Below are 261925 nucleotides of genomic sequence, written 5' to 3' on the forward strand. Positions count from 1 at the left end.
TAGTTCTCTTCGCACTTATTCGGCAGAGGTCTGGTCAGTTCATCGGTCTTTACTTCCTCCTTGTCTCTACATGGTTATTTGGTCTCGCTCTTGGGGGGGGGCAGTGATGTGGCCATGGGGGTAGAGTTGGGTTAGAGAATTGTGGTTTCAGTGTTCTTGGTTCCATGTAGTGTTTCATGTTTTGCCTTTGCAGCAGTTTGTCTAGCTCGCACTTGTTGTTCCACATTCAAAGGTTTTTCTTAATATTTCAGCTGTTTTCATTATTGTTGTTCGTTGTATTTTTCCAGTCATTCCTTTGATTCCAATTTCTCCCATTTTTTTCAAAGCTTTTGGGGATTGTTCCTAGTCCTCCTACTATTTTCGTTATTATTTTGATTTTCTTCATCTTCCATATCCCTTTCAGCTCTCTGGCTAGCTCTGTATACTTGCTTTGTTTCTCCTTTTCTTTGATATTCACCCTGTGGCCAGCTGGAACAGCAAAGTCTACGATTTGACAATTTTTTTTTACTATTATTATTATTATTATTATTATTCATCCTGAACTATGCATTCATACTAATTTGCTCATTTTTACCCCTTAGCAGCAGTTTTTTTTTTTTGTTCTTTTATTCGGATGAAAACCGATTATAAAGTTTTCCACGTGTGTAAAATAACCTATATGCCAAATTTCAAGTCCGTAGATCAAAAATTCATTGAGCATATAGGCTGAGAAGTGTCTTTACACACACACACACACACACACACACACACACACACACACACACACACACACACACATATTCTCACTTTTATAGATATATAGATTATATAGATATATACATGGAAACATTGAAACTTACGCAATAAATTCATTGACATCAAGGTTCATAATATCAACATATACAGAATATCTTTTGGCATAAGCATTCATTGGGATGAGTGAATGCTGGACAGCGTTTCGTATGGTGCGTCGTAATATTTCTACATGCGGCTCAAACTCTCCAACAGATTCCAATAAAGGTGTTCCATGGCAGAATATATCTTCTAAAATAAACTAAAAAAAATTAATAATTATTATAGTAAATAATAATAATAATAATAATAATAATATATATATATATATATATATATATGGAGGTCAATGGGGCTTGGTCCTGCAAGTGCCTGCTCATTGGCTGATTAGGAAGGATGCGGTGAAAAGAAAGCTGATTAGCTAACAAAAGCTGATTAGCTAACAAAAAACTCGATAGAATGTGCATATATAAAAAACGCGAGACAACCACAACTCCTCGCATAAGTCTGATGAATCCTAGCATAGATGAAACGTGAAATATTCTGTGTAGCTTAATTGCCGTATATATTTTATAACTTTATATATATATATATATATATATATATATATATATATATATATATATATATATATATATGTTTACTGTTTTGGAGGGAAAGAATTCCAACAAAGTGCTTAATTACAAAGGAAAACTTTTTCGATATAAGAGCTTAATGTTTATTTATTTAATTGTACAGAAGTTCAGAAAAACATTGGTACCGTCGGTTTCAAGCCCAACATAAAGGGGACCAGTTAATGGTAAAACGTAAATGATGTTAGGCTCTCATCAGCCATGTTGTTCCTGTCTGAGGAAAATAATTTCAGGCCCGCATTTATTTTTTTATAATGATGTTTATTTTTATTTAACTATGACTTATTCCTATCACTGTATATTTTATTTTATTCTAATATGAATTTTCTAATTTTTTAATTTTTTATTTAATTTAATTTTAGTAAATATTTTAATTTAATTTTAGTAAATATGTACTGTTCTGTTGTTGTAGGGTTCCTGGTCTGCCTTCTGTTAATTTTAGCTGGTGGAAGGGAGGTAATTAATTTATCTTATTAATTTTCCTTCTTTATTTCAGTTAAGAGGAGATAATTCATATTTCAGTTGGTCCAAGGGAGGTAATTAATCTATCTTATTTATTTTTTTAACCTTTTTTATTTTATTTTATTTTACATAGTTGATGGAGGTGTGGAGGCTATTTGATTTCTAAGTCTTTTATAGATGTGTTTTGTATTCTTTAAGGTAGCCATAATTTTCTTCATTTTTATACTTAATTTTTATACTTAATATTTATAATTACAATTGTCTAAATGTCCATTTTCACTTTACTAATTTATGCGCTAAGTTGACTGCATCTAGAATACTCTTGAAGAAATTCCTTTAGGTGGAGGTCTTCGTTTGTTGTTCGGTCCTCCCAGTTTATTAGGAGCGTTTGTCTCCTATGTAAACAGGTTTTGAGGGTCTCACTGTGTACGTTTAAACAGATCTTTTGAGGGTCATTAATAGTCTTTATAATGTGGTATTTCTCCGCATCACAAAGTGGGTACTGTTTTGAGGCTGGTGAGTATGCTGGTCTTCTCTCTATGATCCTCCATTTAATGCTGAAAGGTGTTCCGTTGTCTTTTAGCTGCCATACTCGGGCGGCTAGTGCTGTCTTTATCCTTGTTTTTACCCTGAAGGAACTGTTGTGCATGTATAATCTCTGTTTAAACGTCCCTTTCGTCATACCTATGTATATTTCTGGTGTATCGTTATCCTGATGTGTGAGTGTCGCTTCATATACGAGGGATTTCACCCTGCATTTTCCCTCTAATGGGCAATCTTCCTTGGATCTGCAAGAGCAGTCCACAATTTCATTTTTATTGCGTTCCTTTGCGATGATCTTTTTTATTGATGGAGTGGTGGAATAGCTGACCGTAATCGTATTTCTGTTGAATAGTTTGTGCAGCTTATGTTGTGGAGGGAAATTTCTGTCGAGCAGTTTCAGGAATAGGTGTCCCACTGGTGTTTTTTTGTTGAGGGAAAATGGGGGTGAGAACCAAATGATGTTCTGCCTCCTGTTGCGCCTGTCTTTTGTTAGCCGATGTTGAGTTGGCTGGTACGTAATGCTTTCCGTGAATCCGCTTTTTTGGAAAAATCGTAGATGAAGGGGAGTTAGAAAAGAAGGGGGGTGGAAGGGAGAGGACGTTGGAATTTAAAGTAGTAGGTGTGTATATAATAAGATAGGGGTTTATAATTAATTTATTAATTATGTGTTAATTCTTATATACGTTTTTTTTTAGTTTATAACGGTTTAAAATTAAAAGACGCTATTCTTATTTATAACGGCATAAGTAACAGTTAATTTAAAGGATCACCATGGCAACAGGTTGGAGAGTTAATGTTAGTGGGCATGGTGTGGTAGGAGGAGGAAAGAACGGGTTGCAAATGGGGTTTAAAGTTATTTAGCCGGGCGGGGAGAGATTGAAAAATATTTATTGTTTATTATTTATAAAAAAGGAAAGAAAAAGAGAAGGAAAATAGGAGGATAAATTAATGAATTATACGTTACAGGTTTATTTTGATAGTATAATGATAGGTAAGAATATCAGTAAGTTAATAAAATAATAAATTAAAAAATTATTAAGGAAATGTTTATGATAAGTAAATAATACACACACACACATAAATACACATACACGCGTACACATGTACACCTTACGGACACACATCAATGGGGGAAGAGCACATGCCTAAGTATATATAAAAACACAAATACGTAAACATATATATATACATATATACATACATATACATGCATATATATATATATATATATATAAATATATACATACACGCATATACATACATACATATATATATATATATATATATATATATATATATATATATATATATATATGTATATATAAATTAGCCGGGCAGGTAGAAATTATACGTTACAGGTTTATTTTGAAAAAATAAAATAGGTGAGAATGTCAGTAAGTAACTTAAATAATAGATTAATAAAATTAAGGAATGGTTTATGATAAGTAAACAACACACATACACAAATACAAACACACGCATACATATATACAGCATATGCACACACATCAATGGGGGAAGAGCACATGCCTCTAGCTGAAACAATATGTAAACTCATTCTGGACTCACAGTAATAAACTTCCTATATACTGCTCTGGCTACACATTGAGCACCCTAATCCGGTTTTTTCACCACTGGTAAATATATATATATATATATATATATATATATATATATATATATATATATATATATATAAACACTTTTTCTTTTGGCAACACATTACAGACACATTTCAATCAGTCAGCAATGGCGTACTAAAAGTGGGGTGCAGAAGAGGTGGTCTGTCTCGAGCGGCACGTGCCAGCGGGGCGGCATTTTAAGGGGGTAAAAATAGAAAATAGACAAAATTAAAATAATAGAAAACTAACAAAAAATCTTAAATTTTATACCAAAATGACATTTTTATGGTCGTAATATGTTTTTTTGTGTTTTATGTGTGTAATACTGTTTTTAACCGGATTTTTTTTTCAAATATAGCATCAGTTTTATGTCTAATGAAAACAAATATTTTAAGTTGAATACTTCTGCTTTAATATATAAAAGAATAATTTCTTGAAAAATTTTGTGGAATAATATGTAATTATTCTATACCAAGCCCAGATTTTATATTTTATTTATGAGCAGTCTTAAAGCATTCATCAGTTTTGTGTTTTTTTTTTGTTTTTTTTGTTTTTTTTCAGAATATTTGCGTGAATTTTCAAAGAAGGTACCGTAATGAAAAGAATGAAGGAGATCAGTGCTGCATTCTGTTTTTGTCCTGAAAAAATCTTTGGATTTCTTTAATGACGACTGCACATGTATACGAGTACTGTAATAAGATGGAAGTAGTAAGAGCAGTCTAAAATTAGATCCTTGATTGTAATTCCATGCAAATAAATATTTTGAAGACTCTGAAATGGTGAAACTTAGGTACCTCTGACACGCGCCACTGTTTTAACCGCCCCTCCCATATGTAACACGATGTAATTGTAATTTAATTTAATATTGCCATCCTAACTTTCTTACCATCTATAATATAAATCTTACCTGTTTTTATGAATGTATGTATGTTTGTTTGTATATCTCGCAAAACTTTCGACAGAGGCGACGGATTTTCACGAAATCGATATCATTTTGAAGGTCGACCCTTTGGATGACAAATATCAAAAAATAAATAAAAGACGTTATTTCGACCGCCCGTGACAGTAAGCATATCGGTAAGACAGTTTGTTTGTTTTATTTTCACCTCTTTTTCCTCTGGCGTGTTATAGGTTCGAGCCTGCTTACTACTCCTATTTTTTTCCGTTCACAATTCACGCCTGCCTAGTACAACATTTTTTTCACGCCTGCTTACTCAACATAGATCTCCAAACACCCGGGCAACGCCGGGCACCCAGGCTTGTTTAAAAGAAAAAGTTTCAAATAAACTTCTAATATTTAAAAAAAAAAATTTACAGCATACAAAATAATGAAAATGCGAGACAAAAATCGTGTTTACATTATCGACGCTTTAAAACAACGTTTCTACGCAGTGACGTTTTTGAAATCGTAGACACACCCATGTTTTAAAAATCTATCAAAAATCAAATAATAGTCATATCTTCCTGAAACTTTCGATATTTATTCATTATTAAATAAACTTACATACTAAAAGTAGGTTTCGTTAGATATATTAGAGGAAATATATTTTTGGGTGTTCTACCCCCCCCTCATATTCATGGTCAGAAAAGTAAACAAAATAAATGTAGATCGATAAAAATTTCAAGATTTTTTAAAGCTAAAAAGATCAAATAATAAAAATAGTTATTTTTTTTTATATATATAAAATCTTGTTATTTATTTCACTTACCTTAAAGCTGTAAATAAAATTGGACATAAAATCAATATTATTATGTTAAAAAAAGTAACATATTTTCTTTATAATTATTTTTCTCGGTAATATAATTATTTGAATTACAATAACAAAAAAAATCCCCAGAATTCTAAAAAATAATCATTTTTAAAAAGCTTTAAATGATATTAAATTCAAATATTACGTGATATGAAGTTTAAACAGATTTTTTTAATAACAGGTTTCCAATAATAAAAAAATATATTTATATCTTGTACATAATAAAAGAGACGCAATTTTTCCCCTCTGGACGAAACTACCTTAGGTTGACAACAACAGATGTCACATAAAAAATTACTATGTTCACGTCATTAGCCATTACGTTATCTATAGACCGCAATTACATACACATTATTTCGTTATATTAAAAAATTACATTTAGTCCGAAGAGCGCCATGACCATCATCGTCTTAACCTAAATGGTAAGTAGCTTAAATTTCACCCTCACTTTACTGACTACTCTTACAACACCATTATTTTATACTTTTTCCTACTTTTCCTGGGTGTTAACCGTCATTAACTGACTACAGATTTCCTACACATACGTATATTCTTACCCCTTACATACGACACAAATAATGATTTCTCCCTTTGAAATATCTGGCGCAGCTGATTGGATGAGAAGCATTCATTCTCCAATTCAAACATTCGGTTATTTCACCAAATAAACGAACAGTTATCAACTATAAAACACGCCGCCATTTTCGGTATGTACACAATATTCTTATGTTTTATTTATTATTGACGGAATTATCCCACATAGAAACTTGGACCTTTTATTATTTATTTGTGAAAATATTACAGTCACTAAACATAAATCATTGACGATACATCATGACCAGCTACGTGAAACTACTTCTGTTTATAGTCATTCGGAGGAGGGGGGGAGTTAGAGATAGAGAGAAATGAATGGGAGTAAGAGAGACAGAGAGAAATAAACCGTTTCGGTACGTACGCAATATTGTTTTTTCCTTTATTTTTTTTTTATTTTCATTCATTTTAACATGCACCTATTTTTTTAGTAAATCAAATTTTTCGTTTTCTAAGACAATCTTATACGAGGAAAATTCATGCATCAACATGAGTATAATTTAATCACTTTATTATGAGTAATTCTTTTTGTCAATGCCAGCACGCCTAAAAATACGCCACGCGCCAAATTTCCTTTCGTCATAACAACAACTTTCTACAGAAGCAAAAAATATTTTTACATTTTTATCTAGCGAATGAACATGATATTATACATGAAAAACCATGTTTATTATTTTTAATTGAACTGAAGTCAATGTTTTTGATTGTAAAACAAAATAATTTTTTTGATAAATCTGTGTGGCGTACCGCTGCATTGTTTTATCTAAAAAATAAAATTGAATAAAATTTATTTTTACAAGAATGCTTATATATTTATCTAGCGTTTACACATAAAAAATATATGTGAAAAAAACATGTTTATTATTTTTAAAAAATCAATATTATGCAACGAGGATGAAGATGGCTTTTTCTTTTTCTTAAATGAAGCTGAAATATATTACTGTTGCAAAATTTTTGATTCGTAATGTGGTATGATCCCACACAGTCCGGCGATTCTATTTATAAACGATGCTGCTAGGAACTGATGAATCGAATTAATTCACATTCTGCTACCAACCAATCAGAAATCAGAATTGTTCCATAAATATTAAACCTTTTCTGTAGCAATTTCGCATATGTTTTTCCGTGTTAAGACATCTTTTACGTAGCTCGCCGCATGGAGAATTATCAGGCCACATGGAGAAATTCATTTATTCAAAAGTCAGCCTTTCTTTTGAAGGCGCCGTCGTTAATGCTTTTATGTGTTGTTGTTGTTGTTTTATATATTGACTGTTATTGTTAAAATTTCATTTATTATTATTACCGTTTTTTAATGGGCTTCAGCTATGGAATAGCGCCTTCACAGTGTACTTTAATTTTCACTCGAGAGGTGTTTCTTGACTAGTGAAAAGGTCTTTGGATGCATCGTGTGACCCGTGCTTCATGGATCCGGAAGGAAGACTGTGTGTTTTGGATGTTACCATAAAAGGTGGGTCTTTTCGTTTTATCGATGTTTATGCGCCTAATGGTCATAGTGACCTTGCCCATTTCCTTCGTTGGATTGAGCAGTTCATGAGTACTTCCCGAACTGTTATCTTAGCGCGAGACTGGAACGTGGTCCTGAATAACGAGTTAGATCGCTTGGGGTAAACATCTAGGGGCAACAACCAAGATCAGGATGCTTTCCATTTTCGGAATTTTCTTGATAAGTTTGATCTCATTGATAAGTGGACTTGGACAGGTAGCAGCGCCTCTGGTATGGTACAACTTCGAGGTATATCGACCGGTTCTTAGTTAGGGGAGTCGATGTAGGTGTATTAGATTGTCCAAGTTTCCATAACATAGTTTACTTGGATCACCGACTTGTTCATGTTCGGCTAAACTTAGATAGACCTAAGCCTAAGTTGGCCGGTTACTGGAAGCTCAACACGTCGTTATTTGATGTGCAGGGCTACCGGGACGAGTTATTACTAACTCTACAGCAGAAATTGACAGAAGCTGTTATTGGGAATAGGTGATGGGCCAATCTTAAGGATGCCATTAGGTCCTTTTCTGCCAATTTTAGCAAACGACTCAACCAAGAATCTAGGGCAGCTAAAGCGACACTAGAGTCTAGTTTAGATTGGGCGGAGGAGGAGGGGGATAGTCTTAATGTAAACATAATTAAGGTTCAGCTTGCCTCCTTGACAGAAAAGGAACACCAAGCTTTAACGATTAGGGCTAGATTAAAAAGAATGCCCCAGGAGGCAACAAACATGGCTGCTGAATTGTGTACGGAGGAGCTTCATCAAGCGGCCGATCGACACATCGTATGAGTAACATTGCCAGATCGACGAACCGTGACCACAAACGAAGGCATTCTGGAGGCGTGTAGGTCACACTTTCAGGAGGTTTTTACCAGGCAACCCAGTCTGTCATTGGAACAGTTTGACACCTATTTGGCTGACTTTCCTCGCCTTTCGGCGACTGAATTAACAAGGCTTAATGCAGAGTTGAAAATTTTGGCCAAGGTTCTTGCTAATCGTCTGCAGCTTGTCCTGGCTGGACTAATCAGCCCCGAGCAAACTTGTGCCATGAAAGGCAGCATAATTCAGGATAATCTGCATTCTATATGCTTGATCATAGAAAAAGTCGACACTGAAACCATGCTGATCAATTTAGATCAGTCCAAAGCCTTCGATAGGGTGGACCATTGTTACTTGGAGACAGTTCTATCAGCAGCTGGTTCTATCAGTTCTATCAGCCCGCAGTTTTGCTTGTGGGTTCACCTCCTGTATGCTAATCCCATGGTTCTGATAGAAGTGAATGGAAGGAGATTGAAGCCTTTCAATTTATCCCGATCCATTCGTCAGGGCTGTCCATTATCACCATTGCTCTATGTGCTTGCAGTGGAGCCTTTCCTGCATAGGCTATGGGTAAATCTGGCTATACATGGTATCACTTTGCCGGGCGCTTCTGCTACGGTAAAGTACTCTGCCTATGCCGATGATATAACAGTGTTCGTGACAAACAATGCTGAGATTAATGTTGTCGGTGCAGAAAACAGATTATATGAGACAGTCGCAGGGGCCAAAATTAGCTGTGACAAGTCCTGTGGCTTGCGAATTGGTGCCTGGAGAGGAGTCTCTTTTCAAGGGCTCTTAAACTGGAGTGACGGGCCTTGCAAGATACTCGGCATCTGGTTCGACCCAGATCTTCAGCTGGAGAAGAATTGGTCAGAATTCCTGAAAGCTGTGCATGCTGCCACTAGTCGGTAGATCTGCAGAAATCTTTCGTTAAAGGGGAGAGCAGAAGTGTGTGTTTCACACTTATATCCAATATTCACATACTGTCTTTCAATCCTTCCACTCCCGTTGGACACACTTCTCCATTTGCAACGGGCTCTGTTTAAGGTCTTATGGCTTGGAAAGGCCAACATGGTCCGTTGTGAGCTTTGTTTTCTCCATCTTCCTGGGGGCAGTCTGGGTGTGCCAAACGTGATGATTCGTCAACACACACTTCGGCTGTACTTCTTTGATCGAATGTGTATGCAAGTTGATGGAAATGGTGGCTTCTGGAAGAAAGATACCCAGAAAGCCTTCCCAACGTTGAGAAGTGTGCACTTGAATGAGGGGGAGGCACACAGATTACCCCGAGGTGAATGTTCCTTCTATCGAGAGTGTCGCTGCGCTTTGAAGCTCCTTCTAAGGGTAAAAGAACACCTTTCTGAAACCCTGCTGTAGTCCCAAAAGGCATTATATCAAGTATTAGTAAGGGAATTCGTTGGAGAGGATACAATTGAGGGGCTCACTTTGACGAGGGGGCAGCGTAGCTCGATCTGGCCTTGGGCGCCTGGGTCGGGGTGTCTCACTAACGACGAGGCATCTTTGGCCTGGCTGGTAATTCGAAATGCTCTCTGGATCAGTAGGAGACTGCACTCAGCTGGCTTGCCAAGTTCTCCTATTTGTAAACGGTGTGGTGATGAAGACAAGACTTTAAATCATGCCTTCTGCTATTGCCGTATAATTGTGCCACTGAGTGAGTTTGTTGCTGGGCTCGTGGTTCACATCCTGAACGTGCCGTCTTTCAACCTGGAACCTATTAATGTTTGTAGCAACTGGGTTCCGACAACTGATCGGCTTAGAAGACAAATATGTCTGACCTTGCTAGCAGTAATGAGAGGTGTGGTATGGAGGACTCACATGAAAGTGGTTTATGGAGCTGAGGACTTTGCTCCTCTTGACCTTGTTCGAATTTTTCGTTTTTATTTGAAGATTCGTATTAGGGCCGAGAGGGTTAGACTCTCTTTGTCAGACTTTGCTGAAAGGTGGGTGTCTGTTGCGCATGTCTGTTGCATAAGGGGTGCAAGACTTGAGTGGTATTTGGACGTGCCTTAGGCTTGAGGATTTTGGGTTCCAAAAACAAACGTCAACCTTGACTCGGTTCTCAAAGTCAAATATATAGTTTAGCTTAAGTTTTAGTTTTAGACACTTCAAGTTCATAACTTAGTTAGTGTGTGAGAGGTATCTTCAAGCTCCCCCCCTTTTTTTCTTTTTTTTTCTCAGACTCCAAGTAGGTGACAGACCATGCGATTTGCCAGAGATGCAGGTTCCCTTGCGATATTTTTGTAAGAGGTGTTAGTAATAAAGCGATCGGACCTACATCACCTTTTTCAACTGGCAAATCCATGTATCTGCCATAAGGGAGGTCTTATTACTAACACCGTTCCCTTTCTTTTCATTGTAAATATAACTTTTAATTTCTTTATTCAACTCCAGCGCCCCTTTTTACATATTGTATTGCATTGGGTTTAAGTAGGTTAGTCATATGATGAGTTTTTGGTGATTGAAGAAGGATGTATAGTATAAATGAGGTGTTGTGGTGAGAGTAGAGTGAAAGTAGGATCTAGCTAAGTTAGCTTCGGCAGCATTAGTTAGTCAAGACCGACCTTTCCCCCATTCCCCAATTTTTTGGCCTTGTGCCAAATTTTTCTTTAAAAATCTTGTATTTTTATTGGAAATAAATAACCATATGTTTTTTCCATCTCGACACGATAAGAATCTTTTGCTCTGTGGAACTGTCTACTGCAGACCAGTCACTTCTCAGGACTTGTATGGAACAACGAAACATCGGAAACTATTCACCTCTCAAGACTTGTGTGGAACAACGCACCATCGAAAACTGTTCTGTCTACTGCAAACCAATCACCTCCCAGGAGTTGTGTAGAACAACGAACCATCGGAAACTGTTCTGAAACTAAACATGGCTTACACTTCTAGAATTACGGACACAGGAGATAAAACAATCGTTTCCTTTTGCTTTGTTTTTTCATTAAAAATGTTTCACTAACTTTGCATGACTATAATTTCATCACGTTATTATTGTACATGTGAGGTTGTGATTTTTTTTGTTTTGTTTGTGTATGCAAAGTTATTTGCGTATTTTTCTTACGACCTGCCCAAGCGTAGTATAAATACACCCAACCTCCCCATGTTAACAACAGCTTTTGAAATAAACACCCCAACCTCCCTGTGTTAAGAACGACTTTCGAGGTTGGTGGTGTTTATTCCGAAAGCCGTTCTTAACATGGGGAGGTTGAGGGTGTCTATAATACGTTGGCACAATGATACTCTGCCCTTTCTCTTATTTTTCCTTTTAAAATGTTGCCTTTACTTATTTTCTTCTTACTATTTTAAACGTCTGTTTACTCGCATTTTTTTTTTTTTTTGTTCAACCGGTATAATCCGGCGGTTTCCATCATTCGCCAGGCGTTGCCCACTCAGAATCACGGAAAAAAATGATTTTAAACTGGAGAAGTACCGAAGTTTCACAATGATTACATTTTTTTTTTTTTTTTTTTTTTGCTAATTAAAAGCGTTGAACAATACAAAGTACAATTTTGGGTACTTATGTATTTTTGGTACCGTGCTGAAATAATATTGTTTTTATTTACAAAGCCATTTTAACCTTTGGGAGGGGAGGGTGTTTGGTCACTATTAAAAAAAATTAGCGTGAAACTTGAATTTAACCTAAAAGTACTATTTACAAATAGTGCGGTACCAAAAATGTAGATGATGCATATAATGGCAGAGTACGATACCATCTGAAGCTTAGTTACTAAGCAAGTTCATTTAATAATGAATAAATATCGAAAATTACAGGATGGCATGACAATTATTTGATTTTTTTCTAGATTTCTTGAACATGGGTGTGTCTACGGCTTCACACACATTACTACATAGGAACGATTTTTGTCTCACATTTACATTATTTTTGTATGCTGTAAAAAATTTGGGTGCAAGTACAAATCTATAAATGATAAGTACGTACATTATAAAGATTTTTTTTCAAATTTTTATAGTAAGAAAGATTACTTGTGGACCATTTATAGACTTGCACCAAAATTTGTAAAAATTATTAGCAGTTTATTCAAAGCTTCGTTTAAATGGTAAAAAAAAAGTTAGGATGATAATATTAAATTACAGTTACATGGTGTTACATACACGGGGGGGGGGGTTAAAGCTGTGGCGAGCATTGAAGATACATATTATATAATGTTTGAACTATGCGCAGGCAACGCGAGAATAACGTCAAAGAATGCCTGCACATAGTTCAAACATTTCAAAATACAACCGCTAGAAACAACGCACGGCTCTTTACAAACAGACTTCTTTCTCCAAATTTACAACATGGCAAGGAAGAAGAAGAAGAAAAAAAAACAACATACTGAAGATGGAGGATATCTCTGAAATATATTTGTGATAAATTTTAAACACGTAAAATATTTGTTTATTTTACTAATATTACGTTGTGATTTGGCTTTTAAGTGCACTTGATGCGTATTTTATTTTATTCAAATTAAAACAACGTTTCTGTATGAACTCTCATTCTTTGACGTTATACATATTATTATTACATTGATTGAAAAAATAAAACAACTGATTAGGCTATTTTGGCAATACAGACGTTAGTAATTTAATATTAACAGCCGTATTTGAAATTTTTATGCGGGGGAGGGGAGCTTGGTACCTATGGGCAACGCCGGAGTACGGTTCCTGCTAGTAAGGGAATATAAGACTAATGAGATAATAAAAATTGTAAATCTAAAATCGGCCTAAAAAATTTTGTTTATTACTTAAATTGATAGCGGGTGATCCTTATTTTGCGCATTCTTTCAAAAATGTACAGAGGCCTGTAAGCGACATTATCTTTAGATACATAAGTGTCAACAGAAGACGTTGAATTAATTTTATTTTATTAACTCTAGTCTGTGTAGTTCGTTAATAAAATCTATTTGTTTTACAAAAGGTAAGTCTTATATTGTTTTTTTATCCATAGCGAACAAAAAACCATTACTTCCATTAACAATTATATCGCAAATGCCCATCCATAGAAATTGACACAAACAAACGAAATGATGACGTCACTATTAATGTGTAAAATGCTGACGTTTTACACACCGCCGTGAAGATGCCTAGTGAAACATAATAGATTATCAACAGCCAGCGAGAGGAGGACAAATGCTACAACCGCCCCGATTGGCAAAAAGGAAACGTTGAATTTAAGTGGATACGTGCTTAAACGTGCATCTCATATCAATACGTTAATCCGGATACTGGGATTCACATTCGTATGTTACGTACAGTCAGCTTTGACTCGATAAATTTAGGTCAAATGTCTACCGAAAATTAATAAATAAAAACATTACTTATACTTGAAATTTAATAGAACATAATGTAGAAGTTTGGATTCTATGAGCTGATCACGTGTTTACTTTCAGAAAGTAATTTTGTCTCATTTCACTAAATGCAACCTTAATGAAAAGACGTTGGCCCAAAGACTATAATTCTGATTGAAATATTATGTCTGCAAATGTGTAGTTCAAAAACCTTAAATGAATTTTTAAAAAAATGCATAAAAAACAGATCTATTTATTATTGAGCACTTTTATATGAACATGAAAAGAATTTCCTGAATTTTTTCAATGTAGATATAAATTTAACTGGATTTATTTATATATATATATATATATATATATATATATATATATATATATATATATATATATATTAGTGTTGGGACGATTATAGGAATCAGGAATCAGAAAAATCAGAACTTTTGGGGGTATTGGAATCAGTATCAGAATAAGAAAAATTTGTGCCTATTTTCTGATGCCAAAAACGATTGCTTTAATTTTGTTTTTTTATTATTTGATTTTGTTTAAAACAAAATTTTCCACTGCTGGTAGTCATAATAAAATAATAAATATTTATTGATTTTAAACTACCAGCAAAACTAAAAGTGTTTTTTTTATGTTTGAGAAAATATATGCACATTTAACATGTGTCTTTACGATAATCTAGACGCAATAACAACTTCATAGTTAAATATTTAGAGATTCATAAAGAATCGGAATCGGGAATTTATTACGGAATCGGTAATTGTATCGAAATCGGAGAAAATATTGGAATTGTTCCATCACTAATATATATATATATATATATATATATATATATATACGCACACATATATATATATACACACACACATATATATATACACACACACATATATATATACACACATATATATATATATATATATATATATATATAAGTCACTAAACCATACATATGAGACACTAATTCAGAGAGTTTTCCAATATTTTAGATTTTTCTGAGTACATCAGAAGGGAAAAACGCAAGGAGTTGGAGCAATAAAAACAAAATAATATGGTGTTATGATCATAGTAAGAGTACATAGTAGTGATCTTGAGACAATCCTGAGAAACGTCGGGTTATCTTGTTAATTTCAAATAAAATACAACAAACCTTTTCAAGTTGTGGTACAGCCTGTGTGGAGCTAATGCCTTTGTCAAACAATGTAACGACTGTTGTTTCAAATGCAGATAAATTCGTGCTGTAATGGGGTCCATTTTCATCAAGCAAAAAATCAACGTAGAACAACGGATTTTTAAGAGGTCTAAAAAAAAAAAATGAAACGTGCAAATACGATGGCAAAAATAACAAATATCTTTATTGTTGTAGCCCCTTGTTAGGGGAAAGAAATAAAGACACAAGAGAAGAATTTAGTAAACGAATATATTAACAAGTAACGGTAGTATAAAACATATATAAATGAGAGGATTCTCAGTGAGACTGTTAGGGCCTGCTGTCAGAGATGTCTGCTGGAATACTGTTTTACCCTAAGAGTAGCACCTGCTGCTATTTATAGCTGGGAGAGTTCATGACTGTGTGGTAAATTACCATAACACTCCCTTCTAAGTATTAATTCCACATGAGTTCAGTTTATTTATTTTTTTTTTTTTTTGCTTTGGGTTAACTATGATTAACTCCTTTATTTGTTCTTGTTGCCACAGCTATCACCGGGTAGAAATTTTAGGTATATATATATATATATATATATATATATAGTAAGTTATAAAATATATATGGTGATTAAGCTACACTGAATATTCCGCGTTTCATCCACTCTAGGACTCTTCAGGCTTATGCGCGAATTTTGTGGTTGTCTGTCGTATACATAAACGATCACACATATATGTATGTATATATATATGTATATATATATATATATGTGCATATATGTATGTACATATATATATTTATATATAAACTAACATAAAAAAAAACGTAACCTAGATTTAAAACAGGTCAAGAAACTATATATCCAGGCTAAATAGAGCACACACAAAGGAACAGGTCAACCAGAGATCAAATAGGCCTTTGTCCTGTAAGGGCATGTTCATTGGCTGATAGGAAGGACGCGGTGGATACTAGAAAGCTGATTTGCTAACTAAAATCTCAATAGAGGGTGCATATATAAAAACGACAGACAACCACAAAATTCGCACATAAGCCTGAAGAGTCCTAGAGTGGATGAAATGCGAAATATTCAGTATAGCTTAATCGCCATATATATTTTATAACTTAGTAACTAGCTCTACCTACGTATTGAGCACTTTTGAAGTAAATACTTAAAGTTTACGCATAAATTTATACTTTCGTATATTAATTTTATGTGAGTAAATGAAGTAGTTATATATATATATATATATATATATATATATATATTAATTTTCTTCTTAGTATTGATTATTGTGAAGAATGAACCTACAACCTTGTTGTGGCTTTGTTAGGAACCCATGATAAAGCGACAAGAGGGGAATTGAGTAAACCAATATATTAATAAAGAACAGTAATATAAAACATGTACAAGTGAGAGGTTTACCAGCGAGACTGTTCTATCTGTCAGGGCTGTCTGCTGGAATATTGACTTTCTTAAGCATAGCACCTGCTGCTATTTATAGCTGTTAGAGTTCATGAGTTTGTGGGTAAATCATCATCATCATCATCATCATCGCTGTAGCGTCTGTTTTACACACTGAAATGTGGTGGACGGCTTTTAGGAATTGGTTTCACGCCAACGTCAACCAAGAATATATCAACTTTGTGGGTCTTTGCTTTGTAGTTTTGGACTTTTAGCTGGACATATGCACGCACATACATGCACACAGACAACTGCCTTTTATATATTTTCACGAAAAACACTCGTCTAACTGAAACCACTATCAATAATTTCCCCCACTCTTTATCTGTGCATAAACCTAAACGTAGATTCCATGAACAAAGCTTCTTTATTAGAACTGCACACCTGTGGGACTCTGTTCCGTTTTCCTGCTTTCCAACTGACTACAATATGGTTGTCTTCAACTCCAACGTGAACAAATTCTCCATGAGCCATCCCCATAAGTAATCCAATTTATCAAGTTTCCACTACTATCGATTACTGACATGTTCCCCTTGACCATTGTACACTCATTAACCCTTACCCTCGAGTGGCCCTCAGGCCTTGATAAGTGGTAACTCCATTGTAAAAAATGTATAATAGATAAAAAGATTTTGCATTATTTGGATTATTTAGACTACTGTTATCATCTTTAATGTTGTTTTTACAAGAACTTTCATATTAAACGCGGGAATTTGTATGGAATTTCAAGCGAAACCCTTTATTTAATCCATGAGGAAAGAAGTGCTATGTAGCCGGGGTCTATATATATACGGGTGTCTATTGTCTTTAACGTTGTAATATATACAACGTGTCGTCTAGTGGTTAGATTGTATGAGAGTGTATCTACAAGTGTATATATGTGTCACAGTCATCTATATGCCGTGTATATATACGTGTGTTCATCTATAAACGTCTAGCATTGTGATCGTCTATCGTTGTGTGTGTATGTACATTCAAATACAGTTCATGGTGGGACAAGAATATACATAAATACCTATGCAACACAAAAGACGAATAACACTTATTCGTGGTTTCAACATCTGGCCAATCGGGAACATATCTGGTCCATCTTTGGTCTTGTTTGCTGGGAAGCTGCAATGGAAATTCTCCCCAAGAAACGACAGAGCCTCGGGTTTTATTTTCACAACTTTTTATTCCAGAGTTTTTTCTCCCTTTTTAAAAGTTGCAATACCCTCTCCACTCAGAGCCATTACGATCTGAAAACCGTCAATGTCCCTCTTCCGATTGACTCTAACTAACTTCCATGTATCTAAAAAAAGACCATCTCCCCTCTAAATGATATTATTAGTATGCGTTAATAAGATAATCACCTGATGTTTTTACATGTCATTATTTCTAAGTTGCCAACTATGTTATAACATTTTAAAGTTCACATTCTTGGAAACTATTAAATGTAAATAAATATCTAAATATTTTGATTATTCTAAAAAATATTTTAGCTGACAAAACATTTTGGCTTTAATAATCATAATAATCGTCGACCAGCACCTCATCAGCGTTGCCCGGTCAATAGCTAACAGAAGTCTTAATTCATAACTGTATTCTTAATATTACCAATACTGCAAACCTGTGGCACAATGGATAAGAATGATAATAATCAGTTTTAAATGACGGTCTTCTGGAGGTTCGGTATGATCAACACTAAGAATAACATCCAGGATGAGAGGAGTAGTCTGAATAATCCAAATAATCAAAATTATTAATTCCATTCTAAAAATATTCTGAAACATAATAGGATTCCTGTGTTCGACAAGATACACCTGAAGAGGGTCGGAGGTTATATCGATCGAAACGTTGTGAAAATGACACTCAAGATGAGAACAGTAGTCCGATGAATCCAAATACGAATAACCAATCCTCATCTCAAAAATTCAGAAATGTAAAAAAAATGTTTTTGTAATTTAATTGAGATATATATATATATATATATATATATATATATATAAAAGTGAACATGTCTGTGTATCTGTGTGTTTGTGTGTGTACATTTCCCTATGCAATAACTCTGTCAATTTTAAGTCTACAGACTTGAAAGTTGATATACAGGGTACTGAGATTTGGGAAAATCTTGGGGATCGGTTTTCAGTCAGAAATTTGGCTGTTAAGGAGTCAAAGTTCAACGATTTGACCTTTGAGAACTCTACCAAACTCTTCTGACAATTTTGGGTCTAAACACTTGAAATTTTAGATATAGGTTTCTTGGACATGGATCTAACTTAATAACTTGATTTGAGCCCAAAACAATAAATGTTAAGGGGTCATAATAGAGGTAAAAGTTAAAAAAAAAATTGACCTCTGCAGTCTCTACCAAATTTTATCAGACAATTTCTGGTTTAAACATTTACCAATATATAAATGTATGTATGTATGTATGTATGTTTGCATGTCTGCCTAGAACTTTTGACAGAGGCGACGGATTTTCATAAGATCAGTATCGTTTTGAAGTCCGACCTTTCAGACTACAAATATCGAAAAATTGGCTAAAAACATTAATATCTTCACCTTCAACTGGGAACTTTTCTACAGGGGGAGGGGGAGGTCGCTTTTTTTCGCCGATATTTTCGAAAGTTATCCTCTCCTTTCGATAGTCTAACCTTAATTTTTTAAAATATCACTTCCGGTTTGGCAGTGGTCATAACAGCATAAACGTCAGATTTTTTTCCCGTTTTTTTCCTCCTTCGCGGTACAGGTTCGAGCCTGCCTTCCTACTACCACTTTTTTTTCTTTTGCTCAACAGACACATCCAAACACCCGGGCAACGCCGGGCTGAAATTCTAGTATATATATATATATATATATATATATATATATATATATATATATATGAGTAAAATAAAATACAAAACGATGGTTGACGCTATGCGAATGAGAAGTAAAACCTAAAATAAATAAATGGTAATCAACGTTTCGTCCACATTTCAGGGGACATCATCAGGATTTGGAAAAATGTTGAGGAAACAGGTTACAAACCACATGCGAGTGAAGAAGAAAAAAATTTTAGGTTCCTTCCTACTCTGAAAAGACCCCTGAAATGTGGACGAAACGTTGATTACCATTTATTAACTTTAGGTTTTCCTTCTCATTTGCATATATATATATATATATATATATATATATATATACAGGGTGTCCACAAAGTCTGGCTACATTATGTAGCCAGACTTTGTGGACACCCTGTAGATTATGTAGTCAGACTTTGTGAGCACCGTGTAGGTTATGTAGCCAGAATTTGTGGGCACCGTGTAGATTATGCAGCCAGACTTTGTGGACATCCTGTATATATATATATATATATATATATATATATATTGCAATCATGAAGGGAAGACTTTTATAATTCATAATTAAAAGTAAAATGCGTTTTGAAATAGTAAAAGGGGCGGAGAAGAGAAAAGAAAAATAAAGGGAGGGGGAGTCAGCTGATCAGTTTCGCCCTCGCTTTCTCAATGTTGTATCGAGGGATTTAAAAAAGAGAAATCGAAAATATGTACATTTAAAATAATATATATATATATATATATATATATATATATATATATATATATATATATATATATGAAAAATTTAGAATATCAGAATACTTACTTATATGGACTGTTGATGATATCACCTTCCCAAGAATAAGGTTTCTTTAATCGTAAAGTGCTAGCGCAAGCATCTTTTACCATTCGAGTAAAGTTTGTCAATGAGTCATTGACTAAATACCGAAGAGTGTCCTGAAAAATTAAAGTTATAAGAAATTTTCTTTTTCGTATTAAAGGAGACAATGATTGCAGCAAAATGTTCTTTATGTTTTTGATATAATAAAAACTATCAGGTTTCATTTACGTGTTAACTAGTGTTGCGATGATTAATCAGAATCGTAAAAATCAGAATTATTTAGGGATTTATCGGAATCTGTATCAGATTCAGAAAAAAATGTGCATATTTTCCTATGCAAAAAAAAACGATTATTTTAATTGTTTTTGTTTTAACTTGTCATTTAATGACAAAATGATAATTATTTATTGATTTACTATAACTATGACTATAACTATAACTATGACTATAACTATAACTATAACTATGACTATAACTATAACTATAACTATGACTATAACTATAACTATAACTATGACTATGACTATAACTATAACTATGACTATAACTATAACTATAACTATAACTATGACTATAACTATAACTATAACTATAACTATAACTATGACTATGACTATGACTATAACTATAACTATAACTATAACTATGACTATGACTATAACTATAACTATGACTATAACTATAACTATAACTATAACTATAACTATCATCAAAACTAAAATCTATAGATCAACATAGGTGTATTTTTAAGCTTGTGAAAATATATGCACATATTACATGGATTTTTACAGTAATCCGAAAATTGAAAAAAAAAAATAAATAAATAAAAATAAAAATAAAAAATAGCTCTATAGCTAAATATTTTTAAATAATTTTAAAGAACTGAAATCGGTAATTGTATTGGAATCCGGAATTTGGAGCAAAATCTGTAATTGTATTGGAATCGGGAAAAATATTGGAATCGCCGTCTCACTAGTGCTAATGTGTAAAGAAAAGCGAAGTTAAGAACTTACTTATTATACAATACTAAAAGAATACTCGTTATAGAATGGTTAAAATCAATTTGCACCACTTTATGTCCCTGTAGGAAGATTAAAATCAAGATATAATGATACTAAACCTTATGCCTCAAATCCTTATTCAAATTTTGATCAAAATCCATCACATCATTTTGATTAAAAACATATCTAAAATTTAAGATTTAAGCTTCACTGATTTTAAAAAGAAACTGAAATTCAACAAATTTTGCTTAATTTGTGCTAAATGACTCTGGATCAAATTCAATACAAATCTTAAATATTTAAATCTTCAAATGGGAGGTTGTGTTATAAGTGCCTAAGGTCGCTTTTAAAATACTCTAAACGAACTGATTTTATTTGGCACATTTATTAATTGATGTCCATTTAATACTTATTATTAAAATTTCATAAAAATCGGAGGCATCTGAATTTTTATGATGGGCTTCCACCCTTTTTTATCCTCTCTGCATAAAACTAAATTAAAGTAAATATAACTCATATTACAACCCCTTCTGCCTAATAACTGTGTTTCGAAATTCATAATGATTTGTTAGTTTAGGAATAAATCCTGTACATAGAAATATATGAAGATATACACATACCTAACTCTATATTAAATAAGTTTCCGGACTTTTTTGTACAGACATTTAAAATTGTCATAGATTCTTGAAAATTCAGTATCTTATTGCTATACATCTTATGAGATGACTGACCAATTTTTATAATTTCAGGTTCAAATGGACAGCTACAGCAGGAATTGGAATACACCCTACTAAAGCCTGATCGTCACAGTTGGTGAATTTCAAAAATGCAATCTGGACCTTAGAACACTTTAGAAGAACAATATGCAATATAATTCTGCTTTAAGCTTGGACAAAATACCACAGAAACGTATGGAATGCTTCAGACTGCTTTTGGACCATGTTGCAATATTTTGAGATTAATGTGGTATGATCCCACACAGTCGGACGATTCTATTTATAAACGATGCTGCTAAGAACTGACGAATCAAATTAATTCACGTTCTGCTACCAACCAATCAGAAACCAGAATTGCTTCATAAATATTAAACCTTTTCTGGAGCAATTTCACATGTTCTTTTCCCGGGTTTCGACACGGTGAGAATATTTTGTTCTGTGGAACTGTCTACTACAAACAAGTCACCTCCCAGGACTTGTGTGTAACAGCGAACCATCTGAAACTGTTCTGAAACTCAAAATGGCTTACACTTCTAGAGGTTATGGGCTCAGCGTGCGTCTTTATTTCGATGGATCCGAATCAAAATTCGAATTGTGGCAAGTTAAATTTCTGGGATATCTACGAATCCAAAAGCTACACAAAGTACTACAAACACAACCTGAAAACAGAAACGACCCCGACTTCATTGAAAAGAAAACAACTGTCTTTGCGGAATTAATACAGTGTTTAGATGACCGAAGTCTATCACTGGTAATGAGAGAAGCCCTGGACGACGGCTGCAAAGCATTAAACATATTGAGAGAGCATTATTTATCGAAAGGAAAACCCAAAATTATTTCTTTATACACTGAACTGACCTCTCTAAAACGAATGGAAGCCGAAACCATTACTGATTATATTATAAGAGCCGAGACAACTGCAAATTCTTAAAAAAATGTCTGGTGAAGTTATAAGTGACAGTCTGTTAATTTCCATGGTCCTTAAGCGATTACCGAGTGATTTAAAGCCATTTGCCACCGTGATAACCCAGAAAGAAAAACCCATGACTTTTAGCCAATTCAAGGTAGCACTCAGAATTTACGAAGAAACTGAAAAAATGATCACAGAAAAAAACGAATCCACAAATATCATGAAATTTAAAAATACACACATAAAAACACCAAAATCGAATTATACCCATGCCAGGAATAAAAAACGCAACTTTGCCAAAAGCAGGTTTTTTCCTAAAAAACGTACAAAAATTATTTGCTATAATTGTGGACGACCTAATCACAAGAGTTTCCAATGTAGATACAGGACTCAAAATGGCGACTACATTAAAAATGTAGAGAGCTCTGTTAGCGAACATACATTTTTATTTTCGTGTACATTTGATGCTTCAACGAAGCAATTAATTCAGAACATTGTGATGAATGGAAAATGGCCATGAAAAAAGAAATAGATGCCTTAACCGAAAATGATACCTATACGGTAGTGCCTCTCCCAAGAGATAAACATGTTATTTCTACCACATGGGTCTTTACAAAAAAGAGTACAGCATCAGGCGTAGAACAGTACAAAGCAAGATTTGTTGCTAAGGGGTGCTCTCAGATTTACGGTAAAGAATACTTTTCTACGTTTTCACCGACCACAAACCTAACGACAATCAGAATTTTACTGCAAGTCGCATCACAATATGACCTAAACATCCATCAAATGGACGTAAAAAATGCTTATTTGAATGCCCCAATAGACTGTGAAATTTATATTACCCCTCCAGAGGGATTTATAATGAAAAATAAAAATAGCGTGTGGCGACTTAACAAGTCATTATATGGTCTAAATCAGAGTGCTCAGTGTTGGAACACAGTATTCCATGATTATATTATTAAACAACAATTTAGACAATGCGCTGTAGACCCCTGTTTATATACCCAACACAAAGACGATAAACTACTGATTTTGGTTTTGTGGGTCGATGATATTTTAATTGCATCAAATTGTGACATAATGTTAACTGATGTTAAGAACAAATTAAGTAAAAGATTCAAAATGACCGATCTTGGCAAAATATCCTGGTTTCTGGGGATAGAATTTACTCAAAGCAAAGGATTTGTTACGATGAATCAATCGAGATACATCGACAAAATACTATTAAAATTTGGAATGGGAGAGTGCAAGAAACGCTCTACACCAGTCGAAAATGATATTAATAAAAATATACACAGAGAATCTGAAATAATAAATGACACACAATATCGCGAAATTATAGGTAGTCCTATATATTGAATGACTGCAACCAGGCCCGACATATGCTATACAGTAACAAAACTGTCACAAAAATTATCACGACCGACAATGAAGGATTTTAACAGAACTAAACAAGTCCTACTTTATTTAAAAGGAACTAAAGAATAGAAGTCAATATTTAGAAAATCAAGAAATCCCCTAAAATTAGAAGGTTTTTCGGATTCAGACTGGGCAAACGACGAAGATCACAAGAGTGTATCTGGATATTGTTTCAGACTCTCAGAAAATGGGCCTATTATTTCATGGAAATCTAAAAAGCAACAGATTGTATCTCTCTCTACATGTGAAGCAGAATTTATCACGATCACACACACGACCCAGGAAGCACTCTACCTTAAAAATATCCTGAAGACTATTTTAGAGTCAGAATTGATTACAAGCTCCGTAGTAATTAATTGTGATAATCAAGCCAGTATAGTCTTAGCACAGAACACGATAATCAACCAAAGATCTAAGCATATAGATATAAAATACCATTTCATAAAAAACGAGATAAAAAAGGAATCCGTTATTTTGAATTACATATCATCAGAACAAAATATCGCTGATGTATTTACGAAACCGGCGACAAGGATAAAGCTACAACGTTTTTTCTCAAAACTTGTTGGTGAATTCGACAGAATTTTTTTTTTCTTTCACTGCCCTGTATGTAGAGAGATTTCTATATATTAAAAATACAGACCAGCGAAGTTCCACTTATGAGAAGGCTCTTACTTTTTTGCATGAATATCAGAGGAAAACCCTAGGGGTAATGCTCAGAGTATATAGATTTCTATATATCAAAAAAAAAAAAAAATAATAATAAAAAATAGTCCTGGACAAGACATTAAACTTTATCCATTTTATTTGTATTAACACTTTAACCTACTAATGCGTAACTAATACATTTGCTTAAAAAAAAAAAAAAAAAATCTTTGTAATTTTCCTTTTTGACGTTTGAACACAATTAAAAATGGCATCTTTTTAAATGCTAAAATTCTAAGATCCAAATGATTTCTAATTTTTGTTATGTCTAAGTGAATATAAAAATATATATTTATTCTTGAGCAGAACAAACACAAGGGACTTCCCCATTATAAAAAAATAGGGAGAATGTTGCAATATTTTGAGATTAATGGGGTATGATCCCACACAGTCGGACGATTCTATTTATAAACGATGCTGCTAAGAACTGACGAATCAAATTAATTCACGTTCTGCTACCAACCAATCAGAAACCAGAATTGCTTCATAAATATTAAACCTTTTCTGGAGCAATTTCACATGTTCTTTTCCCGGGTTTTGACACGGCAAGAATATTTTGTTCTGTGGAACTGTCTACTACAAACAAGTCACCTCCCAGGACTTGTGTGTAACAGCGAACCATCTGAAACTGTTCTGAAACTCAAAATGGCTTACACTTCTAGACCCATCATCAGTTTTTGAGTCGCATAAGAGATTCAAGGAAGGCAGGGAGTCTGTGAAGGATGATAAGAGGTGGGAGGAGTAAGGAAATCAGAACACCAGAGTTGATTGGCCAAATAAAGAATTTCATGGATAAGGACTGTCATGTGTCTATAGAGACAATAAGTGCACAGTTTGATGTCAGTGTGGGAACTGTACACACAATTATTCATGAGGAACTGAAGATGTGGAAGATTTGTGTGAATGCACCAGTCCACAACTTCATTCCTGTCACAGACTATTTGACTAAGACACAGTTCCTCATCTTACTTATAACCCTTACCTGTGACTTTTGGTTATTCCCTAAGCTCAAGGAAAACCTTAGAGGCTGTCATTATGAGATAATTGAAGAGATGAAAGAGGCTGTGATGAGGGTCATTGACATGCTCACACAAGAGGACTTCCATGGGGCCTTCCAGAAGTTCTTGGAATTTTACAACAAGTGCATTGCAGCCGGAGGAGATTACTTTGAAGGAAACTAGAGTTGTATGTGCCTATTATCAATAAAAGTGCCCGTACAAAAAAATCTAAAACTTATTAAAGGCACCTCATAAACAGAAATGCCAGTATTTATTTGTGTTCACAAATAACACAGGAAAATATGCAGAAATGATCAATGAAAACAAAAAAAAAAAAAAAACAGATTTACTAATATGTGTAGAGATCTTATTTCAAAGCATTTTAACAGAAAGTGGTCTGGACAGAGGAAATGATTGACTAATATAGATATTTATGTGAACCAAATTGAGAATCTACTAATTTTATTACTCTTTTTTATTAACTCTGATAAAACAGCTTCCGTTTAATGGCTGTTCAATTATATGTGGGGGTCTATTTGGTGATCATCGGACCTAACACAGAGATTTTGATTTGTGAGGTTCTCTCAAAGATAAGGCCTACTAAAATAATCTACTGGCTCGTCCTAACCTGAAGAACAACACCATTACAACCAAAAATGAGAGCAATAACAAGAACTAAGTGTTTCAAAGTTATTACCAATTTTGCATGTTGTATCCAGATGTGGTTATCATTGAACAGTGATAAAAAAAGACTGTTGAACAATGATGACTGAAATTTGGTGGACAAGTAAGGCTGAAGTTTATTTGTACCAAATATTGTTACAAGAAAAGGTCCCCTTTCTTTTAAGTAAGAAAAACATTAGATAAGTAAAAATGAGATTAGATAGACCAAGATTTGAACCTGGTAAGCAAAGTTTGGAAATAGATTCAGGAGGAATTTGCATTGTTCAATTTAATATAAAATAGTAGATATGTTTAAGTAAAAGGAATTTTGATTGTTCAATTCTTTTTTTATGAAAACTGAATTAAAATAAGGTCAGTTAAAAGAACGGACAATAGCAAATTTAAATATGTTGAAAAATAAGTTAGGTCGAAAAATAGGTTAGAAGAGTTCTTTGTCTGCAGAAATGGTTTGTACATGTGCGAACCATGCATGTTTAAGCCACGTGAGTTCAGGCCATGAGGGTCGAGCACGTTCTTGGACATGTGCATGACGTCATAGCAGAAAATGAATTCTCAATATAGTTGGCTAGTTTTGGGAGATTAAAGAGAGTTGGACAGACGGGAGACAGAGCTGACATTGGTCAGAAGAGGGTCCCCTTTGGAAGGGAAGGGTTAGAAAGTTTTAATCATGTAGTCGACTTTTGAATTCTTGGATGTCATAATAATTGCAACCGGTCGAATGTAATAAAAGAACACATCATAATTTTGTAACTGCGTCTTCGTGTTGTATCATTCTTCAACAATTAAAGGTAATGTGAAACATCCTTTATATGAACATTGTGTCCACTCATTCGTCATAATGAACTTTGCATATAAACCATCTAAGTAATGTGTCCCCCTCTCTATCATAAGTAATGACAGTCCACTCCTGTGTTATAAGAACTGATAACCCTCCTCTCTAAATATATGTTATAAGAATCTACAGAACTGTATAACTGTCTCTTCTTCCCCTCATCCAGATGTACCCTGTCTCTCTCTCTCTATGAATGTCCCCTATGCAACAATATGGTTAGATTACAGAAAAGATTGTTAATGTTAATTATGATTCTATGTGTGGTATTTTTGGTAAATCATTCTATGATGTAGCCGGGTTGAACTCACTCTGTGATGTAGCAGTTTCTCATCAGCCAAGAAAAGAATTTGCAAAATAAAATCCAAAAATATAAAAAAACCCATTTATTTCTTGCTCTGTGTTGTATGCTTCAGTCGATAGACAGGAGGGGGAGCAGGAAGTGGGTGGATTTTATCAGCACAGCGTAGTGACGTGACTCATGGCTCACCGTTGCTCTTTAACTTTCCTCTCTCTGTCGTCTCACTTGTTTATATCGACCTGTTCTCTTGCAGGTGTTTAACCCCGGCAGCTGTAAGGTCAACTACTTGACCTATTCCCCTCTGGCGACGTCAGTTTTGACAGATCTGCACTCATCGGCTGGTTACTTAACCCTGCCTCTGTGTGTGTGTGCGTGTGTACACATTGTCAACACGCAACAACTCGGAAGCTAGATTATGGGTGCAAATTATTATAGCACCAAATATATTCCACTATTCATATTTTTTTTATATCTTGAAGAATTCTACAAAATAAAAAGTCAACTACCTGCATCATGAATTTGACCATTTCCATGAATCTTTTTAATTTTGATATCTGGTAAACTTCCCAGTTTGTTTGATGTATGTTAAACCATCCTTTGCCGATGTCACGAAGGCTTGTACGAATCGCAGCCCGTAATGTTGTGATCCAACTTTCTTTGAGAAACAGAGATACCTAAAAGAAAAAGAGAAAAATCATTGAAAGAAACTTTAATTATATACAGCTTTAAAAAAAAAAAAAAAGAAAATGGTAATTATGCAATTGCCATCTTTATTTACAACTGTCATGTGATCACATTGTTGTTATTGCTATTGTTGTTGTTGCTGCTGTTGTTGTTGTTCATTTTCATCTGAATCAGATGATTATTGTTGGCATGTGTTTTTCCAATATCTCGTTATGGGAGGGACTACATGAAGGTTGTCAACATCCATAAATAAAAGTGCTTGAGTTGAGTGAACTGGATTCAAACTTAGCAAACCCAGGTTATCAGTCCCTGTCATTAATCGTTATTGTTATTAAGTGAGTTGGACCGTAATGCAATACTAAACGTGGAAGTGTCTGCTTTTGATCACAGATTTGGATCACTTTGTATTCCTGATTGATTTCAGGTTAACTCTGGCAACAAAGTTGTTCCAAATAGTCAGGGAAAATCAACATTGAGTGGCAGTTTTACATGTGTTGAATATAATGTTATTATCCTTATTATTGTGAATGTCTTTTTTTTATCATAGATTGTCAAAAAAAAAGGACCCGAGATCATTGTCGAATAAATTGGGATGTCGAATAAATCTACCTTGAATGGCACTGTTAGGAACTTTGGTTCTTCGCACTAGTCATTGCCACAACACTGGCATGTTGAGGAGAGGTTGGACTTTAGAGTTTTGTTATTTTTTGTTAACGGTAGCAATTGCTACATGAGGTTTTGCATACATGATAAAAATATAGCAGTTATTTTTGTGTTTACACGATAGTTAAAACAGATTATTTTCCCCAACATAGATTTGGATTGTGATCAAAATTGTGTGAATCTGTTAGCAGCCAATTATTGTTTTGCTCCTGATGTGTAGACAGTTGGCTGTAATCTTGATTTGAGAATACTGATGATGCAGCCCATCGTAGTTACTGCTATTTATTGATGCTAAAGGTATATGGATGGCACTTGCGTAATGACGGAGAGTAGAAAATTTCACCAACAGTGCTCTAGCTAAATGACAATCGGGTATTTATGGGAGGGACCATATGAAGATTATCAACATCTCTAAAAGTGTTTCTGTGGAACAAAATGGATTCAAACTTGTTGTCAGTCTATATCGTTAACCACTTAGCTGCTGTCACCTTCCCTGATATGTCAAATGTGAAATGTAAAACGAAAATACACATTCTTGATCTTCATGCTATGATCAAAATGTAGTTCCTGTTTTATCCAGAGGTAGTACAATAATATTGTGAAGTCCGTGTTCACATTTAATGTCTATAGAATGGAAATATGTCACAAAATTTGACAAGGGTTTAGGAAATATATTTACATTAACCGGAGTACTTAGGTAAGTATTTTTTCCCTTGAACAAATCTCCTACAATAATAGCATGGTGTGTGCATTTGTGCCAAACGTCCATAGAATGAAAATATATCACAAACTTCTACAAGGATACAACTGTCGAATCTCTATGGGTTTCATTAATATAAATTAATTGCTACAATTTTTTTTACGTTTCTCTAAGAATAAAATGTCTTACCTGAGAAGTGACTTGTGATTGTGTCTGTATAAATTCTTCAATTTTCATTGGCTTTGTGGTCGGTACATGAAATAAAGACATCTGTGCTACTTTGTTGCATTCGGTCCGCAACTTCACACATGCGTGAATAATTTCTTCACGCGTCAAGAAAGTTGTAAAAGCAAACTTGTCATATTGTTCGTCAAAAGGATAACTGGGCATATCTTTGCAGACTTCTGAAAACAAATATTTTTATTCTCGTTAAATTAACAGAAAATAGGTATCAGATACATTAAATGATAAATTATGTTTATTATATATACAAAATGAAGTCAGACGGATTCTCGAAAGAAGGCCTAAACTGCATTAAATTTGACAAATCGATGTTTGATTCTACCTAGCCTTTTCCTTTTGTTGAACGTTGGTGCATATTATTAAGAACAGTACATGTTAATTCATTTTAACTTCTTTGCAAATACAACTTATCATTATAACAATTATTTCCTTTAGATTTATACAAAAATATTATATATATATATATATATATATATATATATATATATATATATATATATATATATATATATATATATATATTCGAGACAAATACAAGCAGGTCCCATGAGTACTTTTAAATATATCAAATCATGTAATTTTCTTTTTTGTTATTTGCTAGAAATTGTTACACGAGGCAAATAAAGGCAGTTTCCATATTTTACATACATCAAATTACATATTTTTCTTTTTTTATTATTTGCTACACGAAAATATTTACTTTTTTGCAATTCCTTTAAGTTCAAAGGATTCTCACATAGTGTGTTGAAGACAAGCATTTTTATACTTTTATTCATCCCAAACAAAGCACGTTACTATTGATACTGTAAATCAAGGACCACACATACAGGAACACAAATAGGGAGTTGAGCAGCAAGATTTCTATTTACATTGCATTTAAACTTTTGCATTTTAGTACAGCCAAGGAAGCAGGAAACAGGAAGGAAATTCCAAACTCTAGCAGTTTGAAGGAAGACGCTATTAGACTAGAAGGCTTTCCAGCATTTGGGGATGTCTACAGTGAAGGGGTGAGATTTTGCTACTTGTCTGGTTACTCAAGGGTATTTATATCAAGGGGGAACACGTTCGTTAGAGCGCATTACATTAGAATACTCGTAAAAAAGCACAAAGATACAACATTGCAGGTTACAGCTTCTTTGACAGTGTGGGACATATTAGATTGGAGACTTTTTTTTTTTTTTTTTTTTGCTCTTCTTTAATATATAGAGGCTAGTGGTTGATGTACAGACCAGATGTGACAACAATCCTCCATGCATGGGTGAATGGTGATGTAGGATACTGGCAGGTTGGAGACTCGAAAACCTAAGAGGAAAATATGTAAAAACTCACGGATGTCATTACTAAAGTTAAATATCCAAACCCGATCGAAATACAGGTACTGTTAAGGTACACAAGTAGCAGGAGCATGGACGTCTTTCTTTCTTTCTTTACGGTCAGATTTAAAAGATATTTAAAATAAATTTGTATTGAAATTATATAAACGTTAATGTTTATCTAAAAAACGAAAAAGAAGTCTCTCCATGTTTACAACAAAGTTATTCTGGTTTACTTTGCGAGGCTGCAAAATCATCATAACGACATATTACTTACATCCGGTCAACACATGACACTTACATGAATATTTAAAATTATGAATTCCATGTTTATTATTTCAAGTATTACAAGCATCGAACTTTGCAAAGTGTTAACAATCCCGAAAAGCCAACTAGTAATAAAATTAACTGACCTTTTATAGGAATCATGTCTTCAATTGGTTTCGGTAACGTCACAAATGCAAAGGTTTCTGGATCTTCACTAATAATTTTATCAAAAATAATTTTATTCATCGATCGACAATAATCAATATTCACTTCTTTTTCTAAAAGCTGAATATAATCATCGAAGCTGTAAAAGAAAACGAGAGAATAGGTTTGTTTTACAATCCACAGAGATTCGAAAAAAAAAAGTGGTCAAAAAACAAATATATAACAAGTAAATGTTACCAAAGGCAGTATAAGTTACTCTTCTACTTTGCTGGGTAAGTTTTTAGTGTTTTTATTTAATGTAAAATGCTTATTCGGTTCGAAAAACAAGTAGTATCAAAAAATGGGTCAAGTCTTTGAAATCTCAACAATGACTTATAGAATATACAAAATACTGTAAGAAACCCAGCCAATAAATGTTCACGTGTGTGTGTGGGGGGGTGGGGGGGTTAAGTTTTCTGTCAGGTTGCTTAAGCCTACGTCGTTGTGTTTTTTTTTTCTTTTCATTTTATTTCTTTAAAGATTGTAACGCTGGGTATGGGGCAGCCAAACCAGCTGCCAACATTGCCCTGCTTTATATTGAAACCAACCAAGAGCTCTTTTTAGCATCCTCTTTGTTCCCTTAAGTGCAATTGTCTGGATCTCTTTTGCACTTGGTTCACCAGGAATATTAGTTAGGTAGGACTTCAGGTTCTTCTTCATAAGCCCTGTAGCACCTATAATAACTGGTATGATTGATATCTCTCTAAGATCCCAGTTTCTTTTTATATCATACATGAGATCTTGATATTTGGTCCGTTTCTTCCTTTCAGCTCTGTTCAGACCTCCATGTGTGTGTGTGTGTGTGTGTGTGTGTGTGTGTGTGTGCGTGCGAGTTAAAAATTGATTAGGCACTTCCTGACCACTTTGAGACAAACGTCCATAGAATTATATTTGTATGTGCATATTGCTTTTTGTCAGGGTGTGTAAGCATGTTGGTGTATGAGTTGAAAAGAACAGCAGCCCCTCCCCCCACTTGAGTCACCCAACTCCCAAGAGGGCGAAGGAGATGGAACGTTGTTTGCCTGTTAACCATGTGTTGACTTTCTTCCAACTGTCTTTCTTGACGAAAATCTCAGCTTTAATTATTTTCTACCGGCTCCCAGAATGTAACTTTACAACTGAATTTTACCAAGTACTTTATCCACTATGCTGCGGGTCCTTGTGCAAGGGCACGTGACGTAGTGGATAAAGTTACACCCTTCTGGAAGTTGAAGGTTCAATCTTCAGCACGGACAATATTCAAAACACAATTGCAAATTAATTATGACTTCTACCCAGTCATGGCGGATGGAAAGAGAGCATGCTACCCCCGTGGGTTAAATAAAGGGTTCTGTTCAAAATTCCGTGCAGATTCCCGAGTTACAGAAAAAGATTTTCAAGTTCGACAGAAAGATTCCCGAGTTTGACAGAAAGATTCCCGAGTTCAGCAGAAAGATTCCCGAGTTCAATAAGATACACTTGAAGAAGGTCGGGAGATTACATTGATCGAAACGTTGTGAAAATAACACTCAAGATAAGAACAGTAGTGCAAAGAATCCAAATAATCCAAATAATCAATCCTCATCTCAAAAATTGAGAAACGTGATACCAAATTGCAACATACAAATGAATATAATTGAGCATAAAAAGAAATGTACACTTTACCTTTTGTCTTTAATAATGCCACATGTGTTTCTGGCCCAGTCGATCATTCGCTTTAATGAGGCTTGATCTAACTCACCGACTCCATCCATGGGCATGCAATCAACATAAAGATGGTACCGTAATAAGGCTTCAGTTTCTTTCCTTTTGTGAAACGCTTCTGCAATACGTTTAGCAAACGTACGAGGATCCTCTGCAGAAAACAGTAAGTAGATGCGTGGGACCCAATACTGACAGTCCAGCAACTTACCTGAATTAAAATAAAATATGAAGCAAATCAAACTGATTTTTTTTATTTTTTATGGAAATCGCTCCAGACAAGGAATGAAACCATTTATTGTAAGGGGCTAAAAAATGCTTCAAGGTTAAAAACTAGCCAATAATAAATTTCAGATGGATAGATTTGTTTAAAAGTTTCAATGTATGAGTTATTAAAATATTTACAGAAAATCATTAATGAAAATTACGATTTTTACAATTTGATAAAACAAGACAATAATTAACTCAATATTTTATTACAATTTTTTTATTATTACTTGCGGGGCGTAAAATACGCTTAAATATGATATTTTAATTTGTCCAAATTTTGTATATATTATTACAGAGTCGTGATTTCAAAAGTAAAAAAAAAATATTTAGGTACCATCGGCTAGAATCAAAACGGAAACTGTAGCATCCAAAGCTGGTGACGTTACCACTGTACCAACGTGACACACATATAAACCGATTAAAAATTAAAAATATACTAAGATGAATGTACAAAAAATGTTTAAAAATCTTTGACCCTTTTTAGACCCCTTAAAGACAATTTTAACCAGCTAAAGATTCATAAAAGAACAACCCGTAAAAAATCCAATCATCTGAGGCCCTGAGCACTGCTCTGCAATTTTTAGTTTCGGAGGAGATAGAGTTTGAAAATATGGAGACACACAGACAAACAGACCAACCGACAGACAGACATATAGTCGTTTATATATTAGATTATTTTAAGTATTTCGTAAACAAGACCTACAGTGGTATTACATTTAGGCTGAATAATGATAACCAAGAAGCGTAAGACAATGAAAACGGATGAAAACTCAAATGTGGATAAAGTATATTGAGATTGATCAGAAGTTTTGCTACCTTGGTAACTATTAGAGAACAGGTGCTAATGTGATTGCAAAAATTAAGAGTATATGGAATAAGTTCATGGAACTTCTGCCATTACTAACCAGCAGAGTATTACCACTGTTGACCAAAGGAAGAATCTATCAGGTATGTGTACACAGCATAATAATATATGGTATGGCTAGTAAGGGTTGAGGAAATGCGTTGCATGGAGAGAAATCATATTAGAACAATACAATGGATATGTACGGCATCTGTAAAATGTTGATTTTTTTAAGGTTTATTGGGTACAGTATGAACGAATATCACAGTTAAATTTGTCGCCGGCAAATAATTTTTATGATATTAAAACATTCGTATTCCCATGTTTTTTCTAATAATTTAAAGTGGCCGCCATTTTTATTCTTGTTATATAAGACACTTGACGCATGCTCAATATATAAAACACTCCCTCTCCATGTTAAAAATGGCGACCAGTGAAAACAATAAGGAATATCTTTGATAATGAAGGTCTCAATATCATAAAAATTACTTTCCGGCAACAAATTTACCTGTGATATTCGTTCATACTAGACCTGAATACCCCTAGAAATCAATTTGTCAATGATGAATCTTCATTTGGTCCTCTGAGACACATTGATCATAAATGTTTATTGACATTAGATTTGAATATGTTGTAGCTCTCGGGAGAGAAATCTTGTGGTAATGTATTCCACAGATGAAAAGTTCTTAAAAAGAAACTGTTCTTGGGAATTTGATGTTAAGTACATGAAAGAAGAAAGGAAATATTTTTTTGCAATGGTGGTAAAAAGACGAGTACTTGTTGGAACATAAGATAAATTTATTACAGCATAATCACGTTGACACACTGGTTTTCATTAGATCTCTGAAATTAAGTGATGTTGGCCAGTACCAGATGGGTAACTATTTGGGAATACTAGGTTCTGTATATATTCAGATAAATGATTATGCATAATCTTCTTGAATGTTATCCATGTCTCTAAGATAATCTCAAACGTTATTCCCGTATCTAACGTGATCTCCTTTTTAAAGTTTTTATTTTTCCTTACTTGTAACTTCATTTTGCATGCATTTTCTTACATGCATTTGCATTATGTTACACATATTTACCGGATCATAACCTCCCAAATTTTTATCTGTGAGGCTATCTCAAAAATGAAGTCTATCAAAACAATCTTCAAACTATTCCTGAACTGAAGAATGCCATCACAACCAAAAACAGGGTTTATGCCAAAAGAGGACTGTACAGATTCAGGTCATCCTTGGGCAAGGTGTAGCACCTGTTACCATCCTTCTTATATTCTAAAGATATACCATACAGTGGATAGATGGAGTTGCTCAGCTGTGGTGAAGGCAATCTTCTATTGATGGTGTCACAAACAAAAACACCCACTTCCAATTAGTTGGAAGTTGGAAGGCTCTAGAAAACTCTCATGAGAATGTTCATGTCAGTACATAATCTGGTCTAATTGGAGATTGCAGAACATAAAAACCAAAAAACATAATACTCTGAAAATCTATAAGTGTAGATTTGTACCTTAACTAGTTGCACACAATTTGGCTTATGATAACAGTATCCTTTCTGTGAAAAAATTAAATGTGAAACAAAAAAAACATGAGTTACACAATGCTTAATCTTTTTCATTCAATTGTGTTCAAGTTGTTTAAGCATTCTATGAAATAGGTACAAATATTTATTGCCGTTACACACTTTAAATGACTCTTTGGTATATTAGAGCTGCTGCATAACATTATAAAAACGCACGTCCATGAACTCACACAAAATCTTACCAAGAAGATGCAACACACATTTTTTGTGGTTCATAGATTTATTGCTGCTATATCTCTCTGGCCAGGATATTGCAGAATCATACTTGCCAATCAGCGAACATTAAACAGCCTTCAAATCGCTCCTTACTTATTAGAAAGAAAATCAACATGAGCCAAAACAACGTTGACCTCAGAGGCTCGCTGCTGAAGAAATGGATCGCCCATCACTTCAACTCTCTCTGTGATGCCACTCATAAGATCTTGTTTCCATTCTCTAGCTATACAACAGATGCTCACTTAGGGCATATAATTGAACTACAATAAAAAAAAAAACAAAAAAAAAAAAACAAAGACCGTTGGACTTTGATGACTGAAACTTTGTGGAAAAGTCAGGTATAGACGGAATTTTATTTCTACTAAATATGGCTGGATTGCACAAAGAGTTGTGAATTTTATTAACGACTAGCAGGGCTGCCCAGCATTACCTGGGAAAAAAGTGTAACATAACTTCTATCCCTTTCTCTTTCCTATTACCCCATTTTTCCTACCCTTCTTTATCCCCACTTCTTCGCCTAGCCCACTCCTCTCTTTGGACATACAGGCACACACGTAACTTAAGTCGGCAAAAGGGAAATAACTCTGTGAAAAAATTACTTCCCTTTACATGATAACATTAAAAGATGTGTATACATCTTGACAACATTAAATGATATAAGTGGTCATTTTATACTCAAATAATGAATCTGTTTTTTTGGGGTTTTTTTTTTTTGTAATTTTAGATATCATACATCTGGGGTTTAACAAAATACCAACTTTGTGGATGTTTGTTTTGTATTTTTTAAGTCTTAGCTGGATATACAGACAGACATTTGACCTTTACATAATAGCTCAATGGCGACATTTTGGGGTCGCAGGGATCAGGAGTGAGCGAAGGTTAGAGTGGGAGTCATCCTATAGTGATTTTCACTTCTCAGTACAACAAAAAAAAGCTTACCAATCTTTACGTTTGTCTTCATCAAAATTGTTTTTCGCTCGGCATCGAGTACACGTCCGTCTGAATCGGCTTTATGAACAAGATACTTCTTAGAATTCGCATCGTAGCCGATGACACCAACTTTGAACCATGCAAAAGTCTTCCTAGACTTAGATTTAGCAGTGCCCATATAATCAGGAGGCGCTAAAATAAATATAAAATTATATAAATAACAAACAAAGGCAAGAACTACTGATCAAAATGGGGAAATGTCCAATGTAAATAGCATTTTATGGAGATATAAAGATATAATAGTAGGGGTTGATAAATAATAATCTATAGTGATAACTAGTACAACTGTACATCTAAAAACAAAAATAGGTTTAAGGCTTCTAAAATTCATACTAGAATTGTCTGCAAGGGTCTGTAGCATAGTCTCCTTTTTCTGTTTGCTGTTTTTGTTTTATATATATATATATATATATATATATATATATATATATATATATATATATATTATCAGTGTATAATTTTAAATTTTATTATTATTATTATTATTATTATTTCTTTTGTTTTACATATTTATACATTTTTATATATCTTTATTTTATTCCCCCTTTTCTTTTCTTCTTCTTTTTGCTTTCTTTCTTTTTCACTTCTTTAAATGCCGTTAGCTTATTTTATTTTTAAATATCATTTAACATCCTGATAAATATGTACTGGAATTTTTTTTTCACAAATTTCATAACTGAGTCTACTATTGTATAAGCAATATCGCCCGAAGAGGTCTCTAGTTACTTGTAACTGGCTGACCAAAACATGCTCATGAATGTGTAGTGACATATAAATGCTTATGTAAAACTAATAAAAAGTATGTTGTCCCACTTCAGTTTTGAGCACTCATATATGAACCTTGTTAAAAATTAATTGGTTGCTTCACTTCTGAAAAATATTAACCTGGAATTGTATATATATTTTAAAAGATTTTTTGTCATACAAAATTTAATTAAAGTTCTAAAAAGAATAATTGGCTTTATAATGAATCAGGGGGATGATATTACAGTGTAAGGATGGGAAAAGTATTGGTAAAACATGTTTACCTATATTTAATAGCCAAAAAACTGTTTGATTAAAATCATAAACGTATAGAAAAAAAAAAAATCAATTCGATTAAAAGATAGAAAACTATAACAATATGTACCTTCCGAGTGACACATTCTTCAAGAGTCAAACCTCACCAGATAACGTTTAAAATAAATAAAGTTACATAAAGTTGCCATTAGAGTCGGAGGATGGAAAAAAAACGTCGGAAAGAGATAATGTAGAATATAAAAAAAAAAAACACTGAGTAAATATCACACATATTGCAAGGAAAACAAAGGAGGAATCCCTACCTGTAAAATAAGTGTAGATCAAAAAATATATTAATGAAATAGAGGCAAAATTTTTTATTTTTATTTATTTTTGATTAGAGCTCTTTGAATAGGTCTAACTTATGTGAGAGCAATTTTTGCCTGCAGAGCGAGGAACATTACATGGTTACACTTACAGTCTCCAAAAATACCAAGGTGATGTTTGGAGCAAGCCTTTTGTATAATGCAAAAGCAGGTATCAAAATAACCCTAACACACTTTATTATCATACAAGTGTTGATCAATGGATGACTCATGAATTGGTAAATGCCCTAATGTGTCCTATTAATGCGCACATGCCATCGTTAATATATTTCCTTTCACCACCACCCACATGACTTGCGAAAATATGCAGGGATATGCTGTGCCACTCTGACTCCCAAGCATCAAAGAATCCTACCCACATAGTCAGTTTCACACTAACATTTAAATTTATATACTACTAAACGTTTTTATAGTGTGGGAAGTAAATCTTTTTTGAAAAGCTGGGAAGGCAATTCTGATGCTAAACATCACATGGAGTTGTAGTACAGCAAAGGTGCGACCAACCTCCTTCTATACAAATAACAAAAATTATCACTCCCGATCTCAAGAATTCCAAACCATAAATGGAAACATATTTTGAAATATTTTAATAAAAATAATATTCTGTGATTAAATCATTTTGGAAATATATGCTAATGTTCTGTTTTGTTTGAGAAGGCATGCCATATTTGAGTGGCATCAGATATGGAGTCATGCTAAACCAATTCCTTACATAATGTAATATTGTGTGCGAGCCATTCTTCCACTCCATTATAAATAACTGGCTGGCATTGTGGAGAGTGACGGCTATTTGCCTCTTTGACACATAAATAGTTGCTCAGTGAAATGTGATGTCTTTCAGAGTATTGAGGTAGCTGCTATCGTTGTTGTATTTTAACAACAAAAATGAAGTTCTTTGCTTTCTTTTATTCTAGTTTTATTCTAGACAATAGCAGCAGCCACCTTCCTCTCCTCCCTGGTTGCTGTAATAATGGATAACAATATAAAAGAAAAAATTTCTTGTTCAATGACGTCATGCTCTTTATTTAAAGTACTGTGTTATGTACGTGGAGGGAAAGATGGGGTGTGTGCTTATTTCAAATCAATGTTCATATTTACGGCACATCAGCCCTTTTGGAGGGGGTTTATAAACCAAAAGCAGAATGTACCTTTTTATTTCTTCTTCACATCTTTTGACCGTATTGGCTCACCTGGAACAAAAGCTCATAACAACAACGCAAGTCTCGTTCTCTGCATAATTAGGACTTTATTTGATTGAATGTCGCACCCCTGTTCTCTGCCTATCCTTAGAAGGAGAGTGGGAATTGCTTTATTGATTCATCTTCCATACATAGTTACCTTTCGTCGCTTCCCGAGAATTTTTATCTTCTGATGACTGTGTTTGTCGGACTCAAAAACTTAAACTGAAGACTCAAACTGAAGGTGTGTGTGGGGGGGGGGCGGCTGTAATTCTCGTTAATCAACCTATACTCAAAATACACTCACTGACCTGTCTCGCAATGCAAGTGCACACCTTGTCAATGGACATCATTGGATTTGATCTATGTCATTGGTAACCTTTGTTTGACTCCTATCCACTCAAACTTGACACAAAGTAGTTGGGTTCAACTCAGTACCACGTTAACTGTGTTATTAACACACAACAGCTGTAAAATTTCGTATACCCATCAGCTAAGCAGACAGTCGAAAACAAAGCTCTGAAAAATGCTACTGGACACTCTCAGTCCACCAGCTTAAAAAGAAAAACTTTGCTACTCTTGAAAAGTTTTCTATCTCAGTAGAGGGAGCTTACCTTCTTTACAGCAAACTAGGCAACATCTTCTATGTGTCACTTTATGTTACATAACAGAGGTCAGGCTAGATAGTTTAAATACTTGGTCGCAAAGAAAGAACTGGAAAATCAGTTACCATATTCGGGTATAAATGCAAATCCAGGAACTGGCTTCAGTATTCCATCTTCTTCACCTAAATGCGTCCATTCATAAGGTGTGCGACAGTCATATTCTTCATTGTCGAATATTTCCAGGGGAAGATATGGAACAAAAGGTGCGGGATCTTGCATTTTCACGTTAAGCAATATCGCCTGATTACAAGACGTGTCCCTAGGGTTCAGGTCATCACATGATATACCTTCTGCGAGTAATAGTTTGGTTAAATCAAGTGAACTATAGAGACGTCTCCGTCTAAAATAGAAACAGAAGAAATAAGAATTGTAAAAAATAGAGTAGAATCTCATATCAGAATTATACGGGGTGATCTGCCATCCGTACCTCTAAAAAAAAAAAAAAAAAAAAAACATCCATGCAATCTTTAGTAAAATTCAGAATTCTTTCTGCAATCCAACCATATTTGGTACAAATAAACTTCAGTTTACATTTGATTTGCTCACTAAGTTTCAGTCATGAATATCCAACAGTCTTTGTTTTACAACTGTCTAACGATATGGGGGAACTGCTTTGGTCACTGTCTCTATTATATCCTCAAACGAGCATAATAAATAAACAAAACCAAAATATATTATATATAATTTTTTTATTGGAATTCTTTGAGATGAGTAATTTGTATATTTATTTATTTATTTCATCTTCTATAGTTGTTTCGCGACATTTCCACCAACTCATTCTCTGCCCTTGTTTAGGTGATTAACCGCGATAGAATAGAAATGCTCTCTTAACTGTGTCCCCAATAATTAATGCCTGCCATAGTTATTGTTTCACCAGGTTGTGACCAACTAATCCTCTGGCCTGCTTTGGGTAGGATTGAAACCGCTATCTTCAGACAATGCTCACCTAGAACTGTAGAGATTCAACGCCTCTATCCATTGCACCATGGGCCCTGAAGAAGGCCAGAGGATGAATTGGCGTAAATGTGGTGAAACAAACAACTATGAAGATGAGGATGACAGTCCGCAAATAAATATACCAAAATATATGTTGAAAAGAAGAATAAGGTATATATTATCGGAATACATTCTTGCAGAGAATCATAACTAGTGCTATGACAACAGCACATGCTTTTCATTGTTTTGACTCTCGGGTATATATCCGACACAGACACAAGTAATCAAGTGAGAACCACGTCACTCTACATAAAAACATATAAGATATCAATGGATATATACTTATGGATAGAATCAAAACAAGGAAAAGAATATGCTGTTGTCATAGCCTTAATCATAACACACCAATACTAAAAACACTACCGTTAATAAAATTCGCAATCTTTTCTGTAATCTAACCATGTTTGGTACAAATAAACTTCAGGCTCAGTCTTATTTATCCAACAGTAAAAGGTGTGACCCTGAATCAGCTTCATATGTAATTGTTGTGTCCGGAGAAATGGGTTGTCGGAATCATGGAATATTTGAATGAAAAGTAAACAAGCTCATTTTAGGTTAAATATTATTTATTACGTTCGAAACACAAATTTATATTTACAGCAGATCTTAGCGCAGCTGCCATCTCGTCCATTTTCTCTGAAACTTTCCAGTCTTTTCTTTTCCTCTATCTAAGGGCAATAACTCTTTCTTCCTTTATTAGAGTTATTCCCCCTTTAGCTTTTGCTCGCTATAACAGTAAGGTTGTCCAGAAACCAGCAATGCTGAGTCTCTTAACTGTATCCCCAAAATACAAAATAGGCTTCGTGGCTTAGTGGAGGATGTTCTTTTCTCTTCCCTGCAACCTCTCTTTCACAGAAGAGACGTTGCGAGCCTGTCTTTGTTTTATCTTTATTTCCATGGCAAGTGCTCGTCTGAGCTCCAATCTCTGGTCCCCCCTCGCCAATCTTTCATGATAAACATCCGTCTAGCTGAAACCACTGTCAATAATTTTCCCCACTCTTTATCTGTGCCTAAATCAAAACGTAGATTCCATGAACAAAGCTTCGTTCTTAGAAGTGCACGCCTGTGGAACTCTCTTCCGTTTGCCTGTTTCCCACCTGACTACAACTTGGATGTCTTCAAGTCCAACATGAACAAATTCCTGACGAACCGCCCCCTTAAGTAAGACACTTTATCAAATCTCCAATACTAATGATTACTACGATACTATCCCATTGATTACTGTACACGCAATAACCCTTATCCCCGAGTGGCTTCCGGGCCTTGACAAGTGGTGACCTCCATGTAAAAAAACCCCAAAAAAAACTCATTCTCTTGTTACCACTGTGACATCTTCACGAGATTATCTTCTCAAACGTTATCCACGCCTCTAACGTGATCTCGAATGTTATTCTCATCTCTAAGGTGATCTACTTTTTAAAGTTTTAATTTTTCTCCAACGGGGAAAAAAATTCTTCACAAGAATTTTGAACTGGTTCCAAAGTAAAATAAAAAGCAAGTTAAAATAAAAAAATAAATAAATAAATAAAGTTCACAAAAACATGAACAAATTAATCCCAATAAAATTTGCCCAAAACACTCTTGAGCATCACGATATGACTGACAAACCAAGCAAGAAAGAAAAAAAAGCTTGAAAGTGAGTAGAATAGAGAAAAATAAAAACGAATTATATTACTCAGTGGTTAGTCATTTCTTACTTTCTTAAAGTTGCTGTCTCGGCTTGGATCGTTCTTGTTTCCTTCCTGTGCGACTGTATTCCTCCATGGTAACCCTTTTTTTTCTTCTTTTTTTTTTATTTTTATCCTTTTTTGAAAAAAGGTCATACAACAACAGCAAAAAAAGAAAAATATAGAAAATAAAACCATTTTTCTCTATAGAAGAAATTTTTGCTGGAATTTGAGATTGTAAAAATTGCATTGTTAATGGCATCTATTACTAAAATCATTTCAAATTAAGCAATTCTAAAAAATACAAATTCATTATTCTTATTTTATTTAGAGGTTAGACACAAAGTCAAGTGTGAGTTTTATGAAGTTGTTTTTGTGGCATGAACTGGATTTAAACTTGGCACACCCAAGCTTTCAGTCTGTGTTGTTAACTACTTAGCTACTGTCAACCCCCCACCGACAGGTATATCCATCCCCTGATCCATGGAATTCTTGAAGGGCCTGGCATATCTATATTGATCCCTCTTGGTAGGGTCCCGTGTGGCTGGGGATTGGTAGACTGTGGTATCTGTTCCCTGTGTCCAGTACCGTTTTTCTGATGTATGATAGTATCATCGAAACCTGATTGAATGGGGATGAGGTGTGATGTGTTTCTCATAAATCAACTTCTTTAGATCCACCATGCACCTTGAAGACCCATCTTTTTGGCATGACCACCATCCTTAAACACCAAGTAGTAGATGTGCCTACCGGAGCTGTTTCTCTTATCCCCAATGCAACCATCTGTCTTGTTTCACCTTCTACCAGTGATGAGGAACAGGTATCGGTGTGTGAATTGCTGTTGGTGTTACCCCTGGAATTAATTTTATTTCTAAGAGTTCACTTTCCATTGGTTGTAGTGGTTGATGTGGTCATGCGCTTGATTTAATATGCTCCATTAGCCATTGCTTCAGTTCATGTCTCTTGGCTTCTGTTAGCTTGAATGGGATGGTTTATAGTTTCCTCCAGACAGACGTTCCATATGAGGCCAATTTCTTTATATTCCTTAAGAAGCTATTCCACAATGGCAAGGTCGGGAAATTGGGAGGCAATAAGTCTAGCTCCTTTAAGGTTGCTGTGCCAAATAAAGCCCAGACGTGTTTTCTATATGACCTGTTGCGTCTCTTTTGTTCCCACCTTTATGCACAGAAACAAGACAGCTTTGATGTGTAAATGGCTGTCTGTTATGCCCTGTATTCGATATGTGGTTTATATGAGGTACCCCTCTAGATATCCAAGGAGTTTCTGAATTTCCTGCTCACTTGAACACATCTGTGCCCCTGCATCTGCAAATGCAGAGATGCGATGACTTCACTGGCTCACCGTTTTTTTCAGTACATGTCTGAATCTTGTTCGAGTTTCTGGCATCATAGTCACCTCCTTTATCACTGAGGTGGATAGCTCTGGGGTGCATACTTGAAATTGCTCCCCATCCCACTCAACGTCAGACATGTTCACCGGCTATATCTTATGCTTGTAAGCAGAAAAATGATCTTTTTTACTATTTATGACTATAAATGACTCCCCACTTTCTAATACTTTGCTTGTGGCTTCAGTTATGAACTTTTCAAATTTATGGCATACCTTTTTCAGGTGCTTCATCATTCTGCAAAAGTGGCACTTGAGTCCAGCTGCTGAATAACTCTTTTGATTCATTGACCCTTTTGGGTGTGATGTCTTTCTGCATCCGTTGCAATGTTTGGTGTATCATGAGGTCTTCTGGTTGTGTTGTTCTTGTTTTGACCCTTGTACACTATATAGCACAAGAGGGTGCATTGAATTGTTAAAGTAGGAAGCTGACTTGTCTGTTGCCTCCAAGAAGACCAACCATGAAAACTTCTGCTCCAATGTAGCAAGTCAGGCTACCTTTATCAATACCTTCCTTTGGTATTCTGTCTAGCTATCATCTACCAAGCAACCATGTTGTCTGAATAGTCCTCCTGCTGCCGGCAAGTTTGTTTATTTAGCCATTAAATTCTAAATTCACAAAATTTGACTTATCCGCAGTGTCCTGATAAGAAATGCGTTATTGACTCATCCTCGTTCTTCCTCATGGAGTGGAATTTCTGGAGGTGGATTTCTTTGTGTAATCCTTTCATGGCCACAAGTCATATCTGACATAGAAAGTACTTCTCTATGATAGAGTTGAGCCTCTCTGGCCCTACTAGTTCAAAGAGTAGCCTGTTGTTGTTTTTTTTTTTTTTTTTTTTTTTTTTTTTTTTGTGTATGTCATTTCTGATTGCGGCTGGGTCTTTCAGTCCACATACATCTTTGTATTGGGTTTATGTGTCTACCAAAAATACTCTGTCAGTGGTATCTAGTCATATCGAGGGCCGTTTCAGTTTTTTCACCCACAGCATGTTAGGACGACTGCAAAGCATCTCTTTTCTTAGCTTGATGTTTTCTTTCTGAAGCTCAATAAGTTGCTTCAATAGATGCATGCTTTCTTGCTCCATGGTGTTTGGTGGTGAGTATATTCAATGTCCACTGCCGTTCTACAAATTTCCAAGCTTTCCAATGTTAATCATGTTCATAGCACCATGTAAAGTGGGAACATGTGTCTAGCTTGTTGCTAAGATCCACACAAAAAGCAAATGGCTGCCCACATCTGTTCTCTATATATAGCTATCAGGGAAGGTCACTCCTAGTTACTTCTCGTCTCAGGGGAGATAACTAAACAGGTACTTCTTGTTATCAGGAACAAATAACTTTTTTTACTTATACAAGGACTAAAGTTTGTTTTTTTAATCTATCCAATTAACCGTATAGGATTATCACTAATAGTATGCTGTACTTGCCAAATAAATTCAAGTGTTCAAATGCTATAAGTGTGTCTATCAGTGTGTCTATAATGTTTCAGTTATGGTAATACGTTTCCATCTTAACTCTTTGTGAACCTTTGAAATGAATAATCAAGCAACTTTTAAATATGGTTTTACTTCTAAATTGCTATATTCAGCATAATCACAATCACTGTGTGCCTTTTTATTTATTATGTTATAGAGACTGCAATTGATAATTCTGAAACACAGAAAATATAATGTCAAATAATTACAGTTGACGTGTAGGGACAGCATGGTAGAAATTTACATAAAAGACAATACAGTAGCCCAATTTGGAATACAGACTTTTTGTCATTTATTTGTATATGTTCTGTAGTTACATTTAGCTTCATAAATTAAAGGATTGGTATAAATAAAAGGTAAAATATAATTGAATAAGCATATATATATGTTAAATTGAGTAGACTGTAGACCAAACTGAAATAAAATGAAAAGCGTATGCTTAAAAGCAGTTGTTGATCAAGTTAATCAATGCATGATGCAAATAAAAATTATTTATAAATATCTTTTTAACTCATTTATATTTGTTCATACCTTTCAATTGCTATCGTTCGTGGACATTCTCCCGGTTCAGTGTAGTAAGGAAGCTGAACTTTCGGTTCTGATGCTCCCCGTGGGAAATCCTGCAAAAAAAGTTTTAAAAAATAATATGATTTCTTTAATTCTTTTTGCACATCAGAATAGAGTAATACAAAATGTAATTTATGTTAATCAATTAATTTTAGATCGTGTAGAAAATCTATGCAACAGCTGAAACAATCTTGCACAGATTCATTAATTTGAACGGCGCAGGCAGTGCATTCTGAGCATATGTGAAGTGACAAGCCTTCATCATACATTTCTTAATGACTGTCAGGCAAAATAATTGTGCACACTTGCAAATTGTACAAACTTGTATTATCATTATTTAACCCTATTTCTCTCAAATTTTGTCTTATAACTTCTCCCCATGTTTTGCTTGGTCTTCGCTTGTCAACTGAATTAGTTCATTGTTAACACATACAAAAATATTCCACTGAAAGTCTGTAAACAGCCAATCAAATTTCTTGGAACTAAATAATGCAAGTATAAGCAAGATTGAAACTGGTCAGTACCAGATGGGTGACCATTTGGAAATACCAGGCAGTGTATGTAGGAGGAGGTCGATACCTTCCTGCAAGAACTGCTAAGACCTAATGTTGTTTTCTCCCCTGACAGGGATATACAAATGACTAGAGATCGCTTGTGAATTTGATGTTCCCATGAAACCTTCTCCTTTGGAAGAAGGTGGTTCAACCTGATAGCTATATACAAAGGACACATGGGGAGGCCATTCTTTTTTTTTTTTTGTATGGATCTTAACAACATGCTGGAAAGACACATTTTCTCGTGCAATTGTTCATTCCTCAAATCACAACTTGGAAATATTTCCCACGAATAAACTGACTCTTTTAAATGACATTAGATTAATCTCTATTTATATAAACTTAGGTACATGTAGCATCCCAAATTCTATTTGGAAAAAAAAATTGATGAATCTCTTACCAAACCAAAGTTACTTCCCTTGCATCGACACCTTTCTCTATATGTTCTTAAAAACTTTTTGTTTTGGTTAAAAATAAGTAATTACATAGGTGTTGAATAAATTCAAGAAAAGTTTGGTACTAATTTTTTATTTTATATAATTTCTTTTACACAAATAAGTATTCAATTAGGCTGTTTATTTTTATTTTTTATTTTTTTCATTTTTCTGTGTTCATGCATGGTCGTTCAAGGTTGACCATGGAATCTTTTGATGAAATCTCCTCTCCCGAGCAATACCGAGACACAGGGAAGCTAATATGAATATATTGGTTATAGTCGGCTAATGTCTTCCCATATTTTGCACGTGACTCTAACCAGAACCGGTGATGACTTATAGTAACTTATTTTTTTTTATTTAGTATTTGTTTTTTAAGCAATTTATTGAAAATTATCCAAATAAAAATAATAAAATTATACAAATAAAAATAACAAAATTATGAAGATAAAAATAACAAAATTAGTTTTTATTTTCACTTTTAAAAATAAAATTATAAAAATAAAAGCTTTTTTAGAAATAAAACTTTATATTTGAAATTTTATAATGAATACATGTTTATGAAATTATAAAAATAAAAATAACAAAGCGTTTTTTTTACGAGTTATTTTTATAAATCAAACATAATAAAATTCTACATTGAATGTTTATTCATTCTTCGTTGGTCAGGACACTGCCATTGCCGGGCCAACCATCGAATTATACGAAATGTGTCCAAAGACTTTTATTAATCTTTTGGTGATGTACAATTCCGTTTCTGGCATTACTTCATAAACTAAATAGTTCATGGCTCACAAAGATTGCAGAAAGTGTTTATAACAATTCTTAATAAAAAAAAAAAAGGTTGCAAAAATTTTTTTTTGATAATTATAATATTAGGAAGAAAAAAAAAAACAAGACATGCACAGGGGAGATACAGAGATAAGAAAAAAAAAATGGAGGGACTATTGTGAGTTGTCACCGGTTCCAGTAATGGTCACGCGCAAAACACGGGAAGACATTAGTCAACTATAACCAATATATTGTAGGTACATGATTCACTCCTAGAGTTTGTTTTACTCTACACAAAGATTCGAAAAAGTTATCAAAAAACAAATATATAACAAATAAATGTTATCAAAGGCAAGATAAGTTACTCTTCTACCTAACTGGATAAGTTTTTAGTGCTTTTATTTAATGTAAAACGTTTATTTGATGAGAAAAAATACAGCCTTTGTCGGTATAAGTGAAAAAGACAAATGGCGGTGTGCTTGCTGTTGCATACATTCAGTTTGGGAAAATGAGTTCAAACTAAAAAACTACATGAAATACTGTTAGAAACTCACTCAATATATGTCACTGTGGCATAGGCTGACATTTTTATTATTTTATCAAATACTTTCGATTTTTTGGGTCGCATGCAGAATTAAAAAAAAAGAAAGATTAAAACATTAAATTTTTTAAAATAACTGTAAAACAGAGCGTTCTCCACAGTTTTACTCCCAATTTTTGCGGAACCCCAATTAATAAATATTTCCCAAAATTTAGTTTCTTTGAAGTATTTTAAAGAGTTTTGTACTTCTGCAGATACAGACCTGAATTTCCATGATGTTGGCCCAGGCTTGCCCATTATCTGTTGTAAACTGCTAGAATATGCCAAGCACTAATCAAATTTTAAAATGTTAAGGAAAAAAATAAAAATAAAAACATCAATTGGATACTAATTATATTTTTTTGTTATCTCTTCTATTCTTCTATCTTCTATCTATCTTCTTCTATTTTTCTATCTTCTTCTATCTATCTTCTTCTAACTATTTTCTATCTTCTTCTCTTCTATCTTCTCTTCTATCTTCTTTCTTATATCTATCTATCTATCTATCTATCTATCTCCTATCTATCTTCTCTTCTATATTCTTTGCTCTATCTATCTATTTTCTATATATCTATCTATCTATCTATCTATCTTCTATCGATATATCTTCTATCTATCTTCTTCTATCTATCTATCTATCTTCTATCTATCTTCTTCTATCTTCTTCTATTCTATCCTCTTCTATCTTCTATACTATCCTCTATCTTCTATTCTATCTTCTTCTATTCTATCTTCTTTCTTCTTCTATCTTCTCTATCTCTTCTCTATCTTCTCTTCTATCTATCTTCTTCTTCTTCTTCTATCTTCTATCTATCTTCTTTCTTCTATCTATCTTCTTCTATCTATCTATCTATCTATCTATCTTCTTCTATCTATCTATCTATCTATCTATCTATCTATCTATCTTCTTCTATCTATCTATCTATCTTCTATCTATCTTCTTCTATCTCTCTCTTTCGCTTTCTCTCTCTCTCTAGCTATATATATATATATATATATTATTATTATTATTTTATATATATATATATATATATATTTTATATATATATATTATATATATATTATATATATGTATTATATATATTATTATTATTATATATATATTATATTATTTATTCATTATTATATATATATATTATATAAATATATATATATTATATTATATATATATATATAAATATATATATATTATATATATATATATTTATATATATATAATATATATATATATTTATATATATATATAATATAATATATATATATATATATATATATATATATAAAATGAATTCGTTTTTTCCCGTCTGAGTTTGACCTTAATATGATTACAAATCAGGACATTACATACAAATCAATTACACACATGCTGCAGCACAACATCTGAGGTATGTTATACGCATATTAGCTTTCCATAATGTCGCTCATCGTAGATACCTATATTTTATCTGGTGAGAGTTCGCTGCGAAAATCGCTTATGATCAAGGGAAGTAGTGAACTCTTCTCTCTCTATTAGATTCCTCCTTCCACCGCCACCCATTTACACTAGACTGGACCGTTCACAGTAGAAAATTACGAGAAAACACCGGTTTGCGTTCGTAGTTGCTTAAAAAAGTGGATTGTCATACAGCTATTCTAACGGTTACTTATTCCATTTTCTTTTCTCTTCTTTTTTTACATTTTTTTTTATCTATGTATTTTCCTTTTTTTATTACCTAATCCAATGGGTACTTACGCCATCTTTCCCTTTTTGTGTTTTTATTTTATTGTTTTTTTTTTCATTAGCGTTTACACTTCACACCGAGAAAATCACGTTTATTAACAAAGATAAATGAAACAAACTAACCATGGATTCCAGGTTTTACAACAAACTATTACAGACGACAACTACTACATACGTATCCAAGTGTATTTATGCAACGTTCCTTTCTTTTCCACCAATAAGTTTTATTTTCTCTGTGTTTCATGAGTTTTTTTTTCTTTACCAACTGCGACTGATTTACGGTCAGCCATGGATTGGGCGACACCGGCAATCATCGGTGTCAGCATTGATCTTCTTCATATGTTGATGCGATTACTCAACTTTATAGTTTCCTTATTTTATTAATTTTCTTTTACCCTTCGATTATGTTTACATTTATTTTAAACGTGATACTCGACTTTATATTTTTCTTATTTTTCTTATTATTGTTCACAGTTATTTATTTTAAGGTGATACTAAGGTGGAGGCATGAATTCCTGTTAGATTAGTTACTTATTCATTATTTACTTTCTTGTCTGTAACGGATATTTATAATCTACAAAGCGAAACGAAAAAAAAAACAAAAAAACAAAAAACAAACAAACAAACAATACAAAACACATAAAATAATACATTGTTCTTAAACCTAACAATTTTACGGTTAGAAAATTATTTTATTGGAAAATAAACACTAAAAATACAAAAAACCTGCGGGTAAATATCTGGCAAAAACAAAACAAAACAAAAAACAACAAAAAAATACATCCGATAAATTACATCTTAACATATATTAAACATATTGGAATATTACAAGGTAGGTTTCTTCCAGTTTTTTCCAGTTTCTTTTTCGAATTTATTTGCATTAAGATTTTTTTTTACTGCGTCTATTACAACACTGCTCGGCTGACACCCATGATTGCCGGTCTTGCCCGATCCGTGCTGGACGGGAATTCACTATAATGATTTTTAAACACCCTTTCTTTCAGTTTTGATTCACAGTTTTTGCCATACAAAGTTAGTAATTCTTTCAATTTTATGCGCATAAAACATACACATACAGATACAAATACATTTAAACATATTTGGGTCCTTTTGTTTGCCAGAGGGGGGGGGATACAGCTAGATTGGAATATCCCCTGTAAATGGGGAGCTGGTTTCCACCCCCCATCATCTTCGGGAAGCCAAAACTGACCCGCATTGAAACAAAGTAAACAAGTGCCAAAAGCAGGTGGGTAACCGTTTGAGAATGAAAGGTGCTGCATGTTATCTTTCCATAACCAGGAAATCCTACAGAACGATCTTCAATCGGTAGTGGAATGGGTCTATAAGTGGACGATAACATTTTATGCTACCCTCTCAACCATCGATTGTCATGACAAATAACACCCTATCTGAGAGTTCATCCTTCCTCGGTTTAACATTCACAGGCAACATGATTTGGAACAATTATCAAAGCTGTTGCGAAGAAGGTGGGCTCCCTCTGCCATGCTAGAAAATTACTCACACCAGAGAGTATCCTAAGGCACAATTTACCCATGCATGGAGTATTGTTACCACATCTAGCATTGATGCATTTATTACTCATCTTTCACTCTTAGACAGAGTCCCAAAAAAAGTCTCAAATCTAATAGATCTCGCATTATCACCCAAGCTACAACTTCTGTCCCATCTCCATAATGTTGCATCCCTGTGCCTGTTTTACAAGTACTTTAATGGAATGTGCTCTGATGAACTCATAACACTTGTGCCCCTTAACATACATACTTCCAACTAATGCAACAAGCAACAAAATCCCACCCCTTCACTGTTGAGGTTCGTAGGTGCTAGAAAGTTTCTTCCCTCAGATTGCTAGACTTTGTAATTCCCTTCCTGTTTCTTGCTTACCTTACTGTACTAACCTCTAGAAGTTTAAATGTGATTAACAAATATCTTGCTGCTCAAATCCCTGCAGTCCCCTGTTAGGCACAATCCCAAATAGTAGCTCCTTATGTTACAAGTAGCAATATGCCTTGTTTGGGATGAAAAAGAGTAAAAACAAAAAGTGCTTATACATGTATGTTACCATGCTATTATTTTTAAATCGTATTTTCAAGTTAAATTCAAGTTTTCCAATATCTTTTTTTTATTAAATTGTTAGGTGAAAGTACAGAATATTTACAAAACTCCCTCTCCTCCCCATGTTAAGAATGACTTTTTAAATAATAACGTTATTATTTTAGCATGGTAACATAAGTTCATAAAGTACCAAAACAACAATATACATGCGTCTGGGGACCGTTTGTAAAATTGTGAATTTGATATTCCCTATAAACTTCTTCCTTTGGAGGAAGCCAGCATAGCCCGCTTATGGCTACTACCACATCAGATATTACCGATTCAGCTTACCACTTATTGAGGCAAAAATCCACTCGGAGATGAGAGTTAATGAAATGAGTCAATTAACAATTTAAAACAGCAATTCTTTTCCCTTTGTTAAAAGCATCGCTGGTGGGAAATGAGGATTGGCTGTTTTCTGGGTCGGCTGTTGTTTTGAGTGGATGGTATGTGCATCAAATATTTCACACTAATAGACTATCAAGCATACTTCTTAAAATGATATTGCATAAATCAAAATGACAGGCACAAATGTATTGGACTGTGTATCCAGTTACCCATCTTTTTTACACTGCATATTACATATTCCATTCTCAGGGGAATAACAGACCGCTTGTCGATCCTGACCAAAGATAGCAAAATCATGAATATTATTAACCCAGAGTAATTGTAGACAAACTAACAACCTAAAGAACAGCATCCAGTTTATTTAGCTTTTCATCCATATTATATTTCTCTCAGTCTGCCTGTCTGTTTGTCTGTCCGTTTTGTATGAACCTTTGTTATAATAACATCCAGCAAACTAAGTATTATGGCATCCGTTCGATGCAGAGTTAGGGGTTAATAGAGATTAGTCACCACAGTACCACATTTACTCTAGAAGTTTTCTTTGAAATTACTCGCTGAAATTTTTCATGGATCTTTGTTATGATAACCTGCAGCAAACTAAGTATTATGGTATCCATTCGATACAGTTAGAGCTTTATACCAAATTGATGGTTGAATATGATTAAATTTATGCTCATTTTTCTGTTAAGTATTAATTCCTATTAATCCCTATTGATCCCTAATTATGCAGCGAGATTGGCCTGCCAGTTTCTGAGAAAAAGTGGAACTTAAATACATATCCCTATTAATCCCTAACTCTGCATCGAGCAGATACCATAATACTTACTTCAATGCACCTTATTATAATAAAGTTTTATACAAAACTTCAGTCAGATCAACTTAGTAGTTTGCAAGAAAATGTGGAACCGACAGACAGATAAACAGACAGACAGACAGACTAAAATAAATATAATAGTAATATTATAATAAAAGAATGAGTTCTTTATGCCAAATAGATTGTGGAATATTTTTGCATTAAATACTAATCTCTATTAATCCCTATTAATCTCTAACAGATACTATAATACTTAGTTCACTGCACCTTACCATAACAAAGGTCTGTACAAAATTTAGATTAGCACTGGTTAGTTACCTGTAATTTTTTGCTATTCTCATTAAAAGTTTAATGTAGTCTCTGTCTTTCACTTATGTTAATTAGTAGTGATGGGACGATCCCAATATTTTTCCGGATTCCGATGCAATTACTGATTCCGATTTAAAAAATATCTCCAACTATTTAGCTGTAGAATTGATTTTTAATTTTTTTTTTTTTTCAATTTTGTATTACTGTAAAAACCCAGGTAATATGTGCATAAATTTTTGCAAATCTCTCTCTATATATATGATCCATAGATTTTAGTTTTATTGGTAGTTTAAAATCAAATAGATCATTTTACCATTCGTACCAGCAATGAAGAATTAAACAATTTTTCCGATTCCCCGATTCCTATTCTGATTAATCAGCCTGACACTACTAATTAGTAAACCAATTTGCCAGCATCACAACACAAAGATAACAGCAATGTATTAAGATAATCCTGTGTCTTACTGAAACAGCGGTCAATTCAGTAGTTGGTCCTTGGATTTCCTCTGCAAACTTGCGCAGGATGGATGCACAATTTGTCGAAATTATGCTGGCTGTAAAAGAAATAATATTTTAAATGAACGAAAAAGTTTTCAATTTTATTTTTCAATGTCTCTCTGTGAGAAAGTTAAAAAGAAGTTTCATATCATTCAGGAAAATGAAAAATAAATAAGTGATAATAATAATAACACAGAATTCTTGATAAAATTATTTATTACAAGAAATTGAAGGTCATAACAATGAAACGACAATAACTCGGAAAGAGAAAGACGTAAGCGTGACACACAAAAGAACACACACGCTATCACATTAATATATAGATAATAATAATAATAATAATAATAATAATAATAATAATAATAATAATAATAATAATAAAAACCACACATGGAATCATGAAAACAGAAACTATTTAGTTGTAAGCTTCCCCCGAAATTGTAGTATCTGCATTATCTGACGGTATAACAAAATAATTGAGGAGGGTCAAGGAGAATGGAAAGACTGAGAAGAGTAAGCACTAATCAGACCTCCACTGGATGAGTGCAAAAAGGACTGGGACTTTGAGGAGGCTTATTGCCATCCAAATCCCAGTGAAGATCAATAGTCGCTACCAACGAGAAATCAATAGTAGACGGCTGTTGCGATAATGCAAATTAATTTGCAAGGGTTATCAAAAGAGGCTGTGAGTACTAGAAATTTGAGAAAACTTGTTGTCACCCAAACTTCCAGGAACACCACAGGTTGTTCTTAGAGACAAATCTTTGATGATGGCTTGTGTAAAAACGCTTAGTGAGTAAATAATAATAATGCAAACCAGCCCTGCAACCATAAAAAATACATAGCTCAGAACACAGAAAGATCGAGCACGGCATATCAAGATGAACAATACAAGAAACGATGAAAGCAGAAACAAAAAGACCAAAAAAAAAAAAAAAAGAAGAAAAGTGTAAAAAGAAAAAGCTATGTTGGCGATTCATAAGAATAACAAGAGAAGACAACTACGAAAAGACCTGGAAATGATCATGGAAAGGATACATGAAAAGAGAAACAAAATCGCAACTGACAGCTGCACAGAATAATGCCATTAAAACTAAGTACATTAAAGCTAAAATAGATAAAACCCAGGAAAATAGTAATTGTGGGCACTGTGGCCAAAGAGACGAAACGGTAAACCACATAATAAGTGAATACAGTAAACTCACCAAAAAAGAATACAATAAAAGACATGACTGCATGGGGAAAGCATTTTGAACATGCAGACAAGTGGTATACCTATTTACTATGCCTCCCCACGGGACAGAGTTAGACACTAGGGTCGTTTTTTAATGTGGAGAAAAGGTACAAAAATAAAAATTGTCTCAGTCGTGAAGGATTTCTCCTCCACCGAAAGAGAACAAGAAATAGAAGTGCAGCATCTGGAGAACAGATACTACACTTTGATCTTGACAAGTGATATAGACACAAACTGGAAAACATAAACCACAAAATCCTCTACGGACTGAAGATACAAACAGATAAATTTATCCAAGCAAGCAGACTGGACATCATAATAGATAATAAGAAGAAAAGAAACTGCCAAATTGTAGATTTGCCATTCCAGCAGACCACACGGTAAAGATTAAAGAAACAAAAAACAAAACAAATATGTGGAATATGCCAGAGAACTGAAAAGAAATATGGAATATGAAGTAAGTCAATATAATACCAATAATTGTAGGGGCACTAGGAAAAACCTGGAAAAAGATTAGAAATTGGAATCATAGGGAAGACTGAGACTATATAATATACAACAATGATGAAAACAGCTGAAATCTTAAGGAAAATTTTTGACTACAGCAACCAACCCACATAAATTATGAACACTAACCGTACATATGGAAACTGTAACAGAAGTAAAACATGGAATGAACACCACATGAAACCAAGGGAACTGAAACTACTGGAAATGTTATAAATAGTTTAACCCCCCACCCCACCACCACCACCACCACCACCACCACCACCACCACCACCACCCTACAACCACCACCAAAAAAAGAAGAAAATAGATATCAGTCTTGACTGATGCCACACAAAAGAGGCATGAATGATCAAGGATGATGGAAAGACTGAGGAGGGAAAACACCGGATGAGTGCGACGAAGACTTGAACCTTAGCAAGGCTTATTGCCACCGAAATTCCAGAGAAGACCAATAGTTAGTGCCAATGAAAAATCAATGGTAAGCACCTGCTGTGATAACGCAAAGTCATTTGCAATTGTTATTAAAAGAGGTGGAGAGTACTGTAAATCTGGGAATACTTGTTGTTACTCAAACTCCAGGGAACATCGATTGCTGTCAGTGATTAAATTTTGATGATGGCTAGTGTGATAACTTCTAGTGAGTACAATAGAACCCTGGGATACGGTGGTCTTAGGATAGTTTTTTCAGGTTATGATCTGGAATATGATGTTTTTCCGGCCCTTGGTTAGGGTATTTGCCCCGCCTTAAGGTATTATTTATAATGCTATTTGATTATATACATGTATATTGTATACTGTACTATATTTTGTTACTAATTTTTAATACTGTATCCCGGGGTTCTACTGTACAAAATAATAATAATAATGATAATAATAATAATAATAATGATAATAATAATAATAATAATAATAATAATAATAATAATAATCTGATTTCGTTTATCAACGTCTCTCTAGTAAGGGACGGGATTCATTTCCAGAGGATTTCCCTTAATCCCGGCTTCAAACCAGGAGCTTCAAAGATCAAGGGTTTTCCTAAGGATGTTGGTGGTACCTATAATTGCAGAAGTTTGAAGGGCGCCTAAAACATCGGGAATTTGTAGTTTTGTCAATTGTCCTTCCAGAGGACTTGATACTACTCCTAGTGTACCAACTACGACCGGGATTATTTGTGTTTTAACCCCGTGTATACGCCTTATCTCCAAGGCCAATGGAGCATAATTGCTCCACTTCTCATTCTCCTTCTCTCTCACATTCCTGTACCAGGGTACTGAGAAGTTTACAATCTGCCAGTTTTTTGAGACCTTGTCAATGACGACCAAATCCGGACGATTATGTTCCAATTGCTTGGTCGTTAAGAAACTTTTGTTCCACCATACCTCTACCTTGCCATCCTCACTTGTTCTCACTTAATCAGGCACCTCCTCAAACCATTTTCCAACACACTTCATCCCAACCCTCTTACACACCTCCCAATATATCCGGAGTCCCATGCGATCATGTCTTTTGCGGTACTCTCTCTAGGCCAGGGCACTACAACCCACTGCAAGGTGCGCAATTGACTTTGAGGTCTTACCACAAATCCGGCATTCTGCAGCAACTTCCTCTTTTTTGAACAATCGTGTTCTTAATGCCTGCTCTTGTGCTGCACAAACAAAAGCTTCAGTACTCTTAGCCAGATACTCAGCTCTAAGCCATTGCCATGATCTTTCATCAGCCACTTCTGCTATATCCTGGAAGAACCTTCCATGCATTTTCTTCCTAGCCAGTTCCTCTGCTCTTTCTCTATCCATACGTTTCACATAATCAGCCTTGGTCTCACATACCTCCACTTCATTGGCCACAACCTTAAGCATCCACTCCTCACTTCTAACCACATGCTTCTTCAACGACATCTCCTCGGTTCTAACACAATCTTATACACTTTTCAATCCTCTCCCACCGTCTTTCCTCTTTTGATACAGCCTTGCTATGCTACTTTGAATGTGAAATATACCAACATTGCTATAACTTTTCTTGTTTTGATATCCATGGCATGCAAATCCTTGTTAAACCATTCTAAAATTCCTGCACTGTATCTCAAAACACTGACTGCCCATGCATTGACTGCTTTCATTAGGTTTCCTCCATACAGTTTCGACTTTGCAATTAGTTTCACTCTTCTAAGATACTCCTACCTGACTTTCTCCTTCATTTCTCTGTTCATGATGCCTACACCCTCCAACACTCCTAAATACTTATACACTGTATCTTCAATTTCTTTCATGATTTCTCCATTTGGCAGCACTATTCCATTCGCATGAACCTTTACTCCTCTTTTTATCACCAGCACCTCACATTTACTAATCCCAAACTCCATCCCGATGTCTTCTGAGTATGTCCCCAAAAGTTCTACCAGTCTCTCTATTTCCTTTTCATTTCTATCGAATATTTTCAAATCATCCATAAACAGTAGATGGTTGAGGCATCTGTCACCAGATCCAAAGTTATACCCCAGTTTTTCTCTCTTCAAGAGGATGCTCAGTGGCATCATTATCATTACAAAAAAAAGTGGCGATAACGAATCTCCTTGAAATATCCCACGTTTAATGCCAACCTGCCCCATCTCCTGTTTGCTGTCAGCATCGTTTTCCATTGAGCCATACTTGTCTCCAAAAGCCCTACCACATTCTCAGCAACCTTCATCATTAATAGTGTTTCACGTATCCATGAATGAGGAACCATGTCATAAGCCTTTCTATAATCGATCCATGCTATGCTCAGATTCCTCTTCTTTTTCTTTAAGTCCTGCATTAATGCTTTATCAATCAATAGTTGCTCTTTGGTACCTCTCGAGCCTTTCCGATACCCCTTCTGTTCATCAGGAAAAACACCATTACTCTCAAGATGTTCATAAATTTTCTCTGTAAAGATTCCAGTCAACAGTTTCCACATCAATGGCAGACATGTAATTGGTCTATAATTAATGGCATCTGCTTCCTTTGCAGGATCTTTCCTAATCAATGTTGTTCTTCCCTTCAAAAGCCAATTAGGGACATATCCCGACTCTACGAGCCTTTGCAGGGCAGCAGCTATATGTGGATAAATGCATGGAAACTGTTTAAACCAGAAACCCATCACTCCATCTGGACCAGATGTCTTCCAGTTTGTCATCCTTCATATGCCAGCCTTAACGTCATCGATGGTTATCTCAACGTTCGTCATCTGCTGCATTTCTGATAGCCTTTCTCTGACCTCTCCCAACCAGCTAGCTTTCTTATTATATCGCCCTTCAACAGACCAAATCCTACTCTAGAACTTCCTGGCGTCTTTTGCATTTGGAGTATTGTTATTTCCCACCTGTTTACTACCATTTAATTCTTTATACAGCTGAGACTGATTGTTCCAGAAAAGGTTGTTCTGCCGAAACGCAACACTTTTTCCAACAAAGTTCCGAATTTTCATAGCACCAGTGTGGATCTTCTCTTTCAACATTGTTAGAATGCTCATCGTTTCCTTTTCCAGCAATCTATACCTCCTTTCAAGCTTATCCTTAGCTTTCTGTCCTAGTTTAACTCCTTTTCTTATTTCTTTGATTCTACCAATGTCTTTTCACCACCGTTTAATACTTTTTGCAAGCCGCCTCTGCCAGTATGGTCTTCTATCCTTCACTTCTCTCTTTTTTTTCTGTATTAAGCCAAGACGATTCACAATAACGTATGACGCTGCATACAGAAGCCTGTTAAGTTTCGTAATTGATATGTTCTTTCTTATGATGTTGTGAATTACTCCTTGAACTATTTTTACCTCGTTTCCACCTTCTGCCTATCACTACTCTTCATGCTTGGAATATTTATGATCTCGTTTTTAAGAAGAACCTCTCTTAACTCTGAAGTACTTCTTTTTCTACAGAAGTCAAAGTTCAAACTTCATCACCACTTCTCCATACATCTTCTCCTTTCACTGGCTCCATTGTCTCAGAGTCAATGATCTCATCTGCCTTAGATCCTTCAAACTCCTTCTCATCATTTCCCCTAACCATAGGATTCCATCCCTCCTCAGTTGCCTGCCTCCCATCATCGCTTACCTTTCCCTTCTGTACATCCACTCTCCCAGTTCTTTCATCAGATCTAGTTTCGTCAATTTTACTTTCGCTATTCATTTCATTCCTAACCATCCATTCAATCTCTTCTCTTGCAATCACTGAAAGTAGATTGTTATTTTTAATTTGTTTTAACTGGGATACAAAACTCGCGACACTTCTAGCTCCTCCTCCTCTTCTTCTAGATTCCCATTCTTTGGTCACTTTTAGAATATATCCACCAGATTTGGTTCTTCGACTTCTTACAAAGCATTCCCACAGTACTCTTCTTTCCTCATCTGTCCATGGTTTTTTGACATTTCCTGTTCCAACTCTCTTCGTGTCTTGGGACCCTCTCTGGCAATTCTTACTCCCCCTATATCCAGCCACATCCTCAGAATTTTGAACAATTGTATGATGATGACAGGACCCACCCTGTTGATCAGTGGGACACCTACCGGACGTGAAACCATCGCAAGATGTTCTAGCCTCATTCACATCGTTATTTTCAATATTTTGATTTGACATTCTCCCATAAATGAGGTTAGTGAATTTTAGGTTACACCACCACCGATAGTTTTATCGAGACATCATTTCTAGGAGAATTCCCCACCAACTTTAAGAACCCCTCCCGACCTTTCACCTCCACCACCAGCACTATTACTATTACCACCAACAACAACAATAGAAATAAAATCTACAATGATAATAGTAACACTAATATTGGTAGTAATAATAACAACAGTAATTACAACAGCAAAAACCACAGCTTCAACAACAGCTTCAACAATAATAAAAACATAACACCACTACTACTAATAATAATAATAATAACACCAGCAACAATAGTAAAAACCAATAAAGGAGTGAAAAATTTTTTTTCCCTCTTTTCCGCCCCTTTTCCCCTTTTTCTCCTCTTTTTCTTTTTTTCACCCTTCTTTTCTTTTCCATGGCACTACCGACTGTGACAAGGCACAAATTTACACTCTCCAGAAAAATGCTTTTCTTGTCTTTCGTATTAGTTCAAACAGTCCCCCCCCCCCAAAAAAAAAATAAAAAAATGTCATGCATTTTTCCACGGCGACGACGACGATGACAATGAACAGGCACAAATTTACACATTTTTAAGTAAATAGAATAAACAAATCCTTTACATATGAAAAGCTTCTCCGGAAAAAAAAAACAAATGCTTCTCTTGTCTTTTATATTAGTTCAAACAAATAATGTCATGCATTAATAATAATAATAATAATAATAATAATAATAATAATAATAATAATAATAATAATAATAATAATAATAGATTAAAAATATCTCATCAAAAGAATTGACCAACAAAGCTCAGATGAGAAACCAGATCAGAAAACTAGATCATCAAAAAGAAGCTAAAGCAATAAATAAGGCCAAAGAAGAGAGAAAACAATCAAAGAGGGAAAAGGTGACTGACAAAGAAGAAAAAAAGACTAAAGCAGAAACATGAAGAATTAAAATAAAACATAATGAGAATAACATAAGTCATACATGAAACTGCACACCTCTTCCCAACAACATAAATTGAAATTCTGTCAAAATGTCAAACTTGATTGAACTTTTCATGGTCAAGGTTATATAAGATGACCCCCCCCCCCCGGAATTAACTCCAAGGATACTGAAACCTCATGGAGGCTTATTGTCATTCAAATTCTCAAGATAGCCAGCAGTCATTGCCATTGAGAGGCCAATGATTGACGGTTGTTGTGATAATGCAAAATGATTTACAATGTTTATTAAAAGAGGTAAGTGAGAGCTTGAAATCTGAGGAGACTTGTTGTCACTCAAACTGTAGGAAACATGATTTTTATTGTCAGTGAGCGACTGTTGAAAATGACTTGTGTGAAAATTCTAGTGAATAAAGTCAAGATAACACCATTAATAGTAGGAGCGCTAGGAACAATGCCAAAAAACTTTGAAAAGAGAATGAAAGAGATTGGAATCAGGGGGATGGCTAATAAGATACAATGGATAACATTAATTAAAACGGCTGAAATATTAAGAAAAACCCTTGAATGCGGAGACTAACACACATGAGCTACAGGCATAAATTAGAACAGAAACGGCTACAGATGTAAAACACAAAGGAGCATCACATAGAATCATGAAAACTGAAACTGTATAATTGTAAGTCAATCTCCCTGCACCTCTGCCTTTTCTCCATTTTTTTTCTGTGTATATGTCACCAAAAACTGATGCTACACCAAATAAGTGAGGATGGAAAGACCAAAGAGAGAAAGCACTAGCCAGATCTCCACTGGATGAGTGAAAAGAGGACTGGGACCTTGGGGAGGCTTTTTGCCACCCAAATTCCAGTGAAAAACAATGGTCAACATCAACAAGAAATCAATGATAAAATTCCAAAGAAAGCCAACAGCCGTTATCAGCAAGAAATCATTGGTAAACGGCTGTTGCAAAAATGCAATGGGGATCAAAAGACACGAAGAGTATTGGAAATCTGGAGAAACTTGTTGTCAGTCCCGGGAACGCTAACTGTTGTTATTAATAATAATAGAAACTCTTCCAAAGTTATTTTTCACTATTTGTCAGTGAGAAAACTAAAAAACAATTAAGTGTCAGGTCAAAATATGTAAAAAACAATATAAGTATCAGGTCAAAATATGTAAAAAACAATTAAGTGTCAGGTCAAAATATGTAAAAAACAATTAAGTGTCAGGTCAAAATATGTAAAAAACAATTAAGTGTCAGGTCAAAATATGTAAAAAACAATATAAGTGTCAGGTCAAAATATGTAAAAAACAATTAAGTGTCAGGTCAAAATATGTAAAATCAAAGGGTGCTTTTGTTGATTAAAGATCTTTTAAATCCACGCATTTCAGGTGAAAACATTATTACCTACTTACATGTCATGTTGAAATAAGTACAAATTCCAACGCATTTCAAATGAAAACATTATTACCTGTTTACATGTCATGTTAAAATTATTACAAAGCAGTTTTCTGTAAATACAGAAAACCAGACCTATTCCTTATATACACGTGCAATCCAAGATGTCCTGAAAAAGAAAACAACTTGGGGCCATCAGAACTTACATAAAATCGACCTGACTTAATATCATGTGTGTATCATGCACATCTAGCTGAACTTTTGAAAGACATTAAAGACAAACATGTACTGGGAATTCTATTTGCAAATGTTTATGTTATTGAATTTTAAAAAGATGAATACCATAATGCCACATGATCATAATGTTGTGAGATCAGGATAAGTTCAGAACAGTTCAGCAAATTGATGCAATTGTGTCAGTAGAGATACTATGACCTGAAGATCCAGAGCTTTGTGATTTAGTTAAGTCTTTAATGGCGCATGGTCCAATCTCATTGTAATTGTTTGATTATGTGAAAAGAAGTTTCTTACTGATGTGGGTTTTAAAAATTTTCAACTACCGTGGTATTTCCATGAGTTCTGCTATTTATTAATATTATCATTATCATTATTATTATTATTATTATTATTATTATTATCATCATTATTATTATTATCATTATTATTATTATTGTTATCATTATTATTATTATCATCATTATTATTATCGTTATCATTATTATTATCATTATTATTATCATTATCATTATAATTATGATTATTATTATCATTATTATTATTATCATTATTCTTATCATCATTATTATCATTATTATTAATATCATTATTATTATCATTATTATTTTATTATTATTATTATTATTATTATTATTATTATTATTATTATTATTATTATTATTAATCACTGGTTCGTCAATACTGTTTTCATTTTTTTTGTAAGCTTTCTCAATTTTACATAATTATTTATATAGGCAAGTAATCTTTACTTATATATATTAATTGAATAAAAATTCCCATTAAACACCTACTGATATAGCTTTAATCCAAACTCAAAAGTAAGTTTACATTGACAAGATCAGACACTCTTGGGCAACACCAAGTCGGATCAGCTAGTGTATTTAGAAGATCATTATTTGATAAGTTCTCAAAAAATGTAATTTAATTGTATATTTTGCTTCTAGTATGGAAGCTGGAAGTTATTTATTTTTTCAAGTAGTCTATTATTTCAGAGGTAGGCAAGTTTTCGAACAGCATGCTTAAGTTTTACACATTATAATATTTCTTGTACATATTCTTATACGTTAAATATCAATTAAAATCGAAAGGCTGTAGCCGTAAATTTAAAAAAAAAGAAAAAGAAAAAAGAAAAAAAAACGCATCATAAATCAAATCCAAACCAAATATTAGAAAAAAACGATATATTTACATAAAGACTTTTCTCCATAGTAACTAGGGCAGTAATATACAAAGCATGCTAAAAAGGCAACATAACCTTAGCTTCCAACTTGTTTCTTTCTTAGAACTGCACGCCTGTAGAACTGTCTTCCTTTTGCCTGCTTTCCAGCTGACTACAATATGGTTGTCTTCAAGTCCAACGTAAACAAGTTCTTGATGAGCCGTTCCACTTAAGTTAAAAAATTTACCAAATTTCTATTACTAACGATTACTATATTGTCCATACTGTACACTTTTTAACGCTTATCCTCGAGTGACCTTTGGGCCTTGATAAGTGGTGATGCCTTTGTAAAAAAAAAAAAAAAAAATTACAAAAATAATATGATGACAACTGCATTTTTTATATTCTTCAGAAACATGCCATTAGGTGAATCTACGACTCTTGATATGCATACAATTAATCATTGCAGGGGTTGCACCGTCATTTCACCACAGTTAAAAAATGGAAGGTAACTTCTTTCTTATCTCCCATGTGACGTTCTTGAAAAATTCTATAATAAAGGCAGATGATATATCTGAAATACCTGGATTTTAAAGGGCAGATAACTTACGAGTGCAAGGGAGAAAACTAATACCGCTGTAGAAATAACTGAAAACATATTTTATACCAATTTTTCAGCTTTAAAGTACATAAATATAAAAAACAAAAAAAAAAAAACAAAAAAAAAATAACAATGATCGAAAAATAAAAAAAACTATTCAATGGATAAGCAACCTTACCTGTAGGAGTAAATTTCTTTTTAGGAATATTTGATACAATATTTTGTACCATTTTATTTGGCCCTTGTAAAGGATCCTGTTAAAAAAATATATATATTGGGTAAATATAGCATTAAACCATTTCTTTAATAATGCTATTTCTCTTTAATTTGTAATTTTATCAAGTTGTATTTCCACTGTGCTTAAAAGAATAATAACATACATACACTGATGTAATAAAAATATTTTTTTTATTGCAAATGGTGAACACATAAGGGTTAGTAAAAGGTGGAACGATAAAATTGTCGCCCTAGAAAAGACAACATGATTCCATTTCCATTTGATGAAAACCAGTTTTCTTTTTTGTTGCAGACCATTTACTAGTCGGCCAGTTATGTACAAATCCAAAGACTGATAGGTGCCTTCTATAATGTTTAAAAGTGGCACAATGTCCAACGAGCAAGATCAGAGATGTACCGCTCTCTACCAATCCAAGTTATGATAACAGGACCATTGCCAGCACCCTCAAAATGCATTGCTTGATTGCCACGAATAACAGGCACGTGCCCAGGATGATGAAAACAAAGTTTCTGGCTACGGTTATGATCTTTGGTGTGGTTTCAAGTGAGGACCACATCAGGCCACCTCACATTTTCAAAGTCAGCTTGAAAGTTAACACCAAAATGTATTTGGATGTGCTGAAGAGTATGGTGATCCTCTAGTGCAGTCAAGTTGCTGCTTGTAGACCCTGGGTGTGGGAGCAGAACTCTGCGCTGGCCCACAAATCCAAAGAGATCTAGGAGTGCTACAACTTTGTACCCTTCTTTCACTCCCCCGACCTGAATCTGCTGGACTACTTCATTTTGTCAGACAAGAACATCACCAATATGACCTCCTACAACACCAAAGCCAGCTTATCGCCACCATCCGCCAAGTATTCGCCGAGCTCATGTTGGCATTTGTGGAAAAGGCATGCTCTCAGTTCCAGTGGTTGAGGCTGAAGGCGGCTACATTGAATAGATATCAGCTCTACTACATAATCAAGTTACCTGAATTGATTTTTCAATAAAAGTTTTAAAATAAAGCTGTAGTGTTGTTTTCTTTAGGGCGACACTTTTATCATTCCACCTTGTAAAGAAGGACACACAATTGATGGAATGCTTTTCTCAGACCTGATCATCAATCGACTCAGTCTCAATTGCAGGTTAGTTTATATAATAATTTGTGACTTGTAAATGCTCAATCTGAAATTTCGCCTTTGCTGTGAGTGTAGCCACAGCCCCAGAGCATTTATTTAGTCAAAATATATTTCTGTCTGCAGCTAACCTTTTTGGATAGTGTTATGGGGTCAGCTGATCTATTTCAAGAATAAATGGATTTAACCAGAGACAATAAATAAAATGACATCAAAAAGTTGTGGCTGTTATTTACCCCAGTCATTTGGACACTCACTTTGATCATTGATAAATGCCAGTCGATATTCTAATCTCGACAATCAGTAGGGCAGAATATGAATAATTCTGGTGGACTGAAGCATATGTTCTAGGTAAGTTCTAAGAGGTCCACCTTCCCAGGCCTTATCTCCCATCTTTCAGGTGAAGTAAATTTATTGCTTATGACATAAGATCCCTTGACTGGGGAATGCCGATAGGGCTGCCCAAGCAATTTTAAAAAGACCAAAGTGCTCTTCCTTTATGGGCACTGGCTTGGATCTCTTCACCTTTCGACCTTGCGTCATATCTTCATGTGGTGGTAAGGAAGTAAATAACAAAGATTCGTGGCAGTTATGGCCCCAGAATCATGAGGTGTCTCAAATTGGAAGCCATGTTTAATTTTATTCTATACAAGTCCTGATTATGAAGCATTTTCAGTGAGTAGCTGTTCTATACAGTTTCTGGACTTTATAATTTTGCAAGCAAAGAGCAAAAGGTCCTTCTCATGTTGACACGAAAAAATTATGTACTGGAATGCTAAAAGATTCAATTTTTATGGAGCAATTCTGGTTTCTGATTGGCTGCTAGCAGAACATGGATTGATTTGATTCATCAGTTCTTATCAACAGCGTTTATAAATAGAATCTTCCAACTTTCAGAGAAATGCAAGGAAGAATCTCCTCGCTGCTTCAGTTGCTTGGAGACTTGGGTAGAAAAGTACCAGTCAAGAATCCGTTCTTGACAATCAGCCCGACAGGTGTGGGATTAGGAACTGACCCAGTACCTGTCAAACTGAGGTACGCCGCCTGGGTATCACCCAGGAGGTCCACCCTCCCAAACCTTGCCACTCAAATTTTGGGTGGGGTAAGTTTACTGCTTGCTGCCTGAGACGCCCCAAATCGGGGAATACCGACGGGAATGCTCAGGCAATGTTTGCTAAGCAAGAGTGCTCCTCCTTTAGGGAAGCTTGCTTGACATCCCATTTTCCTGACCTTGTGTCACATAATGGTATAGTGGGATTTTAAATCTCTACCCCCATTATACATAAAAAAATATTGCAACAACGTGTATTTTTCTATAACATACACTTTTTGTTAATTATACCACTCTGCTTATTTTCATTATTACCTACCGGTTATTAAATTATTAAGTGAAAGTACAGAATAGGTAAAGGAAGCTCACTCTCCCCATATTAAGAATGGCTTTTCTAAATAATAAGTTACTATTAAGAAAAGCCATTCTTAACATGGGTAAGGGCAACAGAAAGTGAAGTGGAAACTTGAATCGTAAAGATAACCTGATTTTCTTTATAAAACTAAAACTACTTGATCAATTTAAGTGATTTTTGAAGTAAGATACTTTTGTTTTGTACCTACATCATACAGATTTTTCTTTACTTTGTTTTTTTTTTAATAAATTAAATCCTAAACAAGAATCTTATTTTTTTCTTCAAACCAAAGATGCTTGTTGAGATGGAGTTGACAGATCGATTTTTTTTTTTCAAATATGTCGTTTTAAGCAAAAGCAATACTAGGTACTTAATTGTCATGTCGAAAATAGTAATATATCCAAAAATTACGAAAATTCATTGAGTAGAACAACTGCTATTGTGTTTTTAGTAAAAAAAAATGTCTATTCCAAGTTTGACATCATTAAGATGTAAATCTGAAATATGTGTTCCAAGCTATGTCCTATAGCAACTGCTGCTATGTCATGTTCACGTGTGGCGCAAACACACAGACACAAAAGAAGCCATGCACATGCAACACACAGACTATGTTGCCTTGTTTATCTGACATTGTGACATGACAAGTCATCGAGGTCACTTCTTTTTGACCTTTTCTTCCATTTCTTCTTTCTTCTTTCTCTCTCTCTTTTCACATCAACACGACAATGAACTCACGTGATACACATAGCTCAAAAAAATATACGTATGCAAAGAACAATGTTCCACCTGTACACATGTGCAAATATTCAAGGTAAGCCTAACTTAGTTTCACCATAAAAATCAATGGACTGCGATGAACAACTGAATTATTTTGCAACAACAGTAAAGAACATTTCAGAACTATGCCTGATCACACGTATATGTACACACACACACACACACACACACCCCCACACACACACACACACACACACACACATATGCCCTTATGTTTTTTTCCATTGTTCATAATAAATATATTGTTTGTATATATGTAAGTCGGTCTGATGTTATCTTATTTTAATGTTGGATTCGAAGACACACATATTTATCCTCTACAGTCCCCTGTGTGTGAACTCTTCACCGCCTACTTTAAAACATCTCAGAAAAATGCAACTTTACTCAATTTTCCATAAAAATTAATTTTAACTAAATAACTTGATACTCAATGAATATTTGTAATTTTTGGATATACCACTATTTTCGACATGACAGTTAAGTATGTAATATTGTTTTTGCTTAAAACGACATATTTTTAAAAAATAGATCCATCGACCACCAAACCAAATTTTAAGATGAAATGTGCACAGTGATAACCAAGGTAACAAAATTCTCAATGTTTTAGTAATATATGCGGTACTTTCAATAAGTTTTCAGACTTATTTTGTATGGCCACTTTTATTGATGGTACACACATGAAACTTTTATTGATGGTACACGCATGAAACTTTTATTGATAGTACACACATGAAACTTTTATTGATAGTACACACATGAAACTTTTATTGATAGTACACGCATGAAACTTTTATTGATGGTACACACATGAAACTTTTATTGATAGTACACACATGAAACTTTTATTGATAGTACACGCATGAAACTTTTATTGATAGTACACGCATGAAACTTTTATTGATAGTACACGCATGAAACTTTTATTGATGGTACACACATGAAACTTTTATTGATAGTACACACATGAAACTTTTATTGATAGCACACACATGAAACTTTTATTGATAGTACACGCATGAAACTTTTATTGATAGTACACGCATGAAACTTTTATTGATAGTACACACATGAAACTTTTATTGATAGTACACACATGAAACTTTTATTGATGGTACACACATGAAACTTTTATTGATAGTACACACATGAAACTTTTATTGATAGTACACACATGAAACTTTTATTGATAGTACACACATGAAACTTTTATTGATGGTACACACATGAAACTTTTATTGATAGTACACACATGAAACCTTTATTGATAGTACACACATGAAACTTTTATTGATAGTACACGCATGAAACTTTTATTGATGGTACACGCATGAAACTTTTATTGATAGTACACACATGAAACTTTTATTGATAGTACACACATGAAACTTTTATTGATAGTACACACATGAAACTTTTATTGATAGTACACACATGAAACTTTTATTGATAGTACACACATGAAACTTTTATTGATAGTACACACATGAAATTTTTATTGATGGTACACACATGAAACTTTTATTGATAGCACACACATGAAACTTTTATTGATAGTACACACATGAAACTTTTATTGATAGTACACGCATGAAACTTTTATTGATAGTACACGCATGAAATTTTTATTGATGGTACACACATGAAACTTTTATTGATAGCACACACATGAAACTTTTATTGATAGTACACACATGAAACTTTTATTGATGGTACACGCATGAAACTTTTATTGATAGTACACACATGAAACTTTTATTGATAGTACACACATGAAACTTTTATTGATGGTACACGCATGAAACTTTTATTGATAGTACACACATGAAACTTTTATTGATAGTACACACATGAAACATTTATTGATGGTACACACATGAAACTTTTATTGATAGTACACACATGAAACTTTTATTGATAGTACACACATGAAACTTTTATTGATAGTACACACATGAAACTTTTATTGAGAGTACACCCATGAAACTTTTATTGATAGTACACACATGAAACTTTTATTGATAGTACACACATGAAACTTTTATTGATGGTACACACATGAAACTTTTATTGATAGTACACACATGAAACTTTTATTGATAGTACACAGATAAAACTTTTATTGATAGTACACGCATGAAACTTTTATTGATAGTACACAGATGAAACTTTTATTGATAGTACACGCATTAAACTTTTATTGATAGTACACACATGAAACTTTTATTGATAGTACACGCATGAAACTTTTATTGATAGTACACGCATGAAACTTTTATTGATGGTACACACATGAAACTTTTATTGATAGTACACACATGAAACTTTTATTGATGGTACACACATGAAACTTTTATTGATAGTACACACATGAAACTTTTATTGATAGTACACACATGAAACTTTTATTGATAGTACACACATGAAACTTTTATTGATAGTACACACATGAAACTTTTATTGATAGTACACGCATGAAACTTTTATTGATGGTACACGCATGAAACTTTTATTGATACTACACACATGAAACTTTTATTGATAGTACACACATGAAACTTTTATTGATAGTACACACATGAAACATTTATTGATGGTACACACATGAAACTTTTATTGATAGTACACACATGAAACTTTTATTGATAGTACACACATGAAACTTTTATTGATAGTACACGCATGAAACTTTTATTGATGGTACTCGCATGAAACATTTATTGATGGTACACACATGAAACTTTTATTGATAGTACACACATGAAACTTTTATTGATAGTACACAGATAAAACTTTTATTGATAGTACACGCATGAAACTTTTATTGATGGTACACGCATGAAACTTTTATTGATAGTACACACATGAAACTTTTATTGATAGTACACCCATGAAACTTTTATTGATAGTACACGCATGAAACTTTTATTGATAGTACACACATGAAACTTTTATTGATGGTACACACATGAAACTTTTATTGATAGCACACACATGAAACTTTTATTGATAGTAAACACATGAAACTTTTATTAATAGTACACACATGAAACTTTTATTGATAGTACACACATGAAACGTTTATTGATAGTACACGCATGAAACTTTTATTGATAGTACACGCATGAAACTTTTATTGATAGTACACACATGAAACTTTTATTGATAGTACACACATGAAACTTTTATTGATGGTACACACATGAAACTTTTATTCATGGTACACACATGAAACTTTTATTGATGGTACACACATGAAACTTTTATTGATAGTACACCCATGAAACTTTTATTGATAGAACACACATGAAACTTTTATTGATAGTACACGCATGAAACTTTTATTGATAGTACACACATGAAACTTTTATTGATAGTACACACATGAAACTTTTATTAATAGTACACACATGAAACTTTTATTGATAGTACACGCATGAAACTTTTATTGATAGTACACACATGAAACTTTTATTGATAGTACACACATGAAACTTTTATTGATAGTACACACATGAAACTTTTATTGATAGTACACGCATGAAACTTTTATTGATAGTACACGCATGAAACTTTTATTGATAGTACACGCATGAAACTTTTATTGATAGTACCCACATGAAACTTTTATTGATAGTACACACATGAAACTTTTATTGATGGTAGACGCATGAAACTTTTATTTATAGAACACACATGAAACTTTTATTTATAGTACACACATAAAACTTTTATTGATAATACACGCATGAAACTTTTATTGATAATACACGCATGAAACTTTTATTGAGAGTACACGCATGAAACTTTTATTGATAGTACACGCATGAAACTTTTATTGATGGTACACGCATGAAACTTTTATTGATGGTACACGCATGAAACTTTTATTGATGGTACACACATGAAACTTTTATTGATGGTACACACATGAAACTTTTATCGATGGTACACGCATGACACTTTTATTGATGGTATACACATGAAACATTTATTGATAGTACACACATGAAACTTTTATTGATAGTACACACATGAAACTTTTATTGATGGTACACACATGAAACTTTTATTGATAGTACACACATAAAACTTTTATTGATAGTACACACATGAAACTTTTATTGATAGAACACACATGAAACTTTTATTGATGGTACACACATGAAACTTTTATTGATGGTACACACATGAAACTTTTATTGATGGTACACACATGAAACTTTTATTGATAATACACACATGAAACTTTTATTGATAGTACACGCATGAAACTTTTATTGATAGTACACGCATGAAACTTTTTATTGATAGTACACACATGAAACTTTTATTGATATTAGATGCATGAAACTTTTATTGATAGTACACACATGAAACTTTTATTGATAGTACACACATGTAACTTTTATTGATAGTACACACATGAAACTTTTATTGATAGTACACGCATGAACCTTTTATTGATAGTACACACATGTAACTTTTATTGATAGTACACACATGAAACTTTTATTGATAGTACACGCATGAACCTTTTATTGATGGTACACGCATGAAACTTTTATTGATGGTACATGCATGAAACTTTTATTGATGGTACACACATGAAACTTTTATTGATGGTACACACATGAAACTTTTATTGATAGTACACGCATGACAATTTTATTGATGGTACACACATGAAACTTTTATTAATAGTACACACATGAAACTTCTATTGATAATACACACATGAAACTTTTATTGATAGTACACACATGAAACTTTTATTGATAGTACACACATGAAACTTTTATTGATAGTACACGCATGAAACTTTTATTGATAGTACACACATGAAACTTTTATTGATGGTACACACATGAAACTTTTATTGATAGTACACACATGAAACTTTTATTGATAGTACACACATGAAACTTTTATTGATAGTACACACATGAAACTTTTATTCATGGTACACACATGAAACTTTTATTGATGGTACACACATGAAACTTTTATTGATAGTACACGCATGAAACTTTTATTGATAGAACACACATGAAACTTTTATTGATAGTACACGCATGAAACTTTTATTGATAGTACACACATGAAACTTTTATTGATAGTACACACATGAAACTTTTATTAATAGTACACACATGAAACTTTTATTGATAGTACACGCATGAAACTTTTATTGATAGTACACACATGAAACTTTTATTGATAGTACACACATGAAACTTTTATTGATAGTACACGCATGAAAATTTTATTGATAGTACACGCATGAAACTTTTATAGATAGTACACGCATGAAACTTTTATTGATAGTACACACATGAAACTTTTATTGATAGTACACACATGAAACTTTTATTGATGGTACACGCATGAAACTTTTATTTATAGAACACACATTAAACTTTTATTTATAGTACACACATAAAACTTTTATTGATAATACACGCATGAAACTTTTATTGATAATACACGCATGAAACTTTTATTGAGAGTACACGCATGAAACTTTTATTGATAGTACACGCATGAAACTTTTATTGATGGTACACGCATGAAACTTTTATTGATGGTACACGCATGAAACTTTTATTGATGGTACACACATGAAACTTTTATTGATGGTACACACATGAAACTTTTATCGATGGTACACGCATGACACTTTTATTGATGGTACACACATGAAACATTTATTGATAGTACACACATGAAACTTTTATTGATAGTACACACATGAAACTTTTATTGATGGTACACACATGAAACTTTTATTGATAGTACACACATAAAACTTTTATTGATAGTACACACATGAAACTTTTATTGATAGAACACACATGAAACTTTTATTGATGGTACACACATGAAACTTTTATTGATGGTACACACATGAAACTTTTATTGATGGTACACACATGAAACTTTTATTGATAATACACACATGAAACTTTTATTGATAGTACACGCATGAAACTTTTATTGATAGTACACGCATGAAACTTTTTATTGATAGTACACACATGAAACTTTTATTGATAGTACACGCATGAAACTTTTATTGATAGTACACACATGAAATTTTTATTGATAGTACACACATGTAACTTTTATTGATAGTACACACATGAAACTTTTATTGATAGTACACGCATGAACCTTTTATTGATAGTACACACATGTAACTTTTATTGATAGTACACACATGAAACTTTTATTGATAGTACACGCATGAACCTTTTATTGATGGTACACGCATGAAACTTTTATTGATGGTACATGCATGAAACTTTTATTGATGGTACACACATGAAACTTTTATTGATGGTACACACATGAAACTTTTATTGATAGTACACGCATGACAATTTTATTGATGGTACACACATGAAACTTTTATTAATAGTACACACATGAAACTTCTATTGATAATACACACATGAAACTTTTATTGATGGTACACACATGAAACTTTTATTGATAGTACACACATGAAACTTTTATTGATAGTACACGCATGAAACTTTTATTGATAGAATACACATGAAACTTTTATTGATGGTACACACATGAAACTTTTATTGATAGTACACACATGAAACTTTTATTGATAGTACACACATGAAACTTTTATTGATAGTACACACATGAAACTTTTATTGATGGTACACACATGAAACTTTTATTGATAGTACACGCATGAAACTTTTATTGATAGAACACACATGAAACATTTATTGATAGTACACACATGAAACTTTTATTGATAGTACACACATGAAACTTTTATTGATAGTACACACATGAAACTTTTATTGATAGAACACACATGAAACTTTTATTGATGGTACACACATGAAACATTTATTGATGGTACACACATGAAACTTTTATTGATGGTACACACATGAAACTTTTATTGATAGTACACACATGAAACTTTTATTGATAGTACACGCATGAAACTCTAGGTCCTTTCAAAGTAATCTCCTCCGGCTTCAATGCACTTGTTGTACTGTTCCAACAACTTCTGGAAGGCTCCATGGCAGTCTTCATGTGTGAGTGTGTCAATGACTCTTGCCACATCCTCTTTCATCTCTTCAATTGTCTCTTAATGACAGCCTCTAAGGTTTTCCTTGAGATTAGGGAATAGTCAAAAGTCACAGGGAGCAAGGTCTGGACTATAGGGAGGGTGAGGAACTGTCTTGATGCCCATTTTGGTCAAAGAGCCTGTGACAAGGATGGGGTTATGGATGGTGCATTCATTCTTCCCCATTTTCAATTCCTCACAAATAATTGTGTGCACACTTCCCATACTGAAATTAAATTGTGCACTTATTGTCTTTATAGACACACGAGAGTCTTTATCCATGAAATTCTTTATTTGGCCAATCAATTCTGGTGTTCTGACTTCCTTACTCTTCACAAAGCTCTAACCATATCTCACAGACTCCCTGCCTTCCTTGAATCTCTTAGACTACTCAAAAACCGATGTTCGATTCATGCAAGATACTCCATATGTTTCTGTGGCATTTTTTCCAAGTTTAAAACAGAATTTTATTACATATTGTTCTTCTAAAGTGTCCTCACGTCCAGATTGCAGTTTTGAAATTCACCAGCTTTAGTAGAGTGTATTCCAATTCCTGCTGTAGCTGTTCATTTGAACCTGAAATCATAAAAAATTGGTCGGTCATCTCATAAGATATATAGCAATGACATATTGAAGTTTCAAGAGTCTATGACAATATTAAATACCTGTTCAAAAAAGTCTGGAAACTTATTTAAGGCACCTCATAAAAAATTAAAAAAACAAAATTGAAAAACTTGTATTTAACATAAAACGAAAATCTGTTCAACCAACCTGCACTTTATGCGTTTCACCCACATCGACAATATCGGAATAATATCCTCTCTGTTTAATGACGGGATATGAATGCTGTTCAGTTTTAACAACATTTTCTTGTTTTACGGGTGATGCTAAATCATTCCTGCGGGGAAGAATCTTAAAAGTGTGTCTGTGACGACTTTTCGAACTCATGATTTATTCTGAAAGAAATTAGAAAGATTTTTCGGTTTTATATTTCTGGATTTTTGAGATGAGGATGATTTAATAATTTGTTTCGTTTGCATTATTTGAGCTACTGTTCTCATCTTCAGTGTTATTTTCACAAACGTTTTGGCTGATTTCACCGCTGACCTTTTTTCAGCTGTCAAACAAGACTTCTACCTGATCATGGCTGATGGAATGAGAGTATGCTACCCCTAGTGGATTAAATGATGGGCCTTCTTTGAAATTCTGTGCAAGTTCCTAATTTAACAGAAAGATTCCCAAGTTTGACAATATGTCGATGGTTACATTGGCTGAAACATTGTCAAAATAACACTCAAGATAGGAACAGTAGTCCGAAGAATCCAAATAATCCAAATAATAATAATAATAATAATAATAATAATAATAATAATAACCTAAATAACATCTTTATTTAAAATTCCCCAACAAATTAAAAAAAAAAGGAAAAAATAAGTCCACATATTATCTCCCCCTAGAAGCTTAACCAGAATGGCTCTCTGTCATATATCTGAATGTAAATGAGACTCTTTAATAAGAAGTAAAATGTCTTAACCCAAATGATAACATGTGTGGGGAAGCCCCCTCCCCAAATGTTTACTTGTCCATCCAAGACACTGCTCTATACATATATATATATATATATATATATATATATATATATATATATATATATATATATATATCATATATATCATATATATATATATATATCATATATATATATCATATATATTGAGCAGTGACCACTATGAAAAAGTAGACTTTATACACTAGTCAGTGATTGAATTTTTTTTGTTGTTGTTGTTGTTGTTTGACCGGAGTGATCAGAATAAGTAAGAAGTAATTTCAGCAGGCAGATAATTTTTTTTTCTCTTTGGTGTTACCCATAAGATCCAATATTCTATCTATGTATAAGAGCATAACTTATTAACTACCTATATTGATTCTTATTTTATTTATTTACAAATCACTATAATTTAGACATACGGTCTTTCTACCATTTAGTTACTGAAATTGTTTCTTTATACTATTCTTATGTAGGGAAAAACAAGAAAAAATAACTAAATAAACAAAAAAAAAAAAATTATAAAGACCATAGCCAACCATGATCTTCACTACCCATTACTGTGCACGCCTGTGTAAGGGAGACCTATCTACAAATTCCTTCCTACAGAGAGAAGATTTCAACTTATACGAAGCAGATATTAATAATGCCTTCAAAATTTTTATTCTATTTATTTATTTATTTATTTGGCTGTTCTGTCTGTGTCCATTTATGTTCTTTATGTATGTGTAATAGTGTATGATATCTTCCATATACATGAGAGGTATACACCATCCCTGCGTCAGAGCCACAGGTAAAACAATTCTGGGTCTGGTTTTGCCACAAACACCACAACATGAAAAATGTAAACTACAAATATCACAAATTATGGAACCCAGAAGAAAGATCTGGGTGTCATGATCAGCAGGTGTTCCCTCGGTAGCCAGCATGGGGGACCTGGTCGTCATCCTGTGAATGTTGGCCCACTTTCTAATTTCAGAAATGCATAAAACACAGACGCTGAACAAGTAAGTATAACCTCTATTTTCAGGGACCAAAATGAAACGGACCAAACACAGCACAGCCAAGATAACCATCACAAAAGAAAATTCCAAAGGAGGAAATGGACAATGAAAGAGAATAGACTCGTAATGGAATGCTATTATAGAAGTCATCCTAAATATAGATAAGGAGGTTATCAGAAATGAATGAAAGAGCTATGGGACTTGTCCAGTAACTACCATATGACAGAATAAAGAATTGAAGACCAAGCAAGACTGATACTCAAGGAAGGCTGGCTCTCAAAACTGGAACTAACAGAAATACAGCAAAAAATAAATGAGGAAACTGAGCATGAAGCAGCCCCCACTGGAACCACACATGTAGAAATCGCACAAGCCCCACAAGTGGAAACACCACAGACAGAGAACCTGTGAAGACTGGACTCTACAAATGTGGAAATTGAGCACAATGAAACAGAGATAACAGAGGATGAAGCAAGTGAAATAGAAAAAATAATACAGTTCATGAAAAAAAAAAGATACAATCACACACCTGAACAATTTAATATACATATAAAAGATGGTAAGTATGAAGTTCAAATCAGAAAAAGAGCTAGGGAAAGATGCACAGATAAAACCTGGATGGGAAATGAGGCTAGAAACCCAAGTTAACAAGCAGAAAAAAGAAGCCAAAACGATAAACACGAAGAAAGCAATGTGGATATGATGGAAAATTGGAAATGTGACTAGCAGGGAGAGACTAAACAAGAAACATGAAGAACTGAACCAAAAAATAGCAGCGAAAGAAGCGAAATTAAGACATTATAAATACAAACCTGAGCAATGCAAGCAAAACCACACATTTGAAAACATGGAGAACCAATCCTACCAAAATGTGAATGGAAGAAAAACAAAAACCGAACAACCAAACTCGATGGAAACAAAACTCTACTGGAGTAAGATATGGGAAGAATGATGAAACCACAATAGAAATGCCAAATGGCTGAAAAACATGAAAGAAGAGTTACAACAAATCGAAGAAGGAACAGTGAATGAAATCAGCATGGCATGGATCGACTACAAAAAAGCGTATAACAGCATCCCCCAAGCATGAATAATAGAATGCTTAAAAATGTATAAATACCAAGCAGAATTATCAGCATAATAGAAAATGCAAGTTTGGGGTGCAATTGGAATTGACAGCTGGCGGACAACACATAACAGAAATTAACATACAAAGAAACATCTTCCAAGGAGACTAACTATCACCATTACTGTTCATTATAACCATGATGCTCCTGAACAATATACTGAGAATATGTTAAGCCGGATATAGTTTCTTTTTTTTTTTTTTTTTTTTACACAGTGATCACCACTTATCAAGGCCCGGAAGCCACTCAGGGATAAGGGTTATTGCAAGTACATTAATTTAGTGAGGAGATTTGCTGAAGTGTTTACTTAAGGGGGCGGTTCATTAGGAATTTGTTAACATTGGACTTGAAGACATCCAAGTTGTAGTCCGGAGGGAAGCAGGCAGACGGAACAGAGTTCCACAGAGTTTCTCTGATACAGAGGAAAAAATGAACCACTTGATGTACATGGACGATTTGAAACTTTTTGCAAGGACAGAAAATGAGCTAGAGACACTAATTAACACTACCAGGATCTTTAGCCAGGATATCAAAATGGAATTTGGAATGGAAAAGTGCTCACTACTAGTTATAAAAAAGGGAAAACTGGAAATGGCAGAAGGCATGGAACTACCAAACCAAATGGAGATGAGGGCACTAGGGGAACAAGACGACTATAAATACTTGGGAATTCTGGAAGCGGACACCATCAAAACAACAGAATTGGAAATACCTCAGGAGAATAAGAAAACTCCCGGAAACGAAATAATATAGCAGAAACCTATTGAAAGGTATAAATACATGGGCAGTATCACTAGTAAGATACTCTGGACCGTTTATAGGGTGGACAAAAGAAGAACTGAGACAGCTCGATCAGAAAATCAGGAAATTCATGACCAATGCACTACACCAAAAGGATGATATTGACAGATTCTACATGAAAAGGAAAGACGGCAGGAGAGGACTGGTCTGTGAGGAATAAATGTAACGTCAGGGTTTTTTTTAGTTTGTATGATTTTTAAGAAAAACAAAAATAACAGAGTTAGATAGAAAGAATATATTGTACAAGAAAGTGAACAAAGAAAAGTTATTGGTATTTTTGATTAAGTTAGACAGTCTCTAGTCTTGTGTTAGGTTGCAATATTTTCCCATGAGAATATTAGCCTTGTGGTTTATACAATGGCGAGCATAATATACAAGTGAATGGGTAAGTCCCCATAACACACTCCTCTCCGTAAGAATGAATATCTGGTAATAGTTTGCAAATCCAAAAAGACATTGTAATTCAGTAATATTTTTTAGAGCTGGCATATCCTTTACACTTGTGGCCCTTTCCGGGTTCGGTCTTCTACTGGTTTTGTCTATGATGTGTCCCAAATATTTTATTTCTTTTATGAAGAAATCACACTTTCCATTCTTTTATTTTAAATTCAAAATCCTGTATCCGAGAGAATATTTTGTGGACATGTTCTTGATGTTGTTCTCTGGTCTTATTATTATGATAAAATCGTCCAAGTATGCTATTACAAAATTGTTGTAGACCCATGCTAGGGGTCACAAATGAAAGAAATCACAAGTAGTGTAAAGTGTATAAATATAATATGTATTTATCATAAAGAATACAGGAGCCACTAAAGTGGTATGAGGGGAACATGTTCGTAGCATGCAGTTAAATATGGTATGAATGTCTCCATCTAGTCTCTGAAACCAGTGGTAGGACTGGTTGATTCCACTTAGTTCTCAAATAGGGGTGATTTCTATCCCACAACACCTCCCTTTCTCAGCTTTTAATTTCTTCTGGAATGATCGTATAGCTCTTTTTTCTGGAATTGATCTGTATTGGGCCCGTCATTTTCCTTTTCCTGGAGAACCGGCATTGTCCGGCGGCTTGTGCTGTTACCAGGTCGAACGTGCCATATATCTGGTCCATTACCTCTTCTTGCTCAGCAGGAGGTTGTCTTTCGTCATCTGTGATACATTTCCGAATTTGGTTCAAATGCTTCTTGTGAATAAATCTTGGATCTTCGATAATGTAAACCATCTGCCCAATCCTTTTCTGGACCTTTCCTAGTTCCCACATCGTACTATTATTTTTGTGTTTGTGGAAAAATACTTTTGCACCAGGTAAATACCTCTTTTTAGGAACTATAGTATTTGGCAGTTTCACCTGTTTTGGCAAAAGTTTCTTGAAGACCGACCTAATTTTCCTCGCGAACATTAACTCTGCCAGTGGCATCTTCGATGGAGCGCTTTTTTGTAAAAACTGCTGGAGTGCCTTTTCTGAGGGCGTTCCTTTAGCCTTCTTCAGGGCGCTGTTCAGCGTGTCTACAAACCTCTCTGCCTGACCGTTCAATCGAGGATGATAGGTTGGCATTGTGATGTGGTTAATCTGGAAATCCTTGCAGAAGCTTTTAAAATCTGCTGAAGTGAATTGTGTGCCATTGTCTGAACAATCAACCACACCAAACCTAGCATACAATTTGTGAAGAGCACTGATTGTAAAATCTGTCATTGGACTTTTACATTGAAATTCCTCAGGACATTTTGAAAAACTGTCTATTAAATAATAGTTTCCATCAGTGGGCCTGCATAATCTACATGTATTCTTTGCTATGAGTAGTCCGCTTTAGGTCACAGGCTAAATAGTATTGGGTGCGTTTTTGCAGCCAATGCACATCCTGAGGCGAATTTCTGTCTACCCAGTTACGGAAGCACAAAATGTATATAATGGCACCATTGAAATAAAAAATATTGTTATATTTTAATGTTAAACATGTTTTTTTTGCAAACATATTTAAGTTTTATTTTTTTTTTCAAACATATTTACGTTTTTTTTTTTTTGTTTTTGCAAACATATTTAAGTTTTATTTTTCCAAACATTTACGTTTTGTTGCTTGTTTATTTTCAAACATTTACGTTTGTTTGTTTTTACGTTTTTTTTTTGTTTTTTTTTGCAAGCATAAACTAAATGTTTTTGCTATATTTTTCTTTTAAACATATTTATGGGTATTTTTTACGCTCTTATAATAATAATAATAATAATAATAATAATAATAATAATAATAATAATAATAATAATAATAAATCAACGTTTTTTTTTAATCTTTTTTTATGGATCCCCCCTTTTTTTTTCTTAATTTTACTGCACTTATTTTACCTTTTCCGCGAGTATATATATATATATATATATATATATATATATATATATATATATATATATATATATATGCGCCTGATCAAAGAGCCCACACACACAAAAAAAACGTAAATATGTTTGAAAAAATAAAACTTAAATATGTTTAAAACACACACACACACACACACACACACACACACACACAAAAAAAAAAACATGTTTAATATTAAAATATAACAAAAACATTTATTTTTATTTCAAGGGTGCCTTTATATACATTTTGTGCTTCCATAACTGGGTGGACAGACAGTAACGCCACCTATAGTTAAACGGAGGAAACAGGCTCTCTCTTTCTTCATGATTACCATAGCAGAGGATTTTTCTTTCATTTCAAATGAAATAAATGTACTTGTTAAGATAGAGTCGACAGATCGATTTTTTTTAATATGTAGTTTTAAGCAAAAACAACAGTACTTACTTGATTTCCATGGCGAAAATAGTAATATATCAAAAAATTACGAAAATTCATCGAGTAGAACAACTGCTATTGTGTTGTTAGTAAAAAAAAAAAAAAAAGCCTATCGCTATCTGCTAAAACAAAATGCAAGCTATTACAATGTCGAAAATGGAGATAAGTATGTTCCTTCTATTCGCAATCTTCAAGGTGTTCACATCTAGGGAAAATGCCATTTCCCTCAATTTTCCGAAAAAATACTTTTAACTATAAATAATTTTCTATTCGTTGAATTTTCGTAATTTTTTAATCTATTACTATTTTCGACATGACATTTAAGTAAGTGCTGTTGTTTTTGCTTAAAACAACATATTTTAAAAAATCGATCTGTCGACTATATCTTAATTTAACAAGCACCGAGATAAATTCTTAATTGTGATTGGCGACGAGCACCCTTTCTAGTACGATTTTAAAAAGGTTATTTTTGGTACTTTACGTTATTGTATTATTGAAACTGTATTATTTTATTTTAATAATAAATTACTGATTTTTTTTTTTTACGACCTAACCCAGCCGTAGTATAAACACTGCCAACCTCTCCATGTTAAGCACGGCTTTCGAAATAAACACCCCAACCTCAAAAGCCGTTCTTAGCATGGGGAGGTTGAGGTGTTTATACGACGTTGGGTTATGGCTTAAAAAAATACCAATTATTGATTAATAGTAAATATGAAATAATAATGCATGTCACGTAAAGACGAGAAACACATGAGAAGTAAGTAGTCACGCAATTCTATTGATATATTTTAAAAATTAAAACAACCATAATTTACGCCACAAAAAATCTGTAAAATGTTTGAGTTATTTTTAGTAAAAAAAAAAAAAACTGATGTTAATTAGAAAAAAATGTGATACTTTGCTCAATTTTAATCAGATAAGTTCGGTTAAAAAAATTAAAGCTAATATACCTTTTTTTCTCTTCATTTATTCGTTTTCAAAATATGAACGTGATTTCAGTTGTTAACTGTTATACAAACACATGCTGTAGGTTGTCATGGTAACGGAGATCAGGCATTCGTTCAAATTCGGACAAAATTACCATGCACTTCGAAATTATGACATCACAAAATTTTTATTTTGGAGAATTTTGTTTTGTTTTAAACTTAAGAATTTTATTTTTTATTTTCATAGTTTTATTTTGAATTCCCAAATATTTATTAAACACTTCTGTGATGTCATAATGATTATCTTCCCCCCTCTCTCTTTCCCTCTATTGTTATTTTTCAATTTATCTATCTATCTATCTATCTATCTATCTATCTATCTATCTATCTATCTATCTATCTATCTATCTATCTATCTCCCTACTCATCCCTACACTTTTCGTTTCTTTCTTTCTATTTTTTTCTTTTTTTTTTAATAATTTCGCAATCAGCAGGAATACTCTGCAATAAAATTGACAGAATTATGTCCCTTTGGCAACCATCTTATTTGGCTCCGTTCGCAGTATCTCAAATTTGAATTTACGTTTTTTAAAATTTGAGACTATAGTTTTAATCGTCGGCGTTCATCTTATTGTTTCTTGATAAATTTCGAATCTTTAACGCAGTCTTTTCAGCGAAAAATGAAACTGATATTCTACTTTTTTGTCGATTACATGGGGGGGGGGGATTCTGCATAATAGCGATTGAAAAAAAATTGAATTGATAATTTAAGTAGGTAATCACATTGCTATATAAATTTAACATAGAATGATCACCCGCTTCCTGACAAACATTATGAGGGGAAGAGGAATAATCGGAACCATTTTTTTCTGATTTCTGGAGTTTACTTGATGTAGAACTTTGTTTCAATAAATATGTGATCATCGATAATATATATGCGCAGACTATTTTTAAATTTTAATTCATATATATATATATATATATATATATATATATATATATATATATATATATATATATATATATATATATATATATATATATGACAATGTTTATTTTACGTCTGCCCTAAATATTTGCTGACTTTGCAATATTTTTTCAGATTATTTATTTATTAGTTTTCTATCTTTCTGCATCCAAAATAAAAATGCTTAAAATTGTTTCTGCGCATATATGTCTGCGCATGAATTAATAGAAAAACAAATAACTATATTTTGGACCAATCAGAGGATTTTCTAAATTTATTGGAAATTGGCGCGTTGACCTTACAGGCCAGATTTTTCTTCGATACACCAGTTGAGCCAAAATTCACAACAGATCTGAGATGTACATCGCCTCCTTCCCCTCCTCTGTTGGGCCTTGAGCCACGGCTATATCTCGGTGTTCGTGCTTTGCGACTGCTGCTACGTCAACTCATGTATACACTCATAAGCATACGCACGCAGGAAATACCAAGGTCTCATGTATGATATGAAAAGAAACTGGAATCTAAAGGGGATATCAATCATACCAGTTATCATAGGTGCCACAGGACTTATGAAGAAGAACCTGAAGTCCTACCTAACTAATATTCCTGGTGAACCAAGTGCAAAAGAGATTCAGACAATTGCACTTAAGGGAACAGCGAGGATACTAAAAAGAGCTCTCGGTTGGTTTCAATAAAAAAGCGGGGCAATGTTGGCAGCTGGTTTGGCTGCCCCATAGCCAGCATTACAATCTTCAAAGGAAGAAAAAAAAAAAAAAAAAAAAAAATCAATCACACAATTCATTAACTCTTTCTCGTTATAGTATGATCATCAAAAACCAATGTATAAACTTATTCATTGAAACTTTTCTTACTGAACTTTCTTTTTACTATGAAAACAAAACTTTTGAAAACAACGACTTTCAGGTCTGTGTAATTCATGACCCATAAGTTATCGACCCTGACTTCCTCGATATCTCAGCTAAAGATTAGCACTTGTTTTACAAGGGTTCTAAACATTTTTTTTTCCTATTGATGTAAATTTCCATTATAAATATATATAAAATGTCTCTTTTGTGAATGTATTCCTTCTGAACTGATTATTCTGCTCGTGTTTGTCATATAACATTTCTCTTGATTTATCACATTTAATCATAAACTTAAAAACAATTTTCACTGAAAATATTTCTCTGAAACCGGCTCATCCCCAAAATACCTTGCCCAAATTGGAACCCTTGTAAGGGACCTTCCAAAAGTAACAGAAGCACTTTCCTAAATTCCAGTCTTTCCTCACTGTGGTAAGGGCTTTGGTAAGATAGTAGTATGAAAATTACTCAACTAAAAGGGCTCTAGTGAAAATCTAGGAGGAGTCTACATCAAGATTCGTCATCTCCTGGTTATCTAATAGCGTGAAAGTGCTAACGTTTCCGTGCTATTCCTGTGTTTTGGGCGAAACCTTCCACAACTTTGCGTGCTACCGTTGGGCCTTGCTGCTCTCAGTGTAAGAGGTAAGCACCTGCAATTATGCAGGTCAATGAATACCTGCGACTAATGAGGAGGAATTCATGCAGACTGGATAATCCTGAGGCATGATAATCATGTTATATGCAGAAGGCCGATTTATTTAACAACGGCAACAAATCAGAAGCGTCCGTCAAAAAGAAAAGATATCTCATCATGACCTTTTCTTTTAAAATTATTTTTCTGTTTATTTAATTATTTATTTGAGGACTGTTATCCTCATTTTCATAGTTGTTGTTGAAGATGAAGATAACAGTCCGCAAATAAATAAATAAATAAATATAAAAATTACTCATCTCAAAGGATTCCAATCAAAAAATAATCTATCTTATATTTCATAAAAGTGAGAATGTGTGTGTGTGTGTGTGCGCGCATGCGCGCATGTGTGTGTGTGAGGACAATTCTCAACGTATATGCTCAACAAATTTTTAATCTACAGACTTGAAATTTGGTATATAGGTTATTCAGGCACGTGGAAAACTTTTTAATTGGTTTTCATCTGGACAAATGGGCTTCTAACAGGTCAAAATTGAAAAATTGGTATGTGGGAGTTGCTGGATTTTTCTCTGTTTGCTAACTGTTTTATGATTGTGCATGCGTGAATTTGTTCACTTTAAAGATTCCTTATGTTAAGTATAAGTAAAAAATTTCAATTTCAAAAAGCGTGTCATGCTGGCCGAATGGTTATATTACTTGACTCACCATCTTTAGGTTTTTGTTTCAATCTCAGCTTGAGTATTTTTTCCTTTTTTTACTTACAAGAAGTCAACGGTTTAAAAAAAATAATAATACTTGCATGCACATGTTTCAGTTTCTGTATTGATTAAAATATTTATACATATTTTACAACTGGGCAATGTTGGGCAGTCTGCTAGTATATCTATAAAAGTGAGAATGTGTGTGTGAGGACACTTCTCAACCTATATACACAACGAATATTTAATCGACAGACTTGGCATTTGGTATATAGAGTATTCAGATATGTGGAAAACTTTAATCAGTTTTCATCCAGAAAAAAGATTGTTAAGGGATCAAAATTTAAAAATTGTTATGTGGTTATCAGTGAATTTTTATCTGTTTTTAACTGTTTCAGGACTGTGCATGTGTGGTCATGAAACATGAGAGCTTCCTCATGTTAAGTATAAGTTAGTTTGAAAACACTGCTTAAAGATCATGTCAAGCTGGTCTAATGGTTATCGTGCTTGACTCACTGCCTTTAGGCTTTGGTTTCGATCTCAGCTCTAGTATTATTTTTTTATTTACAAGAAGTGAACTCTTTAGAAAAAAACATAATACTTGTGTGCACATGTCTCAGTTTCTTTGTTTTTTTTTTTACTTCATTTTTTTTAAAGGAATTTAACATTACGTTTAATACCAGGTAACGCCAAGTACATCTGCTAGTATATAATATTTTCTTGTTATTTTGTTGTCAATAAAACTGAATACAATTTTTGTATAGATTGCTTTGTCCTTCTTTTAATACTGTGAACCGAAAACTATGAATATTTTATATTCTACTTTTTATGCTTTTATTTCGTTGGTTGTCTTTGTTTTACAGCATATCAACCCTTTTCAGGTTACTTAATACCGAATCCAGTGATTTTGAAGAAAAAGTTTTTAATAGAATATATTTGTTTTTTTCAAGGCGGTTTCTATTCAACCCATAATTGGGATCCTAACAGATACTACCACTCCAGGTCAGAGTGGACCTGGGAGCAATGGCAATTAAAGGGTAGCTTTACACTCCCCAAAGCCTGCAAGCTGGGGACCTCACCGTCAGATATAGTTTAAGGTCATATCCAGGACTCTTTTAAGCTTTTAAAAAATGCACGTATATTCATATGTACTGAATGCGACATGTAAGCTACAATATCCTCCTTCATAAACTGGGGACGTTGTAGAAGGAAAGGCAATATCAAATGAAACAATGACAAAAGTCTATTCATACAAAATAATTTTTATTGACAACATGCTCAGACAACGAAAGATAAAGCGTTTGTAAAGAATACTCTGAAGAAACTGAAATATAGGGAATGTTTATAAGGTTGACAAGAAATTTTTTGCGGTTTCTGACTTTTAAAATTCAGATGAACATATTTCGGTTCAAACAAAAATTTATTGATCGAAATAAGCACCATCAAAATTAATGCACTTTTGTTAATGCAAAACAAGTGTATTTATACCATTAACATAAAAATCTTGCGTTCTAGTGACAAAGAAGTCACTGAAGATGTTTTTAATATCGCTTAGGTTTTTGAAGCATTTCTCATGCAGAAAGTTGTTGAGATGTTTGAAAAAGTGGTAGTCAGTAGGCAAGAGGTCTGGAGAGTATGGCGGATGAGTCAGAGTTTTGTAGCCCAATTCGTTCAACTTCTGCAGGATCGGTTTAGCAATGTGCAGTTGGGTATTGTCATGGAGTAGAATTGAGTCTTTTCTGTTGGCAAATGTTGGGTGTTGTTGTTGAAGTTTCTGATGCATTTCATCCATTTGTTGATAGTACTTTTCCACCGTAATGGTTTTGCCTGCATTCAAAAAACTCTAATAGATGAGACCAGTCGCAGACCACCAAACAGTTAGCATGATCTTCTTTTGGTGCAACTCTGGCTTCGAAAAGTGTTGTGGAGCATTGTCGGCATCTAACCACTGAGCTGAGCATCGCTAGTTGTCGTAAAGAACCTACTTTCATTGCAAGTCACAACCCGGTTGAGAAATGGGTCGTTCTTGTTGCATAAAAGAAGGGAAGACGACACTTCATAACAGCGTTTCTTTTGGTTGTCGTTCAGTTTGTGAGGCACCCACTTATCAAGTTTTCTTTGTTTTTTTTTCATTCTCTCTCAAATGGTTAGAAATTGTTGTATATGTTACGTCTAATTCAGAAGCAAGTTCTCAAACAGCTGTGTGTGGATTGACTTCAAGGCTCTTAATTGATCGTTGTCAACATCCGATGGTCGACCACTATGCTCATCATCTTCAAGACTCTCGTCGCTGCTACGAAATTTCTTAAACCACCGTTCAGTAGTGGTTTCTGGGCCAAACGCTCCATTCATATCGCGAGCTGCATCAGCAGCTTTTTGGTCTAGCTTGAAATAAATGAGAAAATTGGACGGATTTTCTTTTTTTTCCATCTTGTATTCAACGTTCTGAAAAGAAAGCATAATTGTTTTAACACGATTTTATTTAAATGATTAGATAGAGCAAAAACGCTGTTTAAAATGATGTATAGAGTAAAAATATTACAAAACTTATTTGAAAATACATCATTTGAAATCAAAATTAAAAATTCCACAAAAACTTTCTCATCAACCTAATAATAATCGATGTCTGCTTACCTACTTCAAAATTTTCACATAAATCGGAGGGATCTCAATTTTCACAGAGGATTTCCACCCCGCTTTCTACCGTTTAGCTTATAAGTAGCAGGGTTACACGGCGTTGCTCGGGACTGCATAAACAATGAGAAAATTGAAGTTGATTTTGAACATATTTGTTATTCTTAGGATAGAGGAATTTTTAATGTCTATGTATCATTTGCTGTTTCGAGCAAAAAATATTTTACTTACCCTAGGACGGTTATGACACATATATGAAATAATTGTACCTCCCCTAGGATAGGTAATTTACAGCATCTATATGAAATAATTTTATCTTCACGAGGACGGGTAATGTACAACACATATTTAAAATATGTTTACCTGCCTTCGGATGGGTAATTTATATGCATATATGAAACAATTTAGCATACTCTTAGCAGGTATTGTACAGCATATATGAAATAATTTCTTTTCCCACCAAGGCTATCATAATTTTAAGAAAATTGAAATCATTTTTAGACGACGAATCATTAGGATTTCCAAATTAATGCATAAATACATTGTCTTGGTTAATGATTTGGCAACCCTTGCTTCACCATAAATTTCAACATTACTGGGTTTCTTTCCTTCCTCACTATTGGCACTATAATTATAACTGCCTACTATCACTTTTTTTTTTTGCGCTCACAATTTTCCTTTTTTATTTTTGTTCAACCAACACCCTTATACACACCACCACTTTCTTTTCCGCCTTCATGTCACGGGTCCAAGCCTACCTGCCTACTGCTACTTTTTTTTTTTTTTTTTGCTCAACACACAACTCCAAACACCCGGGCAACGCTGGGCACCCAGGCTAGTATAATGATAACTACGAAATCTGCATTAATCGAAATATCATATTTAAGCTCCTATCTCTACATCATAAACACTTTGATCCCCATCTGGCATCAATTGACAAGGATGGCTCTTGTCTAGGGGAGGCCCCATGTTTTGATAAGCTTCTGGGTTTGACCTTTACTCCTGATCTTAAATGGAACATGTACATCAAGTCCGTGGCCAAGGTCGCTGGGAAAATGGTGGGATCCTTCTACCGCTCCAGAAGATATCTCACTAATGATGCAATTCTCTATCTATATAAGAGCCAAGTACGTCCAAAGATGGAGTACTGCTGCCACATCTGGGCGGGAGCTGCTAAAAACAGCCTATCCTGCCTTGACAGAGTACAAAATAAACTTCGTGGCTTGGTGAGGGATGCCCTTTTCTCTACCCTGCAACCTCTTTCCCACAGAAGAGACGTAGCGAGCCTGTTGTTGTTCTATCGTTATTTCCATGGCAAGTGCTCGTCTGACCTCCATTCTCTGGTCCCCCCTCGCCAATCTTTTTCAAAAAACACCCGACTAGCTGAAACCACCGTCAATAATTTTCTCCACTCCTTATCTGTGCCTAAATCAAAACGTAGATTCCATGAACAAAGCTTCTTTCTTAGAACTGCATGCCTGTGGAACGCTGTTCCGCTTGCCTGTTTCCCTCCCAATTTCAACCTGGATGTCTTCAAGTCCAACACAAACAAATTCCTGATGAACCGCCCCCTAAGTAATGACACCTTACCAATTCTCCAATACTATTGCTACACTATCCCTTTGATTACTGTACACACAATAACCATTATCCCCGAGTGGCCATTGGGCCTTGATAAGTGGTGAACTCCATGTAAAAAAAAAAAAAAAAGAAGAAAAATTTTATGACCGAGCAATGCCGGGTGGCCTGCTAGTTATTTTATATAATAGCTTGAATAAAGTTTAAAATGTAAAAGTTAACTATCATGCCTCAGTTGTGCTCTAAACAGAAACATTCATTTTGAACACGCTCCTGTCTTATCAAAGAACCTACTGTTGATTTTATAATCCGGACCCTTCTACTTGTGCAGTGAGAAAACTTCTCAAATACACTTTGAATGTTAGGCTGTATAAGGCTGTTAACTTTGGTCAAAAGCAGACCGTTCCTTCTTTAATCAGAGTTTTTACATTATTAATTTTCTATACTTATTAGAAGCATTGCAATACAAAACCTACCTAAGAACATACCCAGACACATGAAGTACATATGCGTGAAATTAAAAAAAAAAATCAACCCAGCCGTTTCGGAGTCCATAGAGAAGAAACACACACACACACACACACACACACACACACACACACACACACACACACACACACAAAATGCCTTTTATATATAACTAGCTTGGATGCCCGGCGTTGCCCGGGTGTTTGGAGGTGTGTGTTGAGCAAAAAAATAAAATAAAAATAAGTAAGTAGTAGGCAGGTAGGTTTGAACCCGTACCACGAATGAGGAAAAGAATGTAAAAAAGTGACATGTTTACTGTTGCGCCCATCGCCAAACTGAAAGTGACTTAGGTTTAAATTAAGGCTAGACAATCGAAAAGAGGAGATGACTTTCGAAAATATCGGCGAAAAAAGCAACCCCTCTCTGTAGAAAAGTGCCCAGTTGAGGGTGAAGGAATTTATGTTTATGGCCAATTTTTCGATATTTGTCGTCCGAAGGGTCGAGCTTCAAAATGATATTAATCTCGTGAAAATCCGTCGCCTCTGTCGAGAGTTTTAGGCATACATACAAACATACATAGATACATTTAAACAGATTTCTGCCCTTTATATTATAGCTAAGTAAATATTTTTATTGACAACTTGTTAAAACAATGCAAGATAAAGCGTTTATAAAGAATGAGAGTTCAAAGTGTCCGAGAACATTCTAGAATGTGTTTTGTTCGCAAACACATGTTCAATTCCATTATATCCTCGCGTGTTGATGTGTGTGTAGATGGGATTAGTGTTTTGTTAGTGAGATATAGAGTATGTTTTAACATCTGTGCACATTCGGAGATATAGAGACGTAGATGACGTTCAAGTGCACGTTAGAGGCGTGGGTGACGTCACAGCCGTAATAAGAAGTTACACGTGCCGGGAGAATGAGGAAATAAATGTTGCTGTTACAACAGGAAAAGGAGAGTTGAAGTTGTCTACTTTGCAACTGAGGCTACACTGTGTCGGGTAGCATTATAATTAGTCTAGAATTTTGTGTAAAATCTGTGATATGTAACGTTCTTCTTTTTTATTATAATTAAAGTGTCATTTTTCTTCTTTTATTTTTATTATTTCAGTGCATTGTGTGGCCAAACCATGAAACGGTTTTTTCTTCTTTTTCTTTTAGGAAGATGGAGGAGAATTGGATCTAAAAGATAAAAAAGAAACGAAAATGGAAGACAGAGAAAGTTAAGAAGTCGAGCGAGGTCTTCATGACCTTCTTTGAAAGAGCCCACGACAAATTATTTTGATACTCCCACGGCATGTTACGCCCACTTGCTTCAAATTTGTTCAAAGTTAAAACAGATGTGTAAGTTTTAGTGAGAAAGTTGGGTTGGAAAGGAAAACAGTACAGATTAGAGAGTTCCTTGGTTTAAGCACTGCCCCCCCCACCTCCAATAAAAGCCAGAAGGGCGCCAATGAGCTTGATTGAAGACATCTGTAGCTTTACGTACGCCAATTCTACATAATTGCTAAACGCAAAAGACACCACGTCATGTCACAGACTAGAGATGATCATTGGCACCACCCACGGAATAAAATCAAAAACAATCTCTCACTCATCAACTATGACAACGAGCAAATGTCTCTCAACTATAGGACGTGACGCGCGCGCGCACACACACACACACACACACACACAAACACACACACAGACACACACACACACAAACACACACACACACACACACACACACACACACATGAGTATTCTATTCCATTTAAACAACAAAATACATATTAGAAATTTAGGAAAACGAAAACAATGTTTTTTTCTTCAAAATGAATTTTATTTACTTTAAAGATATCTGTTAGCTTTCAGTCATAATAGACTCTTGACAAGAATCTATTATGCCTGAAAGCTAACAGATATCTCTCTTGTCTAGTGATTTTCTTATTTTTTATTTTTGTTTTATTATTATTCATTCTTACATTTATTTTATCAGAGATATTAAAATCTCTCGTGATATTCTTAACATATCTACCATCAGAACTGTGTGTAGAGGACTAGGATATGTAAATCCTAATTCCGTTACAAAAGAATAATGAAACGAATGGAATTGAAGGAAACAAAAACTCAATTGATGGATAAGATAAACGTCGTTTATTTACTGTTGAAAGAATGTTTTAGATATAACATGTGTTCATGCCCGCGCGGGTGTAACCATCGTTCGTTGCGGGACTGGTGTTGTAGAAAGAATAGGAAATGTGTGTTCATCTCACTATCGTTTGTTCACGCGTGGGAAGAGAAGTGAGTGATGTAGTGGAAATTGGAATGTATAGTCCAGCATGTAGACAAAGAAGAGGATAGAGAGTTGACATCAGTTAAACTGCGCGCCATGTTAGAAGTCAGCTACGCGGTGGTGTTCTCAGGGACCAGTAGTAGATAGAGAGAGAAAGAGTGAGAAGGTGTACATACAGTCTGTTAGCTTTTTGCCCCACATAGTAGCAAGTGGTGTGAAGCATGCGTTTGGTCCGTAGACCAACCAGCTCGAAAGCTGGTCCTAAAAGGAAGAAAGCCGCTTATGCTCTTTCTTTTATACTTGTTTCAGGTGGTCTTTTGCGCATGTGTGGACTGTCATTGAAAGGAAGTGATGCTGTCCATCTGTGTGCGTACGTGTGCGCGTGTGTGAGTACATGTGTGTACGTTAGCGTGTGTATATATACACGTGAATGTGAGTGTATGTACGCGAACGTGAATATATGTACGTGTGCGCATATGTATATGACAAATAATATAGCTTGAGATGTGAACGCGTGTTTTTGTGTGAGACTAGAAAAAGCTTGCGCAATACTCCCCTTCCTAGGAAAAAAAAAATATATGCAGTGTATATATATCTATATATATATATATGTATATATATATATATTTTTGTAAGTAATGTTTTCGGCAATTGATTTTTCGTCCTGTTTTTTTGTTTTTTTTACTGTTGGTGTGGTTGTTTGAAAAAAAAACGTCAAAAAAACGGAATGTCAAAAACGGAGTGTGTTTGTAAAAAAAAGTATTCACTTACGCGTGGAAAATGCGTTTACTCTTTTTTTTTTAGGCTGACATTTGTTTGTTTGGTTTTTGTTGTGTGCTGACATGTGCAACGAGTTGCTTGGACAGAGAATTGAATTGTTCGTTTGGAAGGAAAATTTTTTTGTTTCGTTATTGACGTTGTGTGTCAAGTTGACGGTATCTTCGCAAGTGAGTCTGCGGTAATATGTGCATTGTTTGGACGGGCGCTAGTTGCGCATTCGTTCTTGTTGATCAAGGTGTGATTGCAGTTGTCTTCGCATGTGAGTCTGCGGTAGTGTGTATACATTGTCTGTACGAGCGTTTGTTGTGCATCCGTTCGTGGTTGAACGATAGTGTCCGGTTGCCGGCTGTCAACGAAACTTCCAAGTTGTGAGTTTATCAGTGTGCGTGGTGCATCTCAACTCGTATTGTTGATTCAACTTCTTCCTATGTGTTGATAGGGATGTCCTGTAATTGTTTCTTTGTTGTTGCGTCTGCTGTGCGGGAGAGAATGTGTATAGGCCTATGTGATTTTGCTCCTCGCGTTTGTTGCAGGGTAATGTCAGGAAACCGTGAAAAATGTTTGTCGAGCTCGAATTTTTCTTTAAATTCGCTATGAAGTCGACAGCTCTGTGTTTATTTTTCTGCCGAGTCTGACGAGGGGTTTCATCATCGTAGTTCGTTAAGGTCCTTGTCAGTAGCAGTTCACATGTTTTTCTTTGTTGATAAGTTTGTTCTTTTCTTTATCAAATAAAACACGCGTCTCGCTCAAAACAATTAATTTCAAAATGGTAGGGTCTCCATGCTTGTTCGTTTCGCGTCAGTCAGGCGCCAGTTTGTTGTGGACTTGTGGCATAGGACGCAATGCTTGTGCGTCTCGCGTTGGGTTGTCACCATTTTGTGGTGGTGATGCAAAATAGGGAAAATGAATTGTCTTGAGGAAGAAACGAACGACGTGTTAAATTGAATTAAACGAACAGGAATTTCTTTCGTGAAAGAAACAAATGAAAGAAAAGGGTACCACACGTGTTTAGTTTGGCGTGCGTCTCTTGCTGTTAATTGGTGAGAAAGAGTCTATAGTTTGCTGTGCGTCTCTCGTTGTTAGCTAGTTTATTGTTGTAGAGAGAGAGTCTGCGTGTGTATGAGTGCTTTGTTCAATCTCATCCGTTTCATTTTAAAATAAAGAGGTCACCATCATTGTAGAGGACTAGGATATATAAATCTTAATCCCGTTACAAAAGAATAATGAAACGAATGGAATTGAAGGAAACAAAAACTCAATTGATGGATAAGATAAACGTTGTTTATTTACTGTTGAAAGAATGTTTTAGATATAACATGTGTTCATGTCCGTGCGGGTGTAACCATTGTTCATTGCGGGATTGGTGTTGTAGAAAGAATAGGAAATGTGTGTTCATCTCACTATCGTTTGTTCGCATGTGGGAAGAGAAGTGAGTGATGTAGTGAAAATTGGAATGATAGTCCAGCGTGTAGACAAAGAAGAGGATAGAGAGTTGACATCAGTTAAACTGCGCACCATGTTAGAAGTCAGCTACGCGGTGGTGTTCTCAGGGACCAGTAGTAGATAGAGAGAGAAAAAGTGAGAAGGTGTACGTATGGTCTGTTAGCTTTTTGCCCCACATAGTAGCAAGTGGTGTGAAGCACACGGTCGGTCCGTAGACCAACCAGCTCGAAAGCTGGTCCTAAAAGGAAGAAAGCCGCTTATGCTCTTTCTTTTATATTTGTTTCAAGTGGTCTTTTGCGCATGTGTGGACTGTCATTGAAAGGAAGTGACGTCGTCCATCTGTGTGCGTACGTGTGCGCGTGTGTGAGTACATGTGTGTACGTTAGCGTGTGTGTATATACACGTGAATGTGAGTGTATGTACGCGAACGTGAATATATGTACGTGTGTGGACGTGGGCGCGTATGTTTGTGTGCGCGTATGTATATGACAAGTAATATAGCTTGAGATGTGAATGCGTGTTTTTGTGTGAGACTAGAAAAGGCTCGCGCATGTGGCACAATGATAATTGGAGGAGCTCAAGCTCCTCACGTTTGGGAATCTTATATTTGACTTGCCTTGTACTCGAATGGAGATGAGTATATTTGAACATGTTCTATTATAAGATGACGAATACAGTAACCCTTCATTTAAATCAAGCTGACAGAAATTTTGACAAAAATCTAAATCAGTTGAGGTGAAAAAATTAGATAAATGTTGATGACGGAGCTTTTTAAATGGTTAAATTCAGAATAATCTGTTGGAATTTAATTAAAAATATATATTCATATATATCTCAGCCCCCCCCTTTCTCTCTTTTATTCTTTCCCTCCTTTTCTATCGCCCCTTTCTCTCTCGGGGTTCAAAGAGGGAATAATTGTAAAATAGTTGAAATCGAAACCCTGAAGGCAACAGGTCGCAATGCTACAACTCTTCAAGTTAAAGAAAATGTTTATCCTTGAATGTTTAAATGAACTTCTTGTTTTAGAAAATGAGTGTTACTTATTATATTTATAGTTTTATAGTTTTGTCTGTCACTTATTATATTTATAGTTTTATAGGTTTGTCTGTCTCTTATAATATTTATAGTTTTATAGGTTTGTCTGTCTCTTATAATATTTATAGTTTTATAGGTTTGTCTGTCACTTATTATATTTATAGTTTTATAGGTTTGTCTGTCTCTTATAATATTTATAGTTTTATAGGTTTGTCTGTCTCTTATAATATTTATAGTTTTATAGGTTTGTCTGTCTCTTATTATATTTAGAGTTTTATAGTTTTGTCTGTCACTTATTATATTTATAGTTTTATAGTTTTGTCTGTCACTTATTATATTTATAGTTTTATAGGTTTGTCTGTCACTTATTATATTTATAGTTTTATAGGTTTGTCTGTCACTTATTATATTTATAGTTTTATAGTTTTGTCTGTCACTTATTATATTTATAGTTTTATAGGTTTGTCTGTCACTTATTATATTTATAGTTTTATAGTTTTGTCTGTCACTTATTATATTTAGAGTTTTATAGTTTTGTCTGTCACTTATTATATTTATAGTTTTGTCTGTCACTTATTATATTTATAGTTTTATAGTTTTGTCTGTCACTTATTATATTTATAGTTTTATAGTTTTGTCTGTCTCTTATAATATTTATAGTTTTATAGTTTTGTCTGTCACTTATTATATTTATAGTTTTATAGGTTTGTCTGTCACTTATTATATTTATAGTTTTATAGGTTTGTCTGTCTCTTATTATATTTATAGTTTTATATGTTTGTCTGTCACTTATAATATTTATAGTTTTATAGTTTTGTCTGTCACTTATTATATTTATAGTTTTATAGTTTTGTCTGTCACTTATTATATTTATAGTTTTATAGGTTTGTCTGTCACTTATAATATTTATAGTTTTATAGGTTTGTCTGTCTCTTATTATATTTATAGTTTTATAGGTTTGTCTATCACTTATTATATTTATAGTTTTATAGTTTTGTCTGTCACTTATTATATTTATAGTTTTATAGGTTTGTCTGTCTCTTATTATATTTATAGTTTTATAGGTTTGTCTGTCACTTATTATATTTATAGTTTTATAGGTTTGTCTGTCTCTTATTATATTTATAGTTTTATAGTTTTGTCTGTCACTTATAATATTTATAGTTTTATAGTTTTGTCTGTCACTTATTATATTTATAGTTTTATAGTTTTGTCTGTCTCTTATAATATTTATAGTTTTATAGTTTTGTCTGTCACTTATTATATTTATAGTTTTATAGTTTTGTCTGTCTCTTATAATATTTATAGTTTTATAGGTTTGTCTGTCTCTTATTATATTTATAGTTTTATAGGTTTGTCTGTCACTTATAATATTTATAGTTTTATAGTTTTGGCTGTCACTTATTATATTTATAGTTTTATAGTTTTGTCTGTCTCTTATTATATTTAGAGTTTTATAGTTTTGTCTGTCACTTATTATATTTATAGTTTTATAGGTTTGTCTGTCACTTATTATATTTATAGTTTTATAGTTTTGGCTGTCACTTATTATATTTATAGTTTTATAGTTTTGTCTGTCACTTATTATATTTAGAGTTTTATAGTTTTGTCTGTCACTTATTATATTTATAGTTTTATAGGTTTGTCTGTCACTTATTATATTTAGAGTTTTATAGTTTTGTCTGTCACTTATTTATCATTATAGTTTTTGAGTCAGCCATTTGATAAAGTCACGGGGTAGTGGCGCACTGCTTAACCCTTTTGGTTCCGGGTTGCTTACCGCCAAGAAATGGACAAAGAAAAAAAGACAGGCAAGCAAAATACGGTTGAAAAGGAGAAAAGCAAAAAAGAGAAAGAAAAAAAATTATTTTCACACACTTTTCGGCAAGCAGTTATGGCTATCAGACGATGAAACCCCGTTCTGGATAGTCAACAAAAATGAAGCTAAGCTTTGGTGGGTATGAAACACTCACCAATGAGAAACTAAATGAGCCAACTTGTTTACCATGGACAAAGGAGAGGAGCGGATAAGAAAGTATGTTAACGAACTAATCCAAAACAAAAATATGACTTGCAGAAGTCAACATTTAAATTGATCTCGGTAAAGATTGTGTTGTTGGAAAAACTGCTTTTGTCGAAAAACATTTTACTGGTGAACTCGAGAGGCAAAATTTGCCAATGCAAACTGAAGGTCGAGTGGAAGATCGAATTTGTGACTAAATAAATGCCTATGGATCAAGTAGCAAAGGAGACGAGGGTGGCAAAATGCCCCAGAGTTGTGGATGTGTGTTTTTGAACACGATTAAGCCAGGCTAAACAATACTCCCAAGACGAAAAACTAAAATAACGAAATCTGCCAAAGAAACCCCACATAAAAAAGGAACAAAATGTAAGTCTTCTCTCTCTCTTTCACTCCCGTGCGATGAATTAATGTTTCCTTTTGTTTTGCCCTTTTTGTTGTTTATTGATATATTTTCTGCTCGGCGTTTTTAAACATTATCGTAAGACCCCCCCCCCTTCTCGTGATTTGTTTTTTGTTTAATCTTACATTCTTTTCTTTTCTCCTCTTCTCTCTACCCATAGTCTGATTTTGTAATAAAATTGATTTAAACTTTAATATTCGTGTTTGTGTTCCATTGCTCCCATTGTACTGTTTGCTCGTTCATTCCGTATTTGACGGGTTTTTGAAAGAGCTTCATCATCCCGTCTTGTTCAGCGAAATATATCGAATCCAGAGGACATTATCCTTTTCTTTTTCTTTTTTTTCTTAATCTTTTTTATTTCATTTTATGTGAGCATCTTTACATAGCCCCAACATGGGCCGTGATCATAACAATATATATATATATATATATATATATATATATATATATATATATATATATATATATATATATATATATATATATATATATATAGTATAACTCCTATAATTTGAACATCTGCTTCGTTCAAATTAGAGGATGCTGTTCAAGCTTCGTGATAAAAAAATATGCTGCAGTTAACTTTAATTTTCTAAGAATTAAGAAATAGTAAATGAAATTCGTTGCTATATGATACTTCAAGTATATATTAAGTTGAGTTTACGATATATTGCAAGTAAGAATTGTTAAATATTATTACCAGGAACAAAAACATTGAAAATAAATTAAATCTACTCTTACTTGTTAGATATTTATTACCTAATTTATCATCTACAGAAATCATACATTTATGTAAAATACAGTTTTTTAAGTTATTCATTGAATGAGTCTCATTGCAGTTTCTATTTTCATCGATTGAGCTCTCGGTCGCTGCCATTGTATTCCGTAAGCGATCACGAAATCTACAATTTTTTGGTTCTGTAGCTTCTTTATGATTATATCTCTTTGGAGTGATAATGCTTGCAAAACATAGTTGTCACTAAAGTAAGAACTTTTTCCTAGAAATTTTATAACCGTCTCCATAGACTTGTCTGCATCATCCCATGATATTGCTTCATCAGAGTGTTCTTGGTTATTTACATTAGGGTCAAGAGAATGGGAGCTGTCGCTATTTTCATCACCATTACTGGCTTCAGGATATTGATCAGTAGTTTCCTCATCTTGTTGCACCCACATTTCAACATCATTTCCATTAAGTGATTTAAGAACAGCATGGTTGGTCGGTAACCATTTGGTTTCAAGAATTTTTTCTAGACCAGATGTATTCTCTGATTCTTTTAGTTCAGAAACCTTTGGCGCTGGGCATAATTTACCCCATGCTTTTGTGAATGTGCTTGCTCAAACTTGATTCCATACACTTGCGAGAGAAAATATGGCATCTTTGATAGTAAAAAATGGCGCTGAAAATCACTTATACTCACGGTACTATTTATCATATTCATCATGAAATCATTTCTGTAGAAACATTTTAAATTCCAAATAATCCCTTGATCCATAGGTTGGATGAGAGAAGTCACATTAGGTGGTAAGTAGCACACAAAAATATTCCCGCAAGATGACACTAGTTCTGACTCAGGAGGATGTGCTCTACAATTTTCCAACAGAAGCAAGCACTTTGAATCAGGTTTATCTAATTCAAGAAAACGCCTCTAGACAACTGGCACAAATTCTTGCAAAAAACATTTTTTAAACAACTGTTGATTCATCCATCCATTTCGTGAAAAATAATAGGATACTGGCAAAGGCGAAACTCCTTTCAATGCTCGGGGACACTTCGATTTGTCGATGACAAGAAGCTTAAGTTTATGAGTTCCAGAAGCATTAGCACATACCATCACTGTTAGTCTTTCTTTATTTAATGTGAATCCTTTTATTTTCTGCTCCTCGGATTCGGCCAATGTTTTTGTAGGTAAGCATTTCCAATTTACGCCACTTTCATCAGTGTTGTAAACATCCTCTGGTGTTAAACCATAATCGGCAATTATTGTCTTGAATTTGTCACAATAATTTGATGCTGCGTGTGTATCAGCAGACCGTTGTTCGCCTGACATTGTTAATTGTCTTATACCATGTCTACTCTTAAAGCTCCTAAGCCAGCCTTCACTGAATTTCATATTTTCTGCGATATTCAACTCTTCCTTAAGAGATTTTGCTTTAGCAATTAACATGGGCCCAGATATTGCTACACCTTCATTCCGTTTTGCTACAAAGCACTCATGCAATATTCGATCGAATTCAACTGTCTTTGGTCTGCAAAGAGTCCTTCTTTTGACGTGCCTTTTATTTGAAGAGAAAGGAGCAGCTTTCAATATTTCCTCCTTTTTCTTTTTGATGTCAAACAATGTACTTCTTCCAATCTTATAATCTCAATATAACGCTATTTTCAACTCCAGCATCTCATTTTTCTATAATTTGACGTTTTTTGACTAAAGTCAGTGTCACTTGTTTTCTTTTAGAGTTGCAAGCCGTTGTGATGGGTTGTTTTACACTATTTTAAATATAGCAATCTGAAAAGAAAAATTACAGTTAGTGTAAATTAATTATCAATAGCTAATCTACATTAATTACATAGTACCAATATTAACATTTCTGCGCAATATCTGACTAAACCATGTAAACAGTTTTACCGCAACTCCGCATCAAATATGCTAATACAATTTCAATGATGAGGCAGTTCAAGTTTAGAGAAAGTCCAGGTTTAGAAGAAGTCCAAATGAGAGGAAGTCCAATTTTAGAGGAAGTTCAAATTAAAGAAGTTTTACTATATATATATATATATATATATATATATATATATATATATATATATAGTAATCGTGACACCCTGCACTGAAGAATACCGAAAGGATGAAACACTAGTGTCTGTAGGTATTTAATTATTATAGTAAAAAAATAATTATGACAGCCCCTTTAAGAAATTCGTTTCTTATCGTTGAGCACTTTCAGTTTAATTAAAAGTCGGTCAATTTAGCTCTTATGCGTAGATCATCGTATAACGATTTGATCACTGTCTGTCTGACGTAATGAACATTTAAATTAAAATGTTTAAAATTCAACGCTATTTCACACGGTTAATAGTAGCTGAATAGATACGGCCTCCGCTAATCGAGCCAGAGATGTCTCGTGTCGCGGGGTTCGAATCGTTCGACTGGTAGTAATCGTGACACCCTGCACTGAAGAATCCCGAAAGGATGAAACACTAGTGTCTGTAGGTATTTAATTATTATAGTAAAAAAATAATTATGACAGCCCCTTTAAGAAATTCGTTTCTTATCGTTGAGCACTTTCAGTTGAATTAAAAGTCGGTCAATTTAGCTCTTATGCGTAGATCATCGTATAACGATTTGATCATTGTCTGTCTGACGTAATGAACATTTAAATTAAAATGTTTAAAATTCAACGCTATTTCACACGGTTAATAGTAGCCGAATGGATACGGCCTCCGCTAATCGAGCCAGAGATGTCTCGTGTCGCGGGGTTCGAATCGTTCGACTGGTAGTAATCGTGACACCCTGCACTGAAGAATTCCGAAAGGATGAAACACTAGCGTCTGTAGGTATTTAATTATTATAGTAAAAAAATAATTATATATATATATATATATATATATATATATATATATATAATGAAATAAGAATTACAGTTAAGTTTACCAAAATAATCCAAGATGGCAAAACTAAAGTATATTATAAATATTGAAGAGTTAATATTTATAAAGTAATCTCAGCCAAATGTAAAAGCTCGATAAAACCAAATAGGAAATAGAGCTTATAATAAGAACAAGTATTTAATAAAACATGTTAAAAAAACATTTTGAAAAAGTAAGGGCTATCCACTCATTTTATGCTTCCTTTTTTAAAATTAAATATGTTTTTAACTCTTTTTCAAAGTGTTTTTTTAACATGTTTTATTAACTACTTGTTCTTATATATATATATATATATATATATATATATATATATATATATATATATATATATATATATATATATATATATTTGAGTGACTTACACCATTTGATATAGGTTACTAGGAGTTTAAACAGTGAAGAAAAAATAGAAGAGTAACAAAGTTTGTTGGCTATCAAAAGTTTACTTGAAGCAAAGCTATTTTCAATTGAAGATAGCTTTGCTTGGCATTTTTCTTCATTAGTATCTGCATGCTCTCTGCTGACTGCTGTATAAATCCCTAAGGGTTTAGAAATAATTCTTCAAATCGATATTATTACGTGTTGGAGTCTAATTAGTCCCTATGTGACCAAATCACCTCACAGGGACAGTTCTTCACAAGAAGAAAAGATGTTAATATTTATGATGACTGCTGCAGATGCATCTCCTAGGACCAAAACCCAACCCCGTTGGATTGTATGCGAAGAAAGGGTTCTAGCTTAGGATGAAGAAAAGTTATGTAGCCAAGTTGACTAAGATGTGGTCATCATATGAAAGCCACTTTATTCAAGCTGTTTTATAAACAACAATATATTTGAGTAATTTACACTGTTGGGTGTAGGTGACCAAAAGTTAAGAAAGTATAGAAAAGTAACTAAAGAAAGTAAGAAAAGGTCGGCTGTTGCTGTTCTTCAAACTGTATGCCAGTAGAGAATGATCGTGATCGATTGCCCAGGAGAAAGGATGTCTTTTTTTTTTAAAGTTTTGTGGAAAACTCTTTGGGCTGCTCTCTAAATTCCAAGGTTTCTGAAAATAGTCCTTCAATAGTTTGTTGGAATTGGAGGCTGGTTAGTACTTGTCTGAATGAATCACATTCCAAGGCTACTCTGAAATTTTACCTTTAAATAAGAATCTCAGTATGTATACGGTCATTGTATGTGCAAAGATAATGCTGCATATACACTGATGCTTGAAGCAGTAGACATACTGAATCTTGTTTTTGATGTATCGTCTCATAACTGGACAAAATCTCAAATCAGCAGTTTCCTTCAACCAATCACAGCACAAAAAATATTCAGTTCCGAAGTCTTGTGCATATTATAAAAACGCAAACACAGCTTTCTTCATCTCTGTTTAGGTTTTTCTTCCATAGTCGAAACATGTTAGGATGTTTTCCCAAAATAGCCTCGGCCCACTATGTCTTGTTTTATCTACCTCTAGAACTGGGCTGTGACAGATGTACGAGAGGTTTTCCAAAAATAATGTCTCCTATCTTTATTCCGTTCGAATGGATCAAACGGGATTGCAAATTGCATTGTTATGATGACTGAACTTATGCATTCATGACCTGAAAGTTTCTTCTCTCTTGCAGATATTGATAGTGTGAGATGCTAAGAAAGCAACCCTTCTCATGGATGCGCATCGGATGCAGAGAAACGTGCATTGAGAATGGTGGTGACTATGTGGGAAAATAAATTCTGAAGCGCAAAAGGTTGCTTGTTTTAATGGTACCACTCCCGTTTTCATGACTCTTCAACTTTTTGAGTTTAAAAAAAATATGAGGCTTTACTTTTGGAACGAGTCTCATATGTTACAACTGTAACAGATTTTATGTTTCCTGCCAATGCTAAGTCAACACAAGAAGTTCTTGGAAAAGTGGTCCCCAGTTTGGTTGATGACTATATTGCACCAAAGGAGAAAACATCACAAAAACGTGGACCAAACATAAATCCAGGAACATTCGCCTGCATCCATGTCTGGTGTGAAAAACGTAAAAGTCCCACTGATTTTTGCAACTGTTTCTAGTAATCTTTTTTCTGTTCCGAGGGATGTTTATGTGCCTTGTTAGAAAAGTGTTGTGACACAGGGCTACTATGATCATGCATTATAAAATGCATTATAATAGTAGTCTATTGGGGGTGGGATAATTATGATAACTTTTGGACAATTCAAAAGATGTATAAAAGGTTGTTTTATTTTATTTTATTTTATTTACTAGCCTGGGTGCTCGGCGTTGCCTGGATGTTTGGTGGTGTGTATTGAGCAAAAAAAAAAAGAAAAAAAAGAAAAAAAAAAGAAAGTGGTAGTAGGCAGGCAGATTTGAACCCATACCGCAAAGGAGAAAAAGAACGTGAAAAAAAAGGGACGTCTTTGCTGTTGCGTCCATCGCCAAACTGGAAGTGACGTAGGTTTAAATTAAGGCTAGACAATCGAAAAGAGGGGATGATTTCCGGAAATATCGGCGAAAAAAGCGACTCCACCCTGCAGAAAAGTACCCAGTTGCAGGTGAAGGAATTAATGTTTTTAGCCAATTTTTCGATATTTGTTGTTCGAAGGGTCGAGCTTCAAAACGATACCGATGTCGTGAAAATCCGTCGCCTCTGTCGAAAGTTTTAGGCATGCATACATGATGATTGCAACGTCTTGTCAGACGAGTGCCACTCCCTCAGACATTTAAAATCCATGAGCCCAAATGCCCGAGGGAGTATCTATACAAATATGATGTTACAGAGTCTTAGCTTTGTACGACAGCTAAGTCTCTCTCTCTCGGTTCAAAATGTTGAGATCCAGCAACAAGCAAGAGCAAGATAGACAGCAACAAATTAAACTGCAGACCAGCTTAATGCGGGTAATGGTCTTCCGCTTTATGGTTTTTTAAATCAGAGATTTGCTTCTCCTAGAAAGGTTGCCTTCACCACGGCTTACGGGAGCCCTCTCCACCCCACCCGTGGCATACATACATACATACATACATACATACATACATACATACATACATACATATATTTAAACAGACAGGTGAGATTTATATTACAGATTATTTTTTTACTTTTCTTGAGAAGATTAAAGCCTACATGTTATTTATTTAGAAAATATGCTTAGAGGAGCGCAACGAAAACAACACAGTAAGAACAAATGCTCCAAAACCTATCCATTGTAGGGGCTAATATGACAATAATAGTCATCAAAAATGTGATCTTCATTTTTGTGATCCGAAAATTGCGAAACTAAAAATAAATAAATAAATAACTCTTACTTGTTTGTTGCTAATTTAAGTTGAAACAATAACTATTTGATTCTAGACCGCAATAAATAAATAAATAAATAAATAAATAAATAAAAATAACAGTTAGTCATTGTCAGAAATCGTAGCCACTGTATACCCAAGTTTATCATTGTGTGTACAGTGACTGTATACGCACTACGTTCAAAAACAGGAAATTAAGTAAATCAGAAAGAAGACTTAAATAAATTGCATTTTTAAGTTTAGAAAATTATTAAGTAACTTTTTATGAAAACGTATTTTTTTTTTTGTATTTACTTATTTATTTATTTATTTATTTATTTTAAATAAAATCTGCCAATTTACTTTTGTTATTCGATGATGCAATGATGTAGCCAGCCCAGCCAGCGGGACATATTACGGATATTGTTCAACAGACGACTCAACAGTCTTCATATAGCAGTACTTCGCTTGTAACGGATTTTTATTTAATTCATGTATGGAAATAATAATGTAGAAAAGTAAACGGTAAGATTATTTTTATGAATTTGTTTTTCTAATCTTAAATGTAGTTATTTCAGATTTTCTTTGTCGCGTCTTTTTTCCTCGCTATCGTCGCCTGCAAGTGCGTGGTGACTGAAGCTATGTGGTTTTAACGTATAACGAAATGATAGCAAACCCTGAGTCATTGCTTGAGCAAAAAACTTACAATACAATGGCCTTGAAACAACCCTTCCACTAAAAAAAATAAAATATTATAAGTGAATACACGAAAACAACACCTTCTGATTTAAGAGGCAGTGTATAAGCATATATTCATATTTTTTCCGCAAAAGCCCAGGTTTTTATGACCTTGCGTCAAAACATAAAATAATAATAATAATGATAATAATGATAATAATAATAATAATAATAATAATAATAATAATAATAATAATAATAATAATAATAAATAAGCGGGCCTTTTTCTCTAGTCTAGTCATTTGAATTGTATTGCAACACTTTTATGAAAATAAATACATTTAATATAATTAAAATGTTCTCACGAATAAATAATTGAATAATCTAACGTAAATTTTAACAACGTTTTTACTTTTCATTTTTTTTCGTCTTATGAACAAGACATTTATTTCTGCCATTTATTTCCATTTTCTATAAACAAAATACCGAACCCGATTGATTTATTTGTCAAAAAATAATAAAATAGCAAAATTAATTTGCGTGGATGTTTTCGCACCACTTTATTGGTTTATGACCATTTTTAGTTCAGTTTCCAACCGATACGAACATCCATGTTGTTCCAGCGTTCCTTGTCGGAAAATAAGACGGGGAAAATGTTTTTCGCGTTTTTTTTTTCTCCTTCGCATAATGGGATTTTTTTCCGTATAATCTTTGTATTTTAATTTTTTTTTTTATATTTCTACTTAAAAAGTAAATAAATTATTATTTTTTCATATTTAATTAAATCGTCCACACCAAATAAATTTTTTCCTCCGCCTCTCTCTCTCTCTCTCTCTCTCTCTCTCTCTCTCTCTCTCTCTCTCTCTCTCTTAATTTCCCATGCCTATATATCTATTTCTTGACTGGACTGGAAATTGATCGCCAATATCAATTTCGTTTCATGGTCATTAAATGAATCATCAATGTCATTTGCAAACAGTTTAGTTTATCCAGCATTTTTTTTTTATATATATAAAGTTAACCGTTTGATGCGAGTGCTGCTTTCTTTTTATTAATAGATATTTTATTTATTTGTAATATTTTTCTTTCATCTGGAGTTTTCATCTCGTTATTTAAAGCATTTTTATTGCCAATTTAGTTATTGCGTTTATGGCTGCTTAGTGCTTTGCTTAGCACAGGTGGTTTTTAATCCTAGTTGAGAAGCATTGAAGCAACGGGGTTTCTGCGTTTATTTTGCACGCAACAACACTTGTTTAATCTTTTTTTTCATTTCAATTTCTTCTCGCATTTCTGCGTATGCGCATTTCTCGTCCCTACGTGACTTACGCATTATTATTTTTTATTGATTACTATTAATGCATAGTGCAAAAGAAAAGTTTTTTTTTTTTTTTTATATTTAATTCTGGAATTAAATCCACCACAATGCATTTTCATTTTTTCATTAAAACGTCAATCAGTTTAATTTTTTATTAATAGTGGGGAAAAAAGTGTGTGTGTGGGGGGGGACAAATTTGAAGATTAACACTCTCATTTACCCACCCGATGAGATTCTACTTTTTAGGCGATTACGCACAGAGAAAAAAACAAAACAAAATCAAATATATATATATTAGAATTTTCTTATTTTAAAATTTAACGCAAAATCATTTCTCATTTCTAGGTCAGCCTAACTTTTTAGGGTAATTAAAAATTTTTTTAAAAATACCACGAGTACGAGAGGTACTTTTTTTAAAAACCCTAACTTCGAGGAGTAAGGTCATAAAACCACATGTAATAGCTTTAAAAAAGTAGACCCCCCCCTTCCCCAAAAATTACACAGAATTTATATCGTATATTTATTTAATAAAAAGAAAGCACAAGGAAATTTGGTTAACTGCCCTAAAATGCTAGAAAGGCCCGGAAATGGAGGATCATTTTACGTTAAATTTATATAAGAAATAGATCCTCCTTTCTGAATTCTGTAATAAATGTGTTTTTGTTTTCTTTTTTAATTCTTTGTTTCCGGCAACTTTTCCAGGGTGTTATTGTTCACTTGTAATCGTCTAAAAATAGAATCACATGTGGGGGGGGGGGGAAGAGGCTGGTAATCTAACATCAATGCCAAAAAAGTACTGAATTACTTTTTAACTTTTAAGAATTTGGAAGCACTTAAATTGTCGAATAGAAAGTAATTTCCAATTTTAACATTCTTAGCAAATTCTCATGTCTTGAAAGTTTTGATTACATCAAATAGTCTTATAAATCTATTAAAGCAATATATTGCAAAATGATAGTTTAATGTTTTTTTTTGTTTTTGTTTTTTTTTTGCACTAAAGGTCCACCACTTATCAAAGCTCAGGGGCCACTCAAGGGTAAGGGTTAAAGAGATCGCCTCCACAATAGGATCTGAAATATCGGATCAGACAGAACATAATTTATGGGAAACTGGTTTGTCCATGTCAGGTGGGATGTTCTAGAAAAGAAACTTTGTTTATAAAAGTTACGTTTAGTTTTTGGTAAAGAGAGAGAGAGAGAGAGAGAGAGAGAGAGAAAGAAAGAAAGAGAGGGGGTTCTTTGGTGTTGCTGTTGCTGTACCTAGACGAGTTCTTATTGAGAATGTTTCACAGGTATTAAAACTTAGTCGAGCACATACTATGAAAATAGAGATAAAGAAAGGAGAAAGAGAGAGAGAAGGAGAGAGAGAGAGAGAGAGAGAGAGAGAGAGAGAGAGAGAGAGAGAGTTTAACACTCGTTTCATCTGTGCGCAAGAAACTGAAGAGACAAGAAGAGAATATCTCCTACCATTAGCAAATCGATTTAGTACTGTACAAAGACTCTCACCGGTACCTCTCCAAATATGACAACAGTACTTCATCTTAAGACGCATAGATAGAGGGTTTCGTCGGTAGAAGAGGGGGGGGGGTAATGATCCAACCATTTTTCCAACAACCTTAGCAACAGATTTGATGTAAGTCTTCCAATTCAGGTTTGGGACGAAAGTCAGTCCCAGAAACTTATCAAAGAAGGGGGCTTCCTCGGGGAAAGCGCTATTCATTTTGACTGGAGAGAAATGAGGATTCGAGCGTTGTTGGTGAAAAGAGAGGTCTAGTTTTAGAAATGTTAAAAGTAACAAGCCACTTTTTTTTTCACCATTATACAACAACATGCCCCAAGTCGGAAGAGAGAGAGAGAGAGAGAGAGAGAGAGAGAGAGAGAGAGAGAGAGAGATCATCAATGCTCTCCAAAGCGTTTCCATAAATAGTTGTGTCGTCAGTATCGATGCCAATGAATGATCCTAGAATATGGTTTGGAAAATCGTTATGAAAAGCAGGAAGAGGGTTGGGCTCAGAATCCCTGAGACATGATGTCATTGATACTATATGCTGCAACCCCTACTTTTATAGATCTATGGGAGAGAAAAGATTTGATGAAAAGGAATTTCCAGATATTCCGTAGCTAACAAGCTTATGAAGCAGACCTTTGTGCCAGACCCTATTGAAGGCTTTAGATATATCAAAAGCTAGAAATAATTCCAGATTTTTCTTATGGGAAAATTGTCTCCTATTATCATAATATCAGAAATTTGGCTATCAAGGGGTCAAAGTTCAGCGATTTGACCTTTGAAAACTTTACCAAACTCCTCCGCCAATTTTGGGTCTAAACACTTTAAACTTTAAATGTAGGTTACTTGGACATGGATCAAACTTTTTAATTTGATTTGAGCCCAAAAAGAAATAAATGTTAAGGGGTTAAAATTGGGGTCAAAGTTTTAAAAAATTTGACCTCTGCATATAAATATTAATACTGACATACCCTGATCAGATGAAGATGCTCAATATTCGAGATAAAGCATGCATATAAGAAGGAAAATTTAAATTTTGTAAATTAGAATTTACAACATTTATTATTTAACACAAGGAATACAAGTTGAAAGTTAAAATGTCCTTATTTCATGGAGTTTCAAAGAATGGCTCTGATCCTCAGAGATTGTAGCCAGCCTATGAATAATATTTCACTATTTTTCCTCTGGAAGACATATATATATATATATATATATATATATATATATATAACTATTTCATTTATTCACATAAATTTACTATACGAAAGTATAGATTTATGCGTAAACTTTAAGTATTTACTTTAAAAGTGCTCAATACGTAGGTAGAGCTAGTTAGTAATTTATAAAATATATATGGCGATTAAGCTACACTGAATATTCTGCGTTTCATCCAACTATAGGATTCGTCAAGCTTATGCCTGACGAATCCTATAGTTGGATGAAATGCAGAATATTCAGTGTAGCTTAATCGCCATATATATTTTATAAATTACTATATATATATATATATATATATATATATATATAAATGTTTAGAGGTACAGAATTTATATATAGTTTTAAAAATAATAAGCGGAAGTTTCTCGAGAGCTCTTTCGGCTATCATCTTGTCAGGAGAAAATTGATAGCGAACAAAATAATATTGTGTCGAAAAAATAAAGAGTTCTAATGGGGAACTTATTAAATGTGCCAAAAGTATGGGGACACTAAAATAAATTTATTAACGTTTAAAAACGATTAAAATATTGGCACAACCAGGGAGGAAGAAAAAAAAAGCGGGAGAAAAGATTCAAAGTTCCCCAAAGAGAAACAATGCGTTTGATGTTTCTTTTTGCCGGCACAAAGAAGGTTGACGCACCGCAATAGAGACAGACTCCAAAATCTTTAAATGGTTTTTGGAGTCCGCTCTATGTAGCACCTCGAACCAATCTATTTTATATCTATCGGCACAGCATGGGTTGTCAACTAAATGCTGGCCAATAGCAGAGTCCAAGGCTGCAGAAGGAGGGAGACCACCAGACCCCATCCTCCCTTGTCTGATCTTCGATGGAACATGCTGTATATATATATATATATACACACAATATTTGTTGCAGCTCACAAGAGCCATGAAAACCAACAAACTGGAAGTCCAAGACTCGAGTTTCGCCCTCATTTGGGCTCATCAGTTAGATAAATCCAAACTCAGGATTCGAAACCTGATAAGTTAATAAGACTTTCTTGTGTGTGGTGCGTTTGCTCAGTTGGTAGAGTGCAAGAAACTCGGGTTTCGAATCATGGTTCTTGTGAGCTGCGATGTTGTCTGGCTGTGGATATAATTATGTAATCTCTCTCACATTCTGAAAATTATATTGCTTATTGCTCGTTAGGTAAGCTTGTCATGATGACATCCTTAGCGAATACAAAATTTCCTAATAGTAAGACATCAACTTGGATTATAGCTGGTCGGGACGATCACATCCCTTGTTCGAGACGAAAGTAGGTTTATTCCACTGTCAGATTTCGTTGCAGTTTACTTGATCTGTGATAGTTAATATGACTTTTTTTGTGTGTGGCGTGTTTGCTCAGTTGGTAGAGTGCTTGCCTCGCATGCAAGAGGCGCAGGTTTCAAATCAACCGTTCATTGGAAGCCCAAACAACATTCAACAGACCTGGATAAATTCCTAACCTCTTCTCAGATATAAGTATATTAAATTAAAATAAACTTTTAAAAAAAGGGAATTTTATGACACACTGGCCCTGAAAGTCTCAGACAGGTGGTGAACTACAGACAAAGGAGCCTCTCGCTTGTTGAAGATAACATCTGTATAGTTCTAGATTTGGAACAAAATCCCCTCAACCCACAAACCTTAACCTCTAACACCTACACGAAATGAATAAAGACACCGATAAATAAGTAAATGAACAAATACGAGAAGAAATAGACTAACAAATTCGCACCCAATTCAACCCTGTTCTCCGCGAAGCTGAATCTTTACCCTTATGACCTGTTAAAAAAAGAAGAAAAAAAAGCCTTCTTTTGCTGAGGATTAATTTTCGCTCTTCATTTAGAATTCCGTTTTCGAAAATGAGGGTTGTTGCCTTATGAGGTCTCTAGTTAGTAAATACTAGTAGACCGAAACATGCTCATGACTATGTAGCAAGAAACTACTGCTTATGTAAAGACAAATCTAATATATATATATATATATATATATATATATATATATATATATATATATACATAAAATGGGAATTAGTAAAAACCTGAAGAAAGTGCTCAATACTATTGCAGAGCAAATATATGTTTTATTTTTTTATTACCGATTTATCTGCTTAGTTACACATGTTTCGGTTACCGAATCATAGTTATACATGTTTTGGTTACCGAATCGTATTAACAATCCAGTAACTTCATCAGACATTACTGTAATGTCTGATGAAGTTACTAGATTGTTAAGACAATTCGGTAACCGAAACATGTGTAACTAAGCAGATAAATCAGCAATAAAAAATAAAACATATGTGTGTATATATATATATATATATATATATATATATATATATATACACACATACATATATACATATATATATATATGTATATAAATGTATATATATATATATATATATATATATATATATATAAACTACTTTATCAATTTATATGATTTTAGGAATATGACATCTTCATTCCGTGACGAGTACTTACATGACAAATATTTTTTTTTTGTTCTTGTTTATTAATTATGTCGAATTTTAAATAAGAACCAAAGATTTTTTAAAACTTATTAATATTTTTTAGAAGAAGTTCTTTTGCTTTCTATTTAAGTTTGGGGTAAAATGATTATTCCTTCTCGAAATTTTGAAAACGCGTTGTAAGCGTTAAAGATCCGTCCAAAAATCAATAAAAAAAAAGATCCTAGAGAAGAAAGGGGTTTCTAGATATTCGCCAAAATTTGGACGAAGTTAAAACGGTCAAACAAGATCTCGTGTGTACCTGTGTACTCGTGTTTCTCGCTTATACGTAACTTTGGTAAATACAAATTGTTTTTTTTTATTATTGTTAGCTTACTATTATAATATCTCTATCTCTACTATTATATGAAAGGAACTTTGTGTGTGTGTGTGTGTGTGTGTTCCTTATAGACTCCAAAACGGCTGGGCCGATTTTTATGAAATTTCACACAAATGTACCTTATGTGTCTGGCAGTGTTCTTAGATCAGTTTTATATCGGAATGTCTTCGATAAGTATCGATACTCGATAATCGAAATAATCCGATGAAAGAAGGAACAGGCGATTTTCACTAAAGTTAACACCTTATACAACCTAACATCACAAATGCATTTGAGAAGTTTTATTACCACACAAGCCAAAAGGCTCAACATATAAAATCAACAGTAGGTTCTTTGATATGACAGGAGCGCGTTCCAAAAGGAATGTTTCTGTGTAGAGCATAATTGAAGCATGATACTTGACTTTTGTATTTTAAACTTTAATTCAAGGCATTATATTTGAAAATGATTTTACAAAATCGACAGTAGGTTCTCTAAAGTACAGTGTATATTACAATGTATTGTGGACTAAGTAACTGTGGGGAGGCATGTGAAGCTTCCTCCTGGTGCATCACGATGGGTCCATAACAAGAACAGGCAATCAATCGATTTGATTGAAAAATGATCGATTTCATAGATTTTGATGACAATGAAAATATGGGAATGTGAAACATTCATTGATCATCATTCAATCCCGAGCAATGTCGGGTCTCTCTGCTAGTTTATAAATGAGAACTAAATAAATTTGATACTTATGCAGAATATGGACCATGCTTAAATAATCTATATATTAATACGATAGCGTGTGCGTTATTTTCTGTGTCACGCTTACATCCTGGTCATTTAATTGTTATGTATTTCCATTTCTTGTCATAAATAATTTGCCAAGAATTCTTCATAAGTTTTAGTTTCGGTTTCGATTATGACTGATGGCACTCAAGTAATCTATTTTTTTTTTATATAAATAATTTTGTCAAGAATTTTTCATAAGTTTTAGTTTCGGTTTCGATTATGGGGCTGAAGGAACTCAAGTTATATATATATATATATATATATTTATATATATATATATATATATATATATATATATATATATATATATATATATATATATATTTTTTTATAAGTTTTTTTTTTCGGTTTCAATTCAACCAAGTCATATTTATTTTTGAAATCGCAACTTTATAATATATAAAAATCGATAGAACATTAACTGTAAAATAATATATACAAAATCTACAAGAATTAAAATATCATATTTAAGCATAATTTATGACTGGGCTACGCAGGGCGTCCCTGCCAGCTTAGATAAATACTTTTGCAGTTTTAACAAAAGTGCTACAATGATATCAGGAGTTCTCCATTTACGCTGAACATCCATAGAATGCCAACATCAATATATTACATATGAATGCATCCTCTGGAGTAGTAATTGTTACTCTTTTTCACTCCCCCCCCCAAAAAAAACAGGGCATATTACGACCTGGACATAAGTGACTACTATTTGGGACCATCTCTATAGGGACACTATGTAGGGAGTTGAACAGTGAGACGTTTGTTCACATTACATTTAAATTTCTGCATGTTAGTACAGTCAGGGAAATATGAAACGGGAAGAGGGAATTCTAAAGTCCAGCAGTTCGTGGGAAGAAACTATTAGTGTAGAAGGCTTTTTTCAGTGAAGGGGTGGGATTTTGTTGCTTATCGAGTTAATCAGGGGTATTTATGTTAAGGGAAGCACAAGTGTTACTAGTTTCTCAAAGCACATTCCATTAAAGTACTTGCAAAACAGGCACAGGGATGCAATATTCCGATGATGAGACAAAGGTTGAAGCTTGGTTGTGTGAGAAATTCTCTCACTGTGGTTTTGCCCTTCGCTGAATGAAAGAAAACAATCAGAAATTACAACAAGCTCACCTTAAAACTTCAACGTAAATTTTATTAAAGTAAAAAGATCCAAGTTGCAAAAGATGTGTCATCTTTAGCTATCTGCCGAGCTGGGCCGGTAGCACCCGAAAAGGGTAATAGTTCATAGTTTATCTTCGCGTAATGCTGGATACAATACTCCGCTGACAAAGAAAAGCTGCAACAGGTCGATGAGTTAAGTGATGCCTTCCAAAAGATGAATGCTGCTAGACCGGCAGTCCTCACGGAGTTCCCTGTACATAATTGTCCGAATGGCGGACAAAGGACAGGTCAAAATGTAGATTTTATTTTTGTCTTTGAGAGACATTATATATTGTAATGATGAAAGTCAATTAATTCATAGGGCACAACAGTGTGCGATTAATATATTTCGCCCAACATAAGGGCATTGGTGTTTGCAAATGATAATAACATTTCGCTCCACAGTAGGGCATTAAAACGTCTCAATGAGACAAAGTGGTTTTGAGGCTACAAGCTTCGAGTGAGTTTTCGTACACCCATCTCAACTTGTTGTCTGTATGAAAACTGCCGGTCTGAAAACATAAATTTAGCTCCAAGAATACCCTCGGCAGTTAGTAAGAAAAAGCAATCTGATGAGGTCAAACAAAATCGTGGGCAGTCAAACCAACCAATGAGAAGCCTGCTTATTTCTGCAGAATTTCTTACAGTTGATAGTGTAGGAACTGTAGGTTGGAAACTCTCTTTTGGACCTTGTGAGACTAGTGATAGATGCACCAGCTTCAATGTAGCAACAACATTCCATGCATGGCTTTAGGATACTAGTGTCAGGTGTGACTAGTTTTCTAGCACGGTAGAGAGTGCCCACTCTCTTTGCGGCAGACCTGGCAATGTCTTCAATGTATTTGTTCCAATTCAATGTGCTTGTGAATGTTGAGTTGAGAAGTTTGAATGATGAACTCCCGGGTAGAATGTTATTAGCCATGGCAATTGGTAGTTTGAGAAAGTTTCTTGCAATTGTTATTTAGAAATCCAATCTTAACATAAGGAAGGGGCATTTGTAAATTATTCTGTACTTGCACCTAACAATTTAATAAGAAAAAATACTGTAAAAATACGAATTTCACGTGAAAATCCTATCTAAAAAATAGCACGGTTTGTATTCTGTATAAGTACCATGAATTTTTACAAATCTGATTAAAAATATATAAATTGGGCTATATTTTGAATTATTTTACTTTAAGCACTCCACCCCGGGCAACATTCCCCGGCAGGGCAGCGACTTTCGGGTTGGAATTAGAGTGAAAGCACATTTTCTAATATAGACAGCAAAAACGAAAGTGTAGGCTTCCCCCATCCCAAAAAAATTTAAAAAATACGAATATATAACAAATAAATGTTACCAAAGGCAAGATACTATTCTACCTACCTGGATAATTTTTTTGTGCTTTAACTTATTTTAAAGTGTTTATTTATTTTGAAACACAAGTAGTGTTGCGTGTTAAGTTAAAACAAAAAATGGCTAACATTAGATGATCATCTGAGTAGTCTCGATAATCGCTCAAAATTGATAATTAAAGAAAACATTGGTAGAACATTCGCACGATTGTTGACATTTATTAGGTAGGTTTCTATTTGTATTTTGTTTAATTTTCGATTTTGATATGACTGTTTAAATTTTTTCTCTTGTTCTAGACTCGACACTACTTGTGTTTCAAAGTAAATAAACGCTTTAAAATAAGTTCAAACAAACAAGCAAAAACTTATCCAGATAGGCAAGAAGTAACTTATTTTGTCTTTGGTAACATGTTTTCTTTTTTTTTTTTCTTTTTAATCACTTTTGCGTTTTGTTGTATACACTGAAAAATGTTCAAGTGAAATATGATTCAGAATCATATTCTCTTTAGTCTAATGGAGGGGGGGGAGCATCTTCCTGGACATGACCTTCTTGTGCTAGATGGAAGTTGGTTTATTGTCGGTCGTATGAGGCGTTTCATACTGGTAAATGCCAACGGGTCTGATCCAGGCTAACCATCCAGTCTGTTGTGGAAAGAGCAAATGTTGCCCGTCCAACGCCGGGTAAATACAATGTCTCCTACCACAGCAAAGTTAAACACGAAGTCATAAGGAGGGGGGGGTCAGCTTTCCCCCAGTAGGGCCCACACTGGATGGGTGCGAAATTTGTCGTAATCGGGATCTGTCAGCATTTCCCTGTTAGAACACCATAGGCAATCAGGTTTATTGCTGATTGCCAATCAGCAGTAAATCGATCTTTACCCCCCCCCCTCCCTTACTTCCAGAAGGCGTAGGTTAGGTCTGGGAGGATGGATGATGCTCCCACAGAAGAGAGCTCCATTCTAAACCGGAAAGTAATAATCCAATCTCAAAAGTCATAATTCATTTTTGATTTTTATTGAACCTATTTCTTTTTTTTTTTCAACAAAATACAGAGAATTACTTTTTTTTTTTGTATGCACTAATTACAGAAGAAAAAAATTTTTTTTCTTAATTAAATCATCATTTTCATTTAGTAACCATTCATTGTATTTCCATTTCCCTTGAATGAAAGTCTGCTGCTTGCATCCTGCATTCTCCCGCAGTATTCATAGCAGTAGTAAAATGAAGCAGACAACTGCATTCCTAGCAGTCGTCGTAGTAAGCCATATAATTTCCTGCTTTTTTTTTTTCTATTTTATATAACACACTATGATAACGACGTGTTAACGTCATTCTCTTGTCTTGAAAGAAAGAAAAAAAAAACGTGTGCAAGGAACCATGTTTTCAATTTGAAAAAGTGGTAAGTAAATGATTTAATATTGGCCAGAAATGATTGAATTTTTGGTGCTTATATAGACCAGCCCCCACGGCTGCCAATATTGGTTCGGTAAAATCCGATAACGAGTTACGATTAAAACCGGAAAGCGACCGTACAAATTTAAATCCATGTTTTTGGAACGAAAAAACGAAAAAAAAAAAAAATTTCCTGATGCATTTAAATCACATTTTTGCTGATATATTTATGTTAGCATTGTATTTATTTATTCGTAAATTGTTGCTTTTTATTTATTTATTTTTGCATTTTCAACACGATAACCGAAAAGAAACAGTGTTAAGAAAACAAATTGTTCGCGTAAAATGCAACAATTTACAAAAAATAATAAAAAAAACAAAAACAAAAACCATGTGAATATATCGAAGAAAAAAAATTATTTTTAAAGTTTTTATTTCTCGATTTCCGTTTCAAGAACCCAGGTTTAATTTTGTGTGGTCGATTTACAGCTGTTGTAATTCGTTATTAGATTTTGACGAGCCAATATTGACGACCACGGGGACTCATCAATAAGCACCTATGCCATCTTTAAAATGATGTCCCACGGCCGTTCGTAAAATACTACACTTTATATCAGAAGTTTGTCTAATTTATTCTCATATGCACGCGTTTTTATTTCCTATCTTAAATTAAAAAATATTACATTGGTAAATAAACGTAAATTTAATTGAAAATAAAAACCAAACTGATTGCTAAGTAAAAGTGAAAACAATTATAAGAAACTATCAATTAAATGAATGAAAAAAAGAAGGAAGAAGGATGAGTAATGAATGAATAAGGTTGAATAAAAAGGATTTTTATAACTTTAATACTGTTAAATAATCCAAAAAGAATAACTTATTACAAATTCAACTACTGTTTAATAGTTTTTAATGCAAATTTAATTCATATACCAATTTGTAACTACGATTGATTTTTAGAGCGTTAAAATGAGCCATTTTTAGCCTCTGTAGCCAAGTACGACTCGAAAATACACCACAGGTTTCTGAATGACACTTGTGAAAAAAATGCCTGCTGTTAATTTCGTGTTTCGGGATTTTTTAGATGAGGATGGATAATTTGGATTATTCGCACTACCATTCTCCTTTTGGTGTTTATATGCACAACGTCTCGGTCGATGTAACCACCGACCTCATGATGTATCTTTTTGAGTATGGAAGCTTAAGCCTCCCCATGAGGGCTAATTTAGACACAAGGTCGGTTCTTAATTTGGAGGAAAATCCAGCCCCCCCCCCCTAAAAAAAAAGCGTCACTTTGGATTGTAACCAAAATAAAAATTGGTGATCTATGTCGAACGCTAGAACCTACACGGAATTTCGTACTTAACCCTTTATTTAATAGTCGGGGTAGATTATTCTCATTCCATCTGCCATGATCGATTAGAAACGGTGAGTTTGTTTTTCTGCAATCAGACACACGATACAACCATCCTACACACACTAAGTCAACCATTAATAGAAAATTCGGTACTTGTGCAGTTGTGCACTGATGTTTCTGTGCTGAAATAATAACGCTATTATTTTGAAAGCCATTCTTAACATGGGGAGGGGAAGGTATTTTGTAACTAATCTGTACTACCACCTAACAATTTAATAAAAAGAAAAAATATTGTGAAACTTGAATTTAACTGAAAATACTATTTAAAAAAATAGCATGGTAACATAAGTGTGTAAGCACCGAAAATTCTGCTCATAAGTTTCACCCTCCTTTGGACTTTTCAGTAGGGTACATTTCGCACTGACTTGGTGTGTGAAGACGGCACTGTGAGTTTGGTTGTGGAAAAACAATTCTCTCTCTCTCTCTCTCTCTCTCTCTCTCTCTCTCTCTCTCTCTCAGTTCTAGATAAATTTTATGCTATTATTTATTTTCATCGCTTGTAGTAAGGATTGACTTTTAGCCTCCGGAAGACTGGTTGTTAACAAACACTATTTACCATTAAACCATAGGTCAATGAAAAAAACCCAACTAAATAAACAACTCCATCAATATGTTGCGGGGCCGAATGTCAGTGACAATCGACCCTACAACTAAAAGACGACACAGGCAAGAGATACAATGAAAAACGACAATGGCAAAGAAGAGATGACAAACGCAGTGGGTACCATCGTGAACGAATATAAATCCATTCAGGTTTATTTTTGTTAAGAGGCCGAGGGTTGGAATCCGACTGATGTTTGAACGAGGCTGTCGCTAGTAGTTATGGGGAATCGCGTGCTGGGTCTCGGTTGCATCGTCGGTGAGTGGTCGTTGTTGCAGCTACTGGATTTGGCCGTTGGCGGGGAGGTAGTCGAAACAGTACTGCATAGACGTGACTACTGCTGAGCTGGGTTGGGCCACTGACGGAGGGATTCTCGTTGCCTGACAAGCCGGGCTGGTCTGCCCCTGGTTGGAATAACTCCATATTTATAGTACTCGTCCGGCGGACGTAGTTGTAGGCATTGAAGCTTTGCAGTGTGGGTTGCCATTTTTTGTTCTTGGTTTGTGTTTGTTTTTGTGTCTTTAAAGTGCTGTAGGGAGTTGGGGTTTATATACATGTGTTATATCAAAATGAAGCTGGGAAAGTTGTGAATATTATTCTAGTGGGAATTGTTCTATTTGGAGTTCCACAGGGTAATTATTCACGTCGAAGTACTTTTCGAAAGGGCTGTTGGCTGTGGTTTTTACGTTTTAAGTGGGGATCCTTTTTTGATGAGCGTTTTTTTTTGTTTTTTTGTTTTTTTTACTTAAAACCGCGGCAAATACATATAGTTCAGAGTGTTGGTTAACAATGAGTTCTAAGTGACAATCTTCTGAAGGTTGGATGCTCAGTTTTTACTATAAGCGATTATAACTAGGAATAACATGAAAATTAATACTTTTACTCACTCGTGGCTGATGGAACAAGAACAACCTACCCCAGTGGATTAAATAAAGATGGAATGAGAATGTAGGATGTTTGGATGGCCATTTAACTCTCCATGTTTGCCAGTGTTAAAAGTGACTGGAGTAAGTTCAGGGAATTTCTGCCATTACAGCTGAGCATTACCACTGTTGACCAAAGAAATAGTCATGTGTCCGCAGTGTGATGATGTATGAAAGTGAAACTTGGCTAGTGCGAATTGAGGACGTGTTGCATGGAGTGAAATGATATGAGAATGATAATCAATCTGATGCTGATGTTAATCTTAAAAATCAGCTAAGATCCGATTCTAACAGAGCGCATGTGTAAATATCAGCAGCAGCCACAGGAGCGATGGCTAGCAAAGGTATTAGCAGTAGTAGCAGCTGTTTGAGCACTATGCAAATTAGCAAGTGTGCGTGGGCTTATGTGACAAGAAAAAGAGAAAAAAAAGGACAGCATGTAGTCAAGAGAAGTGAAATGCGCATCGGGCAAGATGGACGTGTAATCCCGTAGTGGTGAGGAGAGACTTTTAAGCTAGTGTCGACATGATAGGGTTTTGTTAATCTCATGGCAGAAAAAATGAACAGTAAAAAGAAAAAAAAAAGCAGGCATTATTTGGAAAGTAATGGTGATAAACGCCTTTCACTAAAACAGAAAAAAAAAGCCGAGTTTTGAAAATAATGAGTGTAGTGGTCGGCCATCGGATGTTGAGAACAATCAATTAAGAGCCTTAGTCGAAGCCAATCAATGCACAACTGTTCAAGGACTTGCTTCTGAATTAGATGTAACATGTACAACGATTTCCAACCACTTTAGAGAGATTGGAAAGACAAAAAAAAACTCATAAATTGAACGACAACCAAAAGAAACACCATTATAAAGTGTCATCTTCCCTTCTATTACGCAAGAAGAATGTCTTGTTTCTCGATTGGGTTGTTACTTGTGATGAAAAGTGGGTTCTTTACAATAATAAGTAATGCTCAGCTCAGTCGGGTTAGATGCCAGCGAAGCTTCCCGACACGTCCCGAAGTTAGAGTTGTGCCAAAAGAAGGTCATGCTGACTGTTTAGTGGTCTGTGACCGGTCTTATCCATTACAGTTTTTTAATGCAAGCGAAACGAATACAGCGGAGAAGTACTGTCAACAAATGGATGAAATGTATCAGAAACTTTGTCAACAACACCTTACACTAGTCAACAGAAAAGATTCAATTCTCCTCCACGACAATGTCCAACCGCACATTGCTAAACCAACTGTACAGAAGTTGAACAAATTGGGCTACGAAACTCTGCCTCATCCGCTATATTCTCCAGACCTTTCACCTATCGACTACCACTTTTTCAAGCATCTCAGAAGTTGTTGAACAACTTTTTGCATGAGAAATGCTTCAAAAATACCTTCAGTGACTGCATAGCCACTAAAACACAAGATTTTTAAGTTACTGGCATAACTACACTTGTTTTGCGTTGACAAAAGTGTGCTGATTTTGATGGTGCTTATTTTGATCAATAAATTTTTGTTTGGGCCGAGATATGTTCATCTGAGTTTAAAAGTTTGAAACCACAAGAATTTTCTTGTTAACCTTATAGTACTTACTTACTCAAACATGGTTAGAGTTAAAATTAGTTGTATGGGAGTAGTGCCGAATTTCATTTCACTTTAAATAATTGACTTGACGGAAATTTACCTGTTTTTCTTGTCTTGAAACAGAATTCTAATTTACTTATTAAAATCTTGAAAACTCAAATTTTAATTTGATGCTCTCATAGCTAGCAGTCATTTTTTATTTTTTTTTTTTGTTTTATTTTTTAAACTAAAAATATCTTTATTTCTTGAAAATATTATGCCCCAAATCCAAACTTATTGACAGAAAAATAAACTTTGGACTTTTTAAACAAAACAAACTTTGATGGCATTTATTGAATTTATTGCAAACCAAAATTAAAAGGTTAAAAGAAAACAAACAAGTTGATACCAAGAATAACACGTCAACAAAATGCCTGTACTCAAGAACAATGTGAGATAAAAGTTCATCTTTGTAAACATTAAAAAACAATATACTTTTATTGCAGAACAAGAAATACAATTTATTATTTTTGGTCCCTACCAGAGTACCCCTTTTGCCCTTCTTTTGGGGAGCTGGTTTTCTCCCACATTAAAAACAACCTTGTGTCACATTTTTTTTCATGGGGAAGCGAATAAATAGCAATAGAAAAAAGGGTTTTTAATATGAATATCAGTATACAAAAAAAAAAAAAACAAATTTATAGGAATATAGATTTGGGTTCAAATCTAGCAGTTATAAGATGAAATATTTAAATTATTCTTAACTTACAATTAAACTGATTTTTGTAGCAATTTTATTAATTACTAGATTAACCATGATGCATTGGGGTTAGTATATATATCTATAATATAAAGCTGAACGTTTGTGTGTGTGTCTGGTCACGAATAGGCTCCTATATAGTTGACTATTATAGAAAACTGATCACATATAATGATAGAAGATGTATCGAGACACAGGAATGGGTATGTTTGATCTGGCATAATGATGATTCATTAAAATTGTGGGGTCTGCATATGTGCCTGGTCCACAAAGTATGGAAATAAAAAATTAAAAAAAAAACGTTTACAAGTGTTTTTGATATAGATGCACATAATACTTTGATAAGTATGTTTTAACTTAAATAGGGATGGTATAATAAAATTGTAGGGTCTGCGTTCGTGCCTATTTCCATAGAATGGAAATAGTCACAAACTTTAATAAAGACTTTTCATATCTATCTGCGTAAGTATACTTTGATAATTATGTTTCAGTTTGAAGAAATATTGTATAATAAAATTATGGGTTGTTCGTTCGCGCCTGACCTCCATAGAATGGAAATATGTCACAAAGTTTAACAAGGTTTTTTAATATAGATCCAAAGAATATTGTAATAAGTGTTTCAGTGTGAACAGGTATGGTATAATAAATTATGGGGTTTATCTATTTTATTTTTACTTTCATCATATTTTGCTTTGGTTTTGATACCCCCAAATTCGAAGCTATCTCTTTACAACCCTTCCTTTTCATAACCTATCATTCTTTCATAAATCAGAGTCCATTTTCTGTAGACCGTTTTTGAACCCAGTCAACGACGTGTACTTTGGCTAGTATATATATATATATATATATATATAAATATTTCTGAAATATTTTTTTAATTTCTAAATCGATCAAGGGAAATGTCTATCAGGTATGTGTATGCAGTGCAATAACGTACGACAGTTAAACCTGGACAGTGTGGGTTGAGGACATATGTTGCATTATAAATAACACCATAAGGCAGGGCAATAATTTCATGGAGAGAAATGATAAGAAAATGATACAATGGATTTGTAACATGAGTCTTAAAGACAAACTTACATCTTATACCAAGATTAAATTTGGATGCTATAGGGAAATGTGTGTAGAACAAAAGACTTTGGTGATATTGAAAAAATGAGTGAGAGTTCTTTGGTTAGTATATATAGAAAAGTTCATTTATCTAGGCCATTTGATGGGGGAAGACCAAGGAAAACATAGGAAGTGATAAAGATCGATTTGAGAAAAGGATAAAGATCTGGTCAGGGGTAGGTTAGTTTGGAAAGTCAATTTCTAAAAGCCAGGGCTCTGTATAAGTGTTTTGTATGTAAAATTTTTATTTCTCAAATCCATTATTACATATTATATATAGCTTTAAGTACAGTAGAATCACCGGGATACGGCATTAAAAATTAGTAACAAAATACAGTAAAATATTTAATACACATGTATATAATCAAATAAATTTATAAATAACACCATAAGGCAGGGCAAATACTGTAACCAGAAGCCGGAAAAACATTGTATTTATTCCACATCCTGAAAAACCGTATCCTAAGGCCACCGTATCTCAAGGTTGAACTGTTGTTGTTTTTTTTTTTGTTTTTTTTTGGAGGGGGGGTTCTTTTTTTCATAGTATGAATTTTTTGGTTTTGCTGTTATTGTTTTACGGCATATCAACCCTTTTTGAGTAATTTAGTGCTGAATCCAGTAATTTTCGAAAAAGGTTTTATGCTTCAAGTTCTTTATATCTTCAAATATTTATTCATGGAGTTTGATTTGCTTGTTTTGTTTTACAGTATACCAAGCCTTTTTTCATGTTATTTAATGTCGAATTCAGTAATTTTAGAAAAAAGATAATGTTAAGCTTCAGGTTCTTTATATCTTGAAATATTTATTTATGGTGTTTGGTTTGGTTTAGTTGTTTTGTAGAGTAAAATTGTTTCTGTTTTTGACTCTACAGAACATGATTGAGTTTTGCAAAAGGAAAGGAAGAAAACTATAACATGTATATTGTTTGGTGCATTTTACTAGATCAATAAACCAATATCTTCAGACAACCTGACCTGATAGAACCAGATCCTTTTAGTGAATGATAAACAATGTACAGTATAAATGAGGTATTTTGGCACATGATGAGCAATAGTAAAACTACCTATGTTATAATGCTTAGCAATTGTTTCTATTGACCGGTCTTTCCCATGCCCCTTTTTTTGTGTTCTAATGTAATGAGGAATCTGTCAAAATTGATTCATTTATGTATATTTATTACTTAAAAATGGATGACATAATAAAGGATGAGTGGTCGCTCTTGGCAACCTATTTATCCTTCATGATGTCACGAAGTATGCATGGTGACAAGCAAACACAATAACAGGATCTACAAACTTTTAATAGAATACTAGACTCTATAGACTGGTATATCTATGTAGTCACTGTCCACATAAACGACCTGTGTCCTTTTAGGTTACTGGTCATCTTTGTTCTGTTCTCTGTTTTAATGGATTACTAGCAGGTCTATCTAGCATTGCCTGGGTCAACAATGAAACCTACTTCTATTAAAATTTCTATCTCTTTCTATTCGTCTTTTTTCCTTTCGACCAAGTCTTCCTCCTTCTCTCTTGACATTCACACACACATACGCATACACACATACAACTCTCTTTTATATAGATTACTTGAGTTATGAGTCGGCATAAGGGAAGTAACTTCTAACAAAGACTTTAAAGTTACTTCTCTTTAATACAAAATGGTGAAAAGTAAAAACCAATACCAATTATCACACCAAATAATGATTATTATTGTCTAAATTTTAGGTACTATACATCTGAGACAATACCAATTTAGAATTTACAAACTTTGTCAATCTTTGTTTTGTATTTTTTTACTTTTAGCTGGATATACAAGCATACATATATACAGACAGACAACTGCCATTTATATAATAGATGACATCCTTTTGTTAATTGATCATTTATGATGCCATAAAGGATTTTTTTCTTGTATCTTCCATCTGTTTTAGTGGATGATGTCATCCAACGTGCATAGAACACACCATGGCATAAAGACAAGATCCACAGAGTTTTAGTAACATACTCGATAGATCTCTAAGGGGTTTAAACGGTATGTCTAGTAACCTTTTGGATCTCGATTATCTAGATAAAATGACATGCAAACGTGATGTTGCTAGTCTCAGTTATTTCTACAAATATTATGACATGATTGTCTGATCTATTCCCTGCTTTCTTTGTTTCAGCTCGTTTGACTCATTCATCTAAAAGTCTCCATCAATTCACTGTTTAATACCTCATTGTAATACAGCTTCCTATTCCAGCAGCTTCTTTCCAAGGACTGCAAGGTTTTTTTTTTTTTTTTTTTTTTTACAAAGAAGTCACCACTTATCAAAGCCCGAAGGCCACTCGAGGATAAGGGTAAAATAGTGTACAGTACTCAATAGGACAATATAGTAATCGTTAGTAATGTAGTAATGTAAATTTGGTAAATTGGATTACTTAAAGAGAACGGCTCATCAAAAACTTGTTTACGTTGGACTTGAAGACGACCATATTGTAGTCAGTTGGAAAGCAGGAAAACGGAAGAGAGTTCCACAAGTGTGCAGTTCTAAGAAAGAAGCTTTGTTCATGGAATCTACGTTTAGGTTTAGGCATAGATAAAGTGTGGGGGGAATTATTGACAGTATTTTCAACTAGATGAGTGTTTCTCGTGAATGTTTGGTGAGGGGGACCATAGATTGGAGCTCAGACGAGCACTTGTCATGAAAATAACGATAAAGCAGAGATAAAGTTGTGGAACTCTCTTCCTGCTCACTGTTTTCCTTCTACCTCCAGTCTTATTTTTTTTTTTTTTTTTTTTTCTTCTGTTTTTTCAAGACTAAGGTCAGTAGACATCTGTCTTTGCAATAATCAACTTTTGTTCTTGTTAGCTCCTGACATCAAGTGGCTTCATGCCTTGTCTCAAGCGATTTCCATAAAAAAAGATCTTTTCCACTCTCCCTTTCTATAGTGTGAAGGATGCTGTCATTTTGTGATTTCATCCATTGTGCTCAGTTATTTTATTTACTTCTCCTTCAGAAGTTTAGACACAAGGTCAGGTGTGGGTTGTATGAAAGTGTTTGCATGGAACTGGATTCTGAACTTGGCACATCCAGGTGTTCTGTCCATGTCATTAACCATTTAGCTACCATCCTCCTCACCTTTGTTTTTAATGACTGACATAACAAAATGATGACCTGATTCAGTGTGCATGGGAACAAAATAGCCAACAAATGCCACAGTGTTTTGATATATAGTTGTCATCTTCATAAATAAATCGGGGAGGAGGCTAGATAAGGAAGAACAATAACTCAAGTTCATAATACTATCTAAAACAGAAAATTAGGAACATGAGTTATCGTTCCTCCTTACCTAGCCTCATTCTCAACTTGTTTTTAAAGATGATATTTTTTCTGGATGAGATTTCATTTCAGCGTTTCACATGTACTATGAAACTTACTTTTTTAAATATTATTTATTTACTCAAACATGGTTAAAGTAAAAATAAGCTGTTTTAGAGTAATGTTGAAACTCATTTCACTTAAAATAATTTACTTGACTAAAATAGAAATTGTTGTTTTTTTTTTTTTTTTTTGTCCTGAAATTGAATTCTAATTTACTTTTTAAAATCTTGAAAAGTCTAATTTATTTTTTTTAAATCTTGAAAATTTTTTGCAGACTTGTGCAAGTTATGGAAACTTGTCTACAGTTGGATAAGAGGAAAGAAGTTGAAAATAGAATTTTAATTCAATGTTTTCATAGCTGGCAGCCATGTTGTTTTTTTTGTTTTTTTTCTGTTTTTTTTTTTGTCTTTGTTTTATTTTTAAACCAAAAATATCTTTAAAATGTTATTACACCTCGAATCCAAACTTATTGATACAAAAAATAAACTTTGTTCTTTTTTAAACAAAGCAGGCTTTAATAGAATCTACTGAATAGATAGATAGATTTCATCATGATCAATAGTCTAGATTTTGAAGCCGAAACTCAATTCCAATAACCGATTTTCATGATCAATAGCACTATTTCTGAGTGTCGATTGTTTAAAATCATTCGCCTGACATTCCCAGGAAATATAGAGTGGAATAAACAGATAGAAGATGCGGCCAAATCTATGCCAAAGTAATTAGGCTTCTTTTACTGTGTTAAAACACTTCTCACGCCTCACAAGTTAAGCAATGTTGAACCTGGTCAGTACTAAAATGGGTGACCGTCTGCGAATACAAGGTCTCCACTTATCTTGGCATTGTTTCCCATTCACTGGACTCCAGCAATGCCAATTCAGGAGAGGTGTGGTTAGGGATTGCGCAACCCTTCCCCCACAATTACATGCACAGCTACCTTGCATTATCTCTTGAGACTGAACAGAGGCATCAATATCCATATAAAATCATTCTCTTGTGCATAGAGTACTGTCGCCACATTTGTAGAAACCATGAGCATCTCACTCCTGGAAAAAGTACAAAAAGAAATTTCTAAACCAATTCCACCTGACTAACACAATTAGCTGCATAATCACATCCCTTCTCTGTAGAAAGCCCTAGATGTCAGAATATTTTCTATTCTTATAGCTTTCTGCCAATCAAATTTTCCGAGAGAAGAAGAAATGGTGAAATTTCATTCTTTGATCGAGGTAGAATAAAGTCTTCAGTTTTTGAAACCTCTGCTCTATCTATGGACTCTTCATGTCCCTTAAAATTTATTTGGTGCCTTATATACATAAGGATACAGTTGAAAATTGCAGTTCCAAATAAATTAACAGAAAAACTCTCTGGTATACTTATGTATCAGATCTAAATAGGTATTTACACCAAAAATTAGGAAAAATTATCAAGTAGAATTTTAATTAAAAATAAAAAAGTCAGTTTTATTGTTGTTTTGCTAATCAGCCATTGATAAGAGTAGAAATACCTGTAAAGGAGGGGGAGATAAGTCAGTCTATCATTTAACCAAGTAATAATGAATGGCAGATCGGCAAAATATGGAAACTGATTTTTATTTCTAACTAAAATTTAACTCAAAAATTTTTCTAATTTTTGGCATAAATACCTATTTTTATCTGATATGTAAGAATATCAAAGTTTTTTTTTTATTTATAATGTGATTTTCACCTGTGCCCCTAGTCATATAAGGACCATTTAGTACCCTTAGCGTATGCATAGTCTTTTGCATTAGTTTTGATAACACCAGAAGCTGAACCTAAATTCTTAAAAATTTATAAGGCATTCATAGATGGGTAAGTGTGATCATCTTCCCTTGTCCTTTTAAGAGTCACTGTGATTGGAAAAAAGATAAGATCACATCACTGTTTCTGTAGAAGTCACATGAGTCATCCATATCTATCTATAAAAGTGTGTGTGTGTGTGTGTGTGTGTGTGTGTGAGAGGAGACTTCTCAATGTATATACTCAACAAATTTTTGATCTACAGGTTTGAAATTTTGTATATAGGATATTCAGACTTGTGGAAAACTTTTTAATTGATTTCCATCTGGAAAAAATAGCTGCCAAAGGGTCAAAATTGAAAAATTGGTATGTGGGGGTCATCAGATTTTTTATCTGTTTTTCAACTATTTCACAAATGCGCATGCGTGAATCGTTCACATGACAGATGTTAAGAATAAGTAGGTTTGAAAATACTTTTAAAAGATCGTTTCAAGCTCGCCTACTGATTACCATACTTGATTTATTGTTTTTAGGTTTTGGTTTCAATTTCAGCTCAATTATTTATATATAAATAAATAAAAGTACTTGATTGATAAAATATTTGATGGTCTGCATGTACTGCCCTTGTTGACCAATATTTCTGCCAGGGGTCGTTAGTTGCGTTATCTCTCAAACAACATGGCGCATGGTTTTTTCTTCGATGAATCGTCCGATAATATTTGATTTTCTTAAATAAAAAAAAAACTACTTGATCGATTTACGTGATTTTTGGAATATGACATTTTCATGCAGTGACAAGTACGTACATTATAAAGATTTTTTTCAGATTTTTATTGTATAAAAGATTTGTTGTGGCCCATTTATAGACTTGCACCCAAATCTTTTCTTTTTTTTGTTTTATTATTTTAGATGTTATACATCCAGGGTTATGCTAATTAAAAAAGTATATATACTAACTTTGTGGATTTGTGTATTTTTCGAGTTTTAGCTGAACATTCAAACAGACTAATATTGCTTGGATTTTTTTTTTTGTTGTTTTTGTTTACTCTTTATCTCTGGATCTTACATGTTGTTCAGTACGTTGCGTTGTCAGTTAAAGAATCTCACATCTACATGTCTTGAACTGCCACCCTCAGTAATGAGAACAGATGCTCTTCTGAGATTCTTTGTTATTTCTAGAAAGATGACATACAATAGTGATGTGGTGTATTTGTAAGCCTCGAGTACACAAGAAGCGCAGTGGAAATTACTGGTAGCTTGAGAGAGGATAAACACTTCATGTGCAAGAAGTGTAAGACAATACAGATTTTTCTTTCTTTTTTTTTTTTAAAGAGTCATAAGTTATCAAAGCCCAAAGGCTACTCGAGGATAAGGGTTAATGAGTGTTAGGTGTTCAGTGAGACAACACAGTGATGATTGGTAATGGTGGAAATTGTATAGAATTTGATTATTTAAGAGGACGGTTTAACAAGAACTTGTTTACATTAGACTTGAAAGCAACCATGTTATAGTCAATTGGGAAGTAACCCTATTGTGTCCCATAGTTAAGCAGTTCTAGGAAAGAAATTTTGCTCATGGAATTGTTTTTTAGTTTTAGACACAGATACAAAGTAGGGAAAATTGTTGACTGGTTGTAGTTAGACGAGTGTTTGTTGCGAATGTTTTATGGTAGGGAACAGTAGATTGTAATTCAGTTGAGTATCTGCTATGAGGAAGTATATCTAGATATCAAAGCTATTGATGAAGTTTTGTTACCTTGGTGATACTATTAGAACACAGGGAGGAGCAGGTATTAGTATTATTGTAAGAGTGAAAAATGGATGAAATAAATTCAAAGAATTTCTGTCATTACTAATTAGATCATTACCACTGTCGACCAAGAAAAGACTCTGTCAGATGTGTATAAAATGTGATAATGTATGGTAGTGAAACCCAGCCAGTGATGGTTGAGGACATGTGTTGCTTGGAAAGAAATCATTTTAGAATGATATGATGAATGTATGCAACAAGATTGGGACTCAAACACGTTAGCTAGTTTAGCTATGTAGTTTGCATAGCTAAGTCAAAAAGAAAGAAATTAATACGCGAAGCAAATGATGGAAGATTAAATAAACAATAAACAAAAGTGACAAGAATGGAAAATAGGTTGAAACAATAATAATAAAGTTAAATAAAGGAAAATAAAATATTTTTACGAAAAAATAATTACGATAATGAAAATAAGTTACAATAACAAGAGTTGACCTTTTACAGATGTAGAAGCTGACTTAAGCAGATTCTGAGTACAAAGGAGATGTTTTGATAAATTTTAGGTTGGCGAGCACATTGGAGGGTTAAGTTGTAATTGCTGAGTAATTCAGTTACCGATTTATCGACTTATGTTCTAGGAATCAAGACAGATGAACAATCTAATAAGGTAATCAACGGAAATGTGTAGATTGGGTTCTTTGGGAAAACAACAGGTCAGTGCGACTCCGAATAATAAAGACACTTAGAACTGAAATATATAAGAATATGAAAGATATATAGAGACAGCATCCACGATATACACTAGTATCTAACATATGTATCATAACAGGGTTCGCACAGACTTGAAAAATCCTTGAATTTTGACTTTTGCCTTGAAAAAGCCTTATTTCTATTATTACCTTGAAAAGTCCCTGAAAATATGGAATAATATTTTGAAAATTTCTTGAAAGGGCTTTGAAAATTGTATTCTTTATGTCTAGTAAAAATTTGTATAAAAAAATTAAAAATAGAATCAAAAATAAATACTAGTAAATTATTGTTTAAGTATTAATAAAAATACCATTAATATATTTTTTAAAAATTGAAAAAAAAAATCGAAATGCATTGTTCTGAAACTACATAGTGTTGTAAATACAAGAGTTACGTCCCTTTATCACAAAACTACCTTGGATAGTTTCCAAGAACATAACTTCATTTTTTGGGGGGCCTAGACAACTTAGTTTTTGATTATCACAAATTTCTTTTGGTGGGGAAACATTTAAATCTCCCTCTGTTTTTGTTCTCATTTATAATTTATTGGGAAGGGGGGTAGTGGCGACCACCATAAATAAAATTACCCCTCCCTCCCCGCTAAAAATACTTTTATTGCACAGATGGGATTCTCCAATGGTGAATTCTTCCTCTCCTTCTGTCTAGAGAAAGCCTTGAAAAACTTTGAAAAGTCCTTGAAAATGGACATTGAAAATTTTTGCAAACCCTATATGATTACATGCATTTAAAAGAGACGCAGGAGGGTTGAAATATGCATCTGTATGGAACCTGTGTAATGTGAGCATTAAAAACAGGCATAGATTTGATGACCTCAGAGAAAGATTAAATCTGGACAGTATAGGGAGATACGTGCCGGATAGGAAACTCCGTTGATGTAGAACAGTTGAGGTAGCAGGTTCAGTTCACACATGAAGGCCAAGGAAAATATAGGAAGAAGTGATGAAAATAGATATGAGAGAAAGAAGGATGATAAAGACCTGTGCAGAGATAGATTAATTTGATTAGATAATTTCTTAAAGCTGTCCAACACATGCCATAATGTAAAACCGACTATGATGATGAAGAAGAAAAACAAGAAGAGCAACTCACTCACTGAAATTCTTTGAAACTGTTTTAGCTGTTGAGATTTTTTTCTCAATGTTCTAAGTTCAAGGAATAGAAAATAATAATGTTGGAATAAATGGGTATAATCTCACTTTTAACGCTTTGCTGGATGTACATTTGCCATAATGGTAAGAGTGTTCGCTAGTGGGTCAGGAAATTGGGGTTCAATCGTTGCTCAAGTCGTATCTAAGACTTGAAAAATGGTACTTGATGCCCCCTTGTTAGCACTCATTATAATTAGAGGAAGTGGAATAATCCCAGAAATAAATGATGCCCTCCCCTTGAAGAGGGGGCCTTCAGGTTATCCTTGACTATAATCGTCTGCTTAGCTTTTTTTCATGTACAACGAAAAAGGAATTGTATGGTTGATATTAACTTTAAAATGGAAATCTAAAGGTAACCGAGCCTAGTCAGTTCATCATCTAAAGATGATGAACTGACTAGGCTCGGTTACCTTTAGAGGCAGATATTTCTTTTTTTTTTTTTTTTTTCTTTTTTTTTTTTTCTTTTTTTTTTTTTCTTTTTTTTTTTTTCTTTTTTTCTTTTTTTTGTCACGTCTTATTTCGGATTGTTGGTTGGTTGTTTTTGTTGTTTTTCAAGGCTCTTTGAATTTTAATGAACAAAATTTAAAGAATTCAATTTCCTTTTTTTATATGATACTATCATAATATGAGGTGATCAGGTAAGTTGATTGGTTGGTTGTTTTTGTTTTATGGCATATCAACCCTTTTCAGGTTATTTAATGCCAAATCCAGTGATTTTGAAAAAAAAATTTTGGTCAGAGTGGACCTGGGTGCAATGGCAATTAAAGAGTGGCTCCACACTCCCCAAAGCCCGCAGGCTGGGGCCTCACCATCAGATATAGTTTAAGGTCATATCCCGGACCCTTATTTCAGACTTCCTGTCCTCATGGATTTATCCTGACATGTAACCTTAACTCTAATTTAAAAAAAATTACTGATGGAATTTTTTATTCTTCTACTTAATTTTAACCTTATGTGGATTTTAAGACTTTTTTATACCAAATATCGCTACAAATTACATTACTGTTTGGCATTCCATCTATAACATATGAAAAAGATGGCAAGTAGTGAAGAAGACAACACCACAATGCAACAGTAGATAGCAATTTAACTTTAATAGTATATACAGGGTGTCCCAATAAAATGTATACACTCTTAATTATCACAACTTGCTACATAAATACGCTATACCACATTCCCAAGACATGTTTAGGAATGAAAAATGGCACTTCCAGCAGGATGGAGCACTTCTCGATTATCATCGTGACGTAAGATTATATCTTATAGCCACCTGCGAAACAGATAGGTAGGACTAAGAGGAAGTATCAAGTATTGTCCATGTTCACCGGATTTGACCCCCCTCCCCGCCCCCTGGATTTTTCTCTTTTTTGGGGTGGTATGTGGGGACATGCTAAACACCACAAAACGAGCGACAATGAATGAGTTGAAAGCAACTATTGAAAGATGTGCCAGTAAACTAACTGAACTGATTAGGAATGTTTTCGCTTCAATCAGTTAGCGTTGTCAGCTGTTCATGGATCACTTTGGCCAATAATTTGAACACTTTCGAGAATTAGCTGGTTTCTATATTTGGTCAGTATTTTGATGTATGAAACTTTTCTTTCTTATAATAAATGTTGGTTTTATGATCATTTAAAGAGTGTATACATTTTATTGGGACACCCCGTGTGTGTATATATATATATATATATATATATATATATATATATATATATATATATTACTTACGTTCACCCCCAAACAAGACATATTGCCACTTGGACGTTAGGGCTACTATTTGGGACCATGCCTAGGAAAGATTAACAAGATGTTGGTTATTTAATTATTGGAATTCTTTGAGATGAGTAATTTGTATATTTTTATTTATTTATTTCTGGACTGTTATCCTTATCTTTATAGTTGTTGGTGCACAAAGTTTCATCCAACTATTTCCCTGGCCTTCGTCAGGTTGTTAAGCACGATATGTTTGGAATGCTGAATCTTCAACTGTATCTTCAGTAATTACTGCCTTCCATAGTTGTTGTCATCTCACCACGTTTTGGAACTGTAGAGATTCAACGTCTCTATCCATTGTATCATGGCGCAGCTCAGTGGCTAGAGATGTTGAATCTCTACAGTTCCAGGTAAGTATTGTCTGAAGATAGCAGTTTCAATCCTACCCAAAGTAGGCCAGAGGATTAGTTGGCCAAAACGTAATGAGACGACCACAACTATGGAAGGCAGTAATTACTGAAGATACAGTTGAAGATTCAGCCTTTCTATCCCGTCCCGGTTAACCTGATGAAGGCCAGAGGAATAGTTGTCCGAAACGTTATGAAACAACAACTATAAAGATGAATGAATAAAAAAGATGTTGGTTTACATTACATTAAAACTTCTGCTTATCATCATAGTCAGGGAAGCAGGTAGCAGGAAGGGAATTCCAAAGTCTAACTGTTCGAGTAGAAAGCTTTCTGACATTTAGGAACCTCAACAGTGAAGGGGTGTGATTTTGTTGCTAAGCGGATTTGTCGGGGATATGTATGCCGAGGGGGCAATGAGTCCATCATTAAAACATTTTTAAAACAAACATAGAGGTGCAACATTACGGTGATGAGGCAGAGATTGATTCTGGAAGCTGGAAAAGTTACTGGAAAAAGCTGACCACTGTCAGGTGATAAATTTCATACTGAAAACGAAACTTTAGCACGAAAAGATAAGACTTACCATAATTTTAATTATATGAAAGAAATATTTTTCTTTTCTTTTTAAGAAAAGTATATTAAAAATGTGTTTCTTTTTGCTACAAATGCTTCATAGACATAAGTATTTTTGTTTTTATTCTTTTAAGACGAAAATATGGAAACATGAACAAAAATCAAATGTTTTGTTTTTTCATGGAAGTTATTCTTGCAACAAAAGTTTCAATTTCCTCTAACCACTTTAACATACCTGGTTATCTCCCACTCTGCCATAAGGACTCAGACAGATATGCACAGACTTGGAGTCTATATTTGAAACATTCTCCCCTTGATTAAAGAAACAAAACTAGAATCAAACGACCAGGCTTTTATGTGTTTCAGACTTAACATGCAACATAACATTAGCTACTTATATTTTCTCTACCACTCTCCCTTGACCTAGGACTGTACTCTAATAAACAAAGTCTCTGACAACATAGATACAGCACTCTCCCTCGATACTAGCGCACAAGTACATGTATTTGGTGACTTCAATGTCCACCACAGTAACTGTCTTGGATTCTCTACTTACACAGATGCAGCTGGTAGTACAACTCATGGCTCCTCTATATCTCATTCCCTATCACAGACGGTTATATTTCCGACACATTTCCCAGACCAGCAAGATCAACATGCCTCGCCTCTAGATCTATTTCTGACTACAGTTCTCAATTATTGTGTAACGAATGCACACAGCCCACTCAGGAATGTTGATCACGCTGTGATAATGGTAGAAATCACCCTAAATTCTCAACCAAAAACTGAAGAGCCACTGCTCAAAACAACAATGTATTATAAAAAGGCTGACTAGAAGCCATCAGAGATCTCATTAGAGATGCTCCATGGGGAAATATCTTTTCTCTTCCCACTGAACAGTGCCCAAATGAGACCACTGAATGGCTCAAAACTGCAATTGAAGTATATGTTCCCACGCGGAAATTCTATAGCAAGCCCTACTCTCCCCAATGGTTTACTTCTAGTTGTGCAGCTGCCATTGCTCAAAGGCAGTATACACACTGCAGATTTAACCAACGTAAGTCCAGTTCAAACAGACAGAAGTTTATAGAAGCTAGAAGTAATTGTAAGAGAGAAATAGCGACAGCGGAAAGAGAATATATTGAAACCACTAGAAAACGTATCGAAGCACAAAAATTAGGAACCTATGATTTTTGGAAAATCTACAACAGTGTAGTAAATAATGGGCAATCAACGATTCCCCCATTATCAAACAATCATGAGGTTGTTTGCACGACAACTGAGAAGGCTAACATGCTTGCCAGTCGATTTGTTTCAAACTACACATTGGATCCGGCAAATCACTCCCTCCCTGACTTTTCTTTGCAGACAGACGCCACACTAAGTGACCTGAAAATCACCCCTTCTCAGGTACATGGTATCATAAAAAGCCTAGACACCTCGAAAGCATGTGGACCTGATATCATCCCGATGGTACTATTAAAAAATGCTCTGCTGAGCTTGCATCAGTTCTCTCCAAATTTTACAACAAATGCCTTAAAGAGTCTTGCTTTCTTGACTGCTGGAAAACTGCTTCTGTGCTTTCAAGAATTCTGGCGAAAGAACTGACCCATTAAATTATCACCCCATTAGCCTCCTCCCGTTTTTCGCCAAAATATTTGAGTCCATAATAAATTAAGCTCTAGTCCATCACCTTACAGTTGCTAAACTTCTGACCCACCAACAATATGGATTTAGGCAAGCCCATTCGACAGCAGATATCCTAACTGTAATCTCTGACCGTGTATACCATTCACTGGACAAAGCAGGGGAGGGTAGAACGGTAGTCCTGGATATATCTAAGGCTTTTGATAGGATATGGCATGATGATCTTCTAAGGAAAATTAGATCATATGGTATCACTGGGAGAATACATAATGTAATTTAATCCTTCTTAAGCAAGAGAAGAATCCAGATTGTCCTCGACGGTCATACATCTAAACAATATGATATAAATGTGGGAATACCTCGAGGGTCTATCCTTGAACCTTTATCATTCCTAATAATCATGAATGACCTGCCTGATAAAATTGTCTCTGAGATGGGTATATTTGTTGATAACACCACGCTCTATAACAGCCAAGAGGGTAAAACAAATGAACACATATCTAAGGAAATGGCATAAACACTAGAGGAAGACCTCCAATCTGTTGTGGCATGGAGACAAAAATGGATGGTCACATTCAATGCTGCCAAGACTAAGCTTGTTTCCTTCAATAATTACAAGAAACCTTCTCTACCACCAATAGCACTGGCCAAAAACACATCATCTGAAAGTACTTCTTTTAAACTCCTTGGCATAACATTCACAGGGAACATAAGTTGGAACAGATACATTTAAGGCTGCTGCGAAGAAAGTGGGCTCTCTCTACCGTGCTAGAAAGCTACTTACACCTGAAAGTATCTTGTACTTCTATAAGGTCAGCATTCGCCCATGTATGAAGTACTGTTGTTATATTTGAGCTGACGCATCTGCTACTAGCTTCTCACTCCTGGACAGAGTTCAAAAGAGAGTCACCAACCTGATAGGTCCTGAACTGTCATCTAAGCTTCAGCCTCTATCCCATCAACGAAATATTGCATTACAAGCACTCGTACCCCCTCGATATAAATACCCCCGACAAACCCGACAAGCAGCTAAATCCCACTCCTACACAGTAGAGATCCCTAGGTGTAAGAAATCCTTCTACTCCAATAGTTTCTTCCCCAGAACTGCTAGACTTTGAAACTCCTTTCCGGGATTTTGCTTTCCCAACTGTACTGACATGCAGAAGTTGAAGTGTAATGTGAACAGACATCTTGCGGCATATCTCCCTTCATAATATCCCTGCAACTTATGTCCCCAATAGTAGCCCCCTACTTCAAAGTGGCACTGTATCTTGTTTGAGGTGAAAATGGAATTAAAAAAAAAAAGAGTTTTTTTGTAATGATGAAAACAATTTTTTTTCTTGGAAACAACTACGATCGAAACTTTTTTTTTTTTTTTTTTAAAGAAATGTTTGCAGTTTTTGTATTTCTTATTCGCAACAAAATGAGATTATTCCTCTGGAAGATTTAATAATTTCACACGGCATGCTGTAGTTCATCTTTGCTTTCAAAACAAAATCTTCCTGTTGTAATGAATCCATTTAATTGAAACTTAACGTCTGCTGACACCTTATTGCTGATTGGCTAATTGCGTCGACTTTTTCCAGCTGCTTTTCCGACAGCTTACTGTTAACTGTTGGAAAATAGTAACACGACCTTGGTTCAGGTTGAGGATCAGTAGTTTGACAGTTTTTCAGTTTGCATTGCAACATAACATTTTTTTAATGAAGAAATTTACTTGCGTTCTTGGGACACATGAATAATATTTTACCGCATTCTTTTAGATTTTTATACATCTTTGTAACATATATATACTAGCAGACCATCTTGCATTGTCTGGTCGTAAAATACAGATAAATATTATATTTTAATTATTGCAGATTTCTTATTTTTTATAAACAGGAATACCGTAATTAAATGTAACGTTAAATTCTTAAAAAAAAAAAAAAATGAAGTAAAAAAAGAAAACAGAAAGAAACTAAGATACATGCATGTGAGTATTATGTTTTTCTAAACAGTTCACTTCTTGTAAGTAAAAAAAAAAATAATACTCGAGCTGAGGTCGAAACCAAAACCTAATGACAGTGGGTCAAGTATGATAACTATGAGACCAGCTTGACAGGATCTTTTAATGCATTTGCAAATCTACTTATCTTGAACATAAGGAAGCTGTCAGATTTCTCAACTGTGCATGTGCAGTCGTGAAACAGTTGACAGATAAAAATCCAACGCCCCCCCCCTAATTTTGACCCCGCCCCCTTAGCAGCTCTTTTTTTCTGGATGAAAAACGAATTAACAAGTTTTCCACACGTCTGAATATCCCATATGCCAAATTTCAAGTTTGTAGATCAAAAATTTGTTGAGTATAGAGGTTGAGAAGTGTCCTCACATGCACACACACATTCTTACTTATATATATATATATATATATATATATATATATATATATATATATATATATATATATAATTACAACAATAAATATTATATTATATATGTATATAATTAGAACAATAAATATATTAAAATTAGAACATATCAAGAAAGAAATAGGAAAATTTAATGAGAAATGAAACTAAATTACTTATAATATTAATTAATTAATTGATTATTTAATTAATTAATCAATTAATTGATTGATTAGCTAGATAATTAGTAAATTGATTGTTTTTCTTTGTCTGTTATTCTATTGAAAATGATTTTTATTTTCTGTAAAAAAGTTTCTTATATTTTTTGTCATATAATTTCAAATTTATGCTAACCAGTAATGCATTTTTTTAATAATGTTTCTTCTTTGGTAAAAAGAGCTTACCTTTGAAAAAAAAAAAGGATTTTTCTTATTATAATTTCTTATTTGAATTTTTAATGGATTAATGAATATGTAATTTATTCAGTTTTATTTTTCTTCATCAATTTTTCCTATTTATATATATCCAGCGTTACCCGGTCGAAACATATTGCCGGGCAGAAGCATTAGTCACATACTATTTAAGATACACCGAATATCATACGTTATTACGAAAATTAACCATATGCTAGATTTAGGGAAGTATAAAACACATCCATCTTGGGCTATGAAAGTCAAATATGAAGTTAACTTTCATAGCGTAAAGGGGAAATAACTCTCATAGCTTAAAAAAATAAGCTTACTTCCTGTTTCAAATGCAACTGTTGTCAGCTATTAATAATTGAAAATAAATCATATTCAATAAAAAATGAATTAAATGAATCAGCTTTAAATAATATTTCTAAATACAACAATTTAAAATGATTCTATTACAACAAACAATAAATAACATCGAGCTAATTATTAAAATAGATTTTTTTAAATATGCAAATGGACTTATTCCTCATTGACTGTAGATTTCTTTTGAATAAATAGTACATGTAGAAAAATCATGCTAGAATAAAGTGTATATAAGTCCGTTTTCAGTCTGAAAATTAATTTGTGAAACAGTGTACCTTTTGTACATATTTATTAAATTGTGGAAACAAACAAACGAGAATACGACTTTATTATAATATATATATATATATATATATATATATATATATATATATACTAGCTGTACCCTGCCACGCATTGCTGTGGCTCAATTTGGTGTAATGGAAAATTCTAATAAAAAAAGAAAATGCATGTTTCTTATATTCTTAGTACAGCAATCCACCCCAAAAAGTAAAAAAAAAAAGGGAGAAAATGGCAAAAAATGGTACTCTTGCAGAATTGGATCCGGATCCTCGGGAGTCATGGCTTGGGCTCGACCAACATTCAGTGGATTAAGCCAAATGTTGCTAAAACGTTGAAAAATGCTAAATAGTATTTTTTTTTTTTATTGTATTAAAAAATGTGAGTTTTTAATTAATATTTGGGTGAGGGGGTGGGGGTTACTATACACAGATTCGAAAAAGTTGTCCAAAAACGAATAAATGAAAGCAAAGGTAAGGTAAATTACGTTTCTACCTAACTGGATAATTTTTTAGTGTTTTTATTTAATGTAAAATGTTTAATCGGCTCGAAAAACTCCGTGTTTATCGATGTATTTGAAAAAAGACGAATGGTCGCAGACTCTGTTGAATATATTAAGTTTGAGAAAATCAGTTAAAAACTAAAAAACTATACAAAACAGTGTCGGCCACCCACTGATTATGTTATCGTGACATAGGCTGACATATTTGGTCGGTTTCTGACAGTATTTTGTATAGTTTTTTTAGTTTTAAATCATTTTCTCTAACTTAACATCATCAACAGTGTCCGCCACCATTTGTATTTTTCAAATACACTGATAAACACTATTTTTTGAGCCAACTAAACGTTACAGTAAATAAAACGGGTTTGTATTACTAAACACAGAAACGAAAAAGTCGTCGAAAAATAAATATAACAAATAAATGTTATCAAAGGCAAGATAAGTTACTTTTCTACCTAACTGGATAAGATTTTAGTATTTTTATTTAGTGTAAAATGTTTAATCAGTTTGAAAACATGTAGTGTTTATCAGTATATTTGAAAAATACAAATGGCGGCAGACTGTTGAACACGTTAACTTTGGGAAAATGAGTTAAAAGTAAAAAACTATACAAAATACTGTCAGGAACTCACTCAATATATGTTACTGTGACATAGGCAGACAAGTATTCGGTGGTTTTTAACAGTATTTTGTGTAGTTTTTTACTTTTAACTCATTTTCCCAAATTTAACGTGTTTAACACAGTCTGCTGCCATTTGTAATTTTCAAATATAGCAGTAAACGCTGTGGTTTTCGAGCCAAATAAACATTTTACATTAAAAAAAAAATTATCCATTTTGGTAATAAAGTAACATATCTTGCCTTTGATAATATTTGTTATACATTTATTTTGACAGCTTTTTCGAATCTATACGTACAGTAGTACAAACCCAATAAAAACACTAAAAATTATCCGATTAGGTAGAAAAGTAACTTATCTTGCCTTTGAAATATTTACTTGTTATATATTTGTTTTTGTTGACAACTTTTTCAAGTCTTTGTGCAAGTACAAACCCAAAGGGAGTATTTTTCTGTCTAATTTTATTTTTGGTACTGCGCTTAAATTTAAATTTCACAATATCTTTTTTTTTGGGGGGGGGGGGGATATTTTTTTTACATTAGGTCCACCTCCACAATTTTCGACTATGCTGAATAAAAAAATCTCATTTAAAATTTGCAGGGGCAAGTAGTTTTTGAGATATAAAGACCTGTACTATGCACTATAATGCATTGGCGGCCATGAATAAAGACTCTCAACCTCCTCATATTAAGAACGGCTTTCGGAATAAACAACACCCATGCCTAACCACGTGTTTTAACCTTTTACCTGTCTTTCGTCTGTTAAAAACAGCTTTTGGAATAAATACCACCATTCTCCCCATGTTAAGAACGGCTTTTGGAATAAACACCCCCAATCTACCCATGTTAAAAATTGTGAAGGTGGACCTAATGTGAAAATTTACCTTTTGTTTTTTTAATAAATTGTTAGTTGAAAGCACAGAATAGTGACAAAAAACCATCCCCTGCCCTTGGTAAGAATGGCTGAAAAAATAATGGTTTTCTTGGTAGAAACTTTTCTGTATTTCACCTAACAATTTCTGGTGCTAATGCACTTACTGATCCGCACTATTTTTTAAATCGTATTTTCAAGTTCAATTAAAGTTTTATGTTTTTTTGGTATTTTTTTAGATTAGGTCCACCTCTACAATTTTCTTTTAGATGATGATTTTTGTAGGTTTCCAACTATGCTGAATATGGAAATTGCATTGAAATTTTGCAGAAGTAAGTAGTTATCGAGATATAAATAGTTGTTTTATGCATTGTATTCTTTGGCGGCCATCTTTGTTACGCGCGTGGATTTGTTTATGACGTGCGCGCAGGCGCGTAAAAAGATGGCCGCCAGAGATTACAATGCATTATACAACTATTTATATCTTGATAACTGCTTATTTCTGCAAAATTTCAATGCGATTTCCGTATTCAGCATGGTTGAAAACCTAGAAAAGTCGTTATTTAAAAGAAAATTGTGGAGGTGGACCTAATCTAAAAATTTATTGTTTTTTTATTCAATTGTAAGGTTAAAGTACAGAATAGGTACAAAACACCCTCTTCTCCCCATGTTAAGAATGGCTTTTTAAATAACGTTATTATTTCAGCACGGATCAATAAGTGCATGAGTATCCAATTTCTTTAAAGAAAAAGCATTGATATTTTCTAATATAAAAACAACTTCTGTAAAAAAAAAAAGAAAAAAGTGTACTTTCAATTTTTGTTAAAAAAGGTTTAAAAAAAAAAAAAAAAAAAAACTTTGGTAAAAAAGAAAGCAAAAAACAAAACATTAATCGGTATTCATGCAGAGAGTGACCCGTGCTGAAATAATAACGTTACTATTTAAAAAGCCATTCTTAACATGGGGAGGGAAAGGTATTTTGTACCTATTCTGTACTTTAACTTTACAATTGAATAAAAAACATATCATAAAACTTTAATTAAACGTGGAAATACAATTTAAAAAATAGTGCGGATCACTTTCCGCATTAGCACCGAAAGTACAGAATAGTTACAAGGCACCCCCCCTTCCCATGTTAAGAATGGTTTTCTAAATAATAATATCATTATTTCAGCACGGTAGCTTCTCTGCATAAGTACCATGTTTTGTTTTTTTTAAATAGTTAGGTGAAAGTACAGAATAGTTACAAAACACCCCTCCTTCCCATGTTATTGTTTCTAAATAATAACGTCATTATTTCAGCACGGTAGCTTCTCTGCATAAGTACCATGTTTTGTTTTTTAAATTGTTAGGTGAAAGTACAGAATAGTTACAAAATACTGTCCCATCTTAAGAATGCCTTTCTAAATAACATTATTTCAGCACGGTATTTTCTATGCATAAGTACTATCTATTTTTGTTTATGAAATTTAGGTGAAAGTATAGAATAGATGCAAAACTCCCTCCCCATGTTTAGAATAGCTTTCTAAATAATAACAGTATTATTTCAGCACGGTACCTTCTCTGCATAAGTACCATCTTTTATTTATTAAATTGTTAGGTGAAGGTATAGAATAGTTACAAAACGCCCTCCCCATGTTAAGAATGTCTTTCTAAATAATGTTATTATTTTAGCACGGTACTTTCTCTGCATAAGTACCATGTTTTGTTTATTAAATTGTTAGGTGAAAGTATGGTACTCATGCAGAGAGTGATCCGTTCTGAAATAATAACGTTATTTAAAAAGCCATTCTTAACATGGGGAAGGGAGGGTGTTTTGTACATAATCTGTACTTTAACCTTACAATTGAATAAAAAAAAAATATAATAAAACTTTAATTAAACGTGGAAATACGATTTAAAAAATAGCACGGATCACTCTGCATTAGCACCAAATATTATTTAAGCACATTACCAATCTGTAAATTTTCTTAAAAAAAAACTGTACTTTCACCTGACAATTTATAGTTTTAATAATAAAAAAGTTCGTATTTTCTTATATCGAAACAACTGTTTAAAAAAAAAAATAAATAAAAAATAAACACTTTGTCTTTTATGCTTCAACTCAACTTTTTTTTTTTTGCCTGATATAATAAAGAAAAAATTTCTAAATTAAAAATTTGGAAGATAAACAAATGAATTGTGTTTTTTTTTTTTTACTTATTGAGTAAACAGAAAATGAAATCTTCTAATTTGTTCCGTCAAATTGTGGTGTATGAAATGAATTGAAACGGAAGTTAAGTTCTATCAACAAGACAGGTCTGCACTATCGGCTTACGAAAAATATTTTTATTTTATTTAATATTTTTTAATTGGCAATGTTAATTTATTTTAATAACATGGAAACATCCTTCGACTCTAAAGATGGGTTGTCTGAAAATTTAAAATAAATTGGTAATGTAGTAATATGGTTTTATCGACTTTGAATGAACCAAGAGTTATATATATATATATATATATATATATATATATATATATATATGTATATATATATACAGGGCGAGCCAAAAGTAGATGGACAGCATTTTGAATAGGTTTATGCATATATCCCCAAAATTAGGGTGAACCAAAAGTAGGTGGACAGTAAAAAAATCAGAATCGGAGTCTGAAAACTCTGAACTTTTGGAGGTATATACATAAACCTATTCAAAATGCTGTCCATCTACTTTTGGCTCACACTCTATATATATAAGGTGAGCCAATTTTCATAGGGAGACCCCACGTTGCCCGGTATTGAATGATGATCAACGAATATTTCACACTCTTATATTTTTATTGTCACTGAAATCTATGAAATTACCCGGGAGGAAGCTTCACATGCCTCCATGCAGTAACTTAGTCCAAAACATATATTATTCTACATTGCACTCTAGAAAACCTACCATTTATTTTATAAAATTATTTTATATAAACTTCTTTCCAGTTAACAAAGAAAAAAACATTAAAAAATTTATGAGCAGTGTTTGAACCTACAGACCATGTCATGCAAAAAAAAAAAAAACGTAATTTTCAAGTCTTATAAAACTCTTTGCAGTTAATGAAAAAAAATTAAGAAATTTGCGTGCAGAGTTTGAACCTACAGACCATGTCATGCAAAAAAAACAAAAAAACACTCTATCAACTTACACACAATAGAATTTTTATGGCCTGTTGTTCTATCATTGTTGCTAAGCCTCAACATGGAAAAAATGGCTTTACCGATGACGGATAAATTAAAATAACTGTTTTGATTATCGATTATTGGTAATTATCGGGGCTATTCTGAGACAAAACTTAACTAAGATCACTCCCATACTTATATACTAATGTTCTGTAAATTTTAAAGAAAATCTGTTCAGCCTTTTCAGAGTCTATAAGGAACAAATTCACACACAGAGACAAAGTTGCAATTATATAATTGTAGAGATACATATCTTGTTTTTAGACTTTATGTGTATTTTCATGTTAAAAATTTCCTTTTCTTTTCATTTACAGGACTGAACTGAAACAAAAATGTCGCTGACAACATTACCAGGTGACAATAAATTTGTTCCACTTGTTGAAGCGAATAAAAGTATATCGTTCGAAAATGATACGATCGATGTGTACAGGAAAGGCTGTTTTGGAGAATTTAATACAGTCGCATGTATCAGGTGAGTTACAGTGTTTTCATAGTTTTTATTTCACCTGTGACACCTTTGAATCAATGTTAGTGATATGTCCTGCAAAAGCGATATATTCGTTTGAACTAGCTGAGTGGTCTTGGCTACTTTTTGAGTAATAATCTGGTAAGTCGCTTTGCTGAACAAATATTCATGGTCGGAGCTGGTGAGGCTATCTGCATACCTTTCAACTCTCTCCAGTGACTTTACCAGTCAGTATTTATGGTTTACCAACTAATCATCTTCTTGTAAAGAAAATACCCGTGGCGCAGTGGTTAGAGAACTTGGAAAAATCAATTGTAAAAGTGATATTCGCTTCAAAGTTGAAGGTTCAATTCTCAGTGTAGGCGACCAAAAAATACAATTGCGAATTACTTAGGCCCTCTATCAAGAGCATGCTACCCCTGTGAAGTAAATAAAGAGTTATGTTCGAAATTCCATCCAAATTCCCAAGTTTGACAGAAACATTCCCGAGTTTGACAAGATACACCTGAAGAAGGCCGGAGATTACATTAACCAAAACATTATGAAAATGACACTCAAGATGAGAACAGTAGTCTGATGAATCCAAATAATACTAATAACCAATCCTCATCTCAAAAATTCAGAAACGTCAAGGAATCTAGATGTAATCCTTCTGTGGTCGCAACACATTTAGAACTGATTATTATTATTATCTGTTGTGGATGAACAATTCTAATATGAATTTTAGAAGCTTTGATAGTAGTCTTTTATATATACACACACACACACACACACCAAAGGTTAAAAGAAAAAAATCTGTGTGGGTCTCATCAGATGAGACTAGCTAGTCAGGTCTATAGCTGACTTAAAAGTGTTTCAACTTACAGCTGTTGTATGTATTTGTTGAAAGATGGGGTGGGAAGAAGGGGAAATAACTGGGGGGGGGAGATAATTTAGTTGAGAGACGTTGTTAATCAAGTAAAGATGGAAAGAAAGCTGGATGCAAAGAGTGGGAATTGATTAGAAAGAGACATTAAGAGTGAAGACTATATAAAATGACCCAAGAAGAAATTGGAGAAAAAAGTTGAGAATGGAGGAATCTAATAAAATATAATAAAATTAATTAAAATAAAAAAATAGAGGAGTAAAAATAGTAATAATAACAAATAGAAAAATTAAAAAAAAATGAAAATGAGAATGATAATGAAATAAAAATATAAACTAAAAAGGAAAGAAGAGAGAGTGGAAGGGACGGGACCTCAGATTGAGATAGCCGCCAGGTACCAACTGGCCAATTTATAGTTTCTAACAAAATCTCTTGCCATTATGATGTTATAATGGACTACCCCTCTACCTTTGATTCATAAATCTCCAGAAATGGAGAAATAAATGTTATATATCTTTGTCTTGCAATCTCCCAGGGTTATGGATTATGAAACTTGTATAATATGGTAAAAAAGGAAATATAAGCATTCATCGAAATTAATAATTAAAAAATAAACAAAAAATATGATTGTGAACTGATTCTTTCCTTTGGTCATTTTAATACAATTAACCAATGTCACTACTATTATATAAAAGTTATTCTGTGTGTGTGTGTGTGTGTGTTCCTTCCTCATAGGTTCCTAAACAAATTTCACACAAAGCTAATTTATATGTCTGGCAGTGTTCTTAGATATGTTTTGTACAGAAATTCATCCGATAAATATCGAAAATCAAAAAATCCGAATTTTTACAAAGAAATTTTTATAATGCTACACCGGCAAGGGAGATAATAAAATCTTAGCAAATTATTTTTTCTTAAAAAAACAGAATTATTGTCATCTAGATATATAGCTAGGTAGAGTATTTGACTAGATCGAATTGTCTCCCTGTTCAAACCCAGGTTTACCTCACCATTTTATTTAAATATTTTCTTATTAATGAGTTTGATTAATTAATTTACGATAAAAGACGAGGTACCATTTAAAATTGACACAAATCATTTCTTCGTTTGCATATTTTAAGACTAAACATTAATCAGAAGTGACTTTTTCCACGGCATTGACTTTTCCAGGGCATTCATCGTCAAACCCAAATATCAGCTGACGTGATATTGTAAACAAACACAGATAGAATTTGATAAACAACATTATTTTATTTCATTTTTTTATTTTTTTCGCGAATTAGTCTACCAGGCAAATTATTCCTTGTAATACATAATATTCAATAGAGGATTAATTCTATAATAATACATATGCAATAAGCATAAATTAAAATATCATGTTGAAGCATATTGTATGACCGGGCAACACTGGGTGTTCAGCTAGGATATATATATATCCTAGCTGGACACCTGATTCCAAATATATATATATTTTTTAAAACTATTCTTTGTTTCTTGGTCTTACCAAAAGATTTCATTTCACTCTGAAATTGCCATTTTCAGTTTGTTTGTTTTTCATTTTTATAAACCTTTTACAAATATTTTTTGGCATTTTATGACCACTATCATATAATGCAGTTTCATACAATGCTAAAACCAGCAAATTTTTAGCTTTGCTTTTTGTATGAATTTGCGAACATATTTCTTTCCTCTGAAGAGTCGAATTTTGCATTCTTTGAAACTCCGCAGAATAAGGATTATGATTATCCTTGTTTGAGGTATTCTGTCAAAGAATATATTTTACATATAAATTTTAATTTACGGTTTTCATTTCTTCTTCTTATATATTACCCAGGGTAACTGTTCACCGCCAAAAAATTAAGGGAAATTTTAACATTAATGAAGCTTAACGTTTAATACAGATGGCCTTAAAGTTATCAAGTAACAGGAAATCACAATGTATCACACAAGGCCAGCTAACTGACTTTTTCAATTTCCCAGAGTGCTCAACTCTAAGAATTTTTATTATAAATTATAAATTGTTGCAATATTTTTGACTTATAATGGGGTATGGTCTCTCACAGTTGGGAGATTCTATTTATAAATTTTGCTGCAAGGGACTGACGAATCAAATTAATTCATGTTCTGCTATCAACCAATCAGAAACCAGAAGTCCTTCATAAAAATTAAACCTATTTAGCAACCTTGCATATGATTTTGTTTTTTTCACGTCAACATGAGAAGGATCTTTTGCTCTTTGGCTGCAAAATTATAAAGTCCGGAACCTGTACAGAACAGCTGTCTACTGAGAATTTGCCTTTTATTCCTCTATAATTTTACCTGTTCATATCTGACTTTTAATTGAAGTATCCTAGTGTTCACGTCAATTTAAAAAATTAACTTCAAATCAAGAAGGCAAAAAGAATCTCCGCAGCAATAAATAACTTTAAAACCAGCTTAACATATTCACCTTTTAGGCAACAAAGCATCTCTAATCGCAATTGATATTGTTCCAGCTTATACAACGTAACATTTAGTCCATATGCCTCGACTTTTTCCTAGTGATCATCAGAAACTCATTAATCTCCACCTTTCTGGTTTATCCAATCGAGAAACCGGCTGCAAATTGAAATATGATATAAAACGGTATGAATAACTGCAAAAGCACCAAAACACCGGCACTGTTCATGATGCCCCTAAATCAAACAGGTTTGAAACTGCTCCCCAAATCTAACAACAGTGTAATCTTTTTAAAAAGTGCTCTCTTCCTACAGTCAAGAACAGATTGAAGGAATTTAATTTGCCAGGCTGTGTTGCAAGATGCAAGCCAATGATTTCTGTAAAGAACAGAAAGTGCCGTTTGGACTTTATCAGATGCAATGAAGATCATGACTCTTCATATTGGTCAAAAGTGTTTTTTAGCGACAAAAGCAAGTTCAATAGGCTAAGCAGTGGTAGTAGGCAGTACGTCCGTCGAAGGAAGGATGAAAAACTTAATCCTAGGTGTACAGTTTCAAGGTGGTGGAGGTTCAGTTTTGGTGTGGGGTTTTATTAGTGCCAATTGTCCAGGGCCTATAGTTTACTTGCAAAGTCAAATTAATTTGACTAAGTACATTAATGTGTTGACTGAGCATTTTCTACTTTGGCTGGAATTTGGATGATAATGCCATTTTCATGCAGGATAATGCTTCCATCCACACATCTGGTAATGTCAAGAGGTTCCTTGAAGAGCATGATATTCCATGTTTGGATTGGCTAACGCAATCTCCAAACCTCAATCCTATCAAAAACATATAGCATTACATCAAGCAACAGCTATGCAATGATAAAATTTTAAATCTGGAAAAACTTTGAACAAAAATTAAAGAGAAGTGGGATGTCCTTTTCACCAGAGTATAGCTGCAGACTAATTTAAGGAATGCCCAAAAAATTGCAGGATGTCAAATAACAGAAGGGCTATGCTACTAAATATTAACTAGTTCATTGTGTTCCTGTTGTATTTGTGTTGCATTAATGTTATAAAAGAATAAAAGGCGAATCAAATGAGATATAGTTTGTTTAAGCAGTTACATTCAATTTAACTTAAATTTGCGCTTTTTGGAAAAATGGCAAGTGTAGATATTCTTTTTGGCGCTACTCTGTGTGTGTGTGTGTGTGTGTGTGTATATATAGAGAGAGAGATGAAAATGCATAAAAAATGAATACGAAAAGTATAAAAGTTCATAACTTTTCTTTATTCGTTTTCTATTGGTGACATGCAGGAATACAAAATGTTATTAGGAAAAAAATTTGAAAAACTGTTTAATTTTCGAATGTACCTTCGGTCTTCCTCAGTGTAATAAGAGATGTGCATGCATGGGAGAAGAGAAGAACAAAAAAGGAGGAAAAGTTACAGCCAATGAGAATGTCAGCTTTAAATACATATAAGTATGCAAAAACACAGGCACACACTATATATATATATATATATATATATATATATATATATATATATATATATAATGTTAGTAATGGGACGATTCCAATATTTTTCCCGATTCCGATACAATTTCCGATTCTTATAAATCTCTAGTTATTTAACTGTAAGATTGCTATTTTCCCCGATTTTCGTAAAAACACATGTTAAATATGCAGATATTTTCCTAAACGTTAAAATACACTTGTGGAGAATAATCTATCGATTTTAACTTTACTGATATTTTAAAATCAATAAATATTTATTATTTTATCATTATTACCAGCAATGGAAGATTTTGCTTTAAACAAAATCAAATAAATAAAGACAATTAAAAGAATCGTTTTGACATCATAAAATAGGCACCAATTTTTCCGATACCGATTCCGATACCCCCAAATCTTCCGATTTTTCCGATTCCCAATTCCGATTCTGATTAATCATCCCAATACTAATATATCTATATACTAACTAATGTACTTGATCCAAGTTCTTTTGAAGAATCAAATTATGAAGCATTGGACCTTGAATATAGATGTTTCAGCTCAGCCCCCTCTTCCCATAACATCATAAAGATGAGCATTGGATAGGAAAGAAACAGAGCATAAAACCTATATGATTCTGTCAGATCTAATGTGCTTGGTATTAGTTGACTAATACATTAATTAGCATCGCTGAGCTTTATTGCCTACAAGTAGTCTATATACAATAATCTGGCACCACATTAGTATATCTGCTAAGTGAATCACGTACAGTTTACTGTTTAATGAAATTTCTATATCCTGAAGATCACTTGTCTTTTAAAAAAAAAACATTTAGAGAGAAAGAATACATCTTGCATATAATAAACATGTCAAACAAGACTAAGAAGAAATATAACTGTGAACACTTGGAGATATTATTAAGAATTTAGTGACTGAGATTTCCTACCTTTTACTCACAAGCTGTGTCAAGTTTAATTGTCAAATAAGTGGTCTATAAATCTCTTTCTGTTGAAGTTTATAACAAGTATAAAAGTTTACGTTGTTAAAAGTTGCTTCATGAATTACCTTTTAAGTTTTGTTGCTTGGAATTTGTTAATCGTAGCATGCTTATTTTCGGCATTGACGACAAAGAAAACCGAAAATACAATGACCAAAACATTGTGAAAATAACAGCAACAAGGATCAGGAATATTGTCTGACGCAGATATATATATATATATATATATATATATATATATATATATATATATATATATATATATATTAGTGTTGGGACAATTAATCGGAATCGGAAAAATCAGCACTTTTTGGGGTATTGGAATCAGAATCAGAAATATTTGTCTATTTTCCGATGCCAAAAACATTTTCTTTAATTATCTTTCTTTTTTTTTTTTTGATTTTGTTTAAAACAAAAATCTTTCACTGCTGGTGGTAGTAGTAGTAGTAGTAGTAGTAGTAGTAGTAATGATAAAATATTTATTGATTTTAAACTAACGGTAACTATAAAATCGATAGATCACCCACAATCCCCCACCCTGCCGCCTTCAAGTGTGTTTTTATGTTTGAGAAAGTATATGCACATTTAACATGTGTTTTTACAGTAATCGGGGGAAAAATAATAATTTTATAGTTAAATATTTGAGATTTATAAAGAATCGGAATCAGGGAAAATATTGGAATCGCCCCATCACTAATAGATATACAGTGTGGTATTTAGATTATTCACACTACGGTTCTTATCTTAGATGATATTCTCACAGGTACCTATGGTTTTTCTTTTACTTTTTTTTTTTTACTAAAGAGTCATCACTTATCAAGGCCTGAAGGCCACTTAAGGAGAAGGGTCAGTGTCAGGTTAATGGTGAGACAACATGATGATTGATAATGATGGTGGAAGTTTGAAAGAATTTGATTAAGAGAAGGCTCAACAAAAATTTGTTTACATTGGGCTTGAAAACAACAATGTTGTAGTCAGCTGGAAAACTGCTGCAGTATTGTGTTGCACATACAGGTAGTTCTAAAAAAGAAACTTTGCTCATGGAAGTTTCATCTAGTTTTAGGCATAGAGAGGGAGAAAGGAAAATTATTGACAGTGGTTGTAGCTAGACGAGTTTTTGTTGTGAATGTTTAACATTGAAGCTCAGTTGAGCAGCTGCCATGAAAATAATGATAGAGTAGAGAAAGACTAGCAATGTCTCTTCTATAAGAAAACAGTAGTAGAAAGGAGAAAAGGATGCTAAGTTATGAAGTCGGTTTTGTACCTGTCATGGCAGGAAAGGTTGCTCTAAGCAGCACCTACCCAAATGAGCAAACGTATTCCATTTTAGAACATTTTTGGCTCTATATTATTTAATTATTGGAATTAATTTGTATATTTTATTTATTTATTTGCAGATTATTATCCTCATCTTTATAGTTGTTGTTTCACAATGTTTCAGCCAACAATTCCTCTGGCCTTCATCAGGTGAGCATTGTCTGTAGATAGCGGTTTCAATCCTACCCAAAGCCAGCCAGAGGATTAGTTGGTCAAAACATCATGAAACAACAACTATAAAGATAAGGATAATACTATGCAATTAAATTAATAAAATATTTGGCTCTTATACAGGTACAGTATTTTGTCAGGAGTCAGGTACCTTCTGAAGTGGTAGAATGATCCAACTATTTTTCCAGCAATCTTTGTAACACATTTAATGCAAGTCTTCCATTTCAGGTCAAGCGTGAAACTCAGTCCTTAAGTAATAATTAACTCTAAGTGATATTCTTCTGAGACTTGAAGAATCAATCCGAACTATGGAAAATTAAGCATACAATCAAGGATAAAGTTTAATTGGTTGGATTGCAGAAAGAAATTTTATTAATGCGTATTATTTAGATTATTCCTACTGCTGTTTTTATCTTAGATGTTCTCACAACACATATAATCTCTAACTTTCTTCATGTGCGTCTTATTGAACGTGAATATATGCACTTTCAAATGGAACTCTTTATTTAATCCATGAGGGTATCTTGCTGTCATTCAGTCAACCAGGTCCTGGTAGAAGTCTTAAGTATTCATATTATTTGAATTCTTCAGACTAGTGTTCTCATTTTGAGTGTCATTTTCACTCCGTTCCAGTCGATGTAATCTCCAACATTCTTCAAGTGTATCTTGTTGAACTCAGGAATGTTTCTTTTGAACTTAGCAATTTAAATGGAATTTCAAACACAACCCTTTATTTACTTCATGGGAGTAGCATGCTCTCATTCCATCAGCCACAATTGGATAGAAGTCCTAAGTAATTCACAATTGTATTTTTCGGTCGCACACACTGAGAATTAAACTTTCAAGCTTCAGGAGAATATCACTTTTATAATTGATTTTTCCAAGTACTTTAATCATTATGCCATGGGTCCTTGCAGGCAGATCTAGTATAAATTTCGACATGATATATATATATATATATATATATAAAAGTTCGACATGATATATATATATATATATCTACCTGAAGAAGATTGGAGGTTACATCAACCAAAACGTGAAAATGATACTCAACAGTAGTGTGCAGAATCCAAATAGTACAAATTACCAATCCCCATCTCAAAAATTCAGAAATGTAAGTCTTAAGAAATTCGTAATTGTATTTTTGGCATTGCCCATACTGAGGATCAAACCTTCCACTTTCAGAAAACAGAACTGATTACACATAGCACTTATATCCATTGCACCACAGATCCTTAATGCCACAGATCATGACTGAGAGAATGAGAACAAGCTACCCCTGTACAAATTCCCGAGTTCAACAAGATGCACCTGAAGAAGTTTGGAGGTTACATCAGCTGAAACATTGTGAGAATAAAGTCCAAGATGAGAGCAGTAGTTTGAATAATACAAATTATCAATCCTCATCTCAAAAATTCTGAAACATTTTATTAATGCTTCTGTTATAAGGTTGCATTTGGGGGGAAGCACTTTATAAATAATACCTCTCTCGGAAATATCTGTCAAATATCATAAAACCTATTGTATTATTATTTTTCAGAAATAGCGTCCTCGGTGCATTAGCATCTATTACTGCTCTCTTGTGTTTGCTGAAGATCTTACGGCTTCATTGGGTGCATCACACTACATGGCATCAATACGTTATCTTCTATGGAGCTTTTGCAGAATGTATTATTGGGTAAGTATCATTACTTACTTGACTTATGTGTGTGATATATCAAGCATGTGAGTTATAGATAAATAAAGTATTAATTCGGAGCCTAGATTTTTTTTTCTTCACAAAATCAGCACCATTTGAGGCTGGAAGTTTTTATGTAATTATCTCCCTTTAAAATGAAATGTTAAAAATGTTTTAGAAAGTGCTATTGTTTTTTTAATAAACTCTCTTTAATTAATTGCATTAATAATTATAATAAAGGTACTATAGATGAAATTATTGCATGTATGGAATAGTATTTGTTGGGTTTGTTTTACAATCCAGAGATTTGAAAAAGTGGTAAAAAAATTCAAATATATAACAAATAAATGTTATCAAAGGAGAGATAAATTATTCTTCTACCTATCTGGGGAGGTTTTTAATAGTTTTACTCACTTTAATACGTTTCTTCGGGTAAAAAAAATATAGTGTCGAGTGTTATGTGAGAAAAGAAAAATGGCTGCGAAGTGACATCTAAACATTTAAAGATTTGATAATGACTTAAAAATAAAAAAATTATACAAAATACTATTAGAAACCCATCCAATATGTCATGGTAACATATTTTGGGTGGGGTTTTAACAGTATTTTGTTATATTTCTTGAACACCTGCTTCTCCCTCTCTTCTCCAGCCATGTGTGTTCTTTTGTCTCTACTTTTTCTTTACCTTTTCTTCTTCCCCTGTGACATCCCTTTATGCAACCAGCTTGGTCATTTGCATATGTTAGCTGTCATATGGCTGCTGCTGCTGCTGCTAACCCAGCAATAGCGGCTCTGTTACACTTTAGTTTAACCCTCAGATATCTAAGTAGCTTATACAGAAATCAAATGTTATCCCCAAGATGCCCCCCCCTGATTTTGCAACTTTACCTTGAAGTAAAATGAAAAAAAAAAAAAAAAATGTATATGCGTTGCAGTTCTTATCTGTTTGTTAATTCACAAACTTTTAGTATTTTAGAGATAGTTCATATAACCATGTCTATATAACTATAAAACTCAAAGCAGCTTACTTGGTTGTTTAAACTGTCCATCCGGTTTCTGACTTCCGTTTCCAAAATATTTGTCTGCTTACCTATTTCATGGCCGCCCTGTCTTAAGCCCGATATTAAAAGCCACAGCTGTTATTCAAAGCATACACAAAGCCAACAATATTTTTTTTGTTTAAACTTGTTTTAACGTGTTTTCCTTACAAATAAATATAATTTAACCCTATTGAGTAAAAAAAAGAAACTAATTTAAATATAAATATACACTATAACCAGTGCTCCTGTGGATTCTGACGATTATTTTTTTTACAGGCCTTACTTAAAAAATATTTTCTCCTCAAGGAGGGAGAGGTAGAAACTTGGTTTTATTAGTGCTTTTAGTAGGGCCTCCTTAATTTTAATTAGTGCTTGCAGTAGCGCTCAGAAGGCTTCCTGAGTTTTATTTTTTTTCACTCATTATTAAAAAAATGTTTTCTTAAGACAATAAAAGGCAATATAATCTCAAAATCCGTTTTTATTTTGAATATTTTTTCATCTTACCTTTTAAGGGCCGACGGGTAGACTAGTACATTCTAAAATTATATGATCCAAATACTTGAATAATATATACCATTTTGATCAAAGAAAGTAAAACATTGTCATAAAAAAGAAATGCAATATTTTACTTTATGTATATAATTAAAACTAAAGAAATAAAAAAAAAAAAAATAGAAATGTTAATAAGAAGCACGAGTATGCAGGATTCCTAACTGACTCTTGGAAAATGCTGGGTGTGCATGGAGGGAGTTAATAGCTATAAATTTGTTAAAAATTATTTAAATGAACGTAATTTTAAGCATGTAAGTGTTTATGAAGCCTGATAGCAATGCAGAAAAAAATGGAATAGTGAAAGAAAGTATGAACAAAAACAGTCAAAAACAATATTTAGGCTATGTATCTTCATAAAATGTATTTATTTTTCAAAAAATCTTTCACATATCAAATCAGTAAATATGAGTCTTATCTAGCTTTAATCCCAGAATGAAAAACGGAGAAGAACATGAAAGTTGGGTGGATTGAATTATACGGTGGGTGGAGACAGGCATTCTATCTCGCAAAACACTTGCCAGAGAAACCCAACAAGACCCAATGTAATCAAGTGGTGTGCTCTTATTGTAACAATGTGTATGGACATGAGAAAATCAGCAGCAGCCATAGGATAGCTGACTAGCGAAAATATTAGCAGCAGCAGTCGTCTTAGCACATATGCAAATATGCATGTATGGACTATTGTTGTCATATTTGGGCTGGTGCATCTGCTACTAGTCTCTCACTCCTAGACAAGGTTCAAAAGAGAGTCGCCAATCTGATAGGTCCTGAACTGTCATCTAAGCTTCAGCCTCTGCCCCATCGACGAAATGTTGCATCCCTCTGCCTGTTCTACAAGTACTTTAACGGTGAATGCTCTGACGAACTGCAAGCACTTGTACCCCCTCGACGTAAATACTCCCGACAAACCCAACAAGCAGCTAAATCCCACCCCTTCACATTAGAGATCCCTAGATGTAAGAGAGCCTTCTACTCCAGTAGTTTCTTCCCCAGATCCACTAGACTTTGGAATTCCCTTCTGGGTCCCTGCTTCCCCAACTGTACTGACATGCAGAAGTTAAAGTGTAACGTGAACCGATATCTCGCTGCCCAACTCCCTACATAGTACATCTGTAGCTTATGTCCCTGATAGTAGCCCCCTACATCAAAGTGGCAATGTGCCTTGTTTGGGATGAAAATGTAATTAAAAAAAAAAAAAAAATTAAGCAAGTATGCACGTGCTGATATCATAAGAAGAAGAAAAAAAAAGAGGCAGAAAAAAGGACAACACATGGTTGAACAAAGGAAGCGATCAGACGTGTTTTGACTCTTGTGTGACGAGAGAGAAGCGAGAAAGTAAGCAACAACAAAGACGTGCATGAAAAAGTGCCTCGACAGACATGTTTGATGCATGAGTGATATTTTGAAACACTGTAAAGTATGTTGTTGGAAATTCCTGGAATAAATGCTTTTTGTATTCACCTAAAAAAAAATGCTGAGTCGTATTTTTTATGTCCTTCCTTGCTTATTTGTTCCTGCGATGGCACCAGACAACGTGCCAGTCCAAGTGGTTGAAATGTAATGACACAGTTAAAGTGTAATGGCCACGTTACACCAATGCTAAGCGGAATACTAGAATGAATAAGAAAAAATTCTTCTTGGATTCAGCATTAAATAACCCGAAAAGGGTTGATATGCCGTAAAACAAAAACAACCAACCAACCTTCTCAGGTTGGCCAGAAGTAATAAAGATGAGAGATAGGAAAGGTACTGCTTGAGAGCAATATTTGCAAGGAATGAGGTCCCTAAGAATTTTGTTATGGATAACGCATCAGAATTCTATGAGGAAAGTTTAGTATTGTGGTTAAAGAAAATAGGCTGTATATCTTGGATAAACCTAAGATGGTGGTTCTCTTTCAATCAAATGCTTGCTTTATAACCTCCTAATAATCTGATTTCTTGAACTTCCAATTCCATAGAATTAATTAATTTTGCTGTGTCAATTTTTAATATATCTATTAGTGATGGGACAATTCCAATATTTTTCCCCGATTCTGATACAATTACCGTTTCTGTTCCTAAACTTTTTAAATTTCTAAATATAGTGTTGTTTTTCTGTGTGGTATTCAAATTATTATAAAAACACATGTAATATGTATATATATTTTTGCAAACATAAAAATACACTTCTGAGAGTTTGAGTTTTATTGATAGCTTAAAATCAATAAATATTTATAATTTCATCATTAATAGGAGACATTGAAAATTAAGTTCTAAACTGAAACAAACAAAAACAATTAAAAGAATTGTTTTTGGCATTGGAAAATAGGCACAATTTTTTTTCCAATTTTGATACTGGTTTGAATACCACAAAAAGTTCTGATTTTTTAAATTCCCGATTCCAATTAATCGTCCTAACACTAATATCTATACCTAGCAGTCTATGGTCTTTAGTACATGCTACGACTCTAATAGGTATAATCTCAAAGCGATTTTTAGTTTCAAATGTGTCTGTTTTAATTATAACCAGCCTGAGTGCTCGGAGGTGTGTGTTGAACAAAAAAAAAAAGTGATAGTAGGCAGGCAGGCTCGAACCTGTACCGTGAAGGAGGAAAAGAATGTGAAAAAAAAAGTGACATCTTTGCTGTTGCATCCATCACCAAACCGGAAGTGACGTAGGTTTAAATTAAGGCTAGTCAATCAAAAAGAGGGGATGACTTTTGAAAATATCATTGAAAAAAGCGACCCTTCCCTATAGAAAAGTGCCCAGTTGAGGGTGAAGGAATTACTGTTTTTTGTTTTTTCGATATTTGTCATCCGAAATGTCGAGCTTCAAAATGATACCTATCTTGTCAGGATCTATCGCCTCTGTCAAAAGTTTTTGCGAGACATAAAAACATACATACATACATACATTTAAACAGACAGGTGAGATTTATATTATAGATAACATGAAATTGCAAGGTTGACTTTTTCAGCTTCGACTTTCTTAAAAGTCAAGGCTGAAAAAAATTTGTCATTTATTGACTTGCATGTGAAAATATTTCTCATTTATTTTCATGTTTTCTGTTGTCTTTGATGCATTTAGTATGAAAATTTCTGCCATTCTATCATTTAGTGTTTCTTTAATTTCCCTAACTTTTCTTATGTATCTTCACATGTTTAGTGTGTGAGATTTTCTTTTGCAAAACGAACAAGTCTCACCAAAAGCTGAGCATTTTTTTTCCCCTTAACATGCCGTTTTGCACAAAATTTACATAAGATTTTTAGTCTGTCTGTGCAATATGTTTCTGCTTCATTCGATTGGTGCTTATATTTGTTTATCAATTCCAATTTCAAATTCTATACACATTTGTAGTGTTAACTTAACACTTTGAAGCATTTCTAAAATCTAATGTTTAAAAGAAGGGTCATACATACCTTCTATCAAGTGTATCATAATTAATTTGTCTTCTTGGTTCATTTCACCAGTGCTAAGTTTTTCAAATTCACAATACCTTGCTCTTTCTTTCAATTGGTGTACAAATTGTAAAATAGACTCCTCAGGGTGCTGTCTTGTTTCCAGAAACTTCGTTCTTTCAGCGATGACTAATCTTTTATTTGGTTTGATATTCCTTTTTATTATCTCACCAATTTCATTGAAGATCAGCTCTTCCAAATTTCTTGGATATGTCTCCATTGAAACTTTCTGGATTTCTTCGCATTGTTGTGAAGAATATGTCAGTCATTTTATTTTGTTCCCCTTTGCTTCGTTTATATTTTAATTTCTTTACTCTGACGAGTGCCTCAAAGCATCTTATCCCTATTTCTACATTATCTAAATTATCCAGTGTGTTCATGCATCCTATCAACGACACACCAATTATGTATTCATGGTGTATCAATTCTCATGATTACAGCAGTACCCAATGCTTAAGGTTTTTTTCTATTTATTTAGATATCTGATTTACACACCATGCTAGACAATTTTTATAACAACAAAAGGGTTTATTTAATTACCTATTCTACTCAATATCGGTGGGAGAAAATTGGACAGTGTCCAAGTGAAGCAAGAAAAGAAAGAAGATTCTTTGGGTCCAAGAAAGTTTATCAGCAGTTCTCTTCAGGGAGAGATAGTTGATGCTTGAGCATCCAGTGGACAGGGATAGAAGAGAAGAGGGGTGTCTTCTATGTTGCTTCTTGACTTCTCTCTGTTGACTGATCATGATACCTAAGAGGTTGAAGTAGTTAGAGAACAGATGAAATCAATGCATCTTGCAAGCTGATTGGTCAGTATGCAGCCAAATCGCCTAGCAGAGACATTTCTCTGCAAGAGAGAATAAGTCTTTATTTATGACTGCGACACTTAATGCAGATAACACTAAACTGAACTACTTCTCTTGCATGGAAATTTTTATCTTGCCATAGGCGACGCTGCTTTAGTTTTATTGTTGATTAAATAAAAGTGGAACATTTAAATTTTTATTATTGATTAAATAAAAGTGGAACATTTAAATTTTTATTGTTGATTAAATAAAAGTGGAACATTTAAATTTTTATTGTTGATTAAATAAAAGTGGAACATGTTTATTGTTGATTAAATAAATGTGGAACATTTAAATTTTTATTGTTGATTAAATAAAAGTGGAACATTTAAATGTTTATTGTTGATTAAATAAATGTGGAACATTTAAATTTTTATTGTTGATTAAATAAAAGTGGAACATTTAAATGTTTATTGTTGATTAAATAAAAGTGGAACATTTAAATTTTTATTGTTGATTAAATAAAAGTGGAACATTTAAATTTTTATTGTTGATTAAATAAAAGTGGAACATTTAAATTTTTATTGTTGATTAAATAAAAGTGGAACATTTAAATTTTTATTGTTGATTAAATAAAAGTGGAACATTTAAATTTTTATTGTTGATTAAATAAAAGTGGAACATTTAAATTTTTATTGTTGATTAAATAAAAGTGGAACATTTAAATTTTTATTATTGATTAAATAAAAGTGGAACATTTAAATTTTTATTGTTGATTAAATAAAAGTGGAACATTTAAATTTTTATTGTTGATTAAATAAAAGTGGAACATGTTTATTGTTGATTAAATAAATGTGGAACATTTAAATTTTTATTGTTGATTAAATAAAAGTGGAACATTTAAATGTTTATTGTTGATTAAATAAATGTGGAACATTTAAATTTTTATTGTTGATTAAATAAAAGTGGAACATTTAAATGTTTATTGTTGATTAAATAAAAGTGGAACATTTAAATTTTTATTGTTGATTAAATAAAAGTGGAACATTTAAATTTTTATTGTAGATTAAATAAAAGTTGAACATTTAAATGTTTATTGTTGATTAAATAAAAGTGGAACATTTAAATGTTTATTGTTGATTAAATAAAAGTGGAACATTTAAATGTTTATTGTTGATTAAATAAAAGTGGAACATTTAAATTTTTATTGTTGATTAAATAAAAGTGGAACATTTAAATTTTTATTGTAGATTAAATAAAAGTGGAACATTTAAATTTTTATTGTTGATTAAATAAAAGTGGAACATTTAAATTTTTATTGTTGATTAAATAAAAGTGGAACATTTAAATTTTTATTGTTGATTAAATAAAAGTGGAACATTTAAATTTTTATTATTGATTAAATAAAAGTGGAACATTTAAATTTTTATTGTTGATTAAATAAAAGTGGAACATTTAAATTTTTATTGTTGATTAAATAAAAGTGGAACATTTAAATTTTTATTGTTGATTAAATAAAAGTGGAACATTTAAATTTTTATTGTTGATTAAATAAAAGTGGAACATGTTTATTGTTGATTAAATAAATGTGGAACATTTAAATTTTTATTGTTGATTAAATAAAAGTGGAACATTTAAATGTTTATTGTTGATTAAATAAATGTGGAACATTTAAATTTTTATTGTTGATTAAATAAAAGTGGAACATTTAAATTTTTATTGTAGATTAAATAAAAGTTGAACATTTAAATGTTTATTGTTGATTAAATAAAAGTGGAACATTTAAATGTTTATTGTTGATTAAATAAAAGTGGAACATTTAAATGTTTATTGTTGATTAAATAAAAGTGGAACATTTAAATTTTTATTGTTGATTAAATAAAAGTGGAACATTTAAATTTTTATTGTAGATTAAATAAAAGTGGAACATTTAAATTTTTATTGTTGATTAAATAAAAGTGGAACATTTAAATGTTTATTGTTGATTAAATAAAAGTGAAACATTTAAATGTTTATTGTTGATTAAATAAAGGTTGTGATGTGTTAAGAAGAATGAAGTAAGAGAAAACAGGAACGCCTTTGATAAAGGTTTTATCAACTTAAAATTAATACACGTGCTATAACTGAGTTAATATCACGAAACAGCTACTTCTGGCCAAGGAAGATAACTACAATATTTATTATAGCTAAGGAACCAAAGGTTATTTAAATTATAACATTTTCCCCTCCAATGATTATTAAGTATCAAGTTATAAAGAGGATAATTAAAGTTAGTCTGTCCAGCATTGAGTTACAAAGTCCTTATATTTGACTTGGTAATTGTCGCATTCTGGAGAACCTCCGCACAGATTCACTGGGATTTTGATCCCCAGTGTCAACTTCTTTGGAGGCGTTGATTTCTTCAGGATCTTCATCAGCAGGTGGTCCTTTAGAGGCTTGAACACTTGCAGGATTGCTTTCAGTGCACAGGTCTTAATTACAGGAGTTAGGAGCCATATCTTGCACATTAACAGTAGTTTTGGCACCAGAAGGTAGTCGCACATGAGCATAGTAGGGGTTGATGTCTAATAGGGTAGCAGGAGATACAGGAGGGTCGAGTTTACTAGTCTTAGTATGATTTTTGACATATATTGGACCCAGTTTTACTCAAGATGGAATCAAAGTACCAGTGGAGGATTTATGTCTACATTTGAGTAGCCTGTCATGAGGAGTCCTATTAATGGCAGTGCAGAGTAGCGATTTGAGTGAAGAGCATCAGATAGTATGTCTTCCCCATAGGGCGGCTTCATGTTGCTAGAGTGTAAGGTTGTTTGGATGGCCTTCCATAAAGTTCCATTGAGTTTCTCAACCTGCCCATTACTTTCGGGGTGATCTCTACTAGTTTTCGAGGTAGCAATACCTTTTCCATGTAAGTAATCTCTAATTTCACTAGAAAAGAAGTTGGCAGCCCTGTCAGTATGTATCATATCAGTTATACCAAAAATTTAAATTATAACAAAGGTGGAACATTTAAATTTTTATTGTTGATTAAATGAAGGTGGAATGTTACTAAAAAAATGTGACATTGAGGCAATACTAAGGTTTGAAAATACATACTTTTGGGAGAAGCTTAACAAAAATCTTTTCTTAAAAAATTATGATTTTGGAAATTGATCACTCACGTGAAAAATTTTGCATAATAAACACTAGAACTAATGATTAAAATAACATACGTAGGGTATATTAGTCATATTTGATACTTTTTTGAAAGGAAAAAACAAGCGTTATATGTTGGATAATATCTCAAAAATTAAAATGCATCTCTTAGAAGATCTTTTGCCAAATATAACTTGTTCAAAGAAGTTGCTCTGAACCTCCACAACCACTTCCAGGTGTGATCTGAACCTGAAATACATGGCCTGAACACTAGTTTGATCCTGATAATAGACTTGCCCTTAGTTACGGTGTGTATTTTTCTCAACTTCATAATAATATTTTAGGATGCAATCAGATAAATTGGGTGTTGCAGGTATTGGGACTTGTGAAATTGTGGAATTTCTCAGACAATCACCTCTGGATATTTTTGGAAGTGTGACACAGTGATGACTCCTGCTGCTATGCAGATAATCTTCCTACAACCAACCTCTCTACCCAGTGCTTGAAAATAGTGTGTAAGACCATATTTCCCCTTCTCACCACCAACCTCAACACTTTCTTCTCTTTCATCTTCTACTTGTTTCCATTCTTGCCATATTGTTTTGGTGATTGCCAAGGATGCAAACATGGGTTTGCAGGTATATAAAAATAAATGCAACAGAGACTTAAATCTGATACATCTGTAATGTAAATCTCACCTGTTTTTTTACATGCATGTATGTATGTCTGCCTAAAACTTTTAGACAGAGGTGACTGATTTTCATGAGATTGGCATCATTTTGAAGCTTGACCCTTTGGACGACAAATATTGAAAAATTGGCTAAAAACATTAATTCCTTCACCCTCAACTGGGCACTTTTCTACAGGGAGGGGTTGCTTTTTTCACCGCTATTTTTGAAAGTCATTCCCTATTTTCAATTGACTAGCCTTAATTTAAACCTTCGTCACTTCCGGTTTGGCAATGGATGCAACGGCAAAGACGTCACATTTTTTTTTTTACACTTTCTTTTCCTCGTTCGCGGTACGAGTTCGAGCCTGCCTGCTTACTACAACTTTTTTTTTTTCTTTTTTTTTAGCTCAACACACACCTCCAAACACCCAGGCAATGCCGGGCACCCAGGCTAGTCTATATATATAAAAGGCAAAATGGCCACATGCGTTTTTCTTGCTTTTTTCACTGGGTTTTTCAACTGGGTTACATTTATTTAGAACTTTCCTTATACTTCCTAGATTATAAAATCTCAGATTCGAAAACAGACGTCATCTCTACATTTGTTTTGATTGAGTTTTAAAAAATCCCTCTATTCCGTTCTTTTACGTGTTTGTTCATCTTTTTCATGTAAATAAAGCGAAACTAAATCGAAACAAAGGCAACCGCTTCTCACCCTTCGTGGCCGGGACGTCTAGAACGCAATTAGTTTTGATCAATGTTTGGAAACCCTTGATATCAGACAATTGCTATTCATTTGGACACTGCCAGAGTTCCCACTTTTTGGGGGGAGCTGGTTTTCCCCCACATTATAAACGACCTTGTAGGAAGCAAATAAATACCACGATAGAAAGTGGAAAGCTTAACTGGCCCCATGCCAGGTTTAAAAGCCATTTTCATTTCTGCACCGACTCCTATGATTCTGTTATGGGGTTAAATCGTAATAAACGAAGGAACACAGGATTTTTAAGAATGAAACATGTATTCACATAAATTACAGGTAAAGTGAGTTGAGTACATCCATTCCTCAATGGTAGGACATTTGCACACGTCCAGCTTGGTCGCGTGCCAATCTCAGACTGCCGGGCACCGGTACTCAATTCCGGAAGTGACGTCACTAGAGGAAATGACATCATGAGATAGTCCATTAATCCCCTAGAGGGGTGTAGCCAACAGATCCTTAACTTAATTTCCAGCTCAATCTATTCACTGTCCTATTAACGAGGATGTCTAATTACTGTACGTTTTCGAACATCATTTCTATCTTTATTTTGATCGACTTTTAAAAAATTCCCTCCGTCCCGTCCTTTCCAGGTTTTGTTTGTCTTTTTCGCATAAAAGCGAAACTGATCGAAGCAAACACAACTCCTGGCCTTCCGGGCCGGGACATCTTGAAGGCAATTAGGTTTGATCACCATGGGAGAAACCCTTCATATCAGACAATTGCTAATAATTTGGACACTGCCAGAGTTCCCCCCTTTTTGGGGGTGGAGCTGGTTTTCTCCAACATTGTGGGGAAACAAAAAAATAAAATGGCAGAAAGCGGCAAGCTTAACTGGTCTCCAGCCAGACGTTCATTTCTGCACCTGCATAACTCTTAACTTAATTACCAACTCATTCATTTCTTTTTCATCGCTAAATTTGAACATTTTACACTTTCTCTCACATCATAGCATAGGGGTAAACTCTCAGGTTTTCTTTCACTTTCTTTTCTGCCTTCATGTCGCGGGTTCAAGCCTGCCTGCCTACTAACACTTTTTTTTTCACACACCTACAAACACCTGGGCAACACCGGGCATCCCTGCTAGTTGTGTATAAATCAGTTGTGCTCTGAGTGTAGAGTATAGGTCACCCTCCTCCAATATTCTGGTACTTTCCAGTCATCCAGCTCCCAAACCCACACAGAAACAGCTATCTGCTGCACTTTATGCTATTAAATACTTCAAATACTTCTAAAATGGAAAAATGTCAAAAGATTTCCAAACACTCTGTATATTGCTTTACAAAGCTATTTTTGTAGTTAAAATCTATGAATTTGAGACAAAGAGAGAAATTTGGAATTCAGATGATTCATATAAAACAGGGTCTTTGTTTTACATGATTCATCTGCACTCCGAATGAACCAAATAATCAAATCTCTGTTATGCATTATTTATTTATTTTTTCTATATACATAATTTGTATCTCCATGATTTCTTTTCAGATCTGTTCATTGGGTGATGGGCCGGTTGTTGCAGTTGGATTTTGTGCTTCAGTATCTACAATTAGTACAATTTCTTGTCCTTTGCCACTGGTATTGGGCCTTAGCTAGCCGTGCACTCCGGAAAGAGACTCTTTTAAGAAGGTATGTATTCTTGGTACTTATCCAGAATTCCTCTTCTATTAAAAAACAAAAATAAAGGAAAAACTGTCTGATGTATGTATGTGTGAAAGAAAGGAATTATCATATTCCAAAAATTACATCAATTGATCAAGTAGTTTTATTTTTATAAAGAAAATCATTTTTAAATGAATTTGAGTTTTTCAAATATTCCCATGTTAAAAATGGCTTTATAAAATATTGCAAGTTTTAATTATTTTCAGTTATTTCTCTTGTTTTCAAGATGCCATCTCGATTTTGTTTGTTTGACCATAAAATTTGATTTCTTTTTTAATATAGGAGGAATTCTGGACAAGCACCATATTTTTGCATATTTGTTAACTGATTAAGAATATATATTATCTTTCTGAGCTCAAGGAAAATAAGCTAACACTAATTTATACCCACTCTTTGAACCTGGATACTTGGTAATTTGTGAGAAAGGCAAATAACTTCTTTTCCAATGAAAGCAATAAAAATTTGTTTTTACCATAAAAATAGTTTATACTTGTTCATTGGATGATGTTGGTTCAGTACTTGGCTATATTAATTTCCATCCTTACCCAGCTTATATTGCTTTATAGCTAGTACAAAGACAAATACTTGTGAAATTCATTGCAAAAAATTATGCTTAGTATTTATGTGAGAGAGTAAGTAGCTACTAAGAATTTATTTACATTCAATTCAATTTACTTGGCAAAAAATAAATCAAACAGGCTTTAATTACAATATAGGGAAAGGTTGGTAGAAATTTATACAGAAGAGGATACAGTAGCTCAACACTTGGCCAAATTCACTTTGAATTGTTGATGTATTTATTACCTCTCTGGGAAATCTATTCCAAAGTCCAGGGATTCTGATTGAGAAAGCGACCCTCTTTCAGTTCAGTTGGAATCGGTGGTGGAATAATTTCTTGTGGTATCCTCGTAGACCTCTTTCTGGTGCAGGAGTGAATAATAAGTCTTGAGGTATATGCCAAGCATACGCGGAAGCGCACAAGCGTATGAGTCGGGCCTACCTGCGGTGAAGAGTGAACCCGGGACCTTTTGATTACAAATCAAGTCCATTAATGAACTATACCCATCTTACCCCAAAGTGATGATTTAGTTTCGCTCAACAGCTATGAAAAGAACAAGTGAATAAGTGATTGGGTTTTGATAACGTGTCTCGCATTATTGCATTTTCTTATCATGGTGTGTCAATTCGGCGAAATCAGTCGAAATCGGTCGTGCTTGGGTTTGTGTGTGTCGATTCAATGGTATTTGTTGTTGGTATGGCGTATCGATTCGGCGGTGGTGCTTGGAATTGCATGGACGAATTTAAGCACTGTGTCGTCACTTGTGAAAACAATTATATATATATATATATATATATATATATATATACAAGTTAGAAAAGCATTTCATCCAAGGCATGAAAATTGTTAAACAAAATGTTTTTACTATAGGTTTTAAAAATAAATGTACAAGATTCAATTTGAAATTTATTTATCTTCAAAGTGCACTTTTATAAATTTTACAACGTAAGGTATAAAAATTTAATTTAAATTGAATCAAAAAATTACCTTGAATTTATTTTATGTAATGTACATTCTGTTGCACTTTTTAAAAAAAAAATCATTGAAAATTTTATATCTATATCATTAATTGCTAGATGAAATATGATGTTAACTTTTTGAGTCAGATTTCGTAAGGCAGATTTGATAGACTTGCACCATTCAAATAGCCAGCCTTTAAGCTCTCTCTAGATGCTGTATACCAACAAGTCTTATCAGAAAAGAACAATAGGTGATTTAATTGAAATTTTCAATAATTTACCAGTTTACAGCTCTAGCTATATTATTGACATTTCTAAAGTAAAATTATTTACTAACTTCTTTGACGCTAAAAATTTATGCTTAGACGATAGACAGTTTGGTTTATTTTAAAGTAGCTCTACCTAGCCGGCAATGGACAGGATACAGTGAAATCATTTTAGTTTAAAATTTTTATGTCTGCACATTTTTTAAACTTTACAGAAAAAAATAAAGTTTTAGTTGCAAGGGAGGCAATGCTTTTTATATTTTTCAATTAAAAGATATTAGTTCTTCTCCTTGCTGATCTTTTTTTTTTGTTTGGTCGTAATTAAAAAGCATTTCCATATTACTAATTGTCCAGGTGATGCTTTATTTTTTTTAACCATTTTTTCCTTTTTTACAAAGGAATTACCACTTATCAAGGCCCAGAGACTACTCGAGGATAAGAGTAAAAGAGTGTACAGTGGTCAAAAGGACAATTTCATAGTAATCGTTAGAAGTGTAAATTTGGTAAATTGGATTATTCATGCTACATAATTTTTTAAATAAACTCTAATGAAGTATGTTAGTACCAATAACATGGTATAACACTAACAAATAAAAATTGGCTAATCAAATCAAAATTTCATGTGTCAGCTTAAATTCTATATAGGTCTAACTTTTAACATCTCACAAGATAATTTTATGTCAGAAGAAGATACATTGATATAATAACCATTTAACAACACTGAATCTAAATGACCTATGGAAGTTTATTTTTTACTAGATGAGGGCACCGCTTATCAAGGCCCAAAGACCACTCGAGGATAAAGGTTAATGAGTGTCAGGTAGTTGGTGAGACAACACTGATGATCAGTAATGGTGGAACTTGGGTAGGGTTTGATTTTATAAAAGGACGTTTCAATAAGAACTTGTTTACATTAGACTTGAAAACGGTCATGTTATAGTCAGCCAGGAAGCAACCCTGTGTTATTGCGTTCCACAGACGGGTAGTTCTAGGAAAGAAACTTTGCTCATGGAATTTTTTGTTTAGACTCAGATAAAGATTAAGGAAAATTGTTGACAGTTGTTGTGGTAGTAATGCATCAATAGCATGAAAGGAAAATATGAATTCGTATAGTGACCCTGTGATCCGAGCTCTGAATAGCGGAGTAAATTCTGACAGATTCTTATTTGTACAACAAACATGGTTACCTGATGTTTCTCAGGAGCATGTACAACAAAATAGAAGAGTTAAAACATGCTACATCTCTCTTTAATTCTCTCTATCCTCCTCTATCTCTCTCTATCCCTTCCTTCTCTGCCTTTTCCAACTCTCTATCACCCTTCTTCCCCACTCTCTCTAACACCCCTCTATCTCTTTCTTTAGCAACTGGAAAAATATTTGTTTGTGTGTTTTGTTGTTTCTGACTTTTAGTCAGACGCACAGACAGAATACTGCATCGCATGGACAACAAAATAAATATTTTAAAAACTGTGTGCAACATATTTCTTTTAAAACGTCTCTCTCTAGTTTACTCTATACCCCCCACTCTTATCTATCTATCTATCTATCTATCTATCTATCTATCCTCCTCTATGACTGTCTCTCCCTCTTCTCCATCACCCTTCATCTCTATCACTCCTTCTTTTGCTTTCTCAAGCAACTGGAAACGTTTTTTTTTTTTTTTAATTTTTACTAGCGGTAATTGTAAAGATTGACAGCATAAACAATTTCTTCAAAGATTTTAATAAAATTAGTGCATTGGCAATAACATATTTTTTTAATTTATGATACTAACAATATTTTGGAGATAAAATCAATGTATTATCCAGTAATAGGTACACAAGACATTTTAATCCTTTTTTTAATGTTTTAAAAAATATTTACGTGACATAGTACGAATCAAGCTTGCATTTGATAATTCAAATATATATTTTCATTAAATTTGATCCATTGTTATCAGATAACAAATAAGCAAGATTCCCTGAATTTCAATTTCTTCTTAAAATGCCTTAAATTTAAGATGTTTTTTTAAAATCCAAATTATGTAGTAGTTTGGATCAAAATTGAAATAAGGATTCTAAACATAAGGTTTAGTTTCATTATATGTTGATTTTAATCCTCTGTAAAGGGGGGGGGAAATAGTGTAAAACTGTTCTGTTTGAGGAATTAATTTTACCCATCCTGGGACGAGTATTTTTCTTGTTACTTTTAAATATAAGAATTTATTATATTTTAATCCTATACCCTCAATTTTCTGCCTGGTTTTACAAACAAAAACTTATGCTCAATTAAATCATATACAATCAATTATTTTGTTTCATATTATTAAGTAGCCAAAAAAAAAGAGTTGATTATGCCATAAAGTAAAGGGTCTAAACCAGCTGTTAAGTTTTCTTGTTACTGCACCAATATATCAGTAAGAAACTAGTGACTCACAAAAATAATATGTTGACAAGTGCGTCAAGTGATCATGTGACTGTTGGCTTGTGTAGCCATGAATTAAATGGACACAATATAGAATTAAATAGGCAATGCCAAGGGAAGCGAGCATAAATGAGTTAGAAAAAAAATAGAAAGAAAAATGAAAAACGTTCTTCTTTAATTCACCATGGAATTTCCACACTCATCATCATCATCATGTTTTCTTACTAGAGAGTCACCACTTATCAAGACCCAAGGATAAGGGTGAATGAATGTCAGGTGGCTGGTAAGACAACATGTTGATGATCAGTAATGGTGGAAATTTGATTAACATGACGACTCAACAAGAATTTGTTATCATTGAACTTGAAAGCTACCATGTTATAGCTATTTTGTGGAATTGAGTTTCATAGACGGGTAATTCTATGAATTAAACTTTTCTCATGGAATTTTGTTTAGTTGTAGGCATAGAGAGTAAGGGAAATTGTTGACAGTGGTTGCAGCTAGATGAGTTATGAATATTTTACAGGTCGGGGGCGGGGGTGCTATATATTGAAGCTCATTCGAGCACCTGCCATAAAAATAATGATGGAGCAGAAATAGACTTGCAACGTCTCTTCTCTGAGAAAGAGATAGTAGGGAAAAGATCATCATCATCATCATCATCGATTAGGAGCAAAGTTTAGTATCTGTTCTGATATTACATTTCATCATTTCTGGCCTCAGTTGGTGAATGAGAAATCCTTCTAGATCAAAGCAATTTTCATTTTTGTCTGATTTAGAGTGGATTTTACCCACATTAAAAACAAATCTTGTGTCTAATTTTGCCCACTTGAGATTTACTGGGATCATCATATTCAGTTGAACATTCATTTTACATGCTGGCATGTGTTGAATGGCTTTTAGAAATTTACTTCTAAACTAACCTATTTCTGGCCAGGTCTTTATTTAGCTCACTTTCTCATAAGTCTATCTTTATGGTTTCCTATCATGTTTGTTTTAGCCTACCCTTGCCAAATGACCCTGTTACCTCAATTCTAATAAATCCAAGTGCTCTCATCCATTTTTTTTTCAACATGGCCATACCATCAGTCTTCTGTTCTGCACACATCTCCCTATCCTGCCCAAATTTAATCTTCTTTTGGGTTTATCAGATTTAAGTTTGTTTTTCTCCAGTGATCACGAGACAACATTAAAAAACAGAATCAGGCTGGGTTGGGCGGCTTTCCAAAAACACAGCACCATTCTAAAATCAAAAAATGTGTCAATAACTGTTAAAGTAAAAGTTTATTTAATTTATGCCCCCCCCCCCAGTAGTTTTATTTGACTTTGATTAATTCACACAACAACTAATCAAGCGCATTGAGGTGTTTCAAAATAATGTAATATGTTTCATCATGGGACATCGTCTGATCAAAAAAAACAAAATTTCCGCCCTACGTCAAACTACTTCTCTATTCCCTCTATTTGATAAAATCAAAAGTAAAGCTTTTAAACTTTTTGGCCATGTTAAGTGATCAACCACTAGCCTGTCAAAGTTATGCTTTGAGGGTATGTTAGAAGGCAAAAGAGGCAGATGAAAAGAAGGCAAAAGAGGCAGATGAAAGCCAAGGAGAAGATGGATAGAAAATGTTTTTGATTGGACATCTCTCAACTGTTGGCATCCATCAACCAACTTGCCTTGGATCAAAAAGAATGGTGAAAAATAAATCACGTTGGTTTGTAATCTGCACCAAGTGGAAGATGCGACTCATGATGAAGTTTGCCTTTAAGACTCCCGTTACACATCCATCATCATGCGTTCGTATACATGAATTGTTTTGCTTATCTGTTTTCTCCATCCCAATAAGGACCTAAAATCCCTAGAAATTAAGAATCACAATGCTCTAAGAATTATTCATGGCAACAACAACAAAATTGGACGGAATTTCAAACTAAACATTGGACTCTGACTTTAGAACCAATCAGAAGTAAAGAAAGCTATTTTTTGAAAGCTACTCATAAGAAATATTTTTTTCTGTCTTGCTTTATAACATAAATACTGCACTTTTTCATATTAAAATACTAAACTGTCTTTACTGTTTAGTTTGATAAATTTGAATTCCACAAACAGAACATCTTTGCAAGGGTAGCCTGTCTGTGAAACACATTGCCACAGTACTGCTTCCCTGCAGGTTACAACACGCTCATTTTCAAATTTAATGTCAACAGATCTTTGTTATTCAACTTAGTCCATCCCAGCAATCATTCTCAGTCCTCTCATACTATTCTACATCTTTCAACTAACAATCATTCCATCTCGTTAACATTTACCCTCGAGTAGATTTTGATCTTGATAAATGGTGACCCATTTAAAAAAAAAAAAAAGAAAAGAAAAATCTAAGCAAAATGTAATAGATTTATAAATAATATGCAGTCTGACTTTGTCCTTGTGTGGAGGCAAGTAAATAGGGACAAGGCTGATAATGAAAGCAAAAATAAAAATGCATAGCTTTTAGCAGTTTTCAATTGGGAGCAAATGTTTGTCGCACTCTGTGCCTATTTATTTGTTTCCCCTACAAGGGGAGAGCTATGTTTAACCTTTTTACTTATGATGAAGTGAACATTTCTGTTTTTTTTTTTTTTTTTTTTTTTCAGATGCCTTGTTCCTTTACTTGCTTTATTAGGCATCTACTTCACAGTTATAGCAATCCTTGGCATAATCCATATTCAACCATCATGGACAGAATGTATGCGTAAGTAAAACCTGTTTCACATCTAATGTTTTAATGTAGTCTATTGTTGATGAGGACTCAAAAGTCTTAATGTTGACTTGAAGCATTAGAAATTGTTTCATGTTCTCAAGCCTTTGCAATGCAAACCTATTACATAGAGAGAAGTTATCTCTTTTCTTTTTTTTTTTTTTTTTTTCATTTTATCTCAATTACCTATCAGAAATTAAGGGATCCCTTCTTGGGTGTATAAAAGTTATCTTTTCCTGACAGCAAAAAGTAACCAGGGGTGATATCCCCTGATAGCTGTATATATAACAGGGATATGGGAGCAGCCATTTGCTTTTTGTATGGATCTATGTAATGAGCTGGAAGGATACATTTTCCCACTTTACACTGAGGCTATACTTGATTTGTTTATGAGATACATAGATATCCAAATTGTCATTTTAGTTCAGTTAGCTCTCAGAAATCAAAGGGCCCCTTCATGGGGCTAACACAAGATTTGTTTATGAGATACATAGATATCCAAATTGTCATAGCCTTACTCAGATTCTAATTGAAAAATTCCACTCTACCTAATTTTTCACCTTACATAAAAATTTACCATACAAACCTTATCTTTACATCTAAATAGTAGAATTACAGAGATATTTAAAGTATTTAATAGCAGAAAAGTGTAACCTGATAGCCGTTTCTATGTATTATTGGTGAGTTTGACAACTAGAGATGATAAATGACTGAATTGTAGATTTTTTAAGCCGCTATTCAGTCTAAAGAGACAATGGATAATCCCTGTAAAGTTATCTATGTAAGAATCTATTGTGAAAGTAAGGATTGTACAACTCCAAATCACAACTCTCCTGGACCAGCAGTGTTTGAGTTTAGTGGCAAGGACAAGTCCAAGATAGCTAGAAACAATGTTGGTATAAGCAGAAAGCCTCTTGCACGTACAACACTTGGTATTCTCAAATGGTAACCCATTTAGTACTGACCAAACTCCAAACCCACTACTCTCTTTCTCTCTGCTGGTTCAGATTTTTCCATGTTCATTTATAATGCAAGACTGGCAGCTTTTTGTTTCTATAATCTCACTGTCAAGATAGCTGATTCTGTGTGTGTGTTTTTTTTAAGTGCTCCAGACAAGCCATGAAGTCACTTGATATAAAGGATTATATATATAAAAAAAAAAAAATACAACTTCTCGGGCAAAAATTAGTCAATGATAAGTGTTGGATCAATAGATTCTCTTCCAGAAAACTGTGATTCTTCCCCCTTTGTCAGAAATATCATTTATGTAATATAAGAATTAAGGGACAAAATAAGAGAAGAGAGTTACAAAGCTGCTAAAAGCAAACCTAGGGTTCACTTTCTAGTTTCCTATTTTTGCTGGGTTTGAGGATGATTGGAAAACACTAGAAAAATATGTATTTTCGTCAGATTAAAAAATTGTTGTTTAGTGCTCCTTGAATACCTTTATTGTATACTCTTCCTTGTTGTGGCTTTATAACATCATACACCTGTGCATGTACATTGTAACCTAAGTTGCGTCAATGCTTGCATTGCTGGCTTCTGTTTTTCATTTGTTGATCAAGACCTATATGGACGCCAGTTTGCTTTTAAAGAGTTTATTTAAAAGAACAAAGAGACAGAAATCAAATGTATGAGAGAGATTTTGAAGGAATGTATTGGAGGAAGAGATACAATTTACATATGCTGAGAAGCCAACTTTTGGTCACTTGTACCCGCCATCTCTCTCAAACCTTGCAGGCTGACCAGGACCACCACATCCTGCATCTGTTCTCATCAGTGTGCGCACACTGAGAATGGTAGAACTGCTCTCCAGTGGAAGTAACATGATTTGTTGTCCAATGCTTTTAGGCTCCTCCCTCCACCCCCAAAGGTCATGAATTGTGAACTGAAGAATTGTGATAGAGGTGTTGAAACAGTGGCTAGCAGAAAAGATCATAGCTATGTCTGCAATATCAAAATCAGTCGAGAAGCTGCAGAAAATGATGCAGCAAAATTAAGACAACACAATGTCAACTTTGGTGAAAGAGATGTGCGTCAGATTGGAATTGATTGAAAAAAGTACTAAATGAGAATTTTCGCTACTCATCATACAGGAGTTACAAGGGCCAACAACTACTCACCAACAGACCCAAGAGAACTTCCTTACAAAATGTTCAAACACTGAGTTAAACTGGAACTGCTCTGGTTCTTCCCAAGATAATTTGCACAATGTTCAGACCAACACATGGCTAGTTGCAATTTGTATAAAGTCGTATGTGTCATGATGCTCAAATTCCCTCAAACTGTGAGCTTTTGGTTGTAATCCAGTGAAGGCCAATTTATGCCACTCCACCAGGGGAATCAAACTCAATTCAGATAGCTATACTCAGTTGCTGTCCACCATCTACAATCGCTGGATGCAGAAAGTAGTTGCTAGAAGGTCATACAGTGGCAGGAGAATTCTGATCCATGTTATACCTCTGAGAAAATAAGAATTCCACGACTTCACCAGTCCCAACATCTGGTTCCTCAACTCACCTGATTACAACCCCATGAACTAATTATATGTGGAGTGCAGTACATTAACCGTAACATTTACAACACCAAAGACAAGCTGATTGCCAGGATCATACTAGTATTCAGGCCTCTCAAACAACTGAGAAGGCTGTATGGTCGGGGTGATTTCTTCAAGTGAGGGATACATTTTGAATTTTGAGACATCAATTATTAGCCGAGATATGACATTTTTCCTTTTTTTTTTTTAAATGTCAAATTTGTCCAAAACAACTCCTGAATCGAGCTTTCTCAATTAAATCAAGGAGAAATATTCTTTATTTTTTAAATGTCCACAATAACTATGATGAAAATCTATGTCACCTCCCATTCTTTTGTTTAGTAAAGTATAGTAGAACCCTGGGATACGGCATTAAAAATTAGTAACAAAATATAGCACAATATATAATACACATGTATATAATCAAATAACATTATAAATAACACCGTAAGGCAGGGCAAATACCATAACCAGGGTCCAGAAAAACATTGTATTCCACATCGTAACCTGAAAAAAACGTATCCAAGGGCCACTGTATCCTGAGGTTCTACTGTAGTAAATCTGAATTGTTTTCAACAACCAAACATGGAAGTATTTTTAAAGAAATTGTTTCTATGTTTCTACAACATATGCATAAATGATTATAAACGATTTGCTTCTTTTCAGAACCTTATTGGCTGGAATTATCTGTTGTCACGGTACTTCTGGTCCAACTTCTCGTAGTGTCCGGTATATTTATTACTCGCAGATTAAATGAAATCAGCACTTTGGATTCCTTACGATGGTCACAAAAACGAGATCTTTGGTGGTGAGTAACAATATATATTTATGATTGGTTTTTATTCTTTATTAGGAAATGTCATATATATATATATAGAGAGAGAGAGAGAGAGAGAGAGAGAAGTCAATAAAGAGGAAAAATTAAGGTGTAGCGATTCGCTACAAATATTAAGTGATTGTACAAGCAAGATTTTGGTTCCGCGTACATCCGTGGTTTACACACACACAATTTCGCGACCGTAAAAACTTAGCGGCCGACAGCCTTTACTAACAAGCAGAGCTGCATCTCGTGGCTTCGAGATTCGAAATTCATTTCCGCCTGGCTTGTCCAATCACAAGCCAGCTCTCTATCACGTGACAGAGTTTATAAAATGCAAAACCAGAAACCATCAGTCTCTTTCTAGTTGGTCTGTCGAACAACAAACATCGCCGGGGGGATTTGACCCCCAGGCCTAACGTGGGTACAACACAATATTTCTAACTATTATTTGTTTCCGCGTGCGATACCCTGGAACGAACATTCTTTATCATGCTGGGGACTTTGCCTTTTCTTTCTCTTTTTGTTTCGACGACTACTGCTGTAAATATGTGTGCACACGAATACGGAACTATCATATCTTTCAATCGGCCGATAATGTGTTAATCCTATCTTTAAATACATAGAACACTTTTCTCTCTATCAATGAACTCTTCAGGAAATCTATCAGACTAAATACAAATACATACATAGAGTCCTAGCGACCATACAAGAAGTTACAAACATTAACTTTATTACCAAAATATTCCTTTCCTGTACATTTTAGCTTTATCACTTTTATGACTCTCATCATTCGCCTTTCTTATATTGTTAAATAAAATATCACGTTGAACTTTTTAAATTCGCCTTTGTCTTTATGCCATTTCTGACAAACTTTTATTTTCATATTTTTGTTGGGGTTTCTCCACAAAGTGATTTCTCTCCCAACAAAGGTATAAAAAACTATATAGTAATATATAGATTTTATTCATTTGATAAGGGTATACATCAATTACGGGTGTTGAGTGGGTGAGAGTTCTTTATACCATGGTATTTCGGAGCCTAATGCTTCTCATCAGAAGAGTAGAAAGATGGTAGGTAACATAATAGATATGCGATGTCTAGTGATTGTTACATGTTACTATTGCTAGACATTACATCCCTATTATGTTACCTAGCATCTTTCTCTACTCTTTTGATGCGAAGCATTAGGTCTCGAAATACCATGATACAAAGAGTTCTCACCTCTAATTTATGTATATTATTAAACAAATGAATAAATCTATATATATTACTATATAGTTTTTATACCTTCATTTTATCTCTATTGACTTCTAAAACAATTTGTTGAGCTTTGTATTATCTCGATAAGTCTCTGCTTAAAGAATTGATTTATTCTCTTTAGTTGTAGATAGATTATAAAGACAACTATAATGAAGGCAACAGTTTAAAACAAATGTTAACAACAACAAAATGTCATTTTTGAAATCTATTTAATTGATGGGCACGACATAATTTGATTTTGGAACAATTCATTTTAAAGTGAGTCAAGTCAGAGTTTTTCATCTTAACATCAGATTAATACATAGTTGTATTTCATTTGAGTAAAGAGAGGAACCATGTGAAGGTTGCCAACATCCCTAAATATGGAATGAACTGGATTCGAACTTGGCACACTCAGATTGTCAGTCTGTGTTGTTAACTACTTAGCCACCATCACCTCCCTATCCCTGTGTTCGAAACATGTTTTGTAATAGCAATACATATGAAAAAGTTGAAATGGCTTAAAATATCTCAATAATGGCATACATAGAAAGAGCTAAGCAAGAATCTTTTAAAATTTTTTAAATCCAATTAAAATTAAGGAAGCTATGATTATTTTCATGCATCACGCGTTTGGATCTTTGTCCCTCTTTGTGTTTTGTCACAATTTTACACTACTTTTTTAGTAAAAATGTTATGTAAGCAATAAAATTTGTCATGTAAGTGTATTTTTGTGCAAGGAATCAGAATATGTCACTAAAGGTCTTCAGAAATTAATGGTTTCCAAATAATCTGCAGTAAATACACAAATATGCTGCAATTCCTTAAAAATGCCATGTATCCATGAAAAAAATATTAGAGAATTCAAAGTTGAATTTTAATGCATTTTATGTACAATAAACTGAAATCTAAATCTAGAACTGAAAAATAAAAATATTTCAATATTTTTTTGGTATTATTATAGATTAACACCGTCCCTTAACCCCCCCCCCTCCTCTGACCACCTCTCCAAAATATGTGATTCTAGCTTTTTAGGCAATTACATGTGAACACCCTGAAAAACTTTAATGAAAGATAAACAAAAATTATTTTAGAATTTAATGTAAAATGATTCCCCATTTTGGGCCAGTCTAACATTTTAGGGCAGTTAGCCATTTTTTTCTATAGGAGATAAATCCTGTGCATTTTTCTTTTTTTTTAGATGATTATGTGTGGTTTAAAGAGGGTCTTTGTGCAATTATGGAAAGATGGGGGAGGCTTACCACTCTGACTTTGGATTAATGGTAGGGCTAAGGGAAAAATTATGTGTGAACATCCTGAAGACTTGACAAAAACAACTCAAAAACAATTTTAGGATTTAGAGTGGGGGTTAGTTTCACATAAATTTAATGTAAAATAATTCACCATTTGGAGGCCATTCCATTGTTTTAGGACAGTTAACCAATTTATTTTTATGGGAGAAAATCATGTGCGTTTTTCTTTAAGGAAGGATCAGTTTATTTTGTTTTTTTGTTTTTTTTTAGATGCTTATACTTAGCTTACCAAGGAATTTTGCTCAGTGAGGAGTTTGCTACTTGAACTTAGCATTATAAAGAAGGTTTTAGAAAGTAGCTTGCCACTCATACCTAGGGTTAGAGGTAGGATTAAGGGTGTTTTTTTAAAGAGGGCATTTGACACTCATATTTATGATTAGTGGTTCATAATTATTGGCTTTAGAAAATGTTATGGCTTAGATTTTGAACATCAAGTTACTTTTAAATAAACGTACTTAGGTAAATGAGGGTATGAAACTTTACAAGAATTAAGACAAACAAACAAAACTAAATTTTACTTAAAACAAATGACGTCACTCTAACAGAAAACGTTTGGAAAAAGTATCAAGTATTTTTTGCCCACCTATTTAAATATTAAAAGAACTTTTTGTTAAAGCTGATAAATCGTTCACACAAATTTTGGATAAATTTTATTTTTATTTTCAATTACATTTCTTGTCCTTTTTATACCGAGTGTCACATTATTTCGGTTTTAAATTTTCCAGTTTAAGACGTTTTTTATTTCTTAACTTAAGTAGAAACTAAGCACTCCCTACAAATATTTAAATATTTATTTATTTTTTTATTTATTTATTTTTTTTTTGATAATCTGGTAGATTAGTGTCCATTTGATAATAATCTGCTGAAAAAATTGTAAAAAAGATGAAAATAAATATGGGGAGGGTACCGCTTGTACATGTGAACCAAAAAAATGATATTTCACATTTTTGGTTGCTCAAAGCAAAACACTATTTAATTTGCTGTTAAAAACTAATGCCATGAATAAAAGTGCATGCAAGTTATATGTTTAAAAAAACTTATTTTCTTGTCTTTTTAACCATATAAATATTTCAAAAATTTGACTAGAAATATGTGAGAAATTGCAAGTTGAACAAAGTTAATAACGTCAGACTAGTTGGCATTACTTTAATTATATATTCTGATAACTGGATATCTCTAATTAAACTAATTATATTCTGATAACAAAATAACTCTTAACTAAACATGTAAGAACATTTTTTATTCATATTTTCAGTTTTTTTTTTTTTTAATTCGTTCTGGAAAAACGAAAAATCATCTCTTGTTTACAGTTGTGATATTGCAGCTGCTGCTACTACAGACAAGACTCAAATAGAAACAATTTTTTTTCTGGGTATGGTCATTTTAAATTGCTAGCTACCACAAGAGAAAACGACATACAATTATACTTTTAATGGATAGAAACAGTAAAAAGATTGATTTACTTAACAGTAGGTGTCTGAAAAAAATTTTTTCAATACTTGTCATATTGAAGTCTTTTTTTGTTTTTTAAACACAACACAAAAAATGAGTGGTCAAAAGTATTTCGGACGTCCCAAACTATTAAGTGACATCTCCTGATTAGTTTCCAAATTTTATGACAAAATTCTTAATACAAACACAGTATGAGCATTTACAATTAGGGGGCCTTTACAAAACGTTATCGAAAATGCTGTTTTTTAATGTTCACATTTTTATCAATTTATTTGCTTACAACGCTTAAAATATATAATGTACATTATTATTTATTAATTCATTTGAAAATATATTCATTTCCAAACAAAATGGTGGTATTTTGAGGACTTAAAGTACTTTGGTTTTTAAAATATGACTATTTTAGCAGTAACCCTCTTGAAATGTGTGATTATCGAAAATGTTTTATTGTCTGTGTGTATTGCTATTTGTAAATGTGTAGCTAAATGATGTTTGTATTAATAGAAATTATTATATCTATTTATTTGTTTTATAGATTTATTTTTAAGAGTTTAATATTCTTTCTTTTTACTTTCAGTTTGATTGCAGTATTTGAAACTTCTGCATGCGTGACGCTATTTTATGATTTGGCTGTTCAAATATGTAAGTTGATGCAGTCTTTTATTGCAATATTAAAATTAAATGCAGATTTTATAAAAAAAATTCTGTTACATAAGGAAAGCCATTATATAAATGGAGACGTTTCCTTGACACCTACGGGTTAGAGGTGACTCCAAAACGAAAGTTGATGAAACCATGTTTTCTGGCCAAAGATTTTTCTGTCACTTTTTCTAATGACACTTCAAGCAGAGGAGACATCTGCAAAAGGAGGAAAATAAATAGGGATCCTACTACCACCCCCAAATCCATCTTTCCCAGCACTTTATACTTTTTTTCTCAATCCTACTAACTATTCAAGCTCTGCCAACCTCTAACCATCCTGGATCTAACATAAAACGCCATCCAATAGTGAGGATTCTAAATTGGTAGTTTTGAAGGATGTGGAGTCACATCTTAATTTTTATTACTGACCTGAAGTAGTTATATTAATAAAACTATCAGACACAAACTTGTATATACAGTGTAATCACAATGACACACCGGTTCTTGTCAGATTACCAAAGTTAAGCAACATTGATCCTGGTCAATACCAGATGGGTGACCATTTTGAAATATCAGGCGGTGTGTGTAGGAGGACGTCGACACTTTCCTGAAAGAGCTGCAAAAATATAACGTTGTCGTCTTCCTTGAATTTCATACTCCCGTAAAACTTCCTCATTTGGAGGAAGCTGATTCCACCTGCCTGGGGTGAGTGCAACTTCAGTACAATAAAGTAGATGAAACTTGTGTGTGTGTGTTTGCTTGCATCTTTTTTGTCTCTTTAATAAATATATATTGAATTGTTTTCTATTATATAAATCTCAAATGTCTGTTTGTGTTTGTGTGTTCATATATCCGCTAAAATTTTGTCAGCTGCATCGGGCTGAGTTGAAACCATTACCATCTGAAAGAGCACATAATATGTGAAAATTAGAAAAAAGATTCTGCGATGGTCAACTGGACCATTTCTTGCAAGGGGGGGGGTCACTTTTTGCCTCAAGATTTTTGCAAGATATCCACACACAGCAAACTGAAAGTATGTTTGAAAACGTTATTTTGCAGTCATGACATAAGTCGTCATGATACGATGAGCAAAAGCGTTTACGAGTAACTTCTTTCCCTTCTTTCCCTCTTTCGCATTTCAGGTTTGAGCCTGCCTACTGCGGCTAATTTTTACATTTTTTTTTTTGGTGGTATTTTGATTGAAAGAAAAGTTATTTTGATTCATTCTTTTGGGGAGGGGGGTCCAGTGCATGGGCTGCTGAAATATCTTGTGGGGGAAGTTGTCGCCTACTTCTTTTTTGTTGGGGTTGCTCAATATGCTTAGTATAGCAGTTTCATGTCCACCCGGGCAACGCTGGATATTCATGCTAGTTTATAGTATATAGGTATTTAATAAGCCTGTTTGCAATTCAGAATAAGGTGAAATAAAAGCTGAACAAAAGCAAATAATTGAAGACAATATATGTGGTAGTTTTCTATTTAAATGTGGTATCTTTATCTTTTTCTTAAAAGGGCAAATCTGTATTTACATAGACTTGAGTGTATATATATATATATATATATATATATATATATATATATATATATATGTCATCACAAATAAAAAATTATATATCTAAAATATATAATTTTCATGGTTGTAGGAGATTTATAGATGACCTTATATGTATAAACGATAATGATGAATTTGAAAAAAAAATAAACATCTTATATATCCAAAGGAGTTAGAATTAAATTGTGAACATAGAGAAAAACAGGCTACATTTCTGGATTTGGATATAAAAATTGAGGATGGGATTTTTCTTTATAAAATATTTGATAAAAGAAACTCTTCCCCCTTTCAAATAGTTTGTATGCCGCACAAAGATAGTATCTGCCCTGTTTTTATGTTTTATAGAACCATTATATCAGAGTTTTTGAGAATAGCTCACATTACCTTAAAATTAATAGATTTTATACCACCAGTTTCTAGCTTAGAAATAAGGATAATCAAACAAGGTGGAGATAAAATTAAAATATTTAAACAATTAAATAAAGCATTTGTTCGTTATCCTGATGCTTTTTAATTGTATAGAATTAACCAGAATATATTGATAAAAGAAATCCAAAACTATATTAGTAATGTAGAAAATGTGTGTGTGTGTATATATATATAATATATATATATATATATATATATATATATATATATATATATATATATATTTTTTTAATTTTTAAATAAATAAGAATGTAAATATTTAAAGTACTAAACATAATAGGGGTGATAAGTAGTAAAATGGATTAATCCTAATGATATAAATACAACACTGGTAAATTAAAAAATATAGCCATTTTGAATTTGGAAACAGACAAATCTCACAGGTAAGAAAGACATTTTTTATAACATGAATAGGTTAGCTAAATTAATCAAAAGTAGAAAACTAGATCTAATATCTGTAAAAAAAATTGTTTTGTTCTTGTGATTAAGGAGGTGGTGTTTGATCAACACTGCTAGGGAGCCATGATTTAATATACTGTTTTATTTTTAAATCCCCGAAACAGTGTTTCATGGTAAACAACTGATGATCCCTTAAATGATCATTAGGACTATATTGAATTCAAGAGAGTAAGTTGATGCATTGATTGCAGGTGATTAAATGACTTGCTGACTAAATAGTTTTCTAACAAATGATAAAAATATAAAAATTAAATAACTTTTTTATAAGTTTTAAAGGTTAAAAAACTTCCAAGACGCTTTGAAGATTTCATTTATGTGTTTATTTTACTTGCAATGATTTTGTGTGGAAGGACTACCTAAATGCTAATTGAAAATAATTTTCTGAATCGTATAATGATAAAATATGTGCCTGTGGATAATTATATATATATATATATATATATATATATATATATATATACTAGCAAAAGTACCCGTCGTTGACTGGGTTCAAAAACAGCCTACAGAAAATGGACTCTGATTTATGAAAGTATGATAGGTAGGAAGGGTTGTAAAGAGATAGCTTCGAATTTGGGGGTATCAAAACCAAAGCAAAATATGATGAAAATAAAAATAAAATAGATAAACCTCATAATTTATTATACCATACCTGTTCACACTGAAACACTTATCACAATATTCTGTGGATCTATATTAAAAAACCTTGTTAAACTTTGTGACATATTTCCATTCTATGGAGGTCAGACGTAAACGAACACCCTATAATTTTATTATACCATATTTCTTCAAACTGAAACATAATTCTCAAAGTATACTTATGCAGATAGATATGAAAAGTTTTTATTAAAGTTTGTGCCTATTTCCATTCTATGGAGGCCAGGCGCGAACGCAGACCCCCACAATTTTATTATACCATCCCTATTTAAGTTAAAACATACTTATCAAAGTATTATTATGTACATTTATATCAAAAACACTTGTAAACGTTTTTTTTTAATTTTTAAATTTTTTATTTCCATACTTTGTGGACCAGGCGCGTACGCAGACCCCACAATTTTAATGAATCATTATTATGCCAGATCAAACGTTCGTGACCAGACAAACACACAGACGTTCAGCTTTATATTATAGATATAGGTATATGTTACTCCTATTTGGGTACATCTAATTGGTGAGGGGAAGCTATTTCCAATCCGCATTTAGATATTGTTTTCCACTCCAAAGTATCACAGGAAAAATAAGCAAATAAATGGCACACATACACACATATATACATATACATAATTATTTTATTCCATTTTAGTAAATAAAATTACTGTTAGTCGCGACAATAAATCAACAGTTTCAGCCTAAAAAGACAAAACATTAAAGGTCATTCCTCAATTAAGACTAGAGGCTGTTTTTGTCGCCTGATGAAGTATTTTTAGACTGAAATAGATTTATTGTTGCAAATAATGGTAATTTTGTTAACCTAAACTGAATGAAATAATATCTTTTTATTGAGCACTATCAACAAGCTCATGAAATTCAATGGTTTTTACTTTTGGATATTTTTAACCTTGAACATATATATATATATATATATATATATATTATATATTTTTTATTATTATTCCAGTGGGAGATAATGAGTCAGGATGCAGTGGTGTATTTGTAAGTAACTTTCAGAAATTTTTATTCCATTTAATTTGTCTCATTTGAATTTTATTAGTTTCATATTTGATACATGTCAGCTATATACAGGATGCAAACAATATTTTATTTGCAAGATTATTGTCTTGGAAAAAAATAACATAGCAGCTTTATTTTTTTTTAAATTTATTTCAGAGTTTTGAGTTGAGGATTAATAATTTAGATTATTTGGATTAATCTAACTACTGTTGTTATCTTGGATGTTATTCTCACAATGCTTTGGTCAGTGTAATATCCAACCATTTCTCAAATGCATCTGATCTTCTTGTTAAACTTTTGAATCTTTATGTCAAACTCTGCATTTTGCATGGAATTTCTAATGGAGGCCTTTATTCAATCCATGGGATTAACTTGCTCTCGTTCTGTCAGCCATGATCAAGTAAAGATCTGAAACGTAATAAACATCAATTATTTTTTGTTTTATTTGGATTGTTTGGACTATCATGGTGCATGGTGAAAAATAGTCCAAACAATTCAAATAATACAAAAAATAATTATTAATCCTTATCTCAAAAATATGCAAACATCATATCAAAAAAACGGAATGGACCTGGATTTATTTAAAAAAAAAAAAAAAAAAGAAATAGATTTGGCGCTATTTGCATTTTGAATTTCTAATGGCTATGTTCGTTGGGAAAGCAAAAAACCAAGCATTTTTCACCATTCACCAATAACATCCAGTGTGAATGCACCTGAAGACAGTCGGCGATCACATCTGCCGAAACGTTGCAGAAAAAACAACCAATATGAAAATAATAGTCCAAACAATCCAAATAATACAAAAAATAATTATCAACCCATATCTCAAAAAATATACAAACATCAAATAGCAATTAGTATAAAATATTGATATTTCAAACAGCTCTGAGTGTTAACTGTTAACAAAGAAAGCAGAAAACATGTATAAATTTTTTGTGGGGTGTCTATTTACTTTTCCCATGTCTGTGTATACAACCTAATCATAACAGCAACTTTTTCAATATTTCTTTTTTATCATAATGATTATTTTTTTTATTTCCAGCTCCATACTCAAGAGCTTTTTTCACCAATATTCTTATCCTTTATGGTAAGTGTATTTTATTTTCTTACTCTTAGATGTCTGTTATATATAGCTAAAACAGTCTGTCATGTCGCCAGATGATGTCAAGGATGCTGCTGATCTACGCAATGCCCACAAAGATCGTGCCTTAGGATTGTTTGGTCTGCAAGAAGTTTTATTTTTCTTTTCTTTTCTTTTTTTTTTCTACTAGGGTGTTACCATTTATCAAAATTCAAAGGTCACTCGAAAATAAGGTGTTTTTAGGGGGTGGATTCAAGAGAGTCACCACTTATCAAGGTCTTAAGACCACTCGAGGATAAGGGTTAATGAGTGTGAGGTGATCAGTGAGGCTACAGTGTAGTTATTGGTAGAAATTAGGTAGAATTTGATTATTTTATTTATTTGATTATTTTATTTATTTCTGTAATGTTGCCATCATGTCACAAATGGACAAACAAAGTAAAACAGGAATAGGAATAAATAAAATCCGGGTCGGCATTTTTTCTTTCTTAACAAAAGTTTTTTTATTATTGTTATAATTGTTTTGACACCACTTAAGTCTTTCGCCATCGTCCATCTTGCCCTGTGTACATTTTTTCTCTCCGACCCCATGCTGGCTACAGCCAGCCATTTTTCGCCTGTCTTTACACATCCATTCTCTTTAACACTGACTTTGTTTCTCCCTGAGCACATGTTGCATTTTTCTCCTCTGTTTTCTTTCTTCTTCTTGCACACACTTCCTGATTTGCATATGCAGTTTTTTTCGACTGCTGCCGCTGCTACTGCTCTCTGCACGTGCTGGCCATCCTTTGCTGCTGTTGATATTTTCCACTGCACTCATATGCGCTCTATTACAGCTCAACAAGAACTTGTTTGAATTGGACTTGAAAATGAACATATTGTAGTTAGTTTTGCAGGTGGGCAGTTCTAGGAAAAAAGTGTTGTTTATGAAATTTGTATTTTTGATTTAAGCACAGGTAAAGAGTGGGGGAAATTGTTGATAGTAGTTTTAGCTGTGTGTGCTTGTGAAAGTTTTTGCAGGAAGGGATTATAAAGATTGAAGCTCAGACAAGCACTTGTGAAAATAATGAGAGAGCACTGATGGACTTGCAACATCTATATATATAAAAGGCAAAAATCGGTGTGTATGTATGTATGTATGTATGTTTGTTTGTAACGCTAAAACTTTTGACAGACACAACCAAAGTTGACAAATTAGGTAGCATATTGCACCTTGATCACCCGGATGACAAATATCGAAATTTCACGTCAAACGGACAACTAGAAGGGGGTTAACTGATCATTTTTCTCCCAGGGGGGCCCCCCAAAAAACCTGTCATTTTAACATTATTCATTAGCTGTCACGTGACGTGACGTCAGCTCAGTAAAATGTCGGCTACGCTGAGCCTCTGACGTACATTAAAGCTGCCTGCGAGGAGTATCATTGATACTATAACACAGTTAAATATTAGTTTAAGAGTCGAACCGTTATTACCAACGGATTTATCGCACTTCAAAAAGAAGAATCCCAAAATTACATAAAAATTGACGTAGGGAAAATGTTTTTATTTTTGCTTGAAGTTTTTTACCGGCGAAGAAAGATGACTATGCTCTTTGCTATAGTTTACCATGTAAACAAGGCTTTAGCCATTTTGTTTTTACCTCCTAACTCTGTTAAACTGGAAGGGGGAGGGGTGGCTATCAGTATAAGGCCGCTTAAATACACGAAAATTACTTTTATACGAGTTTGTTTTCTTATGAATGGAACCGCGTTTATAGGGGGGAGGGGGGAGGAGGCAATGTGCACAGTCTCCCAAGCATTACCTACTATAAAAAAAGATGCACATTTACCCTCTTCTCTCACCCTCTTTCTCTCTCTCTCTCTCTCTTTCTCTTCTCTCTCTCACTCTCTTTCTCTATCACCCTCTTCTCTCTCTCTCTTTCTCTTCTCTCTCTCATCCTCTTTCTCTCTCTCTCACCCTCTTCTCTCTCTCTACCTTTTTCTCTTCTCTCTCGCACCCTCTTCTCTCTCTCTCACCCGCTTCTCTCTCTCTACCTCTTTCTCTTCTCTCTCGCACCCTCTTCTCTCTCTCACCCGCTTCTCTCTCTCTACCTCTTTCTCTTATCTCTCTCTCTCTCTCAACCTCTTCTCTCTCTCTCTCTTACCCTCTTCTCTCTCTCACTCTCTGTGTACACCTTTTTCTCTTCTCTCTCTCTCTGACCCTCTTTCTCTCTCTCTCACCCTCTTTTTCTGCTCTCTCTCACCCTTCTCTCTCTCTCTCTACCTCTTTCTCTTCTCTATCACCCTCTTTCCCTGCTCTCTCTCACCTTCATCTCTCTCTCTCTACCTATTTCTCTTCTCTCTCTCTCCCTCTGCTCTCTCTCACCCTCTTCTTTCTCCCTCACCCTCTTCTCTCTCTCTCTCTACCTCTTTCTCTTATCTCTCTCTCTCACTACCCCTCTCTCTCTCTGTCTTACCCTCTTCTCTCTCTCTCTACCTCTTTCTCTTATCTCTCTCTCTCACTACCTCTCTCTCTCTCACCCTCTTCTCTCTCTCACCCTCTTTCTCTCTTACCCTCTTCTCTCTCTACCTCTTTCACTTCTCTCACCCTCTTTCTCTCTCACCCTCTTTCTCTGCTCTCTCTCACCCTCTTCTCTGCTCTCTCTCACCCTCTTCTCTCTCTACCTCTTTCTCTTCTCTCTCTCTCACCCTCTTCTCTCTCTCTTACCTATTTTGTAATATATATATATAGATATATATATTGTACAAACTATTGTACAAACTATTACCACTTATCAAGGCCTATAGGCCACTCGAGGATGAAAGTTTAAAAGTGCACAGTAGTCAAATTCGGCAAAGATGACGGAACCGCTTTAAGAGGAGGATGAATTATTCAGTGACTCCAACCTATTTTGTTACATATATGTATGTATATATTTTTGTAAAAAATATATATTACTACTTATCAAGGCCCATAGGACACTCGAGGATTAGAGTTGAAAAGTGCACAGCAGTCAAATCTGGGAAAGAGGATGGAACCGCTTTAACGGGAGGATGAGTTATTCAGCGACTCCAACCTATTTTGGTATATATATATTTATATCTATATTTATTTTTAAATATATATTACCACTTATCAAGGCCCATAGGCCACACGAGGATGAGAGTTTAAAAGTGCACAGTAGTCAAATTCGGCAAAGATGATGGAACCGCTTTAAGAGGAGGATGAATTATTCAGTGACTCCAACCTATTTTGTTATATATATGTATGTATATATTTTTGTAAAAAATATATATTACTACTTATCAAGGCCCATAGGACACTCGAGGATTAGAGTTGAAAAGTGCACAGTAGTCAAATTCGGGAAAGAGGATGGAACCGCTTTCACGGGAGGATGAGTTATTCAGCGACTCCAACCTGTTTTTTTATATATATATTTATATCTATATTTATTAAAAAATATATATTACCACTTATCAAGGACAATAGGCCACTCGAGGATGAGAGTTGAATAGTGCACTGTATAAAAAATACGGTAAAGAGGATGGAACCGCTTTAACGGGAGGATGAGTTATTCAGCAACTCCAACCTATTTTTTTATATATATATTTATATCTATATTTATTAAAAAATATATATTACCACTTATCAAGGACAATAGGCCACTCGAGGATGAGAGTTGAATAGTGCACTGTATAAAAAATACGGTAAAGAGGATGGAACCGCTTTAACGGGAGGATGAGTTATTCAGCAACTCCAACCTATTTTTTTATATATATATATATATATATACTTTTATTAAAAAATATATATTACCACTTATCAAGGACAATAGGCCACTCGAGGATGAGAGTTGAAAAGTGCATAGTAGTAAAATTCGGGAAAGAGGATGGAACCGCTTTAACGGGAGGATGAGTTATTCAGCGACTCCAACCTATTTTTTATATATATATATATATATATATATATATATTTATAACAAAAATATATTACCACTTATCAAGGCCCATAGGCTACTCGAGGATAAGAGTTGAAAAGTGCACATTAGTCAAATTCGGGAAAGAGGATGGAACCGCTTTAACGGGAGGATGAGTGATTCAGCGACTCCAACCTATTTTGTTATATATATATATATATATATATATATATATATATTTTGTACAAACTATATATTACCACTTATCAAGGCCCATAGGCCACACGAGGATGAGAGTTTAAAAGTGCACAGTAGTCAAATTTGGGAAAGAGGATTTAATCGCTTTAATAGAAGGATGAATTATTCAGCGACTCACACCTGTTTTGGTATATATATATATATATTTATAAAAAAATATGTATTACCACTTATCAAGGCCCATAGGCCACTCGAGGATGAGAGTTAAAAAGTCCACAGTAGTCAAATTTGGGAAAGAGGATGGAACCGCTTTAACAGGAGGATGAGTTATTCAGCAACTCCAACCTATTTTGTTATATATATATATATATATATATATATATATATTTTTCATAAAATATGTATTACCACTTATCAAGGCCCATAGTCCACTCGAGGACGAGAGTTGAAAAGTGCACAGTAGTCAAATTGGGGAAAGAGGATGGAACCGCTTTAACGGGAGGATGAGTTATTCAGCGACTCCAACCTTTTTTTTTATTTTGTAAAAAATATATATGACCACTTATCAAGGCCCAGAGGCCACTCGAGGATAAGAGTTGAAAAGTGCACAGTAGTCAAATTTGGGAAATTTGTTATATATCTATTTTTTTGTTACTTAGGCATTTCCACTTATCAAGGCCCAGATACATCTCGAGGATAAGAGTTAAATGTGCACAGTAGTCAATTGGACAATAAGGCCCAGAGGCCACCCGAGGATAAGGGTTGAAAATGGCAGTAGTTAATTGGACAACATAGTAATCGTTAGTAATGGAAAGTCGGGAAATTTGTTATATATATATTTATATTTTGTTTAGATAGGCATTACCACTTATCAAGGCCCAGAGGCCACTAGAGGATAAGTGTTGAAAAGTGCAGTAGTCAATTGGACAAAATATAGTAATTGTTAGTAATGGAAATTCAGTAAATTTGTTATATATATATTAATATTTTGTTAAATACGCATTACCACTTATCAAAGCCCACAGGCCACTCGAGGATAAGGATTGAAAAGTGCACCGTAGTAGTCGGTTGTAATGGAAATGCGGGATATTTGTAATATACCTATTTTTTGTTACTTAGGCACAACCACTTATTAAGGCCCAGAGGCCACTCGATGGTATTACCACTTATCAAGGCCCAGAGGCCACTCGAGGATAAGCGTTTAAAAGTGCAGTAGTCAATTGGACAATATAGTAATCGTTAGTAATGGAAATTCAGTAAATTTGTTATATATATGTATATTTTGTTACATACGCATTACCATTTATCAAGGCCCAGAGGCCACTCGAGGATAAGGATTGAAAAGTGCACAGTAGTCAATTGGACAATATAGTAATCGTTAGTAATGGAAATTCAGTAAATTTGTTATATACCTATTTTTTGTTACTTGGTCATTTCCACTTATCAAGGCCCAGAGGCCACTCGAGCATAAGAGTTAAAAAGTCCACAGTAGTCAATTGGACAATAAGGCCCAGAGGCCACCCGAGGATAAGGGTTAAAAAGTGCAGTAGTCCATTGGTCAATATAGTAATCGTTAGTAATTACTACTTCTCAAGGCCCAGAGGCCACTCGAGGATAAGGGTTGAAAAGCGCAGTAGTCAATTGGACAATACAGTAATCGTTAGTAATGGAAATTCAGTAAATTTGTTATATATATATATATTTATATTTTGCTAAATACGCATTACTACTTATCAAGGCCCAGACGCCACTCGAGGATAAGGGTTGAAAATATTCAACAAATTTTTTATCTACAGATTAGAAAATTTGTATATAGGGTATTCAGACATATGGAATATATCTAGCATAATCTATCTATTATATCTATAAAAGTCAGAATGTTTGTGTGTGTGGGTGTGTGTGAGGTAGAGAGAGAGAGAGAGAACAATTCTTAACCTATATATTCAACAAATTTTTTATCTACAGATTTTAAATTTGTTATAAAGGGTATTCATACATACGGAAATATATCTAGCATAATCTATCTATTATATCTACAAAAGTGAAAATGTGTGTGTCTGTGAGAGAGAGAGCAATTCTCAACCTATATAATCAACAAATTTTTTATCTACAGATTAGATAATTTGTATATAGGGTATTCAGACATATGGAAATATATCTAGCATAATCTATCTATTATATCTATAAAAGTGAGAATGTTTGCGTGTGTGTGTGAGGTAGCAAGAGAGAGAGAGACAGAGCGAGAGAACAATTCTCAACCTATATATTCAACAAATTTTTTATCTACAGATTTGAAAATTGGTATATAGGGTATTCAGACATATGGAAATATATCTAGCATAATCTATCTATTATGTCTATAAAAGTGAGAATATGTCTGTGTGTGAGAGAGAGAGAGTAAGAACAATTCTCACCCTTTATATTCAACAAATTTTTATCTACAGATTAGAAAATTTTTATATAGTGTATTCAGACATATGGAAATATATCTAGCATAATCTATCTATTATATCTATAAAAGTGAGCATGCGTGAGAGGAGAGAGAGAGAGAGAGAACAATTCTCAACCTATATACTCAACAAATTTTTTATCTACAGATTTGAAAATTTGTATATAGATTATTCAGACACATGGAAATATATCTAGCATAATTTATCTATTATATCTATAAAAGTGAGAATGTGTGGGTGTGTGAGAGAGAGAATGAGAGAGAACAATTCTCAGCTTATATATGCAACAAATTGTTTATCTACAGATCCGAAATATCACATTTGTATAGAAGTAGAAATCTGGATACCTATTCTGATACCTAATAAAAGAAAGGACACTCTTTGGGGCGGATTTTGATGATAACAAGTCACTAATAAGAAATTATAATAAACATTGAAATAATTTAAGAATTTTATCAAAATAAAATTGCATGGTAATCACCCAATTTCTGCCACAAAATTTTGATTGGCAAAACTCATAAACAGAAAATATATATTTTCTAATTTCATCTTTTTTTTTATATAATCTGATTTGATGTTTTCCTTAATATTCAAATCACTATATTTTGCTGCTTAATATCAAATACAGCAAATGAGTTATTTTTTATGCATCAAACAATTACATTTTCTCATTCATCCAAACTAATCACTGAACATCAATTTCATATTTTCTTCACTAAAATATTACTGTGCTTGATGTCATCAAGTGGAGCGGATCATTTTTTTTTCATTTGTTCACACATTTTTCCAATTTATATATATTTTGTCTAAGATTCTTAGCCTATGTCATTGCATACCAAGCTGTTTATTAAAAGTTACGGTTCACTGTAAACACATACGTTACACCAAAATAAAAACGCTTCAGATAATGTCTTGATATTCAATTAAGTTTCTCACATGACATCTTATGAAGTTAGTAGAAATGTTACAGACTTTTGAATCTCAAACACTTTCAATACTGTGCACTGATATTTTCTTTTTTGGAATATAAGCACATTCATGATTTTTTTTTACAAACGTCAACAAATTTCACAATGTGTAGCAATGTACTGAAACAATTATAAAAATATTTGTTTTTATTTTGGATGATGCAGGGCATCCGAAGAGAGATTTTTCTAACAAAATGAAAGTATAATTTTTAGCAATAGGTATCTAGGAAAAGGCCACTACATACGTTATAAATTCCAAATTTCCACAACCTGGCAAATACTGGTACACGCTAGCAAATTTAGATTTGCAATTACAGAATATGATTCTAATTTTTTCCTTTGCTCTTTATTCTAACACTACACTAAGTTTACTGTTTTATTTCGCTACAGTTGATATTGTGTAGAACAATAAGAAAATCATAGTGAACAATGCATTCAACAAAATTTCACACACATTTCTAGATACCTATATCTAATAAGTTCAAAAGAAAGGACACACTTAGGGAGGTATTTTGGTGGTCAAGTCACTAAATAGAGATTAGCTGGTTTCCCGGCATAGCCCAGGATGTAATAAAGATTGACTGAAATACATGTTCTAGCTGGTTTCTAGGCGTTGCCAGGGATGTAATATAGACACATTATGTTGTATATTACCTGTTCTCTTCTCCCTAAGGTAAAACAATTTCATATACATGCTGTAAATTACCTATGCTAGGGATAAAGCATGAACAATACCAGTCCGGGGGTAGATAAAACAAATAATACATAGAGATGAAAGATTCGTCTCCCCTAAGAATAAAACATATGTTCAATATCTGCTTTTGTTTTTTCATTGTTTATACGGTCCCGAGCAACGCCGGGTAGCCCTGCTAGTCTATATATATAAATCCCAAATGTCTGTGAGTTTGTATGTTTGTATGTAACGCTAAAACTTTTGAAAGACACAACCAGACTTGATAAATTTGGTATCATATCGAAGCCCCGTGTCCCGGATGACAAATATCGAAATTTCACGTCAAACGGACGAGGAGAAAGGGGTAAACGTATCAGTTATCTCCAAGGGGGTCCCAAAAAAAACTGTCATTGTAATGCTTTTTATTACGTAATTCTTGAATGATCCAATGTAATTAATACGTAAAAAAAAAAAAGCTTAGTCATGTCACGTGACGTGACGTCAACGTCCACTAATGGCGAACAATTGTTAATAAAAAAATCTTTCTCCGATACTTTTGCATTTTTCTCTTCGGCTCAGTTATATCTTTTTTTTTACTTTATGCCAATGTTTCCATCGTTATTACCTGGTTAAAAATATTATTTATACAAGAGTTTTAACGAAAAATGTCAGGAAAAAATGTACGGGAATAAAAAAATTCACCTTTCAAAATATTAGACGATTATAAAAATATCGTAATATTTATGTAATGTAAAATAATTAGCCGTTTTGTATATTACCACGTGACCTCATACCTCTTAAGCTGGAAGGGGGGGGAGTAAAACCAACACCGTCTCTCTCTCTCTCACACTTACTCTCTCTCTATCTCTCTCTCTCACTTTCTCTATCACCCTCTTTCTATTTTTCTATTCGTTTAAAAACACTTAGTCATGTCACGTGACGTGACGTCAACGTCCACTAGTGGCGAATCTAATTCATAACTTCAGTGTGCACCGGTTTGGTTACTATGGTAACACTTAATTTTTGTGCTGCTTCGAAAAGGAACAAAATTCATTATACACCGCTTTCTCTTCCCTCCCTCTCTCTCTCTCTCTCTCTCTCTCTCTCTACACCCACTTTCTCTTTAAAACCAGTCGGTGTGTTTTTGATGTTACGTACGTATTTTTTATATTTTTATCTCAGTAATTTTTATTATATTTAATAGCATTTTCTTTTTTTTTTTTTCATGGGAAATTATTTTTCTATTCGTTTTAAGAAAATGCTATTAAAAAATAAAAATGCGATAAATTCTGGCAACAGTTATTTATTTATGCTATTCGCAGCCGGCCGGAAGAAACGCGCTTAGACATTTTGTAAACATTGTTTTTAAAATATAAAAAATAATACTTCTATTATGTTTTAAACGACTGTAATAGTTTATTTTGGAAGTATATTTCATAAGGAAAATAAACAACCCACTTTAAAAACAGAAATTACGAGTTTTATATATTTTATTCGCAGTTTTTTTTGGGGGGTAGTCCAGTCCATTATGTCTGTAACAGTTTGTTGAAAAAGTGTAGAATTCAATTAAAAAAACAACACCGTCTTTTTTTTTTTTTTTAAATAAAACTAAAAACTTTATTTTTAAAATTTCGATGTTTGACAAACAGTCCATAATGTATGTAACAGTTTGTTGAAAAAGTGTAGAATTCAATTAAAAAAACAACACCGTCTTTTTTTTTTTTTTTAAAATAAAACTAATTTTAAAATTTCGATGTTCGAAAAAGAGTCCATAAAGAATAAAACAGTTAATAAATACAAAAAAAAGTCCATTAATTTGAACTTAAAGCCTGTTTGAATAAAACTTATATAAAAAAAAACCGTCACTTCCGGCAAATGGCTATGTAAACAACTGGTGGCATTTTTCGAATACATCAGTAAACACTGTATGTTTTTCGAGCTGAATAAATATGTTACATTGAATAAAAACACAAAAAATATATCCAGTTGGATAGAAAAGTAACTTATCTTGCCTTTCCTAACATTTATTTGTTATATATTTGTCTTTTGACCGTCCATTAATGGCGAGTTTTTTTTTTTTTTTTAAATAAAACTAATTTTAAAATTTCGATGTTAGAAAAACAGTCCATCACATGTCAATATAAAAATTCTCTTTTTGTTTGATAAAAAGAATAAACAGTTAATAGATACAACAAAAAAGTCCATTAAGTTCAACAAACTAAACTCTTTTATTTATAATAAAACTCTTCGACAGTTTAAATGCTTTCAAAATCCTATGTAAGTATATCGTTTTTACCGTACACAGATTCGAAAAAGTTGTCATCAAACAAATATATGACAGAGTTGAATAAATATGTTACATTGATTAAAAACACTTCTTATTAGCATTTTCTTTTTATATGACAACGTTAATGTTCATGAATCTCTCTTTTAATCATTTTTATCGACTATCAGCCAAATAACCGGGGTCTAAAATTTGGGAAATTATTTTTCTATTCATTTAAAGAATATGCTATTAAAAAAGAAAAAGTCGATAAAAGTTAGACATAAACAGTAAAAAAATAGAAGATATTATTATTAAATAACAATAATTATTAAAAATAAATATTAACATTTACAATAATAAAATGAGTTAGTATTAAAAATAATTATTAAAATAAAAATGAGTTTATTATTAAAAATACATATTAATATTCAAATAAAATTGTTTTTATTATTAAAAATAAATATTAATATTTAAAGTAGAATAAAATGTGTTTATTATTATAAATAAATATTAATATTTAAAATAATATGTGTTTATTATTAAAAATAAATATTAATATTTAAAATAATATAATGTGTTTATTATTACAAATAAATATTAATATTAAAATAAAATGTGTTTATTATTAAAAATAAATATTAAGGAAGGTCAACAGGTGGAGGAAAAATAGTCAATGCAGGTCATACCACCTGACCAGCTAAAATCGCCTTTTTATATAAGGCAGACAGTCAGACTATTTGCCTTGAGGGCGGGCTAAGCCCTCCTACCCCCCCCCCCCCAAAGCTGAGAGCTGGGGAAACTTCTCTCAGAAGGGGTATGGGAGGACAGGGAGACCTTCCCTCTTTCAACTAAGAGATAGATATCCTTTTGTATGGTTGATTGACCCCCCCCCCTGTCGGTTCCGCTTACTCCATTCAGAAAGAGATCAACCTTACATAAAAAAAAAAAAAATATGGGGACAGGGAAGCCTTCCCGGGCCCCCTTTCTGGGAGGAGAAGTTCCCCGGCTCCTACCTTTTTGGGAGTGCTCAGCCCGCCCTCCAGTCAACAACAATATTTGAAGAATAAAGATATTTTTGTGTTTTAGGTGGTGAAGGTGATCTGGGGAGTGTTTTTTTTTTCACAAAAAAGGTACTTTTTACGAATGGGTATCCAAGAAAATTACAGTATTTTGTCAGAAATTAAGGTTTTCATTGACCACTCTCAATACTATCAGAAATGAACAAAGTTAATTAAACAGTCTACACAATATAAACTAACTGTTTTGTTGGCTTTTTATTCTAACTCCAAACTAACCCATAACTACATTTTTCTTTTATTTTGCAAATTTTATTTCCTTTAGTTTATATTGTGTAGCTGAATCAGAAATTGATTTATCTTTTGTCACCAAAATAAAATTACTTGGTAATCACCCAATTTCTGCCACAAAATTTTAATTGGCAAAACTCATAAGCATAAAATATATATTTTCTAATTTCATCTTTTTTTTTTTACATAATCTGGTTTGATGTTTTCCTAAATATTCAAATCACTATATTTTGCTGCTTAATATTAAATACAGCAAATGAGTTATTTTTATGCATCAAACAATTACATTTTCTCATTCATCCAAACTAATCACTGAACATCAATTTCATATTTTCTTCACTAAAATATTACTATGCTTGATGTCATCAAGTAGAGCGGATCATTTTTTTTTACATTTGTTTACACATTTTTTACAAATGTTTTTGAGAGTCCATACAATGTTATAAGTGTTCAACATTTTTTTTCATTTGAATATATTTTGTCTAAGATTCTTAGCCTATGTCATTGCATACCAATTTGTTTCTTGAAAGTTAAGTTCACTGTAAAAACATCTGATACACCAAAATCCCTGATACCTGTTTCTTATAAGCGCCAAATAACTATCACTATTTCGATTTGTGTTTCATGAGAACAATTCAATATTGATACATTATAAGAAACATTTCCAGTGCTTTTCTCTTTTTAGCAATAGTTGGTTGATAATTAGAGGACACAACTAACCCTATACTATGCTTTACTTTGTTTTGTATATATATTTTGTATTGTGTGAAATTAACAAAGATTCATATGCAGGAATCTGTTGATACATTCCAAGAATCCCAATGCGACCAACAAACTTGAAAGACTACAATTTCTTTTTACTATGACCAATAAGAAAGCTCAAGGACTAAGTTGTTGGACTCATCCTGATCACCATTTTAAATTATTGTTAACAGTAAGTTTAACATTTTAAGTACAGAATAATATTCCTTTTGATATTTATAAATTACTATTTTCTGTGACAGATGTTACTTTTTCAATATTGATTGTACCCTCTTTTGTGTTTTTAAATTTTGCATACAATAATATTAAGCACACCATACCAAGACCACTATTTGAGCATCTAATAAACTGCCTACCAAGACCAATGTTTTCAAGTGACAATGGAGAGTATTCATGTTATGTTTCACATTTTTATGTTTTGAAATATTTTGCTGCTTAATATCAAATTCAGCAGATGTTTACTTTGTTTTGTGTATATACTTTATATTAGGTAGAATAAACAAAACTTAATTTCGCTACCATCATTATTTGTAGTGACATGCACTGTTAACATAAATAAAATCAATGGTGACAATCCCTGATACCTGTTTCGTATAAGCACCAAATAACTATGATAATGTGTTATTGTTGATACATTATAATAAACATTTCCATTGACTGGTTGTTTGCTTAGCTTAGGTTTACATCATTTTTTCACAATGTTTCTCTACTTGCTTTCAGCATGAGAGCAGATCATATTCTGCACATGTTTCATGCATATCACAAAAACTTATAATATTTGATCAACATTTGACTAACAATTTTACAAAAAAGACCTACCACCTTAAGGGGGGTAAAGGTAAGGCTCCCCACATAACCATAAAAGAAAGCCGCCCCCCCATACAGTGGGAAAGAGCTCCCTTCCCATTCTGGGGCAGAGAAGGGGCAAGGAAAACTCTTAAACATAAATGGTCAACGGAGGGTATACACCCTGGGAAACTAAAAGTCTATATGGAATCTGCATAAATTAAAATATCCTGTTTAAGCGTATTGTATGACAGGGAGGGAAGGTCAACAGGTGGAAGAAAAATGGTCTAGGCAGAGCATACCGCCTGACAAGCTAAAATCGCCTTTTTATATACGGCAGACAATCAGACTCTGATTGCCTGGACGGCGGGCTGAGCAATGAATGTGGAAGCCGGGGAACTTCTCTCAGAAGGAGGATGGGAGGCCCAGGGAGCCTTCGGTCTCCTCCTAAGAGAGGGATATCCTCTTACTCCCTTTGGAAAGAGATCAACCTTACACAAAACAAAAAATATGGGAAGAGAAGCCTTCCCGGGCCCCCCCTCCCCCTTCTGGGAGGAGAAGTTCCCTGGCTCCAACCTTTTTTTTTGGGGGGGGGCCTAAGCCTGTCCTCCAGGCAACCAAATGAAAAAGAAATTTACCCATCCCACCTTTGTAGGAAGTGTGCTCAGCCCACCTTCTGAGCCACTGTGAAAGTTTCCTTCCACCAAAAGGGAAGGGAACGAGGAAGGAAAAGTCTCTGAGAATCTTCATGCAATTTCTTTGACAAAGAAACTGTTTTCACTTGATTCCACACAAAATTTTTATTGCTTTTTCATCTATTGTCTTATATTAGGATTTCTTTATGCATGTAAAACATAAATTGGTACTATATAACAATAGGTATGTAGAATTCTAACTCGCCAGTGTTGATCGTTTCAATTATTTACAAATTCACCAGGTCCTAGATATGACCATAAACTGTATCCAAACATGGGGCTTTGTGAAGTGTGAAGCCACCATTTAATTGCTATTAATTATTATTACTGTTAAAAACTCAAGAAATATCCGAAAATATGTCAACCTTACAAAAAAGAACTACCACCTTAAGTGGAGTAGAGGTAAGGCTCCCCCACATAACCATAAAAGAAAGCCGCCCCCCCCCTACAGGGGGAAAGAGCTCCCCTCCCATTCCAGGGTAGGGAAGGAGTAAGGAAAACTCTTAAACATAAATGGTCAACGAAGGGTATACACCCTGGGAAGCTAAAAGAGCCTTTTTATACAGCTCATCTGATGGCAAAACTTAAAAAGATAAAGAGATCAATAGCTATAGCCAGCCGGTCTCATGAACACAGGTTTACACTCCATCCAAGTTCAGTTGAGGCCTCTATTTCCTCCGTGCGAATAAGGTCCTGACCCCTCCCCAAGTGCGGGGAGTTTGCCCGACTCCACTCCGGGCACACTTAACAAGAAAACTACCCCCTCCCTAATGCAGGAGAGAGAATGCTCACTGCTTGATCTCCTTCTTTGGTTGGATGACTGCCACCTCCCCATAGCGAGGGGTAAAAAAAAAAAGCAAATCACCCCTTCAGCCCTTCCCTGCATAGCACGGCTCCCTCCTTCAGGGAGGGAAGGTCAATAGGTGGAGGAAAAATAGTCAACGCAGGGCATACCGCCTGAGAAGCTAAAATCGCCTTTTTATATACGGCAGACAGTCAGACTCTATTTGCCTTGAGGGCGGGCTAAGCCCCTCCCCCAAATTTGAGAGCCGGAGAAACTTCTCCTCTCAGAAGCTGGAGGGGAGGCCAGGGAGCCTTCCCTCTTTCAACTAAGAGACGGATAATAAATAAATATATTCAAGGAAAAAAATGTCACTGGATTTGGCATGAAATAACCTGATATAGTGTTGATATGTCATAAAACAAAATGAACCAACAAATTCACCAATCGACACATTATCAACAAATGTATCTTTCTTTTCCTTTTTCTATGCTTATTTCTTGGTTCTAAGCTTATCATTAACAAACCCTGACATTTCTTTTACTTTGTTTTGTGTATATATTTTATTTTGTGTAGAATTAAAAAAAAAAAAAATTACATTTCGCTACCACATTTGCAGCGAAATGTTAGCATAAATAAAATCACTGGTGACAACCCATGATGTTTTTTCTAATGAACACCAATTAACCAACACGCTTTCCATTGGTTTTTCATAACAATTTAATATTGATAAATTATAATAAACATTTCCATTACTTTTCTCTTTTTATCAATAAATATACTTGGTTGATAATTAGAGGACACAATGTTTATTGTAATAAAACTTGTGATCTATAACATCCAATTCTAACAATTAAACTTTCCTTTCTCAATTGAAACAAACAACATACCCCACACTATGTTCCTAAAAATGAGGATTTTACTATTGCGTTTACATAATTTTTTAGCTATGTTTCTCTTACTTTCAGCATGAGAAAATATAATTTTCTACATGTGTTTCATGCATAACACACAAACGTATATGTGACCAACATTTTACCTCTGATATTTTTCCAAAAACACCAAATAACATTCACGCTTTCCATTGGTTTTTCATAATAACAATTTAATATTTATAATTTATAATAAACATGTCCATTCATTTTCTCTTTTTATCAATAAATATGCTTGGTTGATAATTAGAGGACTAAAATCAGATTTGTAAAAATTTCATTTTTTTTTTTTTCACTCTGAGAATTTTCTTTTTATTTCTTTGACAAACTATTTTTTTCAATTGACTTCAGCACATGATTGTTATTGCTTCTTCCCCTTTTGTCTTATATTTTTTTTCTTCATGCCAAAGATTTTATATATCAAATTTTTTCTCATTTCTTACATTTTATTTCTTTAATTCATAGTCCGCCAATATAGTATTAGTTTCAATTCCATTGAACACAATGTTTTATATAGTAAACATCAGCATATTTCACTTTTCAAGTATTTTTTTATTTTATTTCAAATACTATGTTTTATTTCATTTTGTTGACACTCATTTACCTCTCTGGGGTGCTACAAGGAACATGTAGAGTGATATATCAAACATGAATTGGTACTTTATAACAATAGGTATCTAGCATTTTCAGATAGCAATGTGGATAGTTTTAAACATGTATACACTTAAAATCTCATAATATAAAGAAATGTATCTTTTTTTTTCTTTTCCTTTGCTTATTTCTCTAACCTAAACATATCATTAACTAACCATAAACTTTGTTTTAGTTTTATATATCTATTTTATATTGAAGAATACACAAAAATCAATTTCACTACCACATTTACAATGTTAGCATACACAAAAATCACTGGTTACAATCATTGATAGCTGTTTCTTATAAGCACCAAATATCTATCACAATTTCGAATTGTTTTTCATGATAACAATTCAATATTGATACATTATAAGAAACATTTCCGTTGCTTTTCTCTTTTTATAAATACAAATAATATTAAGCACACCATACCAAGCCCACTGTTTCAGCATCTAATAAACTGCCTACCAAGATCAATGTTTTCAAGTGACAATGGAGAGTATTCATGTTATGTTTCACATTTTTATGTTTTGATATATTTTGCTGCTTAATATCAAATTCAGCAGATGAGTTCTTTCTTATGCATCAAACAATTACATTTTCTGATATTCATTCAAGCTAATTACTGAAAATCAATTACATATTTTCTTTACTAAAATAATACTGTGCTTGATTTCATCAAGTGGTGCAGATCTGTTTTTACACTAACAATGTGCACATTTTTTGAAGAATAAAGTTATTTTTTGGTTTTATTTTTAAGGTGGTGAAGGTGATCCGGGGAGTGTTTTTTTTTTTTTTTTAAAAAAAGGTACTTTTTACGAATGGGTATCCAAGAAACGTTCAGTATTTTGTCATAAATTAAGATTTTCTTTGACCACTATCAATACTATCAGAAATGAACAATCTACACAATACAAACTAACGGTTTTGTTGCCTTTTTATTATAACTCCAAACTAACCCATAACTACATTTTTCTTTTATTTTGCAAATTTGATTTCCTTTAGTTTATATTGTGTAGCTGAATCAGAAATTGATTGAACTTTTGTCATTTGTAGTTAACATGCTTTCAGCGCAATTACTACAGTGTAATCACACATGATCTACCAAAATAAAAATTTTGATTGGAAAACTCATAAGCATAAAATATATATTTTCTAATTTCATCTTTTTTACTTTTTACATAATCTGATTTGATGTTTTCCTAAAGATTCAAATCACTGTATTTTGCTGCTTAATATCAAATGCAGCAGATGAGTTCTTTTTTATGCATTAAACAATTACATTTTCTCATATTCATCCAAACTGAAAATCATTATTTTCATATTTTCTTCATTAAAATATCACTGTGCTTGATGTCATCAAGTGGAGCGGATCATTTTCTTTCTTTTTTTTTTTTCTTTTTTTTTTTTCATTTGTTTACACATTTTTTACAAATGTTTTTGAGAGTCCATACAATGTTATAAGTGTTCAACATTTTTTTTTTCATTTGAATATATTTTGCCTAAGATTCTTAGCCTATATCATTGCATACCAATTTGTTTCTTGAAAGTTAAGTTCACTGTAAAAACATCTGATACACCAAAATCCCTGATACCTGTTTCTTATAAGCGCCAAATAACTATCACTATTTCGATTTGTGTTTCATGAGAACAATTCAATATTGATACATTATAAGAAACATTTCCAGTGCTTTTCTCTTTTTAGCAATACATATAGTTGGTTGCTAATCAGAGGACTTAACTAACCCTATAATTTGCTTTACTTTGTTTTGTATATATATTTTGTATTGTGTGGAATTAACAAAAATTCATATGCAGAAATCTGTTGATTCATTCCAAGAATCCCAATGCGACCAACAAACTTGAAAGATTACAATTTCTTTTTACTATGACCAATAAGAAAGCTCAAGAACTAAGTTGTTGGACTCATCCTGATCACCATTTTACAGTATTGTTAACAGTAAGTTTAACATTTTAAGTACAGAACAATATTATGTTTTGATTTTTACAAATTACTATTTTCTGTGACAGATGTTACTTTTTCAATATTGATTGTACGCTCTTTTGTGTTTTTACATTTTGCATAAAATAATATTAAGCACACAATACCAAGCCCACTATTTCAGCATCTAATAAACTTCCTACCAAGACCAATGTTTTCAAGTGACAATGGAGAGTATTCATGTTGTTTCACATTTTTATGTTTTTAAATATTTTGCTGCTTAATATCAAATTCAGACCCCTATTTCCTCCGTGCGATTAAGGTCCTATTTGCCTTGAGGGCGGGCTAAGCCCTCTTTCCCCCCCCCCCCCAAAGTTGAGAGCCAGGGAAACTTCTCCTCTCAGAAGCGGGAGGGGAGGCCAGGGAGCCTTCCCTCTTTCAACTAAGAGACGGATATCCTTTTGTATGGTTGATCTCCTCCCCCCCGTCTCTGTCGGTTCCGCTTACTCCCTTCGGAAAGAGATCAAGCTTACACAAAAAAAAAAAAAATATGTGGAGAGGAAAGCCTTTCTGGGAGGAGAAGTTCATCATGATCACGGATCGACATTCTTTATTGATGCCCCAGGTGGAACTGGCAAAACTTTCCTGTTAAATCTGCTCCTTGCAAAAGTTCGTCTCACAAACAATATTGCCCTTGCAGTGGCATCCAGTGGAATTGCAGCAACACTTTTGGATGGTGGTAGAACTGCTCACTCTATGTTTTCTCTCCCATTGGACCTTACTAGACAGGAAAAACCATTGTGTAATATTAAAAAAGATTCAGCAAAGGCTAAACTACTGCAAAACTGTAAATTAATAATCTGGGATGAAGCAACAATGAGTCACAAAAAAGCTATGGAAGCAGTAGATTCTACACTACAGGACCTAAAAGATAACACACAAATAATGGGTGGAGTGACTTTGGTTTTTGCTGGTGATTTCAGACAAACCCTTCCAATTGTTCCTCGAGGAACCAGAGCTGATCAAATGAATGCATGTCTCAAAAACTCCTATTTATGGCATCATATTAAAACAATGAGTTTAACACTAAACATGCGAGTACATTTACATGCTGATGATGCTGTTGGTGACTTTGCCATTAAACTTTTGCAAGTGGGTAATGGACTTCTGGACAAGGACTCCTATAACCAGATTCAGTTGCCTTTTACAACAATTCAAACAGAAGAGGAATTTATAATGAGAGTTTTTCCAGATCTTCATAATTTGCATACGGATATCAATTGGCTAAGTAGCCGTGCAATTTTAGCAGCAAAGAATGAATCTGTAAATGAAATAAATAGCAGGTTGTTGAATAGATTACCTGGAGAAATCATATTATACAATTCAGTTGATACAATCTGTTCACAGGACGAAGTAACAAATTATCCGACTGAGTTTCTTAATAGTCTTGAACCACCAGGAACGCCTCCACATAGTCTGTTTCTAAAACTTGGAGCACCAATAATGTTACTTCGCAATCTTGATCCACCAAAACTCTGCAATGGCACAAGGCTCACCATAAAGAATATGATGCCTCATGTACTGGAAGCAACAATTATGTCAGGTAAGTATGCAGGAGTACACTGCTTCATTCCCAGAATCCCAATGAGACCACAAGAATTGCCATTTGAGTTTGAAAGGCTGCAATTTCCTGTCAAGCTAAGTTTTGCAATGACAATAAACAAATCACAAGGACAGTCACTAAAAGTTGTTGGGCTCAACCTGTCAAAACCAGTATTTTCTCATGGACAGCTATATGTTGGCCTATCAAGAGTTGGACACCCTGATGGACTCTTCATTCTGGCACCAGATAAAAAAACCAAAAATATTGTATATTCTGAAGCATTAAGATGAAGCATAAATATATAAACATGATTACGAAACTTTTCCCTGAAGCAAAAAATATATAAACAACATGATTACGAAACTTTTCCCTGAAGGAAAAATATATAAAGATGATTACGAAACTTTGCCCAGAAGGAAAAGAATGCGAAATGTGCCATGGAAAAACCCTTTGCGTTACATACATGTGCGAGGGAGTCTTAAAGCTAACTGTACAAAGCAAGGTATACCACCATCCTCCTTCAGATTGGATTGGACAAAAATGAATCGAACCCACAAACTAAAGTTTAAAAATCTGGTACAGTATCCATCATGCCATGGCAATGAATACATTGGACAAGATTAATTTAATGTTAAAAACTCAAGAAATATCTGAAAGTATGTCAAACTTACAAAAAAGAACTACCACCTAAAGTGGAGTAGAGGTAAGGCTCCCCCACATAACCAAAAAAGAAAGCCCCCCCCGCCCTACAGGAGACAGGAGCTCCCCTACCATTCTGGGGCAGGGAAGGAGCAAGGAAAACTCTTAAACATAAATTGTCAACGAAGGGTATACACCCTTGGGAGCTAGAAGAGTCTTTTTATACGCATCAACACACAGCGAAACTTAAAAAGATAAAGAGATCAATAGCTATAGCCAGCTGGTCTCATAAACACAGGTGTACACTACACCGAAATTCACTTCAGGTCTGCATTTCCTCCATGCGAATAAGGTCCTGATTCCCCCCCAAGTGCAGGAAAGTTGCCCAACTCCCCTCTGGGTACACTTAAAAAGAAAACTACCCCCTCCCTAAGGCAGGAGAGAGAAGGCTCCCTGCCCCATCTCCTTCGTTGGTCGGATGACTGTCACCTCCCTAGAGCGAGGGATAAAAAAAAAAAGCAAATCACCCCTTCAGTCCTTCCCTAATCTGAGTAGCACGGCTCCCTCCTTCAGGGAGGGAAGGTCAACAGGTGGAGGAAAAATAGTCAACGCAGGGCATACCGCCTGACAAGCTAAAATCGTATTTTTATATACGGCAGACAGTAAGACTATTTGCCTTGGGGGCGGGCTAAGCACTCCCTCACCCCCAAAGTGGGAGCCGGGGAAACTTCTCCTCTCAGAAGCGGGAGAGGAGGCCAGGGAACCTTCTTTTTCCCCTAAAAGAGGGATATCCTTTTGTATGGTTGGTCTCCCCCCCCCCTGTTGGTACCGCTTACTCCCTCCGGAAAGAGATCAACCTTACACAAAAACAAAAAAAAAAAATATGGGTAGAGGGAAGCCTTCCAGAGCCCCCTTCTGGGAGAAGTTCCCCGGCTCCCACCTTTTGGGGAGTGCGCAGCCTGCACTCCAGTCAACCAAATAAATAAAAAATTTACCCATCCCACCTTTGTGGGGAGAGTGCTCAGCCCACCTTCTGAGCCACCATAAAACAAAAGGTTCCTTCCACCAGAAGGGAAGGGAAGTAGAAAGAAAAAATATTTAAAAATACATGGTCAACACATGGTATAGCCCCTGGGGATCTAAAATCACCTTCTTATATACACCGACACACACAGACAGTCTGATTGATTCTTTGTTCCACAGATTATAAGAATAAACTTTTCCCAGAAGGAAAAGTATATAAACAACAGGATTACAAAACGTTTCCCAGAAGGAAAACAATGCGAAATGCGCCACGGAAAAACCCTTTGTGTTACATACATGTGCGAGGGAGTCTTAAAATTAACTTTACAACGCAGGGTATACCACTCACCTCCTTCAGATTGCATTTCACTTCAGGCCTGCATTTCCTCCGTGCGAATAAGGTCCTGACTCCCCCCCCCCAGTTGGTTGCCCATCTCCCCTCCGGGCAAACTTAAAAAAAAAAAATACTCCCTCCCTAAGGCAGGAGAGGGTAGACTTCCTGCCCCATCCCCTTAGTTGGTTGGATGATCAGTCACCTCCCTATACCGAGGGGTAAAAAATAAAAGCAAATCACCCCTTCAGCCCTTCCCTAATCTGCGTAGCAGGGAGGGAAGGTCAACAGGTGGAAGAAAAATAGTCAACGCAGAGCATACCGCCTGACAAGCTAAAATCGCCTTTTTATATACGACAGACAATCAGACTCTGATTGCCTGGACGGCGGGCTGAGCAATGAATGTGGAAGCCGGGGAACTTCTCTCAGAAGGAGGATGGGAGGCCCAGGGAGCCTTTGCTCTCCTCCTAAGAGAGGGATATCCTCTTACTCCCTTGGGAAAGAGATCAACCTTACACAAAACAAAAAATATGGGAAGAGAAGCCTTCCCGGGCCCCCTCCCCCTTCGGGGAGGAGAAGTTCCCCGGCTCCAACCTTTTCTTTGGGGGGGGGCTAAGCCTGTCCTCCAGGCAACCAAATGAAAAAGAAATTTACCCATCCCACCTTTGTAGGAAGTGTGCTCAGCCCACCTTCTGAGCCACTGTGAAAGTTTCCTTCCACCAAAAGGGAAGGGAACGAGGAAGGAAAAGTCTCTGAGAATCTTCATGCAATTTCTTTGACAAAGAAACTGTTTTCACTTGATTCCACACAAAATTTTTATTGCTTTTTCATCTATTGTCTTATATTAGGATTTCTTTATGCATGTTATTTTATTTAAGAGTACTAAATAGCTTTTCAGTTTCTTGAGACTCTTTCACCTGTCTGGATTCTGCAGCAACGTTGTGGAGTGATATGTAAAACATAAATTGGTACTATATAACAATAGGTATGTAGAATTCTAACTCGCCAGTGTTGATCGTTTCAATTATTTACAAATTCACCAGGTCCTAGATATGACCATAAACTGTATCCAAACGTGGGGCTTTGTGAAGTGTGAAGCCACCATTTAATTGCTATTGCTACCAGGTCCACTCTGATCTGGAGTAGTAGTACCTGTTAGGGTCCCAATTATGAGTTAAATAGAAACCAACATTAAATAAACAAATATATTCTAGGAAAAAAAAATGTCACTAGATTGGGCATGAAATAACCTGATATAGTGTTGATATGTCATAAAACAAAATGAACCAACAAATTCACCAATCGACACAATATCAACAAATGTATCTTTCTTTTCCTTATTCTGTGCTTATTTCTTGGTACTAAGCTTATCATTAACTAACCCTGACATTTCTTTTACTTTGTTTTGTGTATATATTTTATTTTGTGTAGAATAACCAAAAAGACATTTAGCTACCACATTTGCAGCGAAATGTTAGCATACATAAAATCACTGGTGACAACCCATGATGTTTTTTCTTATGAACACGAAATAACCAACACGCTTTCCATTGGTTTTTCATGATAACAATTTAATATTGATAAATTATAATAAACATGTCCATTACTTTTCTTTTTTTATCAATAAATATACTTGGTTGATAATTACAGAACACAATGTTTATTGTAATAAAACTTGTGATCTATAACATCCAATTCTAAAAATTAAACTTTCCTTTCTCAATTGAAACAAACAACATACCCCACACTATGTTCCTAAAAATGAGGATTTTACTATTGCGTTTACATAATTTTTTAGCTATGTTTCTCTTACTTTCAGCATGAGATCATTTTCTACACGTGTTTCATGCATACCACACAAACATTTTACCTCTGACATTTTTAATTTTTTTCCAATTTCCTTTCACCATGAACATTATCATTAGTACAGTTTTCATTTAAAATGAAGCTGTACATGGTTACTATTACTTGGAAAGCAGATCTAAAAAAAAAAAAAAATAACTGTTTTCACTTTGAAAATTTACGATTTATAGATCTCGGATTTGGCCCTTCTTCACCTTTTATCTTACATTTGTAAATATTGTATATATAAACTTTTTTCTTATTTCTCCAATGTTATTTCATTCATGCAATTTCATAATCCACCAACATTGTATAAGATTCAATTCCATTTGACACTTGAAAACAACTTTTTATATAGTAAACAGCATTTATTTCTTTTCAGACATATTCTTATTTTATTTTATTTCCAGTACTATGTTTTATTTCATTTTGTGGACACTCATTTACCTCTCTGGGATGCTGCAGGGAACATGTAGAGTGATATATCAAACAAGAAGTGGTACTTTATGACAATAGGTATCTAGGATTTACACATACCAGTGTTGATAGTTTGAAATATTTACAGACTAACATTTTACACAATATAAACACATGTACCTTTTTTTTTTCTTTTCCTTTGCTTATTTCTCGAACCTAAACTTATCATTAACTAACCCGTAACTTTGTTTACTTTGTTTTGCGTATATATTTTATATTGGGTAGAATTAACAAAACTTAATTTCGCTACCATCATTATTTTTTAGTGACATGCACTGTTAACATCAATAAAATCACTGGTGACAATACTTGATACCTGTTTCGTATAAGCACCAAATAACTATCACTATTTCGATTTGCTTTTTCATGATAATATGTTCATCTTGATACATTATAATAAACATTTCCATTCACTGGTCGTTTGCTTAGCTTAGCTTTACATCATTTTTTCACAATGTTTCTCTACTTGCTTTCAGCATGAGAGCAGATCATATTCTAAACGTTTCATGCATATCACACAAACTTATAATATTTGATCAACATTTGACTAACAATTTTTTGCCAATTTCCTTCAACATTCTCATTACAATTAGTACAGTTTACATTTTGTCGTTAAAATGAAGCTGTACATGTTTCCTATTACTTGGAAACCAGATTTGTAAAAATCCCATTTTTTTTTTCACTCTGAGAATTTTCATTATATTTCTTTGACCAACGATTTGTTTTCAATGGACTTGATAAGTGCTAATATAGAGAGAAGAGAAACAGGGTGAGAGAGAGGCAGAAGAGAAAGTTGTTCCATCCTCTTTCCCAAATTTGACTACTGTGCGCGTTTGAACTCTCATCCTCGAGTTGCCTATTAGCCTTGATAAGTGCTAATATAGATAGAAATACCTATTCTGATACCTAATAAAAGAAAGGACACTCTTTGGGGCGGATTTTGATGATAACAAGTCACTAATTAGAAATTATAATAAACATTCAAATAATTTAAGAATTTTAACAAAAATAAAATTACATGGTAATCACCCAATTTCTGCCACAAAATTTTGATTGGCAAAACTCATAAACAGAAAATATATATTTTCTAATTTCATCTTTTTTTTTTTTTTTTTTTTTTTTTTACATAATCTGGTTTGATGTTTTCCTAAATATTCAAATCACTATATTTTGCTGCTTAATATCAAATACAGCAAATGAGTTATTTTTTATGCATCAAACAATTACATTTTCTCATTCATCCAAACTAATCACTGAACATCAATTTCATAGTTTCTTCGCTAAAATATTACTGTGCTTGATGTCATCAAGTGGAGCAGATCATTTTTTTTTTCATTTGTTCACACATTTTTCCAATTTATATATATTTTGTCTAAGATTCTTAGCCTATGTCATTGCATACCAAGCTGTTTATTAAAAGTTAAGGTTCACTGTAAACACATATGTTACACCAAAATAAAAACGCTTCAGATAATGTCTTGATATTCAATTCAGTTTCTCACATGACATCTTATGAAGTTAGTAGAAATGTTACAGACTTTTGAATCTCAAACATTTTCAATACTGAGCACTGATATTTTCTTTTTTGGAATATAAGCACATTCATGATTTTTTTTTTTTTACAAACGTCAACAAATTTCACATTGTGTAGCAATGTACTGAAACAATTATAAAAATATTTGTTTTTATTTTGGATGATGCAGGGCATCCGGAGAGAGATGTTTCTAACAAAATGAAAGTATAATTTTTAGCAATAGGTATCTAGGAAAAGGCCACTACATATGTTATAAATTCCAAATTTCCACAACCTGGCAAATACTGGTACACGCTAGCAAATTTAGATTTGCAATTACAGAATATGATTCTAATTTTTTCCTTTGCTCTTTATTCTAACACTACACTAAGTTTACTGTTTTATTTCGCTACAGTTGATATTGTGTAGAACAATAAGAAAATCATAGTGAACAATGCATTCAACAAAATTTCATACACATTTCTAGATACCTATATCTAATAAGTTCAAAAGAAAGGACACACTTAGGGAGGTATTTTGGTGGTCAAGTCACTAAATAGAGATTAGCTGGTTTCCCGGCATAGCCCAGGATGTAATAAAGATTGACTGAAATACATGTTCTAGCTGGTTTCTAGGCGTTGCCAGGGATGTAATATAGACACATTATGTTGTATATTACCTGTTCTCTTCTCCCTAAGGTAAAACAATTTCATATACATGCTGTAAATTACCTACGCTAGGGATAAAACATGAACAATACCAGTCCTAGGGTAGATAAAACAAATAATACATAGAGATGAAAGATTCCTCTCCCCTAAGAATAAAACATATATTCAATATCTGCTTTTGTTTTTTCATTGTTTATACGGTCCCGAGCAACCTGTCTGTTTATATGTATGTATGTTTGTATGTCTGTCTAAAACTTTCGACAGAGGCGACGTTTTTTCACAAGATCGGTATCGTTTTGAAACTTGGCCCTTTGGATGACAAATATCGAAAAATTGGCTAAAAGCATTAATTCCTTCACCCTCAACTGGGCACTTTTCTGCAAGGAGGGTTGGTTTTTTGTCACCAATATTTTCGAAAATCACCCCCTCTTTTCGATTGACTAGCCTTATTTTAAACTTTTGTCACTTCCACTTTGGTGATGGATGCAACAGCAAAGACATCACGTTTTTTTTATTTTTCATGATCTTTGCCACCTTCACGGCACAGGTTCAAGTTTGCCTGCCAACTAAATTTTTTTGTTCAAAACACACCTCCAAACACCCGGGTAATGCCGCACACCTAGACTAGTCTCTTCTGTGGGAAAGAGATGGCAGAGAAGAGAAAAGGGCATCATCTACTAGGTTTTGAAACCGGTTTTGAAACCGGTTTTGAACTCTGTCAAAGTGGGATACGGTGTACTGAGTAGCTCCTGCCCAGATGTGGCTACAATACTCTATTTTAGGACATATTTATACAGGTAGGGAATTGTGTTAAAAGTGAGGTACCTTCTTGAGCAGTAGAATGATGCAACCATTTTTCCAGCGACCTTAGCAACAGATTTGATGTAAGCCTTCCATTGTTGGTCAGGAGTGAAGGTCAGTCTCAAAAGCTTGTGAAAGTTGGGTGCTTCTTTAAGATGAGAGCCATTCATATTAATTGGGGCGAAGTGAGAATCAGAGAGTTGATGGTGGAAAGATAAAAGCTTGGTTTTGGATGCATTAAAATTAACCATCGTTTACCATTGTGCCACGTGCTCAAGGTCAAAGGAAAGAGACTCAGAGAAATCTTGGTCATTGCTGGCCCTAAAATAGGTGTCATCTGGATATATGTTGATGAATGGCTTAGGATGTGATTTGCAAGATCATTGATTAAGAAAAGAAAGAGAGTTGGGCCCAGGATGTATCCTTGAGGCACACCAGCATTGATATTTAGAGCTTTGGGCTTCTGCCCATGAATGACTGCTTGTGTAAACCTATCAGAGAGAAAGGATTTGATGGATGAGATCTTTCCAAATATGTCATAGTTGGAAATTTTGTGAAGTAGACCTTTGTGTGAAACCCTATCAAATACCTTTGATATGTCAAGAGCTATTGCTTTAGAGAGGAAACCCCATCGATAGATTCATACATCAACTGCAGATCTCGCAGGATGGAAACCATATTGCTTGTCACTTAGGTTGTTTTTGCTGAGATGGTTGACAATTTTTCTATTTATCATGGATTCAAACAACATACTAAATTAAATGAGTGTCAGGTGAATGGTGAGATAACACCATGATTAATGGTAATGAGTTGATTATTTTTTAAGAATTTGTTTACATTGGACTTGAAAACGATCATGTTGTAGTTAGCTGGAACCAGTCACATGGCACTGTGCTCCACAGATAGCACTTATAGGAAAGAAATAGAAATTTAGTTTAGTATTAGGTAGAAGAGACAGAAATGGAAACTATTAACAGTGGTTGTAGTTGGATGAAGTTTTGCTGTGGATGTTTTACAGGCAGAGGGGACGTTGCTCAGGATTGACGATCCATGAAAATAACAACAGAGTAGAAAAAGACTAGCAACATCTCTTCTGTGGTAAAGAGTGAAAAAAAGGCATCACCCACTAGATTTCAAAGTCAATTTTGTACTCTGTCAAGGTAGGAAAGGATGCCTTGAGCAGCACCTCCACAGACGTAGCAATAGTACTCCATCTTAAGACATTCTCCTCGTTGGCTGTACAAGATTGCAAGTTTTACTCCTGATATCCAGAGCAACAAGGTCCATTCTATTTGATCAATATGGGTAGAGAATTTTAATTAATTCTCTAAGCATGTGGAGTGTGACTAAAATTCACTGGGTAGTATATTGTTCATACCTCACCTGTCGGAAAAGAAAAGACAATTAAAAAAAATGTGGAGGATTAAAATAATTTCATTTATTAATAGTTTGTCTATGACAAACTATAAAACAGTAAATGAGAGAAGTAAGAAATAAAATTATATACAGAAATACATTGTTCCCATACAATAAAACTGTACATTATTCATGTAAAGAAAGTAAAGTGAAGATTTACATTTTCTTGTGTTGTCTTTTTATTATAGAAAGTGCCCTAAAGCCGATGTTGCCTGGAGTGCATCTAGCCAGCAAATAAGAAAGAAATTTGGTCTTAATTTTCAACCATATGTTGATACGAGAGTTTGAACTAAATGTTGTGTTTGCAACAAGATTTAAGGTTTACCTTTTTTTTTTACTAAGGGATTTTAAGCCTTTTCTCCACGAAGCATAACTCTTGTCTAGAAAATAATTCCTCCTTGAAGGCAGATAACTTTGATAATTATAAAAGAATTATTGTAAAAAAAAAAAAAAAAGATGATAAAATGTCTTTCATCATGATAAAATGTCTTTCATCATGATAAAATGTCTTTCATCATGATAAAATGTCTTTTCATTCGTAGCAAGTAGTAAGACTGCGAAAAAGGACTTATATTTCTGGATGAGTTTGTGTAGCATGTAAGGTCCAGTTATAGTCACAAAAGAAAAGCAAAATGGTGGACTATAATATAATTATATTCTGACGAATTTTGTGAAGTAACATAGAATCTTGTTTATCATATGCAAATAAGACGAAGCCTGTTTTCAGAGAAAGGTGGGAGGGATTTTCAGAGTCATGAGTTTGGGGCCGCAGTGCGTAAGTACAGTAGTTAGGTGTGACGATCTTAACCGCAAAAATCAAAACCACAAAAGAACTAGCATATCCTATTTGTATTGCTAAACTTTGCCTAAGCAAAACAGATGTGCATTAAAAAAATGTTTCCAGTGGTGATATACGATTTATTTACTTTGCATGTTGGCTCTCATCATTTTTGTGTATTTATTCATTTATTTTGTTATGTTTTTTTTTTGTTTTTTTTACTTGGGAGTCACCACTTATCAAGGCTTGAAAGTCACTTGAGGATATGGGTTAATGAATGTAAGCTGGTAGTGTAGTAATCGTTAATGGTGTAAATTAGGTATAATTTGATTATTTATGGGAATGGCTCAAGAACTTATTTACATTGGATTTGAAGGCTACCATGTTGTATTCAACCAGGAAGCAGGCCAGGTGCCTCAGGGGTCTATCCTTGGACCTCTATTGTTCCTAGTATTTATTAATGACCTCCCCGACAAAACTGCCTCTGAGATGGGTATATATGCTGATGACACCACACTCTATAATAGGCATGACAGGAAAACAAATGAACACATAACTAAAAAAATGGCAAAAACACTAGAGTATGACCTCCAATCTGTAGTGGAATGGGGACAAAAATGGATGGTCACATTCAATGCTGCCAAGACTAAACTGGTTTCCTTCAATAATTACAAGAAACCTTCTCTGTCACCAATAGCAATGGCCAGTGACTCCCTATCTGAGAGTACATCTTTCAAACTGCTTGGCCTAACGTTCACAGGAAACATGAGTTGGAATAATTACATTGAAAACATTGCCAGGGCCGCTGTGAAGAAGGTAGGTTCTCTCTACCGTGCTAGAAAACTACTGACACCTGAAAGTATCCTGTACCTCTATAATGCCACCATTCGCCCATGTATGGAGTATTGCTGTCATATTTGGGCTGGTGCATCTGCTGCTAGTCTCTCGCTCCTAGACAAGGTCTAAAAGAGAGTCGCTAATCTGATAGGCCCTGAACTGGCATCTAAGCTTCAGCCTCTGTCTCATCGACGAAACGTTGCATCCTTCTGCCTGTTCTACAAGTATTTTAATGGTGAATACTCTGACGAACTGCAGACACTTGTGCCCCCACGACGTAGACACCCTCGACAAACCCGACAGGCAGCTAAATCTCACCCCCAAGCAGTAGAGACCCCTAGATGTAAAAGATCTTTCTACTCCAGTAGTTTCTTCCCCAGAACCACTAGACTCTGGAATTCCATTCCAGGTCCCTGCTTCCCCAACTGTACTGACATGCAGAAGTTCAAGTGTAACGTGAACCGACATCTTTCTGCCCAAATCCCTACATAGTGCCCCAGTAGTAGCTGCCCCTGATAGTAGCCCCCTACACCAAAGTGGCAATGTGCCTTGTTTGGGGTGAAAATGTAATAAAAAAAAAAAAAGAACAGTGTTACACAGGCGAGCAGTTCTGGAGCTTTGTTTATGAAATCTGCATTTAGGTTTAGGCACATATAGAGTGTTCGGGAAATTGTATATAGTGGTTGTAGCTACTTGAGCGTTTTTTTGTGAAAGTTTGGCAAAAGGGGACTATAGATTGGAGTTCAGTCAAGTAAGTAATTTCATTTTTGTGTCATTTTCCAGGTACTAAAGCTGCTCTTACCTATATGGGTGATGCTGTTTGTATTCCATCCGTTACCACCTGCTGGTGATCAGGAAGATCTTATTCCTGCATTTAGCGAAGATGGAGTAAGTATTATCTCTATATTAATAAAATTATGAGCCAACTTCTTCATGCATGTGTATTTCTTGTATTAGCGTAACTTTGATAATTCATATTATTTGGATTCTTCGAATTACCGTTCTCATCTTGAGTGTTATTTTCATAGCATTTTGGTTGATGTAACCTCTGACCTTCTTCAGAATGTCCAGGAAATCTTTCTGTCAAACTCGAAAATCTGCACAGAATTTCAAACAGAACCCTTTATGCTATGCATAGGGGTAGCACGCTCTCGTTCTATCAGCCATAACTGGGTAAAAATCCTAAGTAATTCAAAATTGTATTTTAAGTGTCACCTGCACTGAAGATTGAACCTTAAACCTCTAGACGAGCGTAGTGTACAACTGAATTTTACCTTATACTTTATCCTAATCTCAAAAATTCAGAAACTTTGATACTCACATATTTCAATTATTTTTTTCCTATTAATTCAATGTTGTAATAAAAAATCAAATAACATAAAATAGAACAAAACTTTAAAAAAAATTATTTAATTACAAAATTAAATATGCCAGAATGCATTTCTATTTCTTAGTAAACAAATCAACCATTTTCATTTTTTGTTAATGGCTGAAAAATAAAAAGAAAGAATTAATTTGTGACTTTTCAAAATTTGAAAGTAATTTGAAAGCATTTAAACTGTTGAATAGAAAGTCTTTTAAGCAAGCTTTAAAATTCTTAGTAAATCCTTTAATAATTATTGTCAGCTAACATACTTCCTAACTTCCAGCATAGTTCCTTCGCTTTTATTGTTCTTAAGTATTTCTCTTGGGAAATGAAATAAAATATAAGAAAAGGACATTATCAAAAAGTATAGAATAAAAATTAACAAAATTATACAGATAAAAATAACACAATTAGTCTTCATTAAATAGTTTATTACTTTAAAAGATTTTAAAAAGTGTTTTGAATAATTAAAAAAACAAACTAATTTCAATAATTTTTAATTAAAATATAATGGAAAAACCTTTTCAATTATTATTAAATAATAAAAAAAAAGAACAATCGGAAAAGCGTACATGCGCAGGGGAGATATAGGCATGAGAGAAAAAAGTGAAGGAACTGATTTGCCATGTCACCACTTCTGGTAGTTCTATGTTAGAAATTAGGAAGTATGTTAACTGACTATAACTCTTTTAGTATTAATAGATTAAAGGTTTTGGGAGTTAATTTACATCTAATAATTTTTTAAATAAAAATTAATTGTTAACATTAGTTAACAAAATTTATTTCTTCAGCTAATAGTTTAATAATCAAACGAGGCCATAATAATTAGATTTAAATTTCAAAGGGCTATTTTTAAAAAAGAGAAAATAATTTGGAATAAAATAAAAAAAAGTATAGTTTAAGAAAATAATAATGCAAAATGAAGAACTCCTTAGCAATACCAGGTAGGTGCAGTTAGTGCATTATAACTGCTTGTTTAATAAATATTATTAATTTCAGCTACATGTATTTCTGCTGTGCTTAAAAGAATGATAGCAGATGTGTAAAAATATAATGATATATCTTTATTGTTTAGTGGCAACATATGAAATGTGTAGAGGAAACACAGTGATTGGTGGATGTTGATCTCTCGATCTCAGTTTGGGCTAGTTTATAGGGCTAGTTTATTGAACAGATTTTGACTTCTACACACTCACACTTTCACTATCAATGTGTCTGCAGATAACCTTTGCATCAATTCACTAGATATTTTACTTTCTGAGGAGTTGTTGTGTTACTGTGTACCTACACTTTGTGTGTGTGTGTGTTTTTTTCCAGCCAGGTGCATGTCAGTTTCAAGTAGGTTTTATTCTTGTCAAAGGCAATTTCCAGTACACCAGACTCGATATAAAACATTTTGAGTGATTAGCAACTCTGTTGTTATTAAGTGCTTATAATTTATTATTGAAATATAATTCTTACAAGGAATGAATATAATAAGAAAATCTATAGAATAGAGCTGAGTGGAGCAGGCACACTAATCAAAAGGGAGCCATTTTAGTAATATTAATAAAGTTTTCCTTACATATGTAATCAAGAAGCAGAAGGTAACGGATTTTTCCAAGTTAATTTAATCATAAAATTTTTAGAAAGTTATTAGCACAAATTTGTAGAAGACTTTTTTTAAGGTGAATATTTTTTATTGAATTAAATATTAATAATAAAGAGATGTAGTTTTCCTGAAGCATTGTGTGTGTGTGTGTGTGTGTGTATATATATATATATATATATATATATATATATATATATATATATATACACACAAGTACTGGATGACTATCACAATGTAAGAAATGGAAATATTTCAGTTTTGAGAAGGAGGACAAAAGCAATGATTTATTTATTTTATTATAATTTTCTTATTTATAATTTCTTTTATTAATATTTTATATTAAAAACTATGGTTACAATGAAGAAACCTGAATTGTTTAAGGAGTAGCTATGCTTCCATACTCCTTCTTTATCTAGTCGCTGTGGTACAATATCAGGCACTCACCAGAGACACCTTATGCTTGGCCTTGTTTCATGACTAGGACAATGAACACTGTCTCGTCATTCCCAATTTCTTTCTTTCTCACAAACTGAGCAAATTGGGCGTGCTTGCATGCTACTTATGTTTGCTCGTCTCGTTTGGGATGCTCTTGTCTGAGATATTGAGGGTACAGGTTTGACAGTTTGTCTGACTATTGTTTCTGACTGTCAGTACAGCAACCCTAACTCTCTGGTAGTGCTAGAGCAGCTGTTCCATCGTATAATTCTGGGATAGTTGTAGTGTCATGTCACGCATGGAAAGGGATCCTGCAGTTATCTCCTGTGGGATTTCACAAGACCACAACCCTCTAGACAAAACTCTACTAATAGTCTACTTATGTATGCATATTTGTCATCAAAACAGACCCATTTTTCCCAGCACTCTATTCTCAACCTGAAATTATATGTAATGACGTCCAAACAAAAATCACAATCAAACCAGACAACTATCCAAACAAAACTAATTCACCTTCTCCTTTGAGGCTTGCATTCACAAATATTTCTGGGCTTAGAAGTAACATAGATGATGTAGAATCTTTTCTCCTAGTAAATCCCCCCCAGATATCTTAGCATTAGTTGAAATTAACCTACACTCCTCAATCCTCTCTAACTGTTTTAGCATGATAAGACACCCCCCCCCTCCCTGTCTGCCATAAGGACTCCGACAGATATATGCGCAGACTTGGAGCCTATATTTGTAGCACTCTCCTCTTGAATCAGATGATCAGGCCTTCATATGCTTTATATTAACCTTTCAACATAACATTAGTTACTTATATTTTCTCTATCGAATCAGAACTGTATCTTAATCAACCATGTTTCTGATAGTATAGATGCAGCACTCTCTTTAGATATTAACACCTAAGTACATGTGCTTGGTGATTTTAATGTCCATTATCATAATTGTCTTAGCTCCTTGTGTTCTGGACACTGTACTCATAGTTTCTCTATAGCTCATTCCCTTACATAAACAGTCATGTCTTCTACTCATCTCAAAAATCATCAAGATCAGCAAGCGTTACTTCTAGGCCTATTCCCAACCATAATACCCAAGGATTGTGTAACAAATGTCCATATTCCATTGTGATATCACTAGACATCATTCTTAAATCCCAACTCCAAGATGAGCAGCCATTGCTTAAAATGATTCATCAGTCTCCTCCCCATCTTCAGTAAAATCAAGCACTAGTCCATCCCAAAGCTAATCTTCTCTCTGACCCACAATATGGATTTAGGCAATATTGTTATATTGCAAATATTTTAAAGGTCATTTTTGGCCACATATATCCAAAGCCTTTGACAAAGTTTAGCATGAAGAGCTCCTAATGGAAATTAAATCATAGAGTATTACTGGACAAATGCTCAATATAATTAGATCCTTCCTTAGACAAGATGAAAATCCAGGTTGTCCTTGATAGCCATATATCCAAACATTATAATATTAATACAGGAGTGCGTCAGGCATTGATACTTGAGCGTCTATTATTCTTGATATTCATAAACGACCTCCCTAATAACATTGTGTCTGAGATGAGTATATTTGCGAATGATACAACGCTCTATAATAAGTTCATGCAAGAGTGCTCCATACCAAAGTAGGGAAAGATATACTTTTTGTTTCACATAAGCATTTATATGTTGCTACACATTCATGAGCATGTTTTGGTTAGCCAGTTGCAAGTAATCAAGAGACATCTTCAGGTGATGTTGCTTTTACAAAAAATTACAGACTCTACTTTTGTATAAGATCTCTAGTTACTTGTAACTAACTAACCGAAACATACTCATGAATATGTAGCAATATATAAATGCTTATGTAAAACAAATATATATATATATATATATACATATATATATATATATTGAAAAATTTAAATTTTTATAGTCAGCCTATTACTATTTATTTTGCTAACTATTTTTCTTCTGAGAAAAGCCATTCTTTGAAACTATATAGAGCAAGGAATATTCATTTGTATCCCTTGCAGTGAACAATAAATGTTATAATTTCTGATCTACTTTGCAATGATTTTACAAAATTTTAATTTTTCCATTTATACTAATGCTGTGTATTGAGCATTTTCATCTGGCATATCAATATTTGATTCTAACTAGCCAGTGATTTATGTTAACTATTATTCTGTGTTCTTTGTTAACAAAAATGGAAAATTCAGTCGATTTTATTGGTTACATATGATGTCCAGACCAATATTTTTTTATATTTTTTTAGTAAAACACCCTTTTTCACCTAGACCAGTCGTTTTCATTGGCTACTCAGTCTTTTCATTAGCCAATAAAATTGTTGCATTTTTGTTGCAAATACAAAAATTTAAATGACTTTTTAAAAAATTTTGTTGATGTAAGTACTGCTGTTTTGTTTTCAGATGATTCTTTCATTCGTTATTTGACATTTTTTAAAATAAAAATTCAGTATAATCATCTTCTGCAATGATAGACAAAAATTAAAATATTCAGTTGCTTTTACTCGTTCAACACAATCATTAATTAAAACAAAAAATAACTTATGCAATAGTTTTATTTTACGAAAAACAGACAATAAAATTATTGTATTTTTTAAAAATTATTTTCTTTTTAACACTTTACAGTTTTCAAAGAATAACATTTTCTTTCATTGTTAAACCAAAAATTGACTAAGAGTTGTTTCATAGACTCATATTGCAATGGCTTTTAAAACAAGATTTAATTCTTGAATTTTCCATTCTCTTTTACATATCCTTGGACAATACTGACAATAATGCAGAACCTTGTTAATATATATATATAGAAAGAGAGAGAGAGAGAGAGAGAGAGAGAGAGAGAGAGAGAGAGAGAGAGAGAGAGAGAGAGAGAGAGAGAGAGAGAAATACAGACAGACAGACAGATGTACACAAATCTAAGTTGTTATTGTTTTCAATTCTTGTAGCATATGTAAATAGTTTTGTATTAATTTTTTACCTCCTATTTACTCTACTTTAGCTCTAGAAGATCTAACTCGTTTTCTATTGAGCTGATTATATATCTGCAGTATTTTTAATTGCTGGTTGTAATTACTATACTTTCCCCACCATTATAAGGATTAGCTATATAGTTAGCCATCTACTATTGTTCTTTTCTTCTGGCTTCAGTCAATTCTATCTCTCTCTCTTTATATATATATATATATATATATATATATATATATATATATATATATATACACATACTTCAGAATAATGAAATGAAATATGTCTACTGATATGCAAATCCAGTGATTTTTGATTTTACAAAATATTAGATGTAATATTTTATATAAGACAATCCCAGCTAAATAAAATTGCTCAATATACAAGATAGAGTAAATTAATCAAATTTTAGGTATTTAAATTTTATGATTTGAAACGGTTAATCTTCAAATATAGAATTTTTTATTGTTTGAAAACAAAGAATACAATTTAATAAATCTATTTCCTTAACCCGTCAGTATTCGATGCTTATTCATCTCCTCAGAGGAAAAATATTAGCAAATGTTTTTATTGGTTTTCACCTTATTTGCTAAACATAGAAAAATTAAAGTTTTTAAAACATTTTAGATCCATAGAATAAGGGAAATGGGCATTGAGGCAGAAAAAGGATATTGTACTTTAAATACAAAACGAACGCTAAATCTTTAAATGGAAATTCCTGGTAGTAAGGAGGTAAAGAGATCTCTTTACCTCCTTAGATACCTAAAATGTTATATACAATATGTATATATATATATATATATAGCCAAGCACTTACCAGATGCTTGCATCATTTTGTTTTTACTAAAATTCATTAAGATTGTCTTCTGCAAACATGAAAACATTCAGTTGATTTAATCCATTCACCACAGTCATTAATTAAAACAAAAATCAAGCATTACTTATTTATTTATTTTTAATTCTTTGAGATGAGGCTTCATTCATTCTTTTTGCAGACTGTCACCTTCATTTTCATAGTTGTTGTTTCATTACATTTCGGCCAACTCATCCTCTGGCCTTCTTCAGGTGATTTATCGTGACAGGATAGGAATGCTGAGTCTTGTAACTGTATCTTCAGTAATTGCTGACTTTCATAGTTGTCGTTGTCTCATTTTGACCAACTAATCCTCTGGCCTGCTTGGGTAGGATTGAAACCACTATCCTCAGACAGTACTCACCTGGAACCGTAGAGACTCAATGCCTATATCTAGTGCACAATGAAGAAGGCCAGAGGATGAGTTGGCCGAAACATGGCGAAACAACAACAATTATGAAGATGAGGATAACAGTCTGCAAAAACAATGAATGCGTAACTAGAGTTTTAATCTAAACAAATAGAGAATAATTTGTGTTATTTTGATTCTTCCAACTACAGATCTCATCAGTGTTATTTTCACAATGTTTTGGTCGATGTAATCTCTGACCTTCTTCAGCTGCGTCTTGTCAAACTTGGGAGTTTTTATCTTGAACTTGAGAATCTGTATGGGATTTCAGATGGAACCCCACAGAGGTGGCTTACTCTCATTCTGTCAGCAAGGACACCTAAGTCACAACAAATAAAAGTGCTAAGTAATAATCAGTTTTAAGTGGCAGTCTTTAGGAGATTGAAATTTTGATTCTTAGTACACACTGATACAAAGAATACAATAACAAATTATTCAAGACTTCTACATGGTCATGGATGACAGTATGAGAGCAAGCTATCCCCATGGATTAAATAAAGAGTTCTGTTTGAAATTCCGTACAGATTCCAGAGTTCAACAAGATACATCTGAAAAAGGTCAGAGATTACACACTGTGAGAATAATATCCAAGAACAGAACACACACACACACATATATATATATATATATATATATATATATATATATATACACAAGATAAACACCAAGATGAGAATGATAATCCAAATTATAAATCCTCTCAAAAAATTGTAACATGTTTTCTTTCTTCACCAGGCCAAAGTTTGCCTAATGGTTTGTCTTGTGTTTTTAATTAAAATCATCTTGTAAATGGCTCTTAAAACCATATTTCTTTCTTAAGCTCTTCCATTTTCTTTTTCATGTCTCCAGGCAACACCGTGTAGTCCTGTTAGTATATATATATCCATATATAATTGATGATCATTCATCAGTCTTATTTCCAGGGTACTTATATTTGGGTGATTATTATTAGTAAGGAATGTTTATATAAACTCACCATCATCCAAATGTATTTCTCCATGATGGATTGGTGGAAAAAGTAATACAAGTGTCTCTTGATTGCAGGGCTTCAGCAGCCAAGAATTACGACATTTTTTGTCGTAATTTCCCCATTTTTAGGGTTGCCATTCAAACCGATACCAATTGAAATGAAAACAAAATTCGAAAGGTTATTTTCATTCAACTACAAAAGAAAAGGTAACTATATCAAATCTATGGTATTGCCTTTATTTCAAGATGTTGAAATTTACCGATTCCTACACAACCCTCATCACTCACTGATAGCATTTTAACCCTTTAGTACCATTCCCCAAAATCCTTGATTCTCATCCTTTCTGATTAAAACAATCCTAACTTGAGATTCTCGAGAAAATCTCTGTGCTGCTCCATTTTAAGGTTTCATAAATGAAGAAAGCAAATGCACTGCGTTTAGTGACATACACAAGCATTAAAGAAGTAAATAGACACTCCTATTATCATTTATAATAAAAAATCAGAGGATTCTGATTGACCCACACAACATTGTAAAGATCAACAGTGTAAACATAATGCGATAAAAATTGTGTACAAGAAATAATGTTGTTGCTTTTTTGAAAAAAATCTTATGAAAAGAGAAACCATTTTGAGTTCAAATTTATTTAGTATTACGCATGTAATCAAAAGAAAAATCAAATGTGTTGATATGCTACAAGAGCTGTGATTTTCATAAAATGGAATCTTACAGGATGCCTTTATGTTGCTTGTTTTTAGCGGTCAAGACAAAAAAATGTACTAAAGCATCTTTTCCCCGTATTACTATGTATTAATACATTGATTTTAACTCCAAAACGTTCTTATATATAAAATAGTGGTTGTACAGTTTTAGTTTACTAGATGTAAATTCAGTAAAACTTTTGTGCTTATTAAAGAGTGTTTGATGAACGAACAGAGCATGTTTATAATGTGTTTATTTATGCAAACATTATTAGCTACATATGCGCATACATGTTTCTGTAGTGATCTCTAGTTGGAGATTCTATATCATCAGGCTAGTAGAGCAAGAGTACTTCTGATATGCCCAGTCCAAAAACACATTTTTTTTATAATATTTATAAAATATCAGAAGTACTCTTGCTCTACTAGCCTGATGACGTAGGATCTCCAACTAGAAATCTCTACAGAAACATATATGCACATATGTAGCTAATAATTTTTGTATAAATAAACATATATAGAGATAGATAGATAGAGAGATAATCACCTATACACTAATTTTATTAAAAGTTTTTTAAGAAACTCTTTACACCATTGATCTTTACAATTCCTGCAAGATAATATTATTTTCCCTCTCTGATGAATTAGGCAATCACTTGGTCAACAGTGGAAAGCGGAATCCTGAGGCTTGCAGCGATTTAATGCTGATCAAACCGACTTTCACATTTGACCTCTACTATGGCTGCTTTGATACCGTGACAATTATAATACTTATTAGGAATATATATAAAAAAAAAAAAAAGATGTCAATTAGTATAAAATATTGATGTTTCAAACTTTGACTGCATTGCTCGCCATCAGCAAAGGAAGCAAAAAGAAGAATTCAGATTTTAATATGTATGAATTATTTTTTGTGAGGTGTCTATTTACTTCTGGCATGGTTGTGTATATTCAGATTTTATTATTATTATTATTATTATTATTATTATTATTATTACTATTACTAGTTGGAAGCCCGGCATTGCCGATCATACAATACGCTTAAACATGATATTTTAATTTATGCAGATTGCTTTTGTATTATAATAGAATCAATCCTATATGGAATATTATATATTACAAGGAATAATTTTCCCGGTGGACTAATTCGCTAAAAAATTTAAAAAATGAAAGAAATAATTATGTCTTTCATTAAATTCCGTCTATATTTGTTTTGCAATATCATATCAACTTATATTTGGGTTTGATGATGAACACCCTGGAAAAGTCACTTCTGATTAATGTTTAGTTTTAAAATATGCAACCGAAGAAATGATTTGCAGCGATTTTAAATGGTACCTCGTCTTTTATCATAAATTAAACTCATTAATAAGAAAAAATTAAAATAAAATGGTGAGGTACACCCAGGCTTGAACAGGAGACAATTAAATCTGTAGTCGAATACTCTACTACTGAGCTATATCTCCAGATGACAATAGTTCTGTTTGTTTTTTTTAAGAAGAAATGATTTGTTGAGAATTATCTCTCTTAGCTGGTGTAACTGAAAAATATTCCCCTGTTAAAGTTCTTTTTTATCTATAAGAAAGACAGACTATTTTTAAGATCGGATTTTTTTTGATTTTCGATACTTATCAGATGAATTTCTGTACAAAACATATCTAAGAACGCTACCAGACATATAAATTGCCTTCATATGAAATTTACAAAAGATAGGCTCAGCTGTTTCTGAACCTATAAGGAAGGAACTCACACATACACACAAACGACTTTTATATATTATTATTATTATTATTATTTGTACTCACTAGGAGTTCTCACACAGGCCATCATCAGAGATTACTCCCTGACAACAACTGGTGGTGTTCCCTGGAGTCTGACTGACAAGAAGTCTTCCAAAATTTCCAGTCCTCTTCACCTCTTGCGATAACCTTTGCAAATGAATTTGCATCATTACAACAGCCACATTGCCATTGACTTCTTGTTGGCAATGATCATTAGTTTTCACTGGAATTTAGGTAGCAATAATCCTCCACACTGTCACAGTCCTCTTCACACCCATCTAGTGAAGGTCTGGTTAGTGCTTCCTCTCCTTGGTCTTTCCATCCTCCTTGACCCTTCACCGCTGTTTGGTGTGGCACCACTCAATGCAGACACTACCAACTTTTTATTGTTTATTATTATTATTATCAATTACTAGTTATACCTACTCGGCGTTGCCTGGTAGTGTTTTTATTTGCAGCTTGTCTTGTTTTTAACTATGCCAGTTTATTATTTTAGAAAAAACAAAAGAAAGTAACTTTGTGTTGAGGAATACAGTCACATCCCTTTTTTAAGATAAAAATAATTTCAACCTGGTCAATATATTTTCCGGAAGGAACTAAATATAATTGCAATTTATTATTTTTAATATGCTACAATAATCCAGCAAGAATCAGAATCAAATATTGATTTTGTAGGAAGAAAGCTATTGATGACCAAAGTTGAGAAAGAGACTGACGTTAACCTAATATATTAGATTATTTTTTTTTGATATTGTGCAATAATACTTCTAGATTGGACTCAACGACCAACAGCACAAATGAAGTAATTTATGAAACCCTCCAAAAATCAAATTTCGGCTTTCATATAATAATAAGATTGTTTTATATATATATATATATATATATTATATATATATATATAACAATCTTGATATTTAGATTATTCAACTGCTATTTTCATCTTTGTTGTTATTTTCATAATGTTTTGGCCAATGAAACCTTGAATCTTCTTCGGGTGTATCTTTTCGAACTTGGAGATTTTATGTCAAACTCAGGAACCTATACAAAATTTTGAACTGAATTATTATCTAATTTATTGGGTAAAAGTAATGGTTTTATTTCGCATATAGGTCACTGTATATTGTGTTGTTCTTTACTGTATTGGACATTTTTCAAGCCTGGTATTATCAATATTATCTTTCATTAAAATGCTTTTTTTCTGTAAACAAAAAATGGATATTTATGCTTTTACAAAACTCCAAAACTGAAATATGTTAATTAATTTTGATCTTAATTTTGACTTATTTTTTAATTTTCTTCAAATGAATATTGCATTTTCTTTGATCGCTTTCTACAGAACATATGAAATCTCATAACTGATAAAGAATTAAATTGTAAAAGTGTATGCAATTATTAAACTTGTAAATTCTTCTTGGAATATGGTCTTTTAGTTTCATTTTCATGTAATAATTTGACAGTTTTTTTCTTCCTTTTTCTGTTTTTTTTTAATCATTATTTAAACTAAAGCTGGTATGACTTCTTTTTAGGAATAATATTTATTTGAGGGAGATTCACTTTTTTTTTTTTTTATTTGCTTCTTGAGTTAGTAAGTTTTATTATGCAATACTGAGAAACCGGTATCACTAGTGTTAAGTATTATCTGTAATAAATAATAGAAATAGAGAAAAATATAAATTGTATCAATTTAAATTATGTGAATAATACATATGTAGACAATTTATTTTAACAGCTATTTGCAAAAATCCTCATTCCAGAAATGTAGTGATATCATTGGTTCATTTTATCTGTTGCTTTATCAATGTAAAAAGTCAGTGAATCTCTCACAGTCTCTGCTATTGAAAGAATTATCAGGCTGGATTAAATTGGAATTCCTTTTCTTTTCTATATGTGAATAACTCAGATAATAAAATTTCATATATATATATATATATATATATGAAATGTCAAAAACATCGTTAATTCCTTACCCTCACAGCAGCAGCCATATAGCGCAATGGTGAGACGCCTTGACTGTCATTTGGGCAGTTGGGTTTAGATCCTAGCTTGAGGCAGTTGCCTGTCTAGTCGTACTGATGAGCTGTGAAACAGCGAAACAGTACTGTATGTGAATGACTATATATATATATATATATATATATATATATATATATATATATATATACAATCAATATCCATTTGGCCGATGCAAAGCTATTTAGTATCATTTGGATCATTCAAACTACCGTTCTTATCTTGAGTGTTATTTTGACAATGTTTCAGTTGATGTAACCTCTGACCGATGCAAATAGTATAAATTATCAATCCTCATCTCAAAAATTTCAAAACATAAAGCTATTTAGATTTGATGGCAAGAACTCCACAAGATAACTGTATAGATTAAATAGAAGAATACATTTTATCGGTAATCTCCAAAAATACCGTTAGGGCTTACAACATGGCCGCCAGAAGAGTCAACAAAAAACTGCGAATAAAATATATAAAACTCGTAATTTCTGTTTTTAAAGTGGGTTGTCAATTTTCTTTATGAAATATACTTCCAAAATAAACTATTACAGTCGTTTAAAACATAATAGAAGTATTATTTTTTATTTTTTAAAAACAATGTTTACAAAATGTCTACGCACGTTCATAGACATTTTGTAAACATTGTTTTTAAAAAATAAAAAATAATACTTCTATTATGTTTTAAACGACTGTAATAGTTTATTTTGGAAGTATATTTCATAAAGAAAATTGACAACCCACTTTAAAAACAGAAATTACGAGTTTTATATATTTTATTCGCAGTTTTTTGTTGACTCTTCTGGCGGCCATGTTGTAAGCCCTAACGGTATTTTTGGAGATTACCATTTTATCACACCCAACACCAAACCAATATTTCATCATATAATGATCGATAAATAAATACTAGTTTAATTACAAGTAAAATTTCAAATGTTTAGACCCAAAATTGGCTAAATAGTTTGCTACAGAACGCAAAGGTCAAATCTTTTTTGGCAGCCAAATTTTGGGCCAAAAACTGAGTAAAAAGCTTGCCCTATGTCTGAATACACTTTATGTAAAATTTCAAATGTTTAGACCAAAAACTGATTGAGTAATTTGATAGAGACCACACAGGTCAATTTTTTTTAACTTTAACCTCAATTTTGACCCCTTAACATTTATTTTGAGCTCCAATCAAATTAAAATGTTTAATCCATGTCCAAGTAACCTACATTTAAAATTTCAAGTGTTTAGACCCAAAATTGATGGAGGAGTTTGGTAGAGTTTTCAAAGGTCAAATCATTGAACTTTGACCCCTTCACAGCCAAATTTCTGGTCAAAATCCGATTAAGAGGATTTTCCCAAATCTGAATACTTATGTCAAATCTCGAGTCTGTAGACTGAAAATTGACCGAGTAGTTTGGAAGGGAAATGTATACACACACAGACACACACACGTGCACACACAGAGACAATTTCACTTTTATAGATATATAGATTGTTGTACCTTGTTATTGGCAACAAACTAACATTCTTTGCAACAGTTTATTTTAAAAAGAATTACTTAATCTGGTTCAACAGTTCGCTAATATGGAGATATTCTTAAAAAACACCTTAAAAGAAAAATTTACTTGAAGAAAATAACTGTTATTCCTTTAGTAAGAGTTGGTGTTTCTTATTTGCTTTTTTAGCTTTGATAGTGAATATAAGGGATAGTAAATGGGTATTTATCTTTTTATTCAATATTTTTAATAATTCTGTATTGTTTTGTTTTTTTTTCTCAAAAAGAGCAATGCTTTTTTTTTTAAAGAATACTTTTAAAAGTATCCCTTTACAGCAAATGTGAAAAGATTTGCTTAAACTATTTTCATATTGATAATAAGATGAAACTAAATATCTAACATGGTAATTTTCATCATGATCTAAAATATTTGTTTTTCTTCTATTTTCTTAGGCCTATTCATCAACATTTAGTGCCAGCACAGAAGATCAACAATACCGACAATTATATTACCCTGCTGAGGACTACCGTAGCGTCGACACCCAAGTCAGTGTCGCCCCTGGGGGACATCTAACAGGTGCGGTCGGTACTAACATAAAGATAACCCATTCGGCAGCTACCAACGTGGCTGGCAATCCAAATTATTTTAAGCAAACGTCACTGGCGCCTATCCGAGAGGAAAGCGGTTCAGCATCTGCTGGTTCACTGACTGCCATGCAAGGCCATTCCATTAACAATGCACCCACAACAACTACAACCACGCATGCGCAAGTGCAGCAGCCACCGATGCAAGAATACGTACAACAACATCAGGCAACGCAGCAACTACAGCAGCCTGGGGCGGGAAAAGCGTTTTTGTAAATCATGTGGTCACAAGCTAAGATGCAAATTCTATTGGTTTAAAATAATATTTATTTCTACGAGCTACTGTACGTAAAAAAAAAAAGCAAAGCAACTCTTTTTCGAATTTGACTAGACGCACATTCAACGGTACCAAAAATTACTTGACAGTAGTTGAATTAGTACTTGCGATAATCAAAAATGTATATGTCTTTATGTTGTGCACTATCAATCTATTAAACTGAGCCACTTCTATAGAATGGACTAACATCGCTAACAGTCACATGACATATGTATCTGTTTGCATTTGCTGAGTATCGTACCCAATGGCGTGCAGGGTAAAGGGGGTCTTAATTTTATGCCCTTCCTTAAGACTCAAGTATAAGGCATAAAATACTGTCATATATGAGAAATGACGATTCGGATTATTCAGACTATTGTTTTTATCTGGGATATTATTCTCACAACGTTTCGGTTGATGTAACCTCAGACTTTCTTCAAGTGTGTTTTATTGAATTCTGGAATCTCTATTGAATTTAATTATTTAATCCATTGGGGTAGCTTCCATCAGGCATAAACAGATAGAAGTGTTAATTAACACTCCCACCACCACCACTACCAGTAGAGTGTCACTTAGAACTGAATATTACTTAGTATTTATGTCCGTTGTGCTATGGGTTACACAAATAATAGTACGCATTATCATCATCATCTCCAAAATTTTGAAAGCAAACGAAAATAGTTAAAATTAAATATAAACACAAATATCCAACAAAATCAAACGATTTATTTGATTTTAATGTAAATTAAAGATGAGAATTGATTCAGAAAATGCAGGAAGTGACAACCAAGTCTCCTTGTTGCCTTTTCAGAAGGTTGCTTCACAATTCAAATGCATCATACACACCTTTTTGTATGGGTAAAGGTAAGATTGCCAGATAAAGATATTTCTAGCAAAAGTGGTGAGATCAGACTAAAAAGTCAAGAAATATTTACTAAAAATAACACAAGATACCATCACCTCAACTATTGCTACAAGTAATATTATCGAATGTTAAATATTATAAAATTGTTTTCCATAATCAACATAACACCGTAGCCTACACACACCATAAGAATAACAGACAGGAAATTTAGTTCAATAAAACACACCTCTGACTGTCACGGTGTGTATAAACTGTGTGTTATGTCCCCTATTTATTTGCCTCCCCCTACGAGGGCAGGCTGAAAACAAGATTGGTTTTTAATGTGGGGGGAAATTCAGTTCCCTAAAAATGGGTAAAAATTGCCTCAGTCTAGAAGTATTTCTCCTTCACTAACCGACGACAGAAAAGATGAAGTGTAGTATCAGAACAGATACTACACTTTGTTCCTAGCCAAACTGTGGTGTTATGTATGATAGTGGAAAAACAATTATATATTGTGTGTATTTAGACAGTGTTTTTTAATTTCAGAAAACCTTGTTAGGAATAATAGAATTCTAGTGCTTAATTATACCTTATATATATATATATATATATATATATATATATATATATATATATATAGTCTGGGTAGGTTTATCCATTAAAGGCGTTGAGTGAAATTTGAAAATCAAATAAGAGACGTGTTACATTTAACACTTTAAAGCCAAATAACAACGCAAATTTTTTTTTTTTAACCTTTATAAAATAAACGAATGTTTATTTTTAAAGAGAGAGATATATTTCGGAGATATACACTCCTTTTTCAATCTGTATATATATATATGTATATATATATTTTTTCCTCTTATTCTTCGTCATGATGTTGAATGGAAGAGTTTTAAATTAAGTTATATATATATATATATATATATATATATATATATATATGAAAAAATAATGATAACTTCTAAACATTCCTGTACAGATTACCAAACTAATATCATACAATATGGGATGTGTTTCAAAACATCAAATTATATGAACAGTTGAAAGTGAAAACAATATCAAAATAAACAGTAGTGGAAATACTATTTAATCGGAAATAAGAGAGTATTAAGCAGAATCAGATATATCTAACACATTTGCTCAAAGTGGAAGCTTCACCTTGGTGCACCTAGTGTGATTAACTACTTGAAGTCAAACCCACAAGAAATACTGTCACATTGTACTGAGGAATATTATTAGAAAGAGAAATAGTTTGAATTCGATTGGATGCAAATTAGATTTCAGGGAGCACCATACTGTTACCCCCTACTCTATACATGCCACTGTTATTTATCAAATACCTGAAAAAAAGTCACTTCTGATTGCTAATATGCAATTACATAACAAATATATGTATATTGTATGTATTTAGGCAGCAGGTTTTAATTTAAGCAAACATTGTAAAAAAAATAACAGAATTCTTCAGTTTAATATTATCCCATTTTTTTTTAATTAAGCAGAAAATTTCTGTAGTTTTTAACAATGTTTGCTGATATATATATATATATATATATATAAAGAAAAAAATGACAACAATGACTCCAAAACATTCCTTGTGGATTACCATGCTAATATATAGTACATGAAAAAATAGCAAACAATATGGGATGTGTTTCAAAACATAAAATTATATGAACATCAATCAACTGTTGGAAGAGAAAACATGGAATTGCTGCGCGATTGAAAGCAAGACAATATTGAACAGTCCGAATCGGATATACATGTTGAACACATGCATTTACTTACTCAAACTGGAAGCTGCGACTGAGTGCACCTTCTGTGATCGACTACTCATAGTCAAACATATTCTAATTCATTGTACAAACTACAGAAATACACACAAGAAATACTATCACACAACAAGCCTCACCTGCTTGGAAATGTGCCTACATCACAATTAGTAAATAACCTAAAAAAAAAAAAAAAAAAAAAAAAGAATTACTTCCAGCTTCTAAAGAAATATCAAAAGATGCAATTATATAACTTTTCAGGACTTATGAAATGATTATTTGAAACATTATATGGCACAAAATGGTTTCTAAGGTTGATGTGCCGTAAAACATATAGCCCCAATCTCAAACAGATACTCCTGGGCCACTACTCTCATTTCCACCCTACTTTATCTCTGCATGCCAATAATCTAACCCTTTTAAAGAATTCCGCTGGGGTGATACTAAAATGACTTCATTGTTTCAACTGAGATTGCCGGGCTCCTATCTATGTTGTGCATCGTCTGAACCGCAGTCTTGTAAAGCATTCCTATTGATCACTTTCCGAACACACATTTTGATCGCTTAGTTAATCCATGCTGAAAGTAGATAAATAACATATCTATTTATCTACAGTCATTACCACAAATAGACTATTCGGTCTTTGAATATTGCCGATATCTAAAATTCTGATATTCCGCTCGGCAGAATTTACCATTCCTTTTATTTCAGTAAGTGTTATTTTGTTTTTGTTTTCTTGTTTTTTTATTTTTAATATTCGTCTACACATGACGTGCCACACACAACTGGTCGTGTTTAGACCTATAACATTAAACATTTTAAAAAAAAACAAATCCAAAATTGACTTGATTTCTGTCAGCTTAAAAAAAGTACATTTACATCAGATCATTGCCTAGAAGTAAGTTTTGTTACCTTGGTGTGGAGTGCAGGGAGGATCAGGTGCTAGTTCAAAGAACTTTTGCCATTACTAACCAGCAGAGTATTATCAATGTCGAACAAAGGAAAAGTCTATCAGACATGCGTATGCAACGTGATTATGTATGGAAGTGAAACCTGGACAGTGAGGGTTGAGGACATGTGTTGCATGGAGAGAAATGGTATGAGTATGATACAATAGGTGTAATGTGTCTTAAAGACAGGCTTAGATCTGATGAGCTCAGAAGAAGATGAAATCTGGACAGTATAGGGAGATGTGTGCAGAATAGTAGACTTTGATGGTATGGCTATATTGAAAGAATGGATGACAATGCTAGATGTAGAACAGTTGAGATAGCAGGTTCAGTTCACAGGGGAAGGCCAAAGAAAACATGAAGTGGAGGGAGTGATAAGGGTGGATTTGAGAGAAAGAGGGATAAATAAGCACCTGATTAGAGATAGGTTAGGTTGGAAATCAATTTTTAAAAGCTGTCAGTATGTGCCATCATATAAAGAGGACGTTAAACCAATGATGATTCTTCTCCTCCTCCTCCTCATTTCCTATTGCATTACTGACATATTTCCTTTTTTCTTTAGTTATTATATATTTAGTATATTTTTAAGAATAAATAGACCCATGGCCAAGTCGAAACTTTTCATAAAGTTTGGGTTTTATCTCGCCCAGAGCCAGCTCAACATGCCATCGTATAATGATCGATAAACGGATACTAGTTTAATTATTTGGGGTCACATTGTGTTTACATATGAGGAAAGAGTGTTACCCTTCTCCAACCCTGACTTTTCTTTTATAAAGAAAAGCTTCGGAAAAAGGTACATCATGCCATTGAATATGTTGACAAATCAAACTTTACTCTGATTAGCCAATTTTCATTTGTTAATGTTGTATCATGTTATATGCAATAAATATACTTCACTATAGATTTTTTTTTTTTTTAAATACTTAATTTACTTGGACACTTTGCTAATATATTCTTAAACATTCTTAGACACCTAAAAAATCACTGCAGAGAATAGGTTATTCTTTTAATAAGAGTTAGTGTTTCTTATTTACTTTTTTTAGCCGGAGCACAAAAGATGTGATTATAAAATATAGAAATATTTAGAAAACAAATTTTGATATAATGAACCGGGGCAATTCCAGATCGGTATGTTGTTCATATTTTCATAGCTTTTTTTTAAATTTATACTTTTACTTCCTTTGTACTTAGTGAGACATAGTTTATCAAAAGGAGTGGCCTCTTTGAATATTTATGCTTAGTCTTCAGAATTCACTTTCCTTATTTTTTCTTTTTCAAGCTTTTAATACTTGGTATTAGGTTGGTGCAAAAATAATGTCGTTTTTTATCATATATATATATATATATATATATATATATATATATATATATATATATATATGTAAAAAAACGACATTATTTTTTGCACCAACCTAATAAATTGCTGACCTAAAAATGCAAAACTGAATTTAAATATTTTAGTACTTTCCACTTGTTTGTCTCATTGAAAAAAGACAAGCAGAAAAAGAGGGGCTGGGTGGGAGTGAAAAAAAAATAGATAAATTATCATAAGATGAGATGCAGTTTGTCTCTGAAAGCCTCCTAAGTTTTATTTTTTCATTCCTCACATAAAAAATGCAATTTCTCTTCCAGGGGTCATATGAGAAACTGAACAGTATTTAACATCTTCTATTTAGATTTTATGGCCCTGGGCAATGCCGAGTATCCCTGCTAGTATATATATATATATATATATATATATATATATATATATATATATATATAAACCCTCTTAAGCTTTTTATGTAATTTTCTGAAAATGAAAACAATATTTAAATTTAGTTTACATTTTTACTTACTTCATCCTTTAAGATATTTTATCGAAAGAGTGTAACTGTTTTTATTCATTTTTTTTTTTATTATTCCAACTCACTGGAATTCTTGCTGGCAAAATATATATAAGATAGTGTTTATATTCATTCTTACAAAATCATTGCTATTATTTAAAAACAAAACAAAAAAAGACTATGAAAAGTAACAAATACAGTTTTTGAAAATAATAAATGTGTTTGGATTATTTGGACGACTATTCTCATCTTGGTTGTTATTTTCATAATGTTTCAACCAATGTAACCTCTGATCTTCTTCAGATGCATCTTTATACCAACCTTTAAAATCTATATCAAATTTTAAACCAAACTATTTAATTCATGGAAGTAGATTGTTCTCATTGATGGTGGAATTGTGGTTGGTTAACTATTTTGTGCAATTTTGCTTAGGACTGCTGTGCACTGTTTGGGATATGATGCAGACCAGGAAAAATGCTGTCTTAACCTGACCAAGATGAACATCATTGTAATAATAACCAATGATAAGATATACAAGTGTTTGTCTATCATAAAACATGGCTTAAACAGTTTGATCTAAATAGATGTTTAAACTACTAGTAAACAAAAGGAAGACATTTATAAAGAACAAAAAAATGCTTCTTGGTTTTTTTATTCTTTTCCTGTACAGAAGGAATTTTAAATTGGAAAGCTTTTTTCTTTTGTTTTGCTTGTTTTTGTTTTTTTTTTCATCTGTGAAAAAAAAATTGTTGATTTATTTTCTTCTTTGCATTTGAGAAGGAAGCATTTTTCTCTTGGGAAATGCCTTGATCACTGGTGGAGCTGGCCTCATGACTTAAAACTCAAAACTAGCAGTGAACCCAATTGATCATTGATGGCCCACCTCGGACCATCTACAAGATGTATTTTATAATTTACTGTGGTTCTCCACTACATAGGATGCCGAGATTGACAGGATGCATTTTGAAACAAAAAGAGATGTCTATGTGCGGCATACATTATTAGCTATTAATGGGAATACGTCCTCAACAACCAGTTTGACAGTGACTATGTTGCTGTCTGGTTTAAATATGGTCCTGTTCAGTCTCCAGAAGTCCACCCTCTCCAAATTTACCTTCTCTTTTAGAAAGGATTAGTTTTACCAGGCTTGCTGAAGGCGTTGTTCAGGCATTTTTTAAAAACCTGGTGGCTACCTACTTTTGTATCATTAAAATGTAGACTTTTTTAATTTAAGGAAAAAAATGTATCTTATATGGTTGGAAACATGGTACATGTTATAATGTTACTAAATTTTTATTGAATCAAATACATTCCTTTGATGTATGCATTTTTTATGGTAACTTAATTTTTTCAAGCAATGTCAACATATTGTTTTTTTTATGATGTGATTTTGTTAATATACTTTATAACAAAATTTGGTGCAACTCCAGAATTCAACCTAATTAAAAAAAAACAAAAATACAGAAAACGCTTTATGATATATGTACGATCCCGTCACAGAACAAAAATGTTATATTCCAAAATTCACATAAAATAGGGTTTTTTTTGTTAAAAAAAACTACATACATACACACACACACACACATATATATATATATAACATTAAATTTTATGAGGAAGCAAGTCGCTATGTTTTGATCTGCTATGTTTCACAGGTTTACCGACATTTTTTTTTTTTTTTACATGGTAGTCACCACTTTTCATCAGACATTTCATCACTTGACATTTAATTACCCGACTATGAATCACTGACATATAATCACTAGACATTAATCATTTGTTTTATCACGTAGAAACTTAATTACTCAACACCGAGAAAATTAATCACCTCCCAAGGAAAAATTAAAATTTATGTAATAATGTTATTTATGTGATTATGTTTTTATTACATGAAATTTTTAGTCCCTTTAACAATTTTGGGATTATTTTTATGATAGATTAAAATATATAGGGCAAAACTGCCCCCTCTTCTAAACAAACTTCTGCAAATAGTTTATTGTATAAACAACAACTATGAAGGTGAGGACAATAGTTCGCAAAAATGGATATAAAGATTATGAAGAATCATCTTAAAGGATTCCAAAAAATAGACAAATATAATGTGGTGAAAAAATAATGCCCTTCAAGCGCTTTCAGAAATCCCCAAGTGATTAAATGTCTTGATGCGATTAAGTGTCAACGTGATGAAAAAAACGTGATTAAAGGTCTACTGATTAATAGTCAGGTGATGAAAAGACCGTACACCATTTCATAAGGAGGAAACAACTCACTTTGAACTACCAAGATCAAAATCAGCGTTATAATGTCTACAATTTACTATTAAAATCACTAAAAATTGTAAAAATAAATGATTTTCTATATTAACAAAAATCTACTTGATCAATTTACATGATTTTTGGAATATAACATTTTCATTCCATGACCGGTACATACACCATAAAGATTTTTCTGTACTTTTGTTTTTTTTTAATTACGTTAAATTCTGGATATGAACCCAAAATTTTGCCTATTTAATATTAATCTGCATTTTTTTTTTTTTTAAATAAAATGAGTTTCTTTTTGTCTCAATGGTTATTATATTTTTAACCATAACTTTTTATTAAATAAATTATTATAAATAATAATCTATGTTTGTATATGTTATTTATAAGCTTTGAAGTATAATAATTTTTTTTATTAAACAACTGAAGAAATAACTATAAAAAATAATCTGTTTGTATATGAAGAAATGATTTTAGAAAAAATTCTGAAACTTCAAAATGCTTTGAATTAATGTTGTTCGTTTTACATAAAATGGCATAATGGTTAAAGTGTTTGCTAATGGGACTAGGAGAACAGAGTTCAATCCTTGGTTGAGTTATATGAAAGACTCAAATATTCATAATTGGTGCCCTCTTGCTAAATAAGGTGAGAATTAAGGATAAGTGAAGTAATCCTGGAAAAGGAGTGTTAATGAAAAAGGGAGCCTTTGGATCACTCTCGACTATGTTTTAATTGTTAGTCGTACTTTTAAAAAAAACTATTTCTGCATAAAGAGGCCTCCATTCTACCCTAAGTGTCAATGGATATTCTCCTGTAAAGGTGTCTATAAAAGGAATCTGTTGTGAAGAAAGAGTGGTACTATTCTCAACTGCATCTCTCCTCAACCAGTATTGTTTGTCCTGTCAGAAGAAGTCCAAAATGACTGGAAACAATGAAAGGATAAACAGAGAGTCCCAAATAGCCACATCAATGAAAAAAGAGAGCATTTGGCTAACCGTCAAGTATGTTTTAATTGCTAATAATACTTTTACAAAAAGCTATTTCTACATAGTGAGGCCTCCATTCTGTGTCGAATGACAATGGTTAGGCTCTGTAAAAGTATCTATCCAGGGGTTTATTGTGAAGCAAGAGTGGTGCAATCCTTAACTCCACCTCTCCTGAACAGGTATTGCTTGAGTCCAGTCACAAGGAGAAATCCAGAATGACTGGAAACAATACAAAGATAAACAAAGAACCTTACCACATACAGCACCTGGTATCTCCAAATGGCCAGTCATTTAGTATTGACCAGGCTCAATGTTGGTTAACTTTGATGATCTAACGGGACTGATGTTTTCAATGTGATTCTCCTGTATTGTGATTGATACATAATGTTTTATGGTGACAAGTACAAGAGTGATGTAAAGTTCCACACTTAAACACATTAAAAATTACATTTTTTTTTCTGTTCATTTAAGGTCACTTTTTTTTGTTCAGTGTTCAGGCATTTTCTGATATTTCGTAGGCTCACTCTTCAGTTTTAATGGCCTCACAGGTCGTCTTAAAATTTCACTATACTTATATATATATACTTATATACAATCTAGTCTAATCACTTGCTTCCAATTTTTTCTTGGCCGAGCAACCTTCTTGTGATTCAGGACATCCATGCTTCTGCAACAATTTCTCCAAGATAGACAAATGCTCTACATGACTATATCAGTGTAACCAATTCATTCTTAGGATCACCTCTTCTCTGCTGGGCAAATATAATGGCCTCAGCAAATCCTCTGACCTGGTGTGCTGGGTTTGGTCAGATTTTAGATTGCAGATACATCTGATTTTGAATCTGCTATTGTGTTGCAGTCAAAGCAAGATAAAACTGGGTGAGGGCCCAGCATTCACTGCCATACAACCTGACATTTTTGACACATGCTATACAACTTAACTCGGATGAAGAGAGACACAACTTGTGATGCTATCAGAGTCAACAGCTCATAAAATTATGATTAATAGATCAAAATCTTCCGCTAAAGTTTTGTTTCTATAAAATTTCACAAACTTGCATGTCTTTATCAACCTGTAAGTTTTCACGAAAGAAGAACATGCTAAAAATTCACTTTGTATCGTCTTGCGATTCTTAGCAGTCCTTTGAAGATTGACAATAATATCGAATCTCCATAACCAACTGGAAGAGACAGCATCTGGAATCAGTTTCTTGTACTTCTGATGACTGATGCGGTAGATTCTTGATTCACACTGCCATTCTTGGATGTTGCAAACATGAGTGGCATCTTTTCATACGGGCTTATACCGGTGTTAAATATGATGTTGATGTCTATTAAGAGATTAAGGAATGAAAAGATGAAGTAATGAAGACTTACTACTAGTTGATTCACAGTATCTGCTCTCTTTGTATTATTTGGATTATTCAAACTACTTAAACGTTATTCTCACAACATTTCGGTTGATATAACCTCCAACCTTCTTCTGGTGCATCTTGTTAAACTCTGAAATCTGTATGTAATCTTGACCTGAATTCTTTATTTTAATTTACGAGGTTAGCTTGCTCTTATTCCATCAGCCATAACAAGATAGCAGTTTTAAGTAATTCGTTATTATATTCCTAGTATCACCCATACTAAGGATTGAGCCTTCCACTTCTAGACGACTGTCGCTTAGAGCTGATTATTAATTGGCACTTTTATCCATTGTTCCATGGGTCCTTGTGACTAGGCCAGTTTTTATTTTTATCCTTTTTATGGAGCTGAATATGTCCACCATTAAACTGATCTTGTGTCATATCCAGCCGACATGGGAGAAGGTAAATAGGGACTTTGATTTTGATAGTGCGAAATCCGAATATGGCATTGAATTTCTTCTCCCAAAGTTTGAAATTACTAAATCAACATGGCCTTTCCAATAAATCTTATTGATTTTTTTGATAACATTGATCAGTTGAAACATAATTCTCTCTCCCTCCCTCTCTCTCTCTCTCTCTCCCTCCCTCTCTCTCTCTCTCTCCTTCCCTCTCTCTCTTCTCATTTGGCATCATTTTTCCATTGTCCAGGGTTCAAATGGCTTTTTGGAGACTTTGCAAAACTTCCTCTTCACAATACCATTGACATTTTTATCAGTGGTCCCATCACTTGTAGTCTTTTATACAGAGCAATGATTTCACAGGTGGATGCTCTTTCAATTAGGTTGATGCAAAAATAATGTCGTTTTTTTAGTCAGATATATATCTACGTCAAAAAGGCAACATTTTTGCACAAACCTAATATCATTAACCACAGTCATAAATAGTAAATCTTGCCTTTTTTATTCCACAAACAAAACCTACAAGACATTAGATACTTTAATAAGGTTTAGCCTGTTAGCTAAGACAGTTTACCAGGGTATGATGTTTGGTTGGTTTTGTTTTACAGCATATCAACCCTAATGCCGAATCCAGTTATTTTGAAGAAAATTTTTTTTAATAGAATATATATTTTTTTTCAAGTCAGTTTCTATTTAACCTATAGTTGAGACCCTAACAGGTACTACCACTCTGGGTCAGAGTGGACCTGGGAGCAATGGCAATTAAAGGGTGGCTCCACACTCTCCAAAGCCCGCAAGCTGGGGCCTCACCATCAGATATAGTTTAAGGTCATATCCAGGACCATGATGTTTGGAGCCACACATGAAAGATTTAGAATAAACATAAGGACCAGGTGTGACCACTTATTCTGATACCAGTAGGATACAGCTGGCCTCAAGTAAAGTATTACCTCTATGCACACAAGCCTATACTTTTACATACCTCTATATTATTATATATTATAATGCAAATGTAAAATAAATGTGTTATTGATATATATTTTTTATTCATTCATTTTCGTCAAAATTGGAAATATTTTCAAATTTTCACCAGCTCCATTGCCTTTTGGATGTTTATGGAAAGTCTGATGGAGTAAACCCTGACAAAAATTTGGTTTGCAGTCCCAATAGGCAGATGATGAAGCACTGTAATACCTTTCTCGCAATTCCTGCAGCTGCGCTGACTTCAACCATATTGACTTGCCTTTGCATCAGACTTTGTCTTCAACCCCAAGAGGGGGACCTTGGTAACTTGGCAAATCTAGATCTCCTTATCACCTACCCAGGCCTGCATCCGGAGAGCCAATTCTAGCTTTGAACTGTATAGTCACAGCAGATACTGTAGTGCACCAGACTAGATGCAGAACGCCATTGTCTCATGAGACAGAAGGTTGGCATCATCATTTAAAAATATAATTTTTATATAAAAAATATGTTAATAGCATTTGAGTTATTTTATTTTTGTAGTGATACTCACTATTAAATATGCATAATTTGCATAAAAGTAGGGATATATATTATTTCAAAATATTAGTTTTACCTACAGACACTAGTGTTTCATGCTCCCCCCCCTCGCCAAACAGTCATGAGAAACACTTGCCTAGCTGAAAACACTATCAATAATTTCCCTCACTCCTTATCCGTGCCTAAACCTAAAGTAAATTCCATGAACAAAGCTTTTTTCTTAGAACTACAAACCTGTGGAACTCTGTTCCATTTGCCTGCTTTCCGGCTGACTACAATATGGTCGTCTTCAAGTCCAATGTAAACAAGTTCTTGATGAACTGTTCCCCTTAAGTAATCCAATTTACCAAATTTCCACTACTGACAATTATTACGACATTGTCCCATTGACCACTGTACACATTAACCCTTATCCTCGAGTGGCCTCTGGGCCTTGATAAGTGGTAACCCCTTTATAAAAAAAAAACAAAAAAGTTACTTACGCAATCTTCTGTCTAAGAAATTATCATTACTGCCAAGCAAAAGAATTAGACCCAGTTAAAAAGTGACCTTTAACTCTGGTATTCAACACTCAGGCCACCATTAATTAACATTGGAAAGAAGAGAATTTAAAGTCTATATTATGTCAAACTGGCAGACCTATGCAGTAAGCTTAATCATATAGTGTCTAACAGCAGCATCTGGAATATTGCATTATGCTTATATTGACAGCTTATTAATTCTCATAGAGGCTCAATCATTACTGAAGGGGGCAATATATCGATTGAACCAGAAGTGGGTTGTTTTCTCAATCATCAATTCAAGGTGAATTTGGATGGGTGCTGGGCTACTATATCCTCTCCTGCATAAATTTCTACCATCCTTTCCGTACATGGCAACTGATGCATGCTTGTTTTATTTTTTGCCAAATTAATTGAATTGAATCTATTTCTTTTTCTGTCTGAGAACAATGGTAAATAAAAAGCTTGGTTAGCCACTAAGAAAGTTAAACCTTAATTTCTCAACAATGTTTATTTTAAACATGTATTGTAAATGCTTTCAATGATATATAATAATTTCTATGCTTCAAGTGAACATTTCATATTCAAGCAGAGCGTTTGGAAAATCGATGGTAAAATTTTGGGGATTATGTTCTGTCTTATATGCCATTGGAACAAATGCTGATCAACATTATTTATTGTAAATATCCAAGATGTACAAGGTGCATGATAGTGCAGTGTTATTTCTATATATTGGATAGATAAACACTATTCACTGTGAAAAAGCCACAGGTAAAATAAGCCTGGATCTGGTGTTGCCACATACACCAACAAAATCATGAAAACATGACACTAAACAAATATAAAAGTTGTGGGACTCAGAAGAAAGATTTGAATGTCATGATTAGCTTTGGTAGTCAACATGGAGGCCCCAGTCAGTGTTTTGCATATATTGGCCCTTATTTCAGGTAACGGAATATAACCGACCAAATACAAGTAAATAAATATGATCGGCACAAACCAAAATTGCGTGGAGAAAAAAATGGACCACAAAAAAAAAAAAAACTAGACTGGTAATGAAGTACTACTTTAATGAAATGTGTTCTGACGAACTAGTAACACTTGTGCCCCCTGAGCATAAATATTTACCGAACAAGCAGCAAAATCCCATCCCTTTAGTGTAGTGGTTCCTAGGTGCCAGAAAGTCTTCTACTCTAATTGATCAAACTACTTTATAAATTATATATAATTTATAAAGGAAACAATAAAAAAAAAAGTATGATGACAGTATTAATACAGTATCATGCTAAGTTAAACATACTGGTTTCTACAACACTCTAGTGGCCTCTTTAGTTTTAGTGTTTTGTTCCCTTTGTAATGTCGTACACCTGGGACCCAACACGTTGTAGATTCAATCACAAAAGAGACAAAGAATAGGAAAAAACTTCAACTTCTGTTTCAGGTTTTAAGAAAAGACCTTTATTTCCAGGGTACTTTCTCAAATAAAACATTATCATCCTCCTTCTCTCCCACCTCTGGCCTTTCGAACGTCCTCCAGTCTGTCTCTTCAGTATCTTTTTATAGTCTTTTTCTTTTTCCTTACAGTGACGCCATTCTGCACATGACCTGACATTTGCATACAGCTGCCATACTCTGTTACACCTTAAAATATTGAATATAATGATATAGAATCAGTTTTAACAATAGCCACATATAAAAAAGAAAACATGATCATTGTTAAGATAGTCAACAAATCGATTTTTTAAATTTGGCGTTTTAAGCAAAAACAATATTGCATACTTAATTGTCATGTCATCAATAGTACATAACCAAAAATTACAAAAATTCATCAAATAGAACAACTGCTATGGTGTTTTTAGTAAAAAAGAAAAAAGTTTATCGCTATAGACAACAAATATTGCAGCCGTGAACAAGTAATCTAAAATATTTGTTCAGGGTTATGTCCCCTGTGTATAGACTCTTACTGTCTACTTTATAAAATCTAAGAAAAATGCAATTTTACCCAGTTTTCCATTAAAATTACTTTTAACTATAAATAACTTTCTACTCAATGAATTTTCGTAATTTTTGGATATATTACTATTTTCGACATGACAGTTAAGTACGTAATATTGTTTTTGCTGTAAACGACATATTTTTAAAAATCGATCTGTCAGTTTTATCTTAACAAGCACCAGAAACACCATTTTATGTATGAATCCATCGTACCCAAATCGAATTCCATCAAATTGATATAAAATGCTATGCATCATGTTTGCTTCATATTTTGGAATTAAGTTATCTATTATTTAAATGAAACTTGTCATTTTCTCTGTGTGTCTGTCTAAAAGTCAGTAACTTCACAAGATACACTTTCAAACCTTATGTATTCAGTAAAAAATAAAATACTGTAATGTTTATTTCATTACAGTCACCCGAGACCAAATTAGTGCATCCATTTTTTTTTTTATTAATAGGTGCTTCAAGAAAAATACTGAAATTAGGTTAAATGATCACTTTTCTTTTTTTTTTTTTTTTTTGTCTGTTATATTGAACCAATTCTCAGAAAGAGAAAAAGTCAGAGAAAGAGAGTTTTTTTTTTAAAAACATTTAAAAAAAAATGTTATTTTGCTATACATGCTTCCTTCTTATTAATGATAAAAGATATTTAATAATCCCTTGATTTTTTTCTTATGCATTGGATTAAATTTGAATGATTTGGAATAAAATATTCAAATTTTGGGCAATTTATGCTCCAATCCACATATGAAATATATGATCAGCTATAAAAATATCTGTGCTTCTACAGAATTTGAACCAAACTAAACCAAACCAACTTTTGCCAAACTAAACCTAAAATTTAGATTAAGATTAAGGTAAAAACAAAACAGAGTTGTTTAAATTCTGTAGATGTACCCAAATACTAAATTCTAATTTTACAATACAAATTTCAACATCTTTATTAATTTAAATTTGCATCTTTATTAATTTAACGATTTTATTATGATTTTCATATCTGCTTGCTTCAACATTTGCTTTATACATTCTGAAGAATATGAAAAAGTTATTGAATACATATGTTGCACTCTTGTTAGCATTAGTTTTGAAGATGACCAAGTTGTAATCTGCGGAGAAGCAGTCCCATGGTAATGTGTTCCATAGACAAGAAGCCCTTCCCTCGCAAAAATTTCTATTTGTGAAAAGTTTTTCTTCATTATGATAGAAAGACAAGTTCTTATCTGGAAAGTTATTTTGATTAGTAATAGATTTATTATTATTTTGGAGATAAGTGACTTCAGTGCTGAAGGCGTTACAGTCATGTGATTTGATACTTTTATCTTCCCACATGATCATAAATTAAAAAAAAAAAATGAAACTCTTTTGCTATGACCTTTAAACTGTTAATATTTCATAGACATTTACTGGTACATTTCCTTCACCCTGAATGGTCAGCATGCCTGCTTTAAATAGTTTCCATTTCTTTTATAATAATTTAAGGGAAGCAACTCATTTGCCATTAACACAAACGACTAAACGTTTTTTTAGCATGGGTTCAGACCCTAATTGAACTTTTCATAAATCCTCCTTGTGGCAAATGGCTATAATTTATGCTGTGCTATTAGGTGTATTCCATAGAATACTGCACAGCATAGGCTTGTTCTGCTCATACTGCACAGGTCAAGCTCAGCAAGGCATGCAGGACAATTACCGACAACCTGAAATTGATCAACCTGCCATTTATCTACAGGATATCAGGAATTGATTTGTCAAGAGACGATAGCAAAGGTAGAGCCTGATAAGCAGAACAGTGACAATCGCCATCCCCTATACCAAGAGATGCTGCAGCGACTACCATCTCGCAAGAGCTTTGCCATTATCACAAACCTTGGATGAACAACACCAGCATCCTTCCACCTGCATTAGTGGAATGAATTGGTGAAATACAACAACGAGGTTCTTCCAGCTGCGAAAAAAGACCTCCTTACAGTTTCTGAACTATCCCAGAGAGAGTGGGTAACACAACCAGCCCGAGCAAAGATTGCTAAAATACAGAACAACCTGCACATTGGGCTATGTATAGGATGCTCAGAGTCCCTGCAGCACAGACTATCGCACACATCCTCATAGATTATTTTCTAAGCAAGGCGTTCTCCAATGTGAACCTGAAGGATGCCTCAGACACTCCCCAACGATGCATCTCAAGATGGAGTGAAATGCTATGATGATGATGATGATGATGACATTTACAATATATGGTTGTACGTTTATATTCCATACATTCGCACATTATTCTCCGTCCCTTTAATAACTCGTACATTGAGCATTGTGATGGGACAGATGTATTCCTTAATTTCGAATCTATGTGTTTCTGCGTTATCTTTATTGTTCACATAACATGTAAACAATAAAGATAACGTATATTTTCATGTTGTCTTTAACATGTCTTTCATGTCCTGTCAGCATTACTAAGGTAATGCCGCCAACTCTTTATAAACGTTAAATGTATTTGCTAATCACTGTTCCTCTTTATATCTTTCTTTTCCAACACAAACATCATGGCCACATGGGAAGAAAAATAGAGGTCCACCACATGTGCAACAAAAATAAAATGTATAACCTTAAATATGTTTCATAACCAACGCGATTATAAGAATTTGATTTATTAATAATCAATTGCATGTTTTTGCTAATAGAGTAATACATTCAGAAATTAATATGCTTTTAAAAAGTCATTGTGTTGTAGGAGTTTGTTTATATACAAATAGAAACAGGATTGCTTGACAAAAAAGGAATAGGCAGAGTACACATTACTAAGGCAGTAGTTTTTATGCTATCAATATTCAAGTTCGAATCTCTCATATGTCTTAATGATTTTTTTAAAACTGAATATGTGTTTTCTAAATTTAAAGAAATTAACATAACTTGAAAAAAAAACCATAATGTAAATATTTTTTTAAAACTAAATGGCATTTTTGTTTTTTGAGGGAAGGATAATCTGCAAAAAAAAAATTGGCATAAAAATTATTTGGTATTTATTCAAACCAAATTATTTTTGCTTAAAAACATAATTTTAATCTTTTTTTTATTTGAATAAAAATAAAACATTGTGTGAATATATTCATTGTAGTTACTTACTCACATGTAAATACAAAAAAAACTTATTTTTTCCACAAAATTTCACAAACATTTTTATTTGTACAATCTATAAAGAAGTAGATGGAAATTGACATACCCAGGTACACACTAACAATGACCAAAGTGTGAGCATAGACTAGTAATCACTCACCTACTCACTATCCAGGTTTGTTGGTTGTGTTCCCTTCGACAAGAAGTTCGATGTTGTCTGGCTATCCTTATACTAAATTTCCAGTGATCACAATTGTGGGGATACATGCGCGTATTGCATGGGTTTTTAAAGAAATCTGAAAAAAAAATTTTTTTTTTTGACTCTATCGTTAAAAGTTTAGAAATTTAAAAAGAATTGGAGTTGATAATTGTATCTGAATCAGTAATTTAGATCAGAATTGGTAGTTGTATGAAAATTGGAAAAATATTGGAATTGTTCCATCACAAATATTCATATTGTATTAATAGTGTAAAAGTTCACCACAATGTTATTTTTAATTGCAAATAATAATAATAATAATAATAATAATAATTGCAAATAATAATAATAATAATAATTGCAAATAATAATAATAATAATAATAATAATTGCAAATAATAATAATAATAATTGCAAATAATAATAATAATAATGATAATTGCAAATGATAATAATAATTGCAAATAATAATAATAATAATGGTTTATTAATTTATTTATTGCGGACTATTATCATCTTCTTAGTTGTTGTTTCACAACGTTTCGGCCAACTATTCATCTGGCTTTTGTCAGGTGGTAACCGTGACGGGATAGGAACTCCGAATCTCCAAACTGCATTCTCAACAATTACTGCCTTCCATAGTTGTTGTTGTCTCACCATGTTTTGGCCAAGTAAGCCTTTGGCTAGGATTGGAACCGCTATCTTCAGACAATGCTCACCTGGAACTGTAGAGATTCACCATCTTTATCCACTTGCACCATGGGCCCCAACCAAAACGTGGTGAGATGAAAACAACTATGGAAGGCAGTAATTTTTGAGGATGCAGTTAGGAGATTCGGAGTTCCTATCCCGTTGCGGTTACCACCTTACGAAGGCGAGCGGAATAGTTGGTCAAAACATTGTGAAGCAAAAATTAAAAAGATGAGGATAACAGTCCGCAATAAATAAATAAGACTCATCTCAATAATGAATTCCAATTAAATAAATAGAGGTTTACTTTTTTTTTTATTTGTACTGATGGGTTACCATTTATCAAATCTTGGGTCACTCTAATCACCCTGGTAGTGTGAACAAATCAACTCTAAAATGATGTGTGAAATCTTTTCTTTGAATTTCTGTGACACATTTCATCTTCTGTCTTAAAGATGTTGATTAGATTTTGATATTCTCACATCTTATTGTAGCCACTTTTATTTTCAGTTTGGGGAGAAACAATTTTAAAACCAAACCATGATATATCTATATGTAATTTCAGGTCTTCAAAGAATATGAAATTAAAAAAAAAAAAGAATAAGATAACCCCCTCCCTTCCTGTATCTTCCTACTTTAGCCCATTTCATCATAAATCTGAGTCAATCTAAGCATGCTAATAGAGAGGACAAATCATAAGTGAAATCATATTTTATAATATAGATTAAACATACAATTAAATACATTGTTTCCATACAAATAAAAGTTATTCATAATAAAGTAAAGAATGCATGTGCTAAACACAAAGGCAAAAATTTACATTTTCTCTGTAAAATATTTTTGTTAATGTAATGTTGTGGAAGTCTGTATAAGATGGGGGAATGTAAATTGTGTATGTATTTAGGAGTTTCTATTATCGTCTAGTGTATGATTGTATGTGAGTGTATATATGTGTGTATATATGTATGATTGTCTATCTAAAGTTAATTCTGTGTGTGTATACATTTAAAAACAGTTAATGACGAGACAATAATATACATAAATACCTTTACAACACAAAGGACGAATAACACTTATTTGGGGTTTCAACATCTGGCCAATCAAGAAACCTATCTAGTCCATTTTAGATCTTGTCTTGACGGAAAGCTGCAATGAAAATTCTCCCCAAGAACAACAGAGCCTCAAGTTTATTTTCAGTAACTTTATTCCGGATGTTTCCCCCTTGGAAAACTGCAATGCTGGTCCATCATTTTTTACATTTGATAAATGTTGGATCCCCGCCTCCCCCGGTGATTTGAGCCATTACGACCAGTTGGTTGGACTCTCTGTCTGTCTCCTTCAAATTCTAAACACTAATTTCCACGTATCTCACAAAGACTACCTCCCCACCTTTAAATGACATCATTAATTACTAAGATAATCACCTGATGTTTTTACGTGTCATTATTTCTAATTTGTCAACTAAATTGTTTAGATAACGTTTTTAAGTTAACATTCCTAAATTAATGTAAATAAATATTTATTCTAAATATTTTGATTATTTTAAAACATTTTAGCTGACAAAACTTTTTAGCTTGAATAATCATAATAATCATTAACCAGCACACCTTTTGGCATTGCCCGGCCAACATTAGGTGACATATCAAAAGATAGATCCTGTCTGTAGGATGTCTGGTCTTAATTCTCAACCATCTATGGATATGAGAATTGCTGTGAAATCTTGTATAGGCAATGAAGTTTAGAGAGACTACCTTTTTTTTTTTACTAAAGGATTTTATCTGGGATTAGGAAAGAAGCAACCATAACCTATGCAAATCTCTCTCCCCACTCCAATAGAATTGATCAATAATATGTCTTTTCTATCAAAATGTTGTACTAAACCAAAAAAATGAGATTCTTACCCAAGCTAAATATTTTAATATTCATAATGTATCAAAAATTTCTGATAAACATTTTTTCTTTTTTTTTTCTTTCTTTTTTTTTCTGTGCATTTTCTAATTTAATCTAATATATAAAATAATGTTGCCCAGATTTTCAATGTTGGACCTAAATAGCATTTCAAATGACAAATCAGACTTTGATTCTAACTAGACAAGTAGTCTTTGTTATTGTTGTACCCTGTTCTTTGCAACAGACGAGTATATTTCATTACTTCAATATTCCGTTATTTAAAAAAAAAATACTTAATCTGATTTGTCAGTTTTCTTATATGCAGAACTTTTTAAATAATCAGCTTAAAAGAAAAATCATCTAGAGGAATAAGTTATTCTGTTAGTAAGTATTACCGTTCCTTATTTCACTTTTTTTTCAATGTTTACGGACAGATATGGTTTTGTTTACTTATTTTATTTCCTTTACATACAAAAACAAATGTTCATTTGTCATTTTAGACGCTCATAGATTATTGGTCTGAACATTCTTTATTCTTACTTGCTTCCTTCTTTGAGAATCAAAATAAGGGTTACATTTAGCATAGATACTGAACATAAAAAATGAGAAAGGCATAGCTATAGAACATATAAATATTTACAAAAAGAATTCAAATGTAATGGATCCCAGGGAACGTCAGGGCAATGACAGCTAGTAATTAACGCACATATCTTTCTGTAAGTTTGGCAACTTCACCACCCACCCCTGTCCACTTTCTGCAATCTTGAGTTGCGACTAGATTTCTGGAATGTGATAAAACACAAAACAACTGCACAATTATTATAAATATGTATATGTATTTTAATTATACAAAACTGAGAAATACCAGATGTATAACAAGAGTATGTATTCCATTTCATGTAAACTTTGACTGTTGTTGTACTATTTATTATTTAAAACAAATCAAATGAACCCAATTCTGATAGAGGTTTGGTTAAACATTAACTGATTCTTCTTTGATCCAAGGGTCGAAAAATTCAGTTTTTATTAAAAAAACAATAACTGCTTACTTCTTATGTCAATTTCAAAAGCAATGTTATCTACTTAATTGCCATGTCACAATTAGCATTACTGGAATATTAGATAAAACAAGTATTTTCATGATTCAACGGAAAAACGATTTCGCCATGAGATGTAAACACAAGGGAAATAACTCATTTCTCCCAATTTGGCTTAAGTTTTTTTTTTTAAAGTTTTCAGAAATTAATTACCTCCCCTGCTTATGTGTGCGCTATTCAGTTTATTTTGTAAGCAAATCTTGCAAATATCTTCAAAAACTATTTTCTTTAATAATTTTCTACCTCATCATTTTTCGTAATTTTTGGATATGTTCATTACTGTGACATGACAATTAGGTAGATATCATTGGTTTTACTTGAAGTTTAATGTTTCGATTTTCGAATTTCTTTATTATAACAGAGAAGCACCCATTACCTTTAGAGGAATCCTAAAAGAAAATTATCATAAGCACTATTTCAAACCAAATTATTGCATAATAATAAATGCAAATTTAAATCGTACACACAAAATGCTGGAAAAAAAAAATGCTTCTTTGGACTTTTTTTTAAGGTAAAAATGTAAAATAGTTAACACTTAATAACCCGTAAACCTCCCCAAAAACAACAATGCATAATTTATATCAAACTCATTAAAATGAAATTCTCCATCTAACCAATCTACCAATCAAGTTTTAACATTTGTAACTACGCACTTTTTTTCTATAAAGTCTGTCTTTCCAGCAATCAGTGGTGGCTAACAAATGTCGGCATGCTGTGAAAGTCAATTGCCAAGACTTTATAGATGAAATTATGTAAAATAAAAAAGTGTTACAAATGCTAAAATTTGATTGGTAAATAAAGAATTTTCGGTGCAACTACAGTATAATAGCGAAATTCTAAATTTTTAATATTGAATTTCAAGGCAAACCAATGATCTCTACTGAATTGTCATGTTACAGTTATGAATATATCCAAAAATGACGAAAAATGATGAGGTAGAAATAAATTTATTAAAGAAAACATTTTTTTGATGAAAATTAGCAAAATTAAAATGTTTGGTTAAAAACCCACCAGTGAGTTCCAAGGGAAGATAAATAGCGTGTAACTATTGCCAATTTTTTAATAACTTGTGCATTAACAGTTAAGTTATAAATATGAGTTACTTGCCTTGTTTTTAGCATAACTGAGTTACTTCCCTTGTTATTATGCCACGTGTTTCTCAAAGGAATGGCGAGGGTTTTTATGATAAAAATCGAAAAGTCATGTTTTCTTTTTAAAATAATGTGATAATATTCAAGTAGATATATTTGCTTTTAGTTGAAATTGACACAAAAAGTCAGTAGATGGCTTTTTTGTGTTTTGCTTTTTTCAGTCGATTTTTTTTTGTTTTCTGAATTTTGCTATTATAATGTAGTTGCACCAAGAATTTTATTTTAATGAGTACGATATAAATTATACATTGTTGTTTTAGAGGGTTACGAGTTTTAACTATTCTGCAATTTTACCGTTTTTTAATATTGCCGAGGTAAATAAATGGTGCAGGATGAAGGGAAATAATAAGTCTGTTCGTAATATGTCAGAAGGGAAATAATTTATGTTCTCTAATAAAAATGCAATAAAACACATTATTTTTTCTTCTCCATTTTGTAAAAAAATATTTTTCTTGTGACATATTATGAACACTTCAGTTATTTATATTGGACATGATAAAAAAATGTTCAGTATTTTATGTATACACTCAACTTACTATAACTTTTTTTTGCAGTTTGTTTTATTTTTTTTTTTTTAAACATTAAATCACTTATTTTGAAGTAATGCTGAATTGCACTTTTTTAGGATTCTCCAAAAGTTAATGGTAACCAGTGGTAATTTGGCAATTGAACTCATTGTACTCTTCAGTTATGAAAACCAAAAAAATCAAACAACCCATGATTGAATGATTATCATCACTGTTCATAACAGTTCAGACTTGTTTCTTTTCAGTATTGAAATATCAGAATATACATTTTAAAAAAAAATTATTTATTTATTTACTTTTATTACTGTATAGCATGTGAATTTTTCTATGAATATTTTAACAGAAATTAATGCAATGTTTAATAGTTCCAGAAATAGGAATATTTTCTCACAAATTAATGATTGCAGTTCCAAAAATCAAAAATATGAATAATTGAAACTTAAACTACATAATAAATAGGAATGATGTTGCCAAAAAAAAAAGTAAATTAAATCAGTAACACAAAAAAATTCCTGTATGTGGCTTGAAATTTGCAAAGATTGTAACTCTCATATGAAAATAAAAATATTTATTAGGAAAAAAAAACATAATAAAAATAATAAAATTATTTGCAATATTGAAAAAAACAAAACAAAACAGAATAAATAATAAAATGATCTATTATATTTATTTGCAATATATAAGTAATTAAACATAAATATTATATTTAAAGTTAAAACTTAAAAGAAACAGGTTAGAAAAAAGAAACAAGTCGAAAAGAAAACAATATTATCTATTATATTTATTTGGAATATATAAATAAATGAACGTAAATATATTTAAATTTAAAACTGAAATGAAACAAGTTGGGAAAAAGAAACAGGTTGGAAAAAAAACAAAACAATGAAATTATATTTATTTGCAATGTATAAATGCATGCATGCAGCGACCCTGCTGTTTTAATAGTGTTAGCAATCACGGCTCTCCAAATTGTTGAGCCACGGTAATCTCAAAAACACAAGTAAAGACAGTTGTTTTCCATTGATTTCCATCTTGATTAGGGGTATATCTTCCCCCGTGAGTTGAATGCGCCCCCAGTTACCAACCTGGAAATTCCTACGATTTGACACAGTACATACAGCGCCTAGCCTTCCCAAATGGTCACCCATCTCATCGTTGCTTAACTTTAGTGATCTGGCGAAAGCTGGTGTGTCAACGTGATTGTGCTGTATAAATAAATAAATGTAAATATTATATTTAAAGTCAATACTGAAAAGAAACAAATCATTCAATCACCACATTTGACTTTCCGGTTTACATAACTGAAGAGTATAAGAAGTTAAACTGCCGAATTAACTAACCAGTTTTTATTTAAGTTACTTATAGTATGCAGTTTAATATAGTTTGCCAATATTAAAAACGTTTAATATTTGCTTTGAATTACAATTCTACATTCCTTGCGTTTAATATGAAGTTTTTAATTTTTGTATAACCATTTTTTTTTTGCTACCAGAAAGTTTTGTTTTGTGCCAGTTATAATGTCCTATATCTTTCAATGTATTTATTTTATAAAAAAATTTAGCACTTCTGCAGTATTCAGGCGAGCGCCATTCTTAGGAGGCGATAAACTCCAATTTCTTCTTGGTCAAATAAATAACAAAGAAGATTTTTTCCAAACACAAAAATATTTGAAAACCAAAACGTTTATTATATTTAAAAATGTATCAAAATATAATTGTAAAGATATTTATTGAAAAGTCTGCTTAAGAAAATATAATTTTGATAAAACAATTTTGTAATTAAAGCAAGATTAAATTTTTATAAAATGAATATGTATTTTTTTTTGTTTTGAACAAATAAATAATTACAACATTTTTCGAATTAAAGCAACTTTGAAGGGTCAACAATAAATTAATAATTTAAATGAAACCAAAAAGTGCCATCTGGCAACAGTTTAGTGAAACACACCAACAAACATGGCACTCGTCCGAATACTGCAGAAATGCCAAAAGTTTGAATTTTTTCATTGAGCATTTAATAAAACAAACACTTTTCATCATTTGAACAAGTTTTGTATTTTGTAAAAAAAAAAAAAAAAAAAAAAACCCCAAAAAAACTTACCAGTAATCTTGCAGTCAAGAAATAAAAAATGGTATTTGTCCAGAATTCCCCCGATATTAAAAAACAAAATTAAATAAAAATCGTTATGGTGTACAAACTCATGATTGAAAGAAAATATTGTATTCCAAAATTCATGTAAATTGATCTAGTAGTTTTATTTTTATAAAAGAAATAATTTTTAAGGAAATTGGAGGGGTTTTTTTTTTTAACACTATACCCATGTTAAAAATAGCTTTCTAAAATCTCACAATTATTTGCAGTTATTTCCCTTATTTTTAAGATGGTATCGCAATGTCATTCTTTTTCATTTAGCCACAAAATTTTATAAATAAAACCACTTAATCAATTTATGTGATTTTTGGTGCACAATTTTTTTTTTTTCTGTCAAAGGTACACAGATTTTTTTTTTCTGTCAAAGGTACACAGATTTTTCTTTATTTTTGTTTTTAATATAGCGAGAATTCTGGACAAGCATCTAAAAAATAATTACAACTAATAATTTTCATCAAATGTATGAAAATTTTATTTTTTACCAACCTTTTACATTCTAAAACTATTTCCAATTTTTTATTTTCAAATTAAATTTTGTTGTTTTTTTTTCTTTATCAACTTCATTTAAAATAAAAAAATTTGTGCTTTGATAAGTTCATTTGTGATAACAGATTCTGAGATAATAACTCTTACTATCAATTCCCACACTTTAAAAGTTGGTAGAAAATCAAATTATACCATGAAAGTTATTAGTTGTAATTCTATTTTTATTTTCGATTTCTCGACTGTTAATTATACTGCAGGATTACCAAATTGTCAATATAATTTCTCTTGCAAAGTTTGAATTTTTTTTTTTTTTTTTTTTTTTTTGCTTATAAGGTCTGGGTTCCATGTAAATGGGCAATGTAAATATATTTATATGGAGTAAAAGTTTCAAATAAATTGCACTGAGTTTCATATTTCTTTGTTTTTCATTGAAATTGATGTCCATTTTTTTTTTTTTTTAATACTCTGATGAGAAAATTTTTATTTTCATCAAAAAAAAATTCTGTTAAAAAAAAGAAAAAAGCCTAAAGCTTTATTGGCTAAGCAGTTGTCATTTGAGTAATTCTTGTTAAAGTAACATTTTTCTGCTCTTTGTAGTTTCTGTTTGTAAAACAAATTTATCCAAAAGGACTGTGATAGCTTTTATCAGTATCTTCATACATTCATGTATTTTTATTCTTTTTACTTTTCTTGTATTTTTATCTTTCAAACAAATACATAAAATTGTCTTTAAAAAAATGTTTCTTTTGTTTTATTTTTGTTGTATTTTTATTCTTTTTGTATTTTTTTGTTTTCTTTTAAATTTGTTTGGTTTTTTATTAATAATTAACTACTAATAAAGGCTAAAAGCCACCCAAGGATAAAAGTTAATGAGATGGATAAATTGGCATTCGACTGATGATGAATATTATAAGGGAATTAAAAATTATGAAAGGAATGAACTTTGATGCCTTATGGGGACGGTTTGTGACAAGTGTTTTATTTTATTAGACTTGAAGATGACCGTGTTGTAACCCTCAGGGAAATCCATCTATTTATTCTTTTTAGTTATATTAGGTATTTGAGATGCCTTCAATAAGTTTCCAGACTTTTTTCATATGAGTACTTTAATTCATAGTACACATATGAAACTCCTGTCCCCTTCGAAGTAATCTCCTCCGGCTGCAATGCACTTGTATCATTCTAACAACTTCTGGAAGGCCACATGGAAGTCCCCTTGTGTGAGCATGAAAATGACCTTCATCACAGCTTTTGTCATCTTCTCACTTGTCTCATAACCACAGCTCCTAAGGTTTTCCTTGAGCTTAGGGAATAACCAAAAGTCACAGGGAGTAAGGTCTGGACTATAGGGAGGGTGAGGAACTGTTTTGATACTTATG

The 261925-nt window shown here is 33.2% G+C and overlaps 2 protein-coding genes across 4 annotated transcripts in view; one reads left to right on the top strand and one right to left on the bottom strand.

Annotated features, from left to right (window-relative positions):
* LOC145296792 (dynein axonemal heavy chain 1-like) overlaps positions 1-84627 on the bottom strand; it is a 350721-nt gene extending 266094 nt beyond the window's left edge. The window contains exons 1-14 of the mRNA XM_080142859.1: positions 84499-84627; positions 77056-77240; positions 65826-65901; positions 54937-55025; positions 46794-46882; positions 40780-41054; positions 37436-37618; positions 33544-33790; positions 31842-31999; positions 30062-30276; positions 28332-28499; positions 20248-20378; positions 15162-15312; positions 840-1033 (exon numbers count right to left, since the gene is read on the bottom strand). Of these exons, the coding sequence (XP_079998985.1) occupies positions 840-1033; positions 15162-15312; positions 20248-20378; positions 28332-28499; positions 30062-30276; positions 31842-31999; positions 33544-33790; positions 37436-37618; positions 40780-41054; positions 46794-46882; positions 54937-55025; positions 65826-65901; positions 77056-77232 (2153 nt within the window). The 5' untranslated portion in view covers positions 77233-77240; positions 84499-84627. The remainder of the gene's footprint in view (positions 1-839; positions 1034-15161; positions 15313-20247; positions 20379-28331; positions 28500-30061; positions 30277-31841; positions 32000-33543; positions 33791-37435; positions 37619-40779; positions 41055-46793; positions 46883-54936; positions 55026-65825; positions 65902-77055; positions 77241-84498) is intronic.
* Positions 84628-107539: 22912 nt separating this feature from the next.
* On the top strand, positions 107540-235465 carry LOC145296791 (uncharacterized). Of its 3 annotated transcripts, XR_013870025.1 has the most exons (12): positions 107552-107715; positions 147840-147997; positions 156800-156937; positions 168800-168940; positions 175795-175892; positions 179101-179242; positions 183836-183900; positions 187959-187993; positions 189054-189098; positions 220097-220201; positions 227995-228126; positions 234340-234886. XR_013870025.1 is itself a non-coding variant. In XM_080142856.1 (11 exons), exons 2-11 carry the CDS (start codon positions 147858-147860, stop codon positions 234745-234747), a joined length of 1317 nt encoding a protein of 438 aa, XP_079998982.1. In that variant the 5' UTR covers positions 107540-107715; positions 147840-147857; the 3' UTR covers positions 234748-235465. The 3 variants fall into 3 exon arrangements, 2 of the variants coding, with proteins under 2 accessions (XP_079998982.1, XP_079998983.1); XM_080142856.1 differs by lacking the exon at positions 227995-228126 and having other exon boundaries at positions 107540-107715; positions 234340-235465; XM_080142857.1 differs by lacking the exons at positions 107552-107715; positions 227995-228126 and adding an exon at positions 119068-119406 and having other exon boundaries at positions 234340-235465.
* The last annotated feature ends 26460 nt before the right edge of the window (positions 235466-261925 follow it).

The sequence above is a fragment of the Euprymna scolopes genome, chromosome 17 (genome assembly GCF_053919585.1).
Source record: "Euprymna scolopes isolate OS-2025 chromosome 17, ASM5391958v1, whole genome shotgun sequence".
Classification (NCBI taxonomy): Eukaryota; Metazoa; Mollusca; class Cephalopoda; order Sepiida; family Sepiolidae; genus Euprymna; species Euprymna scolopes.

What these genes read in the sequence shown, in the direction of transcription:
- LOC145296791 (XM_080142856.1), top strand. Translation starts at nt 147,858, where the DNA reads ATGTCGCTGACAACATTACCAGGTGACAATAAATTTGTTCCACTTGTT. An exon ending in TGATTTGGCTGTTCAAATAT is followed by an intron (nt 183,901 to 187,958) that starts GTAAGTTGATGC and finishes TTATTATTCCAG; the next exon opens with TGGGAGATAATGAGTCAGGA. An exon ending in CTGCATTTAGCGAAGATGGA is followed by an intron (nt 220,202 to 234,339) that starts GTAAGTATTATC and finishes CTATTTTCTTAG; the next exon opens with GCCTATTCATCAACATTTAG.